The sequence below is a fragment of the Macaca nemestrina genome, chromosome 5 (assembly GCF_043159975.1).
Source record: "Macaca nemestrina isolate mMacNem1 chromosome 5, mMacNem.hap1, whole genome shotgun sequence".
Taxonomy (NCBI): Eukaryota; Metazoa; Chordata; class Mammalia; order Primates; family Cercopithecidae; genus Macaca; species Macaca nemestrina.
This window is the reverse complement of record NC_092129.1, coordinates 100952162-101240519: the sequence shown is the minus strand read 5'-3', so window position 1 is coordinate 101240519 and position 288358 is coordinate 100952162. Positions and strand designations below refer to the sequence as shown.

General features: G+C 38.9%; 2 long non-coding RNA genes across 4 annotated transcripts; one reads left to right on the top strand and one right to left on the bottom strand.

Moving 5' to 3' along the window:
* Positions 1-128158: 128158 nt before the first annotated feature.
* LOC139363159 (uncharacterized) lies at positions 128159-274528 on the bottom strand. Of its 2 annotated transcripts, none has more exons than XR_011623090.1 (3): positions 274443-274528; positions 185301-185397; positions 128159-129400 (listed from the first exon to the last, which is right to left on the bottom strand). It is a non-coding gene; the product is annotated as an uncharacterized lncRNA (long non-coding RNA). The 2 variants fall into 2 exon arrangements; XR_011623089.1 differs by lacking the exon at positions 274443-274528 and adding an exon at positions 222375-222806.
* On the top strand, positions 225917-229954 carry LOC139363158 (uncharacterized). Of its 2 annotated transcripts, none has more exons than XR_011623088.1 (3): positions 225917-226259; positions 228165-228249; positions 229671-229954. It is a non-coding gene; the product is annotated as an uncharacterized lncRNA (long non-coding RNA). The 2 variants fall into 2 exon arrangements; XR_011623087.1 differs by lacking the exon at positions 228165-228249 and adding an exon at positions 227248-227498.
* Positions 274529-288358: the final 13830 nt, after the last annotated feature.

Below are 288358 nucleotides of genomic sequence, written 5' to 3'. Positions count from 1 at the left end.
TAAATCAAAACTTGTGTTAAACTCAGGTATGGATAGTCCTGTATCCCATTTTGTCTTCTTTAGAAATATTCTGTTGAAGATAGGGCCATTTCTCAAAGTTTTCAAATGTGAATATCATTTTTAATTTTTTTGATGCTCCTAACTCAATCATTTCATGTAGTAATAAAAATAATTTGTGCTTAAGTGCTCTCCAAGGACTCTGTTCCAAGTTCTGTAATTCCTTTCATTTGACCTACAGCCTCTGTGACAGTTCCCTGCTAAGGGCCTCCCATGGGTTCCATCTGGATCACTGGAGTCTCTGGATAATTTGCATTTACTTTATGTTGAGTCAGTTCCTAATTCCAACATTGCAGTGTCAGAGATGGAATTAGATGACAAGTTTTCTTGAGAGATTGAGAATTCAACATTTCTGAATATTGTGCCAGAGAGTACTACCTTATGAGGGAACAAATTCAAATAAGGGTAAACAAACAATACAAAAAGAAAGTTTCTGTCTTTGATATAGTTTGGCCCTGTGTCCACACCCAAATCCCATGTTGAATTGTAATCCCCAGTGTTGGAGGTGGGGCCTCGTGGGAAGTGATTGGAAAATGGGGATGCTTTCTCGTGGTTTAACACCATCCCCCTTGGTGTTGTCATGGGGAGAGTGATTCATCGCGAGATCTAGTTATTTAAAAGTGTGTAGCACCTTCCCATGCTCTCTCTTTCTCCTGTTCCTACCATGTAAGAGGAGCCTGCTTCACCTTCACCTTCACCATGATTGAAGGTTTCCTGAGGCCCTCCCAGAAGCTGAACAGAGGCCAGTATCATGCTTCCTGTACAGCCTGCAGAACTAAGAGCACATTAAACCTCCTTTCTTTATAAATTATCCAGACTCAGATATTTCCTTATAGCAATACAGAAACAGACTAACACAGTCTCACTCATAATTAAAGAAGTATAAGTCAAACTCATGATGTGATACTACTCTACAGCACTTTTTAAAGATAAAGTAATATTATTTATAAGGGTTAGTAATACTATAAAATGGTACAGTTCTTAGCCAATTGAAGTATATTTTAGTAATACACAGATAAAATAATAAAAATATTCAGTCTCTTTGACCCAGCAGTTCCATCTTTGGGGAATCTTAAAAGGGTGAAGAAGTAGAAATTACATATACCAAGCTGTTTCCAGTAGCATCATTTATACTAGTCAAAATTAAAACACCCTAAATATTCAATAGTAACAGATTGGTTATATAATTATGATTACTCCATAAGGCAGTGGTTCCTAACCTTTTTGGCACCAGGGACCAGTTTTGTGGAAGACAGTTTTTCCATGGAAGGGGTGGGGAGTGGCAGGGTGGGGTGTGGAAATAGTTTGGGGATGAAACTGTTCTACCTCAGCTCATCAGGCATTAGTTAGATTCTCATAAGGAGAGCACAACCTAGATCCCTGCATAGCAGCCCAGAATAGGGTTCCTGTTGCTATAAGAATCTAATCCTGCTGCTGATCTAATAGGAGGGGGAACTCAGGCGGTAATGTTCGCTAGCCCTCGGCTCACCTCCTGCCATGTGGCCTGGTTCCTAACAGGCCACGGACAGGTTCTTGTCTGTGGCCCAGGGGTTGTGGACCCCTGCCATAGAAGACACTGTGGTCTATGTTAGCTATAATAATTCTACCCCCCAACTACCATCCCACGTCAGTGATTGGATTGCAAATGGTCACGACTGAATTCTGGACATAAGAGAAGTTTTCTGAGCAGTTTTGGGGAAAGTTATCTCTCCCCTAAGAAAGAGACACAGGAAGAAACCACTCATCTTCTAACTCTGAGCACTGTCCTGGTGTGGCCCCTGGAGATGCTGCCCTCATTTTATGCCACACCTGAGAATGAAATCAACACTGAGGAGCGAATTTAGAGATATGGGAAAGCCTGTGCTTGATGACAACTCTAAGTTATTGAATCAGTCAACCTAGAGCCTCAGCTTCTATACAGGTGAAATATTAAACTTTCTTACGCCTTAAGCCAATTTAAGTTGAGTTTCTCTGTAATCTGCTGCCAAAAGAATCTAATAGAATTAAACTTTATTTTATCTTGCCTATGCATTTTAACGTGAAGACTAATGTAAACCTGTGTCAAGGATTTGTTAAAAATCTTAAATATGAAAGTAACATTCCCAAAAGTTTATTCAATATAATTATAATTATAAGAAATTATGACTATATATACATTATGCATTATGAAATATTAACAAAATATATCAGAGATGAAGAAATTAAATGTAAGTTATAAAATATTTTGAAGTTTTTCATTAATATTTTAAGTATTGCCTTCTAACTTTTCTTCACATCATTTCTCAAAGTGGTGAGTTCTTAAAGGTTAAAGGACACATCTCATTGATGCAATTTCAAGTACAGTTGCTAGAATATTTTTAGTTTTTTATGTCAGCATGAATTAGGTTCTGTTATAGTAATAAGAACAAAGTTTATTTCTTGCTAGGCTACCACATCCACTGGAGTTAGATGGGGAAGCAGGTTCCTCATCAGAATTGCTCAGGAACTCAGACTGACGGAACAGCCACCATTCTAACCATTGCCTGTCACTATGCCAGAGGTAAGGGGAAAAAAAAAAAAAGCATCCAAATTGCATACCGGATTTTAATGCTTTCGCTATATTATTTCCACTTGCATTTCATTAGCCAAAACAGGTCACATGGCCATGCCTGAGTTCAAAGGAAGAGAGAAATTATAATTCTCCCATGTCCCTGGAAGCCAGAAATATCTGGCAAATAGCCCTAATGACTATCACAGGGCTACAACAAATGGCTGTTGGATGCAAAGCACAATTATATGTGCAGAAGGTAGACATTTTTTATATCCCAGAGAGAAGATGAAGCTTATACAGAGTAAAATTAGCATAGTGAGACACAAACAGCCCCTCCCTTGCTCTGAGTACATGCTCAACTTCACACAGCAATTGATTCAGCATGTAGTTGAAGTTTCAGAATATTATAAATGTAGTGGAGACTTCTATATTGTTCTCAAAGTGCTACTATGAAAGATCACCAGACAGAAAGTAGATTAATTATTACATTAATATCTCCCTTGAAAAATCTGCCTACAACACCAAAAGTCACAAATGGTGAAGCTCCTCGATAGGACATACCTCATTCCTGAATCCCCTCCTTGCTATCTTTTAACATGTGTTTTGGAAGTTTTTTAAATTTTAACATTCTAATCTTAGATCAAGCATACATTCTAAGTTGTGAAATGTGGAGTTTATTATCATAGTTCATTCCTCATCTCATTTATCTCATCTTCCCTTACATGCCTCTCTGCATAGTGGAAAAGCTTTCTTTTGACTCCATTTTCTCCAAAATGCTTTCCTGATTACCCCAGGTCAGAGCACAACTGTCCTTTTTTTATTGCCAAGCTGTGATGTTTCCATGATTCACACCATTTAACTGCCATTCTTCCCTAGCTGCTTTCTCCAAGAGTGTATAAAGTCCTTTGAGAATCACAGGTTGCTAGATGTCTAAATGGTCAACCTGAACACTACATTCTCTCTTCCCAGTCCAGAAGGACAGGTGGGGTTCCTTCTCAAGGATTTCATCTCTAAGAGTGGTCTGGGAGCATGGCCAACCCCTGGGCTAGGGAGATGGACCAGCAGCTGAGTTAAGTGGATGTATTAGTTTGTTCTCATGGTGCTATAAAGAACTGCCCAAAACTGGGTAATTTATAAAGGAAAGAGGTTTAATTGACTCACAGTTCCACATGCTAGGGAGGCTGCAGGAAACTTAAAATCATGGTGGAAGGGGAAGCAAACACGTTCTTCACATGGCAACAGGAGAGAGAAGTGCAGAACAAAGAGGAGAAAAGCCCCTTATAAAACCATCAGATCTTGTGAAAACTTAACTCACTATCACCCAGAACAGCAGCATGGGGGAAACTGCCCCCACAATCCAGTCACCTCCCATGAGGTCCCTCCCACGACACGTGAGGATTATGGGAACTACAATTCAAGATATTTGGGTGGGGGCGAAGCCAAACCATATCAGTGGGAAAAGATGAGGGCCTCTTTCTCTCTCTCTCTGTCTCTCACTCTCTCTTTATATATATATGTGTGCATATACACACACATACATATATATAATACATACATATATACACATACATATATATATATGAATGAAAGGAGACAAAAAGGAGACGTGTGTGTGTGTGTGTGTGTGTGTGTGTGTGTGTGTGTGTGTGTGTATATATATTTCATCTTACCTTTCCCAGACTGTATCAACCAAAAACCTTTAGGCTGTAAGTACTAGAAACCTTTACTTAGTTTTTTTTAAGAGTGTTTGTTTTAAGGGTAGGGTTAGTTTCAGGCCAGGATTCATCCAGGGACTCAAATGATGTCATCAGGATGTGATTTCTCCTCCTCTGCTTCTCTGCCCTCCTTTCTTGCTACTTGCTCAGTGTTTGGCAGATTTTCCTTCATGAGCACACAGTGGATGCCAGGAGTTCCAAGGGTCATATCCAGTTCTCAGCAGTCCCAGCAAAAGCCCTTTGCTCTACACACTGTCCACATCAGGTGTCTCCTCAGTCAACCTGCCAATAAGTGGCCTGGAGGATTAGATATGCAGATTGGATTTGGCCTATCAGGCTTGCCCATGGGGATGCGGGTTGGGTTATGTCTACCCAACCCATGGTGCTAGGGGTGCAGGTGATGTTCTGCTAATGGAAATTCAGGGCACTCTGTTATGGAAAAAAAGATTGAAAGGATGTCAATAATCCTAACACAGGCTCTCGGCCTGCCTTTCCTAAGTTCTGCTGCTTTTCTTTACTGCTTCAAAATTGGCCTTTCTTTATCCAGTCTATCACTGATGGACATTTGGGTTGATTCCATCTCTTTGCTATTGTGAATAGTGCTGCAATGAACATACATGCACATGTATGTTTATAATAGAATGATTTGTGGTACATATATACGATAGAATCCTATGCAGCCACAAAAAGGAATGAGATTATGTCCTAGGCAGAAACATGGATGGAGCTGTGGGACATTATCCTCAGCAAAGTAACACAGGAACAGAAAACCAAACACTGAATGTTCTCACTTATAAGTGGGAGCTGAACAATGAGAACGCATGGGCACATGGAGAGAGGAACAACACACACTGGGGCCTGTTGTGGGTGGGAGATGAGGGAGGGAGGGCATCAGGAAGAATAGCTAATGGATGTTGGGCTTAATGCTTAGGTAATGGGATGATCTGTGCAACAAACCATCACGGCACACATTTACCTATGTAACAAACCTGCACATCCTGCACATGTACCCCAGAACTTAAAATAAGTTGAGAAAAAAAAAAAAGGCTTTCTTTTGTTTCGCTTTGTGGGGAAGGGGAACGGGTGAGGGTAGAAGAAACCTGGTCTCAGTATTTGGTAACAGTGATTACTTCCTGTGTTGGTCCTTCTTAAGCCACATTTCTATTTTAATGGGGACTTACTAAAGATTCATTGGATCAGAATAAAAATCATTGGCTGGTGGTTTAACACCTAGTGTTGGGTCTGTGCTCAGAGACTTCAGATAACTTACTTTGTGGGCTTGTTCTTTTTATTCATGAATGAAGACAGATGAACATATCTTCAAGGCATCACTGGAAGCTATGATTTTATTGTTCTGTGAAACTGGGACAGAATTGCAAAAGTTACTTGCTCCATTTCTCATAACTGGGAACACGTCCCAACTTCATCCTCCCAAATTCAAGGAAGAGGCTCTTTCAAGTACACCACAACTGACATATTCCAAGAGGGATTAGAAAGGTGATGTTGATGGTATTGTTAATCCATTGTATTTGTGCGTGGCAGGGGTGCGGTTAAGAAGGCACAGATGTCACTTGGTTTTCAAGGTGATGATAGAAATGATATTAAAATTGGTACAAGAAAGGAAGTTTTGACTATTTCTGACCCATGGAGGAGACAAGTTTGGTGTTAGATCTACCTGTATCTGGTTTACAGTGAATGTGGGGCAGTGATATGGAAATGCCCAGAAGACATTTAAAATGGAAATGCATCTCTGCAGCTAGGATGGGGCTGAAAAGGTGGAGGCTGAAATGGACTGAATGAAAAGCATGATAGAAGGTGGATCAGAGTCCCAGGGGAGATGGCACAGGGGGAGATTCTAAGACTGGAAAGAGTCTACCCTTCAGTGATAACAGAGAAGGGCACCACAAGGAGACCTGGAAGAGGAGAATCAGGAAAATTCATGGAAGAGTTGCTGAAACCAAATGGGAAGAGACAATTTCTGGATGGCTGGATGGGGGCAAGGGGGAGAGTGAGAACTGACAGCTCCAAGTGTCTTTCCTCAGGATGGACTTCTGCATCTCCTCTGTGAGGGCAGTTTCAGGTCAGTGGGTCACTGGGTGGGGGAGGGTTCCAGACAATGATTGTAGGAAGTTAAGGACAAAGTGAGTGTTGAGAGGAAGGCGGTGAACACAGCTGAGGCCAGGCAGCCCTGACTGCCCAGCTGAACAAGAGGGCAGGGGGCTGGGAGTGTGGAAGACATTGAGAAAAGTAAAGGGACCTGAGAACCACAGCTGTGAGGAATAAATGAGGGAAAAAACTATATTTGGTTTTTAGAACCTGCCCAGCAGAGCTGACTCACTGACATTAAATTTTGCGCATGGCTCCTTGGAAGCACACTGGAACTGGATGTCAAAGCAATGAGACAGGAAACTGGAACAAACGCTACACAAGATAAACAAAATGAACTTTTGTATTTATTTTGATCCCTCAAGACTCCCTGTGGAGACAGTCAACCCCTCAAGGGCCAGGACCCAGTCGTCCATCCTCCTTTCATCTCCCTATTCTGCTTGGCAAAATGTTGTGGAACTCAATGGATCTGGACTTACCAAGGGAAAGGGATGAACCCTCTAAATCAAAGGGACTATTAAGGGGTGAGCAGATATTCCTCCTCAAGAGGAAAACTTGAGAAGTCTATGGATTTCTCAAGGAAAGTGGCATGATTACAAATGGAATTACAAATTCCTTCATTATCCCATAATAAAACTTGAGTGGAAAACACCTTCTCACTTAAAAAAAAAAAAGAAAATAATTGGCATTCTACAGAAGATCTAACTTCTTGTGTAAAGAAGTGACTATTTGGGAGGAAGCTGGACCCGTTGCTGAAACAATCTGCAAAAGCACGTCCTCTTAATCATTTTTTTCTCGAAGAAAAGGAACAGACAGAATGGATACTTGACAGGGTGGGAGAATGACCTTCTGAAAGGCGCTGTTGGCGTTTCCTCCCGGCAGCTTGCGGGAGAGTCCGGCAGCTGTGCTGTCCGTGCTTCCGCCTGGTGGACAGAGTTGGTAATTCTGACTGCTTGGGGACTGCGAGGAAAGGAAAACTTCCTGCTTCCCAATTTAAAAAAAAAGAAAAAGAAACAGCAAACATGAGCCAGAAAAGACTGTCCGCTGTAGAGTACCTGTAATGCAGCCGCGACCAGCTTCCTGACAGCTGCAAACACATTCCTTGTGAGGCCACTCAGTACGTCTGTAAGGCGGAGCAACACTCCTCATGCTGAGTCCGAGAAAAGCAAGGCAGGCCACTGCAGAGGACAGTAGGTGAATCTCCGGTCTCGCGGAGACACAGCCTTTGCTATGGTTTCAGTCATGACAGCAGAACTCTTTTTTTTTCTGGATCTGGGCTGTGTTATCCTGCTGCCCTTTTGGGTTCAGGACTCAGTGATGAAACAATCAGTGACCACTGGGACATTCTCGTTCACTGCCCAGGAAGAGTTGTGACAAGTTAATGAGATGCAGCCCAAGTCTCTTCTCCATTGTTTCTCCTGTTTCTTTACAGGCAACCAAACCATGACAGGAGGTCAGCGTTGGTGGAGGCATGGTTGGTGCCAGCAAACATCACCTTGGGTGGGAGACTGGGTTCTGGCTTCATGTGAAGGTGGAGTCTCTCTCCTACACTTCACTTCCTGGAGAAGTATCTCAAAGTCATATCGGCTCATCCACTCAGTCCTCATTTATTCACCAGCCAAATATCCGTTTAAAAGTGCCCTGTGCTCCATGGTGCCAGGGCCACCTCATTTCTATGACCCTTTTCCATCACAGCAGAGAAAAATCAAAACAGTCCTCTGCAATTGGTCATTTGGTGTTTCATGAAAAAGAATTAGCAGATAGTTAAATGGCTAAAACCAATGGTTATTAGAAATTTGGGCAGGATCTGTAGATATGCCTTCTCTACTGAACAGAAATGTACTATCACTTACTGAAATAATTTCACGAAGACAGCTTTGAAGCAGAAAATGAAAAAAAGTATAAATTCCACATAGTAGTGCAAACACAGAGCGCTGTCTATTGTTTTAAGAAATAACTGACTTTTGAAATCTCCATACAATTTATAAATCTAAACCATTTTTCCCTTGAGAACAATCCAAAAAGAGTAAAGCATTCAAAGCACCAAATTTTCAAAAGAACTGTTGGATTTAAAGATTCTATCCAAGAAAATAACTCCCTGTGTTATTTAAATGGCCATGCAGCTCTTCGAGGCTCAGATGCAAGACACCATCAAAATAAAAAGTGTTATTAATAACCCTTGGTGGCCAGCCATCTCCTTCCCTTGCTCTTCCAGGGAAGTATCTGCCTAGTTCCATTTTGTTATTTGATTTCATTAAATATTTTTCAGACATCTGCTCCCAGGCTCTCTGAGACAACAGTGAATTCTGCTTAGAGATGAAATTGCACATGAAGGAGAAGGTACAGCAGAATCCCTGAAACCTGATGATCCCTTTAAAGGAATTTGGAGAACTGCAAACACAGCCTCTCCACTAAACACCATTCAACTGGAGGCCCAGGAGCCACATCACTGAATTACTCCTTGAAAATAATACGATAGAAGAAATGAACAATAGAGCAACCACTCAGCGAATAAGACCCTGTTTATTATGCTGAATTAGATGCTCAGCTGTTTGGTTGTAGCAGACTCTGTCAGTGCTCTGCCTCTTGTCTCCTCAGATCCCTCTGCCGTGTGTGTGCATGTTGTGTATGTGTGTTTGTTCTCTCAGCACCTTCCAATTTGTGATTACTCTCAATAGCCAACAACTGTGTCAATTGTTGAAGGGCTGCTCTCAGGCTTCCACTTGGTTGGAAAGGCAGGGAGCCTGTGAATTTACGCCCCTCCCGCTGTAGACAGCCTTAATCAATGACAAGCAGGTGTGAAGTATAAATATCCCAGCTCCCTTGCCCCTGATGGAAACTACTCTGAGTGGTAAACTGTGTTGTCTTCAGAGCTTCCCTGCAGGACTGAGCAAAAGTTACTGTAGTGGTTTTAAAATACATCCACAAATTATTTGAGGCTCCTCCCTTAAAAAGGTGAAAGCTAATTTTTCTTCTCCTTATATGTAGGCCAGACTTGGTGACTCACTTTTAAAGAATAGAAGGTGGGGAGCAATGCTATGTGACTTTCAAGGCTAGGTCATATAGACAATGGGTTCTGTCTGGCACTCTTTCTTGGACTACACATTCTGGAGAAAACAGCAGCCACATCATGAGGACACTCAAGCAGTCCTGGGAGAGGTCCATGTGGAGAGGAATGAGGTCTTCTGAAAACAGCCAGCACTAACTCACCATCCATGTGAGTGAGTCTTCCTGCCCCAGATAAACCTTCCAATGACTGCAGCGCCAGCTGATATCTCAAGTGGAACAACTTGAGAGACCTCCAGGGAGAGATACCCAGTCAAGTCACTCATGAAATATTAATCCACATACACTCAGAGGCATAATAAATATTTATTGTTGTCTTAAGTCACTATACTTGGACAGTTTGTTACACAGAAATATATAACTGATACAATTTCTCTCCAATAGACTTTCCTTAATCCTCCACCTTTGTTTGCCTTCTTCCTTTCCTAATCATGCTTTCCCCTTTATTCCCCTATGGACTTTCCCTAGGAACACTTCCTAATAAATCCCTTTCACAAGAAGTGTCTTGGAATCAAGTTCCTCTTTTGGTTAAACTTTCTCATAAAATAGTCCTAGTTCAGGTCCTTTTTCCTGGCTCAAGTTGGTTTCTACTTTTGAAGAATTTTCTAAACTAGTTTTACCTTTTCCCATACTAATTATCCTCAATCCTTTCCTTTACCACCTAGAGCATGGCAACACAATTTCCTCAGTTCGCCAACCACAGGTGAGCATGAGGTTGATGTCATGAAAGCAAGCAAAGAGAGGGAAGACCTTTTATCCACCAGCTGCCAATGTGGGCATTTCAGCACCTTGACAGACAATCTCCACTCTGCCTCTGCATTCTCAGAGTGACCCGCGGGAGCTACTAGTTTGGCGGTAGGATGGAAGGTGCCTCTACTGCCTACCTGCAACTGCAGGTGGTGGGAGAATCCTTGTGAGCTTGGGCTGCATTTAAGTCAGACAGCAGTTCATATTTGGATGGAGTGCTTCTCTGGGCATTATGGGAAGCAAACTGTGAACCAATGTGAATTCCTTTTTACAAGTAAACTTCAAAGGAGAACATAGGTTCTATAAAATCTATGCTCCGTCAATTTCTCCCAATGAAGGAAAAAACAAAAACATGAATAATCTTGGGGTATTTCCAACATGAAACTCATGGCCTTGAGAAGCAATGCTACTGTAATATGGACTGTTCTGAACCATCAGAAACTGCAAGATAATATACACAGCCAGAGATGAACAACAGGTTTGAGAACAGACTCTGTTCTTTGCCTCTTCCAGAAGCTGCTGGCATTTTTTGCCTCCTGGCTGCACTATTCCAATCTCTGCTTCCAGCGTCATCCTTAGGGCCCACCGAGATCACTTAGGGGAATCTCTCCATCACAAAATCCTTAACTTAGTCACATCTGCAAAAGTCCCCTTTACCTTTTAAGGTAAATATTCACATGTTCCCAGGATTAGAAAGAGCATATCCTTGGGGGACCATTATTTAGCCTATCGCATTGCCCTTCTTTTTGAGCCAGGAAGCTCTCTTCCTGGGCATTGAGTGTTGGCCCTCCTGTTCTTTGCATTAGCAGCTCCAAATACAAAATAAAAAATAACAGTCTTCTGGACAGAAGAGGGCTGAAATGATTTCTCAGTAGACTTGGACCTCCTCGATAAATGGGAAAACTGTACTTTTAACCTGGATACCTTCAGAACCTTGCCCAAAATAAGATCGCAGCTCGTTTGCCAGTTCTAAAGATTGCGTCCTTTATCTGGCCCCACAATGAAAAACAATATTTCCAACCCTATTGAGAGATTCTACATCACCTCACCCACATCCCGTCCTTCATCCCCCTCAGAACCAAAAGGCAAAGAAGCTAGGAACACCTAGAGTGGCAGCAGTTTCCCTTGGTGAAAACATGATGGAAATGCTGGGAGTTTTATCAGTTTTATTTATCTGAGAAATGTCCTCCGATGCATCATTATGTTCCCAGATTCACAACTGATATCCAGACCAAGGAATGTGTAAAGTCATATGGTGGGGGCTGAAAATATCCAGACTTGTGAAAAACACAGAGCAGGAAGCCTGAACTCCCTCTGGAGATGATGAGAGAGATAGTAAAACTTAAGTTTTCACACTCACACACACATGCTCACACACACACACAATTGCACAGAGATTGAGAGGGAAACCACTATTGCGACAAGAACTCCAGGACTTAAAGAGTCCCTGGTGGTACAAAGGATCCAGATATCAGCTAATATACGCTGCCAAACAAGTGGACTCTCTAGGAGAATCTGATTCTATGAGGCAGCAAAAGGCTTGGCTGGAGGAAGTCCTTCAGGAGGTGTGGGACATGTTAGTGCTTTGGACTCAAGGGATCAGGATATTTTTTACAAGTTAAAAAAAAGAAAGGAAACACAGAAGAGATTATATGGTAAGGTGCTAGGCTCTTATTGTTTCCGGGCTTAAGTCCTAAAAATCAGGACAAAAGGAAAGAATTAAGTATGATTTAACACACACACAAACACACACGCACTGATTTTTAAAATTTATTTATATAAATCGTGTCTATGGAGGATTTTCCAACCTAGGTTGTCTGTGGTGAGAAAGCAGAGGCTATTTAAATAAGCTTCCAGGGAAGGAATTGCAGGAGACAGTTGCTTTGTAAGATGGAAACATAGCACATGAGACCCGTTCACCCCTTCACTCAAAATAAAAGTCTCTCATTTGAACTTGAATCTCTAATCAACAGACTTCATGGCTGCCACCAGTCTTTCTGTTTCACCTTTATAATCTGTAATATGGTCTCATCTTTAAAAGGGATGTGAGGTTTAACAACCATCTGTATGTTCCTGCAGTAATTGGCTGCCCAATTTCTCCATGTGAATTTGTGTTTAAAAAGAGGCATTACTGTAGCCTTGTAGTATAGTATGCAACCAACCCAAATGCCCATCAATGATAGACTAAAGAAAACGTGATACATGTATACCATGGAATACTATGCAGCCATAAAAAGGAATGAGATCATGTCCTTTGTAGGGACATGGCTGGAAGCCATCATCCTCAGCAAACTAACACAGGAATAGAAAACCAACCACATATTCTCACTCATAAGCAGGAGTTGAACAATGAGAACACACGGACACAGGGAGGGCAACAATACACATGGGGGCCTGTTGATGGGTGGGGGGTGAGGGGAGGGAACCTAGAGGATGAGTCAATAGGTGCAGCAAACCACCATGGCACACCTATACCTATGTAACAAACCTGCATGTTCTGCATATGTACCCCAGAACTTAAAGTAAACAACAACAACAAAAGACGCCAGATTCATTTAGTCTCAATACTTGGACCCCATTGATTTTAGAGGACATGTGTTCTTATTCCAACAGGCTTCAACGTTCTTTGGTAGCTAGGAGAACGTCCTTCCCTGATCCATCTGCTGTCTGGACCAGAGACTCGAAGAATCCATCAACATGTGGCTATGTGTTAGCAGAAGGAAATATGATCTAAACCTGAATCCTTAACAACTATTTTCCAAGGAAAGAGTAAGGGAGGAAGGAAACCAATTTTCTTGCCTGTTTGCTTAAATTCTTACCCTCTATATGTGCTTTATATTCATTATCTTGTTTAATCCTCACAAGGCCTGGGGCAAGAATATCTGCAGATGAGTTCTCTACAAGGCTCAGAGAGAATAAGTATCCTGTTTATTATTACACAGTCAGTCAGTCTGATTCCAAAGCCCACGCTCTTTTCTTTCAGCCTTTAGAGATAAGTTGGAGTCTTAGTGCACTAGCTGTAGCATATTCTCCCTGTAATGACATGACATTCTGGTCATTATCATCATGATGTGTTTTTTGTTTATGCAGAACTGTAATGTCCATGGGTAAAAAAATCAGCTTGAATAGGGTTTGGCAGATAGTGGGTCCCAAATTGACACTTACTAATTGAATGAAAATCTATGGGATTTTTTGTAGATGTTTATGTCAAGAGTGGAAAACATGAAATTCTGTGGCAATGGTGTCAATGTCCTGGGTTTACAGTTCCCAGATCCTTTCTATTTCTCCTCTCTGCTCTCTCATTTCACACTCTACTGTTGAAGAGGCTGCTAGCTGCTGCTCATCTCCCATGATGCTGCCACGAGCAGGACTGGCTTAGTGATGGCAGTGCTGTCTTCTATGGCACCAGCAGAGGCAAACAGAGACTCACATGTGATACTTCGAACTTGGAAACATCCTGCTTTGCAATGGAAACCCATATTCCTTAAGCTCAGATCAAAGCAGTGTTGCTCCTATTTTTAATGGTACAGTGTCCTTATTTTCTGAGAGGCCCAGGCAATCTAGATGATAGGTGTGGGATCATAACACATGATCATAACGTATACCTAAAAGAGTGTAGTTTTCATACACACACATTCTTCATATTAGGAAACACTTCAATGCAATTCTCATTACTTCTATGGTAATTTAGGGCTTTTAGATAAGCAACTACATAACTGGCAGCACTGCTCACCAATGCAGTATTCCCTAGTGCCAGCTTCTATGTGGAATCAATTCATGTGTCAGAACAACCAGTGCATTTGGAGCATACAATGTGTACTTTGCACAAATAGGAATGAGCCCCCACTGGTGGGAGAAGCTGAATCTGATGGGCAATAAGACCAGTTGGATTTCCGGGTGACAACCCAAATTAGCTGAACTTGACAATTCTGCAAAATTAGCTGCTGATTCAAGCAAGAATCCCCCTGTCCCAAAGATGGATCCTGGCAACTCATGGAGAATCACCATGGTAATCACAAAGTTTTAGAAATTTAAGACTCAGACAAAATTCAGAATAAAAATTATACGCATCAGAAGCAAAAAGATAAAATATATAGAGTTTTTTGTGCAAAATACATCTTCCATATCAAATTGTATCTTATCTATAAAATGATTTTTAAAAAGTAATTTTAGGTATCAATGGAGATATTGATGAAAAAAGAGGCATGAACTAATAAATTAAGCATCCAAAACCCATCCGTAGACCCACACTCATACCTCCAATGAAAATAAAGATGGATCTGTCATCCATGTTTTCATGAAGAAGCAATACAACAACCCCAAATATTCCTAAAATCAGGAACACATCCACAGCAATGTATTAGCATCCCACTGGCTGTTTATTGACAACTTAGCATGTTCTGGAGGTGGGGGGAATAGAGCCACTTAAATCCTTAATTGGTAGACACACATTTTCCACACCACTAGAACTTCAAACATCAGCTTCTATCCCCTTTCCAAATAAAACCCTAACCAGTCACATGCCTCACAAAGGCCCACTAAAATATGAATGTACTTGAATACATAGTGAACTTAATTGCTGATATTCCTTGGCAAATCAGATACACTCTTAACAGCATAATAATGAGTATGCATAGAAACTCCCCAGTGTGACCAGATGTACATGTAAAATAAATAAATTAATTAAAACTGGCATGCTAAATAAAGTTGTCCTGCCATCTCAGGTTAGCATCTGTTTCTAGTTTTCCTCAACAGTTTTCTCTGAGCCTATTTTCTCAGCTCCAAACAACTACAGCTGACCAGCCTTTCTGGCCATGCAGTGTGGACAGGCCCACGGGTACCTGGGTCACCTCAGGCGTCCCCCGAACACCAACTTGGATGTCACCTCCATAAACAAGATCCTGCCATTCTGCAATTTTTTGGTCTCACATTTCATGTTAAAAAAAAAAAAAAATTAGAGTGAGAAAGAAAGGCAAAAAAAAAGAAAGAAAGGGAAGAAAGAAAGGGAAGAAAGAAAGAAAGAAAGAAAGAAAGAAAGAAAGAAAGAAAGAAAGAAAGAAAGAAAGAAAGAAAGAAAGAAAGAAAGAAAGAAAGGAAGGAAGGAAGGAAGGAAGGAAGGAAGGAAGGAAGGAAGGAAGGAAGGAGAAAGAAAGAGAAAAAAGAAGAGAAGAGAAAAGAGAAGAGAAGAAAGAAAAAGATTAAAACATTTTCCTGTTGGGGGGATGTTAATAATGGACAAGTGTTAGATTTGGCAATAAATTATTGTCCAGATGAAGGGAAAACAATTACAAATTAGAAACAGATTTATTCACACTCAGTGCATTAATGAAAACTTTAAAAAAAATAAAAGAAGGAAAGAAAGAAGGAAAACTAAACTGTGTGTACTGTGTGGAAAAAAATAATGGCCCAGCAGGCCTACTTTTTATTAACAACTCATCAGTAAGCAGGTTGTAATTCATAACAAAGAATTCACCCCAAGGAACGCCACATGACTGTGAGTTTTTTGAGTTTCCTAAGAAAATACATATGTTGTTCCACTTGGTTTCCTTTCAATAAAACCCACCAGTTAGCACTTCATTTTCAAGCTGTTCTGACAAATCAGGTGAGTTAGCTTTGTAGAAAAAACAGAAGCCAATTTTTCAGCTGAGAATTTTAGGGAATTTTTTTAATAACTTAAATAAATTTCCCAAAAGGCAAGGAAGGCATGATAAAGGCTGTGAAATGAGTTCATTTGGAACAGCTTGAAAGAAGGTCTCTTTTAATTCACTCCATTAATTTTTTCTGAGGAAATGTTTAAGGATACATCTCTTACTGCTATCATGTGTGTCTGAAGAAAGAAGAAAAAGAAAAACTGTATGATTTCTGAGTTTTTATAATGACTCAAAACATGATTAAAGACTTTTTGGAAAGCCCCCCTCAGCAGCTCCACCAAGTAGAAGACTTAGCAATGATAGCAGCAGGGAGGTTCTGATCCCAAATACTTGCTGAGCCAGACACAAATCCCGCGACCCTCTGCAAAGTGGCCACTACCCATGGTTCCCACCTGATTTCCTGAAGCTTCACTGAGGGCACCAGGCAAACCAGAACGTTTGATGTTCCCAGGAGTGAATGGGTACATTCTGCCGTTCCTCGAGAGGTGTGATCTCCTTACCCCACAACCTCCCCATATCTTCCAAATTTCTCATCATCCTTTAAAACTCACTTTTCCTGGAGACAATTATTCTAAGTGAAGTAACTTGGGAATGGAAAACCAAATATTGTATGTTGTCACTCATAAGTGGGAGCTAAGCTATGAGGACATAAAGGCATAAGAATGATACGGTGGGCTTTGGGGACTCAGGGATAAAGTGGAAAGTAGGTGAGGGATGAAAGGCTGCACATTGGGTACAGTGTACGCTGCTTGGGTGATGGATGCACCAAAATCTCAGTAATCACCACTAATGAACTTATTCATGTAACCAAACACCACCTGCCCCCCAAAAACCTATTGAAATAAAATAAAAATAAAAATAAAACCCACTTTAGGTCCAGCTTCTTTCAATGAAGGCTTCCCTAATCACTCTAAACGAATTTGTTCTGAGCTTCTGAGGACTCATTCAGAGCATTTCTCTCCGAATCTATGTAACACAATATTTATTCCTCTGTTATTCTGCCTTGTATAAAGCTCCACGTAAAAGAGTTCTTTGAGAATTCAGCTTTAGGAGAAGGTGTGCATACCTGTGTCTGTGGCACAGGTGGTAAGCTGACCACATACTACATCTTTTGGCCCCGTGTAGTTATGTATGATTGTGTGAATAGTCCTGGCCAATGAGCTTCAAGCAGAAGTGACATATCTAGTCACTCTCTCCCCCTCCCACAGGCAACACAGAGGCCTAGGGTTGGAATAGTAATTTATAGGGTGGAGGTGACCTGATCTCCTGAGTCACTACAGTGCATTGTCCTGGAGATCTGCTCAACCTGCAGCCTATTTATGGGATAAGAAATAAGCATTTGTTGTGATGGAACACTGAGATTTTGGGCTAGCATGGCCTGGTCTATCATGATCGATGATGTACTTGCTCGACAGGGTTAACACAAATTATTCAGTGTGACTTGATTTTTTTATGTCGAGAATTATGTCCTCCACTATGCTTCACTTTTCATTTTGGATGCCAGGAAACTCAGAGTTTGAAACTCACATTTTGAATCTCTAGTTTAGATTCTATGGTCACCATTGTGTTTTCCTTCTTATTATTTATGATCACTTTTTTTTTGAAATTTAGAATTTCCTAATTCCAACTTAGCATCATATTATTGTGGGGGTTCTTCTTGTGAGCAGCTTCATACACTCCAGGATGAGATGTGGAATGCAGGCACACCTTGCTTTATTGAACTTCACTTTATAATACCTCACCAATACTGCAGTTTTTACTACTTGAAGGTTTGTGTTAACCCTGTCAAGCAAGTGCATCAGTGTCATCTGTCCAACAGCATGTGCTCATTTTAGGTCTCTGTGTCACATTATGGTAATTCTTGCAATATTTCATAACTTTTTCATTATTGTATCTGTTATAGTGATCTGTGATCAGCTATCTTCAATGCTAATATTGTAATTATTTTGGTGGCACCACAAACTGTGCCCAAAAAGACAGCAAACTTAATCAATAAATGTGTGCGTTTTGACTGCTCCACTCACCAGTCATTTCCCCATCTCTCTCCCTCTCCTCAGCCCTCCCTATTCCCTGAGACACAATAATATTGAAATTAGCCAATTAATAACCCCACAATGGCCTCTAAGTGTTCAAGTGAAAGAAAGAGTTGCAGGTCTCACTTTAAATCAAAAACTAGAAATGATTAAGCTTAGTGAAGAAGGCATGTCAAAAGCCTAGACAGGTCCAAAGCTAGGCCTCCAGCACCAAACAGCCAAGGTGTGAATGCAAAGGAAAAATTCTTGAAGGAAATTAAAAGTGTTACTCCAGTGAGCACACAAATGTTAAGAAAGTGAGACAGCCATATTGCTAATATGGAGAAAGCTTTAGTGGTCGGAAAAGAATATCAAACCAGCCACGACATTCTCTTAAGCCAAAGCCTATTCAGAGCAAGGCCATCAACATAGAGGAAAGCTCCCCCAACCAGCAAAAACATTACAACTTGCAGAAGGCTCAGATGAACATCAGCATTTTTTTAGCAATAAGGCATTTTAAATTAAGATATGTACATTTTTTAGACATAATGCTGTTGCACACTGACTAGACTATTGTAAAATGTGACCGTAACTTTTACATGCACTGAGAAATGAAAGAATTTGTGTGACTCACTTTAATGAGATACTTGTTCTATTGCGATGGTCTGGAACTGAACTCACAATATCTCCAAGGTATGCCTGTACACATGCATACAAGCACACACAAGCATGCACATACTTATATGGAAAGAATTAAGACAGTTGTTTGTCTACGTGCTTGTCTTACTCTCAATATTAGACTGGAAGCTTCTGCTGGGAGGACTGAAACCCACGTATCTTTACATTCCTCACAGTTACTAACATAGTACCTTTCTTAGTAAATACTTCCTCAGTTAAATGAATCATGAAAAGGCTAAAGACGGTACGAAGACACTGCTGAGAAAACAAGTGGGGCCAGTAGGGACTAAAATTAAGCCCATGCTCTGCCTTATGTCTAAGAAAAAAGGCCCCATTTCATAATTTTATTACCAGAAGGGGGCATCTTTTTGTACTTTATTCACTTAAAAGAGGCATCCTTTTATAACTTGTAGAACTAGCGGTGCTAGTTTCTACCCACTTAGTACACAAAAACACCGAACTAGGAAATTTAAAAACACAGCAAGAAGCATTAGTGATGTATCAAGTAAAAGGACAAGTGGAAAAAAACACACCAGAATAAAGATATGGTTATTTAAAAGAGTAAGATATGAAATAGATAGGCCAAGTTTAAGATATTCCAAAATCATTTTGACCTTGACCCTCATGAAGCTTCTCTGTTGCCCAGAAAGAGAGAGAGAGACAGAGAGAGAGAGAGAGAGAGAGAGAGAGAGAGAAATGTATACTTATACCTGAAAATGTCAAATGTCTGAAAAGTCAATGGTATGTTGTTCCGGGAGATGATACTACCAGGAACCTGTTAACTGCCCCCACATGTTTAATGTATTAAGGTTTCTATTATTTAGTTTCATTAGAGATTGGCACCTTTTAAACCCAACCTCCCCATGTCCCCACCTCCCTTCCATGTATGAGGAGCACACTGTTTTGCTGATGGCTTCTGGGAGGTGACCAAGATAGGACAGCCTTACAGACGTGTGGAATTCTCACAAGATTCAGAAAGTTTTCATGTGGTGCAGGTGATGGTATTGCCCAGGACCCTCTAGCACTGCTGTCACCAGACCTCAGCACACATGAATAGAACTAGCTCAATGTGATTCTTGTGCATACTATTCTGGAGATATGCCCCCAACTCCATCACAGTGGTTGACCGTGTGGTTAATTTGAAAATAAACCTAATAAAGGTGATGAAAGAAAAAATTTAAATCATATATAAGACCGCCAACTCACTTATCTAAGTTGTGAAATATATGTCAGCTGGAAAGGACATAGGGTCACTACTGAGCCACTCTATATGATGTAATATTTAATGTCACTGGCACATACCCTGAGCCATCTTTTCCTTCATTGACAATTGTTTCAATCTTGAGAATGATCTAGATAATACTTTACATAAACTTCAACAATGGCTACTTTGTCTTCATACAATTCATTACTTTACCAAAAAAAAGACATAAATAAATAAAATTTTTAATTAAAAACATGAAAATAAAATAGTTGTTGACAATGAACTTTGGTTTATGATTCTTGGTCAAGTTTACTTTAAAGTATACAGAAACTATTAAAATGATTCAGATCGAACTAAAAAGGATTAGAGAAAAGACTCCAGCCTTTCCAACTGACATTTCTCCCCTCACATTCATGATGACTCTGCCCCTAAGAAAGAAGGAATATCACTCCAGGAACCCTCCATGAAATCCAGATATCTGGGAGGACACAGGTCACAATCCCTCAGTCATAGCCCACAAGGGAAGATTTCAGTTCCTATTACTTCCTTGTGGGGCAGTGGTCACTGACAAACAAAATGCTTATTATCATTTGCCAGGGCCAGTGTGGTCCATGGCCACCTCTCCAGACTTACCTCATACCTCTTCCACATCCTTGTCTGTTTCCAGTTCTTCACATGTGCCCACCATTTTCTTCCTTCACGTCTTCACGCACTGAAGCAAGCCCTCTCCACTGTTTCCTTCTGCCCCACCTGCCCTTGCCTGGCTAGCATCTTCTTGTCCTGCAGTCCTTGGTTTAAATGATGCTTCCTTCAAAAAGATGTCCCTGGAGCCCCATCTATGTCAGTCACCCTGCTCCCCCACCCTTCTCCTCCACAGCACTCTGCCATAATCCTGTTTTGTGCAAGCCCCTTGAGGGAGGGAAAACCTCTGTCTTGCTGACTGCTATACCTCTAGAGCTCAGCTCAGTGCCTGGCCCTCAAATATTTGATGAGTGAGTAAATAAATGGATGTGTGTGAGAGTTAGTGAGATGGAATGGAAAGTCAATGGCTCTCCCATTCCCATCACCCAGATCACAAAGTGATAAAGAAAATTGACCAAGTGGAGAACATCATTTCCTGAATTTGACATGAACATCATCTCCTGACAGCTTCCTTTCTTATAACCTCCATGTTCAGAAAGAAGCCACAAGGGTATTCTTGGTATGAAACTATCCAGATTGCAAAGGGACAAGGTAAGCAAACTTAGTAAAAGAGATAAACAAGCACCAATTTGACCTTTCAAGAAGACAGAAGACATGGGTTTGCTGAAGGCATCTGCTCCAATTGTCCACTCCTCTTGTGACCCCCCTAAGGTCCAGTCATCTACCTTGGTAAGCACCAAGAATTCAGCACTGAGCCGTGTCTGACCTGCTCAGTCCCACCCACACTTCCTCACTCCCACTTCTTTGGCTCTCCCATCTCTTGGCTTTGGTCTCTGCCTCCTGCTACTAGCTTAGAACCACCATTATTTGAATCACCCACTTGAGGCTACTGTTCTACTAAAAGACTTCATCTCAATCCATGACCCTTGATTACTGATGTCACTCACCCTTGATCTCATCATACTCATTTATATGAATTAAAGCCCCTCTTGCTATCAGCCCTAAACCTGCTGAAGCCACAAATGCCAGACTAGCCTCCTAACTGACCTGCCCAGGAAAGGGGAACAGATCCAAAATACTAGTGCGTTCTGGCCGGGCCCAGGGGCTCATGCCTGTAATCCCAGCACTTTGGGAGGCTGAGACGGGTGGATCACGAGGTCAGGAGATCAAGACCATCCTGGCTAATATGATGAAACCCCGTCTCTACTACAAATACAAAAAATTAGCCGGGCGTAGTGGCAGGTGCCTGTAGTCCCAGTTACTCGGGAGGCTGAGGCAGGAGAATGGTCTGAACTCAGGATGCGGAGCTTGCAGTGAGCCAAGATTGCACCACTGCACTCCAGCCTGGGTGACAGAGCGAGACTCTGTCTCAAAAAAAAAAATTAAAATTAAAATTAAAACAAAATAAAATAAAATAAAATAAAAAAATACTAGTGCATTCTGATCCTAAGTGAAGGGGAGTGAAGTACAGTTTGTTTCATCCGCTGGCTTCCCCCCAACTACAAACCTGCTCATCCTCTTGGTTAAAAATATGACTGTCACCCAGCTTCCTAAGCAAGAAACATGGATTCATCCTTGGCTTCTCTTTCTATGTAACAAATTAGCCTGTAAGTCTGTTTCATTCCACTGATGAAGCATTTCTGTCTCCTCCTCTACATCATATTTCCTATTTAGCACCTATTGTCTCCAATTAGACCACTGCAATCACCACCCAACTTGCACCCTCCTCCCTTCAGTCTCTCCTCCCTGCAACTGTCCTCTGTATTGTTATCCAAATTCGCTTCCAAACTACATTAATAGCACATTACTCCCCTGATCTAGAACCTTCCACTACACCTGGCTGCAAAACATAGTGCAAATCCCTGAAGTGCAAGGCCCTCCCAAACTAGCCCTAACCTATTCAGCCACTTTCCTTCCTACCTATGTGTCATATACTCCAGTCACACAAAACTCTTTGCTGGAGTCCTTTTATCTGGCTGGAATTCCTTTCTCTACCTCCTCTCCTCATCTCCATCTCAACCCCTCACACTATCACCAATTTCCCTATTATTGTTCAGGCCTCTTACTTTCTTTCCAACCCCTGTCAAGTTGGTCATTCATTCAAACAGTATTCAGTGAATACTTACTGCAGATACTTTCTGCAGCCCTGGTTCTCTATTGATGCTTCTCCGATAACATTTGGTGGGTTGTGTATATTGTCTTTGTTTTATACCTGTCTCTAGGTTTAGTTCTATTAGGCACAGAGCATTTCTCATTTATCTCTAAAACCACAGCCCCTGAAGTGATGAACAATTGCATTTCTGATGAATATACTGATGAACTAATGTCCAATTTAGTCTTTGATTCATTGAAACTTTCCATTAGAAACTTAAGCCCTGGTATACTCTCACAGTGACATCTAATGATGAAGACAATTCTGTTACTTAGCTAGGACTTGAAAGATTGAACTCCTTCCCATCACCCCCTATTCTAACTTGCTGTTTGCATTTTTCCTTTCTTGATTACAGGCTGTAGACATTGTCTTGGACTCTTTTCTCCAACTCCCATTTTGGACGTATCTTTTAAACCACCCTTTCTTTCTACTCTATGGTCACTGCTATTCTCCAGGCTTTCTTTCACTTATTTAAATCCAAGATGGTTGCAGTAACCTGTTTTCCCAAGCCCTTGGCTTACCTCCACTTTCATCAAGAGATGTCATACAGCCTCCAGAGTAATCCATTAATAAGCAAATACCTCTTGTTCCTCCTCTGCTTAAGGCATTTGATGACTTTCCAGTGATTTCAAGACAACATCCAATCTCTGTGACTTAGCACGTAAGATCTCCATCCATGAGACAAATACGTAATAAGTGTCTTATATGTGTCAAGCACTATTATAAGAGCTGGAGATACAGCAATGAATGAAACATTCAAAACTTCTGTTCTAATGGAGAATATATTTTAGTGGGAGAGACAGATAGTAAACAAAGTAAAGTGTGCAATATATTGAGAAAGTATAAGTGCTATGGAGAAAAATAGAATGGGGAAATGGGTAGAAAGTGCTGTGAGGGAGATGCACTATTAAATGGAGGAGGATGAGGCAGGGTGGACCTCACTGAGAAGGTGGCATCTGAGCAAAGACTCAAGGAAGTGATGCAGGGATTCATGAGGATAGCTGAGGGATGGGCAGTCCAGGCAGCAGGAACAGCAAGTCTGGAAGTCCAGAGGCAGAGGATGCCCAAGCATGCTGGAGAAATAGCAAGTGGCCAGAATGCCTGGAGGGGTCTGAGTGAGGAGGAGAGGGAGAAAAGAGAGAAAAGGGCAGGGTGGAAATGGGATAGACCATGCAGGGCCTCACAGAAAAACTGTGTGAGGGGTTTTTTAGCAGAGGAATAGAATCTGATTTCCATTTTACCAATTTTACCAGGACAACTCTGACTGCCCTGTTGAGAACAAATTATAAGAGAATGAAGGTGGACTTGGCCCACACTGCTAGTTACATCTCCCAACACTCCCTGCCTCCTCCTCCCCTAATACTCATAGCTGATGCTTTGACAACGTCCCACTGAAGTTCTTCAGACTCCCTGTTTCACGCCCTGTACCCTTCCAGGTAGCATCCTGGGCCTGCAATAATTCTGTCCAACCTCCAGGCCCAATATGTGAGAACTCTGCTTATTTTGCCAAATCTGGCTTAGAAGTGCCTCTTCCAGAAGACCATCGCGACCATGCCTCCTCCCAAATAGGATTAATTTTGCACTTCTCTGGGCCACCTCTGAACTCACTTGTCTGTGTTTCTATTTGTTGCTCTTATCTGTCTACACATTTGTCTTTTCTACTAGACTGATAAATTTCAGTTTTATTTGTGAGTGCCTGGTATATCCTAAAGGCTTACTAGGTGTATTAGTCCATGCTCACCTTCTCTAAAGAACTGCCTGAGACTGGGTAATTTATAAAGAAAAGAGGTTTGATTGATCACAATTCCACATAGCTAGGGAGGCCTCAGTAAACTTACAGTCATGGTGGAAGGGGAAGCAGGCAGGTCTTGCATGGCAGCAGGTGTGAGAGAGAGAGAAATGAGGGAAGAGTCCCTCATAAAACCATCAGATTTTGTGAAAACTCACTCACTACCTCCTACCAGATCCCTTCCTTGACACTTGGGGATTACAATTCAAGATGAGATTTGGGTGGCAACATGCAGCCAAACCATATCATTCTGCCCCTGGCCGTCCCAAATCTCATGTTCTCACATTTCAAAACATAATCATGCCTTCCCAACAGTCCCCTAAAGTAAAGTCATTTCAGCATTAACTCAAAATCCCAAGTCTAAAGTCTCATATGACACAAGGCAAGTCCCTTCTGCCCAGGAGCTGGTAAAATCAAAAACAAGTTAGTTACTTCCAAGATAGAGTGGAGGTACAGGCATTGGATAAATGCTCACATTCCAAATGGGAGAAATTGGCAAAAACAAAAGGATCACAGGCCCCATGCAAGTCTGAAATCCAGCAGGGCATTCATTAAATCTTAAAGCTCTGAAATGGTCTCCTTGGACGCCATGTCTCACATCCAAGGCATGCTGATGCAACGGGTGAGCTCCCATGGCCTTGGGCATCTCTGCCTCTGTGGCTTTGCAGTTTACAGCACCTCCCCCCCACTTGCTTTTATGGCTGGCCTTGAGTGTCTGTGGCTTTTTCAGACACATGGTGCAAGCTGTTGGCGGATCTACCATTCTGGGTTCTGGGGGATGGTAGCCCTCTTCTCACAGCTCCGCTAGACAGTATCACAATGGGGACTCTGTGTGGGGGCTCCATCCCTATATTTCCCTTCTGCACTGCCCTAGCAGAGGTTCTCCATGAGGGCTCCATGCCTGCAGCAGACTTCTGCCTGGACACTCAAGCATTTCCATACATCCTCTGACATCTAGGTGGAGGTTTCCAAATCTCACTTCTTGACTTTTGTGCACCCCCAGGCCAAACACCTCATGGAAGCCACCAAGGCTTGTGGCTTGCATCCTCTGAAGCAATGACCTGAGCTGTACCTTGGCATCTTTTAGCCATGACTGGAGCTGGAGCAGCTAGGACTCAGGGCATCAAGTCCTGAGGCTGCACAGAGCAACAGGGTCCTGGAGTGGCCCATGACACCATTTTTTCCTCCTAGGCCTCCAGGCCTGTGATGGGAGAGGCTGCTGTAAAGATCTCTGACATACCCTGGAAATATTTTCCACATTGTCTTGGCAATTAATATTTTACTCTTTGTTATGTATGCAGATTTCTGAGGCTGGCTTGACTGTCTCCCCAGAAAATGAGTTTTTCTTTTATAATACATGGTCAAGCTGAAATTTTTCCAAACTTTTACTCTCTGTAAACTCTTGAACACTTTGCTGCTTAGAAATTTCTTCCATCAGATACCCTAAATCATCTCTCACATGTTCAAAGTTCCACAGATCTCTAGGGCAAGGGCAAAATGCTACCAGTCTCTTCGCTAAAGCATAGCAAGAGGGACATTTGCTCCAGTTCCTAATAAATTCTTCATCTCCATCTGAGACCACCTCAGCCTGGACCTCATTGTCCATATCACTATCAGCATTTTGGTCAAAACCATTCAACACATCTCTAGGAAGTTCTAAACTTGCCCACATCTTCCTGTCTTCTTTTGAGTCCTCCAAACCATTCCAACCTCTGACTGTTACCCAGTTCCAAAGCCACTTCCACATTTTCAGGCTATCTATAGAACAGTGTCCCATTCCTGGTACCAATTTCCTGTATTAATCCCTTCTCACACTGCTGCAAAGAACTACCCAAGACTGGGTAATTTATAAAGCAAAGGGATTTAATTGACTCATAGTTCTGCATGGCTGGGGAGGTCTCAGGAAGCTTACAATCATGGTGGAAGGGGAACTAGGCATGTCTTACATGACAGCAGGCAAGAGAGAGTGAAGGGGGTAGAGCCCCTTATAAAACCATCAGATCTCATGAGAACTCACTCACTAATATGAGAATGGCATAGAGAAAATGGCCCTCATAATCTAATCACCACCCACCATATCCTTTCCCTGACACATGGGGATTACAGTTTGAGATGAGATTTGGGTAGGGACACAGAGCCAAACTATATCACTAGGTATATGTCAGAGTAAGGATGAAAGAAAATAAAGTTACAGAATAGGCCCCAGAGCTGGTCTGAGGGCCTGGGGGCATGAGTCCCAGTAATACTGGTATCAGTTTTGTGTCTCTGGCTAATTTCAGGGAAAACTGTAAGCAAGGTTATGTTGGCCTGGGTAGGTGTGGGTGGGGGTGGCACATGAGGAGTATGCTCAGGTTCAAGTGCTCTATATCATACTATGCTCCATGGTCTTGCTGCATTCTGTACAACTGCAGTATCGATGTACCTGTCCTGGGCGATGTGGTCTCTGACATACCTGAACTAGCCCTAATGCAGAACCACTATTTGTATATAAGGCTCGGATTAGGGGTGAATTGAACTTCTTCAAGTCTAATGTGACTCTCATTTGCTCAGAATATATCATCCATAGCTATGTACTGCTCCTGAGGGAAGGTTTGAGAAGCCTTTGGGCTTCACACCTACACTGAATTTCTTCTACATCTTAGAATATTAAGAAGTTAGGTAAACTTTGTTTGATTTGCCTGGATGCTATCTGTCTCAAAGTTTTCCACTAATCCAAATTTGCCATCAACATTTGTCACTATAGTGGCCACATGATGGAAAAGATGGAGGGAGGTGAGACTTATGCTTGTGACTGGATGGTGCCGAGTGCCTTCAACAGTGAACAGACATTCAGAGCACATTTGAAATTGTACTTGCCTTGGTACTTACTAGGCCAAAAAGCTGAATTAGGGAAGTCATGAGCCAAGAATCTCCTGGTTCTGATTCTGTGCCAGGCAGCATGGCCTTTGTCTAGTATCTGTATGCATTCCAGGGAGAGACTACACTTTCTACACCAGGCAGAGTCTGCTCACAGACCCCCAACATGTGCCCTGCTCAATTCAGGTGGTGATTGTGCTCCCAGGGTTTCCCTGATCTACAAAACCTCTCTTACTGCTCATAATCTATCTGAATATCCTAATCCTCTGTCAAAACCAGCGGAAATTCCAACTCCCCCATGTACTCTCTGATGCAAATGAAAGACCCACCAGGCCTTATCAAAAGAAGTTAGGTCAACACTCAAAGAAACCAGAAGAATCACACACTTACCTCAATTATTCAACCACTAGTGCTTGTGCTGGTAGTTGAACCACCTTCTCTAACCTTCCCTAAGCTTCTTCTCTAACCTTCTATGGTACATATACACCAGTGATTCCGTGTGCCCAGATTCAGAAGTGCTGAACCAGCAATATGGGTTTAAAAAGCCCTCAAAGTCATTCTCATGCACACTAAGGTTCAAGCTTCCCTGATAAAGATAATAATAGACACTGCAATATTCAATGATTTTCTGAATCACTCTGTGGATTCTTTCTTCTCCATTTTTCTATATATATTCTCCATTATCTATAGGTATAAGGGTAACACCTTATACCTCAACAAGATCAAGCACATATTAGACACTAAACTGTATTTTGTTGAGTTGATGAAACACCTCCTGACATTACTTTTTCTGAATCCCTGCTACACCTTACACGAGCTGGGCATAGACTAAATTTTGCTTCTGTTGTGTGCCCTAAAATGAGATCCTACTGCTAAAAAAGAAATTGACCACCTCAAAGCAAATTGACTGACCTCTAATAGACACCTGAAATCCACTGCTTCTCATAAGCAAGTAATTTTCAAGGAGTCGGGAAAGAAGGACTGAATGGCCAGATTGCCACATGGCTGAGAACAGCAGTTTCCTAATGGAAGCCACATAGCTTGCCTTCCAGAAGAGGAAGCAGGCAAATGGTCTTGGGTCTTGTCTGGGTAGGAGGGGGAAAGGCTTGGTGAGGGTAAACTGGTATGTTTTTATGTCATTGGGTAAGGAAAAGTTAATGTCATACTCCTAGTGATTCCTGTAAATAAAGATAAAAGTAGAGGCAGGATATTATCAAGTTTTAATACAGCTGCTGGAGCTTGTTACTCAGGGCTCAATCAACAGAGCTCAGAAACAGCTGGCTTTAAAGGTGAAAGCCAGATTAGGGTACCCAAAGGTGCTGATGTTAATGTGACTAAAGCCACATGTTTCATTAAACCTCTTCCAGCCTCTCCCTCTCTGATGGTTATAGCAAGACCTTGTCATGAAAACCCTCCCAGGTGTGAAGAACTCAAACAAAAAGAAAGTTGACCCAGACCTGGTAGATTACATGAGGTTTAGAAGCTGAATTTGAAAGGTGCCCAAAGGAAGAAAATTGACTTACCCTTTTCTGAAGAATAGAGGATGTAGGACAGCACACATCTGTAAAGACCAAGTTATAGTTATCCAATTTAAGCACACAAACACATGCACATGCACAAACACAAGTGTACATACACGTACATATGCAAACTCACTGGAACCCTTTTTCCCTTTAAACCCCAGACTGCTAGAATATTATCTAGTTGTTAAATATTGATTCTCTTTGCACCTTTGTTAATTCTCTAGGATCAAATTTCTTTATGTATTCTTGGCCTTTTAATTTCATAGAGTGGGACGTTCCATAAAAAGAGAATGTGTAAAAATTATGATCTGTCTTTCATTTTTCAAGTGGGAATTGTGAAATTTATGCTCATCCATCCATAGTGTCTTACCTTGGAGCTCATGTCTGTTCTGCAAAATGATGGCTAGTGTTCATGGGAGCGGCGAGGGTATCCATGGACTGCACAGCCCTGGATGGGGATTCCAAGGTGAAGGAAACTGTCCTCATTCTCAAGGAACTTGGAGTCTAGAGGGAGGGCAAGCAAGTCTACATTGATCATAGGGTATGCTGCAAAGTAAACACAGGGTGGCATATACACAGAGACAGGCACATGAAAGACCATGGCAAGAGGAGGCTTCTGACTAGAGGATAAGAAAATACCATCATGCAAAAATACCATCTAAGTAGGCATGTAGAACTGATGTTAAAGGGAAGTCTGAATTGTCCAGGACAGGACTTAGAGTCTAGTTTGGAAAAGGAATGGTGAAGACAGAAGAAATAGAGGAGGGAAATTTATGGAAGCCTCATCAGCAGGGCTGCAGGGCCTGTTGCATGTTGGGGCGAGAAAGAGGGACTTCTAGAATGACCCTCAGCTTTCTGGAACTGGGGTCCTTTGCCACCTTCCCAAGTAGTGAGAGAAAAATGTGTAGCTAAGTAGGTAAGCACAGAGGGAGTTATACAAAAAGGGGTAGGAAAGTGTGGCCCCTGGCACAGTCTTCCCCTGTTTAGCCTTATCCTAAAGTCTGCCTGCCAACAAGAATATGCTCATTCGCTGACCTCTTGCAGATACCAAGGTCGCACTCCACCTTTCTCCTTTTTTGGCCTAGAAAAGTTTGTGTCACAGTCCAGCTTGACGGACTGGTAGAAAACACATGAATTATTTGATTTCCAGCCCAGCAGATGGGTTTTCCACACCCAGCTTCGGCAATAGATAAATTTATATTGCTTACAGCATTTCAGGGTGGCTGATGAGATAAGAAAGGCTTATAGTTTGAGGTACTTCAACCATTCTTGCTTATGTGTATGTTGCTTATACTAATGTTGGGTCACTGGTAGGAAGCTTTACTTATAAATTATTTTCTCCAAATTTTCCAAAATCTGTTTCTCAAAGTTCACCTACTTGGGACATGCTAATGCTCTTGATGTTCTATAGATATGGTTACAGGCGTGACAGACCAGCTTACTTGCCAATGTTCAGTTAGGCAGGTGGTGTCTGAACCACGATCGGTCTTCAGATCTACAGTCTGCAACAGTGAAATTCATTTCTGTGACTGAACAGAAAAGTACAGTCAAGTATTGATGTGCAAAACTTAAGAGAAAAATAAAATATTGGGGAGGGGAATCTTAAGAATGGACAATATTGATCAGTTTCTGATTTTTAATACATTTTAATTGAACAGAATTATCCATCATAGATTTGATACATATATTTCACATGCAATAAACACATTGTTAATTGTAAAGAAATAAATAAATAAGAGAATGCAAGTTAAGAAACCCAAAAAGAGAAAGAAAACTACTATAATTTCTACTGTTGACAATTGGGATACATGTCTATGTTAATGAGTGTATTTGAACACAGTTTTTACAGATCTATAAAATACAATACATATTTTTTGTTTGCACTTACTTTTCATCAGATAAAATGTCAAATATATTTCCTTAGAAATAAAAATACTTTTGCAATATTATTAATGGTTGCACAGTATTACATCTTATGCAATTATGATTTATTTAACTTACTAGACAGCTAAGTTACTTTCAGTTTTTCTTTATTATAAACAATTCTTCTCACTCACACATTCTCAGAATTAAATATCTACTTGACTTCTTTGTTGATTTTCATTAGAAATATTTCCTTGCAAGTGCATAAAAAGTTGGTCAGTGTAATTAATTGTTTCATTTAAATATTATAATTTTAAAAAACTTAGGTCACAAATTATAATCTTTTCTTTAAAATTTTACCTTATGTATCTTTCCCATTCTGTATTGAATAGCTTACAATGTAAATGCATACCATAAGTAATTTGCTTATGGAATTTAATTGGAAGGTCTAGATGGCTTCTGGAACTCTGGAAGCCTTCACTATTTGGGAGAATGAGAAAGTGTTTCATGGAGCAGTAATTATATGAAAAGCATTAGATTTCATATGCAACACAGAAGTCAACACATTATGAAGATAAATTACATATAGAGGCTGGGTGTGGTGACTCACGCCTGCAATCACAGCACTTTGGGAGGCTGAGGCGGGTGGATCACCTGAGGTCAGGAGTTGGGGACCAGCCTGGCCAACATGATGAAATCCCGTCTCTACTAAAAACACAAAAAAATTAGCCAGGCGTGGGAATCTCTTGAACCCAGGAGACAGAGGAGAGCCGAGATCACGCCACTGCCCTCCAGCCTGGGCAACAACGAAACTCCATCTTAAAACAATAAAAAATTATGGAATTTTTGACTCATTACATATCTTCAAAAAATTTCAAATCCAAAACAATTTATTTTTGTTTTACTAAGATGATAGCAACTTGACCAAATAGAATATTTATCAGAAGGAAACTTGCATTTGAATTCCAGTGAGGCCCATTTCATTCACAAAGTACAGGGAAGAAACAGAGAATCTGAAAGCTTAATAGAACATTAATTGGTACTGCTCTCTAATGTTTTCTCAGAGGAAACTGCAGTTTGTAGAGGCTATGTACCTCATCTAATCCCTAAGTCACACATCCTGGGATAGCTGCAGCAGCTCTAGAATCCAGGAATCCAGACTCCAGCTTCGTGCTCTTTCCACCACTCCATGTGGCTTTCCCAAGGGCTGCTAAGCAAATTTTTGAATGATGAGGATTCCCAGTCCCACAGGTGCAGAAACATGAGAGGATCCTTCACCTGTCATATTGAGTTGATGAACCCTTTCCTGCAAATCAGTGAGGCTGAGGAGTCCATTCAACATTCATTCACTCAACAAGTATGTACTGAGTGGCTATGATGTACCTGGCATTGTGCTAAACACTGGGGACCCAGTAGGGAACAAGCCAGACCTTTGGAAACACGCCTGTTCAGATATCGGCATCTGCTGCTTGACTTGGGGAGGTGTAGGTGGGAGTAACCAGGTGTTGATCTGGCTCCTGGGAAAATGGAGTTCAAATGTTCCATTGCAATCCACCACGCTCCGTGCAGAGCTACACTTTGTGCATCAATGATCTGGAAACTACATTAACACATGTAAATGATATTCCCATACAAAGATAGAAAACCGTGCCCTTCTGTTACCATCTCTCTGCAGCCCACTATATCATCTCTCCCACTGTCCATACTCACTGACTCTTTGTTTCAGATAAGCAGTTCTTCCAGTGACAGGTTGTTCACTTGGCTCTGGCCTTTACACTATCAGCTGTGGTCAGTGACTTTATCCTGTTTTCTCCATTCTTTAACATACCTGAGATAAAATATTTTCATAAAATTGAAGAAGATGCATAGAATATGAGAGCAGAAGGAGCCTGAGAGATTGCTTGGTTCAAATGCTTCTTTTGACAAATGAGAAAACTGAAGCTCAAAAAGGGGAAGTGACTCATTTAGGATCACACAGTTGGATCTAGAGGAGTTGAAACCAGAGTCCAGGGCCTCTCACTCCAGTGCATGCTCATTTACACCACACTCTTACTCTTAAAAGGGCTTGTCTTACATCTGATCTATAGCTTCAGGTTGAAGTTTTTATTTAGTCTTGGCTCTTTACTCTTTCTCTGGGCTCTAATTAAGATAACAGCTTCATTAATCTCAAAACTAAAAATGATAAATATAAACAGTAATAAAGAGACACAGTGGAGCATGAACACTTTGTACAAAAAGATTCTCAACTCAAGAAATGTACTTCTCCCACTGCACTGGCTGCTCCATGTCAGTTTCCTTTTCCTATCTTCTTTATCCCCATGAGCAAGCTCCTAACATTGGAAACTCCATAACTTCGTCCTTGGACCTCTTCCTTTCTCTTCTCTGTTCATACCTGTCCCCCTATCATCTCATCCTATCTTGTGCTTTTACATGCTGTCTACACAGACAACTCCCAAACATATGTCTCTAGGTTCCAGCCTATCCTCTGAATTCCAAATTCCCTACTCACCATCTTCATATAACTAGTAGGTATCGGAAACCTATCATATTCCAAATCAAAATTCTGCGCTTTTCTCCCAAACCTTAGGCTCTATGTTAAGTCCGTCCTCTCAACCTCCACCTCTAACCCATCAACATATCTTGCTAACTCTGCTTTCAAAACACATTCAGAATCTGCCTACTGATCCTCCTCCTCTGCTACCACTCAGGCCCAAGTTCCCATCATCTCTCATCTAGATTATTGCAAAAGCCTCTTTATTGGTTCCCCCACTTTGTCTCTTGACCTCTCAAGTCTATTCACAACAGAGCAGTCAGTGATGTTGCTTGATGTATGTCCAATTGTGTCATTTTTCTGCTTTTTATGTCTTCCTATCCCACTATGAGAAGAAGCCAAAGTTATCACAATAGCCAGAAAGTCTCCATTTCCTCTCTGAATTCATCTCCTACACTTTCTTGTTTGCTGTCTTCCCCAATCTCTTTGCTCTTCTTTGAACTTGCCAGACCATCTCCTGTCTCAGGCCCTTTGCACTTGCTGTTCTTCTGCTTGAAATGCTTGTATCTCACATTTCTGTGACTGTCTTACCTCCTTAAGTCTCTGCTCCAGTAACCTCTTCTTAATGTCTTTCCTGATCTCCCTATTGAAAATTCCCCCAGCCTCCAACATTCCCCACATCATTTTACTGCCTTATCTTATTTTTTTCCATAGCACTCACCACCAGCTGATAGTCTATATATTTTACTACGGCTTATGTTGATTTTCTGTCTCCAGCCACTAGAATGAAGGTTATGCAAGAACAGGGACTTTTTATGTCCTCACTGCTCATTGTGTGTCCTCACCATCTTTAAAACCAGTTGCTCAGAAATATATGCTGAGTAAATTAATTAATATTCCATAATTTTTATGTCAGTGTCTTATACTGAAGCAATTCTAAAATTAAGATATCAGATAAAAGTGAAAAACAACTGGAGCAATTTACAATCCTGTGAGCCTTCCTCATGCTTGAGATCTGGTTTGAAGATTTCAAACCAGACACCCTAACAGTGGCTACTGCATAGTGACTAGATAATATATTGACACCAGAGACTACTGGTGTCAAAAACTTAGACTAGGCATGCCTGCAACCAGAAAAAAATTACAAATTCAAGTGCAGTTTCTCCCTGGACTAACAGTAAGAGAAATTGGTAAAAGAAATTTACGTAATGCCAGAAAAGGTTTTCCTGAAGAAAATAATGAAAAATGTAAGTATTATGTTTCAATCAAATTTTAACCCTGCATGTTTGGGTCCATTCTTTACAATTTTTTAGTAAATTTGGGTTACTGAAGGGGGACTCTGCTGGCCAGAAAGAATGCAGTTTCCCAGCAGATTCTGGACTTCTTGCCTCCAGAACTGTGCGAAAATAAATTTCTGTTGTTTTAAGCCACCCAGTTTATGGTACTTTGTTACAGCAGTTTTGGTAAATGAAGACACCCCACCACAGTCTGCTCGACAAGGCAACCAGAGGAATTCCTTCAAAATATGAGGCAGATCATCCCGCTCATGCACCCCAAAATCTCTGATGACCTAGAAGCCCAGTAGGTCCTCCAGGATTGACTTCTGCTATTGCTATGACCTCATTGCCTACTATCTCCAGTCACAGTGGCCTCCTTGCTGCTCCTCCGACACCCGAAGCATGCTCTTGCTTTAGGACATTTACCCTGGCTATTCCCTTGTGTAGAAGATTCCTTTCCCAGGTTTATGCATGACTAGTGCTTCACCCATTCAGTTAAGTCTGTTTACGTGCTAACTTCTCAATAAGACCTAACAGGGCTACCTTATTTAAAACTGCAAATCTCCACCACCAGTCCTGAAGCTCTGGATCCGCCTCATCCTGCTCTCCTTTCTCGCTCTCTAAATAGCACTTATTCCCTCCTAGAGTACCATACAATTTACTTAATCATTATGTTTATTTTATATTGCCCATCTCCTCTCACTGGAAAGTTAGGTTCATAGGAAAGGAGATCTTCATTTGTTAATTGATATATCCCCAAAAGGGTGCTTGACACATCACAGGTGTTAAATCAAGACTTTTAGGATGAATGAACAGGAAAAGACAACACGACACAACAGATGAGAAACTGTACAACATCTGATCTCTGTTATTCTTGCCTCATTTTTATTTGGATGATTAAGTAATCAATAGTTAGAAACTGCCTTGATAGTTCCAGCTAAAAAAAATAACCCTCACATTCTCATTTTAAATAGTCATGCATATAATATTACATGTGGTGTGTTTTTCATCAAAAGCTGTCAGCAAAAGTGAATTTACAGCAAAGGCCCAAAAAGAGTAAACTCCAGCCGCTACTGCTTCCAAAATATTCTTGTGGAAAAACAAACTGTTTAAAGCAATTATTAAGTGCTTCAAAGGCTCTAGTAATGTTCCAAATATACAAGCAGCAAACTCCTTTCTATTGTAGCAGAATGGGCTCGACAATGTCCTCGATAAATTCTATGTTTAGAAATTACTAAATGTCTTAAGGATGCAGATTACAAGTTCTAGGTAATTGGCATCCATGAAATCATCATAGGCTAAAACACTTAATTCTTTGAGCCTAAATCCAAATTGTAAACTACCCAAGGGAAAAAGTGATATCATGTATCTGCTACTTAGATCATTTTTCTATCTGCCATCAAATGCCTCTGAGAAGAATTAGGAGAGTGTGTGTGTGTGTATTTGTGTGTTTGTGTGTGTGCAGCACACTTGCACATGACACACACACACTTTCATTCCAGAAGCAATATTAGTTTGAAAATATTAGTATATATTAATAAAAATGTGAAAAATCAGCCGTGTGATTTTTAGATAAACTGCAGACAGTTTTTATTACTGAGAGTTGCATAGATGATCAAACGAAAACACAGACAAACAAAATGCAAGTAAGCTAACAAAGGAAGTTAAAGAATTTGAGTTTTTCCAGATGGATTAAATACTTAAACGTAGGACCTAAAACCATAAAAATCCTAGAAGAAAACCTAGGCAATACCATTCATGACATAGGCATGGGCAAATACTTCATGTCTAAAATACCAAAAGCAATGACAACAAAAGCCAAAATTGACAAATGAGATCTAATTAAACTAAAGAGCTTCTGCACAACAAAAGAAGCTATCCTCAGAGTGAACAGGCAACATATGGGAGAAAAATTTTTCGCAAGCTATCTATCTGACAAAGGGTTAATATCCAGAATCTACAAAGAACTTAAACAAATTTACAAGAAAAAAAACCCATTGAAAAGTGGGCAAATGATATGAACAGACACTTCTCAAAAGAAGATATTTATGTAGCCAAGAAATATATGGAAAAAACGTTCGTCGTCACTGGTCATTAGAGAAATGCAAATCAAAATCACAATGAGATACCATCTCACATCAGTTAGAATGGCGATCATTAAAAAGTCAGGAAACAACAGATGCTGGAAAGGATATGGAGAAATAGGAACGCTTTTACACTATTGGTGGGAGTGTAAATTAGTTCAACCATTGTAGAAGACAGTGTGGCGATTCCTCAAGGATCTAGAACTAGAAATACCATTTGACCCAGCAATCCCATTACTGTGTATATACCCAAAGGATTACAAATCATTCTACTATAAAGACACATGCACACATATGTTTATTGTGGTACTATTCACAATAGCAAAGACTTGGAACCAACCCAAATGTCCATCAATGAGACTGGATAAAGAAAATGTGGCACATATACACCATAGAATACTATGCAGCCATAAAAAAGGATGAGTTCACGTCCTTTGCAGGGATATGGATGAAGCTGGAAACCATTATTCTCAGTAAACTAACACAAAAAAACAGAAAGCCAAACACTGCATGTTCTCACTCATAAGTGGGAGTTGAACAGTGAGAACACATGGACACAAGGAGGGGAACATCATACACCGGGGTCTGTCAGGGAATGGGGGCGCTAGGGGAGGGATAGTATTAGGAGAAATACCTAATGTAGGTGACAGGTTGATGGGTGCAGCAGACCACCATGGCATGTATATACCTATTTAACTAAACTGCACATTCTGCACATGTACCCCAAAACTTAAAGTATAATAAAAATAAATAAATAAAAGGATTTGAGTTTTTTTAAATTACCATAAATTATTAGTTATCTTGCCTGGTTGTGAAAAGAGGTGCTTTGGTTAATAAAGAGTTATATATGATTCACACGTGAATTAGCAATATAGACCATAACAAAATAAGCTTAATACTGAGTACTCTAAAAAGAACATGGCCTTTCTTTGATGAGTCAGTTAAGGTTTCTTCAAGGTATTTCTGGTCCTTATGGTCACCTTAGCTAGCAGGAATTATCACTTTACTATAATTACATGCAAGTACAAACTAATAGAATTCTGATAAATAACAGAAAGTATATTGTAGATGAAATTCAGGTTTAGCCAGAGAAATATTTACCTTTTGATGTAGTCCTTCTAAGTTTTGTTAACAGCAAGGCTTGGAGTTCTTAAAGTGCCTGTCTAAATTCGACCCCAAAATGAGTGTTGATATAATTCTCTGTGGCACTTGGCTCCTAAACCTCTCCCATACACTTGCTGGTGTTATTAGAGGAGGCAGCAATTGGAAACACATTCCCTCACAGCCAAAATGCTTCCCATCTGAGAAGTTGTTGGAGATCCACTTCAGTGGCAAAGAGCATGAGAACTAATGGGTGTTAAAAACAAACCAAGCAGGATGGAAACAAATGTACTATGAGAGTGAACGTATTCTACAAATGTCAAAATTTGAATAGGCACACAAAAAAACAACCACTTTCAGTCCCAACTATTGAGCATGTTATTCTCCTTCTCTTGAAGGTCACTCATTATCACTTCTGTGCTCAATCTCTTGGAACAGCCTCCTTGTTAATAACAAGTGATTGTCCATGTTAATGATAAGTGGTAAGTACAGCAAAATGTAATGGTCTGTGATGCCATATAATGCATACATATCCCACTTAGGTGAGGACTACACTTGTGCCATGTTAGCCAGATAAACTTCGTGTTTAAAGAGTCTCTGGGTTTGGGAAATCAATATCTACTGCAAGAAAAAGAAAGGTCTATGAGAGCAAACACTATTTCATTCACTGCTATATCCCATCCCCTAGAATGTGGACGTGGTAGGCCTTGGATGTGGTAAGCCACTAGATAAATATTGGTTGAATGAATGGGTAGTCTTTTCTACTGTAAACACCTCTAAAATAGTAAGAAGTTTGATCTTATATCACAGTGAAACTCTTCTAGTATCCAGTTAGCTCCAATATGCCTTTTACTAAAGTCAGGGCTTCCAAGGCAGTGGTTCTAAAACTTTCATGTTGGTTGTACACTACTTGGGGTTTTTTTCCAAGGAAATAGTTCTGATAAACTCATGAACAGTAGGGTCTGCTTTGGGAACTAAAGGAACAGGGAAAGTCTTAATACAAATGTGCAAATTGTAATGGCAAAATTCCAGAATGACAAAATGTAGAAGAGAATTTGGGCAGGTTACCCTTCCAATGGCCCTTCAATTATATATAAAAATGATCCTGTTGGCCCTATTCCTCTGCACAAATTGTTTTGTGTTTTTTGTATATCTTGCCCCACAGAGGTTCCTCTTCATTTCATCTGTGCTATGAACCTTTATTAGAACCCATTTAAGCTGTCACAACACCATCATAACGACTCTACCAACCTCCAACCTTCCCTCCTTCCACTTTACTTCTTATGATTCTGTCTTTTAAAACCTCTCAGTTCATGTTCTCAGTTTAATGAAGTTCAAACACCTTGGCAAGATCCCAAGGAAACCTTCACAAATGTGCCTAAACATAGGCTTATTTAATGACATTCTTTTCTATCCCAATTCTATCACTCATATATGGATATATCATATGTATCATATGTATATATTACCTACTATGTATTATATGTATGTGTTTCTTACTTCACCTCCCTCTATTTCTCATGCATTTTCCAGCCTCCCCATTTTTGTCATGCAGTTTCTTCTGTCTATAATGCTTTCCACATCTCATCTACCTAGAGTATTCAAGAGTTCAAATGTCATATCTTCCCTGGATACCACACCACTCATCATGTCCAACCTGAATCTCCCTGCTACTGAATACAGAAACTCGTAGAGGTAATTTTGCAAAGCTGTCTGATCCTTCATCTGTGTTCCCAGAGCACTTTCATGATACCTCTAATGTGGTAGATTGTCTCCGAAGATGGCCACCAATGATGGCTCCCATCCCCATATGCACATGCCACTCCACTAGTGTATTTCCCACTCCTTCGATCTTGGCTGGCCTTGTGAGTTGAATGGAATCCAATGGAAGTAACACTGTGTCAGTTATGAAGCCTTAATAAAAGCCTTCACCTCACAAATAAGCTTAGGAACAGGCCACTATATGACAAGAGACCATTTGGAGAACCACGGAGGTCTTAGACATTCCCAAACATGAGTGACACCATCTTGAGCATTTCACGTTTCTAGCAGAATACAACCATGTGAATGACCCCATTCAATGCCATGTGGCAAATAACTGTACAGCTGATAAGTGATAATTGTTGTTTCAAGGCATTCGGCTGTGGGATGGGTTGTTTCCCAGTAATATATAACTGAAATATTTAACAGAATATATTATAGTTACACATTCACATGTCTAATTCCTTATGGTAGGTTGGATTTTCCAAAGATTACTGCACCAACACCTCCCATGCCACGTGTCCTTTTGCTGTGTGTCCTTGCCATCCCACCTTCAAGAAATGGAGTCCAATTCCTTTCTCCTTGAACTTGCATTGGTCACAATGAAGAAGTGGTACTGCATGACTGCCAAGTTTAGTTCTTTCAGCTTCTATCTTGGTCTCTTGGAGGTTCCATCTCAGGTACTCCTGTTTGGAACCTCCTCACCATGCTAGAAGAAACTGAAGCTGAGTGGAGTAGTCACATGTATATGCTCTAGTCAACAGCCCCAGGCAAGCCCAGTTGATTATCCCAATCTAGGCACCAGACATGAGAGTTAAAAAATCTCCAGATGATTCTGCCCCCAACCACTCAAATGTCTCCCAGCCCATTGGGGTCTTCTTAGTGGAGGCTCTAGACTTGTAAAACTGAGAGAATACAACTCTACTGAGTTCTGTCCAATCCCCTGAAACACAGAATCTAAGAGCAAGATAAAGTGATTGTTATTTTATGTCACAAAGTCTGGAGTAGTTTTTTACTGAGCAATAGGTGACTGGAACATCTTCCAACCAAACTGTGGGCTCCTGAAAGGTAGGAAAGCTTTAGTCATCATTGTGTGCCTCATTGTATTAGTTTATAGCAAGATACCTGGAGAAGGAGGAAGGCACTCAGCAAATATCTGTTGCAATTAGAAGACCGAATGTCTGCTGTCTTTTATTGTAGATGTGTTCAACTATATGAAGTGTTGGAAACCTACATATTTGGACTGGAAACAGTATGGGAAAAATATTTATGGGCCAGGTTTATCATACTACGTTTTTCTGATTCTAACAAAATGGCTCTTTATTTTCCTTTTCTCATTATATGAAATTCAATGAAAGAAATTGGCACAAGCAAACAGAAACAAAATAGAGGAACAAAATGGAACAAACTAGAGGAAAGTATTCCGTAAAAAGGAAAATCAATGCAATTCAGTTAAATACAGGTCATTTGTTCCCTTTTCCAATCAAACTGTTTATCCTGTGTTCCTCTGTCCCATTTTACATAAGGGAAAAAATTTCTAAATGTACTGTGAGCCCACAGTTTTCATTTCTCCTACCAAATCAAAATTCAATACCAAAATGCTGCTCAACATAATTATGTAATTGCCTTGGTTCAATAAAATGTCTGTAACGTTGAAAAGTTCTTCTTTAAAAAAGTATGTTAAAGCCCTAATATGTGGTTACTAGCTTTCCTCTGGTAACACACTAATTTCTCCCCTATCCAGCTTTGTCAGAGAATGAGGGACTCAGAGTAAGTGAATTCTCCAGATAGCTTCTCCTTCTTCAGAGGACTTTACTTAGAAAGCCCATAAATTCTCCCACCAGGAATTGGTCGCCCTGCTGTACCTTGAACTAAAGGAATAAGGCCTGATCAGCCCTTACAGTGTCAACAAATCATGGGCTGTAGAAGCTGCCAATCTTAAATTGTGTAAAAGTTAATGGCTGCACCCCCAAACCCTAAGACTCCCTGGAGCAAACCCAGTGACTAAGAATTCCTCTACGGAACGGAGTGAATATGAAGCAAAACCCACATTCAAAAACCTTCCTCCTGGGCTTTAACATTATTGGTTTACAGATACTTGGATTGTGGAGAACTGGTTCCATCAGCCCAAGGCTGCAATTTCCTTCTACTTCTTGAAAGCCTAACAATGGAAGTGGCAAAGTTCTCCAGCCACAGTGATCCAGATAATAGCAAAGGTGCCCTCTCTGAGTTTCCTGGCATATACAGAAGGATCCCACCCTGTGCAGATTTGATGTATTTCTACTTTCACCATAATTCACTTATTGACACCATTAAATGCTTAGTTCCCAACTTAATTCATGTATTCATTCACACATTAATCTGTGCAGCATTTATTAAATACTCTATGTGTCAGACCCAGATTAGATGCTGAGAACAGAAAGATAATCAAGACAAATCCTCCCATTTTAGGGAACTCACAGTCTAGTGAGGGAGAGAAGCAAATAGATAATTGACTGGAATATAACAGGGGATGACAAACTGCAGCCTGTGGGCTAAATTAGGAATGCTGCCTGTTTTTATATGTAAAAGTTTCATAGACACGGTCAATTGCTGACATATTGTCTATGGCTACTTTTAAATTACAAATGCAGATCTAAGTTGTTGCATCAAAGACTCTATGGCCTACAGAGCCAAAAATATTTACTATCTGACCCTTTATAGAAAAAGTTTGCTGACTGTTACAATGTGGTGAGATTAGCAGAAAAAGAGGTATGTCCATATTTACCAGCCCACAGAGGAAAGGATGAGCTCCAAGGAACACTCTCACAGAGCAGGAAGTACTTAGGCCATGCACTGAGTGAGTAGAGGACCAGTTAGAGATAACAGTAAAGCCAAAAAGACATCAGGAAAAGGAAAAGGTTGGAGGTGAGAAATCAATAGGGCCCTCCTGAGGAGGGCTAGGTAATGGAGAAGTGGAAGAACAAAGGTGTGGTGGGAAATAAGGCCAGGAGGGAGAAAGGGCAGGTATCTGTAGGCCATGATAGGCCATGCTGAATTCTTTTATTTCAGCAGTGGAAATTCATCATGGGGTTTTAAGAACAAGAGGCCACAGATAGAAAATAGATGGAAAATACACGAGCATAGAAACCAATTCCAATTCTGTTGCAATGATCTAAGCAAGAGATAATGACAGGAAAAAAAAAAAAAAAGCAGTGGTAGTGGGAGCTGAGAGGAGGAGTAAAATATCTTAAGGGAACCGAATTAGCCAACATACAAGTTTTGTCATGCATATGCAGTGAACACTCTATGTGACATAACAACTTCCAGGGGCCAGAGCAGGTAAGACTATTCCGGTCAAATTCCTGAAAGATGGGCAAGGACCATCACTTACCTGTGGGATTCAAAGAAAAAAATCTTTAACAATTGTAGCTAAACATTGTTCAATGGCACTTGGCAAAATGAGCCGACCAGGTGGCTTTATGGTCAGTGATAGGGCTACCTTTACTAATTGTTTGATCACTTGCTCCTTCTTGCATTTCACTCTGAGACTAGCCTCACAAAGAGTCAGGCAGGTGCTAGGAGGCAACCAGCACAGCCTTTGTATCCAGATTGACCTTGGTTGCAAGTCATGACACACTCACTTAACAGCTCTGTATCTTTGGGCAAGTTACTTAGCCTTTTTAAATCTCAAGATCCTCATCTACAAAATGAGAATGAGATCTCATTCCATCAGATCTTAACGAAACAGAGAAACCTCATCCCACCTCCCACCAAATAGATAAAATCCCATTTCTGCGAGCACCTAACATGACTGTGATTGTATAATTTAGTAAATAAGTTGGCTGATGTCTGTTTTCCCAAAGACAGTGAAGGTTCTACTATATCACAGACCATGTCTCTTTTGTTCAGTGCTGCACCCAGGGGCAGCACTGAACCAGGTATAAAGAAAAAATTTCCATACTAGTTCATCTGTGCTGCTGCTATAAAGGAATACCTTTTATAATGAAAAGAGGTTTATTTAACTCATAGTTCTAAAGGCTGCACAAAGAAGCATGGTGTCAGCATCAGCATCTGGTGAGGTCCTCAGAAGTTACCACTCATGACAGAGGGGGAGGGGGGAACAAGCATGTCACATGGTGAGAGAAAAAGGAAACGGGGTGGGTGCCACCCCCATTTTAAACAACCAGCTCTCTTGTGACCTAATAGAGGGGGATCTCACTCATTACTGTAAGGATGCGGATGGCACCAAGCCATTCCTGAGGAATCCATCCCCATGACCCACACACCTCCACCAGGCCTCACCTCCAACACTGGGAATCACATTTCAACATGAGACTTGGAGAGGATAAACCTCTAAACAATATCAGGGTGTCATATGTATTTGTTGCACAAATGAGAGAGAGGGTGAGCTGAGGGGAAGGGGAAAGGAGAGGAAGAGAGGGAAAAACAAAGAACCTCTTTTCTGTGTACTCCTTCTGCCACTCAGCACTGCTGTTTCCAAACCTGAGTATTCAGAATCAAAGGTTAAAGTAGTTGAGGTGGAAGAGACACTTCTCTGGTCCCTGAAAAAATCTTTTGGAGTCCCAGTTGTTTAGACTTTCTCTCCAGCTGGGAGCAGCTTTCTCAGGCTTCATTAGCAACAGGTGATGAACATCTCAAAAAAGCCCAACTTTGCAGGCCTGGGGATGGGGAGACTAGTTAATGGGGTGTTCTGATGGTCAAGGGCCAAGGCCAAGACAAAGCCTAGCTAGATAAGACTTCATTTTAAAGGAAGTTGTGTAGAAATTCATTAAATTTAAATCATCTTTTAAGCAACTCAATTTTATTTTTTTTCCAAGACAGACTCTCATTCTGTTGCCAGGCTGAAGTGCAGTGGCGCGATCTTGGCTCACTGCAACCTCCGCCTCCCTGGTTCAAGCGATTGTCCTGCTTCAGCCTCCCGAGTAGCTGGGACTACAGGCACGTGCCACCATACCCAGCTAATTTTTGTATTTTTAGTAGAGATGGGATTCCACCATGTTGGCCAGAATGGTCTTGATCTCTTGACCTCATGATCTGCCCGCCATGGCCTCCCAAAGTGTTGGGATTATAGGCGTGAGCCACCGTGCCCAAATTTGGATTTCTAGAAATCTCAGTGAGAGGCCTTGGATTTGACAACCTGGGTTTATAGCAAATGCAGATTCTAAGGCAGAAATCTTAAAGCTGATAATGCTTAAAGCACCACAACTGCTTTTAACTATTTTAGTGGAAATCTTTCTAAAGTGTATGAGATGCCCTGCAGCTGTGATAAACACAGTAAACACGTTGCACCTTCTCTTGGTGAACAGGGCCTCTATCTTGAACAGCAGTGACTGCTGAGTTATAGGCATTGTTTATTATTCCTCTAACGGCCCCCAGACTACTATGCTGTTCAAATCTGTGGCAGTTCTGATTCTCTTTCTTGACATTTCTCCCTAGGTGGCTAAGATAACTTCAACACTATTGCTCCTATACTAAACAGCCCCTGGAAAGTGGTACTGTTCTAGCTGATATTGCTTCTATTTCTACCAAATGTGGCTGCTTCTGTTTTCCACTGCTGTTTCTCATGTTGCCATTGAGCTGCCACAATTCTTACCATTCCTCCCAACTAGCTGTCTGTTGCCCCTCCAGTCTCTAAGTAAAAACTAGGAGAATGCTAAAATTTTCCAGAACAAACCAGACAATCCACCATCATATGTAAAACTTAAGTCTCCATTAAGATCTAAGCATATGCAAAAATTAGGTTTCTGGAGTTAGAGACATCACGATAAACTTATGTTTAGCTTAATAGAAATGTAGATGGTTACCTATAGAAATATCCATAGCTGTATCTACATGTGTGGGTTATTATACACACATGTATTAGTCCATTCTCACACTGCTATGAAGAAATACCCAAGCCTGGAAAATTTATAAAGGCAAGTGGTTTGATTGATTCATGGTTCTGCATTGCTGGGGAGGCCTCAGAAAACTTACAATCATGGTGGAAGGTAAAGGAGAAGCAGGCACCTTCTTCACAGGGCAGCAGGATGGAATGAGCGCAAGCAGGGGAAATGCCAGATGCTTATAAAATCATCAGATCTCATGAGAACTCACTACCACAATAACAGCATGAGGGAAACTGCCCCCATGATCCAGTTACCTCCACCTGGTCCAGCCTTTGACATGTGGGGATTATGGGGATTACAATTCAAGGTGAGATTTGGGTGCGGACACAGAGCCAAACCATATCAAAGCAAACCTTTCCTTGCTCATTCAGCTGACAAGGCCTACCACCAATGACACACTAGTAGCATGAGCATACTCAGCACCAAGCTTTTAGTTTCTAATACCATTCCCCAGTAAAAGGAACCAAGCTTCATGAAAAAATGGCTGATTCCCGGACTGGGGCAAGAAATATACAAATGAGTCTGGAGTATCTTGTAGTGCTAGAAAAGCAACTAAATGCTCAAAACAAATCTTAAAGCCTGTAATAATGGGACTATGTTTAAGGGGCATAGGAACCAACTGAAAGAGCTCCCAATGGTCAAAGATAGAAGAATTTGAGCAACAAAATAAAAAGGTATTAAATTATAGCCCAAAGTAGAAAATAAACATCAATGAATCTATACTAATGTAAATAAATGACTGAATAAATAAATCACTGAGAAAGAAGAAACAAATCAGATATCTCATGCATAGAATTCCAAATAACTATGTAGATACTCTGCCCTCAGAGAGGGGGCACAATTCCCCACTCAAATATAGACTGCACATTGTGACTGTCTTCCAAAAAGAATAAAATAAAAACGTAGGTAGAAAGTAGTGGAGACGCCTGACAAACACTACCTTAGCCAGGAGATCAAGGTTAATGTTTACAGTGATAAATATGCTGATAATATGTACTTGATATGATATGATTACATATGATAAGGATGTTGCTTTACCTCTGTGTTCTTCCTCCCAAAAATCTGAAACCCCATTCTAATCATGAGAACAGCATCAGGCAAATCCCAACTGAGGTACATTCTGCAAAATACTTGACCAGCACTCCCCTGAACTGTCAAGGTCACCAAAAGCAAGCAAAATCTGAGAAACTGCCATCACCAAGAGGAGCCTAAGGAGGTATGTCGACTAAATGACTAAACGTAATGTGGCATTCTGGATAGGGCTCTGGAGCAGAAAAGGGGCATTAGGGGAAAACGAAGGACATCTGGATAAGCTGTGGACTTTATTTAATAATAATAATAACTTATCAATCAATATTGGACTGCTAATTGTAACAAATGTAGCATAAAAACAAAAGATGTTAATAATTGGGATAACTTGGTGTGGAGTATATGAGAACTCTGTACTGTCTTATAAATTTTTCTATAAATCTAAAATTATTCTAAAATATCTATTAATAGTTTATTAAAAAATTAAGTCTCAGGCCTTCAGGCCTGAGATGGAAGGGTGAAGTACCCAGCTCCTACAGACTCTGCTATCCTGGGCATGGGGACTTTGCATGTCCCAGTGTGCTCCAGGTCTCAAGGCTGCTGGACTTCTGACAGTGCTTCAGGGCAACATTTATATACTCAGAACACTCCCCAGGGCTGGAAGGCTTTTAAAAGGCTGTGAAAATAATTATTTTATGTACTCTTTTATAGTTTATCATCCTACAAGATAGCAGGGCTCAAATTCATCAAGGAAGAAAAGTCTACCAGGAAAATGACAAAACCCATGTAACATTAGGAAGTCACTTAGTTTGAATGTGTTAGGAAAAGACTACTCCCTGTAGTTTCCATTTACAAGCTTCTCAAACTGGCTCCTAAACTAGCTTCCAGCTAAGAAAATGTGTTAAGGCATCAATAAAACTGGTCTGCCCTCCATAATCAAAATCTAATTGAAGCTTATTAAGAGAGAGAACACCAAGTAGCTCTTTAAAGGTAAAAGGAGAGAGGTCTTCAATAGCCAGCAGGACCCGGTGGGGTTAATGCTTTCTCCCTGGCCACATAGGGGGTGAGAGCACTGTAGTCTGTATGGACATGTGTGCTTCAGACCCTGGCAAATCATGGCATTACATGCTTTGGCAGCAAGGAGATTGGGCTCTAGTGAGTAGAACTCTGGATAGGTAAATGGGAGATAGTTCTATTCCTCCCTCTCTCTTAGTTTGTTCAGATAACAAATATCATAAACTGGGTGGTTTAAAAGCAAGAGAAATTTGTTTTTCACAGTTCTAGGGACTGGGGAGTCCACATCAAGGTACCAGCACATTTTGTGTCTGATGAGGGCCAATTTCCTGATTCATTATGGAGCCCTTTGGCTATTTCCTCACAGGGTGGAAAGAGGGGTCTCTTGCAGGGGTCTCTTTTATAAGGGCACCAATTCCATTCATGAGGGCTCCACTCTCAAGATATTATCACCTCTCAAAGGCCCTACCTCCTCATACCATCTCCTTGGAGATTGGGATTTCAACATGTGAGTCTTGTGGAGATACAAACATTTAGACCATAGCACCTTCCTTGATTAAACTGCTTTACTGCTTTGACCATTAATTTTTTTCATCCACTAAAGAAGAAGAAAGTTTTCATCCTTACTCAACTAAGTGGCAGGTAATAATTAATAAAAAACAATGTATAAGCAAAGGGGCAGCTCTTAACTTCAAAGCTTTTGGATTACATGATTTTTGGTAGAATTCTTAGACAAGTAAATCAGGACTTTGCAGTTAGTGTGTGAATCTTCCTTTTAGCCAATTACTTGTCAAACATCACTCAATCAACACATTTGTCATATTCACTTCCTCTGGTTATCAATGTGTGAAATATAATTGCTAGACCTAAACCATGTGCTTTTCTTTTCTACCTTTCAAGCCCTCCATCTCCTAGTCTGACCTTTTCCCAGTACTCCTGGGAATACCTGAAATACTGAATTAACATTCTTACCACAAGGACATATTTAAAAGTCTTATGGACCAAAAATGTCATATTGTATAGATATCTTAAATTGTCCGTGATTGGACAACCTGGAAACACTGAGAGTTTCTGGTGACTTCAATGTATACCACCTATTTGCCTCACCATAACCTGAGATATTTTATTTTACTCCTGGCTGGCATGCAGGGCCTTGGGGTCATTCAACGCTCCTGTGTTCATTCTCCCCAATTTCCAGGGCTTCTTTTTGAGTCTTACTTCAGCAACACTTTTCCTAGGTCATTAGCTCACTCCATCCCCAGCGTTAGCCTGTACCCTCAAAGCCAGATCTGGTTTTTGACAGTGGCCAGGATATTTCCCTCATATCCATGCAACAGAAGACCCATCTGTTCCTTCTGCTGTTGTCATTCTGGCTGTCCAGGTAGAGGTCGCACCCTTTCCCCCACTGGACCTTCCATAATGTGTATGTGTAAGGCTTTCCTGTTTCTGGTTTCCTTAGTGTAACTTGAGGCAGGCATGAGAGTCCTTATTTAAAGCATAGAATATAGCCACTAAAAAAGGAGAGGTTAAAGTCACAGAAGTGTATAAGTGCCATGTTTTCTTAATCCAGTCTGTCACAGAAAATGTGGCACATATACACCACCATGGAATACTATGCAGCCATAAAAAAAGATGAGTTTGCGTCCTTTGTAGGGACATGGATGCAGCTGGAAACCAGCATTCTCAGCAAACCATCGCAAGAACAGAAAACCAAACACCGCATGTTCTCACTCATAGGTGGGAATTGAACAATGAGAGCACTTGGATACAGGAAGGGGAACATCACACACCAGGGCCTATTGTGGGGGGGAGAGGGGAAGGATAGCATTAGGAGATATACCTAATGTAAATGATGAGTTAATGGGTGCAGCACACCAACATGGCACATGTATACATATGTAGCAAACCTGCATGTTGTGCACATGTACCCTAGAATTTAAAGTATAAAAATAATTTAAAAATACATAACAAATTTCCAAAAAAAAAAAAAAAAAGGTCACAGAGGTAGAGGAGCTCAGCGATACAGTAAAATCTCAGAAGAAGAAGAAGGACTTGGGGTTTGGAGCATAGACAGTTGAGTTTGAGGAAGGAAGAAGGGAAAGTATGGAGGTGGGAAGATGTTAAGATGACTAGTTTCTGCAGCATCTTATTTTTAATGAAAGGAGAGAGCATCCCTGCTAAACCTGCATATGGGAAAAAATTATGAAAAATAAGAGTAAATAAGAAACAGCAGTTGAGGAGAAGAGGCGAAAGAATTGCTTTGGGACAAGAGTTAAGATTTCTCTCATCACACTGCAAGTCCCACAGAGACTGGCTATAACTGCTATGAACGCTAAATGGCACCTTTCGCCATGTGCGGAGGCTCCATATTATTACATAAACCTTAAATACTGCCACTAAAGCTGTTTAATGGGGTCTGTGACCCAAAAAGTTAAGCCCCACTGCTCTAGACGATCATGCAACTCTTTCTGTCACAGTGCTTCTCTCCTGGAATGCCTTTAGACCACAGAACTACAAAACCACCTCTATCTGGATTTGAAGTAAAGGAGACATAAGGTACTGGGAGAAAAAAATTTACATTCTCATAACTTTCCCTCATCATGGGCATTATTTTGGTGTGGTGCCAAGCACCAATCAACTCTGGGTAGTGCCTGCATTCTGAAACAATTGTGCAAGACTATATTATTCTATGAACAATAAACTATTGTAGTGTTTCTTAGTTCCAATATCCGACCTTAAGGAATGCCACATCACTTGTTTTCTTGATTATTTTCTCATGAACCTAGAGTATTTGATTTATGCTCAACTATTTCCACATCTAAAAACATGTTGGTATTTTATAATCAAGTTTTAATCTTCTAAACTAGATGATTCGGGGGAAAATACTTAATCCATCAAAATAATTCCAAACCATGTGTTTTTCAAATCACCTTCAAAATGGCATATCGTTTCCATCATGTTTGGATTGTAAAAGGCTTTGCAATTTATGACCATTGGCTTATTTCCAGTTCCCTAAGCTGTCAATACTATACTAATACCATCCTCCAAAGGTCCCCTGGCAGGATTTCACAGGGATATCGGTGGGTTCAAATTAGTAGGAGTAACCAATGGATATATTAAATAATAGCACTCAGTCTTGAACTCTGTTTCCAAGTGCCCTTATAGCTCACCAGAATTTTACTTTTGAATAGGAAACAAGCGTGTTAGAAAGAGAAAGGAAACTAAAAGTATTAAGTGCTTACCAAGAGTCAGGTACTTTACATACCATCTCATTTAAATTCATGGAATTATTTATCATACAGAGAAAATAAGGCTCATAATCTCAGAGTTTACCTAAGGACAGAGCCAGAGATTAGATTTCAGGTAGGTCTGATTCTTAAGCTTGTGATCTTTCTACCACTCCATTCCATTTATACCTACTGATAATTGTTAAAACTAGAATAAATAGCTCCAAAAGTCTATTCAAAAAGATGTCCATCAGAGGGTATAATCTCCTTTACATAAAATTTCAAATTTCCCCACTGAATACACAGGATATGTGTGAATTTGGTACACTAAGACAACAATAGTAAGAAAACATGTCTTTCCCTGAACCAGAGGTAAAAAATACATATATATACAGACATCAGCAATTCTAATAACTTCCCAGACTCAAACTGAGTCTGCAAGTAGAATTTTGCAAAAAGAAAAAGCAGGTCTAATAGTAATAGTACTAAAGTAACAGTACTCTAAGTGACTAAAAATAAGGGAAATTATTTCAAAGCAATTCCTCTACAAAGATAGATTTTTCCAGTGTAAGTTGAAATTTTTGTTTATATTGTTGGGAATAGCTGCCTTTGTCTCAGTTCTATCTTAGAATGTGCACATAGATATTATTGAATATGAAAGATGCACAGCATATAATCTAACATCATTCATGTTTGAAGAAGCAAAATAAAACCACCCCATCAGAAATTCCGTTCTGACATCTTTTTATAAAAGAGCTATTTTCAGAAAAATAGAGGGCTTTACTGTTCAATAGCATAACTTCTTTTCTTACTCAAATTTATCCCTCAAATTATTTTAATTCTTCCACCACAAAATGACTATATTTTATCAATAAAAGGCTTTTAAAAATGTTTACTTCTTATTAGACCCTTCCAAGTAATTTTCTAGGTATGCTGCCAGTCTTTGTCCTTTTTCTTAGTCGTTTAACTGCATTTCTTCATCGCACCGTAGCAAAAAGATGCAATAACAATAACAAAACAACAAGCCTAGCTCAAGAAGCAATACTTGTTGCAGCTGGTTAAGAGTCTCAGGCCTCTGAGTTAAAAAGCTAAAGTTCACTACTTATGAATAATGTGACCTCACACAAGTTACTTGAGCCCTCTGGAGCTCAATTTTCTCATCCTCAAAATGGGGATTCCAGGACCTCCCATATAGAATCATCATGAAGATTGCATGTGGCATGTCAAATACTTGACACCATGTCTGGTACTGCCCATCAGTCCCTTAATGTTGGATATAATTAGGTCTTGATTTCTGATGGGTAAAGTTCACTCATCTGAAGACTTTGAAATTCCAGGAGTCACAGTCATATAAGCCTTTTCATGTCATGGTATACATTGGAGTATCCTGTTTGATGAGACTTCTCCTGAAGAATCAGCATTTAGAGCATTCCTCACGGTCCCCGTGAGTGACCTAAAATTTTTGTGAACAATTCCACTCTCATATAATGTGAGAACATAAGAGGACATTGACATTTTAAAATGTTAGAAATCTTCCCAAATGTTTTCTTTCTCTCTTCACTTGTCTATCAAATTATTTGCCCTTTCTCTGTCATCAAACAATTAAATCATATTAACTGAGCAGCAGGCTTGATGCTTTTGGTGTAGACAAGAATTATATGTCTTACTCCTGATGTCAAAGAGCTTGGAATTTGTAGGAGAGACAGGAACCGTGCCAAAGAAAGGGACTGCAGTTCAAGATGGTGGGTTACTCAGTGTGAAACAGAAAGATACAAAGGAGTTCAAAGGGGAGGAATAACTATAGGTGGGAAACACATACATTATTTACATCACCTGGCCTCCACACTGGCTGTCTCTATCCTTCAAATGACATGCTCTAAGAGTCAGCAGATCCAGTCGGTGGGAGGATGATTGGGTCTTGGGAAATTTAAATTTAGAGAGTACATGCAAACTTGCTCCAGACAATTTTAAGAGAATACGGAGGGTAGGCAAGGCTACTCCTTAGCTCTCAACAAAACTGATGTGTGCACCTCCCCAAATTCCCCGCCCAACTCCCCTCTACATTAATCAACATCTCCTCTCACTGTCAACTTTAGACTCACCCATTCTTTAAGAAGAAAGGGGATCTGCTATGTTGCGTACAAAGCATCTCATAAATAGTGTCATCTTTGCTTGAAAACAGCCTGAGAGGGGGCTGGGTGCGGTGGCTCAGGCTTGTAATCCCAGCACTTTGGGAGGCCCAGGAGGGCAGATCACCTGAGGTCAGGAAAAGACCAGCCTGGCCAACATGGCGAAACCCCGTCTCTATTAAAAAATACGTAAAGTAGCTGGGCTAGATGGTGGGCGCCTTTAATCCCAGCTACTTGGAAGCCTGAGGCAGGAGAATCCCTTGAACCCTGGAGGCGGAGGTTGCAGTGAGCCCAGATCACGCCACTGCCCTCCAGCCTGGGTGGCAGAGTGAGAATCCGTCTCAAAAAAAAAAAAAAAAAAGAAAAAGAAAATATCTCAAGAGGATTTGAGTATCAAGTCAAAAAAATTATTTCTTGCCATTAAAAGGTATGAAAGTTAGAACTTCACTTTTCTCTCAAGTTGTTTTCCAAAATGGTTTTGTGTGTCGCCGTATAGTTACCTGCACTATTTGGGAGCCTAAGGAAGCTTTAGTGTCTCCTGGGCTTGCACTTTCTGCAACAAAAGGTGCCCCTGATGAGGAAAAGTGAAGAGGATTGAGGGGATGGGAGGAGCAACATTATAACACACAGAGCCGGAAAGACCTCAGTGTGGACTTGTTGATAATGTCTTGATATGTTTCTTAGTAGAGATTTCTTGTTCTTTGGTAGTCCAATTACACTTCTTCTGTTTAATAGCTTTAGTTGCCATTTTATCTATAAAATCTGATGTAACTCTTGTATGGTTTTACACGACAAGTGTTTTACATATAAAAGAGTTATACAACGGCAAGGAAAGAAAAGGAAAGATTGACTTTAAAAAGATTGCAAGGGAAGTGGATCAGATGTATAGAAGGCTTAACCTTTAAAAAAGAATGGCATAGTAAACATCATAATTACTACGTCAATTTCTATAATTTACATTCTTTTATTATAGATTCCTTCCCAGAAAACCTCCAGTGTTTAATAATTTCTGAACTAGCAAAGAGATAGGGTTATTATTTCTAATGAGCGAAATTTCAATATGAGATACAGAGAGAGGGAGAACTGATTAAAGGTCATAGAGGATGGAAGAGCTAAAAGGAGAAGGACATTGGTGCTTAGCCTGTGTCTTCTGGAAAAAGACGTTTAGAATTTTCATAATAGGTTTGTGATGTGCCTAGTTATGGTGTGATCAACCTTATGCAAAAATAATCATGCAATCCCTACTAAAAGGAGACTATATTTTAGAAAGTTAAAATGAATAACATCGTCCACACATACACAGGTTGTCCAATAAATATTTAAATTAATGCATGAGATAACTAATGAGTAAGTCATAGAAGGGTCATTTTAAGGGTAGGACACAAGCGTGAGTGTAATTCCTGTTCAGTGTTTTTCCAGTTCAGTGCTGAGCAGTGTATATGCATTGTCTTCTCTGATTTCTGTGTCTGAAGACACATCCCTGAGTATAAGCCAAGGATTTTATGAGGAATTGTTTTAGGCTTCAGTCTTAGATAGCTGCCATGATTCAGTGTTTGATGACTATTTTTTTTTACTCACTTATTCCATTCATTCATTTGTGAGTGGCTCCCATATTCTGGTGTCTGTGTCAATGCCCACTCTTAGCCTCTGCCCTCATCGAGCTGCCCCTCCTGCTAGAGGAAACCGAAAATCTCTACATCTGTGTTACTGGGAGAGCTACTGGAGCCTGGTGGTGGAAGGGGACTTATCTGCAGGAGCCTCTTTACTCACCCTGCTTTCTCTGCAGCTCAATGCTTTGCACTCCCCCCAACTCTCCCTGCCTACTGGTGTCTGCTGTGGGGCAGAGGCTGTTAAGTAAAATGGAGACCAAAAGAGCCCCTTAGAAAGCAGTTGACCTGGGACTCTGCTACTTATTGATTCCTAATCCTTAGTTCTTGGCCGATTCTTTCTTTGTCTCTCTCATATGTCTGTCCATTTCTCAATACATTTATCATCTCCACACATATTTAAAAGGCCACCAAAACTGAAATGAATCTCTATTTCCAATTAAAGAGAGTTTGTAAATCATTCCACAAACATGTATTGAATGTCTGTTATTTACCAAATGCTGGCATTTCACCGTCTTCTCTTTTATACTTCTATTTGTTTTTGTTTAAACATTGACCAGGTAGACACTAATGATTGGAAACTCTGAACTCTAATCCAAATGCCAGGTTTGCTAATAATTAGCTGTATAACTTTGGACAATTTATATCTTTGGGTCTCAGTTTCTTCTTGTTCAAAAGAAAGATACTATGATACTGTTATGGGCCCAGTTGTACCCATACTTCCAAATTTATGTCGAAGCCCTAATTCCCAGTACCTCAGAATGAGACTCTATTTGGAGATAGGCTCTTTAAAGAAGTAAATAAATTAAAATGAGACCCTTAGGGTGGGCCCTAATTCAATCTGACTGATGTCCTTACAAGAAGAGGAAATTTGGGCACATGGAGAGACATCAGAGGTAACTAAGGTAATATAAGGACATATAGGTGGGCCCTAACTGGGCCTGGTCCATGTTAGTTGTAGTTCTCCCACCCTGGACTCTTTCTGTTCCTTCAGCCACTTGCATGGGGTCTAACCCACTGCTCTGCCAAATTTTCACCCAGAAATGTAGTTCTGGTGTCCTCGTAAGACGCAGAAATTGGCCATGTGCAGTGTCTCACGCCTGTAATCCCAGCACTTTGGGAGGCTGAGGTGGGCAGATCACAAGGTCAGGAGTTCAAGACCAGCCTGGCCAACATAGTGAAACCCCATCTCTAGTAAAAATACAAAAATTAGCCGCGTGTGGTGGCACCCACCTGTAATCCCAGCTACTTGGGAGGCTGAGGCTGAGGCTGTGGCGGGAGAATTGCTTGAACCCTGGAGGCGGAGGTTACAGTGAGCCGAGACTACGCCATTGCACTCCAGCCTAGGAGGCATAGGAATAATAATAATGTCTGAGACTCCGTCAGAAAAAAAAAAAAAAAAAAAGGAGGCAGAAATTAGGACACAGATGTACATAAGAGAAAAGACCAAGTAAGGACATGTCGAGAAGATAGCCATCAGTAAACCAAGGAGAGAGCCCTCGGGAGAAACTAAACCTGACAGCATCTTGAATTTCTGGCCTCTAGAACTGTAAGAAAAATTAATTTCTATTATTAATTCACCCAGTTTGTGGTATTTTATTATGGCAGCCCTAGAACTAACACAGGTATCTAGCTAAGACCCTCTTCAGTTCTACCCTCCTGGGATCATCTCTCCCCTCAAGGTAGTAAAAATATCAAATCCTCTGTTTCAGTAACAATATAAATGTTTTTAAAATGTATTGTATCACATTAGTTCTCAAACAATTAACTGATTAACAGTAGCAAACCAAGTCCTATATAACACACTTTTTAAAATTATTTTTTAAGGTTCAATTGTTTAGTACTACATGAACTAGTACTGAACTACTACTGTACGTGAACTTCAAGGTATTTGCTTCTCTATAAGCAATTACATTAAATAGTTCCTGAAATTTTTCTTAACTACATTTCTGGAGTAAAATTGTGCAGAGCGGCAGGTTAGACCCCATGCAAGTGGTTGAAGGAACAGAAAGAGTCCAGGGTCGGGCAGCCACAGCTATCATGGACCAGGCATGGTCCCACTGAACGCGTGTTGGTGAGGTTCATATGCCCTGAAAAAAAGACTTGGAAACCACATCTACTTGGGTTTTTTGTTTCTTTTCAATTTTTTTTTTCATTTTTTTAAACAAGTTTGTCTCCCTTTCCATATTTCGTAGTAGTTCTACTCATACCACCTCAGGGATCTGAATTTAAACAAATGATACCTCAATTATTACATTTGAGTGTCTGCTTGCAGATTTCTGACCTGGCTAGTTTTGACAGGCTGACAAACTTCAAACAAAGGTGAAAAAACTAGCTGTAAGACAAAGACCTATAAATTTGAAGGAAAGGGAGGGTGGCCTGGGTGAGGGTGATGGGAGTGACATTTTTCTTTCATTAACTGCTAGACAGGAAATGAGACTTAAAGTATTGAAGGGATGATGAGAGGGGAAAGAGGGATCAGGTAAACGGATTGCAAAAACACCACAGAAAAGGTCAAAGGGTATGAGGTAAGAAATTAGTTTTAGCAACTGATTCTGTTACATAGGAATGGAAGCCAATAATCTGGACTCCTCTGATATTAGCTTACAAGTATCTTAATTGGTATACTATCTCAATCAGTGCCATCAGAAGGCATGTTTCTTTCTCAGTCCTCAAACCCATATTATAATCTTTGAATGGTAACTTTATAACTTGCTGTTCACTCCTGAAAACCATCACTTTATTATTCCTTTGTCTCAGGCCTTCCCAAATGTCACGACTATCCATCCCAGGAGGGCAATAACCTCAAGAAAACATTCGCAGCAATGCTGCAGCTATTAACAGTGTTTGTATTCTATTGTTATTGTGTGTCACGACAGTGAGACTCAGGGAATTTTAGAAGGAGTTTTAGAAAGGGACTGTTTGGGTGAGGTCACTATGGTAATTAGACTGGCTCTATTAGCTGGTCACTTAACAACATCCACAGAACTTGATAGCCTTCCAACGAAATACTTAATTTAGTTTCCCCATAATCCACCTCTCTCCTGGCCATCACACCTTTAATAACCCTACATCACATGCTCATTACTCTTTCTACCTCTACATCATAGAGTTTTACATTTTAATATTAGAGTCGGTCATCTTGTTAGTTTGATTTATTGTTTTCCTCTTTTGAAAAGTCCATACTCTTTTTCTAAGTACTATAAATAACAAAGCTTGGCTCTGGATTGAATAACGGAATTGTAACTCAGACTTGGGACTTTCCTGACATTCCTAAAGCCTCAAGCCACACCCTTGGAACCAAGGATGTCAGTAGAGGCTGGTGATTGAAATATGGCCCTGCAGTCAATCAAGGGCCTCTACTGTTCAAAATAGTTCTACAAATGACAAGTTATTAATGCTTTGAAATGAAAGTCAGAACTACGGTATATCAGATATTAGTTTAATGAGGACAGCTTTTTTCCCCCACTTAATGAAGTAAGAGACTTTTTCTCTATTTCTTACAGAAATAAATCACAAGCAATAAATAGAGAAAGCGCTTAGGTAGTCAAGCTTTATTATTATTGTTGTTACTATTATTTTAAATATTGCACAATATTCTTTACAGAACACTTTTAATTTTAGAATACTGGAAGAGTAAAAAGAATTCAACAACAGGAGAAGAAGAAAGGGAGAGAGAAAGAAAGGAGGTAGGAAAGGAGGGACGGAGGGACGGAGGGAGGGAGGATGGGAAGGATTACTTGCATGGTATCCTAAAGTTCTAATCACTTCATAATTGGACCTCATAATTTTAGATACTGTTGAAGAACTATGAATGTGAACACTTGGCAAGTGACTAAGTAAAATCGAACAACTGAAATGTAAATCTTAAGATGTCAAGTCAAATAGAGCCATATATCTTGGTTATTAATGTCTCAGGAAAACAGGTAATAGATACAGAATATTGTAAAATTCTGGGGAGCTCCACAATAATATTTTTGGATACTTTTTTCTTAAACTTTAACATTTTAATTTCTCAAACATTAGATTTTTGAGAACAAATGTTATTAGAGAAGACAATGTCAGAAATATGACAAAATCTGCTTCCTTCTGCAGAAAAAGGCTCTTATAACCAAATAGCTCGCTTGAAAAAGTATTCTTACCCTTGGTAAGGTGTGGACCTCTTTGGACCTCTTTGAGAATGGACTATGGTCCTCTTTGAGAATTTGACGCAAGTCCTTTGCCTCAGGGGAAAAAAAAATGACATCAACAAGCATCATCTATCTCTTTCTCTCTCTACTTCTCAAATATGAAATTTTATACATTTCAAGGGATTCACGACCTCAGGGTAGAAACCCTTGACCAATGATGTAAATGGCATCTAAAAAAACAAAACAACCTTTCCCTCATTTTTACATAGATTACATCTGATTTTGATCAATTAAAAAAACCCTAATGCTTGATTTGGATATTAGAATCAAATTCAATTTTTCATGGGGAGCTAAACTTTATTAACTGTTTATTATATTCCAGGAAAAACAAAGGTATCTCATTTTACAGAACCAAAATTCTTGCTATAGGGCGTGTTATTGAATGCAGCTCTTAATCATTGCTACAAAGGTATACTTGCTGGGAAAAGGTGACATAATAATCTAAGTATGTGTCTTTTTCTTGCCAGCATTAGAGTCAAACAAGTCATGAGAATAATTATTGTTATTTTCATAATCAAACAACAGATGTAATTGAAAATATTCTATGGGTCTCATTTTTGTTGTCAGGAACTAAGCATACTTATAACAATCTAATAATGTAAGTATTTTAGGTAACAAGCCTTTGTTAAGAGCCTACTGTAGCACAGTGTCCATTATCAGCTAATTAATTCATGCCCGGAGGTAAAAAGCAGTGCAAGTGAAACCATAATGTTTCTTCAATGAACTTTGCCTTCACCGCTCTTCGTTTGAGCTATACTACTCTCCTTTCTTTCTCTACTTTGAAATTTCCCATTGATGAAAATGCCTCATTTTATCTTTATTCTTTTGTCTTCATTGCTCTTTTTAACATGGGTATGTGTGGTACAGATTAGAAAGGGTCTGACAGTGTGCATATGCTGAAGGCAGTTTCTTCTCTAAAGAAGAAGAAACTTAGTTAAGTAACATGAGAATCAGTTCAAGAGCCAGAGAGCAAGTCATGAGTGCCACCAGATGACCACTGGAGTCCATTCCCCACATCAGTCAAGGTCTTTGAGACAAGCAATGACAGAAATCTTTGATGTCTTTCCTCTGCTATGACTCATAAGGCAGCAGTGCCCAGGGGTTTCTTCATCAAGTTTTCCTACTTCACTTGGGCTCAAACTCATTTTAAGTTTCATTTAAGATGGGAGAGTTTTTAATGGTCACTAGCTTTGCCAAACCAACTATCACAGTGAATTGAGAGTTCTCAGTTTAAAATAAACTGGAAAGCAGTTCATTCCTGTGGCAAGAATATCCCCATCCAGTAAATGTCAAAGATAATCTGAGTTTACCCAGATTGAGCCAAGAGAAGCTCCTACACTTAGCCTGACACTATGACCTCCAGAGATGCCCAATACGTGTATCCAAATGACCCAAAATTGTTCTTCTGCCTTTCAATAATTAAAATCCACTCTCTGAAAAAAAAAATTACGCATGTAAAACATCAAATAGAATGCAGACAGTAAATTAGGGCATTTTATCCTTGATCGTACCATCCAAGGAAGTGTTGTACATTTACCACTGTTCCAAATAAACAACCTTGTTAAGAATAAAAATGATCAAAATGATGTCTAAAATCCATCAAGTTTGAAGTCTTTTAAGTTATTGTGAGCTCATGTCCCTTGGAACTTGTTGGGAATTCATTGAGGCCTGTTTTTAAAGGGTATTCACTAGAATGTTTTCTTTAAAGTGATTTTTTCTTTCCCTAGAATTGCCTTTTGTCATTCTATTAGCTTGAGTAGAAGTTTGCATTTTGGAACTATTTCATGCATAGGAGAATTGACCATGTCTCTAGGCAAACTCTGGGTAGCATCTGTCAAAGTCTTATTAGGAATTGACCTTCACCCACATTGACTGGGGGCTTTCTACAAGCAAATCGCATATATAGCATTTTTGTATATGTTTCCTCATTACAGCTTCACAGATCTGGGAAGAAACAAATTAATTTCATCATATATATAAAAATCCAGAGAGAGGAAGTAGAAACTTTTGCATTGGTTTGGCAGATAGGAAATAGCTTATAATGCAACGTCTTCCATCGCCTCTAACTCCTTTTCCATTCATCCTTTTAACTACACTATTTCCTCTTGTACTCTAGAATAGTCCAACTAGAAATTAAATCCAGAGTGATTTTCACTTAAAATTATAATTTAATCTCGGGTTGCTGTAACTTGCTCTGGTTTTCAAATTACATTATGGACTTAACTTTCTAGCAACATTGATGGATGCTGCCTCCAAGTATTACATAAATAATAATGCTAGTTAAAATTCAAAATCATAATATTAATGCATGAATAAATTGGCCAGAAAGAAGAGAATTCCTCAGAAATCAGAAACAATGAGAAAACACAAATCCTCATGGGTAAGGAAATGCTGGAGTCAGCATTTTCCCAGGAGATATATGCAAATCTTTGATGCACTAAGCAGGACAACCTTCAGATCATAGACACCAACTTAAAAGCTGAAATCCCAAGAGAGCAATTTCTTTAGTGGGTGAGGTAGAATAAAACCCACCTGTAATAGTCTGATACAGCTTCTGATAAAGACATACCAGAGACTAAGTAATTTATAAAGAAAAAGAGGTTTAAGGGACTCACAGTTCCATGTGGCTGGGGAGGCCTCACAATCATAGTGGAAGGAAAAAGGGCAATCAGGCAAGAGAAAGAAATAAAGTGTATTCAAACAGGAAGAGAGGAAGTTAAATTGTCTCTGTTTGCAGATGACATGATTGTATATTTAGGAAACTCCATCATCTCATCCCAAAATCTCCTTAACCTGATAAGCAACTTCAGCAAAGTCTCAGGATACAAAATCCTTGTACAAAAATCACAAGCATTCCTATATACCAGTAACAGACAAACGGAGAGCCAAATCGTGAGTGAACTTTCATTCACAATTGCTAAAAAGATAATAAAATACCTAGGAATCCAACTTACAAGTGATGTGAGGGCCCTCTTCAAGGATAACTACAAACCACTGCTCAAGGAAATAAAAGAAGACACAAACAAATGGACGAATATTCCATGCTCATGGATAGGAAGAATCAATACTGTGAAAATGGCTATATTGCCCAAAGTAATTTATAGACTCATTGCTATCCCCATCAAGCTACCATTGACTTTCTTCACAGAATTGGAAAAAGCTACTTTAAAGTTCATATGGAACGAGAAAAGAGCCCGCATAGCGAAGACAATCCTAAGCAAAAAGAACAAAGCTGGAAGCATCACGCTACCTGATTTCAAACTATACTACAAGGCTACAGTAACCAAAACAGCATGGTACTAGTACCAAAACAGATATATAGACCAATGGGACAGAACAGATGCCTCAGAAATAACACCACACATCTACAACCATCTGATCTTTGACAAACCTGACAAAAACAAGCATTGGGGAAAGAATTGCCTATTTAATAAATATGTTGGGAAATCTGGCTAGCCATATGCAGAAAACTGAAACTGGATCCCTTTCTTACACTATACAAAAATTAGCTCAAGATGGATTAAAGACTTAAATGTATGACCTGAAACCATAAAAATCCAAGAAGAAAACCTAGGCAATACCGTTCAGGACATAGGCATGTGCAAAGACTTTATGACGAAAACAGCAAAAGCAATGGCAACAAAAGCCAAAATTGACAAATGGGATCTAACTAAACTACAGAGCTTCTATACAGCAAAAGAAACTATCATCAGAGTGAACAGGCAACCGAAAGAATGGGAAAAAAAGTTTTGCAATCTATCCATCTGGGCAAAGGGCTAATATCCAGAATCTACAAAGTACTTAAACAAATTTACAAGAAAAAAACAAACAACTCCATCAAAAAGTGGACGAAGGATACGAACAGACACTTCTCAAAGAAAGACATTTATGCAGCCAACAAACATGTAAAAAAGCTCATCATCACTGGTAATTAGAGAAATGCAAAACAAAACCACAATGAGATACCATCTCATGCCAGTTAGAATGGTGATCATTAAAAAGTCAGGAAACAGCAGATGCTAGGGAGGATGTGGAGCAATAAGAACACTTTCACACTGTTGATGGGAGTGTAAAATAGTTCAACCATTGTGGAAGACAGTGTGGTGATTCTTCAAGGATCTAGAACCAGAAATACCATTTGACCCAGCAATCCCATTACTGGGTATATACCCAAAGGATTATAAATCATTCTACTATAAAGATACATGCACATGTATGTTTATTGCAGCACTATTCACAATAGCAAAGACTTGGAACCAACCCAAATGCCTGTCAATGATAGACTGGATAAAGAAAATGTGGCACATGTACACCATGGAATACTATGCAGCCATTAAAAAGCATGAGTTCATGTCCCTTGCAGGGACATGGATGAAGCTGGAAGCCATTATTCTCAGCAAACTAACACAAGAACAGAAGACCAAACACCGCATGTTCTCACTCATAAGTGGAAGTTGAACAATGAGAACACATGGACATAGGGAGGGGAACATTACACACCAGGGCCTATCAGAGGGTGTGAGCCTAGAGGAGGGATAGCATTAGGAGAAATACCTAATGTAGAGGATGGGTTGATGGGTGCAGCAAACCACCATGGCACCTGTTTACCTGTGTAACAAACTACTTTCTGCATGTGTACTCCAGAACTTAAAGTATAATTAAAAAAAAAAAAAGATTTAGTTCACCAGAGAGTCATAAAAAATTCAAACTTTTATACATCTAGAAACTGCATAATACTAAATATCTTAAAAATAGTCAGATGGGGTGTTCAGGAAGAAGCATATTGATATTTACAATCTACTTTGAAGTACACCAAAATGAGATTGATTTATAGTTTAAAAATATAAAAAGCTTTCTGTAAGGAGAAACTTATAAGCCCACTGTCACAGTGAGATTTATCAATAATAGATAAATCAAGTAGATAACATATTGTAATGTGGCAAGGCAATACAATATCTGAACAACACAAATAATATCCTCATTCCGATAGATGATATATAGAAGATGACATCCAGTAACTGGAGAATACACACTCTTTTCAAGCACACAGAAGACATTAACGAAAGTTAAGCAAGTAGCAGGTTCAACGATTCTCATCAATTTTTAAAGATGCTGTAGTATGAAGATCACAGTTTTTGGCAATACAATTAAGTTAGAAATAAGGAAGAAAATGGAAACTAAAAATACACATGTATTCAGAAACTGAAAAACATTTCTAAACAATATATAGAGTAAAAAATACTTAAAATGATTAAATGAAAAAAATGCTTCTTAAAAAACTTGGTGGCATCTACAAATACTTTAGAAGAAATTTAAAGCATTACATATTTTTGTCAAAGATAGAAGTTTGAAAATAACTGACCTATGCATTCAAGTTAAAAAGCTAGAAAAAGAAAAATAGAATAAACCTCCCAAAATAGAAGAAAGAGAATAAATATAAAAGCAGAAATTAGTGACATATAAAACAATGACACGTTAGAGAAAATCAACAGAACTAAACATTTGAGTTTATTTTTCATACTGTATAGTCATTTCTTGCAAGATTAAGAACAAAATAAGGCATAAATGAACAGTATTAAAAACTAAAGCAATTACAACACCGTGTATGCAGCACAGATTAAAAGGATAATAAAAGAATATTATGAATAACTTTTTGCCAATTTATAGAAATTAAACAAGTGTTAGGCCACAAAACAAATCTCTAGAAATTTCAAAGAATCTATTTCAAATAGACTAACTAAAGTATAAATGAAAAGCAAACATCCTTTACAAATATATAAATTGACACAGTAATTTAAGAAGAAGTAAAAATCCTCACTTGTCCTCTATCCATTACAGAAAATGAACCCAAAGTCATGAATCTACCCACAAAAGAAAACACCAGGATGAGATTAGTTCAAACATGATTTCTATCCGATTTTGAAAGAAGACACTTCTATTTTTACAAACTCTTTCAGAAACTAGTAAAAGAGAAAATATTTCTTTATTTATTCTATGAAGCTAGTACAACACCAATATCAAAACCAAAGACATAAAAGAATGCAGTAGAATGCAGTATTACAGGCCTGTCATAAGCATAAACTCAAAAATCCAAAGCAAAATGTTTGCAAACCAAATCCAGAAATGTACAGAAAACATACACTCATCTCAATACATGCAGAATAAGCACGAAATAATTTTTAAACGTTTAATAAAAACTTCTAGTAAACTAAGTATTACTTTCTTAACCTACAACAAACATTGGCCTTTCAAATCAGAAACATGGCAAGGTTTTTGGCTATCACCACATCTAATTGTATTGGAGGTACTAGCTAGAACAATAATGCAAAAATCTATACATTTCCTATATATTTTCTATATTTCCTATATTTTACATGTATTAAAAAGGAAGAAAAAAATTGGCAACATTTATAGGTGGCAGTTTATGTACACAATCAAATGTGTGCAAATACCTTTTTAATTAAAGGAAAAACAAATTTGGTGGGTACAAAATCAAATTTTAAAAATTGAGTCAATTAACAAGCTATTGGAAAATGAGTTGAAATAACATATTCCACAGTCAATACATGTTAATAAATTATATCTACAATAACATGTAATAATTTTAAATAATTAGGAATCAACCTAACAAAGATGTATAAGACAGTGAAAATTTATAAAATCTTGCAGAGAAAAATTTTAAAATTCTCTATTACGGTTTATTATTGTTACATAACTACCCACCAAACTTAGAAGTTTAAAACAGATATCACTTTGTTTTGCAAATGAATTCCATGGTAAATACTTCAGAAAACGAAAAGTGAGGACGGCTTGTCACTGCTTCAGGATGTCTAGAGCTGGGAAGACTTTAAGGCTGGGAGTGCTCTACTAAATATGAACACCCTCCAGTGAGGAACAGGAATCATCTGAGGATTTGTTCACTCACACATCTGGCTGCTGGGCTAGGAAGACTCAAAGTAAGGACTGCTGTGGGAAGTACCTGCACATGGTTTCCTATGTGTTTGACTTCTTGCAGGCTAGTGGCCTCATGGTAGGATGTTATGCTCATCAATTATAAGGCTCAATTTTATAAAACCATCAATTCACTACATATTGATTTATGGATTCAATAAAATTTCAATCAAAATTACAATAAGTAGTGTGTGTGTGTGTATGTGTGTGTGTAACTCAACAAACTGATTCTGAATTTTAAATAGACGTGCAAAGAGCCAAGATACTCTTGAGAAAGAAAAGGTGGGAGGAATTACTCCACTAAATATGAAGACTCATGAGACTATAGCAAACATGACAAACTGAAATTATCCCAGTAAAAAACAAGTAGTCCAGTGGAACACAAATGAGAACCCAGGAAGAAAACCGTGAATATATGGACATTTCATTTCTGGAGGGAAAACAAATGCAGCACTGCAGGTCAATGGGGGAAAGATTTGACTTTTTAATGAATGATGTTTGGAAAGTAGCTATCTATACGGACAGTCTGAAAAATAAGGACCAATAATTCATACCATACCAAAAACTAATTCCAGGAGTATTAGATACCTATTTATGAAATGCAAAAGTGTGTTTTATAAGATAATATATAACAATATAGAAGACAATTTTTAAATATAGAAAAATAAAAGATTTTAGATGTCATCATAACCTCATGGAATTTCTTAAGATATAAAAGAGCCATAAAAAAAGGGTTGATAAATTTGATTACATTAAAATCAAGAAAGTAGTTCATCATCATAAGACAAACTAAGCAAGTTAAAAAGTGATCCACAGAATAGAAAAAGACATTTCTAATTTCTATTAAAAATAAAGGATTTGCATTCAAAACATAAAAAGAACTTCTACAAGTCATTTGAAAAACAACCAACAAATAGAAAAATGAGCAAAGGACCTGAAAACACACTTCCAAAAAGGAAACTGAAATGGCCATCAAATATTTGGAATGGCTTTTAATTAATTTAATAATCAAAAATGACACATTTTTGATGAGATTTTTTGATAAAATGAGATAATAATCAAATATCAGATATTTTTCACTGCTGTCTGTTTAGAAAAAAATTTAAAAATCTGACCACACCAAGTATTAGCAAGAATATGTACCAATGGGGACTCTAATAATAAACTGATAGAGGATAAATTGTTATAAGCATTTTTAAAAAATGAAATTAAAAAGGAAAGCTGATCGTGCATATAATTTCTGAGTAATAATTCTCATAGATTTTACTGAGACATGCATGAGGAAGTTCAGAGCATCGCTGAGTGGCAGAGAAAAAAAAACAACCCGCAAGTATGTCTATCAACTGTGTATTAGTCTGTTCTCATGCTGCTAATAAAGACATACCCAAGACTGGGTAATTTATAAAGGAAAGAGGTTTAATTGACCCACAGTTCCACATGGCTGGGGAGGCCTCACAATCATGGTGGAAGGTGAATGAGGAGCAAAGTCACATCTTACGTGGCAGCAGGCTAGAAGGGCGTGTGCAGGGAAACTCACCTTTATAAAACCATCAGATCTCAGGAGACTTACTCACTATTATGAAAACAGCAAGGGAAAAACCCGCCCCCATGATTGAATTACCTCTCACTGGGTCCCTCCCACAACACATGGGAATTATGGAAGCTACAATTCAAGATGAGATTTAGGTGGGGACACAGTCAAACCATATCAAACGGTATAATATATTCATAAAATGGAATATTGTATAGCAGTGAAAATGTATAAACTGTAGCTATATGCATTAATAAGAATGATACCAATGTAACAGTGAATGGAAACAAAGACTCACAGAATGTATACAATAGAGTTTCATTTATTTAAACTTAAAAAATAATGTATTGTTTAGAAATACAAATATGAAAAAAAGCAAGAGAATGATTTACTCAAAGTTCAGGCTAGTATTACCTTTGACGGAAAGAAAACAGAAGGGATTCAATAAACAGAAAGTGTTAAAAGTACTGAAAACAATGTATTTCTTGGGATAAGTGGTGGGTGAATGAAAATTCATGTTATTAATCTTCCCCAGATTGTACATATTCCCCATGTGCACTTTTTTTAATATATGATGCATCTCACAACAATATTTTTATATTACATTATGTACCACAGTAATTATATAAGCTGTAATCTGGTCCTGTGGCCACGCAGAATAGACCCCAAACAGTTAAATAGCAAACACTGTGGTTTCATAGAAATATGTTTGAGGGTACAGCCCAAGAGATACACTTCAGTCAACAACTTCAACAAAGTAGGAGAGAAACTTCCAGATGGTAGAAATTTTAGTAAAATTATTATTTTATCTATTTTTAAAGCTGTGGCTGTGTATAAAAGTCCTGCCATTTCTTGGCATGTACACAGCACAAGGACAGGGCCCAGAGACAGTGGAGGATCTGGTAAGGGTTTGAGAGCAGCACGGTGAAAGAGAGCAGTCTTTTATATCCAAGCCTTGTGAGAATCTGCCCTCTGTGAGCAAATTAGAAACAGAAGTTCTTTTCATTGTAGAAATACAGCTAGTGATGACACTTTAAAAGGACAGATTCTGAGCAACTGCAGCAGTGACAGTGAGAATTGCCACAATTAGGATATTCATCTCATTATGATGATGTGGCTGTTCAGATGGTATGCAGAGCATCATGGGACACTGAAGATCAGAAACGCTGCAGAACAAGATGATGAAAGAAGAGGGTGATCTGAACAAAACCGAGGCATGGACCATTCCCTTAACCACACCTGGCTATGGGTTCTAATGGCTTAGGGACCAGGAATTGGAAACAATACCAGATACAGTTCTGCTGCATATCAGTATTGGTTTGTTAAGTATATTTTCTCATAAGTTTATGTTTGTTTCATAAGCTACCGAGCTCATTCAGCAGCAAGAGTTCAGTTGTTTTCAAACCCCTTTGTTATATTCAAAATTTTCCAGGTAAAGAAAATTTAGTTGTTACATAACTACCCACCAAACTTAGAAGTTTAAAACAGATATCACTTTGTTTTGCAAATGAATTCCATGGTAAATACTTCAGAAAACGAAAAGTGAGGACGGCTTGTCACTGCTTCAGGATGTCTAGAGCTGGAAAGACTTTAAGGCTGGTAAAGAAATTTCTTCAGTAATCTCTATAGAAGTACTTAGATAGGGTGGAATACTGAGTCTGAGGGCTGTAATTAGAATTATAGCCCCCAACTGAGGACTATAATTAGAATTCTGGATGACAATAATGAAAAAGCAGCAGCCTCCCTTATAGAACAGTGCCAGACTCAAACTTCTTTCTACATGGTCAGAGTTACATATTGTCACCTTAACAATTTTTTTCAATAGGCTCTGTCCCCAGGTAACAAATTACCTTCCTTTTGCTGTTCTTTCTTCTCCTCCACTAATGAACATTATAATCTGACAAACCTAAAATTTTGAAAGCGATCCAACTTTTAAACTCAGTTCTAGAGATTTTTTTCTAGAAACAGAAACTTCCAGATGTAGATAATTTATTTAAATGACATAGTCCTTCAAATTGACAGGGAGCCAACTCACAATCCCCAATAATGGAAACTAGGTACAGCAGACATAACCTAATTCCAATGATGATCAAAGAAGCTCATTTGCCTTCTCTTTATCAAACTTTCACCAGAGTTACAAGCCAGTATCTGAGAGAACTGGTTTAAGTTTCATCTTCTTTTATTTACCTTACCATTCCTCTAGTGAGAGGACATGAGTCACCAGAGTCAGGCAATAGGGAAAGGAGATCCAGGGAGAAGAAAACCACATAATCCCTTAACTGGATAATCACCTCTGAGTCAATAAAGTTGAACATGTTTTCTCCTTGGTTTTAAGGCTAATTTAGAAACTGCATGTTTTTACTCTGAATGTGAATACCCAGGGTGACAAGATTTCCTACACCACCACCACTCCTGTCAGCAATATGTCTATCAATGCAGCTTTCACTTCACCTTTGCACCTTCTTTTTTTCTTTTTCTTTTTCCCATTCACCACCAGCTATCCCTCTTTCTTCCAGGGCCTCCTTTTCCTGAATTCTTTACTACAGCAGTAAACATGTAGGTTCTACCGGGGCTCCAAAGATGAGTTGAGGGCCCTCAGGAATAAAAAGTGTCTTCAAGCTTCATTTACTTCCCCTCCAGGGGATAACATCACTCTCCCCACTACCCCCTGATGCCAAAGAAGAGACCTAACTTCCGCTGTGCACTAGCTATACGTCAGACGTTGCTGGATGCCCTACTTCCGTCCTCTACTCAATCTCGCCTTCAGCAAAGTGCAGCATTTGTTTATGTTGCCTATTTTACAGAGTCCTCAAAGGGATTATGTTTTATTCTGTTACTGAGTAGCAGAGGCAAGATAGAGACACAAGCTTTTACTCTTTCTACCACAAAATGCTACCAGGTACAATACACAGTATCTCTTATTGTGTTCTTACTTTCAGTCTCTAATTTGGTCCTTATATTATGTTTCTTATGTTAGTTCCCATTTAGAGAGGAAATTATTAAATTGTAGAACATTAAATTTTTAATTACAAAACTAAATAGAAGAAAATTCTAGTTTGAGGATTTTAATGGGTACTAAAATCAATCTGGTTTCACTTAAAATACTTCAAGGGAATTTCAGAGAAATCTAGAGATCAAAACTGTTGAGTATTTACTTCTGGTTAAGAATGACAGCTTGTTGTACTATCTCTGTTCCCTTCAAAAATTCTACTAGAATAACAGCAAGGAGAATTTTTTAAAAGTCATAAACCCACAGGCCCAAGAGAATAGAAAAGAAAACAGAAGTAACAAAATTCTAGATTCTGGAAAGCAAATGAATGAGTGCAACAGACTTAGCATACCCAAGAAAGCAAAGAGCTAAAACAGCAATAGAGAAAGGCAAGAAAAACCAGATTCATGCCACAAAAAACCCAAGTGGTTCAGAAATCGACAGCACCCAGGACTTTGGGAAGTAGGGGTGAAGGTAGAGCTAATAAAAGAAGGGTTGATTGATAATCCGCATGAGATTTCCAAATACAGTAGTCTCTTCTTATCCCTAGTTTCACTCACTATCCACAGTTTCAGTTATCCACAGTCAACTGTGGTCTGAAAATATTCAAAGGAAAACTCCAGAAAGAAGCAATTCACAAGTTTTAAATTGCATGCTGTGCTAAGCCCAGCACAGTGGCTCACAGCTGTAATCCCAGCACTTTGGGAGGCCCAGATGGGCTGATCACGTGAAGTTAGGAGTTCAAGACCCACCTGGCCAACATGGCAAAAACCCATCTCTACTAAAAAATACAAAAATTAGCTGGGCGTGATGGTGCACACCTGTAGTCTCAGCTAATTGGGAGACTGAGGCATGAGAATCACTTGAACCCAGGAGACAGAGGTTGCATTAAGCTGAGATCACACCACTGCACTCCAGCCTGGGTGACAGAGTAAGACTATGTCTCAAAAAAAAAAAAAAATTGCATGCTGTTCTCAGTAGCATGATGAAATCTTGCTCTATTCCGCCTAGGGTGTGAATCCTGCCTCCGTCCACCGTATCTATGCTGTAGATGTTTCCCACATGTTAGTCACTTACTGGCCATCTTGGTCATCAAACTGACTGTCCCCTCTCACAGTGCATGCGTTTAAGTAACCCTTATTTTACTTACTAATGGCCCCAAAGGACAAGAGTACTGTGCTTAATTTCTAAATTAAACTTTCTCGTAGGTATGTATGTATAGGAAAAACATAGTAGATACAGGATTTGGCACTATTTGCAGTTTTGAGCATCCACAGGGGGTCTCAGAAGTATCCCCCAAAGGTAAGGAGGAGACCACTGTACCTACTGTGATACCAACAGCAAGGTGGATGCACTTCTAACCATGGCAAAAAACAAAAGTTTATTCTCCAGGGAAGGTAGAGCAAGGGGTCCCTGAACTGAAAAACACTAAGCTCAACTGATAGGATACACTGAAAGCTGGTGGTTAGGTAAATCTATTAGTAAACGCCTCTGCTCTCCAGTTCTCTTTCTATATTTGCTTTCCAGAAACATGAACTATTTCCTCCAATAAGATATTGTAATGTCCTTCTCTAGGGAATCTGAATATCCCAAGAAAAGGGCCCAAAGGTATGGACATTGGATCTGCCTCATTGAAACCACCCAAGCTGATCACCCTGATCATCAGCCCACAGTTTCCCTCAGCTACATGTACAGAGTTTACAGGTAGTTCTGTAGTGTCCGACACTTAACCATGAGCAGAAGGACACGGCTCTCCAAACTTTTAGCGATGCATCTGATATGAAAAACAGAAGGGCCAAATAAACATCTAAAAATCACATGGAGGTAAAAAAGAAATGCAAGAAAAAACATTCATAAAAGTTATCAGTAAATACAACTTTTATGAATAATAGTCTCAGAAAGATGAGAAAATACTACATCTATTAAACTAGTATAATTTTAAAAAGTTAGAGAATTTTTTTAAAAGCTCAAAGAAATTAGAAAGGAGATAGTATATGTAAAAAACTTCAGTGAATAGTTGGAAAATAAGGTTGACAAAATCTCACAGAAAGGAGAGCAAAAAAGACAAACAGAAGATAATATATGTTCAAAAAATTAAGAAATTAGAAAGTTGGTTCCAGTAATTCCACACTCAAATATTAGCAGCTTCAGAAAGAGAAAAATGAAGAAACTGAAAGAAGCAAATCAAAGAAGTAATCCAAAAATATTGGTCAGACCAATGGATGAGTTTTTAATCCGAAGGATCTATGATGTGCTTAGCATAATGGATAAAATTAGACCCATGCCACAGGCACACTGTGACAAGTGCTGTCATGCAATCCTCAGATTTCCATTCAGGAATGAAGGACTCATTCCCCCAGCTGCTGGGAGTGCTGCCAGCCGTCTTTGGGGATTGCATTAGCAGAAGAAAATTGCCTTTCCCAAGGTCACTGCTTCCAGGAGCAGCTCATATCTAATCAACATGGGGATAAAGGACTCACCTCCTTGACCCAATTCAAGACAACCCTGAAGGGTTACTGCAGCTATAGAGCCAATACAGTCTCTACCAGTGAATGTTGGGGTGAGGTAGTTGGAAAGTACATCACAACTCAACTTTTCCCTATGCCGTCTCATACTTCCTTCCCCTTCCTCCACAGGTATTGATTCCAAGACCACTTCCTAATAAATCTCTCACACACTAATTTCCATCTCAGAGTCTGTTTCTTGGGAATTCAACCTGTAATACACATTACTCTGAATTTTCAGAATGCTTGAGGTTTTAAAAAAAGGAAAAAATAACAAATCCATAAAGCCTTCTGAATGGGGGTACAAAGGAAATGAGACTGAGGAGGAGTGCAGGTTTCATACAAAAGAACAAGGATGAAAGTGGTTTTGGATTCTCAATAGAAACACTAAAAACTAGTAGACATTGAAGAAAGTTTTTAAACTAAGAGAGAGAAAACTGCTTCAAACCTGGAAATTTATACCCAGCCAAATTCTAAATCAAGTATGAGGGTAGAATAAAGGCATGCTTGGTCTTATAAAATTTACCACTCATGTATTTTTTCCTAGGAAGCAACTGTAGCATATGCATAAGTAAAATGCTGGAATAGACAAAAAACAAAACAAAAAACACCAAATGGTAAACAACATGGAATTCAGGACATAGGGGCTTCAACTCAGGACAATGTCAAAGAGAACCCCCAGCATGACTGAATGATAAAGGAGATCCCAAAATGATACCTGTTCCAGAGAGAGCCCTCGAGAGCAAGCAAATCCAACAGGTCCAAGTCAGACTGCTCTGCTGAGATTTGTTCAATCAACTAAAAGAGACAGGCTGCCAGATAGGTTTGAATCTATCCTGAGGAAGTTTACATGGCTGAAGGAGTTTGGGAATAAATTAGTGGCAGGTACATAGAAAACTAAAAAATGAAAGAAAGATCATTTATAACTTCCAAGAAAATAAAAAATGTGGAAGATCCTCCACACAAAAATAAAGTAATGTCTTTTGCAGCAACTTGGATGGAACTGGAGGCCATTATCCTAAGTGAAGTAACTCAGGAATGGAAATCCAAATATCTCATGTTTCATTTATAAGTGAGAGCTAAACTAATAGGTACACATGGGGCATAAAAGGTGGCATAATGGACATTGGAAACTCAGAAGGGAGAGGTTGGGAGAGGGTTGAGGGATAAAAGAAATATTTATTGGGTACAATGTACATTATTCAGGTCACAAGTACACTGAAAGCCCAGACTTTACCACTACACAATTCATCCAAAAACCACTTGTACCCCTAAAGCTATTGAAATTTTTAAAAATTAAAATAAAATAAAAATGTGGAAGAAAGGAAAAGAAAGACAAAACCTTGCATAGTTTCAGTTCTGTGAATATTGTTATCAAAATGTAAATTACAATATTTATTGAAAGATCTAGCCAAAATTAGAGCTAACTATATTGGGAGAATGAAGGGACAACAAGAGTGTGTGCACACATGTGCATCAAGTGTATGTGTTAGGGAGTAGGAGTGTGTGAAGAGAGTGAACCCCCACTTTTTAAAGCTGAAAGGCAGTAGAAATGCCTAAAACTGGAAAATCAAGTGAGAACACTGTAGCATGTTATGCATAAACACAAAAATACACAAAAAAATTGGTTATAAGCGGAAAGTACTCACTGGGAGCAGGTATATGCGGAAAAGGTGGGAAAGAGCATTGATCAAAGCAAAAATCAAATTAAAAGAAGAATAAGAATTCTTTTTGTTTTTGAATTTATTTGTTGGCTTTATTCTGTCCAGAAAACTATGTTGCGAAAAGTTTAATTTGAGAACCTTGATTTGGGGTTTATTTTACTAGCATTGTGGGTGCTACTTCACTCTTTTGGAGATTTTTACTGGCTAAGATGACAAAAAGGAATCATTTGCAAACTAGTTTTCCGTGCTCATGATATTTCCCAAAATCTCAGCTGGTCAAACAGTCTTCATAAGTACACTTTAAGGTACAATATGTTATTTTTGGTATATCTAAAATGTAGTTAAATTATGATTTTTTTAAATCAAGGAAAACCCCTGAGCAACAAGGCAAGACCCCATCTCTACAAAATATATATATATATATTAAAAAGTTAGCTAGATGTGGTGCACACCTGTGGTCCCAGCTACTCAGGAGGCTAAAGAAGAAGGATCACTTGAGCCAGGAAGGTTGAGACTGTAGTGAGTCAGAATCATACCTCTGCACCCCAGCCTGGGTGACGGAGTGAGGCACTGTCTAAAATAAATTAAAATATAATATAATAAAATAGTATAATCAAGGAAAAAAGTTGACCCCCTCTTGTTTTGTAAGTAATGCCACAGAAGGAAATATTCTCTGCAAAGGAAATAATTTGCATGCTCAACTCCTAAATACAACAGAAAATAAGGGCTGCTTCTAAGTAAAATCCAATGTGCTTACTTGGATGACTTGGAGGGAGACAATGGGATATTGAAGCAGAAGGGACATGCCAAAGTGAAGCCCACATCCCTGACCCCAGAGTGTACCAGTGGGTCCCTGACTCTAACGATGGAGAATATGGTGGATCACAGCCCCTGAGGTGAATGGGCTAGGTAGGAATCTCCTAAAGAGGGAAAGGTCTTTGGGCCTCAGTGTGTTGATCCTGAATAGTGAGGCTCTAGACAGTCTCCACCAAATGCCTCACAGTTTAGCCCTATTGCCAAGCATGGCACTTGTCATGCAGAAGACACTCAATAAAAACATATTGGGTGAGGGAATGGCAGATACAAGCTCTAAGAGCTAGGCCACCAAAGGCTTAAGAAAAAAAAGTCAACAGACTATTCAAAGTTTTTTTTAAAAAATCTGCAATCGGCCGGGCGCGGTGGCTCAAGCCTGTAATCCCAGCACTTTGGGAGGCCGAGACGGGCGGATCACGAGGTCAGGAGATCGAGACCATCCTGGCTAACACGGTGAAACCCCGTCTCTACTAGAAAATACAAAAAACTAGCCGGGCGAGGTGGCGGGCGCCTGTAGTCCCAGCTACTTGGGAGGCTGAGGCAGGAGAATGGTCTAAACCCGGGAGGTGGAGCTTGCAGTGAGCTGAGATCCAGCCACTGCACCCCAGCCTGGGCGACAGAGCAAGACTCTGTCTCAAAAAAAAAAAAAAAAAAATCTGCAATCATTGAAAATGAAAGCTCTCCCTGGCCAGATGCAGTGGCTCACACCTGTAATTTTAGCACTTTGAAAAGCCAAGGCGGGCAGATCATTAGAGTCCAGGAGTTCAAGACTAGCCTGGGGAAAATGGTGAAACCCCGACTCTACAAAAAATACAAAAATTATGGCTGCATATTATTCCATGGTGTATATGTACCACATTTTCTTTATCCAGTCTATCACTGATGGGCATTTGTGTTGGTTCCATGTCTTTGCTATGGGGGTGGGGGGTGAGGGGAGGGAAGTGAGAGTACAGGTCAATAGGTGCAGCAAACCACCATGGCACACGTATACCTATGTAGCAAACTTGCACGTTATGCACATGTATCCCGGATTTTTTTAAGAAGAAATAAATAAATGCAAATAAAAATATAAAATACAAAAATTAGCCAGGTGTGGTGGTATGTGCCTGTTGTCCCAGCTGCTCAGGAGGCTGAGGTGGGAGGATCCCTTTAGTCCAGGAGGTGGAGGCTGCAGTGCACCACTGCATTTCAGCCTGGGCAACAGAGTGAAACCCTGTCTCAAAGAAAAAAAAAAAAAGAAAAAGAAGGAAGGAAGGAAGGAAGGAAGGAAGGAAGGAAGGAAGGAAGGAAGGAAGGAAGGAGGAAAGAAAGAAAGAAAGAGAGAAAGAAAGAAAGAAAGAAAGAAAAAAAGAAAGAAAGAAAGAAAGAAAGAAAGAAAGAAAGAAAGAAAGAAAGAAAGAAAGAAAGAAAGAAAGAAAGAGAAAGAAAGAGAGAGAGAGAAAGGAAAGAAAGAAAGAAAGAAAGAAAGAAAGAAAGAAAGAAAGAAAGAAAGAAAGAAAGAAAGAAAGAGAAAGAGAAAAAGAAAGAAAGAAAGAAAGAAAGAAAGAAAGAAAGAAAGAAAGAAAGAAAGAAAGAAAGAAAGAAAGAAAGAAGAAAGAAAGAAAGAAAGGAAAAGAAAGAAAGAAAAAGAAAAGGAAGGGAAGGGAGGGGAGGGGAAGGGAAGGGAAGGGAAGGAGAGGTGAGGCAAGGGGGAGGAAGGGGAGGGCAGGGGAGGGGAGAGGAGGGGAGGGGAAGGGAAGGAGGGAGATGCCCCCTGCATTAGGAGCGCAGCACAAGTAGTTTTTCTTCCCTAAAGCTAGAATGGCTTAGGAAAACAAGGGCTTCCCAAAGTACAGAAAGTTATCAGTAGAGTGAAAATGACCAACTCATGGAAGGACAAAAAGTGGGTGCTGTTGTCTGAATGTTGATGTCCTCCTAAAATTTATGTTTTGGAACCTAATACCCCCAAATATTAGAGTATTACAAGGTGAGGTCTTTGAGAATTATTCAAATCATGAGGTCTTCGCTCTCTTGAGTGAGATGAATTCCCTTATAAAAAAGGTCGAAGGGAGCTGCCTTACCCCTTCTGCCATGGCACCTTGATCTTGAATTTCTTAGCCTCCAGAAATGTGAGCAATAAATTTGTATTGTTTATAAATTACCTAGTCTAAGGTATTTTGTAAGACAACAGGACTAAAAGCTCCCAGATAAAAAGCAAGCTTAACTGGATTTATTTAGTTAGTTAGTTCATTAGTTTAAATAACTTCAACTTTTGTTTTAGATTCAGGGGTTATATCTGCAGGTTTGTTAAATGAGTATATTACGTGATGCTGAGGTTTGGGGTACAATTGATCTTGTCACACAGGTATGGAGCATAATATCCAATAGTTAGTTTGTCAACACTTGCCCCTATTTCTCCCTTCCCCATCTAGTAGCCCACAGTGTCTATTGTTGCCATCTTTATATTCGTGAGTACCTAATGCTTAGCTTCCACTTATAAGTGAGAACATGCAGTATTTGGTTTTCTGTTCCTGTGTTAATTTGCCTCTAGTTGTATCAATGTTGCAGCAAAGGACATGATTTCATCCTTTTTATGGCTGCATAGTATTCCATGCTGTATATGTACTATTTTCTTTATCCAATCCACATTTGATGGGTACCTAATTTGATTCAATTTAACTGGGTTTAAATGACAAAAAAAAGCACCATCAGTGAGGGCAAACATATTCTTGATTGCCATGGGCATTTCAGGGCTAGGTGTCAAGGAGAAAGGAAGTGAGAGCCATAGCCAATGCCTGGTGAGCATGGATACTGATTAACTGTGTTCCAGGTACTGTGCAGACAGCTGTAGATGTGTTCATGCATTTAGTCATTACAACAACACTACACAGTAAACATGTGCTGCATAACCCCGAAGGTTGCCATTCACACTGTAAAACGCCAGAATACCTCATAACACACCATCCTGTGGGATGACTACAGAGGATATAGGAATGGCTGTTTCATCCTGGAAAGGTCACCACTCTTGCCCAAGGAATAGATAGTGGTCATTCTTCCACCTGTGAGGTCCCCTGAGGGAGATCATTTTATTGGCCTCATTGTACAGTGAAGAAACTAGGGCACAAAGGGACTAAGTATCTTGCCCTAGGTCACTTTGCTAGTACAAAGTGGTGCTTGTATCCAAACCCAGGCAGACAAGCTCCTGTTAGGCCTGTGTTTCAATAACCACACCTTACTCTTTCAAAAAAAAGAAAAAGAAAAAAAAAGCAGGGTAGTGAGGGAGAAGAGTAATAGGAATGGGACAATGAAGAAGAAAAAGGAAATAAAACAGAGGGAAAAGTGTTTGGTTCAGGTACCAAGCACGGATGTGGTTCTGTAGATTGCTCTGGAGGATTCTGCTCAGGTGATTTTCTTCATAGGGGATTGCTTTCCCCTTTTGAGAGTGGTGTTTGAATAAGACCTTGATGGAGAAGAAATTTGTCAGAAAACACCTTCTTACATAGCAAAAATAAGGTTTGCTGCTGCTTCTTCTTTTTTTTTTTTTTTTTTTTTTAAGAGACAGCATTGCTGTCAGTGATGATGGCTTCTGGGTGGATGTGGGGCCTGCCATACATGACCTCCCTCTGGACTCCACCTTCACTTCCTGATCTGTTGCTTAAGCATAAGGCAAGCTGATGGCATAAGGCATCCTTCCTCCTCTGGGTCGGAGAAATGGAAATCTATGAACCTGAAATAGGTCATCTGTGGATTTAGGTGATAGACCCATAAGCGAGGAAGTAACTGAAAGGTCCACGAAAGCTTGACTCCCCTGTCACAAATGCCAGAGAAAGTTCATCCTACAGGGAGGCTGCCACCAGGATTATTAAATGGCTTTGCCTGTGCTCTTTGCTCCTGTGGCAGAAATGTTACTTGCTTTGTAAAATAAGAAATATGGCTCATTTTCCTTGATGTTTGAATAATTCTGCATTATCCAAATAATACCTACTAATATGCAGCAGTGTACATTTTAAGTAGACTTGTTTGGAGTTTGTTGAAGGCTCCACTCATCACCTCCTTTCACCATCTAAGGAGCCAGATGAAAAGGACATCATGCTAGGGCAAAAGAACTGAAATATCAATATGATTCAACAGCTTACAAGGGCACACATACTAAATCATGAAATATTCAAGGGTATATTTCTCATGTTCGTAAACGTTTTTTGGTTCGAGATATATAAGTCAAAATCTATGTCCTCCATATTGCACAGGTATGCACAGATATGCACAGGTATGCACAAATATGCACAGGTATGCACAAATATGACCTTTGGTTGGACCATTGACTCTAGGATACCCCTCTGCCTACTATGAAGAATGAACCTCTCACTTGCAAAACAACTTCCTCAACACTGAAAAAGGTACCATGTTATTAATCTTCTAGATATTTATTGATTACCTGGAATGTGCAACATATTCACATTTAATGTCAAGAGCTGGCAATCTAGCTAGGAAGGTAGTCCTACAGATATACCTAATAATAACAATAATAGCTATTTGCTAAGAGAATATTCCAGACACTAAGCTTTATATACATGAATCTCAGTCTCAATTCCTACAACAACCCTGAAAATGCAATTTACCCCTGTAAATAAAATTATTCCCATTTTACAGAAGAGGAAACCAAACTACAAAGATTAAAACGACTTGCCGAAGTCACACTCTGCTAAGAAATGGCAGAGCTGGGATTCAAATCCAGGTGGGCTGACTCTAGGGTCTAGCCTATTTATACATCATTCTATAGCCTCTAGGTAGGATGAAATGGGTATTTTGATTTAAAAGAATTTTTTAAGGTAAGTTATTGTCAAACAGCAAATTGCTGCTTCAGTGTCTATTTTTTTACTACCTTACTGTCAAACTGGGAGAGGAGTTAACCTGACACTGAACAGGTAATAGGAAGACTAAGCAAAGAAGTGAGGATGGGGAGCACTTTGGAAGGGAAGGTGCTAAACCTCAGAGACAAAAACAAGGTAAGTAGGATCAAGAAACTGCAAGGAGATTTAGGGTCTACAAGAGGGTTAGAGGGCCACAAAGTGGCACCAGCCAGCACAGGGGAGTTGATGAAGCAGGGGCCAAATCAGGCCAGGCCAGACATGGATAAGGAGTTTGGCATTTCATGTCATTTCCTCTGTGTTTAAAAATGTGGTCAAACACCAGGATTGATATTATATTTTAACCCCAAACCATCTAAATGGGATACTCACTCTTCAAATTGTCAACTTTAAGGAGGCAGTGGTTGTCGGCACAACATGCCTGGGGAGGGTAGTAGGAAGAAGACGTAATGGGGAAATTTTCTTTTTTAATGGTCAGAACTTTGAATTCTAAAATCAAAGCCATGATACAATTTATTGTGTGAAAGTCTGACAATATACGATATTCACCAACATTGAAAGTAAAATCTTTGCCCACTACACCCACTACCCTGTGACCCCAGGGCTCAAGTATTTTAGATTCACTGAGACAGAAGCCCTTCATTTCTAAACTGGCCTATCATCTTCACCATCAATGGTCGCTAAATTAACTAAGTGTGTCTCAACTAAAGCAGATCTTCACAACATCTTCAAACAGCCACACTTGAATTAGAAATGAAATGCAGCCCTTTGATTTGTACCCTGCCTCCCTGCAGGATGAGTGGAAGAGTTTAGAGACACCAATCCCCACTGAAACACATAACCTGACAGCCTCCTCATCTGTCTACTGTTTTTAGTTACCATTCCTTCTCTAGAAACGCCGCTTGGAAAACCCAGGGACAATCCTTAAGTACTGACAGCATCCCCTCCTTCACTAAATCTACCCTCAGATTAATTGGCACTAATACAGCCATTCACAGCTGTATACAAGATGTTACGGAGTGCAGTGGAGGGGGTGGTTATGATTGTCTGCACACTGTCATTGCGTTGTAAGAACAGACCTGCCCCCTTCAGAAATGGCAAGATAATAGAATGTAATAGAGCATCTTGGCAATCAATGCCATTATGGAAATAAGAGCACATCTCAGTGACAATAACAAAGATGGAATGTAAAACAACAAAGCCCTCTCTCTCTTCACTAGAACTCTCAAGAGCAGCTCATTACTTTAACCTTTCCACCTCCCTGGATGCACAATTAGAAACATGCATTTCCTTGGGTACTAAGCCCACTCACTTGCTCACTCTGCCCTCATTAGGCTACAATGGGGCCCAATTAGCTGGATGGTCATAAACAGATGTCTGTGACTTGAAAAAACAAAAAGAGAACATTCTTGGAGCCAAAAGAGAATAAAGAAAATCCAGCTTTTTTGTGTCTCCATCTCCTTCAGTTCTGCTCTTAGTTATTTCTTGCCTTCTGCTAGCTTTTGAATGTGTTTGCTCTTGGTTCTCTCGTTCTTTTAATTGTGATGTTAGGGTGTCAATTTTAGATCTTTCCTGCTTTCTCTTGTGGGCATTTAGTGCTATAAATTTCCCTTTACACACTGCTTTAAATGTGTCCCAGAGATTCTGGTATGTTGTGTCTTTGTTCTCATTGGTTTCAAAGAACATCTTTATTTCTGCCTTCATTTCATCATGGACCCAATCAATGAATCCAGGAGCTGGTTTTTTGAAAAGATGAACGAAATTGATAGACTGCTAGCAAGACTAATAATGAAGAAAAGAGAGACAAATCAAATAGATGCAATTTGAAAAATGATAAAGGGTCCTACAAAGACACAAACTACCATCAGAGAATACTATGAACACCTCTACGTAAATAAACTAGAAAATCAAGAAGAAATGAATAAATTCCTGGACACATACACCCTCCCAGGACTAAACCAGGAAGAAGTTGAATCCCTGAATAAACCAATAACAGGCTCTGAAATTGAGGCAATAATTAATAGCCTACCAACCAAAAAAGGTCCAGGACCAGACGGATTCACGGCCAAATTCTACCAGAGGTACAAAGAGGAGATGGTACCATTCCTTCTGAAATTATTCCAATCAAAAGAAAAAGAGGGAATCCTCTCTAACTCATTTTATGAGGCCAATATCATCCTGATACCAAAGTCTGGCAGAGACACAACAACAAAAGAGAATTTTAGACCAATATCCCTGATGAACATCAATGCAAAAGTCTTCAATAAAATACTAGCAAACCGAATCCAGTAGCACATCAAAAACGTTATCTGCCATGATCAAGTGGGCTTCATCCCTGGGATGCAAGGCTGGTTCAACATACACAAATCAATAAACGTAATCCATCATATAAACAGAACCAAAGACAAAAATCACATGATTATCTCAATAGATGCAGAAAAGGCCTTTAACAAAATTCAACAGCCCTTCATGCTAACAACTCTCAATAAATTAGGTATTCATGGGATGTATCTCAAAATAATAAGAGCTATTTATGACAAACCCACAGCCAATATCATACTGAATGGGCAAAAACTGGAAAAATTCCCTTTGAAAACTGGCACAAGACAGCGATGCCTTCTCTAACACTCCTATTCAACATAGTGTTGGGAGATCTGACCAGGGCAATCAGGCAGGAGAAAAATAAACGGTATTCAATTAGGAAAAGAGGAAGTCGAATTATCCCTATTTGCAGATGACATGACTGTATATTTAGAAAACCCCATCGTCTCAGCCCAAAATCTCCTTAAGCTGATAAGCAACTTCAGCAAGTCTCAGGATACAAAATCAACATGCAAAAATCACAAGCATTCCTATACACCAATAGGAGACAAATAGAGAGCCAAATCATGAATGAACTCCCATTCACAATTGCTTCAAAGAGAATAAAATACCTAGGAATCCAATTTACAAGGGATGTGAAGGACCTCTTCAAGGAGAATTACAAACCATTGCTCAATAAAATAAAAGAGGACACAAACAAATGGAAGAACAGTCCATGCTCATGGATAGGAAGAATCAATATCGTGAAAATGGCCATACTGCCCAAGGTAATTTGTAGATTCCATGCCATCCCCATCAAGCTATCAATGAATTTCTTCACAGAATTGGAAAAAACTACTTTAAGGTTTATATGGAACCAAAAAAGAGCCTGCATTGCCCAGACAATCCTAAGCAAAAAGAACAAAGTTGGAGGCATCACGCTACCTGACTTCAAACTATACAAGGCTACAGTAACCAAAACAGCATGGTACTGCTACCAAAACAAAGATATAGACCAATGGAATAGAACAGAGGCCTCCGAAATAATACCACACATCTACAACCATCTGATCTTTGACAAACCTGACAAATACAAGAAATGAAGAAAGGATTCCCTATTTAATAAATGGTGCTGGGTAAACTGGCTAGCCATAAGTAGAAAGCTGAAACTGGATCCTTTCCTTACACTTTATACAAAGATTAATCCAAGATGGATTAAAGACTTAAATGTCAGACCTAAAACCATAAAAACCCAAGAAGAAAACCTAGGCAGTACCATTCAGGACATAGGCATGGGCAAGGACTTCATGTCTAAAACACCAAAAGCAATGGCAACAAAAGCCAAAATTGACAAATGGGATCTAATTAAACTAAAGAGCTTCTGCACTGCAAAAGAAACTACCATCAGCGTGAACAGGCAACCTACTGAATGTGAGAACGTTTTTGCAATCTACCCATCTGACAAAGGACTAATATCCAGAGTCTACAAATAACTTAAACAAATTTACAAGAAAAAAATCAAACAACCCCATCAAAAAGTGGGCGAAGACTATGAACAGACACTTCTCAAAAGAAGACATTTATGCAGCCAACAGACACATGAAAAAATGCTCATCATCACTGGCCATCAGAGAAATGCAAATCAAAACCACAATGAGACACCATCTCACACCAGTTAGAATGGCGATCATTAAAAAGTCAGGAAACAAAAGGTGCTGCACAGGATGTGGAGAAATAGGAAGACTTTTACACTGTTGGTGGGATTGTAAACTAGTTCAACCATTATGGAAAACAGTACGGCGATTCCTCAAGGATCTAGAACTAGAAATACATTTGACCCAGCCATCCCATTACTGGGTATATACCCAAAGGATTATAAATCATGCTGCTATAAAGACACATGCACACGTATGTTTATTGTGGCACTATTCACAATAGCAAAGACTTGGAACCAACCCAAATGTCCATCAATGATAGACTGGATTAAGAAAATGTGGCACATATACACCATGGAATACTATGCAGCCATAAAAAAGGATGAGTTCATGTCCTTTGTAGGGACATGGATGAAGCTGGAAACCATCATTCTCAGCAAGCTGTCGCAAGGACAGAAAACCAAACACCGCATGTCCTCACTCATAGGTGGGAATTGAACAATGAGAGAACACTTGGAAAGAGAATGGGGAACATCACACACGGGGGCCTATTGTGGGGTGGGGAGGGGGGACGGATAGCATTAGGAGATATACCTAATGTAAATGATGAGTTAATGGGTACAGCACACTAACATGGCTCATATATACATATGTAACAAACCTGCACGTTGTGCACATGTACCCTAGAACTTAAAGTATAATAATAATAATAATAAATAAATAAATAAATCACACACACACACAAAAAGAAAATCCAGCACACCCCATCTTATTAATTATCTGAAATCTACAGCGTTTTATATTTGACATGAGCCTACACTTTTTGTTTTGATAGAAAAAACTTATGGTGAGAAACACTGAGTTCTCCTTTGGCAGACATTATTTGTTCAGGTCACAGAATATTTATTAAAATTGAGTCAATCTTTTAAAATACAGAAATTTTGCAAATTATCTGCATCCTTTGAAAATAAGTCAGAAAGTTTAGCAACAGTGAGTCCACTTTCCAGTATGGTCAGATGGCTGAAGATGAGTAGTGTCTGCCGTACACAGTGAATATGTGTTCCACATCACTTCCCTCCCAACTGTCTCTGCTTGCCTCACCTCCTTATCCTGCCTCACTTCTCTTGCTCACAGCACATACGTTGTACTTATGGGGTGAACTCAAAACTCTGCCACTTACCAGCTTGGACAGGTTATTTCATTAAACTCTCTGTCCTTCATTTTTTTTTTTCTTTTCTTTTTTTAATATCCACTCACTGGGTTGCTGTGAGAATTAAATGAGCTAAAACTTGTAAATTATTTAAAATTATGACTGACACATAAGTATTTGATAAGTTTAGTCATTACTTGGTCTCTACCATCATCATCATCATTATCATTATCATCATCATCACCACCACCTGCCTGGAGAACATAACTCAGTTGAGTTTCTTCATTCTTCCAGTGGAGTAGTGAATGCAATGTAATTTCCACCAGGAACACAGCCTATAATAAAGATGGTTTGGGAACAATTTTTATCCAGAACACCATGCCAATAATCTTTATTGCAATTCTATGGTGAGGTGAACAATGGGCTAGACACAGAGAAGACAAAATATCAGAAATAAATAAAAATCATTGCCCAACCCTGATATCCTCAAAGTCTGTGAAGGAAGGCATCAGCAGTATATGATGGAGGTGTTATGGAGGAAATAGATGGACAAAACACTGAAAGGGGTAACAACAGCAGAGCAATGGCCCCATAGGGGCCTAGGAGAGAAAAGCAATTTGTTTTGAGGAGCTTTCAGGCCTAGACCCTAATTCATTTCTCCCCAGTACGTTAGTGAGAATTCGACTATGTGAGCAGGAATTTGGGTTTGCTCCAATAGAGGCTAATCATATTCCCAGACCCAACTGCATCAACACCATCCTTTCCAGTAGCCTTCACCGACTCTGAAGTAATAGAAGAGGATAAAGAAGCACCTCACTGAAGTGCACATATGACAGGCATGTTTTTGTTTGATTGCTCAGTTAAATTTTTCCTTTTGTCTTAATTTATTCAGATGATTGTCTTAATTTATTCAGATGATTATTCACACCATAGAATACCTTCTAATTAAGATTCTCTATCAGGTTCAGTAACCACTACTCCTTTCAGGGGCATTTGAAAAAGGGTGGGTGTGCTCTGGTGGTCACAGTGATGGGTGTATGCTACTGGTAGTTAGTGGGCAGGGTCCAAGGATGCTAAATGTCCAATTGATGATGGGAAGACTCAGGCACAACAAACTAGTGTTCATCCCAAAATGCTGGGAGCAACCTCATTGAAAAACACCAAATGATTCATTATTATTCCTGTTCAAATAGAGCATGAGTAAAATTTTCCCCCAAGCACAAGTGCATTCTGATAGACTGATCAGTTCATATTTGACCTCCATCCCAAACACCAGGGTTAGAAAGTAGTTCAGTTGAATTTTCACTGAGAAGGAATATCAGTAGTGACAATAGCAGCATCTATTCCAGATACCCCTCTAGAACTTTTGTTTTTCCTTTGACACTTCTAGAATTAGCCCACATGATTTCAAAGTTTCTCCCAAGACTCTAATTCCCCCTTTACAGGGAGATTAAGACCAAAACCCTGGTATGTTCTAGCTCCTATCCTGAATATGAAGAATATGCCTTAGTACACTAGGCAGAAGAGGTTTATGTTCTTATCAGTCTTCTATCCTTGAAAGAGGAGATAATATACTAGTAAATAAATAATGAAAAAGATCATTTTCAGTGATGAGAAGAGACATGAGTACAATGAAAGAGGGTGCTGTGATGGTATGTGGTGGGTTAGGACTCCCTTGATAGAGCAGTCAGAAACAGCCTCTGTTTCCAGCAGAAGATTCTGTGGGGCTGACTCCTGGCTGACAAGAATGAATTCGGCATATGAAGATGGGGAATGATGGGTACAGTGTCCTAGGCAAAGAGTATAGCAGGAACAAAGGCCTTAGGGCAAGATGAAACAGACATGTTTCAGGAAGAAGAAGAATTCAATGTGGCTGAACCAGAGGGTTCAGAGTTGAACCCTCTGGCTGAACCAGAGTTGGAGAAGTAAGTTCGTACCAGTTCAAGAAGGTCATTTGAGATTGCAGAGAACCATCTGGATTTTATTCAAGGTGCAGTGGTAAGCCACTGAGGAGTTTTAACCAGTGAAATGACAGGTTCAAATGCACAGTTTAGAAAGAGCACCTCAGCTGCTGTGTGGAGAATGTATTGTAGGGATATCAGCAGTGGGGACAGAAGCAGGCATATCAGCTAAAAGGCTGTTGGACAAAAATTTGGAATAACTGGCTCCTAAAATCCCTTTCAATCCAAAAATTCCTTATTTGGTTCTATAGTTCATAAGAGGCCATAAATACAAGACAGAGCCCAGAAAACAGAGGGTTGGTGTAACATGAAGCTAAGGCCCATTTGCTGGCAGGATCATGTTTCATCAAAGATACCAGTTCTCTAGGGCAACCACAAGGACTCTGCAGTTTTAGACTCTCACACCCTGCAATCTTGCTGGAGTTTTGTGGCAAAGAACCCATAACGGTACTAGTGTACCCGTTGTAAGGGTTTGAAACCAAAAGTCTTCTACATTTGATGTTTAAACCACAAATACTTCTAATTACTTATATTGGACATGAAATATAGAAGGTATTGATTTTTCCTCCATTGTTATTGTTAAGCAATTTGCTTTCTCAAAGTCCTCCTGTAACTGTAACTTCAAATAAGAAATACATTTTATAATGTGCCCTGTCTCCCACCCCCTTCCAGAAGGAGAAGATTCACACTACCAAGAAATGGCGACTGTCAACTATTATAGCCCTGGGATCACAGCCACTCATAGAAGAGTTAAAAGGACTGTGAGGGACAACCATGTTTGACTCCCCTGACAAACAGAAGTTGGCTTCCTCAGGGTACCTTGCTAAACTTATAATTTTCTTCCATGTGGATATTTGAATTTTACAAATTGGACAGAAACCTTCCCCTGAAAGACAGAGAAGGCTTAGGAAATGGTTAAAGTCCTGATTCATGAAATAATTCCTAGATTTGGGCTTCCCCAAAGCTTACAAAGTGACAACAGTCCAGCTTTTAAAGCCACGGTAACTCAGGGAATTTCCAGGGTGCTAGGAGTACAATATCACCTTCACTGCGCCTGGAGGCCACAATCCTCAGGAAAGGTCCAGAAGGCAAATGAAACACTCAAGAGGCACTTAAGGAAACTAACAAAAGAAACTCATCTCCCATGGCCTACTGTCTTACCCACGGCCTTGTTGAGAATCCAAAATTCTCCTCACAAAATGGGGCTCAGTCCATATGAAATGCTGTATGGATGACCTTTTCTCACAAATGACCTCCTACTTGATCAGGAAATGGCCAACTTGGTCAATGATACAACTTCCTTGGCAAAATATTAGCAAAACCTTAAAAACCTACCTAAAGGATGTCACAGAGACGAGGGAACAAAGTTGTTCCAACCAGGAGATCTAGTGTTGGTCAAGTCCCTCAAGGGATTCCTTGTGGGAAGGACCATACTCAGTAATCCTCTCTACCCTCACTTCAGTTAAGGTGGCAGGAGTGGAATCTTCACCACACCCGAGCTAAACTTTGGACAACCCCTGAGGAGCCTGTGGGACCATCAGCTCAAGAGTCCCAAGATCAGCCAGACCAGCCTCAATACACCTGTGAACCATTAGGGGACTTGCGTTTCCTATTTGGGAAGGAAACATCCCAGACTAAAAAGGCTCCTACAGCTGATCCTGAGGAAAAAACCCTTCCTACTTAAAAAAGATAAGTGAAAATCTACATAATCTTTAACATCGCTCCTTGCCCATTTAATGGAATCGTTTTACTGTTTCATCACATTATTAGGCAGCATACTAACCATACTCTTTGCAGTAGGACTATATACTGTAGCTCCTGCCAGGATGAAAATCCTAATCACATCAACCTTTTTTTCTATCAGCCTTCCTTCTGACAGCAATTTACTCCTACCTTTAACTCAGACTGGATAAAATGATCTCATCTTCCAGGACACTCTCTTTACCTTCCTACTTACTCTTTGCCTATCTATCCCTCCTGCTTCCTTGGATACCCCACATAGTCATCCCTCCCCTTCCACTAGCTCCTAATTACCTCTACAAGACTCTCAACTTAACCCACTCTCTGTTAAACCAGTCCAATTCTTCCCTGGCAAGTGACTGTTGGCTTTGTATCTCTCTATCAGCCACTGCTTACCTTGCCACACCCATTCCTGCAAAACTGGGTCTTTGCTAACTTAACCTACCACCTCCATTAAGAAGGAAAAGATCCTTTCCAACTTCTAAATATGCAATCATTAACTGACTTCCCCATCTCTGATAGGACCAAAAATACCCTAATAGGACACGCAATCTAGCTTTTGTCCTCTTACATTTCCAACTTCACCTATGACATGAGCAATGAAAAGCCCATATGTGGCCCTGTAACCATGAATACTGTCTTAAATTTCCAAGCGCCTTTATGCATCCAATGCAACCTGTTATCCGGCCTGCCCCTGGGGCACCTATTATCCCATCAGTGTAATTACATCCTACAACTTCAAGCCCCAACCGATCATAGTAACTTCTGAGTCACCCAAACAGCCCCATTCAGATAGCTTGTACACTTCTCAGGGCCCCCAGAAATCATCACCTCCTCCCTGCTTAACAAAAACAGTCCATGTTTTGGAATGGCAAACGTACTCCTTGCATGACCATGCACCCCTAGACCCCCTGCAGCAGCGCCCCTTATCATCCCCTTTTTCAGTGAATGAATGCCTTATCATTCCCTCTTTCAATTACTCTCTTGAATGGTTCCCAGTAGACACAAAATGGTTTTTTCTCCAATGGGAAAATAGAACACAGGGAACCACTCAGTTTGCTCCCAACACCCCTTTCCAGCTGGTCACAGGAACTAACTTGGCAAGTACTCTAGGAGTATAGGAAAATAAAAACAAAATACTCACACACCTTTCTAACATACACAACTGGTTCTATCTACCCAACCAAGGCATATTCTTCTTATGTGGAACTTCAACCTGTATTTACCTCCCCACCAACTGGACAGGCACCTGGACCTTAGTCCTTCTAAGTCCCAACATTAACATTGCCTCAGGACATCAGACACTATCAGTACCCCTCAAAGTTCAAGTCCATCAGCGCAGGACCATACAACTAATACCCCTACTTATAGGGTTAGGAATAGCCACTGCTACAGGAACTGGAATAGCCAATTTATCTACTCCATTATCCTACTACCACAGACTCTCAAAGGATTTCTCAGACAGTTTGCAAGAAATAACAAAATCTATCCTTACTCTACAATTCCAAATAGACTCTTTGGCAGCAGTGACACTCCAAAATTGCCAAAGTCTAGACCTCCTCACTGCTGAGAAAGAAGGACTCTGCACCTTCTTAGGGGAAAAGTGTTATTTTTACACTAACCAGTCAGGGATAGTACGAGACACTGCCCAGAGTTTACTGGAAAAGGCTTCTGAAATCAGACAATGCCTTTCAAACTCTTATACCAACTTCTGCAGTTAGACAACATGGTTTCTCCCCTTTCTAGGTCCCATGACAGCCATCTTGCTATTACTTGCTTTTGGGTCCTGTATTTTTAACTTCCTTGTCATATTTGTTTCCTCCAGGATCGAGGCCATCAAGCTACAGATGGTCTTACAAATGGAATCCCAAATGAGCTCAACTCACAACTTCTACTGAGGACCCCTGTACTGACCTACTGGCTCTGTGACTGGCCTAGAGAGTTCCCTTCTGAAGGACACTACAACTGCAGGTCTCCTTCTTCACCCCTATCCAGCAGTAAGTAGCTAGAGTGGTCATTGCCCAGTTCCAAACAGCAGTTGGGGTGTCCTGTTTAAAGGGGGGATTGAGAGGTGAGGCCAGCTGGGCTTCCTGGGTCCAGTGGGGACTTGGGCAACTTTTCTGTCTTACAAAAGGATTGTAAAATGCACCAATCAGGAACTTTCCTGTCTTTCAAGAGGATTGTAAAACGCACCAATCAGCGCTCTGTAAAATGCACCAATCAGCAGGATTCCAAAAGTAGCCAATCACAGGGAGGATTGAAAAAGGGCACTCTGACAGGACAGAACTGGAACAAGGGAGGGACCAATAAGGGAATAAAAACTGGCCACCCCAGCCAGCAGTGGCAACCCGCTTGGGTTACCTTCCACACTGTGGAAGTTTTGTCTCTTCACTCTTCACAATAAACCTGCTACCACTCACTCTTTTGGTCTGTGCCATCTTTAAAAGCTGTAATACTCACTGTGAAGGTCTGCGGCTCCATTCTTGAAGTCAGCAAGACCACGAATCCATCAGCAGGCACCAACTTCGAACACAGTTTCATAGTTTAAGGCCTTAAATTTTCATCTTTGATCTATTTTGGTTTGACTTTTGTATATGGTGAGAGATTAGGGGTCCAGTTTTTTTGCATACTCTGCATGCAAATATTCAGTTTTACCAGCACCATTTATTGAAGAAACTGTCCTTTCTCAATGTATGTTCTTGGCACCATTGTTGAAAATGAGTTCATTGAGAGAAAAAGAAGTGGAGAGAAACATAGCAGAAAAGCTGAGATAATCCACAGACCCTTTGAAGGACGTGGCCTTTCTACTGCAAGCTCCATGAGACAGCTGAAAACCTGTGAGTACCCAAAGTATAAATGTGTGAAAGAAGGATCATATGCCCCAAACATACATCCTCACTGGGGAACCCAGAGGTCCAGATCACAGAAGAAGGATTTGACCTTATCTGGGGCTGAGATAAATTTAGAGAGCTGAGTGAAACACAGGGGCACAGGAAGCAGCAGAAAGAGCCCTGTGGGCATCCTCGGTTTCCAAGGAAGCCATTTTTGACTTTGTCTCACAGGTATTCTTGGGGGAGGGGGACTGCCAGTGGAACTGGGGAAAGACCACAGGAAGAAGAAAACTGCCAGCTGAACTTTGTAACAATTTCAACTGAACACAAAGTTTCCTGAACAGAACCCAGGGGAGGGGGCAAACTGGGAGTACAGATAGGAGCTCAGAAGTAGGCAAGGAGGTATGAAATCTGAAAGCCCTGCTTGCTTTCTCAGCAGGGTGGCTGGTAGCCTGGGGCAAGTTCTCAACCCTGACCACTGGCTGCCTGGAAATAAACTCAATGCTGTTTAGGGGGGCATGGTAGAAGTGAGACAAGTCATTTGGGCTGCGTGGGAGCTGGGTGAGGCCTGTAACTGCTGGATTTCCCCCATTTCTCTGGTCCCCTACATGATGCAGCAGAGGCCACCATAATCCCCTGGGAACATAACTCCATTGGCCTGAGAGCCACATCCCCATTTCCCACAGCAGCCACAAAAGCCCCACCCAAGGAGAGTCTGAACTCAGACACACCTAAACCGGCACTCACCTGATGGTCTTTCTCTACCTGCCCTAGTAGCCAAAGACAAAGGACATAATCTCTTGGAAGATCTATGTTCCTGTGCATTGCCTGAGAAACTGGAATACTTTTCCAGGCAACCCTAGGGCAAGCTTATATCCTCCCTATACTACCACAGCTGATGCTCTCTTGAAAGTGCCACCACCTGGCTGGAGATCAACCAACACAAAAATAGCACATTAAATGAAAATACAACCAAGGAGTCCACTTTACTCCCCTGCTACCTCCACAAAGCAGGTGCTGGTATCTACAGCTGAGAGACCCGAGGACAGATCACATAACAGGACTCCTTGCAGATGATCCCCAGTGCCAGCCTAGAGCCTGATAGCTCTGCTGGGTGGCTAGATCCCAATGAGAAATAACAATCACTGCAGTTCAGCCCTCAAGAACCCACATCCCTAGGGGAAGAGGGAGAGCCCCACATCTAGGGATCACACCATGGGAAAAAAGAATCTGAACAGCAGCCGTTGAACCCCAGATCTTTCCTCTGACATAGTCTACCTAAATGAAAAGAAACCAGAAAAACAATTCTGGTAATGTAACAAAATAAGGTTATTTAACACCCCCAAAAGATCATACTAGCACACCAGCAATGGATCCAAACCAAGATGAAATCACTGAATTGCCTGAAAAAGAATTCAGAAAATCAAATATTAAGCTACTCAAGAAGGCACCTGAGAAAAGTGAAAACCAACATAAAGACATTTTTTAAATTTATAGAATATGAATGGAAGAATCTCCAGAGAAACAGATAACATAATTAAAAACCAATCACAAGTTCTGAAAATAAAGGACACACTTAGAGAAATGCAAACTAACTGGGAATTCTCACAATAGAATAAAACAAGTAGAAGGAAGAACTACAGAGCTTGAAGACAAGTCTTTTGAATTAACCCGATCCAACAAAGACAAAGAAAAAAAGAATAAAAAGAAAATGAACAAAGCATCCAAGAAGTTTGGGATTACATTAAATGACCAAACCTAACAATAACTGGTGTTCCTAATGAAGAAGAGCAATCTAAAAGTTTATTTGTATTTGAGAGAAGAATCAAGGAAAACTTCCCTGCCCTTGCTAGAAATATAAACATCCAAATACAAGAAGCTCCAAGAACACCTGGGAAATTCGTTGCAAAAAGATCATTGCCTAGGCACATAGCCATCAGGTTATCTAAAGTCAAGATGAAGGAAAGAATCTTAAGAACTGTGAGGCAAAAGCATCATGTAACCTATAAAGGAAAAACTATCAGATTAACAGCAGATTTCTCAGCAGAAACCCCAGGAGCTAGAAGGGATTGGAGTTCTATCTTCAGCCTCCTTAAATAAAGCAATTATCAGCAAAGAATTTTGTATCCAATGAAACTAACTTTCATAAATGAAGAAAAGACACAGTCTTTTACAGACAAACAAATGTTCAGAGTATTTGCTACTACCAAGCCAGCAGTACAAGAACTGCTAAAATGAGCTGTAAATATTCAAACAAATCCTCAAAATACACCAAAATAGAACCTCCTTAAAGCATAAATCTCACAGGACTTATAACACAATAACACATTGCAAAAAAAAAAAAAGGTGTTTCAGCAACAAATAGCACAATGAATAAAACAGTACCTCACATCTCAATACTAACGTTGAATGTTAAGGACCTAAATGCACCTCTTAAAATCCCAAAATTTATAAAACAATTACTATTATACCTAAGAACTGAGATAGACAGCAACACAATAATAGTGGGAGACTTCAATAATCCATTCACAGCACCAGACAGGTAGGTCATCAAGACAGAAAGTCAACAAAGAAACAATGAATTTAAACTATACCTTAGAACAAATGGACTTCACAGATATTTACAGAACATTCTACTCAACACCTGCAAATATACATTCTATTCATCAGCACATGGAACATTCTCCAAGACAGACCATATGATAGGCCACAAAACAAGTCTCAATAAATTTAAGAGAATTGATATAATATCAAGGACTCTCTGAGACCACAGTGAAATAAAATTGGAAGTCAACTCCAAAAGGAACCCTCAAAACCATGAAAATACATGGAAATTAAATAACCTGCTTCTGAATGATCATTGCATCAATAATAAAATCAACATGGAAATTAAAAAATTTTTTAGACTGAACATTAATAGTGACACAACCTATCAAAACCTCTGGGACTGCAAAGGCAGTGCTAAGAGGGAAGTTTATACCCTTAAATGCCTACAATCAAAAAGTCTAGAAGAGTGCAAACAGACAATCTAAGGTCACACAACAAGGAACTAGAGAAACAAGAACAAACCAAACCCAAGCCCAGCAGAACAAAAGAAATAACAAAGATCAGAGAAGAACTAAATGAAATTAAAATTAAAAAATACAAAGGATAAAACAAAATCTGGTTATTGAAAAAATAAAATTGATAGACCATTAGCAAGATTAACCAAGAAAAGAAGAGAGATCCAGATGAGCTCAATTAGAAATGAAATGGGAGATATTACAACTGATACCAAAGAAATACAAAAAAATCACTCGAGGCTACTATGAGCATCTTTACATGCATAAACTAGAAAACTTACAGGAGGTGGCTAAATTTCTAGAGAGATACTAACCTCCTAGATTGAACCAGGAAGAAATAGAAACACTGAACAGACTAATAACAAGCAGTAAGATTGAAATGGTAATAAAAATAATGCCAACAAAAAAAGACCCAGGACCAGACAGAATCACAGCTGAATTCCAGAAGACATTCAAAGAATTTGTACAAATGCTATTGATACTATTAATGAAGATAGAGAAAAGGGGGATCATCCCTAAATCATTCTATGAAGCCAGTATTACCCTGATACCAAAACCAGGAAAGGACATAACCAAAAAAAGAAAACTACAGACCAATATCCCCAATGAACATGGATGCAAAAATTCTCAACAAAATAGTAGCGAACCAAATCCAACAGCATATCAAATAGATAATCCACCATTATCAAATGTGTTTCATACTAGGGATACAAGCTGGTTTAACATAGGCAAGTCAATTGAATTAAAAACAAAAATCACATGATCATGTCAATGTATGCAGAAAAAGCATTTGACAAAATCCAGTATCTCTTTATGATTAAAACCCTCAGTAAAATCAGCATAGAAGGGACATATCTTAAGGTAATAAAAGCTATCTATGACAAACACACAGCCAACATTATACTGAAAGGGAAAAAGTAGAAAGCATTCCCCCTGAGAAATGGAACAATACAAGGATGCCCACTTTCACCACTTCTACTTAATACTGTACTAGAAGTCCTAGCCAAAACAATCAGACAAGAGAAAGAAAAAAAAAGGGCACCTAAATTGGTAACCAGGAAGTCAAACTGTCACTGTTTGATGATGATATAATTGTATACCTAGAAAACCCTAAAGATTCATCCAAAAAGCCTCTAGAACTGATCAATGAATTCAGCAAACTTTCAGGATACAAAATTAATGTAAGCAAATCAGTAGCTTTGCTATACACCAAACGTGACCAAACTGAGAATCAAATCAAGAACTCAATCCCTTTTACAATAGCTGCAAAATAAAATAAAATACCTAGGAATATTCCTAACCAAGGAAGTGAAAGACCTCTATAAGGAAAACTACAAAATACTGCTGAAAGAAATCATATACCAACAAACAAATAAAAACACATCCCATTCTCATGGATGGGTAGAATCAATATTGTGAAAATGACCATACTGTCAAAAGCAATCTACAAGTTCAATGCATTTCCCACTAACATACCACCATCATGCTTCACAGAACTAGAAAAAAAAAATCCTAAAATTCATATGGAACCAAAAAAGAGCCCACGTAGCAAAAGCAACCTTAAGCAAAATAATAAATCTGGAGGCATCACATTACTCAAATTCAAACCATACTATAAGGCCATAGTCATCAAAATAGCATGGTACTGGTATAAAAATAGGCACATAGATCTATGGAACAAAATAAAGAACCCAGAAATGAACCCTAATGATTACGGCCAACTAATCTTCGACAAGCAGACAAAAACATAAAGTAGAGAAGGGCACCCTATTCAAAAAATGGTGCTAAGATAATTGGCAAGCCACATGTAGAAGAATGAAACTGGATCCTCATCTTTCACTTTATACCAAAATCAACTCAAGATGGATCAAGGACTTCAATCTAAGACCTGAAACCATAAAAATTCTAGAAAATAACATTGGAAAAACTCTTCTAGACATTGGCTTAGGCAAAGACTTCATGACCAGAATCCAAAAGCAAATGCAACAAAAACAAAGATAAATAGATGAAACTTAAACTAAAGAGCTTCTGCACAGCAAAAGAAACAATCATCAGATTAAACAGACAGCCCAAAGAGTAGAAGATAATCTTTGCAAACTATGCATCCAAGAAAAGACTAATATTCAGAATCTACAAGGAGCTCAAACAAATCAGCAGGAAAAAAAAATCTCATCAAAAAGCAGGCTAAGAACATGAATAGACAATTCTCAAAAGAAGATATACAAATGGCTAATGCACATATGAAAAAATGTTCAATATCACTAATTATCAGGAAAATGCAAATCAAAACCACAGTGAGATACTACCTTGCTCCTGTCAGAATGCCCATAATCAAAAAATAATACGTGTTAGCATGGATGTGGTAGACAGGGAACACTTTTACACTGCTGGTGGAAATGTAAACTAGTACTATTACTATGGAAAACAGTGTGGCGGTTCCTTAAAAAACTAAAAGTAGCCCTACCATGTGATCCAGCAATCCCACTAAATGGGTATCTACTCAGAGCAAAAGAGGTCCATTATACAAAAAATATACTTGCACACCCATGTTTATAGCAGCACAATTTGCAATTCCAAAAATATGGAACCAGCCCAAATGTCCATCAATCAATGAGTGCATAAAGAAAATGTGATATATACCATTAAATATTACTCAGCCATAAAAAGGAAGGAAATAAATGTCATTTGCTGCAACCTGGATGAAATTGGAGACCATTATTCTAAGTGAAGTAACTCAGGAATGCAAAACCAAACATCGTCTATTCTCACTCATAAGTGGGAGCTAAGTTATCAGGATGCAAACGCATAAGACTCATACAATGGACTTTGGGAATTTGGGGGAAAGAGTGAGAAGGAGTGGGGGATAAAAGACTACATATTGGGTACAGTATGCACTGCTAGGGATATAGGTGAACCAAAATCTCAGAAATTACCACCAAATAATTTATTCATGGAAACAAATACCACCTGTTCCACAAAAGCCTATTGAAATTTTTAAAAGTATCTTTCTCAAAATAATATTTCTATTAGTACTAATAAAGAGACCATATTAGACCATTTCAAAGTACAGATAACAAATGCCTTTTAAAAATGCCTTTTGTCATAAAATTATGATTTCTTAAAAATAAAGCATTCATCTTGTCAACTCTAAAAAAAAAAGAAAGAAAAGAAAAGAAAAAAGAAAGAAGCCGGGCGCGGTTGTTCACGCCTGTAATCCCAGCACTTTGGCAGGCTGAGGCGGACGGATCACCTGAAGGCGTTCGAGACCAGCCTGACCAACATGGAGAAATCCCTTCTTTACTAAAAATACAAAATTAGCCAGGCATGGTGGCCCATGCCTGTAATCCCAGCTACTCGGGAAGCTGAGGCAGAATAATCGTTTGAACCCAGAGGCGGAGGTTACGGTGAGCCGAGATAGCGCCATTGCACTCCAGCCTGGGCAACAAGAGTGAAACTCCATCTCAGAAAAAAAGAAGAAAGAGAAAAAAAAGAAGGCAGGAAGGCAGGAAGGAAAGAAGGAAGGGAGGGAGGGAAGGAGGGAGGGAGGGAGGGAGGGAAAGAATGAAGAAAGAAAGAGGAAGGAAAAGAAAAAGGAAAGGAAAGGAAAGGAAAGGAAAGGAAGAAAGGGAAGGGAGGGAGGGAGGGAGGAAGAAGGAAGGAAGGAAGGAAGGAAGGAAGGAAGGAAGGAAGGAAGGAAGGAAGGAAGGAAGGAAGGAAGGAAGGAAGGAAGGAAGGGAAGGAAGGAAGGAAAAGTGAGTTCATTGTATGATTATGAATTTGATTCTGGGTTCTCTATTCTGTTCCATTGGTCTCTGTGTCTGTTTTTATGCCAATAACATTCTGTCTTAGCTACTATAGCTCTGTAGTATAATTTGAAGTAATGTGACTCCTCCAATTTTGTACTTTTTGCTCAGGATGGCTTTGGCTCTTCTGGGTTTTTTGTGGTTCCACATAAGTTTTAGGATTGATTTTTCTATTTCTGTGATTAAAGTCATTGGCATTTTGAGAGGAGTTGCATTGAATCTGTAGGTTTGAGTAGTATAAGCATATTAACAACATTAATTCTTTCAATTCATGAACATGGACTCTCTTTCCATTTTGTTGTGTCTTCCTCAATTTCTTTTATCAGTGGTTTATAGTTTCATTATAGCGATTATTCTTTTTGGTTACATTAATTCTTAGATATTTATTTCCAGTTTTTCTAAATAAAATTCCTTTTCTTCTATTCTTTTTCGGCTTGCTCACTTTTGGCACATAAAAATGCTACTGATTTTTTATGTTGATTTTGTATCCTGAAACTTTCCTGAATTTATCAGTTCTAGTAGTTTTCTTGTGGCATCTTTGAATTTTCCCAATTATAAGATTACATCACCTGCAAACAATGATAATTTGACTTCTTTCATTCCAATTTGAATGCCATTTATTTCTGTCTCTTGTCTGATTTCTCTAGCTAGGTCTTTGAGTACTCTGTTGAATAACAGCGGTGAAAGTGGATATTTATGTCATGTACTCAGCCTTAGAGGAAAGGCTTTCAGTTTGTCCCCATTTGGTATGATGCTGGCTCTGGGTCTGTCACATATAACTTTTATTATCTTGAGGTATATTCCTTCTATCCCATTTTATGAGGGATTTTTATCATGAAGGGATATGAAATTTCATCAATTGCTTCCTCATTATCGATTGAAATTGTCATATTATTTTTATCCTTCATTCTGTTGACAGAATGTATCACTGATTTATTTGCATATGATGAAACATCTTTGCATTCCTGGAATAAATCTCAGTCATGATGAAGGATCTTTTTAATGTGCTATTTAATTTGGTTTGCTAGTATTTTGTTGAAGATTTTTGCACCAATATTCATTAGAGATATTGTCTTGTAGTTTTCTTTTTTTGATGCATCTGTTTGGTTTTAGGGTAATACTAGCCTCATAGAATGAGTTTGGAAGTATTTCCTCCTCCTCTATTTTTTCGGAACAGTTTGAGTAGGACTGGTATTAGCTGTTCTTTAAATGTTTGGTAGAATTCAATGGTGAAGCCATCAGGTCATGGGCTTTTTTTTTTTTTACTGGGAGACATTTTATTACGGCTTCAGTATAATTATGTGTTATTGGTCTGTCCGGGTTTTGGATTTCTTCATGATTCAATCTTTGTAGGTTGTATGTGTCTAGGAATTTATCCATTTCCTCTAGATTTTTCAATTTATTGGCATAAAGTTGCTCATAGTAGCTACTAATAATTCTTTTAATTTTTGCAATATCAGTTGTAATGTCTCTTTTTGCATCTCTTATTTTATTTATACAGATTTTCTCTCCTTTTTCCTTAGTATGGCTAAAGTTTTGTCAATTTTGCTTATTTTTTCCAAAAACCAACTTTTTATTTCATTGATATCTCACATTTTTATTTTAAATTCATTTATTTCTGCTTTGATCTTTATTATTTCTTTTATTCCACTAATTATGGGTTTGGTTTGCTCTTGCTTTTCTAGTTCTTTAAGATGCATTGCTAAACTGTTTATTTCAAGTTTTTTTTTTTTCTTCTTTGACGTAGGCACTTATAGCTATAAATTTTCCTTGTAGTATTAGTTACACTGCATCCCATAGGTTTTGGTATGTTGTGTTTCCATTATCATTTGTTTCAAGAACATTTTCAATTTACTTCTTGATTCCTTTATTGACTCACTTGTCATTCAGGAGCATATTGTCTAATTTCCATGTATTTGTATAGTTTCCAAAATTCCTCTTGTTATTGATTTCTCATTTTATTCCATTGTGATCAGAGAAGATCCTTGATATTATTTCAGTTTAAAAATGTTTTGAGATTTGTTTTGTTACATAACATATAGTGTATCATTGAGAATAATCCATGTGCTGGGGAGAAGAGTATGTACTCCATAGTCATTGAAATGTTCTTTAAATACCTATTAAGTCCTTTTGTTATAAAGTGCAGATTAATTCTGATGTTTCTTTGTTGACTTTCTGTCTGGAAGATCTGTCCAATGCTGAAAGTGGATTATTGAAGTCTCCAGCTATTATTGTTTTGAGATCTATCTCTCTCTTCAGCTCTAATAAGATTTGCTGTATATGACTGGGTTGCTCCAGTCTTGAGTGCATGCAAATTTACAATTGTTATGTCCTCTTGCTGAATTGGCCTAATAACCTTGTTTATCATTTCTTATAATTTTTGTCTTGAAGCATATTTTATCTTACATAATTATAGCTACTCTTGCTTTTTTTTGTCTGTATTGGCATGGAATATCTTTTTCCATCCCTTCATTTTCAGACTATGTGTATTTCTATAGGTGAAGAGTGTTTCTTGTAGGCAACAGATAGGTGGATTTTGTTTTTGTATACATTCCACCACCCTGTCTTTTGATTGAAGAGTAGTCCATTTATACTCAATGTTATTTTGATAAGTAAGGACTGACTCATGTCACTTTGTTATTTGTTTTCTGGTTGTTTTACCATCTTCTCTTCCTTCTTTCCTTCCTTCATGTCTTCTTTTTAGTAAAGATGATTTTCTCTGGTGGTATTATTTAATTTCTTGCTTTTTTATATTTTGTATATTCATTGCATGGTTTTTTATTTGAGTTTGCCATAAAGCTTGCAAACACTCTCTTATAACCCATTATTTTCAGCAGATGAAAATTTAATGCAGGCTGAATAAACAAATAAGAAAAATGAAAATTACAAAAACTCTACACCTTAACTTCATCTTCCCACTTTTAAACTTTTTGTTGTTTCTTTTTATATCAAAATAGTAAAAAAGTAAATTATAAAAATAATTATTATGTATAATTTTACATTTCCATCATCCAAACTTAGCATAAGAAGAAAATAGAACCTTATAATAAGCACTTTCTACATGGTTCTATTTAATCCTCACAAAAACCCATTACATAATACTATTATCATTTGTATTGTGTAAGTGAGGAAGTGGAAGCTTAGGGAAGGCAACTTGTTATAGCCACATGTTTAGCAAGTGATATAATTCATGCACTCTAATGCCAAGGTCTAATTGCCTAACCTTTATATTATGTTGCTTCCTGAAGACCTGATCGAGTCACCAGGCATGAACAAGAACCCAATAATGTACCTAATTTGTAGAGAGGGGAGATAATGGGTGTGAAGGGGACCTAGGAGAAGCCATTATGTGCCTTCATTACAGCCAAATAATATAAGATCTCTTGAGGCTTTTTAAGTTCTAGTGGGACTAGGGCCTACTTTCCATATTTTTGCAGGAGATGTTATTATTGGAAAGTCTTGCCTAATACTTATGTTGAGACATAGAAGGTGTCATTGACAAAATTTGCCCTGAAATTTTGAGTATGAAGTTAAGTTTGATGTTGAAATTCTGTCACTAAGGGCTTGGCTAGCTGGCAGTTGCCGTCATTAGACTTAGATTTACTCTACACTCAGGAGTAGCATTTTTGTTTCAAGGAAGGTTCTGTCTGCAGCGTGAAGAGAACACGTTCTGAATTTACAGACTGCACCTGCAAATACAAAATCCAGTTATTGTCGGTGTTGGTATTTTTAAAGTCTATTTCCTGCAAGAATCTATCAGCAACACACTTACCATGTGCCAAGTACATATATATATATATATATCTCCTCTAGCTGCAGCTGATTCCTACTGTACCTCAGTTTACCTCGCATTTGACTCATGCCACCAACAGAAAAACCACTCCCAACTTTAATGTGGCATGCCATCAGACACAACCTCATGATTTGTAGATGAGCTCATATGTTGCTCTCCAGCCCAAATCAGCACTTTCTCCATATGTCTCATATAAGCCAGACTCTCATTTGGCTTTGGCTGTGAAGAGTAATTCAGATTTGGGAAAGGCAAGATGATCTTGCCAACTTAGCTACTTTTGAGAGGAAGATTACCCAAGCTGTTAGCACAGCCCGGGGGGCAAGAACTGTCGATCCAGAAACATCCAAGGGTACAGTCGTTGCCTGGCCAGAGGCTTTCACTCTTTTTGACCATAAGCCACAGTAGGAAATAGCATGCAAGACTGCAGCAATCCAGTGCATACATGGATATAGATACATGTATGTGGGTAGGTAGGTTCACATGCATACATACACACACACACACACACACAAACTGAAACTACCCTTGCATTTGCTATTTTATTTCATTTGCTAAAACATGTTGGCCATGTATTAGGCTTTTCAGAAAGGCTAGAAAATTGCCTTCAGACAACATGGGTAATATGGAACACAACCTGTATTTGAACTTGAGTCTCTCCACCGCAATGCCCATGTCCTTGTGGTGAGTTTCTCATTTCCTCCTTAACCTCCTCCTAAAGCCAGACTTTAAGTCTTCCCTCCAGTCACCAGGCCAGCATTCGGGGAAGCAGCCTCCTCTTCCAGGGCTTATTTCCTGGAAATTCTTAAAGCCTGAAGCTACTGCCTTCTTGTTTCATAGACCGCTTTAGCAGAAATACACTCATTCTCTCTCTCCTCAATTTAAATGCAAGGGTAGTACCTGCATATTTTTACATAAGACAGAGTCTGCTAGCTTTTAATTCAGACTTAACAACCCCAGTGAAGCTGGCACAGCTGTAATTTAAAGCAGGAATGAGGCTGTGGAAGTCAAGCAAGAATTTAATACAACAAGCTATGAAATTTTATTTCGAGGTTTATTTCTAGGTTTTCAGATAGACTTGAGGAAGAATGTTTTCACAATCCTGATAAAAACTCTCTAAAGAGAATTGACTATTGGGCAAAGTCAAAGCCAGCAGATGGTAAGTAATATGGTAGATGGTGCCTTGGGCTACATGCAAGGTCACTTAGTAGGATGCATAGCTTGAGTGCTGAAGTGAAACTCAGAAACCCTGAGATTTAGCCCCAATCTGCCACTAGTCAGCAGTGTGACCTTGAATTTAGGGATTTAAACTCTCTGCACCTCACAGAAAAGATATAGTGCAGAGGGTAAACCTGTGTTTTCTTCAGCCAGACTAAATTTTGAGTTCTTACACTCAAAAGGGCTCCTTTCAAATTTATTGATTAGAAAGTAGATTATCATTAAAAATGTTTCTCCTGTCATTTTCCTGTGGCTCCCTGAAATAAAGAGAAAGCTAAATTAAAGCAGAATGTGTATTAAAGGTAGTCACGGATTAAAGTGTTACATAGCCCTCTGTGTAGAACATTGTCAAAGAACTGCCCCTCCACCCCAGCACCCAGCAGATCACCATTTATCAGATTCCTTAGTAATATCAACACACCCCTTGGGAAGTCAGTGTAAAGTCACCCCTTCACTTTCTCACTCTGGCAAGTGATAGGTTAAAATAGAATACCACTTCATGAGATTAAAACTATTTGTTTCAAAGAGATTTGAAATTGGTAATTGAAAAAAAATTAAGATGTCAGAAAACAGTAATGTGCTCTAGCAGAGGAGGAAGAAACCTAAGAAGCCAGCAGCATGGCACATGTCATTTATGTGAATAAAGCCTGGCACATAGAAGGTGTTCAACACATAATTGCTGAATAAATGAGTTTACAATCTGATAGGCCAGCCGAAAGATCAGTGATTTCCAGCAAAAAAAAAAGTCACTGACATTGCATAAAACAGGAGGAGAGTGTTTGGGGAGCCTCATATGATTTCACTGGGATAAGCATATAGTCTTTTGGGAATTTTTTTAAAGAAGCTTAAAATAATGAAGAAACTACAAACAGCTCTGCCAGCTTCCTTCCACCCAATCACTTTCTTTTGACAAGCAGAGAAGAAGAGAAACATGGAATATACTTATTAAAGATTTCCCTAAAGTGTTTAGCTGTTGTACAACATGGTGGGAAGATTTTAAGTTTTAAAATAAGTGGGAAAGAATTAAATTGCCTCTCCATACTGCTCCTAGATTTTTATGCCTATATCTCAAGCATCGTGTTAGAATAACTCGCCCTGCAAAAAGAAAGGTAGAAACGAAATTAAGCTAATAAAAAGCCCAGAAGAGTTAGCCAATGGGGAAAGGGGGTCTTGCTTAAGTCTTAAGAGGCAAAGAAAGTTGAGAGCTCGAAGGGGGTGGGGAGAGAGATATGTCATTCTAGAAACAAAACTAATAGAAATGAGATAAAGAGAAGGGAAACTGAGTGATAGCTTGGAAATTTGCTAATAATGAGAAGTCTGTTTCCCTAGAGGCAACCCATCACATCAGGCAGATTGGACCAGACTGAGATGCTGTTTCCTAGAGAACTGGTTCTTCCCTCAGCTCGTTTCAGTGACAATGAGCATTTCTAGTTGAGTGCGAGAAGACATGAAGGGCATCTTTTATTTTCCTAAGAGGAAATTGAACCTATGCATTGTAAGACTTCAGCATGTGCCTGTGTATGAAAAATATGAGCCAAATGCTTTTGAAGAGAAACAGAAGTATTCTGCCCTTGTGACAGAGAAGTGTCCAAGAACAAAGACAGAGGTATTTCGGCATGCAATTCCTATCCTACAGGCTCTTTGTTGTGATACATTTTATGACCAACTTTAAAGACATTGACCTGTTGATCTTGTTCTGGTTTTTATTCACTACATCCTTCTTAACATAAGAAAAAATCCCTTAGGAAAAGCAAGATTTTTATTTCCAAAAAAAAAAAAAAAATTCTACACAGAGCCCTAATATCCTAATAGTCTCTCTCCTGCCATATAGAACATTCACTGCTTTAAATGTATAAAGAAGGAAAATTGCACCATGAAACCAACTTGAGAGTGTGGCAGGAGTCCCACCCATGTGTTACCTCGTGGGTGGAATTAGAGATCTAATCCACAAAGACACCTCAAGTTGCCTTACCAGATGCCCTCTGCTTGGCTGAAGCCTGAGTTATGCTAAGAAGTCACTCTTTCAGTGAACAAAATTTCTAATTAACACTGAAAATGTGTGGTAGCTAAGTTGCTGGTGAAGACAGGCTATCTCCTCATTCTTCTTAGTTGAAGCTAGATTAAACTATAAAAAGGGGACAGGATAATTGCTCATGGTGGGGCATGGTGTTTTCTCCTGCACAAACATATAATTAGGCTGTCTTAACCTCCCCATTCAGCAATAAACACCACTTCACAGACTAATTTACAGGCAAGAGTCACAGAAGGCTGTGGAATAAACTCTCAATGTGACAGGCCCTGAAGTTCAGTTAAAAGAGAGCAGCTTCACTATTTCAAGTCAGCAAAAATCTTTTTGCACTTACCACAAACTAAAATGAGATTGAAATAAGGGCTATGCATTCAAAACATTGAACACACCAGCTAATAAAAAATACATTTGTGACTGGTCGTAAAAATAGAGAATATAATTGGCTATACCCTAGAAATATCTTTTACTTACAATATTTGGGAAGACAGAGGTCTCCATAATATTGACTTTGCTAACACGTCTACATTTTTCTGTCCACCATAATTATGCATCAGTCAGCGACACCTCACTTTTGTAGCTGCCAACAGGCCTTGATTCAGGCAGTGGGAGGTAGGCTGGCTGAGGCCCGGCACTGGATAATATTTGCCTGGCAAATTACTGTTGGCTTGGGGCAGTGAGGCGGGAGGTGCTCTTGTAAAAAGACAACTCCTTCAGGCTGCATCATTCTTCCCATTTAAACCCCCAGGACAGGGGATGGGGGTCCTTTCTGAAGGGATGTGGGAGTTCTTCAGCTGCCTATTTTGTCCAAAAGCCTTCTTTAAGCATGGAACGCAACACAGACTCAGTAGGGGAGGTCACAGAAATAGATACACCCCTTTGTGGGAATTACGTTTTCTTCTGGCCAAAGCAAACCATCTAGACACAGAGAGGCTGTGGTTTGACACTGGTTGGACTTCAGGAACAATCATAGAAGAGTTGCCGGCTGTGGATGCGTTGGACATGATTCATGTGGTGTGAGAGTTGGAGAAAGAACGGTAGACAAAAACACAAAAGGGAGACCCAGAGACCAATTAATGGAATGAGAAACTAAAAAAATGGGTAGATGGTTTTATCCACAGCCAAATCTTAATTATTTATAGATTATTTTCTTCTTGATTCTCCCTCTAAGTTTGCAGAAATAAAATAGGTAATTGGGCCATGTTTTCTCCCAAGTTCTTTTTTTACATCCAAGTCTCAGTTCAGTCAAGATTTTCAAGGACAAGAACTGTGTTTTCACTATTGTAAGTCTGTAGGATTTGGAAGTACCCATTACAAATAACCAATCCTTGTGGAAGCAGTAACTGATGAATGAATGAAATCTTCCCTACTGAAAGACTGAGAAATAAACAGGCTAATGTTACATTTTCAAGATGCAAGTAACTACAAAATCAAACTTTTATTGGTTTTTTAATGAATGAAAGAAAATGATTGATTAAAACAAAAATAATTTAGATAAAATAATTTTAAATTTTTCTGAACAAATGCTGCACAAATAATATCATCTAAAATATTAATTATGTTTTAAAATATTATTGATTATGAAAAACAACTTGAAAAACTTTCAGTTACTTGTCTCTAATATTTTCATGAAATAAGACAACTTTAAATGGCAAACAGGAACTTCTTATCTTGATAACTTTAAACTGAGTCTGCTCTGCAGGGTAAAGATATTAGTTTTAGTAAGCATTAATTTTAAATTTTGGAAATTAGCAGTGACGCAGCACTTTTAAAAAGTTAAATATCAAGTTTTCAGTTATCTCAAATTTGCCCGATACATAAAATTTTTTAAAAGAAGTTGAGATTTCCTTCAAAATTTCAGTACTGTCTATAAATTCATGATAATATGCATAAACTACAAAAATTATAGTTGATATCTTTAAAAGAAACATAGCTGTAGTTGGCATTTTACAATTTTTTGACTCATAATGCCGTCAATTCTAACTTAAGTGTTGCGTTTAACTTCCTTAATATGGATGAGGGGCCCCTTTAAGAATTAGACTTCCTCATCTTTCAAACCAATTTTAAATGACTGCACGGTAGCAGGGGGATATGGCTCTGAAATGGAAGATTTTAATAAAATATATAATTCAACAGTAACTAAATATCTTGTGTTTTCAAAGTTACTGCAATTCCCTTTTTTTTTTTTTTTTTTTTTTTTTTTTTTTAAGTTTTAAATCCCACTTTGACTACTGGTGGTATTGCAATCAATGAAGTTTATTCAAGGAGTAATCGTTACTATTAAAAACTTAGTAAATAGTTTAAATACATAAGTTCCATTATCAAAAGATTGTGTATGTGTGTATATATAGATATATATATTATAAATTTAGATTTTTATATAGTTAAAAAGATTATAATGTATAGTCAGGATTTCCAATAATTTTTCATAAAATTTTTCTTTTGTTCTTAGTAAGAAAATGTCATATATCTTTTGCAGTTTTTAGATAAACAATTAGTAAATGAAATACAGTACATTTAAATACTTTAAGGCTTTAAAAAAATAAGAAAGAAAAGTAATTTCAGTGGAATGATCATTTTAGCAAGACTAAGATCATTCCATAAAGACGACAGAGGTGGGTACCCTGGTGAAGCCCTGGCTTGTGTATGTGCGCACACGTACACATGTACCATTTGGCAACAGACTTCTAACAAGTAAAAGGTACTTTAAAAATTGTTGCCACGAATCATTCACATTCCCTCCTCGGGTGAAACATGGCAATGGTTTTAAAGTTAAACATAAGCACTGCACACACCGTAGCTATGGGGAAATGCTTGTAACCATAACCCACTGGCTTTCACAGATATATTTAATTTAAGGCTCTGGCTGGTGCAGAGGTGAGAGCTGAAGCAAATAATGTCAAGAGAGTGAACAGTTACCTCAAAACACAAGGATATTTTCTATTGTCTAAGAAAAGGAGAGAATTAATCCAGGTAAGGAACAACTTAGTAGTTTAATTATGAGTCTTTTAATGTCTTTTCATAATCAGTTAATAAATACCTTAACAATAAAATTGAATTTAAGCTTTTAATAGGCCGTGTTGGCTTAAACCTAAACAAAGGAATTAGCAGCTCCAGGCATTGTGCAATAACTGCTCACTGTTTGGTGCCAGGAGAAACAAAGCATTTCAAGTGCGTTTTTTGTACCTTACTATAATAAACGCTTGTAATATTCCCCAATTTCTGGAGTGTAAGACGCAGATCTTATTTATCACAGTATGTGACACACCTGGCACGCGGATCAGGAAACAACTGTTTTACTTCATTTCTGTCATCACCTTCCAACACATTTCTTTCACATTCCAATTTGGATGGGAGGACTTGACTTTCTCTCCATAAGTTCTCCATTAACAGTTTCACAGCAGAAGGCGCCATTGGTCCGTTTCCTCTCGCAGCAATTAATTACACAGAGCGGCGTGTTTTGACGCGGACCACAGCAAACGCGTCAGGTTACGGGCATTTACGCCTATCTGCGAGCAACGTCTTTATCATCAGCACGGTGCGTTCCCTGCAAAGGTAATGAATTGTCACAGTTCCTCAGACAGGCAATGACGAACACCGTGTCAAGTCAGCAGCACAAATTACCAACTTCAACTCCCTTCAGTCACTTTTATTAATATGCATTTTATTTGAGGGAGTTTTTTTTTTTTTTTTTAAGGGGTTGTGTCACTTTATGCGTTCGGCAGATGAAAGGCAGTTTGGCTTTCTGTATTAGCAGCGGAGAGCGTATCAGACTTGGAGTCTTGAGCTCTGTGAGCCCTGTGAACAACTATGCACTAATAAACCTTGAAAAGCTTGAATTACACTATAACCCACAAAAATTTTCAAATTAAAAAGGCATATTTAAAGGCCCCCCGTGGATAGTGATTTTATTTAGTTTAATTCCCTCTTGTGGCCAATTAGGTAGACACCCCTGCACACAGGCACACAGTCCTAGGGGAAGAAAGTGGAGCGGGGAGCGGGGGGGACGGGAGCGCGGGGGGCGGGGGTTGGCTAACTTTTTTTTTTTTTAATGGCAGTATATCATTCCTCCATAGACAGAAATCATTTTCCCGGCTGTTGTTCTGTAAAGAACAGGACTGTTAGAAATCAATGAAAGTGTATGCAAGATGAATTTTTATTTGGATCAGTTTTTTAAGGCTATACAGTACTCCAATTTCTTCCTAATTCAGCCGTAGTCAATTGCCAAGTTGAAGAATAAAAGTTAAAGTTCCACCATGACCATGACAACAGAGTATATCCATTTAGTGCTCTTCAATTATCTACTGGTCAAAATAACTTCTAAGAAAAATGCATAGTTAATGGTAGATTTATTTGTATTTTTTTAATTAAGTGATTTGCACAACTTCAATGCATTTTTATCACCTATGCATTGAGCTCATTTACCCAAGTGAAACTCGGATCCACACAAAAGATATATTTGTTACAAAAATTGTTCCTAGGGAGCTGCTGTTTCCATCAGAATTGTGAAATGTGCCTCCTTTTCATCTGGTGGCAGGCTCCACATGTACCATATGAAAAAGGAGTTAATAAAATGCACATTGGAAATATAAAACAAGGTCAGAGGCGACAGTTTGGCTGAAGGCCTTTCTTTAAGTGTGGAAAACAAAAGAACAAGATTGTTTTAGCAGTTGCAGCTGTTGGGAGAGGCAGCTTTGGGTGGAGAGTAGCAGCCGAAGGCCCTGCTACCTGTTTCCTAGTCTATCATATCCAGGGTCCTCTCCCTAATACAGATACCCTGCACAGTAGGTGCCCCAAGCTTTGAAAAGTCTCAGTAGAGAAAAAGAAAAGTCTCCATCTTGTTCCCAAGAGAGCTCTGGGGACCAGAAGGATGTAGCTTGGGGAGGTGTAGGGTCAGGCTAAGGAGTGGGAGGGCCTGTGTGAGACTTCAGTCTCTAAAGCCCCACAGTGCTGTGTCCTCCTCGGAGCCAGCTGTGATGAATGGTGTTACTGTGTGCACGTTGAAAGCCACCCCGATTGGACGCCTTTCAGTGGTAAATTTTTAAAAATAAGTACTTAAGATTCTGTGGTTGGGTCCATCGTATGCCAACCAAACCAGGGGAAAGAAAATAACATTGTCAGTCAAGCAGCTGCTTGTTCCACAAGACCTCAAATACATCCCTTAACAGATTTGTTTTTCTTAATGAACTGACTGGTTACTTTGGCATCACTTAAGAGCTGCAGGGCAAACAGTGAAACTCAATTAGAAAAACTTTATCATTTTAGAATGAAGATAAAAGAGAAAACACTTAATAATTATGTCACAAGACAATGATAGTAGCCCACGAACCATTAATATGTGAACATAAATTGGTTTATCAGAGTAGCTGTGACCCAGCAAAAGAAACAACTTTATAGTCTTGATAAAGAATAAGAAAACCAGGTCATCCAAACAGGAAAAGACAGGCTTACAGAGAGGGATGGGCGATATAGTGGGGGCAGGGGAACTGTTTGGACTCTGAAAACATAAATAGGCAATAATGAGATGTGATTCCTCCAAGAGTTAATTCTATGATCTTGGTCAAGTACCTTTTCCCATTTAGCTCTGGTTTCCTCATTTGTGAAAAGGGAGTGATAACCTCACCTTCCCAGATTGAATAGCACAGTGAGTGCAAAGAATTTGACTAGGACTTGGCACATAGTAAGTACTCAATCAAGGTCAGAACATGTGCTTTCTCTCCCTTTCCTGACTCCAGCCATACCTAGAAATACCCTAGCCAGCATAAACCATCACTCAGCATGGTGCATTTGAGATCATATTTTTGTTGTTTTAGGAAAATCTTAGCTTTTGATAGGATTTACCCACACTGGAAGTAGTGAAAGGGTCCAGGCCAGTGTGTTCAGAAATTCCACACATGAAAGACTGATGTGAATGGTGGAAAGGGCCTTCCACCGTACCTTCTTTCTCCCTTCCATGTTGGCCTTCATAAGATAAAGATTGTTTCGGAAAAAAAAATCCATACTCAAAATGCTTCCTCCAGACACTCACTACTCAAAATGTACTCTCAGACAGCAGCAGCAACAGCAGCAGCTTAATCCAGAAGCTTGTCAAAAATGCAGAATCTTATCCTGCACATCCACCTTCCGCGGTCCCCAACATGCACCCCTATTGATTAGATTCTGCAACAAATCCCAAGTCATCCCTATGCACATTAAAGTTGGGGAATTTTTCTAATTTAGGACAATTAGACCAAAATTTCTGGTGTTGGAACCCAGACACCAGTACTTTTTAAACCTCTCCACATGGTTTTAATACACAGCCCAGTTTCAGAACCACTGTTCTAGTCCCATTAGCAAAAATCAACCTTAAAAAAGACAAAAATACTTAAACAAAAAAGAGTAAAAAAGACTATTCTTGAACTAGATTCACTGAAGGAAAGAAGTTTTCAAATGCGGCTTAAAGACATCTACACTTCTACAATTCTAGTGATGGAAGAAGGAGAAGTGAGATACATTTTCATATTTACACCTTGCCCTTATACAAGTCTTGGTTAACAAATGCCCAGGTGGGCAGAACATTTATTGACATAAGTCACCGTGTTTATTGATGCTGCCCATTTTCCACTGATTTTAGAACACTGTAGGGGAGGTGCTGTGACTTTGAAAAGGCCATTTTTATAATCAAATTGTTTTACTTAAAGGTTTATGTAACATGCTATACTATTAAACAGTAAATAAAAACCACTGATAAATCCCGGGTTCCCCACAGGTAATTTGGCACATCCTTAATTATCTGGTTTATGAGCAAATTGCCACCTCAGCTTTGGTTCTCAGCTTGTTAGATGCACGTGTGTGCACACCCTCGTCTTGCATGGCAAACTTCCCACAGACTCAGAGTTTAAATGATGCCAAAATATAATGGTGGGGGTGGGGCAGGGGAAAGACATGTAGAAAATAAAAGAACTGAAGTTTGTGTTGGAGTTTTGGTTTTTTATGTTTGTTTGAAGAGTTAATTTGATTTTGATTTTCATTGTAGTTGCTGTTAGTGTACATTAGGGCACACTCCTAGACCTAGGGGCCTGAAAAAGATGGCCAATGACAGCTGACTGCATCAAAAGAAATCCATCTTGTTTCGTTAAACTGAAGTTTTTTGGTGAAAGCTGAGATGCCTCTCTCACAGCAGTCCCATCTAGGCTACATTCTACTTTCCATGCTAGCAGGAAGATCTAGGAGGCTCAGATTGCCTTCCATCAATTAAACCTTCCCAAAACGAAAATCCTCTATGCTTGTGCCATCCAAGCTTAAACCAAATAACATTCTTCGATGGCATTAGATGACTTTTGTTTGAACTTTTATTGTTCTGCAAACATCTGAGTTCAGTGAGGCTCCCTGTGTGCAATCCCCTCTAACCCCCAAATTCCATGAAATTAAAGCTTTTCTTTAGGGCCTCAGCGGCTCACAGCATCCTGTGGGCTCAGCTTGATGGGCTCCCCCTGGTGGTTGCACCATGCCTCTCCTCTGCTGGTCTCAAAGGAGAATCCCTCTTCAGATTTTACTGAAGACATCGGGAAAAGGAGGCTGAGACGATCAAGAGGAAGGAAAACAGCGGGAGGGGCTGTACAGCTTCTCTTGGAATCCATTCTTGTAACAAAACTTCAAGAATTAGTCTTCTGAGTTTGAGACATAATCTTTTTTATGTCATTTTAGTCAGTTCCTAGCACCCTTTACTGCCCGGATATGAAAGGACATAACACTGTGGATATTTCTGAACCCTCCCCACTTCCCTATGCCATGGGTTCAGGCTGTTTCCACAAGGCATAACTACTATTACAAAACATTGCAAACTCCTGCATCCGGTATTGATTAAACAATGTCTGGAGCTGGCAAACATTATTAATATATAGAATGCTATCGAGATTGATTGTTCTTTCATTTTTCTTCTTCCTGCCAGCCCCTACAGGAGAAAGCCCTGCAGCTGTTCTGAATCCCATTGCCAGAGGCATATTATAGCTTGTTTTGATGTTTCACCAGCAAGTTCTGTGCCTCATACAGGGACAAACCAAAGCGAACATCCTAAGCTCCAACTAGAGGCTAAGGCACAATCACCCTGTCAGGTATTGTTAGTAAGTCGAGATCATAAAAGATAATAAACTCTCTCCCATCTTTTATGACGGCACACCAAGATCAAACACTTTCCATACCACAGCATAAAGCCCCCAGGACCAGTTCTCCCTGACAGATGTTCATCTGCTATCTCGGTATTGACGTGTTACTTAATTTATTGATCCACAGAGAGAAGGAAATACAAAGACTCTAGAAATCTGGTACTGTACAAGCTATTTTCCAGGGCTCTGAGCCCTAGAAATAAAGCGGAGACTTGATGTTGTGTTTTAAAAGCTGTTTGAATATTGTCATTTTATTGTTTTTTTCAATGTTTAAACAAATTAAAAAATTGGTCAAAAAATAAGTTGGACCAAAAAACCCTTTTATTATTTTTATTTGACTGTTACTCAATGAACAGTATGCTTAGCAGTGGACAATGTGGTTTGTTACTCCTTAGTAACTCACTGACACTTGCCGACACTCTCCTGGCCCTGTCAATCCCATATACGCAAAAAGCCTGACTCACCCTAGATTTCATAGAATGATGAGGAATGAGGTGAAATAAAACTTCCTAGTGCAATGCTAAGTAATTCAGTCTTTCCTGCTCTAATCCATTCCACACATGACCCCTGGACTGCTCACGTTAAAGCAGACCTCTGATGGCATGTCTCCAGGTTGACAGTCTTGGCAGGTGCCCCTGACTGCCAAAAGGAGGATACACACCAAATGGTGTTCAAGGCCCTCCTCCTTGGGGTCCCAACCAGCCTCACCAGTCTTACCCTCAAACATTCCCTTTCACATGCATGTGCCCCAGCCCAACTGGATTAATTACCAGCTCCTCTTTCCCATCTCTGTGACTTTGTTCATGAAGTCCTTGCCCATATATACAAAATAAAAATGCTGTAAGTATCAAGCAAAATCAACCTCTTTCTCCCCAGATTATTTGTAGCCATTTTGTTTCATTATTGTTTTTGTATTACTCCAGAGGCTATTTGTATGTAGGGTTCTCCTTCTGAACTTCAAGAAAATTGAAAAAGAAGATCTTACGCATCTTTTGGCCTCATCCACCCCTTCACTGTTATGTAAGAGGTGTTTAACACATTGTTCAGTGAATCAATGAATAAAATACCCTGCTTATCTTTGGAATTTCCTGCTCCACAGCCTTCCGTAATTTCACCTGAATTCAGAATATATCCAAAATCCCTTGGACTTTCATTTGAGACCCTTCAAATCTGGCCCCTATACGTCTTTATAACTTACCCTAAACTACCTAGAAAAAAATCCTTCAGCAAAATAGTCCACTGACTTTCTCCCACCACATTTTATCACCAGCCTGGACTGTCCACCTCCCTCCTCTTCCCACCCAGAACCACACATTTTCTTTGGTTATGGGACCAGGCGCAGCCTCATCCTTCCTAATGCAGCTTTCACTAGTAACCTCAGTCTTCAGAGATCTTTGATCTTATTCAGAGATATGTGTTCCACACATTTGTCAACCATTCCTTGCAAATATTCATTGCCATCATATCCAGTATTTAAAATTCACATTTCTTAATTTTTGAAGGCATGTATTACATTGTCATAATCTTTACATCATGACTTGTTCACAATATGCAATCATCAAATATTTTATCATTTTTACTTTAAAATATACTAAAGAATAGTGATTGAATTATAGGTGAAATCAATTCAAAGGTTATTCCACCCAGTGGTTCAAAACCAAATGATTTGCTAATAATGAATAATCAGAGCTTTTCTTTTTTCATCCATATAGAGGAATATTTTCTAAATTTATCTATCACTCATAAGAAATCACACCCCGGCCGGGCGCAGTGGCTCAAGCCTGTAATCCCAGCACTTTGGGAGGCCGAGAGGGGCGGATCACGAGGTCAGGAGTTCGAGACCATCCTGGCTAACACAGTGAAACCCCGTCTCTACTAAAAAATACAAAAAACTAGCCGGGCGAGGTGGCGGGCGCCTGTAGTCCCGGCTACTCGGGAGGCTGAGGCAGGAGAATGGCATAAAAACCCGGGAGGCAGAGCTTGCAGTGAGCTGAGATCCGGCCACTGCACTCCAGCCTGGGCGACACAGCGAGACTCCGTCTCAAAAAAAAAAAAAAAAAAAAAAAAAAAGAAATCACACCCCAACACACAAACACACATAACTAAAACCATAGTTCTCAATTTAGTATTTACCTATACTTTGTGTAATGCAATCTAATGTTTTCCATTTTATGTCACCTCATTTTAGAAAAATAGTCACTATAGCCCACTAATGATTTTGTGACCTACAAATGGGACATAATGGGCTAATGGGCTGCTGTTGATAATCATTGACAAGTTCCTAAACATTTCTAGTTACTAAAGAATCTCTGAAACCATGTAAGTATAGAGAAGCCTGGATTCTTTTTCCTGCTTTAAATGTCCAAGACTATACAATAAAACAGCAACAAGGCAAATGTAGCAGCCTCTATGATTATGCCAATAAGGAAATCCCAAGCTGGAGTGAAATAGCCAAAAATGGTCCAACTAACAATTAAAGTCGTGGCTATACTACATAGCTAGAAATATATTGCTTCCCATTGTCTTTAGTTGATTGATTAGGCAGTAAGAGCATCATGCTGACGTGGCTGAGGGCTTGGGTCAATTAATTTTCCTTGACTCCATTTGTATGACTCCAAAGCTCTTAGCTGTATCAGTTTCTTGCAAATGTGCATCACTGGTCACTTGGAAAAAAATTGTTTTTACTTGCCAAAGAGAGTCCTTTTATTATTACTTTCTTTTAACAGGGCTTCTCACTTAGGTATGATTTTGCCACTAGGGAATACTTGACAATTTCTGGAAACATTTTTAGTTGTCAGAACTGATGGGGGAAGGGACAAGGGTGCAATCCTATTGATATCTAGAAAGCAGAGGACAAGGATGCTGCTAAACATCATACAATATACAGGACAGCTCCTTCTCCTATGATAAAGAATTATTCAACACAAAATGTGCTTTTGTTTAAATGTGTCCCCCAGTTTCATGCATTGGTAACTTAATCTCCAAATTCATATGCTGATGATATTGGGAGGTGGGGCCTTTGAGAAGTAATTAGGGTTAGATGAGATCACAAGGGTGAGGCTCTCATGATAGGAATAGTGGCTTTATACGAAGAGGAAGAGAAACCTAAACTGGTACTCTCTCTCTCACCTTGTGATGCCTTCTGTCATGTTATGATGCAGTAAGAAGGCCCTCACCAGATGCAGTCCCTCAATCTTAGACTTTCCAGACTCCTAAACTGTGAGATATCAATTTCTTTTCTTTATAAATTATCCAGTCTTTGGTACTGCATTATAGCAGCAGAAAATGGACTAACACAGTACAAAGGTTAAGAAACCCTCTCCTTGTATCTTTATGTACCTTATTTATTATCAAAGGCAACTATACCATATCAAAGGCAACTATACACACAAAAGAGAAGGACGAGCCAAAACCATCATTCGGAGATTTTGCTCTATGTTATCTCCAACTGTGGGACTTCAAATTAGCCTCTATCAGGAAAGCTGAGACCTGGCCCTGAAGGATCTCATATTCTCCAAAGAACTATGCACACAGAAAGCCCAACAACATTATGGCTTCACCACTGGTATCATCCAAATTTCAGGATTCTCAGAACTCCACCTAATGAAGGGGCACAGCTGCAGCCATCAGAAACCCATCCAGGAAATGCAGATGCCATTCCAACATCTGTAAGAAATGTAATATTTGGATCATTAATTCAAAACATCACTAAGGTGGAAACATGTTCTCTTTAAAATGTTCCTTGCTGCAAAGTCATCTGTCATTTGTTTAGTCCTTTTCCTGTGCAAAAGTGTGTTATCATCTGCTAAGGGGATCTCTAACTCACATAGTCACCCAGAAGAAGCCAACAATTATTTCCTCTCTGTATGAGTATTGAGAGTTCCAACTGACACCCACATTGTGATCCTTTAAGACTCAAGGCTGGAGCAGTAAATTCTCAAGTATGCTGCTTACACGACAGACCAAGACACTTTCCCAATAAGAATTCTGAGATTTCTGTCATAGCTTCCCAAAAAATTCTCTTGCTGTCACTCTCCTTTCTCTATTCTAGTCCACATTCGACCATTATCTTCTCATATGCCTTCTCTACCCAAAAACCTTCTGTGACTTCCCTTTTCAGAGGAGGACTCCAAATATCTTGGAACGTGATGTCTTTCTCCACCTGACCTCTACCATTCTCTCCAAACTTAACTTATGTGGGACACTTTCTCACTTAACTATTCCATTTGATCCATCTGCATTTGCCCAAGCATATTCCTGCTTTTAGCCTCCCTGCATATTGTTTTCTTCACCTACAAAGACTGCTATGTCAGTCATAGTTCCAGCAGAAGACAGGACCAATGGAACTCAAAGGCCTTAACAAATTATTTACAGAGATATGGTCTATAGTTAAGGAATCACAACAAGGGAAACCTGTTAGCCACTTTTGACTTGCACAGCAAGGGGAGAGAACAGTGTTACCTGGAAGAGAGGCTGTCCAACAAAAGCTAATGTCAAAGATGGGGGACAATGCAGCTGCTGCCAAGGCCAAGCCAAGAAGGGAGGGGTCAGAAGAAGAAATATCCCAGTCTATCTGTTCACCTGCTTTTACCTACCATTGGTTGAACCAACAGGAAGCCAGATGGCAAGGAAGCTGGGTGAAGAAGTCCATGGAGGTCAGCATTCCAAGACTCAAGACATGGCAGAAAAGACAAAGAAATGAGTGTGTGTGTGTGTGTGTGTGTGTGTGTGTGTGTGTGTGTTCATAATCAACCCGTAAAACTCTTTTCCTTCCCCAACCAAATTGCCATCTCCACATTTGTGCTCTCTTGTCCCTCTAGGCTCCTTGAAAATGCACTGATGTTGCTCTTATTGTATTTAATGTCTCAATTTTTTATTGCTTCATTATTACCTAATATATTCCACTCTATACTTTTCATCCTGGTTGCAACTGTGAACAAATTATGGGGGAAAGTCTATTTTCTATGGCTTTGCTTTCTCCTATAGTTAAACCACTGCTGTGATCATTAAGATTTTCAACAAGCATATATTGAATGAATAATGGGGAATAAGTAAGAGTCAGGAGGAAAGTTATTTGATGGAAAATAATTACTCACTGCCCAAAATTATATGTGAAAGACAAAAATACAGTTAGAATATTGTTATACTTGTATCTTAAATTCTGTCAAAAAAGATGCTAACCTCTCTGAAACATACTACCCTGATCTCCCTTTTTACTTTTAATGCTGATTCACTTGGAAAAAAAAAAGCTAACAATTCTCAAAACCAGAGCAGGGATGTGGTCAGAGCTAATGATGTCCCATCCCTTCTTCTTGCCTCTTTCAAGTCCTGCCCAACAGAATATACACTGTCCTCGGGCACAGGAAGGAGACTCCATAAATACTGAGTTATAATGATGCAGAAAATAGAAGAGTGTGAAAGAAAAGTAGAGTTGAAGGAATTGAATAATATAAATCCTGTCACGATGAAAACAAGCAGTGAGCTATTAAAAGATCCAAGTTCATTTTGATGGCTATAAAAGTCTTCCAGTTGTCTTCAAAACTTGCCTAAATTGCTTTCTCATTTTGAAAACAATTAGTTATTATTATTATTATTATTTTTTTTTTTTTTTTTTTTTTTTTTTTTTTTTTGAGACGGAGTCTCGCTCTGTCACCCAGGCTGGAGTGCAGTGGCGCGATCTCGGCTCACTGCAAGCTCCGCCTCCTGGGTTTACGCCATTCTCCTGCCTCAGCCTCCTGAGTAGCTGGGACTACAGGCGCCCGCCACCGCGCCCGGCTAATTTTTTGTATTTTTAGTAGAGACGGGGTTTCACCGTGGTCTCGATCTCCTGACCTTGTGATCCGCCCGCCTCGGCCTCCCAAAGTGCTGGGATTACAGGCGTGAGCCACCGCGCCCGGCAATTTTTAACAGCAATTTATTTTCTGCAAAATCATAAATCATCAATGTTTGTTCTACCAATAGTGCAGCTTTGGGAAATTCTAGTAGAAATACACGTGGCATTCTATAGTAAAGTACTCCAGAAAGATTTAGCAAATTCCATGTGATTAAGGCTATTACTCAAGAGATTTTAAATTAATAAGTGCTTTTAATAAGGTTTACATTTTGGCAGGTGTAACAGAAGAGAAAATATTACTGTGAAAAGTTTAAGTAGGAAAAGTGAGTATTTGTATAGTCAGGGAAATCAGAAGATGAAGCTGAGAGAAACAGTTGTCAACACTATTGTTAGCTAATTTCCTACAGTAATGTGACTTGGGAAGATTGTTAGATGGAGAAAGGTCATGCCCAGGGAGAGGACATGAAGAAACAGTGCTTACTGGTGCCTGGGTTAGGAAGACCAAAGGATTTAGGGAGGACAGACAAAATGGGGAGATATGGGTAAGAAGGACAATGGGGAATAAGCAAAAGGGAGGCTTCTCCAACAGGGCAACCTCATACAGTCATGTGCAAGCCTTCTCAGCTCATGATTCAATTACCAAGGTATTATAAATCTTTTCCTCAAGTGGCCTTTTAAAAATTTTGCTCAAGCATTTTTTCTACAAGGTTATAAGAGGCAGAGATGTTGAGAATGTTTTTAGCCTAAGATAGGTGTTTTCATAATAGATAAAGATGCCACCCAGAGAGCAGAGAGCTTCACCTCTAACACAAAACAGGTTAGTGAAGAGAGTCAGTTTATTTTATTTATATAGCAATGATTCTCAACAAAATCCTGGCTTTCAACGAATTATATTATAGTGGAGAAGAAAGCCCAAAGTTTCCTCCTGTCATTCTGATGAAATCACCTACAACTCAACTCAGTCCCATGTCTGTATGAGTGCAAATAAATGTCACTGTGAGAAAAAAAATTTTCATCCCTCTGGTGAGCTAAAATTTTTCAGTCGTATGATTTTTTTGAAGCAAATTTCTACAATTCAGAGTTCTCTGAACTTGGGGGAATGTGTTCTTTTTACTTAGGAATTTTTGTTATTGTTGCTTTTTGAGGCTCACTGAAATTTTTTAAAACTTTATTTGTAAGATTCCAAACCTGGAATTACATGCAAATTAATCCTAAATAAGGAATAAAAACTTGGGCTTATTTAAACCTATTTGTTTTGGAAGTAAATGAAGGGTACTTTCTATAAATACAATGTGTCTTCAAAATATGACTCCTAGTTTCTCTACAGAAGTCCTTCTTAAAGCTGTAGGCTTTCCTACTCCAGCTGTGATACCAGGAAAGTTGCACCATCATGATCTCACTGCCCCATCAAACAGAAGTCCCAGAAGACAAACGGATTTCTTTCCTCGACAACATCCAAATCTGCCCTCATGCCCACAGAACTGTTTTAAAAGTCAAAAATAAATGTTTATTAAGCTCTCTTGATGTCACAGAAGAATTTACCCACATTTTCTCATCTAATCTTCATAAGAGTCCTGTGAGATTTATTTTATCCTCATTTTTACTGATTAAAAAAGCAAGTCTCAGAGAGATTAGGAACTTGAGGCAGAGTAAGGATTTGAACACAGATTTTCCAACTTTAGTCCTCTCTGACTCTACCATAGTATGCTTTATATACTAGTTCCCTGCCTGTCAGGTCCAGATGATTCTAACCACCCCCCCCCCCCCATTAATTAAGAAAATAATTAAGTTTAAATCTTATTTCCTTATCTATGTGGTTCCAGGCTCATCTTCCCAGAAACCCAACCACATTTAAATTATTGCCATGAACAAATGATAATCACCATCCTCCAGCATTCTCCTTCAGTATTAACAAACTCACAGCAGAAAAGTGGATTTCTACAAGTCATATTTCTTAGTATTCTAAGTTCCCAGAGTTTTCTTCTGTGATAAAGAAGTAGATAGGATTACAAGAAATTCTGTTACCGTTCATGGGGAACTTGAGTCCCCAAGTTTCTTCCTGGGATTTTAGAAGAACAGCCCCAAGTTTTAAAATTGTAAAAAAAAAAAAAAAAAAAAAAAAAAAAGAACAAGCTGACATGGGGAAGAGGGCGGAAAGGAAGACACAGGGGCTATGTTTGTATCTACTCTTCAACTGGTTCACTATAGCACACTGTGATTTCCTCTTCCTTCCTCCCCACTGCCTTGCTCCTGCTGGCTCCCCCTCCCCATACACACACATCTCCACATACCTTCCATGATGAGTTCTCTCAGCCCAGAGCAAAACAAATCAAGCAGAACCATATAATTTATAGCACCAAACTGGAATTACCCCCACCCACTTAAAAAATCTGGCTTCATTTCAGGGTAACAGCAGCTCAGCTCTGGCAGGGCTCAGTCAACGTGGGTGATCTGTGACATGTGGCAAAAATATAGAACTCATCAGATTTAATAAAACAAAGTTCCACACATGATCGGAAGGCCTCTCTCAACAAAGGCCTGGAGGAGTTACTGCCGGCAGTCCCCAGCTTGCAGGGGAATCAACTCCCTCCGAGTCCAGAGCTCCCTCTTCACTCAAAAGTCATGAAAGACCAATAGGCCGTCCCAAGCAGAGGGTGGGGGTGAATGTGGGGGAGTAGAGAACAAATGCCGGTAGTGGTATAGAGCGAGAGAAACCGGGGAGCAGCAGTCAGTGTGGCCACCATGGGGCTGGCGTGTTTCACATCTCTGGCTCCGGGGTCTGTTTGCATTCCATTGCAGGCAAGAGGTGCCCTCTGCTGTCTACCGGCCACAGTGCACCAGGACATTGTCCCCCTGGTTTCCCAGGGGGAGTCCGAGAAGTGATGGGATGACTGGAAATCCCGCTTCTACTGCAGGCACACTGGGCTGTGGTACAGAGGAGCCGCCGCCAAAATCCTCCCAGGACAGCTGTGGAAACCCTGAATATCCACACAGTGGAAGTACCTATTTTAGATAACTCAGTTTTAGAGGCAACTACCGGGAACCTGTAAGCAGTAGGCAAACTCTGAAACCCTCTTTACAGTCTCACAGCTATCCCTTCTTCCTCATAACACAATTACAGCAAGGTGGAGAGGGAGGCAGGGAGAGCCAGAGGACTCCCAGCTGAAGAGAAACAGAAGATCACTCAGGACCTCGAAACTAAGCCGCCATTGAGACCCTTCTGCAATGGCTATGCAGGTCTCACCTCCACTTCTTGGCCCACTTATGCCTCTGGTAACTGTAATACTAGCATCAATTAATCAGCTGCCACTGTATCAAGCACCTTACCATGAGTCTGAAAGATGCTGTCTTTCCTGCTTCACAGATTAGGAAGTTAAATTCACAAAGAGGTAGAGTATCTTGCAAAAGACACAAAAATGCCAGAGCCAAGATTCAAACCCAGGTCAGTTTGGCTACAATCTTCCCCACTCTTTCTACCACACTACACTGTCTCATATGCTACTGAACGGTTGACTAAACCCTGCTGTGGAAGGTCAGCCAACAAAAGCCTAACCTAGGTCCTATAAAAATGAAGTCAAACACAGTGAAATAGGATGTAATTGTAGGGGATGTTTTTTGCGTGTGTTGTTGTAGCACCGTCACTTTTTCTTATTGTGATGACTTGTGCTCCACGGCTAATATCCCAGGAAGTCCTGACTCAATCATGTCTAGGGCAGCCAGCCTGCAAGCATCATGTTGAGCAAAAACCATGGCAGAATTTAAAAAGACGCCAGACTTACAGTTAGAGCCCTGTGTTCTTATCTGCTGTGCATCTCACTAGTTCCAACATCTTGGACTGGTCAGTCAATTTGAGTTTCAGTTTTCTTTATAATAAAATACATGTGTTGTTTTATTAAAAGTTTATATGGGGATTACATATTTATATGCATATGTATGCACATATGTATGCAGGTTTATATTATATATACATATAAAATAGTCAGCTATGTGATATACTAAAGTTGGATATTGTGATGGTTAATACTGAGCGTCAACTTGATGGGACTGAAGGGTACAAAGTATTGATCCTGGGTGTGTCTGTAAGGCTGTTGTCAAAGGAGATTAACATTGGAGTCAGAGAGCTGGGAAAGTCAGATCCACCCTTAATCTTTGTGGGAACAATCTAACCAGTTGCCAGAGAGACTAGAATATAAGCAGGCAGAAAAATGTTTAAAAAAAAGGGACTGACCTAGCTTCCTAGCCTATATCTTTCTCCCGTGATGGATGCTTCTTGCCCTTGAACATCAGACTCCAAGTTCTTCAGTTTTGGAACTCAGACGGGCTCTCCTTCTCGGCTTGCAGATGGCCTACTGTGGGACCTTGTGATCATGTGAGTTAAAACTTGATAAACTCCCCATTATATATATATATATATATCTTCTAAGATAGATAGATAGATAGATAGATAGATAGATAGATAGATAGATAGATAGACAGATACATCTTCCATTAGTTCTGTCCCTCTAGAGAACCCTGACTAATACAGAGCACAATGAAAAGAGGTTACTTTAAGATTTTTAACATCTAAACTAAACTGATGACATGTTCTATGAATTACCATAAGGGAGGGGCAAATATTATGGTTCTTAAGGAATCCATAATATTTGTGGCTTGTCTCTCACTTGAGGCATAGAGTATGGGAAGAAGATATGGTGGGAAGGCAGCTTCTTTAAGACAGCATATGCAATCACTGCTCCAGAGTTCCAGATCAGACTCCTGCTGGCAGCCAGAGCTCCCTGAAGACAAAGGGTGGTTTTTCTTAGACAGTGTTTCACCCTTTCAGTCCTGGATTCAAATCTGAGACTTAGGTTCCTTGCTGCCATTGCCCATGGTTCTGACCCACCTGGGCACAAAAGCCAGGCTGTGTCAGAGGCTGAGGAGGAGTGAAGGTACCAACTGTCATGCTTCCCTCCAGCCTCATCTCTACTTGTTCCAGGTGCTGACTCCTGTTTGGGTTCCATGTCTTCTATGACTGTCAGAACCCCAAAATATTACGTGATGTTGACCACCTACAATTCCTCACAATTGACTGCACTGACCAACACTTCTTATACTTACTGAAGAAACAGACATACTGCAAATTCAGTGTATTTAAGAATGTTGTGGAATACTCATGCCCTTCTCCTTCAGTGTTCTGATTTTTTTAATTGAAAACTCTTTGTTTTAGTAAGACAAACTTTTCAAAGTGATCATTGATATATAACTCAAATCCCCCTGCCCTTTAAAAAAATGATTCCAGCTACCCTATAATATGCACTGCTTCTCCTGACATTTTGTACCCATGACAGTCTAAGGGTTACTGTCGTCTCTCCACTCACCTTTTGCACACCTATCTCCTCCCAGAACATCTAACCTCACTTGCAGTGGGTTTGCTTGAAAATAGCCTTCCCATCAAAGAAGTTGCAGAAGCAAGAGTTTTAATTTATCTCCTGCTAAATAAAGTCACTGTGACCTGAGTTGCTCAAATGAATTTTAGCAACAGAGAAATTCATTTAGAAAGATGACTTGTCTTCATTCTACCAACAAGATTATACAAATGACTAAAGCTAACCCTTTATCCATACATTCCAATGAAAAAACAACACTTTAGTGAGTGTGGCATTTTTTTCTACACAATATGTATTGTCTTTAAAGATACATTTCAATCTTATTTCCATTATCAGCTTCTAATACTTGTGAATGTATGTGTGTTTGTGTGTGTGTGTGTGTGTAATGACTACTATGGTGAGTCATTTTCAAGACAGCATTTTAGCTGAGTGGTTGAGAGCTTGTATGCTGGTATCAGACCTGGTTCTAATTCAGTCTTGGTAAGTGACCAGCTGTTGACTTTGGGGCAAGTTACCCAATGCATTTGAAACTGTTAAGTGGAAATAAAAATACAAAAGTCAGAGATTTATTGTGAGGATTACAAGAGGCAATGAATTATTAACTTTTTTTGTTTTATTTTGTTTTGTTTTGTTTTAGAAGGAGTCTCGCTCTGTTGCCAGGCTGGAGTGCAGTGGTGCGATCTCGGCTCACTGCAACCTCCGACTCCCTGGTTCAAGCAATTCTCCTGCCTCAGCCTCCTGAGTAGCTGGGATTACAGGCACCCACCACTGTGCCCAGCTAATGTTGTATTTTTAGTAGAGATGGGGTTTCACCATGTTAGCCAGGATGGTCTTGATCTCCTGACCTCGTGATCCACCCGCCTCGGCCTCCCAAAGTGCTGAGATTACCGGCTTGAGCCACCACGCCCAGCCCTAATATTTTTGTATAACCCTAATCTACCTGTTTGATAAGTTGGCATTTTTATACCTTATATTTGGTTAAGTGAAAATGCCCCTGCTAGATGTTTTCTCACATCACTTACTTGGAGTTGGTGAGGTTGTTGAGGGCTTTTAGTTTAGACAGCATCTATCCTTATTTTCTCGAATATTTACCCAACCCCAAATTTCTATCAACAGTTTGGAGATGATGCCAAATATTAAGGACATTGATTTCATTAAAGCCACTCCAGCCACATTTAATCTCCACACTAACTGCACGTGCTAAACCCTGTCTGTGGTTCTTCATGAAACAAGTATAAAACTATTGCTGTGGTTATCTGCTTCCTGTAGCACCATTTCTTCTGTCCTGTCAGATTTCTCTTCTTTGGAATATAATTGACTCCATGAACCACACAGCCATAAAATAAACAAACTTATCACCAAGCCTCCCCACCAAAAAAAAAAAAAAAAAAAAAAAAAAAAAGGCAACACTTTCATTATGCAGGAAGAAGTTAAACTGAAACTAAAATATTCAGTAAGAGGTCATTTTCCACACACTTGGGATATTCTAAAGGAAATGCCACTCTAACCTTAGCTGTCAACACATCAACAAAACTGTTCCCAAACTCTAAGATAGTTTTCTCTGGCCCTCTGGAGGACACTTAGAAATCAAACTTTGTTCCGTGTCAGTTTCCTTGCACCCCTTGCCCCATATTTAGGATTTCTGTGTTTGACACTCTGATTTGTTTGTCTCTTTCAATTGGGATCTTCATCTCTTGGCTTACATCTCTCTACCCCAAACATGAAGTCCAGAAGTTTTCCCCTAACTACAGCCAACATCCTCAATCATTGTTTCCTTGTCCCAGGTTGAGCTCATCTTTTTCTTTAGGATTTGAAACAGTAAATTTCCAATTTAGAAGTGGACAAATAAAACACAAGTATTGAAGCAGGGTTCAGATTACTGACCTGATAATAATGACAATAAAATTAACCAACAATAAAGTTTAATTGACTGAACACCTAATGTGCCACCAGGTACTTCAGAGAGATGAGATTTAAGAGCCACAGCAACCCACTAAGTCAAGACATTGGGGCTCAGAGGGATTACTAACCTTCCCAAGATCCCACAGGTAGTAAGCAACAGGTCAGCATTCCAAGTCAGGACTGTCTGATTCAAGAGCCTGTATTTTTAAATTATTCATCACCACACTTGGTTTCTCAGACTTGTTAGGAAAACTAGGGCTTCCCACAGGACAAACTAACAAGACAAGTCACGTAACAACTCACATACCCAATCTTTAGTTTATGAAACAAGAAATGTGAGACAATGTCAAATTGGGGCCCTTTTACTTGAGGTCAGTGAACTCCATCCTAGAATCTCATTCTCTTCATACATATTCCAACACTTGCTACAGTGTCTGGTAACTGCAGACTTTGTGCTATATGTCTCCTCCTCCCAACCAGTTTGTGAGCTCCGCATAGGGCAAGAACCATTCTGACTTTTCTGTGCACCTGAGCACTCTGTGGACCTTAGCAGCAGTTCTGATACACATTTATTGATTAATCCAAATTGAGTCTAGGATTTGGGATTATGACATCTCTTTCCTGATTCCTCTCTGACTCTTATCTGTTCATATTACTTCTTTATGTTTCTATTCTTTTTTCCCTCCATTGTGTATTTTTTTTTTGCAGTTGTTCTTATCAGTTGGGATAAGATAAAAGCAATCCAAGAAAAGTAGTCCCTTTCCACTAAAAAAAGGAATCTGAGTCATGAAACCAGAGGCCTCCAGCTTCAAGACTGTACAAATAAATAATCCCTCCTTCAATCTAAGGTATATAGAGAATTAAAGGAAAAATTGAAAACACTTCAAAATATGCACTCAATTTCAATAATAAAATTCCAAAATGTGGAAACCCAGGGATGAGGGGATAAAGAAAGGTTTCAGCTCAAGCACCAGCATTCTGTAATTAGTGCCTGCTGAGTGGTTTGAGTTGAGAAAGACTCTGACGCTAATCTAGAGCCAGTGAGAAACAATGCTAAGATTGATTAGAAGATGGGAGATGGACCAACAGATGTCTTCTATTAGCCATTCTTGGGGTAACATATAGTAAAATAATATAAGCTAACTCTTGTGCAATTTCAGATTTTTTAAGTATTGGTTGAAAGGAAATAATCAGGATTATAGACATGCCTGTGTGTACAGAGAGATGTTACAATCCATCACTTTCTACTGTTGTTTGATTGCTGCATTCCGCTATATGTAACTATATTTTATGTTCTTCATTGTTTGTAATCAAAATCAAAAGTCCAGAAATAACGGGTATGGAGAAATACAGAATTTCTAGAAACGACCATTTATTGATAGTTACAATCAATATGAAAGGCAGCTAGTATTCCAAATCATCAGAGGCGACCCACAATAGGAGAAGGCAGCTGAGGGTAGAGCAGCTCCCTGACTAGGAGTAATGAAAACTAGAACACGTGGGAGGGTACTCACGTTTCTAGCAAGTGGCCATAGTAATAGCAGTAACAATATATAGTAGCTGCTCTTACTTTTGACTATTTACATTATTCCAGGCCTTGATCGAAGCACTTCACCTACATTATCACCATAAAAATATTCCTAAAAGTTGAGGCAAAGAAACTTGCCCAAGGTTAAAGAATTAGCCACATTTCAAAACAAAGTCTATTTAACACACCACACTGCATTTTGTACCAAATTATTTAATGGCTGACATAGAAAGGGTCAAATCATGAAAATGACCTGGAACAGCCGGTGGATATGAGTAATTAAATGACATAAATAAAGGTTGATTCTTTGTTGTGATTTTAAGTGACCTTAGTACTTAGAAGTCTTTTATTTAAAAGTATTTTCCATTTTTTCATGACTTATGTTTTTTTGAATTTACCAGTTCTATTCTTGGCTATTAAAATCTACTGATAAGCATTTTTAGAGTAGATGAGTCCTTCATGCTGTTTGTTGACTACCATACTGAGCATATCAGATAGGATTCTGGTAGCAAGTGACCACACATCCCATTCAAACAACCTTAAGCAAGAAAAGATGGTTTATTGGCTGATATAACAAAGAAGACCAGCTCATATTGCTTGATTTGGGTTTCAAACAATGTCATCGGGACCAGTTTCTCACTTCTCATTCCCCAGCGCTGCACCCTTGGATTCAGCCTCCAAGTGGATGGAAGACATCCACAGTAGTTCTCCCTCCTCTCTTCACAAAGTCAGGCTTCAGGAGGAGAGCATCTGTGTGTCTCCCAGGAGCTCCATGAAAGGTCTCATAGAGTTCATTGACTCTTTTAGGATCACATGCTGTCCTTGAAGCAACCCTTGTGGCTGAGGGGCTGTGAAGAGTTGACCGACTTAGGTGTAGGACCTCCGCTCAAGTGGGGCCAGCACCACTTAAGCTGCACAGGCAAGCAGAGGGCAAAGGATGACTGCCCAGAGGGAATTTGTGGCAGTGCAGGTACAGAAGAAAAGTTTACAGATAGCAGAAGTCAGGATCTATGTGATAAAACCAACAAAGAGGAGCCCGAACAATCTCTTCATGGCAGTTCTCACAAGTAAAGTCATAGTAGTACCTAGGAGGAATTTCAATGTCTCCCCAGTACAACCACAGAAACTTTATGGCGGGAACATCATGATTAAAATCAGTGTATGTTGCCTCACTGAGATGTACTCCCCAGGATCCCACCAGGAAAGAAGAATTTCTCCTTTAATGAACATGAATTACAGGTCTCAGAAATGTGCCGCAATTCCAGAGAGAAGCTCTAATCCCAAAATGAAGAACGCTGTTGTTTTAGGCCAGCAGGAGGAAACTGGACACTGGGAGTTATCGCTGAAATATGTATTGTGGCCTTAGTGAGCCAGTCACATGAACTTTTATGCTGTCTTCTCACTAAAAAACAAAACAAAACATAAAAACAGAAATCTGTTGAAACAATTTCCAGGAGAGAAAAAATGCAGCCAGAAACTCAGGAGGCAAGGTTTAGGGAAAGGTTCATTAATCCTAAACCTGAAAGCAAAAAGTCACAATTCTCTTCTACTGAAGTCTGCTGTTGTCAAAATGACAACAGAAGTGGGTGGGAGATTTTCCCTATTAAGGGAAAAACAGTCTAAGATAGCAATGAACAGAGCTGGTGATCCTAACGGTCACCAATTTAACCAATTCGGAAAAGTTTTATAAAATACCTATCAGTTCCCTTGATATAAAAGGGAGGTTATAATTTTAAGAAATAGACATTCCTGTGATCCTCACATGGGCTATTGGTCACTTACTAAAGAAAACAGCAGGGCCAGGCGTGGTGGCTCACACCTATAATCCCAGCACTTTGGGAGGTCAAGGCAGGTGGATCACCTGAGGTTAGGAGTTTGAGACCAGCCTAACCAACATGATGAAACCCTGACTCTACTAAAAAATATAAAAATTAGCCGGGCATGGTGGTGGATGCCTGTAATCCCAGCTACTCGGGAAGCTGAGGTAGGAGAATTGCTTGAACCTGGGAGTTGGAGGTTGCAGTTAGCCAAGAACATCCCATTGCACTCCAGCCTGGGCAACAGAGCAAGACTCCTCAAAAAGAAAGAAAAGAAAAGAAAAGAAAAGAAAAGAAAAGAAAAGAAAAGAAAAGAAAAGAAAAGAAAAAAGAAAAGAAAAGAAAGAGAAGAGAAGGGAAGGAAGGAAGGAAGGAAGGAAGGAAGGAAGGAAGGAAGGAAGGAAAAGAAAAAGAAAGAAAGAAGAAAGAGAAAGAAAGAAAAGAAAGAAAAGAAAAGAAAAAAGAAAAGAAAAGAAAAAAGAAAAGAAAAGAACAGAAAAAAGAAAGGAAGGAAGAAAAGGAAAAAAAGCAGCAGAACAGCATGGGTGCAATGATCTCTGAATGGGACACGAGTGCTTAACAGGCTAAGATTTAAAGGTAAGGGCAGAGAAATTCCTATGGATGTGGTAGCAAGGAAGGGAACCAGAAGCAATTGCAGTTCTTAAGACAGGAAAATATCCATAGGTGAAAAGCAAAAGGTTTCGTTTTTCTTCTATTGAGATCCTAGGAGAAAAGAAACACAAAAGAAAATTCAACAGCTATATCTCTAATCACCTTAGGCAAACAACTGGTCTATCCATATCTCAATTGTTTCATCCATTTAAAGTAGATTCAAACTTTCTTCTGAGAAGGAAGCCCTGCATCTTTTATGATTGAAAAATCTTGAGTTACAAGTCTATTTGTCATCCACATTACTCAAATGATTTTGGTCAGATTTGGGAGACACTTACAAGATATTTGTTTTTCTAGTAATCCTTTTATGTTTAATAATAAATACTTGATTATGAGATTTTGAAGTTTGTTTCTGAAACTAAGGGAAAGATGAGGATAAGGAAGGCAGTAGAAATAACACCAAGGAAAGAAACTAATAAACATTCTGACACTTGTTTTGTAACCCCAGAAATGTTGGAGCTTTTGTTTACCAGATGACTGTCAGGAGAATCCAATAAAAACATTTGCAAATAAATCTGTACCCTGGAACAGTATTAATAGAAACACAAGCTGTGCACACTGCTATAAAGCAAATCATATCAGCAGGGCCTCATGGGTCTTGTACCAGAGACAGAGGAATCCGGTCCACTCACGTTGCTTATCAGGAGATGCTGGGGCTCCCTCTACACCTAGGGGGCGTCTCTCTACATTTTGTTGTAGAAAACAAAGTTCAAAAGACTCTAGAGGCAACAAAAATAACAGCTGAACAATTAAACTAAAGTCATGAATGCATCTTCTCTTCAATGAAAAGGACAGATAATTCATTTGAATTACCAAATTTTAACAAGGTATTATTTGCCATGGTTGAGGAGGCAATCTGACTTTAAAATCATTATAGGTCTTTAAAGAAATACAGTGTTATTCTCCAGAATATGGATAAAATAAAAGCAAATTATGTATCAGAATGGGGATTGGCAGTCTTGCCAAAGTCAGGGGGAAAGTCTCTCTCCAGCTCCCTGAGGGTGGGAGAGTGCTTCCCAGCAGGAGGGAGGGGACAGGCTTCGGCTACCTTCATACCCTGTTGAGTGGCTGCTATTTTAGCCAAGTGGGACTCCAATGCTGCTGTGGGAGAAATGCCCCAATCTCCAGCTCTGGCATGTCTTATGTACACGAAGCAGGCATTTCCACACCTTCTGTATGGCCCTGACCAAGTGTGGAACCCTCCAACTCAAAGGGCCTTGAGCTGCACTAACAAAAGAAAGGAATAATTCATTGGTGCCTTTAGTGTTGGTATTCAGAGCCCAAAGCACACTCCAAAATCAATTTTTTTGGTCATCCTATTAAGCAGAAAGAATACACCTCACCTTGCTTAGGATAACAGTGTGCTTAACAGATATATTTTTAATACTCAGACTTGACACCTTCTGGTTTAAAAATGAGTGGACTCTGGATAAATGAAGTTTAACATAATCAGTGAAAGTGCTCATATTATCTAAATGCTTGACTTACAAGAAGTTACATAGAATTAAAATACTATTAGTGGTAATATGTAAGAGATGCTATAGCTACTCATTGATGAAATATTAAAGATTTTTAAGTCCTCATGTTTATAAAAAAGTAAATTCAGTTTTGAAGAGATTTTGATCAAATGATAACAATTTTGAAACTGTAATTAGAGCTCTCAGGTAGAAGATTGGGGTAAACGTATCACATTCAGACCTGATTTTCAGGGTAACTAAAATGAGCACTGAACACAGAACCCTGCCAGGCACATCAACCACAGACCCATCCCTGGTAGCATTTTATACCAAAGCAACCAACACAAATCACCCTAGCCAGACATGTCAGCATCTTTGTTTCTCAGAAATGAATTTTGTATCAGTCTAACAAAAGCACCTTTTACATTATAGATGGACTTCAAAAGGAAAATATGAAAGTTTATTGAACTTTATTCATGCACATTCATCCAACAAATATTTATTGAAGCTCTTAGACCCTTTTGTGGCAGGGGACGGGGGGACACAAAGCTACATGAGACAATGCCTATATGCCAGGAGCTCACAATATTGAAGGGCAGGGATACATGTGTGCTAGCCCCCTCCGCTCCCCTCTCCAACCTTCCTCCTCACTTAGATCAATGCCCCAGGTCACTCAGTCTTCCCTAGGGCTCTGTGGGACAGGCACAGGATGGACAAAGTGTACTTTGGTGGGAAGGATGAAGGGATTACTATGCAAGCTCCTTCTTTTCTCCTTTGTCCCATTTGGGGTTGGATGGTTCATCTCTATGGAAGTTACCTTTACCTACAAGGGACTAAGAGTACCTTTGCCTGCTCAGGCCATGGAAGAGAACGATGTCTTCAGGAAAGCAGGTAAAACCCTCCATAACCTGAGGCCCCAATCCCATCTCTCCAGCCTTAAATCTTACTCCGTTTCCATTATATCCACTCACTCCTTTCTGAATGCACTGCAGTTTGCTTTCATTCAAGCTATGTCCTACTGATCCATTCCTACTTGTCTAAGTCTCATTCATCTTTTCTTTTTTTTTTTTTTTTTTTTTTTGCTGGAATTTCTTTTTTTTTTTTTTAATTTATTTATTATTATTATACTTTAAGTTGTAGGGTACATGTGCATAATGTGCAGGTTTGTTACATATGTATACTTGTGCCATGTTGGTGTGCTGCACCCATCAACTCGTCATTTACATCAGGTATAACTCCCAATGCAATCCCTCCCCCCTCCCCCCTCCCCATGATAGGCCCCGGTGTGTGATGTTCCCCTTCCTGAGTCCAAGTGATGTCATTGTTCAGTTCCTACCTATGAGTGAGAACATGCGGTGTTTGGTTTTCTGTTCTTGTGATAGTTTGCTAAGAATGATGGTTTCCAGCTGCATCCATGTCCCTACAAAGGACACAAACTCATCCTTTTTTATGGCTGCATAGTATTCCATGGTGTATATGTGCCACATTTTCTTAATCCAATCTGTCACTGATGGACATTTGGGTTGATTCCAAGTCTTTGCTATTGTGAATAGTGCTGCAGTAAACATACATGTGCATGTGTCTTTATAGCAGCATAATTTATAATCCTTTCGGTATATACCCAGTAATGGGATGGCTGGGTCATATGGTACATCTAGTTCTAGATCCTTGAGGAATCGCCATACTGTTTTCCATAATGGTTGAACTAGTTTACAATCCCACCAACAGTGTAAAAGCGTTCCTATTTCTCCACATCCTCTCCAGCACCTGTTGTTTCCTGACTTTTTAATGATCGCCATTCTAACTGGTGTGAGATGGTATCTCATTGTGGTTTTGATTTGCATTTCTCTGATGGCCAGTGATGATGAGCATTTTTTCATGTGTCTGTTGGCTGTATGAATGTCTTCTTTTGAGAAATGTCTGTTCATATCCTTTGCCCACTTTTTGATGGGGTTGTTTGTTTTTTTCTTGTAAATTTGTTTGAGTTCTTTGTAGGTTCTGGATATTAGCCCTTTGTCAGATGTGTAGATTGCAAAAATTTTCTCCCATTCTGTAGGTTGCCTGTTCACTCTGATGGTAGTTTCTTTTGCTGTGCAGAAGCTCTTTAGTTTAATTAGATCCCATTTGTCAATTTTGGCTTTTGCTGCTGTTGCTTTTGGTGTTTTAGACATGAAGTCTTTGCCCATGCCTATGTCCTGAATGGTACTACCTAGGTTTTCCTCTAGGATTTTTATGGTATTAGGTCTAACATTTAAGTCTCTAATCCATCTTGAATTAATTTTCGTATAAGGAGTAAGGAAAGGATCCAGTTTCAGCTTTCTACTTATGGCTAGTCAATTTTCCCAGCACCATTTATTAAATAGGGAATCCTTTCCCCATTTCTTATTTCTCTCAGGTTTGTCAAAGATCAGATGGCTGTAGATGTGTGGTATTATTTCTGAGGACTCTGTTCTGTTCCATTGGTCTATATCTCTGTTTTGGTACCAGTACCATGCTGTTTTGGTTACTGTAGCCTTGTAGTATAGTTTGAAGTCAGGTAGCGTGATGCCTCCAGCTTTGTTCTTTTGAATTAGGATTGTCTTGGAGATGCAGGCTCTTTTTTGGTTCCATATGAACTTTAAAGCAGTTTTTTCCAATTCTGTGAAGAAACTCATTGGTAGCTTGATGGGGATGGCATTGAATCTATAAATTACCTTGGGCAGTATGGCCATTTTCACGATATTGATTCTTCCTATCCATGAGCATGGTATGTTCTTCCATTTGTTTGTGTCCTCTTTTATTTCACTGAGCAGTGGTTTGTAGTTCTCCTTGAAGAGGTCCTTTACTTCCCTTGGAAGTTGGATTCCTAGGTATTTTATTCTCTTTGAAGCAATTGTGAATGGAACTTCATTCCTGATTTGGCTCTCTGTTTGTCTGTTACTGGTGTATAAGAATGCTTGTGATTTTTGCACATTAATTTTGTATCCTGAGACTTTGCTGAAGTTGCTTATCAGCTGAAGGAGATTTTGGGCTGAGACAATGGGGTTTTCTAAATATACAATCATGTCATCTGCAAACAGGGACAATTTGACTTCTTCTTTTCCTAACTGAATACCCTTGATTTCTTTCTCTTGCCTGATTGCCCTAGCCAGAACTTCCAACACTATGTTGAATAGGAGTGGTGAGAGAGGGCATCCCTGTCTTGTGCCAGTTTTCAAAGGGAATTTTTCCAGTTTTTGCCCATTCAGTATGATATTGGCTGTGGGTTTGTCATAAATAGCTGTTATTATTTTGAGGTACGTTCCATCAATACCGAATTTATTGAGCGTTTTTAGCATGAAGGGCTGTTGAATTTTGTCAAAAGCCTTTTCTGCATCTATTGAGATAATCATGTGGTTCTTGTCTTTGGTTCTGTTTATATGCTGGATTATGTTTATTGATTTGTGAATGTTGAACCAGCCTTGCATCCCAGGGATGAAGCCCACTTGATCATGATGGATAAGCTTTTTGATGTGTTGCTGAATCCGGTTTGCCAGTATTTTATTGAGGATTTTTGCATTGATGTTCATCAGGGATATTGGTCTAAAATTCTCTTTTTTTGTTGTGTCTCTGCCAGGCTTTGGTATCAGGATGATGTTGGCCTCATAAAATGAGTTAGGGAGGATTCCCTCTTTTTCTATTGATTGGAATAGTTTCAGAAGGAATGGTACCAACTCCTCCTTGTACCTCTGGTAGAATTCAGCTGTGAATCCATCTGGTCCTGGACTTTTTTTGGTTGGTAGGCTATTAATTATTGCCTCAATTTCAGAGCCTGCTATTGGTCTATTCAGGGATTCAACTTCTTCCTGGTTTAGTCTTGGAAGAGTGTAAGTGTCCAGGAAATTATCCATTTCTTCTAGATTTTCCAGTTTATTTGCATAGAGGTGTTTATAGTATTCTCTGATGGTAGTTTGTATTTCTGTGGGGTCGGTGGTGATATCCCCTTTATCATTTTTAATTGCGTCGATTTGATTCTTCTCTCTTTTCTTCTTTATTAGTCTTGCTAGTGGTCTGTCAATTTTGTTGATCTTTTCAAAAAACCAACTCCTGGATTCATTGATTTTTTGGAGGGTTTTTTGTGTCTCTATCTCCTTCAGTTCTGCTCTGATCTTAGTTATTTCTTGCCTTCTGCTAGCTTTCGAATGTGTTTGCTCTTGCTTCTCTAGTTCTTTTAATTGCGATGTTAGAGTGTCAATTTTAGATCTTTCCTGCTTTCTCTTGTGGGCGTTTAGTGCTATAAATTTCCCTCTACACACTGCTTTAAATGTGTCCCAGAGATTCTGGTATGTTGTATCTTTGTTCTCATTGGTTTCAAAAAACATCTTTATTTCTGCCTTCATTTCGTTATGTACCCAGTAGTCATTCAGGAGCAGGTTGTTCAGTTTCCATGTAGTTGAGCGGTTTTGATTGAGTTTCTTAGTCCTGAGTTCTAGTTTGATTGCACTGTGGTCTGAGAGACAGTTTGTTATAATTTCTGTTCTTGTACATTTGCTGAGGAGTGCTTTACTTCCAATTACGTGGTCAATTTTGGAGTAAGTACGATGTGGTGCTGAGAAGAATGTATATTCTGTTGATTTGGAGTGGAGAGTTCTATAGATGTCTATTAGGTCTGCTTGCTGCAGAGATGAGTTCAATTCCTGGATATCCTTGTTAACTTTCTGTCTCGATCTGTCTAATGTTGACAGTGGAGTGTTGAAGTCTCCCATTATTATTGTATGGGAGTCTAAGTCTCTTTGTAAGTCTCTAAGGACTTGCTTGATGAATCTGGGTGCTCCTGTATTGGCTGCATATATATTTAGGATAGTTAGCTCTTCCTGTTGAATTGATCCCTTTACCATTATGTAATGGCCTTCTTTGTCTCTTTTGATCTTTGATGGTTTAAAGTCTGTTTTATCAGAGACTAGTATTGCAACCCCCGCTTTTTTATGTTCTCCATTTGCTTGGTAAATCTTCCTCCATCCCTTTATTTTGAGCCTATGTATGTCTCTGCGTGTGAGATGGGTCTCCTGAATACAGCAGACTGATGGGTCTTGACTCTTTATCCAGTTTGCCAGTCTGTGTCTTTTAATTGGAGCATTTAGTCCATTTACATTTAACGTTAAGATTGTTATGTGTGAACTTGATCCTGCCATTATATTAACTGGTTATTTTGCTCATTAGTTGATGCAGTTTCTTCCTAGCCTCGATGGTCTTTACATTTTGGCATGTTTTTGCAATGGCTGGTACCGGTTGTTCCTTTCCATGTTTAGTGCTTCCTTCAGGGTCTCTTGTAAGGCAGGCCTAGTGGTGACAAAAATCTCTAAGCATTTGCTTATCTGTAAAGGATTGTATTTCTCTTTCACTTATGAAACTTAGTTTGGCTGGATATGAAATTCTGGGTTGAAAATTCTTTTCTTTAAGAATGTTGAATATTGGCCCCCACTCTCTTCCGGCTTGTAGAGTTTCTGCCGAGAGATCTGCTGTTAGTCTGATGGGCTTCCCTTTGTGGGTAACCCGACCTTTCTCTCTGGCTGCCCTTAAGATTTTTTCCTTCATTTCAACTTTGGTGAATCTGGCAATTATGTGTCTTGGAGTTGCTCTTCTCGATGAGTATCTTTGTGGCGTTCTCTGTATTTCCTGGATTTGAATGTTGGCCTGCCCTACTAGGTTGGGGAAGTTCACCTGGATGATATCCTGAAGAGTGTTTTCCAACTTGGTTCCATTTTCCCCCTCACTTTCAGGCACCCCAATCAGACGCAGATTTGGTCTTTTTACATAATCCCATACTTCTTGCAGGCTTTGTTCATTTCTTTTTCTTCTTTTTTCTTTTGGTTTTTCTTCTCGCTTCATTTCATTCATTTGATCCTCAATCGCTGATACTCTTTCTTCCAGTTGATTGAGTCGGTTACTGAAGCTTGTGCATTTGTCACGTATTTCTCGTGTCGTGGTTTTCATCTCTTTCATTTCGTTTAGGACCTTCTCTGCATTAATTACTCTAGCCATCAATTCTTCCACTTTTTTTTCAAGATTTTTAGTTTCTTTACGCTGGGTACGTAATTCCTCCTTTAGCTCTGAGAAATTTGATGGACTGAAGCCTTCTTCTCTCATCTCGTCAAAATCATTCTCTGTCCAGCTTTGATCCGTTGCTGGCGATGAGCTGCGCTCCTTTGCCAGGGGAGATGCACTCTTATTTCTTGAATGTCCAGCTTTTCTGCCCTGCTTTTTCCCCATCTTTGTGGTTTTATCTGCCTCTGGTCTTTGATGATGGTGATGTACTGATGGGGTTTTGGTATAGGTGTCCTTCCTGTTTGATAGTTTTCCTTCTAACAGTCAGGACCCTCAGCTGTAGGTCTGCTGGAGATTGCTTGAGGTCCACTCCAGACACTGTTTGCCTGGGTATCAGCAGCAGAGGCTGCAGAAGATAGAATATTGCTGAACAGCGAGTGTACCTGTCTGATTCTTGCTTTGGAAGCTTCCTCTCAGGGGTGTACTCCACCCTGTGAGGTGTGGGGTGTCAGACTGCCCCTAGTGGGGGATGTCTCCCAGTTAGGCTACTCAAGGGTCAGGGACCCACTTGAGCAGGGAGTCTGTCCCTTCTCAGATCTCAACCTCCGTGTTGGGAGATCCACTGCTCTCTTCAAAGCTGTCAGACAGAGTCGTTTGCGTCTGCAGAGGCTTCTGCTGTGTTTGTTACTGTTTACTGTGCCCTGTCCCCAGAGGTGGAGTCTACAGAGACAGGCAGGTTTCCTTGAGCTGCTGTGAGCTCCACCCAGTTCGAGCTTCCCAGCGGCTTTGTTTACCTACTTAAGCCTCAGCAATGGCGGGCGCCCCTCCCCCAGCCTCGCTGCTGCCTTGCCGGTAGATCACAGACTGCTGTGCTAGCAATGAGGGAGGCTCCGTGGGCGTGGGACCCTCCCGGCCAGGTGTGGGATATGATCTCCTGGTGTGCCTGTTTGCTTAAAGCGCTGTATTGGGGTGGGAGTTACCCGCTTTTCCAGGTGTTGTGTGTCTCAGTTCCCCTGGCTAGGAAAAGGGATTCCCTTCCCCCTTGGGCTTCCCAGGTGAGGTGATGCCTCGCCCTGCTTCAGCTCTCGCTGGTCCGGCTGCAGCAGCTGACCAGCACCGATCGTCCGGCACTCCCCAGTGAGATGAACCCAGTACCTCAGTTGAAAATGCAGAAATCACCGGTCTTCTGTGTGGCTCGCGCTGGGAGTTGGAGACTGGAGCTCTTCCTATTCGGCCATCTTGCTCCGCCCTCTCATTCATCTTTTCAAGGGTCATCTTCAATGCTTCTTCTTCCATCAAATGTTTCTTGATCTTTGTCCCTGACCTCACCCACTCTAATATACATTTTCCCTCCTGTGAGTCCTCATAACTGAGTTTATGTCAACCCCAAGGAATTTATTATGCTTCAACTTATATTAAACAATTTAGGGACTTCTTACTCACTCATTCTCATGAGACTGCAAAATGCTTGAGAGCAAGTCTGTGTTTAATTTGCTTTTCCCTCACAGGACAAATCAGAGACAAGGTTGGCCTGCATTTTAAAATTTATTTATTTAACTAACATTTATTAAGCATAAACTACGTGCCAGACATTGGGCTAGAGATTCAATGGTGAGTATAAATCATTTCTCCACCACCAAGGAATTTATACTATAGTGACCAAATAGTCAATGATTAACAAATACCTGATAAGTTAATCAAAAGAGCACCCCTTATACCCATAAATATCTGTCTTTCTTAACCCTATTCTTTCTCCTCCTCCATATGCTCTTTTAAATTCATTTCCCTAAACAGTAACTAAAGGCTTCCTACCTAAGGAAAGACTGAAAATGAAGACAAAGATTTAAGAAAAGAGATATGTTATACTCTGAGCATTTCAACTGGTGGTTAAGGAGAATGCATATATGTTATAGTTGACATTTATGAGCCCTTACAGGCAAAGAAGGTATCCTCCCCAGTGCCTTGTAAAATGGTAAGACTTTGTCTGAACAAATGGTACCATCTTTATAATGAAAATAATAGTAATAATAAATGAGTAGCCTTTGTTGGAGATTTTCCCATCAATAAAAAATACTGAGAAGTTGAAAATTTTGAAACTTCTAATGTCTGACAATGACCAAATAGGTGTTAAAGACAGAGAGGTGAAAGGTAAGAGAAAGGAAGATGTCTTCAAAGACGAATAAACATCCTTCCTGCTCCTTCTTAGCATGGTTCTTCTTCTAAGACCAGCCCCCAATTAAGTGGCAATGCTCATTAGGGTTGCATGCCAGTTTTTATGAGTTATTTTATACCATCCTATGGCTGCAACTATCAACCCAAGACTCCTAAATCTGTATCTTCAGACCTCACTCTTTCTGAGCTCCAGATTCATGTATCCAACTGATGCTGGCATTTCTACCTGGAAGTCCATGGCCCCAGCAAGCACCAAAACTGAAATGTATTTTCATTCCTCTTTCTCTCACTCTGCTTCTCCTCAACTGGTCTCTGTATTAGCAGGATCCTTTGCTGGGACTGCTCTCTGAAGTTGCCACCCCACCTTCAGCACTAGAAAACATCCTACAATTCTCCCAGTCTCAGCTACAGCAGAGCTTTTATTAGGAAGGACACCCTGAGCCAGAGAGCAGAGTTAGGTGGTCCTTCTCTCTATTGGTGGGGTACCATGTCGCTATTTCTGTTAGAGCTCATATTACACTGTTTTGTAACTTTGTGTTGACTGACTAGATCACGATCCTTTAGAGCAGTGGTTTTCAGTCCTGGTCACACACTGGAATCACCTGGGAAATTTTAAAACTACTAATGCCTGGAACCCACCCCACCCCCAACTCTACCCCTGAACGTAATTTGATTCATATGTGGCACAGCCTAGCTACTGGAAGTTTAAAAAAATCTCTCCAGATGATTTTTATGCGCAGTTAAAACTGAGAACTTCTGGACTTGAGAAGAGTAATTGCATCTTGATTATCTTTGTGTGTTACACATGTCAGGTATTGAATGAATAAACAATTACAACACCTATCCAGACACCTAAGTGAGAAGCCATAGAGCCCCAAACCCCATTCATCACCAATACCTGTCAACTGTACTTCTGAGAAGTCTCGTTTATCTACCCTCCCATTTATACATAGAATAATTTCTTTATTTTTGGCACTCATTTTTCTGCCAGATTATTACATTTTCCTCCCATTGTCTTCTTGTCTTAGAGTTCCCCCCAAGTTTCCCTCTAAACTACCCCTAGAGTTATCTTGCTAATAGTCTAACCATGTCCCCTTCCCGATTAAAATGGATTTATGTTGCCTATACAATACAATCTAAACTTTGCCAGATGAGATACTTAATTTTCCTCCATCTCTGCCTGGCTACTTCTATTTCTGCTTCGTGACTCATCTCAAACATCAACTCTTCTACCAGGCTAACTCTTCCCCCACTCCACTTCTCCCAGGAAAATTTATCATGTCCCCTCTTTGCCTCCACAGCACTTGGTATATGTCCCTCTTACAGCCTTTTCTGGTGTATGTTGACATTATTTGCTTAAATATCTATGCCTCGTACATGAACTCTTTGAGGGCAGAAACTTGCTCTGTTATCTTTGCATCCTGATTGCATAGCAATCCAGTACTTCAGTAAATATATATTGGATGAGAGGATAGATTAATGAGAGGAAAAAAGAGAAAGACAAATAATGGTGTTTCCATTTAGAGGAAGGAATAGCCCAAAAGGGTGAGGAGAGAGAAGGGAAACTCCTGGAGGAAAGCTAGATGCCTACTCTACAGGAATCTGTCCTCAGACACAGAAGCCCTGAGCAGTGGTGTCAGAGGCTGGAACACCTGGGTCAGGCTTAAGTGGTTGTTTGTCCCTACAGCCTTTGACCACAGCCTCCTTGTCGACCCAGAGCTCCTTACGCAAAATGACCCCAACCTGAGTGTATCTACCATTAGACATGACTCTGAACCGTTTGATATTCCTGGGGAAAGCTTTTGGCCTTCCTTTTCCAATATGATGTCTACACATTTAAAATTAATTTGTCACTCTAAAGAAACAAGAATTTACAACTTGGATTCTTCTTTTCTCACTTCAAAATTGGCCATATATCCTATGATTTGCTGTATTAATGTTGCACTGTAGGAATGCTCTCTTCCCAGAGAACAACCAGAGATGACTATTCTTTAAGCCCTGAAATAGTCACGATCAGTCTGAATGCTTGCAGATGCATGTTTTATTAGTGGGGAATGAAAGGAGTTAATAATCTTTTTCTCTAGACCAAGGAAGGGTGGACCAACTTGCCTATAGCATTGGCAACTGCTCTACACAACATGCCTCTTTTCATTGTTACACTTCCTGCCCAGATTAGTCAGGAGGCTAATTATGAAACCAGTGTCTGTGATGATTACACATTAGGTGTGAACTATACAGTCAGTGATAATTACAGTTATTGAAGTGATCATTTGTGTTTGATTGACAGAACACACGCATCTCTGTGGACAGCATAGTATTTCTTACTCCCTATCATTAGATACTCTACATAAGAATGTACTGCATTTCTGAGGAAACATAAGAAAGTATTCACGAGAAAAGTTCTGTGTTTCTGAGGATAAGAGGGGATCCTTTCATAAGGACCCTCCTGAGGCAGGTGATTTAGAAATGGGAGTGGTGAAGCCATCCTCACATGGTGAACAAGAATTCAGGACAGAAACATAGTTATAATTAAGTATTAATCAGGCTTCACTTTGACCTACTTCCCTGTAACTAAAATTCACTAGATGTTGACAATTTACATCACCATTGTTCCTATAGATGGGACTTCTGACATTAGAATCATAAGACTTTTGTTTAAGAATTGCTTAATGTATTTTTCAGATCCCAAATTCCAGTGAAACAGCTGACACCAACCAGTTTGAAGATCCCCACAGAAGAACAGAATCAGCATGAGAATACAGTTTCATTTCCCTGTCCCATGGCTTCACCCTGTACTCTTTGACTTTAACCATCTCTACACTTAGGCCCACTCCAAAACCTTCAAAAACCCTATCCCTAAACTCCTTGGGAAGATGAATTTGAGGTTTCCTTCTATTTCCTCCTTCGGCAGCTCTATGATTAAACCTCTTTATCTTCTGCAACCTGCTGTCTCGGTGTATTGACTTGCCAGGTATATCAGGCAACAGACCTATTGTGGTTACAGTGGTGGGGCAGTGGAGAAGTTTGGAAAACCAAAAGTGACCATGTGTTTAAAGCCCAGCAGTCCCTAAATTCACCCAGACCTGCTCTAAGTCTGCTCAAGCCTTAGACAGAGACGAAAACACATTCTATACTTGGAATACTGCTTTAAGAAACCTGTTGTTGTCCTCTGAACATGACTAAGAAGTATTAGGAGTCCATTTATTTAGCATTATCAGGAATTAATTATTGAATACAACAGAATTATTGCCTTTACATCATCAAATATTCATTAGATACTATTCAGACCTATAGTTACACACACAAACATACACACACAGAGTGCTTTGTTCAACCTCACAAATGGCTATTTCCCAATAGTCTTCAAAGTAATAAGAAAAATTAGCATTGTCATTGGCAGGTAGGGTTACTGTCTCTGGGGCTGGCTCCACAATGAATGCCAATACGAAGAGGAAAAATGTCCCAGTGGAACATGGAGTTCTCTGTGCAGGTGTTTTCTGGTGGGACAACTTGAGTACTCTGTTTAAACTGTTAACCAGTTGACAGTTTCCAATTCCAACCTTCTCCATCATTTCTGAAGAACAACCTTAAATGTCACTAAATGGTTCTAACATGACTTCGTTGTTTTCTAATTTTAATCTAAAACTAAAAAGTAAGCATTAGCACAGGTCTTGCATAGATTACGGTTCTGTAATAGTGCTGCATAAGCCAGAATTATCCCAAAACTACTTTAGAAGTTTGCACACTGCTCTGCACTACAAGTTAGCATTACTTGGCTAAATGTTCTGATATTCACATGGAAGGAAAAAATCTTGTTCATTGGTGGTTAGCAGTTCTTATTAAAATTTGCCACTGATTCATGAAGAAAGGGCTTAGTAGATCAAAAAGGACAACATTCTTCATATATTATACAACTACTAAACTTGCACCTACTAATCAGTAACTTAAAACAATATTCTTGCCAAAAGGTGTGTGAAAAGTAGGAAATTATACATGATAAGACAAAACTTAAGCTGTAAAAATGGAACACCTTGTTAAAATTAAGGGGGAAGCCTAAAGGCCAAAGTTCAAGCCTTCCCCCCAATCCAGGCAGGGCCCAGATCACCATAAGCAGCATCACTGACTTTATTTTTCTCCAAAATTTTCAAACATTATCCCACAAGTGAATGTCTCATTCTCACTTTTCACTCTATGGTCCACTTTGGGCCACAGAGACAAGGAATGACTGTTGTACACCCAGACACGTGCATTTACAGGCACCCATTAACCAAAGTCACAGCTAAGGATTCAAAGATCTAGAACTCCATGATCTGGGGGACATATTTGAAGGTACTTCATATATTCTTGGCAATTGCTTATACTCAAGACTTTCAGTAGGCATCCTGAGAGTGCAAAATAGAAGTCTGACCCCTAAAACCTAGGGCCCTCTCTGGTGATGGTGCAAATCCACTTAATATTAGAACCAGGAAGATAAACCATTAATAAAACAAGTCCATCCAGCATAAAAAGAAACAGCCTCACCATCCAGTTCATTTCATGTCAGATCATACGTGAAATATTATTTTAAGAAGACATTTTGAAAGCAAATGCAATTCTAAATTTGCTAGAATTCTAGGATGCCAAACTTATCTGCCAAAAATAATATCTTCATCAATGTAGACTTATGTCTTAGAAAGCTTTCTAAACCTTACTAATACATGCAGATTCCCCATGTTGACAGCAGTAGTAAGTAGATTCTTACATTTGCTAAAAGCAGATTATTAGTTACTCTTCTTTTTTCTATTTTGTAAATTTCCAGTTGGTGTAAAATATTTTACAACAAATGTTCCAGTTGTCCTGACATTGTCAATTACTTTGTAGGCTAGATTTTTCTAACACAGACTGAAGAAAAAATGGGAAACTTTTTATTAAATGCAACATCTCATTCACTCCTCTGACATCCATATCCAAGCCTGATTTTATTTCTAAAATGTCACAGACTTTTTCAGCTCATCTCATTCCTTATAGAAATGCCCACTCCATAAAAGGAAAAGTAAGACAGCAGCAAAATTCCAAAAGATAATTTGGGCATAGTGGTTTCTGAACAGAAGCCAATGTGATGAACACCAACTGGACTTTTCCAACACTCCCTCCTTCTGGAAGTCTATTTATTCTGCACTGACTGGAAACCATTCAGCAGTGTTGGATCTGTGACCTTCTCCTACACCTCTCCAATGCAGGAGGACATTAAAACACAAGCTGCAAATCCATCGAGAGGGAAACTGCTGCCCCGGACTTGAGGCCTCTTTCATATTCAAAGATTGACTTCAGTTGAGTGGGGGTCCACATAAATAATATATTTCTAAACCAAAAGAGCTTCCCTGAGCAATTATTCTCATCAGAAAAGTTTCTATGAGGTGCCAAGAGAATTATTTTAAGAAATGTTTTTAGAAGTTTCTTGACCTCAGAATTTTTTCAAGGTGTCAACTTGGGCTGATCCCCAACAACAACAATCCATAGCTTAGTCAGATTTCAGGTTTTAAAGTATGTGGCATTTTTAAGAAGTCTCCTCCCTGCTTTCCTTCAAATATAGGCCAAAAGTAAACACAAGTTCAAGCCCATTGTTGTGTTTTTCAACCACAAATTTTCTCTCTCCTTCCTCCACCATCACCTCAAAATTCAATAATCAGAAGGTAGAAATGAGTAGGAACAGTCCAACATTATGGGACACCACTCAAAGGTTCCCTTGCCTCAGCTTTGCAAGTATTTCAGATCCTTGATTGTCCTTAAAATTTACAGTTTGATCTGGCAGTGTTCTCTAAGTAAATCCAAAAAAGAAAATGCCACTCTTCTAAAATGATGAAAAATAATCTCTTCAAAAATAGAAAGGGTCAATCTTAGAGATCCACAGGAAACTCTGTGTTTTTCTCTAGCCAATTGAGGACCCACTTGGTTCCAGATGTAAAACCAAGGTAGAACTGAAAATAATGGGAATAAGTGGTTATACTCTGCAGGATGAACCAACTCTGGCATAATATAAACTTCCTGAGAAAACATGAGTGTAAGTGTCACTTTGCTAGAAATAGATTAGCCTTACAGGGTAGGAAAATAGCCTGAGGTGGCAAAAATGCAATAACTTCATCTCTGCTTATGAAATTCAGTGCCTTCTTTAAATAGCTATTTTTTTCTGACTCCTAATCAATAAATAAGATCCAAAATATTCTTTGAAATTTACAATGAAATGAGGAATAAATGATTCCTAAATCACCATTATCTCATTTTATTTATTAAATCAGTATTAAAAATAATCCATTATATATAAAGCATTAAGCTATATGCATAATGTCTCTACCAATTTAAATTCTTTCTGAGAGTGTACAAGGGTTCCCTTTCCTCTACATTCACTCCAACTCATTTTTCTTATGCTTTCTTTTAGCAGTTTTATGGTTTCAGGTCTTATGTGTAAGTCTTTAATCCATTTTGAGTTAATTTTGTGTATGGTGTAAGACAAGGGTTCAACTTTAATATTTTGAATGTGGATATCCAATTTTCCCAACATCATTTATTGAAAAAACTTTCTCTCCCCATGTATATTCTTGGCACTCTTGTCAAAGATTAGTTGATTATGTATGTGTGTGTTTATTTCTGGGTTCTCTCTTCTGTTCTATTGGTCTATGTGTCTGTTTTTATGCCAGTGCCATATTGTTTTGATTATTATAGCTTTGAAATATAGTTTAAAATCAGGGCATGTGATACCTCTTATTTTGTTATCTCTTAAAATCTCTCTATTTACTTGTAATCTTTTGTGGTTTCATGCAGATTTTAGCGGTTTTGTTATTACTTAGAAAAGGTTTTTTTTAATACTTTAAGTTCTGGGATACATGTGCAAAACGTCAGGTTTGTTACATAGGTATACATGTGCCATGGTGGCTTGTTGCAACCATCAGCCCAACATCTATATTAGGTATGTCTCCTAATACTATCCCTCCCCTTGCCCTCTACCCCCTGACAGGCCCCGAGTGTGATGTTCCCCTTCTTGTGCCCATATGTTCTCATTGTTCAACTCCCATTTATTAGTGAGAACATGTGGTGTTTGGTTTTCTGTTCCTGTGTTAGTTTGCTGAGAATGATGGTTTCCAGTTTCATCCATGTCCCTACAAAGAACATGAACTCATCCTTTTCATGGCTGCATAGTATTCCAAGGTATATATGTGCCACATTTTCTTTATCCAATCTATTATTGACAGACACTTGAGTTGGTTTAAAGTCTTTGTTATTATGAATAGTGCCACAATAAACATATATGTTCATGTGTCTTTATAGTAGAGTGATTTATATAATCCTTTGGGTATATACCCAGTATGGGATTTCTGGGTCAAAGGGTATTTCTAGTTCTAGATCCTTGAGGAATCGCCACACTGTCTTCCACAATAGTTGAACTAATTTACACTCTCACCAACAGTGTAAAAGTATTCCTATTTCTCCACATCCTCTCCAGCATCTGTTGTTTCCTGACATTTTAATGACTGCCATTCTAACTGGCGTGAGATGGTATCACATTGTGGTTTGATTTGCATTTCTCTAATGACCAGTGTTGATGAGCATTTTTTCATACGTTTGTTGGCTGCATAAATACCTTCTTTTCAGAAGTGGCTGTTCATATCCTTTGCTCCCTTTTTGATAGGGTTGTTTGTTTTTTTCTTGTAAATTTGTTTAAGTTCCCTGTAGATGCTGGATATTAGCCCTTTGTCAGATGGATAGATTGCAAAAATTTTCTCCCGTTCTGTAGGCTGCCTGTCCACTCAGATGATCATTTCTATTGCTGTGCAGAAGTTCTTTAGTTTAATTAGATCCCATTTGTCAATTTTGGCTTTTGTTGCCATTGCTTTTGGTGTTTTTGTCATGAAGTCTTTGCACATGCCTATGTCCTGAATGGCATTGCCTAGGTTTTCTTCTAGGGTTTTATGGTTTTAGGTCTTACATTTATGTTTTTAATCCATCTTGAATTAATTTTTGTATAAGGTGTAAGGAAGGGGTTCAGTTTCCATTTTCTGCATATGGCTAGCCAGTTTTCCCAACACCATTTACTAAATAGGGGATCCTTTCCCAATTGCTTGTTTTTGACAGGTTTGTCAAAGATCAGATGGTTGTAGACGTGTGGTGCTATATCTGAGGCCTCTGTTCTGTCCCATTGATCTATATATCTGTTTTGGTACCAGTACCATGCTGTTTTGGTTACTGTAGTCTTGCAGTATGGTTTGAATTCAGCTAGTGTGATGCATCCAACTTTGTTCGTTTTGCTTAAGATAGTCTTGGTTACATGAGCTCTTTTTTTGCTCCATATGAAATTTAAGGTAATTTTTTCTAGTTCTGTGAAGAAAGTCAATGATAGCTTAATGGGAATAGCATTGAATCTATAAATTACTTTGGGCAATATGGCCATTTTCGTGATATTGATTCTTCATATCCATGGGCATGAAATGTTTTTCCATTTGTTTGTGTCCTCTCTTAGTTCCTTGTGCAGTGGTTTGTAGCTGTCCTTGAAGAGGTCCTTTACGTCTCTTGAAAGTTGTAGTCGTCAGTATTTTATTCTCTTTGTAAGAATTGTGAATGGGAGTTTGCTCATGATTTGGCTCTCTGCTTGTCTATTATTGGTGCATAGGAATGCTTGTGATTTTTGCACATTGATTTTGTATCCTGAGACTTTGCTGAAGTTGCTTAAGGTGTTTTGGTGCCAAGACGATGGGTTTTCTAAATATGCAATCATGTCATCTGCAAACAGAGACAATTTGACGTCCTCTCTTCCTATATTAATACTCTGTATTTCTTTCTCTTGCCTGATTGCCCTGGCCAGAACTTCCCATACTATGTTGAATAAAAGTGGTGAGAGAGGGCATCCTTGTCTGGTGCCAGTTTTCAAAGGGAATGCTTCCAGCTACTGCCCATTCAGTATGATATTGGCTGTGGGTTTTTCATAAATAGCTCTTATTATTTTGAGATACATTCCGTCCATCAATACCTAGTTTATTGACTGTTTTTAGCATGAAGGGGTGTTGAATTTTATCAAAAGGCCTTTTCTGCATCTATTGAGATAATCATGTGGTTCTGTTTATAGTATGGATTACATTTATTTATTTGCATATGTTGAAACCGCCTTACATCCCAGGGATGAAGCTGACTTGATCATGGTGGATACGCTTTTTAATGTGCTGCTGGATTTGGTTTGCCAGTGTTTTATTGAGGATTTTCACATTGATGTTCATCATGGATATTGGCCTGAAATTTTTTTTTGTTGTGTCTCTGCCGGGTTTTGGTATCAGGATGATGCTGGCATCATAAAATGAGTTAGGGAGGAGTCCCTTTTTTAACATTGTTTGGAGTAGTTTCAGAAGGAATGGTATCAGCTCCTCTTTGTACCTCTGGTAGAATGAGGCTGTGAATCCGTCTGGTCCTGGGCTTTTTGTTTTTTTGGTTTTTTTGGTTGGTAGGCTATTAATTAGTGCCTCAACTTCAGAACTTGTTATTGGTCTATTCAGGGATTCAATTTCTTCCTGTTTAGTCTTGGGAGGGTGTATGTGTCCAGAAATTTATCCATTTCTTCTAGATTTTCTAGCTTATTTGCATAGAGGTGTTTATAGTATTCTCTCATGATAGTTGGTATTTCTGTGGGATCAGAGGTGATACCCCTTTATCATTTTTTATTGTGTCTATTTTATTCTTCTCTCTTTTTTTCTTTATTAGTCTGGTTAGCAATCTATTTATTTTGTTAATCTTTTCAAAAAACCAGCTCCTGGATTCATTAATTTTTTGAAGGATTTTCTTGTCTTTATCTCCCTCAGTTCTGCTCTGGTCTTAGTTATTTCTTATCATCTGCTAACTTTTGAATTTGTTTGCTCTTGCTTCTCTAGTTCTTTTAATTGTGATGGTAGGGTATCCATTTTAGATCTTTCCCACTTTCTCACATGGGCATTTAGTGCTGCAAAATTCCTTCTAAACACTGCTTTAGCTGTGTCCCAGAGATTCTGGTACAGTGTCTCTTTGTTCTCATCGGTTTCAAAGATCTTGTTTATTTCTACCTTAATTTCATTATTTACCCAGTAGCCATTTAGGAGCAGGTTGTTCAGTTTCCATGTTGTTGTGTGGATTTGAGTGAGTTTCTTAATCCTGGGTTCTAATTTGATAGCACTGTGGTCTGACAGACTGTTATGATTTCTGTTCTTTTGCATTTGCTGAGGTGTGTTTTACTATTAAGTATGTGGTCAATTTTAGAATAAGTTGTATGTGGTTCTAAGAAGAAGCTTCTAAGAAGAAGCTTCTCTAAGTGACAGAAAGCTTCTCTAAGTGACAGAAAAAAATTAAGTGTTAATTCTTTATAATTAAAAAGACAATCACATCAGCTTTGCTGACAGCTATGTCAGAAAAGTTGACAAAAAGAACAAATAGATTGCTGAAATATAATTACATTTTAGTATAGTTACTATCAATTCTTAATTATTAAAATGTTAGCTTTAGATATTTATTAAGATGTGATACTTTATTCACATCCTAATTTTACAAAGTTGTATTATAAAATGTTGTTACTACTTATTCTCCTTGTTTTGTGCTTAAAGACAAAAAGCCAACTTTGGCTGTTTTTATTAGTAACCTTCACCGAGCATCATTTACATCCTCAGTTATTTAGGTAGCCATCAAAGGCATCAGTGCTTAGCAACAATATTCTTTATACACAGGAAAAGTTATCCTTGAGTAAGAAATGTGCTCATAGATAGCAGATCTGAACATGTATCATGAAAGTTTGCATGCCTAGAGCCCATAATATCTGAGCCAACCAGCCCCCTGGCCACAATGGTGCTCACATCTTCCTAAACAAAGTGGAAATCACCTCCTATGTGGCATGCTTCTAGATATGTGTCAGGAAACACTTTAAAGTGATGAAAAGAATTTGCACTAGATGATTCTTTATTAAGAATGTCATTAGGAGAAACAGTTTTGAACTTTAAATAGTAACAGACCTTCAAATTTTCCTTTGGAATTGAAGTATATAGCAGCTTTATACCTTTAACATTAAGGATTTTTAATATCCAAAACCTAACCAATTTGTAGCTGGAGTTCAAGTCAGCCTGACCATACAAAATAGATATTTCCAGAAAAGACTCCAAAAAGTAATTGCTTTACTACAATAAAATGCAGTTAGGTACTTTTTATAACCACAAATATTAATGTAACCTCAACTCTTTTAAGGCTCTTACCACAAGTGTATACTAATCGCATTTCACTGTCCCACATATGTAGCATAATATCTTTTAGGGAGAAAGGTTACTGTTTCCGACTCTACAGAAGCAGTTCTTGGAGAATATATTAGCAAAACACATTATGTGATAAAAGATTTGTATTCAAAATATGCAATGAACTCATAACACTCAACAAACAGATAACAAACAACCCAATTAATAAGGACAGAAGATCTGAAAACCTCCCTAGAGAAAACCCAAACGCTTTATGGGTTGTACATAAGCATATGAAAAGATGTTCAACATTACATGTTATTAAGGAATTGCAAATTAAAGTAACAATGGGCTATCACTACATCACTATTAGAATGGCTAAAATACAAACACAATACTGGCAATACCAAATGCTGGTGAGGCTGCAGAACAATAGAAATTCTCATTCATTTATTGCTGGTGGACATGCAAAATGGTGCAGCCACTTTGGAAGACAGTTCAAAAGTTTCTTACAAAGCTAAGCATGCTCTTACCGTAAGATTTGGTGATAGTTCCTCTAGGTATGTACTTGATTGAGCTGAAAACTTATGTCCTCACAAAACTAAATGTAGTCTCACCATAGGATCTAGCCATTATACTCATTGGTATTTACCCAAATGAGTTGAAGAAGTTATGTCCACACACACAAAAAAACTGCATATGAATGTTTTGGCAGTTCTATTCATAATTGCCAAAATTTGGAAGCAACACAGATGTCCTTCAATAGGTCAACAGACAAACAAACTGTGGTATGTTCTTACAGTGGAATATTAATCAATGATAAAAAGAAATGAGCTATCAAGCCATACAAAAGCATAGAAGAAACTTAAATGCAAATTGCTAAGTAAAAGAGGTCAGTCTGAAAAGGCTACATACTGTCTGATTTCAACTATATAGCATTCTAGAAAAGGCAAACCTATAGAGACAGTAAAAAAGGTCAGCTGTTGCCAAGAGTTTGGAAGAAGTGGAGATGAATAGGTGAGCACAGGGGATTTGTAGGGCAGTGAAACTATTCTGTACGATACTTTAATGATGGGTTCATGAGATTACATGTTTGAGAAAATTCATAAAACAATACAAAACAAAGAATTATAATTTAATGTAAACTATGGACTTTAAGTAATAGTAATTGATATGGTTTGGCTCTGTGTCCTCACCCAAATCTCACGTTGAATTGTAATCCCTAGTGTTGGAGGAGGGGTCTGGTGGGAGGTCACTGAATTATGGAGGCAGACTTCCCCCTTTTTGTTCTTGTGATAGACTTCTCATGAGATGTGGTTGTTTGAAAGTGTGTAGCATCTTGCCCTTCTCTCTCTCTCTCTCTCCTGCCAGCCATGAGAAGACGTGTTTGCTTCCCCTTCACCTTCCACCATGATTGTAAGTTCCATGAGGCATCCCCCAGCCATGCCTCCTAAACAGCCTGCAGAACTGTGAGTCAATTAAATCTCTTTTCTTCTTAAATTACCTAGATTCAGGTAGTTCTTTAAATCAGTGTGAGAATGGACTAATACAGTAATATGCCAATATTCATCATTCATTAGTTGGAATAAGGGTACCACAAGAGTGCAAAATATTATAGGTGTGCAGGGGAAGATAGCATTTGGGAACTCTGTACTATCTACTCAGTTTTTATGTCTAAAACCTAAAGTCTAAGAATTAGGGAGGAAAAGCAAGTCAAGTGGTCTGGATTTTAATTTAGCCAGTTACTCTCTGATGAGAGGCTTTACAGTTGGTCTGACCCTTTGCTCTACGGAGAAAAAGGTTTATTCTGTACAATGCCTGGGATTGGGTGTTAAGGCATCCGGAAGCCATTCATTGACATGTATCATGTTAGCTTAATAATCTACACATAGATTCTGCTTGATCAACCTGCATGCCTGAGCACACAGATCAGGAACAAAGAGCAGGAGAAGAGACTGGAAGAGTTAGTATTTGCATTACCCAGGGCCTTCAGGAATATTTGCACAGAATCAATTGCAGCAACTGTTAGTGATCACAGGTTACCCTGGAGGACTGATCTGCTTTATAGAGTAGGGTGTCGATGAAGATGTTCATAGCAGTAAACACAATGGCGGATGTTTTCATAGCTAGCACTAGTCACCAAGGCAGGGAACAACAAGGCCTGGAGAGTCAGGGAAGGGATTTACAAGTGCCTTTGTATTTCAGGAAGCTCTCTCATGGTCTGCAAATGACTTTCCCTCACACCAAGAAAGTCGGGGCTTATTTGGTGGGCAAAATTATCAACAAGGGTCCTTTTGCCAAAGTAATAGAAGGGCTGGGTCTTCACATGGGTGAAAAGGCAAGTACACATTGACAAATAGATCCAACTCTCATGCCCATCCATTATCTGATATGATATTAAGTAGAAAATGACAATTTTTCTATTTCATAGCTTGCTCTACAACCTAGATTTTCTGGGAAGGCTCAAATCATTTTAAATTGATAAAAATCTTGAAGTTTTGATTATCTGTTAGTTCAGAAACATGCGTGTTCCAGCTAAGTATGTTTATGTATATTATTTCCACAGCAGATATAAATAAACTCAAAGAAATAAGATTTTAAAAATCACATTGTGGCCTCTGTTTTATTTTCCTATCGAAATAAAATGCTTCTTTATCTCTTTTTGCTGAAAACAAAGGGAAAAAGTCTTGCTTTAAACTAACAACTATCAAAAGCAAAATTAATAGAAAATTCTAATGAGTTTTCCTAGAATCCATTAAAGCTAATTTTATTGGCATATAGAACTTCTTTCCATATTTAATCATTTTTATTTCTGATCCAACTACTTTTTTGGTTGTGGCTGAAATATGTTCCAAGATGTAATATATTTGCTATTTTTATTAATAAATATGTTCTTTATAATTAAAAAGACAATCACATCAGCTTTGCTGACAGCTATGTCAGAAAAGTTGACAAAAAGAGCAACTAGATTGCTGAAATATAATTACATTTTAGTATAGTTACTATCAATTCTTAATTATTAAAATGTTAGCTTTAGATGTTTATTAAGATGTGATACATTATTCACATCCTAATTTTACAAAGTTGTATTATAAAATTTCTGTTACTACTAATTCTCCTTGTTTTGTGCTTAAAAACAAAAAGCCAACTTTGGCTGTTTTTATTAGTAACCTTCACCAATATTTATTAGTAACTATCACCTTCTCAGATATTTACATCCTCAATTATTTAGGTAGCCATCAAAGGCATCAGTAAGAAGAAAGCCAAGCAAGACTCCTATGTTCTAAAGAGTATAAAGTGTGGATCTTGGATCCAGTAAATTGTTAAATATCCTAGCGTTGGGCAGCTACAAACCCTGGAGACTAAGAACTCTTATTACATGATGATGGAGCGATGCCTCAGTGGCAACCTCCTGGACAGGATCTGGGATCAAAGGAAACTAAGTGAAACGGAAGTGAAGATGATCTTCAGGCAGATGTTGTCTGCAGTGGAGCATCCGCATTGGCATGGAATGGTACACAAGGATTATGCATTTTTTTTTCTTCTCAGGCAGGAAAAGCCACCAAAGCCCCCATATTTATGAAACCCTTGACATGTCAATCACTGACAGTGAGCCCAGCACAGGCTCTATAGCTAAATGCAAACTAAGGGAAGATCAGTGTTCTTGAGAAGTTTCTCACTGAGTATGCTAGCCAGGGGAAAGCAGGCACCAGCTCACAGGGCTTACAGAGCTGACCTGAGAGTCTCTCCTTACAATGTTTAGGTAGAAACTTGCGTTTTTGTGAAAACTCTGATTGTAGTTTAGAGGAAGACTTTAATTTTCTTATAAACAAAATATGTAAAAGTCATAAAATGTGGCACTGATAAGTGTGGAAGGGATTTCTGCAAATTTTCGTGGGTATAATGATTTGGAGGAAACTCTGATTGAGGCCAGCTTGTGGTATTAGCTGGTTTACAATGTGTCTGTTCTTCCCATGCATCCAGATTTTTTAAATGCCTTATAAAATGTGTTATGATTTGGGAAAGATCATAGATACTAATTCCCAAGATCCCTCATACACTAAACTATACATAGCTCATTCCACAACATTGTCTTCCGTCTCCCTTTTCACTTCGGTAGAACTCCAGCACCCAGAAAAGGATTTCAAGTCATTCTGTAACTTAGTGCTAGAGTTTTTCTTCCCTAGTCATCCTTGCATTCTTATCATATGTGACCCCTTTCCACAGCACACAAAAATACTTATATGTTTCCTTGAATGGGAGAAACTCCAGAAAAGGAGAATAGTGAACTTAATATCAGAGACACACTAAAGATACATATCCAAACAAGTCTTGTAAGGGAAATGATTTCTGACAAACTTCTAGTTATTGTTTAAACAAATGACTTGTTCACATGTTCAATTGCTTAATGATGTCAAGCTTACAATCACTACACATGGGTGTGTATGTAACACTAGAGAAGGTGCAAGTCCCTGCTGTTTTTCACAGTGAGGTCCAAGAATAAGAAGGCAGAAAACTCCACTCAGGGGGCTTCCCATGCATTGCTTCACACAGTTCAGAAGGCCCCGCTCTCTGCCTACCTTCTGCATTACCATGCCTTCTCCTCCTTGGAAAAGCCTGCACAACAAAGGACAGAAGACAACTTCCGTAAAATGCTCGGTGGAGGCAAGGAGCAAACTCCATCTGAAACCCTAATCTTGATTCTAGTGTTATGCTTTCATTCTTTGTTTTAAGCCCACCCTGACTGCCTCTTCTGCTTATAGTTAAAATATACAGAGATCACTTACTGCATACATTATCTGTGTATGTAGTGATGCATATGCAAATATATTATGTTATTTAATGCTTGTGACACTCCAGTGAAGCGTTGGTAATCTCCATTCCCACAGATATTTGGATGCCATCATCAATGCCTCTGAGGCCTCACACATTAGGGGTCCTTCTCAGGGACCATGCTTAGGGGACTCTGCCCCACTCCCACTGTGAGAATCACACAAGTGGGTGACTGAGAGAAAAACTTAGAAGACTACCATTTTATTTTTTTCAATTAGTTCATTTTTTAAAAGACAACAAAACATATAATAACTCATATTCACATAATATTTGATGATAATACTCCTACCTTCTCCTACACAGTCTCCTGAGGAGGTCCTTCTCAGATATTTAGGGTGTTGGTTCAGTTGAGCCAAATTTTATCTGCCTAAAATGTTGGACAGAAGAAAAGTGCTTGCGTGATTTATCCTGAGTCCCAAGTTCCTGACAGACAATCCTGAAAATGATGCTATCTTTATACAAGATTCCGCCTGGTTGCCCAGGAGTTATTTAGTGATTTTAACTGCATTCGTTCCAACTACGGCTTGATTAGAAAAAGAGAAACTCCATTTGTTTGGTTAATTTCCTAATGATTCATATAAAGACTCCTTATTCATTTCTCCTACTAAGAAATGAATAAGGAGATTTATATAATTTTATTTTGTAAATAAATATATTTTAATATATTATTTATTTTTAGTTTTAAATGTTTTATTTTTTACTTTTGTAGGTACACAGTAGGTATATATATTTATGGGGTACATAAGATGTTTTGATACAAGCATGCAATGTGAAATAATCACATCATGGAAAATGGGGTATCTGTCCCTGTTTATCCTTCGTGCTACAAACAATCCAATTATACTCTCTTCATTATTTTTAAATGTACAATTAAATTATTGGCTATATTCACCCTGTTGTACTATCAAATAGTAGTTCTTATTCACTCTTTCTATTTTTTTTTTTTTTGAATCCATTCATCATTCCCACCTTCTCTCTAAACCACACCTTCCCACTCAGTCCCCACTACTCTTCCCAGCCTCTGAGGTCTCATATTTTAATACAAGATGATTCCCAAATGAGTGGTCTGCCCTTGTCAAGTCAAAACTATGAACAGAAAGCTGAAAGAATATTGTCTCCTCTGCTGGTGCTTTTTTTTTCTGGAAACTTGAGGAATTTAATCCATTATTAATTTTAAGGCTGAAGTCAAGAAAGGATCCTCTTTAGCATAAAGTGTGATATTCTAAAACAGCAGTCCCCAACCTGTTTGGCAGCAGGGGCCAGTTTTGTGGAAGGCAAATTTTTCCATGGACCAGAAGTCGGGGATGGGTGGTTTCAGGATGATCCAAGCATGTTACATTTATCATTAGATTATCATAAGAAGCACACAACCTAGATCCCTCACATGCACAGTTCACAATAGGGTTTGTGCTCCTGTGAGAATGTAACAGGGTTTGTGCTCCATTAGATTCTCACTGATCTAACAGGAGACAGAGGTCACTCACTGCTCACCTTCTGCTATATGGCCCAGTTCCTAAGAGGGGATAGGGACTCCTGTTCTAAAACACGAAACACTAACATTGGTATATAAGGTTTACTTTTCTTGATGTCTTTAGGGGCTTGAAGATTGAAAATTTTCTTGTGGATGTACACAATATCAAAATTGTTCATAAATATAAATGTCGTTGTCTATTTCATTAATTCAGCAGATTAATGAAATAATTGATTAGTTAATTATTTAATTAATGAAATTTTAAATTCTTTGAAACACAGGCCTAAAGCATCTCAGGAGGCAGCATTAAGAGTCATATTATTTTATCCGGGTGGAGTGATACTATTTCAAAACGCAGTGGAAACATAACAGTTGAAGCATAGATAAAAATGTACGATGCACACATAGTCTATTATCATGTTAAGCTATCAAGTAACAAATTACTTAAAATGATGTTTCATTTAAAATATTGTATAATTAAGTAAAAATCCAAATTTAGCATTTTATAAGCATAATTATATATGACATAAATATATATTCTGTTGTCTGTAAAACCATTCCATGGTTTTTCTCAAAATGTTATTCTATTCCAAATAATCTTGGCAAAAATAATCTTAAGAAGTTCCTTATACTTAAACATTTCTGTTGCTTTTCAAGAATTGCTAAGTGAACTCTGAGCAATTCTCACTGAAGTAATAAAATCCTGAAAATAACCTGCATCCTTGAAGCTTAGAGGTCTGCAGTGAGGCTTTCAGAGGAGCCTGGAGACTGCCTGTCAATCTTGCTGTGTGAATTCTTGAGAATTTACAGCTTTCATGACATGGACCCAGCTTTGAGTCCTTCCAGGCCAGTCATGCTCACGAGGGGTGATTTTATATAGTCCAAGATCCAAGACCCCAGATACTGAAGCTCTGTTGTTTCTGGTTACCATTGTCACTGAGGAAGCTTTGCAGGCGCTCAGTTGAGGACCATAGGGCCTCTCCTTTCCGCTTCCTTCCCTGGACCCTTGACTATCCAGGTGGACCTGCAGACAGCTTTTTCCTGCTGAACCATGATTGCACAAAGCAGGGGCTGTCCTCTCCCCTTACATGTAATGATCAACAAAGGCTGTCCTACTTACTTTGTAGAAATAGACAAATTGTGCAAGAAAAATAACAAGAACAACAATAATAACTGATATCTAATGGAGCACTTATGATGTGTTCCAAACCTTTAACCTATATTAGCATGTTAATCCATATAAAAACCTGTGAGGTAGATATCAATATTTCCCCATTTTACAGATGAGGAAATTGAGTCACACAGCAGTGTAACTGTGATTCCAACCCTAAAAGAGTCAGGCAAAAAGCAAAAATGAGTAAAGTAAACCCAAGTTTCCGAGGTAATAGAGAGTGTTGAGTGGTGACCCAAGAGTGATGTCTGGACTAACAGGCCAGATCTGATGTGCCCTCATCAAGACCTACAGACAGGTAAGAAATGTTACAACATAATGGAATTCAAATGGCCAGTTACGTTATACCACACCTAACCTAAAGAAAACATTTCTAGAGAGCTGGCAAAAAATAAAAATAAATAAAAATAAAAGCCCAAGAATGTGAAGCAATAAAATAAATGATTTTTAAAAAGAACAGTGCTTCACCCTGTTTTCTTACACCCTTATTCTCATCAGAATTGCTGCTATAAAATACTTTCTACTGAATTATTGTATCAAGTTATTCATAGACCCTCTTTATCCAAGTGCTGCTAAGAAGTATTCAATTTCTCGGCCGGAGGCAAGCTTCTTGGTCTGCCCATTTGTAAATCTTTCAGGCTTTTGATTGAGTAATACTGAGAAGTTGGAGGGTCTTTCTCAGGAGCAGTTAACTACTCAGGGTGGAAGTCCTGCCTATGCGGCCCCTGAACTGCTTGCTCATCAGAAATATGGCCCCAAAGTGGATGTCTGGTTCATGTAAGTAAATCACCAACCTCCTGTGTTAGGTTAGGAACTCTGTGTGATAATCCCTTCGGCTTTAGAGCTGTGTGAAACCTGGCAGTGAGGGGGAGAAAGTGTTACAGAAAGCATTTTTCCTCACTGTAAGCTTAAGAAATTACACATACACATCAACTACATCTTAGCAAAACTGCTGCACAGTTATAACACTGAAAACGTGGGGAATCCATAAAGATGTGAAGATTCTGTGACCTGGTGGTCAGCATTTTATCTCACTTTCAAATTCAAAGCAACACAAGCATTTGAAAGGAACACATTTTGGAGTTCCCCTGATCAATTCTTCAAGACCCAGCCTGATATCACCTCCATGAAACCATCTCAGACACTTCTGAGGCCCAACACCAAGCTGGTTGGGTGGTGTGCTCAAGAACTCCAGCGTGTTTTGTTTTTCACTGTGGTGGAACCACCCTGTCATGTCATTATCCTTTGGCTATGGGTCTCCCTCATTAGACACCACTCTGTCATCATCCCTGAAGAGCTAGCACCTAGCACACTGTTGAGGGCTTAACAGGGCTTACTGATTGTTTATTGGATGAACTTTCACATTATCTATAAATGTTAATGAACCATTCGTTCTCCATCTGTCATTAGGTATTTAAGCAGAACACTGTAATGACAGAGCTCAGGTTTAACATGTGCCAAACTTGTGCTAAAATATACTAATGCTAACAAATGGTGTCCAAGAAGTCAAACGGGATCACTTTAAGAAAGAAGAGCATGTGATAATTAATGTGCCAGTGTTCTACAAGCATTTTATCATTTTATTGTCCAGTAAGATTCAATTGTCCATAGAAGCATAGAGTTAATGAAGAAAAGTCTGCAAAAGGATTTTATCTTAATGAATTTTAAGACTCCCCTTGGAAATCATATTTGCACTCTTTATTCTTGTAACAAACCTTTTTCTTCATAAATGCTGCAAAGAACATGTCAGAATTACTGTGTCCAAAATACCACAATGTCTAATCTAGAAAAGTCTAAATTGATATTTTATTACATGAAGAAAGATAGTGGGATGAAATATCATTTTAATGTAAATTAGTAAGGAAAGGAGAAAAAAGGAAAAGCTAATAGATGTGGCCTAAAGACTTCTTCCTCCCACATCTTCTTCAGCCACATTTAGATTCTGCTACATTTCAGCCTTACACTAGAAGAGTTTGTTAAAGGATACCTTTTTAACCCTAAATTCTCACATTTAAAAAAAGGCTAAGTTAGCAGGCCTCCTCATTTTTTCATCTTTGATTAAGTACCTTTTCTCTCTAATTTCTAAGGATAAACATAATCAAAATATAGTGAGGTTTGGGTTTGTTGGTTTGTTTGTTTTGTAGAGCTAACTGCATTAGCTCTAACTTCCATTCAACGCATTCAACACAAAATCTTTTAAGGATACACCAATGGTCACTATACTTGGTTTTTATTTTTGTGCATCTAATCTTAAGATTCTTTGGAGGGCTGAGACATGATTACACTTGACATAAGTTCACTAAATTAACAAACCAGCTGTTGTCTTTAAAGCATGTCAGAGATTTCAGTGGAGTGTAAGAGTTGCCTTCTATTACAGCTAATAAATTTTCAAGTTCACATATTGCCGGGTTTCAGTTAAAATTAAATATCAAATTCACAATTGTTGGACTAAACAGTTTGTATATCACCTTTTGAACCACTGCCTGTATAAGTCTAACCCAGCTGGTTTTTGGTCTCTAGTGTTTGTTCTTTGTAACATTCATATTCTGGTAAGTGCGTGGGAGGCACAGGAGACCTGTGTTCCACTCACCACAACATGATTTGTGCATTCAGCAGATAACAGCGTGGAAGGCCAAGGCAGCACCTAAACCACTGAAACGAACACTTTGTTTTCCCAGCACAGATTTCCCAGACATCCCCCACCATGCATGATCTCCCTGCCTGATTGCTTAAACCCCAGCACCAACCAAAAAACATGACCTCAGGCTTATGCAGGCAATCTGGTCCAAAACACTGCTTCGCTCAAATAGTAACACCCATTACCTCCACCTAAAAACAGCTTTTTGGCACAACTTGGCTGGAAAAACAGCTGAAAAATATTTAAATCCAGTATTTAAGTAGCTTAGAGGATTACTAGTGGGATAAAGAGTTTTTCAACTCTAGGTGCCTGATTCAGTGACAAATTTGGTTGATAGTGAGTGGAAATCCTGGTTGATGGTGAGTGTGAAAGTCATTATTACTTCTTTACGGGTCTTCTCTGGCCTGATCATTCCCCGTGGCTTCTGGCCCCTTCCCTAGGTCCCTTTACAAGAAGTCTCACAACTACGAGATAATAAAAATATCTCTAAAGAACATTTGAATGTTGGTCACAAATTCCACATGAATTTTATTCTGCTTTCTCGTTAGTCTCTGTAGTTTTTGTACGTTTCTAAACTCTCTGGCCCAGCCAGGTTTAAATGCTTGAAATCCCAAGATTCCTACCAAAGGAATGGCTTCTCCATTTATTTTGTGGCCTGGACACATACAGGCCACTCACAGTCAAAGACATACATTTAGTGGCTGAAAGCTTGGAGGCTGAAATCAGGCTCTTTGAGTTCAAACCCAATCTTAGCTGTTTCCTCTGTGCCCTTGACAACCTGCTTCATCCACTTTCTAAGAGGCGGGGCACATATCTTCTGACAGTGTTCCAAGGGGACCGCAAAGTTTATTGAGAAACACCTCTAGTGGAGAAACAACAGGCCCTGTCCATCCCCCTTCATTCTGGTATAGATAATTGTCAGGGATAAACAGAGCTAAAACATTGTGAAGTAGCCTACATTTGTCTTTTATACCTACCCACCTCTCCGATTCCCTCCACTCTTCAAAAATCTCTTTCCTTTTCCTCACTTCAAATCTCCAACTTGAAAATATCAGATTCTAGACTGGGCACAATGGCTCACGCCTGTAATCCCAGTACTTTGGGAGGTAGAGGCAAACAGATCGCTTGAGCCTAGGAATTCAAGACCAGCCTGGGCAACATGGCAAAACCCCTGTCTCCATAAAAAATTAGCCAAGCATTGTGGCACACGCCTGTGGCCCTAGCACCTCAGGAAGCTGAGGAAAGAGAATCACTCGAGCCCAGGAGGCAAAGGCTGTAGTAAGCTGAGATTGCGCCACTGCATTCCCACCTGAGCCACAGAGTGAGACCCTGTCACAAGAAAGAAAAAAAGAAAATAAAATAAAAAAGAAAAGAAAAGAGAAAAGAAAGGGGAGGGGAAGGGAGGGGAGGGGAGGGGAGGGGAGGGAAGGGGAGGGGAGGGGAAGGTAGAGGAGAGAAGAGGAGAGGAGAGGAGAGGAGAGGAGAGGAGAGGAGAGGAGAGGAGAGGGACAGAAAAGAAAAGGGAAGGGAAGAGGAGGAGAGGGGAGAGAATGGGAGGGGAGGGGAGGGAGGGGATGGGGGGGGAGGGAAGGGAGACCAGATTCCTAAAAACCAGATTTGTCGTTCATAGTTTAGTATAAAAACAGGCTTAACATTTCCAGGATGTATTTGATTTGTAAATGAGGAGCTTCTTAACCAAATAAGTAACTTAACTGCTAAGTTCAAACTCTTGATTGTATTAGCCAGGATCCTAACAGACAGCAGCAAATATGTTCAAATTAAGATAATTCAAGGAGAGATCATTTACAAAGGGACTGATTACAAAGTCATGAGTAGACAAAAGGGAATCACAAGAATAATGCAGGGGCCTGGAGCTAACAGCAGCAGATCTGCCCCACCCCTAGGCCCAAAGCGACAAAGGAGGGAAGAAGGTACCAGAACCTAGAAGTCAAGTTCCTTAGCATTGGCATTCTTGAAAGGAAAAATAACTTTAGTCAAGGTGAACAACCAGTCCAAGACATCTTGAGGAGGCCAAGGAACAGAAACCTTGACCTCACTGTTTGCATTCCTTCCAATCTACTGCCAGGGATCCCCACTGGCTGAGCCCAAAGGTAGCCAGAAGGCAGCAAAGCCCATTATTGCAGTCCATGCAGATGGCCCTGGGGTAGAAAACAGTCTGGAGAAATGTGGAGAGTAGAAACAGAAGATAAAATGGAATATATCTAACAGAAGGGCTAGGAGACACTGTGGGCAAGACAGTTCCCTTCATCTGCTCCCATTGCAATCGCCTCTGCTCTTATCATTGCCTCCAATAGGTTCCAAAGTCACCAACTTGGCAGAGGATTTCTGGAGTTTTTATGTTGGCAAAAAAGTAAAACACTAAATATCCTCTTCACCCCACCCCAGCCCACCCCACCCCCACTACTCCCATCGCCTTCCTCAAAGTTTAAAAACAAAAAATCTGGTTTCAACCATCAGATGAGTAAAGTAACTGAGAAAGGCACTACTCCTTTGATACATACACATAGCTTAAAACCGGCATCTCTCCTGGAAAGGCATTTCTTGAGTAGTTATATAACTCCAGGCTTTGGGTGGAAGCAAGGAAACAAGCAGAACATAAATTTAACAGAGAAAATGAACCTGAGAGTCCTATTCAAATCTCAGGAAAAGGGCGCTTTGTATGGAATCGGAGACTGTGACTCACACTTCAGGCAGGATATGGAAGCAGAGAAAGAGACCCAACCTAAGCACACACACCATGTAAATCCTACTTTACTGTCAGTTCACATCTGAAGATCAGTTCCAAATGCATTTTGCAAGTAGCATAAAGTGAAAAAAAAAAAAGAAGGCAAAAAATAAAAAGAGTTGGCAGTGTGCTTATTGGAGTAGTCAGTGTTATCTGTAAGCAAATGGGTCAGCAGGGTGTCCAAGAATTACCAATGCACTAAGGCAGATATAAGCAGCCAGCTCACCCTTGTACTGGGTGAAGGTAATTTTCTAGGACATGGGCAATATACCCTTAGTTCTGCTCTTAGCTGAACATGCAGAGGGGTGAGACTGGGTTTGGAAAAAATGTACTAAATTGGTTCTCCTATGGCTTCAAGACTGGCCATCTATGAGACACAATGAAAACTCATTTGTAAACCCGGAGAACTGTTTTTTTAGGATGTATTTTTGGACTTCAGCTTGTCTAACTCTGAATGGAAAACACAAAATTACATTAAGATAACATAAACACACAGGAAATAGAACCATCCCTGTTAGGAATTTGTGATCAACATTCAGATTCTCCTCTGAGACATTTTAAACATCTTTATGCTGCAAGACATAGTTTACAAAGGGACATGCATAGTCAGAGATACAAGTCTCATGGAGTCTTTCACTGCAGAAACTAAAACTCCATCATTCTTTTCAAGAAATTGGACATTGGTTCTTCTTTTTGCTGAGGCAGAGCAGGACACTAACTTGAAAAGAATCACATATCTTATGCTGCTGTTGAAAGATTACAATAGCCTCTCTGTCCAAGAGCAAAATTTCTTTTCAGGTGGTTCCTCTTCTTCCCCTTGATAGAGGGGTAAGTTCCTGATGCTGACTGGCACCTTACCATTCACATTGGAGATATTCAGTATTGAGCAACTCTATCAGAAGATGGTGATTGGTGTAATCAACAGTGTCTTATCTGAAATCTCCTTCGGTAACTTACTGTGGTCTCTGAGTTTGGTAGCAAAGCTCAAGAACAACAAAATGGCCAGCTTCCAAGAGCACACAGCATCTTGGGTTACTTTGGGGACTTCTCCATTCTTTTTTTTTTTTTTTTAAGAACCCAATATGAATCTTATCCAGGAAAATCTGTATCCCAATATGGTAGCAACAGCAACCCACAATATTCATTTGAGATCTTTTGAGGTAACAGCACCAACGGTTTTATAAAACACTAGTGCTATTGAGTTAACCAGTGGCTTCAACTACCAGTCTTATTGGAGTACAGGCTGAAGATAACTGTGTTACAGTCAGGAAGCATTGCTGATATTGCTGTTGCTGTTGTTTTTTATTAGAATTTATTCAGACAGCGCAAACTGAGAATGAGGCAATCCTGATCACCACTATCCATACTGTCTCTGAAAGGCTGTCATTTTTACTTAAAGGTCTTCACGTTCAACTTTCTGACCAAATAAGAATGCACAAGACAGGTGACAAAAGTTACCTAAGAATTCACTAGCCCAAATTCTCTCTCAAAGAAGAATGAGCAAATGAAATGGAAAATTGAGAGGCACATGAACAGTGGAATAAGTAATCTGTGGAGCTCTTTTATGATTGCTCTTGTGTGAGAGCTTTATAATATCAGCCAAAACTATTCTGTCTTTCTCCCTCCCTTGGTCTCCTCACTCATTCATTTGTGATCTTTCCAGAACAGAGAAAAAGTCTTTTAAAATTTAAGTGTCTAAAATAGACACTCACCCTTTCACAAGATATGCCTAAGTTTTGTTTGAATATAAGTGGTCAACTAAATGCCAAAGATAGAAATTGTATAATGGGCAAAGTTTTGTTTCAACAGAAAAAAAAAAAAAAAAAAATGCCCTTGAGAGAATCTAAGATCAATGTTCTAAAAAAGGGACAAAACCTCAGTGTTTTCTTCCTCAAATTTTTAGTCTGGATTTCCCTAGAGAATGCACAAAACCTCAGGGTTTTTTCCTCAAATTTTTAACCTGGATTTCCCTTTAGAAGCTGAGTTTCATGCATTCCTTACTTGAGCCTGACCTGCACAGCCTGCTACAGAGGAAGCAATGAGAGACAAATGGCTGAACAAAGGCAGTAATGGGAAACAACTGAGTTCTCTTATGTTACGAAAACAGGTAATTAATTCTCTCCTTTTCTATCTCTTATTAACCATGACTTGTGCACTAACTTTGTTTTAGTTTCTCAGTACCACGGGGATAGATTTTAGCCAAACTGGAAATATCTATCTTAATAAAGGTCTACCATAGGCTTATTGAAAGCTGGTCTGTTTTTAATATTGAAAATACAAGCTGTATTTTCATAGAGATGTCCACATGGACAAATTTCCTGTTCTTGATTACACCGTGTGGTTTGGGTTCTACACTAAGCCTAGATTAAGAGATTTAATCGTTTTTGTTTTTAGAAGAAGAGAAGAAAAGAACAAAATTCCACTTCTCTTCCTACCTAGATTTAAGATCATAGTACACTTAAGACATTTACAATCCAGCCCTGTATTCCATAAAATTTAGTCAAAGGTCAATACTTTAATAATCCACAATACTGTCTAGAAAAAATTTATCCTTGGAATTTTCTTACATTTATAAAAGATTATTGATTTTATCTTATGTCTTGGGTTAAAAAAATGAGATAAAAAAAACTTTAGGAGATATCTCTGTCTCGCACGGGTGTGCACATTTTTAAATCTACCAAAAAAACTTCCAATGTATTACCAACAATAACATCATCTGCTTATTATAATGACATTCCTTTCAAGAAAAGCCCTGAAATGACTTGACTAAAATTTTGAAAATGGTGGAGGGTAAAGAAGACCCTTTTACTTTTGTTTCAGACATTTTCAACCATAATAGGCTAAAACTTTGAAGATTTTAAAGTACAATTAGTCTCCAATTTGCAAACACTAGGTGAAGAGTGATCCAGCTCCCACCCCTCTCCTTGCCACCCATTTTGGAAATCTTGAAACTTTTAGAGAAACTCTGTGATCCTACAAAAAAGAAACCATGCAGTGCAGAAGGAGTTCTGCCTAGGGTTTCTCAGATGCTGCCTCTGCAGGATCCAGAAGAGCAGAGACTGCAGACTGGTCCCCAGTGGGGTCTGCTGGCATAACCTGGAGTGACCCACGGCAAGCAGGAAATGTCATTGAACTCCAGTGGTCTATTAAACGAGTCTGCATTCTATAACTCATACTTCTGTAATTGTCTTACCATAAAGAAAATTGACACTCCAGGAAGACACACCACATCTTCTATCCAGGTTGATGAATAGGTGCCCTGTTTTAGAAGCAAGATTTCGATGCTTGCTCTGAAGACCAGGCTGCTATTTCTTATGAAGTACTTCTCCTTTCCAAAAGGTACTAACTTCCTCCCCAGTTTTGTGTAAATGTATCATTTCACTTTCTTAAACTGTCTAGAATTCTGCTAATTAAACATTAATTTGACCCCTTTTTCAATTCTACCACTGGAAAAATTAAGGACTACTAATCATTGATATGGTCATGTATAGAAATTCCATCAAATTGTTTGCCTGCTAATATCTAGAGGGAAACAGCTGCTGATAGGATACTCAATGCTAAACTTGTGGTTTCAGGGAAAGGAAAACTATGTAATTGTTGCAGTCCAAAAGCCCCGAGGATAACAGAGCTAGGGAATAAGCAAAGGTGCACAAAAGGTGGTAGGGGAGTGACAACTCCAGAAAGCACATCCATTTGGAAGTTCCAGTGGAGGTAATCTTGTACTCTGCAGAGGATGAAGAAATGCTTCTATCTCCGTCACTTCCTCCTGCACCATATGTCCCCCATTTCCATAACCTAGAACACATGGTAGTATAATAGGCATTTTGAGTCTACTAATAGCTAGCATTAAGTATATTTGATTGGGTTTGTCTAAAAACTGCTATGACATTTATAGCGTTATATGGAGAAATTAGCAAAAGTTCCAGACAACTAATTTATACATGAACTTTTGGAACACAATTTATTTCATGAGGTAGATTCTGTCCAAGTAAATCAAACTGTTCTACAACCATTTATGAAACCCCATAAACAGCTAACAAATGTCTGAGCTGACTGGATTCTGGAAAGAAAAAAAGAATTAAATTGAGGAGCTATATACTTCCTTCAAATTCCAGTACTTTTCCTCCGTGGAAAATAACCAGTGAATGGCAAGGTTCACAAGAGAGGAATGGGGGTATCAGACAGATGTAGAAGTCATCAACTAAGTGAACGTCAAGAAAACCCAAAGGGTCTTATAAACCCGCACTCCCATCACCAGTGTTAGGTCCAATAGGACCTTAAACTATCACAGAATAATAGGAAGGTTAGCTCATTTATAAAGCTTGTCAGTGGAGATTTCATCATCTTCTTCAACAATTCATGCAACTATCAAAATGTACATTTCCAGCTCACCCATTTTAACTGGAAATAAATAATAGTTAATAATTATGGAGTGTTTCCCATGTATTGGGCACTGTGCTAAAGTATCATCCATATACATACAGTGCTATAGATGCTCATTCATCAGCTAGATTAATCCCAGAATCCTCTGGAATTCCAACAAAGCAGTAATTAAGAGTGAGAAATTCAGTAAAATAGTCACACAGGTAGTAAACTGAGATAGAATTCCAGTCTCAAACAATCTGAGTCCAGATTTTGTGTTCTTAACCACTCATTTGAGCTGCCCAGAACCAAAAGGAGAAACCAGATTGCTGGCTCCCTGAGTGTTCCTCCCTTCCCACATGCCATGTGTGGCCATCATCCTGTGAAACTCCATAGACTGGTCCCAAGGCTCTTAATGTTCCATGAGTTATGGCTACAGGCATACTGCCTCAGATTAGTGGTGCAGAGGGCTTGTGGGGCTGACTGGATTCTACTCAGGGCAACAGGTCAGGATCAAATAGCCCAAGAGGACAGTTGGGCACATTACTGTCCCTTACCTCTCTACACATACAGGCACATCTCCAAATATGAAGCTTTTGCAAATACACTTTATATTCCCAGTATACTTGCCAAAGTTAAAAGATACAACTTGCCACAGTAACCAGCTACAACTAATACCAAGAATGTTTTTATTTAACTTAAGCCCTCTTTCTTCATTACAAGTCCTAACTATAGATACCTCTACTCAGTGGAAATGAACCAGCAATGCATACTTTTCTATTACTTCTCAATACAGATCCTTTATATTCAAGGATTTTATTTTCAAGTACATTTAAAAGTTGCCATACATTAAAAAGACTTAAAGAAAAGATACACTGAGAGTGCCTTCAGCCTTCAGCATATTGTGGGAACACGGTGATGAACCACTGTTTCCAAGTAATGAACTTCTCTAGTGCATGCCCAGTAACCCACATAAGAATCACCATGGAGCTTGAGGCCATTCAGATGTCCCCAGTAAACACTGCAACTCTGATGGTGACATATTTTAGAATATGTTTCTGGGTTGTCATTTTCTTTTCAGTGTCAATAATCATATTGGTAAAAGAAAAGTCCTTTATTCTAGGAGTCGTCTATCTCAGTAAGATTTTTAAAAAGTATAAAACTTTTTGCAGAAAAATTTTACACCACACTGAACAACTTTAAAAGGAAGCATAGAAAACTAGCTTATTTGAATCATGAATTTACTTTCACGTGCTCAGATAAAGTTATTTTCCTTGGCATTTCAGACTCCAGCCTTTGAACTTCATTGCAAACACCATGGAATTTGGTCTTTCAGAAATTGCCAGTGTCCTGGTGAATAACCAGCCTTCTTCTATCACAAATTTGTACAGCTATTTTAAAAATTAGTTATATATCAAAAGGAACACAAAAACTTGAAGGTAAATTGTCATCTTAGAATTGCATTTTGAACTTTGGAAGCAGTAAAAGGCTTGACAATTAAAATGTCAGAGTGGTCTCATCAAAAAATATCTTATATCTTCAGATATTATTTCTTTCCTTTTTTATTTTTCATCGAATCAAATGGAGACCTAGTCACATACACCGACAGGCAGGCACACACCCACACATATGCAGTTCATTAAATGAAATGCGATAATATGGAAATTGGGTCTAGTTTCATTTAGCTCATATTCATATTTAGCTTTATAAATGTGAAATTTGGACTAGGACTTTCTCAGACTAGGAGGTTTTAACGTGGTTTATTCTGCCAGTATTGGAAGGTTTACTGTGAGTGGTGTGTTTGGTGAATGTAAAGACATTCAGCAACATATATGATGAGGAAATTGTAATATTTAGAATCAGAAAATTTAGTTAGGAACTCAGCTCCACCACAGAAGTGACACTTTAAAAAAAAATTATTTCTTTTTTTGAGACTCAATTGCTCATCTGTTAAATGAGAGAGTCAAAGTATAGTTGACTCTCATTATTCATCATCATTGTATCTTGTAAAGACTCCATGAGCACTGAATTAATAAATACTAAAATATTGTTCCTTGGGGAAATACAAGGTTAGGTTCCAACAAATCACCAGTCACATTTTTATCAACTAATCAGTTCATAACCTTATTTGGTGTGTGTTTCTGCTTAAAACTACATTATCTAACATTCATTGTTGATTTGTTAACATTGAACTCATGACAACAGCACTATAACTCAGGCTCGAATGAAGCTATGTAGCACACATATTTTCTCCATGAGGCACGTGACTGCTTTCTTGCCCTTAGGAACATAAGACAGCACTTCAGCATTACTCTTGGAGGCCATTTTTTTATTTTTAATTTTTGTGGGTACATAATAGATGTATATATTATAGCATACATGAGATATTTTGATACAGACATGCAATGTGAAATAAGCACATCATGGAAAAGAGGGTATCCATCCCCTCAAGCATTTATTCTTTGGAATTACAAACAAATCAATTACATTCTTTAAGTTATTTTAAAATGTACAATTAAAGTATTATTGATTATAGTCACCCTATTGTACTATCAAGGGTTTTTTCATTCTTTCTAACTATTATTTTGTTTACCCGTTAATCACCCCCACCTTTCCCCCAGCCCCTCACTACCCTTGCTATTCTCTGGTAACCATCCTTCTACTCCATGTCTATGAGTTCAATTGGTTTGCTTTTTAGATACAACGAGTGAGAAAATGTGAAGTTTGTCTTTCTGTGCCTGGCTTATTTCACTTAATGATCTCCAGTTCCACCCATGTTGTTGCAAGTGACTAGATCTCATTCTTTTTTATGGCAGTGTAGTACTCCACTGTGTATATGTACCATATTTTCTTTATCCACTCATCTGTTGATGGACACTTAAGTTACTTCCAAATCTTAGCTATTGTAAACAATGTGGCAACACACATAGGAGTGCAGCATCTTCCAAATATTGATTTCCCTTCTTTTGTGCATGTACGCAGCAGTGGGATTGCTGGATCATATGGTAGCTCAATTTTCAATTTTTTGAGGAACCTCCAAACTCTTCTCCATAGTGGTTGTACTAAAACACATTTCCACCAATAGCATACAAGGGTTCTTTTTTCTCCACATCCTTGCCAGCATTTGTTATTGCCTGTCATTTGGATATAAGCCATTTTAACTGGGGTGAGATGGCATCTCATTGTACTTCTGATTTACATTTCTCTTTTTTTTTTGAAACCGAGTCTTGCTCTGCCACCCAGGCTAGAATGCAGTGGTGCGATCTCGGCTCACTACAACCTCCACCTCCCAGGTTTAAGCGATTCTCCTGCCTCAGCCTCCTGAGTAGCTGGGACTACAGGCACGTGCCACCATGCCTGGATAATTTTTTGTATTTTTAGTAGAGATGGGGTTTCACTGGGTTAGCCAGGATGGCCTCAATTTCCTGACCTTGTGATCCACCTTCCTTGGCCTCCCAAACTGCTGGGATTACAGGTGTGAGCCACCACGCCCAGTCTGATTTGCATTTCTCCAAGGATCAATGATGTTGAGCACCTTTTCATATAGCTGCTTGCCATTTGCGTGTCTTCCTTGGAGAAATGTCTATTCAAATCTTTTGCCCATTTTTTGATCAGATTATTAGATGTTTTTCCTATAGAGTTGTTAGAGTTCCTTATATATTCTGGTTATTAATCCTTTGTCAGATGGGTAGTTTGCAAATATTTTCTCCCATTCTGTGGGTTGTCTCTTCACTTTGTTGATTGTTTCCTTTGCTATGCAGAAGGCTTTTAACTTGTTGTGATCCCATTTGCCCATTTTTGTTTGGGTTGCCTGTGCTTGTGCAATATTGCTCGAGAAATTTTTGCCCAGACCGATATCTTGGAGATTTTCCCCAATGTTTTCTTGTAATAGTTTCATAGCTTGAGGTCTTATATTTAAGTCTTTAATTGGTTTTTATTTGATATTTGTGTATGGTGAGAGATAGAAATCTGGTTTCATTCTTTTGCAAATGAACATCCAGTTTTCCCAGCATTGTTTATTAAAAGAGATTGTCATTTCCTCAATATATATTTTTGGCACCTTGGTCAAAAATAAGTTCACTGTAGATGTATGAATTTATCTCTGGGTTTGCTATTCTGTCATGTGTCTGTTATGTGTCTGTTTTTATGCCAGTGCCATGCTGTTTTGGTTACTGTAGCTCTGTAGTATAATTTGTAGTCAGATAATGTGATTCCTCCATTTCTGTTTTTTGGCTTAGGATAGCTTTAGCCATTCTGGGTCTTTTGTGGTTCCATGTAAATTTTAGGATTCTTTTTCTATTTCTGTGAAGAATGTCATTGGTATTTTGATAGGGATTACATTAAATCTAATAGCTTTTTGGTGGAGTCTTTAGATTTTTCCAAATATAAGATTATATTGCTTGCAAACAAGGATGATTTGACTTCTTCCTTTCCAGTTTGGATGTCCTTTATATCTTTCTCTTGTCTGATTGTTCCGGCTAGGACTTCCAGTATTATGTTGAATAACAGTGGCGAAAGTGGGCATCCATGTTGTGTTCCAGATCTTAGAGGAAAGGCTTTCAGTTTTTCTCCATTCAGTATGATACTAGCTGTGACTCTGTCACATATGGCTTTTTTTATGTTGAGGTACGTTCCTTCTATCCTGTTTCTTTTTTTTTTTTTTTTTTTGGTTATTATCATGAATTTTTTCACATGCATTTTCAGCATCAATTGAAATGGTCACATGGTTTTTATCCTTCATTCTATTGATATGATGTATCACACTGATTGACTTGCATATGTTTAGTCATCGTTAGATCCCAAGGATAAATCCCAATTGGTCATAATAAATGATCTTTCTAAAGTATTGTTGAATTCAGTTTACTAGTGTTTTGTTAAGGATATTTGCATCAATACTTATCAGATATATCTCTCTTTTTTTGATGTGTCTTTGTCTGGTTTTGGTACTAGTGGCCTCACAGAATGCATTTGGAAGCATTTCCTCCTCCTCTGTTTTTTGAAATAGTTTGAGTAGGATTGGTATTCGTTATTGTTTAAATGTTTGATGGAATTCAGCAGTGAAGCCATCAGGTCTTGGGCCTTTCTTTACTGGGAGACTTTTTATTACAGCTTCAATCTCACTACTTGTTTTGGCCTGTTCAGATTTTGGATTTCTTCCTGGTTCAATCTTACTGGGTTGTATCTATGAATTTGTCTATTTCTCCTATATTTTCCAATTTATTGGCATATAATTGCTCATAATGATCCTTTGAATCATTATGATCCTTTGAATTTGTGCAATATCAGTTGTAATACCTTCTTTTTCATTTCTGATTTGATTTGGATCTTCCTTCTTTTTTTCTTAATTAGTCTGGCTAAAAGTTTGTCAATTTTGTTTAACTTTTTTAAAAACCCAAACTTTCATTTCATTGGTCTTTTGTATTTTTTTCATTTCAATTTCATTTATTTATCCTCTGATGTTTATTCTTTTCTTCTACTAGTTTTGGGTTTGGTTTGCTCTTGCTTTTCTAATTCTTTAAGATACATTGTTAGATTGTTCATTTGAAAATGTTCCTCTTTTTTATTGTGGGCACTTACAACTACAAAGCTCCCTCTTAGTACTGCTGTTGCTGTATCCCATAGGTTTTGGTATGTTGTTTTTCCATTACCATTTATTTCAAGGAATTTTAAATTTTATCTTAATTTCTTCATTGACCCACTGGTCATTCAGGAGCATATTGTTTAAGTTCCATGTATTTGTATAGTTTCCAAAATTCCCCTTGTTATTAATTTCTAGTTTTATTCCCTTGTGGTCAGAGAAGATGCTTGATATTATTTCAATCTTTTTGAATGTTTTAAGATTTGTTTGTGACCTAACATATGGTCCATCCTTGAGAACGTGCTGGGGAAAAAAATTAGTATTCTGCAGCTTTTGGATGAAATGTTCTGTAAATAGCTATTAGATCCATCTGGTCTATAGTGCAGATTAAGTCTGATATTTCTGTGTTGATTTTCTCTGTCTAGAAGATTTGCCCAGTGCTGAAAGTGGAGTGTTGAAGTTGGTAGCTATTATTGTATTGGGGCCTATCTCTCTCTTTAGCTCTAATAATATTTCCTTTATATATCTGGGTGCCTCAGTGTTAGGTGAATATATATTTATAATTCTTATATCCTCATGCTGAATTGACCCCTTCATCATTATGTAGTGACCTTCATTATCTCTTCTTATAGCTTTGGCCTTGAAATCTATTTTGCTTGATATAAGTGTATCGATTCCTGCTCTTTTTTGGATTCCATCAGCCTGGAATTATCTTTTTCCATTCCTTTATTTTCAGATGTGTGTCTTTATAGGTGAAGTGTGTTACTTGTAAGAAACAAATCAAAGGGCCTTTTTTTTTTTTTTTTTTTTTTTTGGTATTCATTCAGCCACTCTATATCTTTTGATTGGAGATGTTACTTGTAAGAAACAGATCAAAGGGTATTTTTCTTGTATTCATTCAGCCACTCTATGTATTTTGATTGGAAAGATTAGTCCATTTACATTCAATATTATTATTGATAAGTAAGGATTTACTCCTGCCCTGCCAATTTGTCATTTGTTTTCTGATTGTTTTATGATGTTCTCTTTCTTCTTTCTTTCTTTCTTGTCTTCTTCTAGTGAAGGTGATTTTCTCTGATAATAAAATTTAGTTTCTTGCTTTTTATTTTTTGTGGATCCATTGTAAGTTTTTTGTTTTGAGGTTACCATGAGGCTTGCAAATACTATCATCTTATAACCCATTATTTTAACCTGATAACAACTTAACACTATTTGCATAAACAAACAAGCAAAAAGAAAACTAATAAAAACTTATGCCTTAACTATGTCCCCCTGCTTTTTAACTTTTTGTTGTTTCTGTTTAAATCGTATTGCACTATGTCTTGAAAAGTTATTGTAGTTGTTACCTTTGATTGGTTCTTCATTTAGTCTTTCTACTTAGGATGAGTAGTTTACACACTGCAGTTAGAGTATTATAATATTCTGTTTTCCTCTGTACTTATTATTACAAGCAAGTTTTGTACCATTGGGTGATTATTTATTGTTCATTAAATCATTTTCTTTCTAATTGAAGTACCCCCTTTACCATTCTTTTTTTATTATTATTATACTTTAAGTTCTGGGGTACATGTGCACAACGTGCAGGTTTCTTACATATGTATACTGGTGCCATGTTGGTGTGCTGCACCCATCAACTCGTCAGCACCCATCAACTCGTCATTTACATCAGGTATAACTCCCAATGCCATCCCTCCCCCCTCCCTCCTCCCCACAATAGGCCCCGGTCTGTGATGTTCCCCTTCTCAAGTCCAGGTGATCACATTGTTCAGTTCCCACCTATGAGTGAGAACATGCGGTGTTTGGTTTTCTGTTCTTGTGATAGTTTGCTGAGAATGATGGTTTCCAGCTGCATCCATGTCCCTACAAAGGACACAAACTCATCCTTTTTTATGGCTGCATAGTATTCCATGGTGTATATGTGCCACATTTTCTTAATCCAGTCTGTCACTGATGGATATTTGGGTTGATTCCAAGTCTTTGCTATTGTGAATAGTGCCACAATGAACATATGTGTGCATGTGTCTTTATAGCAGCATGATTTATAATCCTTTGGGTATATACCCAGTAATGGGATGGCTGGGTCATATGGTACTTCTAGTTCTAGATCCTTGAGGAATCGCCATACTGTTTTCCATAATGGTTGAACTAGTTTACAATCCCACCAACAGAGTAAAAGTGTTCCTATTTCTCCACATCCTCTCCAGCACCTGTTGTTTCCTGACTTTTTAATGATTGCCATTCTAACTGGTGTGAGATGGTATCTCATTGTGGTTTTGATTTGCATTTCTTCTGATGGCCAGTGATGATGAGCTTTTTTCATGTGTCTGCTGGCTGTATGCATGTCTTCTTTTGAGAAATGTCTGTTCATATCCTTTGCCTCCTTTTGATAGGGTTGTTTTTTTCTTGTAAATGTGTTTGAGTTCTTTGTAGGTTCTGGATATTAGCCCTTTGACAGATGAGTAGATTGCAAAAATTTTCTCCCATTCTGTAGGTTGCCTGTTCACTCTGATGGTAGTTTCTTTTGCTGTGCAGAAGCTCTTTAGTTTAATGAGATCCCATTTGTCAATTTTGGCTTTTGTTACCGTTGCTTTTGGTGTTTTAGACATAAAGTCCTTGCCCATGCCTATGTCCTCAATGGTATTACCTAGGGTTTCTTCTAGGGTTTTTATGGTATTAGGTCTAACATTTAAGTCTCTAATCCACCTTGAATTAATTTTCGTATAAGGAGTAAGGAAAGGATCTAGTTTCAACTTTCTACATATGGCTAGCCAATTTTCCCAGCACCATTTATTAACTAGGGAATCCTTTCCCCATTTCTTGTTTCTCTCAGGTTTGTCAAAGATCAGATGGCTGTAGATGTGTGGTATTATTTCTGAGGACTCTGTTCTGTTCCATTGGTCTATATCTCTCCTTTGGTACCAGTACCATGCTGTGTTAGTTACTGTAGACTTGTAGTATAGTTTGAAGTCAAGTAGCGTGATGCTTCCAGGTGTGATCTTTTGACTTAGGATTGTCTTGGCAATGTGGGCTCTTTTTAGGTTCCATATGAACTTTAAAGCAGTTTTTTCCAATTCTGTGAAGAAACTCATTGATAGCTTGATGGGGATGGCATTGAATCTATAAATTACCTTGGGCAGTATGGCCATTTTCACGATATTGATTCTTCCTATCCATGAGCATGGTATGTTCTTTCATTTGTTTGTGTCCTCTTTTATTTCACTGAGCAGTGGTTTGTAATTCTCCTTGAAGAAGTCCTTTACATCTCTTGTAAGTTGGATTCCTAGGTATTTTATTCTCTTTGAAGCAATTGTGAATGGAAGTTCATTCCTGATTTGGCTCTCTGTTTGTCTGTTACTGGTGTATAAGAATGCTTGTGATTTTTGCACATTAATTTTGTATCCTGAGACTTTGCTGAAGTTGCTTATCAGCTGAAGGAGATTTGGGGCTGAGATGATGGGATTTTCTAAATATACAATCATGTCATCTGCATACAGGGACAACTTGACTTCTTCTTTTCCTAACTGAATACCCTTGATTTCTTTCTCTTGCTTGATTGCCCTAGCCAGAACTTCCAACACTATGTTGAATAGGAGTGGTGAGAGAAGGCATCCCTGTCTTGTGCCAGTTTTCAAAGGGAATGCTTCCAGTTTTTGCCCATTCAGTATGATATTGGCTGTGGGTTTGTCATAAATAGCTCTTATTATTTTGAGATATGTTCCATCAGTACCTAGTTTATTGAGAGTTTTTAGCATGAAGAGCTGTTGAATTTTATCAAAGACCTTTTCTGCATCTATTGAAATAATCATGTGGTTTTTGTGTTTGGTTCTGTTTATATGCTGGATTATGTTTATTGATTTGCGTATGTTGAACGAGCTTTGCATCCTAGGGATGAAGCCCACTTGATCATGTTGAATACACTTTTTGATGTTCTGCTGGATTCGGTTTGTCAGTATTTTACTGAGAATTTTTGCATCGATGTTCATCAGGGATATTGGTCTAAAATTCTCTTTTTTTGTTGTGTCTCTGCCAGGCTTTGGTATCAGGATGATGTTGGCCTCATAAAATGAGTTAGGGAGGATTCCCTCTTTTTCTATTGATTGGAATAGTTTCAGAAGGAATGGTACCAGCTCCTCCTTGAACCTCTGGTAGAATTCAGCTGTGAATCCATCTAGTCTGGGACTTTTTTTGGTTGGTAGGCTATTAATTATTGCCTTAATTTCAGAGCCTGCTATTGGTCTATCAGGGATTCAACTTCTTCCTAGTTTAGTCTTAGAAGAGTGTAGGTGTCCAGGAAATTGTCCATTTCTTCTAGATTTTCTAGTTTATTTCCATAGAGGTGTTTATAGTATTCTCTGATGGTAGTTTGTATTTCTGTGGGGTCAGTGGTGATATCCCCTTTATCATTTTTTATTGCATATATTTGATTCTTCTCTCTTTTCTTCTTTATTAGTCTTGCCAGTGGTCTAGCAGTTTTGTTGATCTTTTCAAAAAACGAACTCCTGGATTCATTGATTTTTTGGAGCATTTTTTGTCTCTATCTCCTTCAGTTCTGCTCTGATCTTAGTTATTTCTTGCCTTCTCCTGGCTTTTGAATGTGTTTGCTCTTGCTTCTCTAGTTCTTTTAATTGCGATGTTAGAGTGTCAATTTTAGATCTTTCCAGCTTTCTCCTGTGGGCATTCAGTGCTATAAATTTCCCTCTACACACTGCTTTAAATGTGTCCCAGAGATTCTGGTATGTTGTATCTTTGTTCTCATTGGTTTCAAAAAACATCTTTATTTCTGCCTTCATTTCGTTATGTACCCAGTAGTCATTCAGGAGCAGGTTGTTCAGTTTCCATGTAGTTGAGCGGTTTTGATTGAGTTTCTTAGTCCTGAGTTCTAGTTTGATTGCACTGTGGTCTGAGAGACAGTTTGTTATAATTTCTGTTCTTGTACATTTGCTGAGGAGTGCTTTACTTCCAATTATGTGGTCAATTTTGGAATAAGTGCGATGTGGTGCCGAGAAGAATGTATATTCTGTTGATTTGGGGTGGAGAGTTCTGTAGATGTCTATTAGGTCCACTTGGTGCAAAGTTGAGTTCAATTCCTGGATATCCTTGTTAACTTTCTGTCTCGTTGATCTGTCTAATGTTGACAGTGGAGTGTTGAAGTCTCCCATTATTATTGTATGGGAGTCTAAGTCTCTTTGTAAGTCTCTAAGGACTTGCTTTATGAATCTGGGTGCTCCTGTATTGGCTGCATATATACTTAGGATAGTTAGCTCTTCCTGTTGAATTGATCCCTTTACCATTATGTAATGGCCTTCTTTGTCTCTTTTGTTCTTTGATGGTTTAAAGTCTGTTTGATCAGAGACTAGGATTGCAACCTCTGCTTTTTTTTGTTCTCCATTTGCTTGGTAGATCTTCCTCCATCTCTTTATTTTGTGCCTATGTGTGTCTCTACATGTGAGATGGGTCTCCTGAATACAGCACACTGATGGATCTTGACTCTTTATCCAGTTTGCCAGTCTGTGTCTTTTAATTGGACCATTTAGTCCATTTACATTTAAGGTTAACATTGTTATGTGTGAACTTGATCCTGTCATTATGATATTAGCTGATTATTTTGCTCATTAGTTGATGCAGTTTTTTCCTAGCATCGATGGTCTTTACATTTTCGCATGTTTTTGCAATGGCTGGTACCAGTTGTTCCTTTCCATGTTTAGTGCTTCCTTCAGGGTCTCTTGTGGGGCAGGCCTGGTGTTGACAAAATATCTCAGTATTTGCTTGTCTGTAAAGTATTTTATATCTCCTTCACTTAGGAAACTTAGTTTGGCTGGATATGAAATTCTGGGTTGAAAATTCTTTAAGAATGTTGAATATTGGCCCCCACTCTCTTCTGGCTTGGAGAGTTTCTGCCGAGAGATCTGCTGTTAGTCTGATGGGCTTCCCTTTGTGGGTAACCTGACCTTTCTCTCTGGCTGCCCTTAACAGTTTTTCCTTCATTTCAACTTTGGTGAATCTGACAATTACATGTCTTGGAGTTGCTCTTCTTGAGGAGTATCTTCGTGGCGTTCTCTGTATTTCCTGAATTTGAATGTTAGCCTGCCTTTCTAGGTTGGGGAAGTTTACCTGGATGATATCCTGAAGAGTGTTTTCCAACTTGGTTCCATTTTCCACCTCACTTTCAGGCACCCCAATCAGACGTAGATTTGGTCTTTTCATATAATCCCATACTTCTTGAAGGCTTTGTTCATTTCTTTTTCCTCTTTTTTCTTTAGACTTCTCTTCTCACTTCATTTCATTCATTTGATCCTCAATCTCTGATACTCTTTCTTCCAGTTGATCGAGTCGGTTACTTAAGCTTGTGCATTTGTCACGTATTTCTTGTGTCATGGTTTTTATCTCTGTCAGTTCATTTATGGCCTTCTCTGCACTGATTATTCTAGTTATCTGTTCTTCCTTTCTTTTTTCAAGATTTTTAGTTTCTTTGCACTGGGTACGTAATTCCTCCTTTAGCTCTGAGAAGTTTGATGGACTGAAGCCTTCTTCTCTCAACTCGTCAAAGTCATTCTCCGTCCAGCTTTGATCTGTTGCTGGCGATGAGCTGCATTCCTTTGAAGGGGGAAATGTGCTCTTATTTTTTGAATTTCCAGCTTTTCTGCCCTACTTTTTCCCCATCTTTGTGGTTTTATCTGCCTTTGGTCTTTGATGATGGTGACGTATTGATGGGGTTTTGGTGTGGGTGTCCTTCCTGTTTGTTAGTTTTCCTTCTAACAGTCAGGACCCTCAGCTGTAGGTCTGTTGGAGATTGCTTGAGGTCCACTCCAGACCCTGTTTGCCTGGGTATCAGCAGCAGAGGCTGCAGAAGATAGAGTATTGCTGAACAGCGAGTGTACCTGTCTGATTCTTGCTTTGGAAGCTTCATCTCGTGGGTGTACCCCACTGTGTGAGGTGTGGGGTGTTGTTCTGCACACCGGGGATGTCTCCCAGTTAGGCTACTCAGGGGTCAGGGACCCACCTGTGCAGGTAGTCTGTCCGTTCTCAGATCTCAACCTCCGTGTTGGGAGATCCACTGCTCTCTTCAAAGCTGTCAGACAGGGTCGTTTGCATCTGCAGGGGTTTCTGCTGCTTTTTTTTTAGCTGTGCCCTGTCCCCAGAGGTGGAGTCTATAGAGACAGACAGGCCTCCTTGAGCTGCTGTGGGTTCCACCCAGTTCGAGCTTCTGGGAGGCTTTGTTTACCTACTTAAGCCTCAGTAATGGCGGGCGCCCCTCCCCCAGCCTTGCTGGTGCCTTGCAGTTAGATCACAGACTGCTGTGCTAGCAATGAGGGAGGCTCCATGGGCTTGGAATCCTCCTGGCCAGGTGTAGGATGTAATCTCCTGTTGTGCCGTTTGCTAAGACCCTTGGTAAAGCGCAGTATTGGGGTGGGAGTTACCCAATTTTCCAGGTGTTGTGTGTCTCAGTTCCCCTGGCTAGAAAAAGGGATTCCCTTCCTCCTTGTGCTTCCCAGGTGAGACGATGCCTTACCCTGCTTCAGCTCTCGCTGGTTGGGCTGTAGCAGCTGACCAGCACCGATTGTCCGGCACTCCCTAGTGAGATGAACCTGGTACCTCAGTTGAAAATGCAGAAATCACCTGTCTTCTGTGTTGCTCACGCTGGGAGCTGGAGACTGGAGCTGTTCCTATTTGGCCATTTTGTTCCACGCGCCCCCCCCTCCCCCGCCTTACCATTCTTGTAGAGCAGGTCTGGTGTTACTGAAGTCCCTCAGCTTTTGTTTGTCTGGGAAAGTCTTTATTTCCTCTTCATATTTGAAGGATATTTTTGCCAGATATACCATTCTAGGGTAAAGTTTTTTTCCTTCAGCACTTTAAAAATGCCTTGCTACTCTCTGCTGCCCTATAATGTTTCCAGTGAAAAGTCTGCTGCCAGTTGTATTGGAGTTCCATTATAATGTTATTTGTTGTTTTTTGTTTTTTGTTTTTTTTTCTCTTGCTGCTTTTAGGATCCTTTCTTTATCCTTCACCTTTGGGAGTTTTATTATTGCCTGGAGGTAGGCTTTTTTGGCTTAAATCTCCTTGGTGTTCTATAACCTTCTCATACTAGTATACTGATATAATTCTCTAGGTTTGGGAAGTTCTCTGTTATTATCTCTTTGAAGAAACTTTCTACCGCTATCTCTTTCTCTACCTCCTCTTTAAGACCAGTAACTCTTAGATTTGTCCTTTTGGTGCTATTTTCTAGATCTTCTAGGTATGTTTCAGGGTTGTTGTTGTTATTTGTCTCCTCTGACTGTGTATTTCTAACTAGACTGTCTTCAAGCTCACCAATTATTCATTCCGCTTGACCAATTCTGCTACTAAAGGACACTGATGCATCTTTTGTATGACAATTGCATTTTTCAGCTGCAGAATTTCTGCTTGATTCTTTTTAATTATTTCAATCTTTGTTAAATTTATCTGATATAATTCTGAATTCCTTCTCTGTGTTATCTTGAATTTCTTTGAGTATCTTCAACACAGCTATTTTGAATTCTCTATCTGAAATGTCACATATGTCTACTTCTCCAGGATTGCTCCCTAGTGCCTTATTTAGTTCTTTTGGTGAGGTCATGTTTTACTGTATGGTGTTGTTGCTAGTAGATATTCTTCAATGTCTGGTCATTGAAGAGTTAGGTATTTATTGTAGGTTTCACTGTCTGGACTTATTTGTAGCCATCCTTCTTGGGAAGGCTTTCCAGATATTTGAAAGGACTTGAGTGCTGTGATCTAAGCTGTACCTGCTTTAGGGGGCACCCCAAGCCCAGTAACTCTGTTCTTGCAGACTCATAGAGGTACCACCTTGACACTCTTGCACAAGATCCAGGAGAATTCTCTGGATTACCAGGGAGAATATTCTTTTCCCTTACTTTCTCCCAAACATACACAGTCTCTCTCTCTCTCTCTCTCTCTCTCTCTCTCTCTCTCTCTCTCTCTCCCTCCTCCTCCCTCCCTCCCTCCCCCACCCCTCTCTTTTCTGAGCCACTTAAAGCTGGCAGTGGAGTGAAACAAGCACCCCTGTGGCCACCACCACATCAGTGTGTGGGTCAGAACTGAAGCTAGCACAGGACTGGGTCTCTCCCAAGGCCTGCTGTAACTACTTCCTGGCTATTGTCTCTCTTTGCTCAAGAACCTGGGGTTTTACAACAAGCAGCCAGGCAACGCCAGCCAGGCCTGTGTCCTTCCCTTCAGGGCAGTGAGGTCCCTTAATACCTGGGTGGTTCCAGAAGTGTTGTCCAGGACTCAGGCACTAGAGTCAAAAACCTGAGAAGTCTACCTGATGTTCTACTGTATTGCAGCTGAGCTGACACTTAAACCACATGACACAATCCTTCCCACTTTTCCTTACCTTTTCCAAAGGCTGAGGAGCCTCACCCTATAGCCACCACCACCCCAGGCCATGAAGAGTACTTCCAGACTACCTTTGATGTTCCCTAAAGGTATTGTTCCATCTTTATATCCATATGTACCCTATGCTTAGCTTCCACTTATAAGTGACACTCAAATTTTTCACTGCTCTGTGCATTCACATGTCCATGAATGACCATGAAAGCACCACAAGCATTGATTTGAGTGTTACAAATAAATTTTAGGAAATGGGAAAATTTGCTAATATGGGATCCACAAATAATGAGCAACAATTGTATATCAATTAGTTGATTACTGATTAAGTTAGCTAATGGTTAATGTATAAGAAAATTCCTTGATAAACAATAAAACTCCTTGACCGTGCTAGTCATCTTCAATTCTTTCAACATTAGCAAAATGACTGCAATATCATAGACTCTCAATAAACAATTGTTGAGTGAATGAATAATACATGTGACTTATGCCTCAAGCTTCTGAGGGTCTCCATAGGGAAGCATCGCAAAAACACATGGGAAGTCACACAGAGTTAGGGGATAATACAAGGCAGCAGTTGAAGACATTCTGAGCCCAATTTCTCATTTCAGATACTAAATTATGAATTACTTGATTCTTTCCATTCTTGGATCATGGTTGTACAGTCTGGAGTACCTAAAAGAAAGTATTGGCACCTGATTTGTCTAGGTGGCACGGATACTTGAGTAAGCTAAAAGTGAAGGCCACATCTTCACCTCTGGCAGGAACCAGAGAAAAGCATATTCACGAGAAAGACCCCGAGCCCCTTTAGCACCACACTCACTTTGTAGCCCTCCCCAAACATCACTTCCTCTGTCTCAAAAATTTTCCCAATTCTTTTACCAGCTGTAAACTGCCAAAAACAGAAATGTCAGGGTTCTTTTCTACAGACTTCTAGGTTAAAATAACTTTCCCTTCCTCACTCACTCTTTGCTTAGCAAATCTTCTTACTGGTTTTTAATCTTTTCTTTCAAAACCATCATAACTGGAGCTTCTCTAAAGCTTGATAGTTAAAATCAGGCAGGCAGCAAATTGTCAGACAAAGAAAGGGTTTTATAACATCCAAGGCACATGTACAAGAAGAACTTCTCAAATTGGGAAAGAACAGAAACTAAAATTTGACCCACAGCTGATTTGTTCCCTAGAGAATTTTATTATTCTCTTATATAGAACTGCTTTTCCAGCTACAGAATTTAGTCTCCTTCCACCCTCACCTCGCCCCTAAAGTGAAATTCTGCAGGTTTTGTTTCTTTGACTCTTGGGACACTCCTCTAAAATTTGAAAACTGAAAAGTTGATACCATTCTTCGTACTAAGAGTCTAAGGTAGAATCTTTGTCTCATTTGTTTAATGTGTCCTTGTTAAAAATTACATTGACAGAACAATAACTTTTGATTTTACTTATTTATAAGATTCAGATTAATTATAGATTTATTTATTCCTCCTCCTCTTTTTTGACTTTTCTAGTCTGTATCATCAAAAGTGAAAGAAACAAAATCACCAGCTACCATGTTAACTATCATCGTTTGATCCTCTAAATTCAGAACTCCAGAGCAATAAAAGACTATGTGTTCTTAAGTTTAGTATGAACAAATACCAATGCTCACCTGTTCCTCTCCACGAAACCTTCTCTTTAAGAATTATTTTGTCATTATTTAAGAAAGAAGGAGGAGAAGGAGGAGGAAAAGTAGAAGAAAGAAGAAGAGTTTGAGAAGCAGCAGGAGGAACAGGTGGAATAAGACAAACAAAAATATGGAAGTCCAGGTGTAGTGACTCATACCTGTAATCACAACACTTTGGGAGGCCAACGTAGGAGGATCTCTTGAGGCCAGGAGTTCAAGATCAGCCTTGGCAACATAAAGGGATTCCATCCATGTCTACAAAAAAAAAAATACATATATATATGTGTGTGTATATATATATATATATATATATAAATTAGCCATGCATGGTGTCCCATGCCTATAATCCTAGCTACTCAGGAGGCTGAGACAGGAAGATCACTTAAACCTAGAGGTTTGAGGCTACAGTGAATTATGATTGATCCACTGCACTCCAGCCTGGGTGACAGAGTGAGACCTCCATCTTTAAAAATAAATAAATAAAAATACGGAATTAACAAAGCAGATGCATGTTAGATAATTGACCTGGAAAGGGTCTAAGGCAGATAGAATATCTCTGACTTCATCCAATTTATAGTGTAGAATACCCCGAAGTCTCAAGAATTGAAGATATCAGATATTTCTAGAAGGTGACATAAGGGGTGAGAGACACAAATGGGAGAACTGGCTGAATATCTATTCAGAACGTGATTAACGCCCTTCTCCTTCCTCATGTCAGCAATAGACTGAAGCTTTATTTTCTGAAGAAGGTAAAACAGAAGTTTCTGCACTAGGAACACCAGATACAATTAAGAGCAGGTAATGCTGAAAGGAAACAGGGAGATTAAGAAAAACCTTATATACTGAGTGCTGAAACTCCCAACTCTCTGTCGCTCTTTGGCTCTCATGATACTGGCAACCACCATATAGACTCTAGACTGAAGACTGATACACACTTCCTGGGAAACGAAACCATCTCAAGGGAAAAGACTTCAAGATACTAATATTAGGGTTTCTCAAGGAAACAATCCAGATAGTCACTCTGCAGTATAACCTTCAACAAGATCCCTCAAAACTTAAAGTTTCCAATGAGCCTTTCAGGGCCCCACTGTTATATATGACTAGGCAGACAGATCAGCCAACAACTGGAGAACGCCTCTAGCTTTAGAGCTCAAAACAAACACATAGGACAAAAGCAACTAGGAGGAAAAGAAACATTCAGAGAATAAGAAAAGAGCTCTTGGAAATTAACAGTATAGTGGTATAAATGAAAAACTCAATAAAAGGCTTGGTAGGAAAATTTGATAAAAATAGCTCAGAAAGTATATCAAAAAAATTAAAAGACGGAAAATAGAAACTAAAAGATAAAATAATTTGAAGACTTTCCTAGGAAATCCTACATCCAAATAATAGCAGTTTCAGGAGAAAAGAGAAGGAGTGAAATCATTGAAGAAAGTTTCCCAGAACAGAAAGACAGGAGTTTCCACTTTCCACATGCCTATCACAATGGATGAAAAAGTCTACCAAGATACATCATAAAATGTAAGAACCCTGTGATCAATGGGAATAGCTGATAAACTTCTAGTTAATACAGGTTTCCTACAAAAGATAAAGAAAGGAATTGTATCAGAATTCTATGTTACATCACTAGCAGCTTGAAGGCATTTGAGCAATGCTTTCAAAATCTGAGAAAAAAATATTTCCAACCTAAAATTCTATACCCAATCAAATAGAATCAGGCATGAGAGTAAATAACAGCTTTGGACATGCAAAGTGTCAGCATACTTACCTACCATGTACCCTTTCTCAGGAAAACTTCTTAAAGAGAGAAATTACAAATAAATTATGTTGTATTTATATGGAGAAATATTATATGTCAATGAAAGTGAAGACATTTTAGCTATAAGCAACAGCATGGAAGAATCAAAGGAACATGATATGGGTAGAAAATAAAAGTCACAGTACAAAATTGCAGTTATGTTTGCTTCACTGTAGTAATCATTTCACTGTTTATATGTATCCCAAAACATCATGTTGTACATCTTAAATATATAACATTTTATTAAAAATAAAGAAAATAAAATTAAAACCAAGAAACAGAAGAATATATACAATATGACTCATTTATATAACATTCTAGAATAAGACAAAATGAATGTATTGTTCAGGCACACAGGATGTGGCAAAACTATAATGAAAAGCAAAGACTGAAAAACTCACAGTTTAAATCATGTTCACCATGGACATGGAAGGGAAAGCAATAAGATGAGAAAGCAGCATACAGAAAACTTCAAAGGCAAGAGCAATGTGCTTATATATAAACTGGTTAGACAAATGCTCCTATTTCAGCTCAGATAAACACATACAACTCCTCTGAATTCTTATAGTGCAACCTGCCAATGCTCTCTTCTTTTTACAGAACAAGAGTAGAGGGCTTGGATGGACAAAGAATTATGGGAAAGTTAAGTATATGTGGGAGGTTTTCTTCTGTTAGGGCAAACATGTAATCTTCATGACAGCTGGCACGAGTGGTTCAGTGTTGAAGCTGTAATGCATTCAAGAAGCAGTTCAATAGCCAAAAATAATTTAAAAGGAATTCCACACTTCATTGTATTCCTAGAAAACCATAAGGAGGATCCCAATTCTTAGTCCTCAATAACACTCGCTAAATCTGCATGTCTCTCCGGTCCTCTTCCTGTAGACACTCCCACACAAACTACTGGGTAACTATGAGACTTCTTTTGTCAGATTGGGGCTAGTCTGCTCAAAAAATACAATGTTATCACTTTTTTTGCCATCATAAATTAATACAGAGATTGCATGCAATGTGACAACAACATTTAAGGTGTTGAGAAACATAGGTATGAAATTAGTCATGGGTGTCCTTATTAAATCTCATCTTCTCATCTGGAATTTAACAACTTGAGAGAATTAGAAAAAGACAAAGATTAAGACACCGAGGCCCACTCTTATCTAAGGTTATGAAATAATACATTTAGGGAGAATTTATGGTAAGAAGAAAGTACATAAGAGTAATAGATATGTTTTTGTTTTTTTCGTTTTGTTTTGAGACGGAGACTCACTTTGTCTCCCAGGCTGGAGTGCAGTGGCGTGATCTCAGCTCACTGAAACCTCCACCTCCCAGGTTCAAGCAATTCTCCTGCCTCAGCCTCCCGAGTAGCTGGGACTACAGGCGCCTGTCACCACGCTTGGTTAATTTTTTATTTTTTAATTTATTTTATTTATTTATGTATGTATGCATATGTTTGTTTATTTATTTATATTTATTCATTTATTTATTGTATTTTTTTAGTAGAGACGAGTTTTCACCGTGTTAGCCAGGATCCTCTAGATCTCCTGACCTCGTGATCCGCCCCCCTCGGCCTCCCAGAGTGCTGGAATTACAGGCTTGAGCCACTGCACCCGGCCTAGTAACAGATATGTTTTAAGTGAGAATGAAAACTTCAGACCCACAACTCAGTAAGAAATGCGCACTTTTAATGCCAAATTATAACCAAGAAACTGTTTTCATATTCCAAACGAGTGCACTGAAATTTCTTCAGCCAACGTATTAGTATTCTTGTCTTCTCTATAGTGAAAAAAGAAGTGCCTGATTACAATTCACTCTCCAAATTTTTACTGCTAGAACTTGAAGAAAACAGAGCTTCTGCCAAAATAGCTTCCTGCCCAGGTGCTGAACCAATTAACTTTTAAGCAACCAGGCAGTAAAACCAGTAATGGTGAGTTTTCTGAAGTGCTATATGTAAGGAGACGGCTTGGAAAAATAAAGATGAAAATTTGTTTTCATAAAAAGAAGTGCTTAAAATCCTGAGAGACTGTTTGAATTCCTTGCTGAAATATATGTGGCACTGCAAATTTCCAAATGATCAGATAAAATTCTATGCAGTCAACATGGACACTTTTTCTTAAATATAGAAAAAACCATTTTATTATAATGTGCAATTTGTCCATCAAAAGCCCAGTGAATAGATTCATTTTTGAGAGAAAAATTATTTAAATGTAATGTTGGCTGTTAAAATATATCATCCAGAGCAAATAGATTTTTTGGAGAAAAATGTTACAATCAATTTTCTTAGATTAGAGGTCTTTTGTAAATGTAAAAGTTCTACAAAATGTGAAAATATGAATTTTCAAATCATATTATATAATGATAATTTCTTTAAAGAAATTCATTTTTCAAGATTATTATTCAGGAGAAGAAAATTAAATAAGGAGTTGTTATGGACAAGTTTTGTTTGAAGATGGAGAGCAAAGAAATTCACAGCTTGGAAGGAAATACTAATGTGTAAGTGGTTTTCTCTCAGTGGTAGGGTTATGGGAGATTTTTTTTCTTTTTTTTTTTTGTAATTTTTAAACATTATAGAATCAAGAAATGATGGGCATAATTGCATTCAAAAATAACAGACATAAGAAAAATTTCACAATATACTCAAGCAGGGCACAAAATTGAATCTATAGCATAATCTCAACTTGGTAAAAAAGAAAAATTAGATGCAAGCACATAAAGCTGGAAGACAATAGTCAGCTAGAATAGTGTTATCTCTGCATGATGGGATTCACAGGGCTATTTTCTTACTTGAACATTTCTGCAATCTCCAAATTGTTTTAATGGGCATATTGTTTTATTTTATTTTGAGAAAGTGTCTCACTCTGTCACCCAAGCTGGAGTGCAGTGACATAATCATAGCTCACTGAAGCTTCAAATTGGCATACTGTATTTTTATAAAGAAAAAACAGCCCAGGGGTGGTGGCTCACGCCTGTAATCCCAGCACTTTGGGAGGCCAAGGCAGGTGGATCACGAGGTCAAGAGATCGAGACCATCCTGGCCAACATGGTGAAAGCCCATCTCTATTGAAAATAAAAAAAATTAACTGGGCGTGGTGGTGGTATGCGCCTGTAGTCCCAGCTGCTCCAGAGGCTAAGGCAGGAGAACTGCTGGGAGGCAGAGACTGCGGTGAGCCAAGATTGTGCCACTGCACTCCAGCCTGGTGACAGAATGAGATTCCATCTCAAAAAAAAAAAAAGAAAGAAAGAAAGAAAAAACATGTTTACATTTATTGTCATTACCAACTGGAGGTCAAGTGGAAGTTAAAATCACCTCAAATTATAAATCAATAGAAAATATTAATATACCTAAATTCTAATTTATAAAATGTTCAGCTTTATGTCCATTAAGTTAGGTAAAAGTAGCTCTCATATAACACAGAAAAAGGCTTTAATAAATATTGCTGATAATCAAATCTTAGTATAAGAAATCATGTATTATTATATTTCCAATATCAAATTTAGGATTTCAGCTTCTAAATGTAAACAAAATATCTCTAAGATTACAAATACATGCAAATGTAGAAAATAGGTCTGTGCATATGTATATATGCACACACATGAGGATACGTGAAATTCAGTGGTGGTGGGATTCCAGTAAACTACACTTTTTTATTTATAATTTTCTAGACTTTTTAATTTTCTATATTAAATACTGCTGTAACCCCCTATGAGATTGGGAATGCCTCCCCGCTCCTTGATTAGTTTGTTTACAATAAAATAGAAATTGCAGGATACCAAGAGAAAAAAATATATATATTTTATATATCTATATAATCCAACTATCTGCATCAAAATAAGCATTGCAGTTACAGCTTTCATGTACAGAATGAAAAAGTAAGAAACTTGCAGTTAACTCACAGCATTTTTGTAAGTCAGCTACAAAATATAACATGTAACACTGTATTATTTTAATAACTTCATAATGACATCATATTTACAGGAAAAAAATCATCGTGAAATATGATGGTATGAAGCATATGACTCCAGAATCAAGTTTCAAGTCTGCAAAAACGAACATCCAGATCTGCCAGTCTCAGGAAACATTGCAAAAACATCTTTCCCTCTGGACAAAACCCAGGTTTGGTAGAAAGGAAGATAAAATTGCTATTACTTTGGAAAACTCAGGTACTGAATAAGAGTCTAGATTTGTTTCTTCCTTAGTAGGTTCTTAACGATAAATAGGGGACATTTAAGGCCCCAGATAACATACTAACCTGGGAATTGGAATGTCTACTGGTTTTGTGGGCTTTGCTGGTAATTGACTTCATAGCCTAAAGTAGCTACTTGCTCTGTTTAGGCATTGTGGCATCTATAATAAGGTGTTAAAAATCCATGTCTTTTTTCCCAGGGGACTCTAACAATAGGTTTTGGCATTTACTATGTATGCTTGGTTCTTATTGGACAGAAAATACAATGAAAATGTTGTTCCAATAAACATTTAAAGTCCAAAAGAAAAGAGTCTGATGAATGATTAAGCAAAAGGAAAAATATCTGGAAAATTATGAGTCATCTTCCACTCTAATGTTGACATCTTCAAGGGAATAAAAACAGTAGTATAAAAATCAGTAAGGGAAGTGATGTTTGCAAATAGTTGTTTTAATGGAAGAATTAAAATGACAGGCTTGTGGGATAGCAGGCAGCAAGGCAGCAGAAGGCTTGAAGAAGAGAAAACCAAAAAAGACACAAGGGAAGAGGCTTTCTTTATGTGTGAGTGACCACTATTCAACTCCATTCACAAAACATTTATGCAGCACTCACTCAGCCTTGGGCTCTGTATTAGGGTTGGCTAAAACGCATTTCCTGCTTTGGGAAACTAAAAATGTAGTTGAGAGAACAACGTTCAGGAAAACAAGTTGCCCAAAAGTTTTTGATAAGTGTTGCTTCAGAGATGGTTAAAAAAATGCCACAGGATTTTTTTTAGAGGGAATCATGGTGGACAAGAGGCAGGACTAGATTGCAGCTCTGGACAGGGCAGCCTATGGAGGCTTGCACTGTGAAGTTTAGCTCCACGTTTACTGCAAGAACAAACCAGCAATCCTGAGAGGGCCGACAGACCCTTTGAAGGAAGCAGACTGCTGCTGCAGGACCTGGGAGACATTCCAAATACTGTGAGTGCCCCAACTGCAGAAGTGGGAAAGGGAGACCCTCCTCTCCTGAACACACACCCCCAATGGAGAAGCTGAAGGTCTTTTTGTGGGAGAAGTTCCCAACTTTATCTGGACCTGAGTTGAGTTAGAGAGCCCAGCAAAATACAGGAGGAGAGGAAGCAGCAGAAGGCCTTGGGAGCTTGCTGGGTCCCCAAGGAGCCCGTTCCTGCCTGATACCACATGGATCCCCTGGGAGGGTGGCCAGAGGAGCAGGGGGTAAAATTTCACAGGGAGAAGGAATTCTCTAGCTGAACTTCGTAACAATTTTAACCAGGTGAGAAGCCGTCTGCCCAGAACTCTGGGAGGGCATGAATCAGGCTTGCAGACTCTACAGGCAGGGGAAGAACTAAAGCTCTTTTCTCTTACAGCTGGGAGGTGGATAGCCTTGGACAAGTTTTCAAGCCAATTTCACCCTCTACCTGGAAACAGACTTGGGGCTGTGGGGGAAAGCATGGTGGGAGTGAGACCAGCCCTTCTGTTTGTGTGGGAGCTGGGTGAGGCCTGTGACTGTCAGCTTTCCCCCACTTTCCTGACAACCTGCATGACTCAGCAGAGGCAGCCATAATCCTCCTAAGTACACAACTCCAGTGACCTGGGAATCTCACCGCCATCCCCCACAGCAGCCACAGCAAGACCCATCCAAGGAGAGTCTGAGCTCAAACATGCCTAGCCCTGCCCCCATTTGATGGTCCTTCCCTATTCACCCCTATAGTGGAAGACAAAGGGCATATAATCTTGAGAGTTCTAGGGCCCCACCCACTGCCAGTCCCGTTCCACACTAATACAGCTGATGCCTTCTGGAAATCACCACCTCCTGGCAGGAGGCCAACCAGCACAAAAATAGAGCATTAGACCACCAAAGCTAAGAACCCTTAGAGCCCATTGCACCCTTCACCACTTCCACTGGAACAGGGACTGGTATCCACGGCTGAGAGACTCATGGATGGTTCATATCACAGGACTCTGTGCAGACAACCCCCAGTGCCAGCCCAGAGCTGGGTAGAGTCACTAGAGGCTAAACCCAGAACAGAGACAACAATCACTGTAGTTCAGCTCACAGGAAGTTACATCCATAGGAAAAGGGGGAGCGTACTACATCAAGGGAACACACCATGGGACAAACGAATCTGAACAATAGCCTTGAGCCTGCCCAACTGAGAAGGAACCAGAAAACCAACCCTGGCAATATGACAAAACAAGGCACTTCAACATCCCCCCCAAAATCACACTAGTTCACTAAGAAGAAATCACTTGTTTACCCGAAAGAGAATTCAGAAGGCTAGGTATTAAGCTAATTAGGGAAAGACCAGAGAAAGGCAAAGCCCAATGCAAGGAAATCCAAAAAATTATATACAACGTGAAGGTAGAATTATTCACGGAAATAGATAGCTTAAAGAAAAAAAAAATAAAAAAATTCAGGAAACTTTGGATGCATCTTTAGAAATGCAAAATGCTCTGGAAAGTCTCAGCAATATAAGTAGAAAGAAATTCAGAACTCAGACACAGTCTTTGAATTAACCCAATTCAACAAAGAGAAAGAAAAAATAATTTTAAAAATATGAACAAAGCCTCCAAGAAGTCTCGGATTATGTTAAATGACCAAACCTAAGAATAATCAGTGTACCTCAGAAAGAAGAGAATTGTAAAAGCCTGGAAATCATATTTGGGGGAATAATCAAGGAAAACTTCCCCAGTCTTGTGAGCAACCTAGACATCCAAATACAAGAAGCACAAAGAACACCTGGGAAATTTATCACAAAAAGATCTTCTCCTAGGCACATTGTCATCAGGTTATCAAAAGTTAAGACAAAGGAAAGAATCTTAAGAGCTGTGAGACAGAAGCATCAGGCAACCTAAAAAGGAAAACCTATCAGATTAAGAGCAGATTTCTCTGCAGAAATCCTACAAGCTAGAAGGGATTGGGGATCTATCTTCAGCCTCTTCAGACAAAACAATTATCAGCCAAGAATTTTGTATCCAGTGAAACTAAGCATCATATATGATAGAAAGATACACTCATTTTCAGACAAACAAATGCTGGGAGAACTCGCCATTACCAAGCCACCACTATGAGGACTGCTAAAAGGAGCTCTAAATCTTGAAACAAATCCTGGAAACACATCAAAATAGAACCACCTTAAAGCATAAATCACACAGGACCTATAAAACAAAAATACAAGGTAAAAAGCAAAAACAAAAAACAAAACCAAAAAAGTATGTAGGCAACAAAGAGCACGAGGAAAGCAATGGTACCTCACATTTCAATACTAACAATAAATGTAAATGGACTAAATGCTCCACTTAAAAGATACAGAACTGAGGAGTGGATATGAACTCACCAACCAACTATCTACTGCCTTCAGGAGACTCACCTAACACATAAGGACTCACATAAACTTAAAGTAAAGGGTATATATGTATGATGGAACACTATGCTGCCATAAAAAGGAATGAATTAACAGCATTTGCAGTGACACCTGCCTGAGACTGGAGACTCTTACTCTAAGTGAAGTAACTCAGGAATGGAAAACCAAACATTGCATGTTCTCAGTGATATGTGGGAGCTAAGCTAGGAGGACACAAAGGCATAAGAATGACACAATGGACTTTGGGGACTTAAGAGCAAGAGTGGGAGGGGAGCAAGGGATAAAAGACTACAAATATGGTACTATGTATACTGCTCGGGTGACGGGTGCACCAAAATCTCATAAATTACCACTAAAGAACTTACTCATGTAACTAAATACCACCTGTACCCCAATAACTTATGGAAAATTTTTAAAATGCCATGGGAGCAAAGAGAAAATATTAATAATCTATTTTCAGTGGTTAGTAGAGGTCATGAGACTAAATTACAAACAGGCAAACTTACAATTTTGTTAGAACCAGAAGATTAAGTTTTAAACTCATCATTATTTTCATATATCTCACATTTTCTACATAATGCAGAAAGCTGCCCTAGACTCTAAATTTGAGCTTCAGGTGATGCAAATTAATTCTTTCACTCTACCTGGTTAGCTATCAAAGAAGACTCTGCCTTTTCATTAGTTCATTGCTCCTACTTTAGAAGCTGCTAATGAATTGATTTTTTTAATGAACCTGAAGATATTGAACACATACAAGAAAACCTTTAATATTAATGCCAGCCCATTTGGTTTTTCATTCATAAGAAGGAGAAAATGGGGGCTGAACCCTCCCTTTTATAACAGGATCAATCCCACTCATAAGCACTCAACCACCTCTAATTTCCCACGTCTTAACATTGTCACAATGGTAACTAGATTTCAACACAAGTTTTGGAGGGAACAAACATTCAAACCATAGCAGACAGAAAGCAGAATCAGGAACGTGATCTAGAAGTGACTTCTGTCTGCACTTTCTCCAAGGTTCCTGTGCAATGCTAAGATACATAGTAAAGACTGTCACACACTCTTAGAATATTTGGGAAAATTAATAATCTTAGAATTCTCTGCTTTTTCTGCCTCACTTGGACATCAGTCTGCCTCAGCATGCTGTAGCCCAAACTCTCTTCAGTTTCCCACTTACCTTCTTTCCAGTACTGTCTACTCTCAGTGTGATGTGTAACTCCAACATGCTAGGGTAGGATGGGGGTGGGAGCAAAATCAAAGGGGTGAGAAAGAGAAATGAAAGGTGACATGTGATGTGCAATAGAAATTGTTTTTCCTGGGTAACTACATGGGCTTACGTTTGTAGATATAATTTTGTTTATTATGAATAGCAAAGAAGAATAAAAATACTTGCTTCATCTTTGCTGCATTTTGGACATATTTTAGGCATTGATGCCTCAGCTTATAATGTAAAACGAATTTGTAGATAATTTCCACACAACAATGATACAAATTTTATTTTTTGTCTACTACGACGAAATTTTTTCAAGGGAATAACCTTGGCATGTTCCAGGCTCAGACTGAATTTCAAAGTGGACTATTAGTAAGTCAACAACTTCCTGAGCATGTGCTGTGTATAGAGATGGGCCTGTACCAGCAATATTTATATAATTAAAAGAAATAGCTAAAGAGCTTGGGGCCAAATAAAAAAGGAGATCAAAAGCAAATTTGCAGCATCTACAAAAGTAAAAATGAGCAAAACTTAAATGTATATATGTATCAACATATTTGTTCAACTTTTATTATTTTCCACACATTTACACATAACAGTCTCAGTTACACATAGAAATAAGTGATAATTATAGTGGGGGGGGGAGTAGTAATTAAAGTGGCCTCTAAGCATCTTCTTACCTAGTAATTCTCCCTTACCTCTGATATAAGAATCTAATAGAATAATTCACTGTTTAAATACTATGCATTGGTTAAGATCATACTTTTCTAATGAAATGGCATATACTAAATGCTCAATAAATGTTAGATTCTCTACCACAAATATTTGTTGTAGATTCTTTCTGTTTTAATTGATATTACTGGATAGCATCCAGAATGCTTGGAATGTTCACACCACTCCTACATTCTAGACATGAAAAACAAAGGATCTCTGGTTCCAAGGATAGACACTATGGATAGAATTTTTTCTTCCATGGAACTATAATCATTTTAGTACAGAAAAATAGAGTCTTTGGCCAGAGTAACAAATGAATCCTGACCTAAATTTATTGCATTGAGAAATGAGCCTTCCTGGTTATTTTGCCCATGAAGAGAGAAACAATCAAAACAAAATAAGATGAAACTACTTGGTGGAGGCAAGACCCCTGGAATAGCAGAGTCGGGACCTCCATAAATCCATTCTTCTATGAAAGTCATGAAAATACTGGCAAAACTATCAAAAACAACTTTTTTGATCTCTGGAAATTGATCAAAGGCTTACAACATCTGAAGAACTGAAAAACTGCTGAACTTGATAAGACCAGGGACAATAAAGTTTTTACTTGGGTTACTCCCATCTACCCCCTCCTCAGTTTCATGGCAGGCCTTGAAATCTACCAGCCTAACAGCCACCAGAGAGGCAGACAGGGTTTGGGGCTCCTGAAAAAATCCTGTTGCCAAACCACTGTTACTTTTTGACCTGACTCACAGTTCCCCAGAGTAGCCTCATCCACAGAGTATTGTCTATTTGACCAGACTCAGAGATCAGCTCCACAGGAAAAGTTTTGACCCCAGGGCTTTGAGGAAACTAATCAGCTTCAATTTTTTAACCTTTCATTTGACAAAGGATATTTTACCAGTTGGAGCAAATAAAAGCCTGGAAAAAAAAATGTATATGGAAGATCTAGAGAATAAGATTTCTATAGATGACTTTGAAAAGTTCTGACATATTCCTAGGGATCTAGAAGACCACGCACATGTGCAGACCATGCTCCTGTCCAAAGAAATAATAGAAGCATGAAACAGAGACATTCAAGGCAGAAAAGGTTGGGGTCCCTGGCAAGGGGCCCACCCTCAAGCCTGGAACTACAGCCAGAAGTGAGAACTTTACATCTCCATTTTTCCTGCCAGAATGTTGCCTTTTCCAAACACCTCTAGCCTGATCCACCCCCATCCTGTACCCATAAAAACAGCAGGCTCCACTGATAGAGAGCAGAGAAGGGAAGAAGAGAATAACAGCTGAATGTCAGAGAGAAGCAGTTTGGCTTCAGAGGGATGACTTGATGGCAGGACTTTGGAGAAAAGTCCAGCAGGAGACAGCCAGACTTCAGGGGAAGAATACCTTTCTGCTCTATCCCCTTTCCAGCTCCCCTTCCTGCTGAAAGTTACTTCTGATGGCAATAAAATCCCTTGCATTAACCATCCTTCAATTAGTTCATGTGACCTGATTTTTCCTGAACACTGAACAAGAGCTTGGGCGCCACAGGTGCAGATGCTAAAGACTGTCACACTGACCCTCTGCCCTCACTGGTAGAGAGTAACCACCTCATATAAAAAGGCAGAGGGCTCACTAAGGTGTTTAGCATTAACACCATCCATGGATGGCAAAGTTAAAAGGGCACTGTATGCCCTCTTGGGCTTCAGAAGTCGTGGGTACTCCCCGCTAGATGCTGCCATGGGGCCTGCACAGAGTTTTACTCCTGCTAGCACCCAGAAGCATTCATTCCAGCTTCTGTACCTGCTCACCTGCGTGCTCTGGCTCCCACAAGTGATTGAGAGCTGTGGGCTGAGTGAGCGAAGTACCCCTATCATAAGGCCCGTGAAGGGGTCAGGGAAAATTTCCTGTTTTAGAAAGACCAGAAAGGGCTCCCATCACTCACTCTAACAGGAAGTAAAGGCTAACACAGACTCATAAACTACTTGAGAGTTGAAGATCTGCCCCCAACACACACACACAAACACACCAGCTCCTCATCAAAAGTAGGAATACTTACTGGTTCAAAGCATTTAAGGAAATATTTGACCAATCAGTTGCTGACCACTAAGCTGTGGTGATAAGCTGTGGTGACCCAGATTCAACTGCTAGAAAGCAAGGCTTAAAAATAAAATAAGAATTTAAAAAAATAAGTTAATAAAAAACAAAACAAAACAAAATAAGCACAGACTTTAGTGGTTGTATGCTGCAAGAAATACAAATGCTAAAAAATTTGTCCAGAAAAGTCACCAAACAGACAACAACAAAACAGCAACAACAGCAAATCCAGAAAGCAGGGGTGTTAGATATCTTATTCCAGAGTTGCCACATTGTAGCATCTAAAATCTCCAGTTTTCACATCTAGTCTTTCTAGATGTTTAGAAGCACACAAAGTAGGTTAAAAGTACAGGTAGTAAATAACACATTTTGTAGCTTTTCTTTTGTTAAGAGTCATAGAAAAAAACTTTTTCTGGAAATTGATCACACCACTTCTCTGAGCAGTGCACAGTATTCTAATTGTGCTGTGTCATGGAGGAAGAAGAAAGTACAAAGGACTTTATACCAATGGTGAGGCACAATTGACCATTGTCCCTTACATCTGTACATTTACTTTGCTAGTATATAGTGTATATAAGACAAACAAGTCCTAATTTGCAACATCTAGTCTTTCTACATGTTAAAGAGGTTGCCAGTATATGACAAAAGTAGAGTTAGTAAACTAATATATTGAGTACACCTTGTGTTAAAATTCTAGGAAATACTGTTCTTAAAAACACCATCTTTCTTGTGGAAATGAAATTGTTAAAATCTCTAAACATTACAGATGCTTATACCTGTTCACTGAGTCAATAGAGGTAGGAAGGGGAAGGGTTCTAGATAAGACCCTTTCTTGTTTAGAAGACACTTTCAAATTATATTTTTTGCCATATATGTGTACCATTTATTCAATGCTACTGTGTATATGGTGGAAAATTTATGTCCTATTTGAAACATCTAGATGTTTTTACACATCTAGTCTTTCTAGATGTGTAAAAACATACAAAGAACAAAGCTGGAGGCATCACACTACCTGACTTCAAACTATACTACAAGGCTACAGTAACCAAAACAGCACGGTACTGGTACCCAAACAGAGAGAGATCAATGGAACAGAACAGAGTCCTCAGAAATAATACCACACATCTGCAACCATCTGATCTTTGACAAACCTGACAAAAACAAGAAATGGGGAAAGGATTCCATATTTAATAAATGGTGCTGGGAAAACTGACTAGCCGTAAGTAGAAAGCTGAAACTGGATCCCTTCCTTACACTTTATACAAAAATTAATTCAAGATGGATTAGAGACTTAAATGTTAGACCTAAAACCATAAAAACCCTAGAAGAAAACCTAGGCAATACCATTCAGGACATAGGCATGGGCAAGGACTTCATGTCTAAAACACCAAAAGCAATGACAACAAAAGCCAAAATTGACAAATGGGATCTAATTATACTAAAGAGCTTCTGCACAGCAAAAGAAACTACCATCAGAGTGAACAGGCAACCTACAGAATGGGAGAAAATTTTTGCAATCTACTCATCTGGCAAAGGGCTAATATCCAGAACCTACAAAGAACTCAAACAAATTTACAAGAAAAAAAAAACAACCCCATCAAAAAGTGGGCAAAGGATATGAACAGACACTTCTCAAAAGAACACATTTATGCAACCAACAGACACGTGAAAAAATGCTCATCATCACTCACCATCAGAGAAATGCAAATCAAAACCACAATGAGATACCATCTCACACCGGTTAGAATGGCAATCATTAAAAAGTCAGGAAACAACAGGTGCTGGAGAGGATGTGGAGAAATAGGAACACTTTTACACTGTTGGTGGGAATGTAAACTAGTTCAACCATTGTGGGAGACAGTGTGGCAATTCCTCAAGGATCTAGAACTAGAAATACCATTTGACCCAGGCATCCCATTACTGGGTATATACCCAAAGGATTATAAGTCATGCTGCTATAAAGACACATGCACACGTATGTTTATTGCGGCACTATTCACAACAGCAAAGACTTGGAACCAACCCAAATGTCCATCAATGAGAGACTGGATAAAGAAAATGTGGCACATATACACCATGGAATACTATGCAGCCATAAAAAAGGATGAGTTCATGTCCTTTGTAGGGACATGGATGCAGCTGGAAACCATCATTCTCCACAAACTATCACAAGAACAGAAAACCAAACACTGCATGTTCTCCCTCATAGGTGAGAATTGAACAATGAGAACCCTTAGACACAGGAAGGGGAACATCACATACTGGGGCCTGTTGTGGAGTGGGAGGATGCAGGAGGGATAGTATTAGGACATATACCTAATGTAAATGACGAGTTAATGAGTGCAGCACACCAACATGGCACATGTATACATATGTAACAAACCTGCATGTTGTGCACATGTACCCTAGAACATAAAGTATAATTTTAAAAATAAATAAATAATAAAAATTTAAAAAATAATAAAAGCATACAACATATGTTAAAAGTAAAGGACTGAAGTAATTTTTGTTATTTCACAAAGTCAGATTTGGGAATAGCATTGTTAAACTTGAAGTCTTGGAGAGTATGCTGACTGTTTACTAAGCAGTAGCAGGTAGCGAAAGAGAAAGGTTCTGTGCCTATGAGTTAGATTAGTTCAGATGGTCTAACCACTGTTCTGTGTGTGCATTTTAATTAATATTGTGTATTAAAGGGTAAACAAGTCCTAATGCTCAAAGTATGTTAAAATTAGAGATAGTGAAATAATTCCTTTATAAATATTCTTTTGTTAGTTTTTAGGAAGGGCTGTCTTGTGGGAGTGGACCTTTGTTAATCCATCTCTTGTAGCTAGATGTAACTCTGTATTTAGTCACTGGAATGGTGGAAGAGGAAGAAGAGGAAGGGTAAAGGGAAGGACTGTTTGCTTTTATCTCCATATCTAGAAGATGGTTTTAGATTACAACTGTAGGTCTCTATGTGCATTTCTACTAAAGTGCCTGTGTTTATTACGGACAAAGTTCATTATTTTGCAACATCTAACCTTTATAGATGTCCTGAGGTAACAAGTATGATAAAAAATAGAGCTAGTGAATTGGCCAATTTATAACTATCTTTTTGCTATACTTTATACAAAAGATGAATCTTGAACATGAAATTGTTAAACCACCTCTGACCAGTGTATGTCAGAACTTGTTAATTAGGTTAGCAGCAGAGGGGAAGAAGGAAGTATAAAGGCAGGGACATATGTAGAGGTGTTTATATTTACATTTTGACAATAGCCATCCATGTATGCACATCTCTTTTGGCTGTACTGCAGGAATACATTAAGTAATTCAATGGAAACATACCTTCTTGCTAATATTTTGATGTTATAGATCTGATCATGAATTCTCTTAGAAACAATATACTTAGTGTACTCTGCTGATTTCTGTTTAATTTTAAATTGAGCATTAAGGGAAGGCTGGTTTGAGGTAACTCTACCAATACTTTTATCTAGAGACATGTTGTGATTTTTGTCTTCTATGAAATTTTTGTCCCAAGAATGGTGGGATTGCATTTTTTTCTAACAAATTGAGTTGGTATAGTATATTTTTGATTATCAAAACACTCTCATATCTTTGGAATTTTGAATTAGCAAATATTCACAATGTTTGAAAAAGTATGATACATACTGTACAATCTCAATCTCATAAAATTTGGATGTTGTATCTATAAACACACAGAACCTAGAAGGATACCTCAAACTGTAAACTGCTTGTGACTGTGAATAATTTTGTTCTTTGATTCTGATGTCTTTCAGTTTCCAATACTGAACATACTAACTTTTAAAAAGTTAAGGATTTTTTAAATAAATAAATACAAGAAAATTCCAATTTTCAGGGAAGAAAAAGAAAAATACATGCAAAGAAACAGGGAAGTATGGCCCATACATGAAGGGAGATGGTAACAGAAATTAGCTTTGAAGGGTCCCAGATGTTGATTGACTAGACAAAAACTTTAAAGCAGCTATTATAAATATGTTTAAAGAATTAAAGAAAAAAAATGTTTCAGGAATTAGAGGAAAGTATCACAACTATGTCTTATCAAATAAATACTATCAATAAAGAGGTAGAAATCATAAAAATGTTAAACTCAAATAAATATTTGGAGTGAATAAATAAATAACTGAAATGAATATAGAAATCATTACAGGATGTCAACAACAGACTTGAGCTATTAGAGCAAATAATTCATAAACTTGAAGTTAGGTTAATAAAGATTACCTAGTCTAAGAAACAGAAGAAAAATTAATGAATAAAAGCAAACAGAGCCTCAGAAACCTGTGAAATACCATTAATGTAACAATATATGCATAATAGATGTTTGAAAGAGAGGGGGAAATGGGCAAGCATAAACAAGTATTTGATGAAATAGTGATTTAAAATTTCCCAATTTTGATGAAAAACATTAATTTACACACGCAAGAAGCCCAACAACATTTCAGTAGAATAGGTTCAAAGAGATTCTCACCTAGATATATCATAGTCAAACTTTCAAAAGTCAAAAACAAAGAGAAAAACTTTCTCAGAATTCCTTCAAACAATCTCTCCTCACTGGCCAGAACTAGACACATTCTAATAAGAGTAGCACCAAAATTGGCTTGGGCCACTTTTAGTTTACCTCTTGGGTTTGCCAATAAGCTTGACCTCCTCAGAATCTCATGCAAGAAGGAATGATACCAGAATAAGCCCAGGATTCTGCTAGGAAGGAATAAAGTTGGGTGGCTCTGAGGTAGGTAGCCAATAGTGTCTGCCATTGAGAAGTTTATTGAATTTTATTTGGATTCTCATTAGATGATTTTTTATCTTCAAATCTTTCTCTTTTTCTCTTACTCTTTTCCCACATTCTGCTCTATCTCCTCACCTGCCCACCACTACAGCCAAATAAATTTTAACTATTTTTAGTTACAAATATCAGGCTGATGTCTCTTTGTGCAAAGGCCTGCTGCAGCTCTGAGTTAATTTGTGTCACAACCATCACAAAACTGTGGACTTCAAAACTTCAAAACTCTACTGCTTCTTAATGCTTTCCACCTACTTATTCTCTTTCTCAGTAACACAAGGGTTCAGACTGTATATTTAAGCCAAACTAAACTTACTGACCACTCTCTTTACAAACAAATTTCTGGCTACCATTTCCGAGATTTTATATAGCTAAGTCATTCTCCCCATGGCTCCTTTCAAATCACAGATGCATAATAAATGCGTATGTGCAGAAAGAAATGGAAACTGAGGTAACTGGACTTACCAACTGCTCAAATTCTGTACTTCATGCATTCGAGTCTGACAGGCCCTGGAGATAAAATAGTGAGAAAGCAGACCTGGTTCTTAGATTCCTGTGTCCCTGCAGGCAGAGAGAGGAGGTGAGGGAGAGGCATCAAAGTTGAATAACTTTTGGGACAACATGGATCAACCTGGAGGATGTTATGCTAAGTGAAATAAGCCAGATACAGAAAGACAAGTACTGTATGACCTCACTCATATGTAAAAATCTTAAAAAGTTGAGCTCAGAGGAAAGAGTAAAATGGTGATTACCAGAGGCAAGTGAGGAGTAGGGGGTGAGGAATGGGAAGATGATGGTCAAATGAACACAGAGTTCCGGTTAGACAGAGGAATAAGTTTTAGAGATCTATTGCACAGCATGGTAACCGTAGTTAATAATAATGTACTGAATATTTTAAAATTGCTAGAAGAATATATTTCAAATGCTTTCACTATTAAAATGTATAAGTAGGTGAGGAGAACTAGAGAAGCAAGAGCAAACAAATTCAAAAGTTAGCAGAAGACACGAAATAACTAAAATCAGAGCAGAACTGAAGGAGATAGAGACATGAAAAACCCTTTGAAAAATCAATGAACTAAGAAGCTGTTTTTTTTAAATAGATTAATGAAATAGAGAGATCACTGGCCAGACTAATAAAGAAGAAAAGAGAGAAGAATCAAATAGACACAATAAAAAATGATAAAGAGGATATCACCACTGATCACACAGAAATACAAACTACCATCAGAGAATATTATAAATACCTCTATGCTAGTAAACTAGAAAATCTAGAAGAAATGGATAAATTCCTGGACATACATACCCTCCCAAAACTAAACCTGATCCCTGAATAGACCAATAACAAGTTCTGAAATTGAGGCAGTAACTAATAGTCTACCAACCAAAAACAGTCCAGGTCCAGACAGATTCACAGTCGAATTCTACCAGAGGCACAATGAGGAGCTAGTGCCATTCCTTTTGAAACTATTTCAAACAATATAAAGAGGGACTGCTCCCTAACTCATTTTATGAGGCCAGCATCATCCTGATACCAAAACCTGGCAGAGACACAACAAAAAAGAAAATTTCAGGTCAATAACCCTGATGAACATTGACGCAAAAATCCTCAATAAAATGCTGGAAAACTGAGTGCACTAGCATTTCAAAAAGCTTATCCACCATGATCAAGTCTGCTTTATCCCTGGGATGCAAAGCTGGTTCAGTACATGCAAATTAATAAACATAATCCATCACATAAACAGAACCAATGAAAAAACAATATGATTATTTCAATAGATGCAGAAAAGGCCTTCGAGAAAATTCAACAACACTTTATACTAAAAACTCTAAATAAACTAGGTATTAATGAAAGGTATCTCAAAATAATAAGAACTATTTATGACAAACTCATAGTCAATGTCATACTGGATTGGCAAATGCTAGAAGCATTCCCTTTGAAAACCAGCCCAAAACAAAACATGGCCTCTCTCATCACTCCTGTTCAACACAGTATTGGAATTTCTGGCCAAAGCAATCAGGCAAGAGAAAGAAATAAATGTATTAAAATAGAAAGAGAGGAAGTCAAATTGTCTCTGTTTGCAGATAATATGATTGTATATTTAGAAAACCCCATCATCTCAGTTCAAAACCTCCTTAAGCTGATAAGCAACTTCAGTAAAGTCTCAGGATACAAAATCAAAGTGCAAAAGTCACAAGCATTTCTATACATAAATAATAGACAAGCAGAGAGACAAATTATGCATGAACTCCCATTAGCAATTTCTACAAAGAGAATAAAATACCTAGGAACACAACATATAAGGGATGTGAAGGACCTCTTCAAGAAGAATAACAAACCACTGCTCATGGATATAAGAAAGGACACAAACAAATGAAAAAACATTTCATGCTCATGGATAGGAAGAATCAATATCGTGAAAATGGCCATACTGCCCAAAGAAATTTATAGATTCAATGCTATTCCATCAAGCTACTACTGATGTTCTTCACAGAACAAGAAAAAACTACCTTAAATTACATATGGAACAAAAAAAGAGCCCGTATAGCCAAGACAATCCTAAACAAAAAGAATAAAGCTGTAGACATCATGCTACCTGACTTTAAACTATACTACAAGGCTACAGTAACCAAAACAGCATGGTGCTAATACCAAAACAAATATATAGACCAATGGAACAGAACAGAGGCCTCAGAAATAATGCCACACATCTGCAACCATCTAATCTTTGATAAACCTGACAAAAAACAAGCAATGGGGAGAGTATTTCCTATTTAATAAATGGTGATGGAAAACTGGCTAGCCATATGCAGAAAACTGAAACTGGACTCCTTCCTCACACCTTACACAAAAATTAACTCAAGTTATATTAAAGACTTAAATATAAGACCTAAAACCATAAAATCCCTAGAAGAAAACCTAGACAATACCATTCAGGACATAGGCATGGGCAAAGACTTCATGACTAAAACACTAAAAACAATTTCAACAAAGCTAAAATTGACAAATAGGTGAACAGGCAACCTACAGAATGGGAGAAAATTTTTGCAATCTATCCATCTGACAAACGGCTAGTATCCAGAATCTACAAAGAACTTAAACAAATTTACGAGAAAAAAAACAAACAGCTCCATCAAAAAGTGGGCAAAAGTTATGAACAGACACTTCTCAAAAGAAGACATTTATGCAGCCAACAAAGAAAGCTAATCATCACTGGTCATTAGAGAAATGCAAATCAAAACCATAATGAGATATCATCTCACGTCACTTAGAATGGTGATCATTAAAATGTCAGGAAACAACAGATGCTGGAGAGGATATGGAGAAATAGGAACACTTTTACACTATTGGTGGGAGTGTAAATTAGTTCAACCATTATGGAAGACAGTGTGGTGATTCTCAAGGGTCTAGAACCAGAAATACTATTTGACCCAGCAATGCCATTACTGGGTATAAACCCAAAGGATTATCTATCATTCTACTATAAAGACACATACACACATATGTTTACTGCAGCATTATTCACAATAGCAAAGACTTGGAACCAACCCATATGTCCATCAATGATAGACTGGATAAAGAAAAGTGGCAGGTATCTATCATGATACTATGCAGCCATAAAAAAGGATGAGTTCATGTCCTTTGCAGGGACTTGGATGAAGCTGGAAACCATCATTCTTAGCAAATTAACACAGTAACAAAAAACCAAACACTGCATGTTCTCACTCATAAGTGGGAGTTGAACAATGAGAACATATGGGCATGGGGAGGGGAACGTCACACACTGGGGCCTGTCTGAGGGTGGAGAGCAAGGGGAGGGATAGCATGAGGAGAAATACCTAATGTAGATGACAGGTTGATGGGTGCAGCAAACCACCATGGCACGTATATGCTTATGTAACAAACCTGCGCATTCTGCACATGTATCCCAGAACTTAAAGTATAAAAAAAGAAAGAAAAGAAATATTTATGCTAAAAACCCAATGCTTCTTACATAGGTTCCCTATATTTACAATCACATTTATTTTGAAAAACATTCTAGATCTAATGTTATATTTATAATTCTTCAATAAAATCAATGATGGCTTCAATAAAACAATGGCACTATAATTTATGTGTAAAATTAAGACTTTAATAAGCATCCTGTTGATTAGTCTTTAAGAAAACAGGGTAATGTATGTTTTTTTTAAGTCTAAAAATATATATGGTTAAAATAAAAAAGAGAATAAAAGAAAAGGAGAAGGAAGAATAAACGGGACTTTGTCTTGCATCTTAGGTACCAGCTAGGCCACAGTGGGGTAGAGCCCTAAGTATGTTCTTCCAGGCCTTGGCTCTTGGACAGGATGTCTTGAACTGCCCTGGGTCAGATGAGAGCCCACCTTCCTGAAGGCAGAATTAGAATCCCAGGACTAGCAGCATTCACCACAGGCTGACTAAAGAGTCTTTGGGCCTTGAGTGAACATCAGCAGTAGCCAGGCAGTTCTCACTATGGACCTGGGATGTCAGTGGCTATGGGGACACTCCTCTGCTTGTGAAAAGTAGAAGGAAGAGTGGGATTCTTTCTTGTGGTTTGGGTGCCAACTCAGCTGCAGTAGAAGAGAGCACCAAGTAGATCCCTAAGATTTCTGACTCCAGGCACTGGCTCCCACATGGCCTCTCTGGACCCATTAGGGGCCAGGATTAATTTGCTACCCTGAATGGAAGAACACAAGCCTAACTGGCCTCACCACCCACTGATTGTGGAGCCCTAGGACCTTGAGCAAACAAAGAGGGTAGCCAAGCAGTGGTTACCATGAGCATTGGGCAAGACCCACTGTTCTGCTGGCTTCAGGTCTGAGCCAGCACACTCCCAGTGGTGGTGGTCATAGGGTTGATTGTGTTAGCCCTATCCAAGCTCCAGGGAGCTTGGAACTGATAGACTCCATTTGTTTGGGAGAAAGCAAGGGAAGAGAACAAGAGTAACTGCCTGGTAAACCAGGGAATTCTTCTCTGTCTTATCCAAGATCACCAAGGTGGCACCTCTACACATCTGTAAGAGCCAAAGGGTTGCTGGGCTTAATGTGCCCCATAATGCAGATATGGCTGCAGTTACCAAATACTTAAATCACAGCACCAAATTTCCTTCAAACACCTGGAAAGCCTTCCCAAGAAGGATGAGTACAAAAAAAAGCCCAGACTGAAAAGACTACAATAAATGCCTAATGCTTCAATGCTCAGACACCAATGAACATCTACAAGTGTGGTGACTATCCAGGAAACATGACCTCACAAAACTAAATAAAGCACAAGGGAACAATCCTGGAGAAATTGAGATATGTGACCTCTCAGACAGAGCATTCAAAATAGCTATTTTGAGAAAACCCAACAAAATTCAAGATAACACAGAGAAGAAATTCAGAATCCTATCAGATACATTAAACAGATATTTAAACAATTAAAAAGAATCAAGCAGAAATTCTGGAGCTGAAAACTGCAGCTGACAAACTGAAGACTGCATTAGAGTCGCTTGACAGCAGAATTCATCAAGCAGAGGAAGGAATTAGTGAGCTTGAAGACAGGCTAGTTGAAAATGCACAGTCAGAGGAGACAAAAGAAAATAAAACAGAAAAGAATGAAGCATACTTAGAAGACCTAGAAAACAGCAAGAGAGAAAAAGTAACGTACAATTGAGCTCGAGTATGTCTGGCAGCAGACTTCTCAATGAAAACCTTATAGGCCAAGAGGGACTGGCGTGACATATTTAAAGTGTTGAAGGAAAAAACTTTTATCCTAAAATAGTGTATCCAATGAAAATATCCTTCAAACATGAAGAAGAAATAAAGATTTTCTCAGACAAATAAAAACTGAGGGATTTCATCAACACCAAACCTATCCTACAAGAAATGTTAAAAGAAATTTTTCAATATGAAAGTAAAGGATGTTAATGAGCAAAATGAAATCATCTGAAGGTACACAACTCATGGGTAACAGTAAGTACATAGAAAAACATAGAATATTATAACACTGTAATTGTGGTGTGTAAACTTCTCATATCTTGAGTAAAAAGACTAAAAGGTGAACTGATAAACAAAAATAAAATAAAATAACTACAGGCCAGGCGCAGTGGCTCATGCCTGTAAACCCAGCATTTTGGGAGGCTAAGGAGGGCGGATCATGAGGTCAGGAGATCGACACCATCCTGGCTAACACGGTGAAACCCCGTCTCTACTAAAAATACAAAACATTATGCATGATGGCAGGCGCCTGTAGTCCCAGCTACTTGGGAGGCTGAGGCAGGAGAATGGCATGAATCCGTGAGGCAGAGCTTGCAGTGAGCTGAGATCACACCACTGCACTCTAGCCTGGGTGACAGAGCGAGACTGTCTCAAAAAATCATAATAATAATAACTACAACAACTTTTTAAGACATATTCAGTACAATAAGGTATAAATAGAAACAACAAAAAGTTAAAATATGGGGGGATGAAGTTAAAGTGTAAACATCTTGTTAGCTTTCTTCTTGTTAGATTGTTTATGCAATCTGTGCTAAGTTGCCATCAGTTTAAAATAATGGGTTATAAAATAGTATCTGCAAGCCTCATGGTAACCACAAATCAAAACACATACAACAAATACATAAAAAATAAAAAGCAAGAAATTAAAATATACCCCCAGAGAAAATCACCCTCATTAAGAAGAAGACAAGAACAAAGGAAAAAAGAAAGAGAAGAGTACACAGCAACCAGAAAATAAATACAAAAATGGCAGGAGTAAGTCCTTACTTATCAACAATAACATGGAATGTAAATGGATTAACCTCTCCAATGAAAAGACACAGAGTGGCTGAATGGATTAAAAAAAAAATTCATTTGTTGCCTATGAAAAAACCACTTCACCTGTAAAGACACACAGAGACTAAAAATAAAGGGAGGGAGAAAGATATTCCATGCGAATGGTAAATAAAAATAAGCAGGAATAGCTATACTCATATCAAACAAAATAGATATCAAGACAAAAAGCTATGAAAAGACACAAAGAAGGTCATTACATAACGACAAGTGTCAATTCAGCAAGAGTATATAACAATTGTAAATATATATGCACCCAACACTGAAGCACTCAGATATATAAAGCAAATATTATTAGAGCTAAAGAAGGAAGAAGGAAATAGACCCTGTTAAATTTATGACTGGAGACTTTAAGACCCCACTTTGGGCATTGAACAGATCATTTAGACAGAAAATCAATAAGGAAACATCAAATTTAATCTGCACTATAGACCAAATGTACATACTAGATATTTGCATAACATTTCATATAACAGCAGCAGAAAACACATTTGTCTCCTTAGCACTTGGATAATTCTCAAGACGATATGTTAGGTCACAAAACAAGTCTTATAAAATTCAGAAAATTAAAATAATGTGAAGCATCTTCTCTGAACATATGTAATAAAACTAGAAATCAATAACAACAGGAATTTTTAAAACTATACAAACACATGGATATTAAACAACATGCTTTCAAATGACCAGTGAGTCAATAAAGAAATTAAGAAGAAATTTTAAAAATTTATTGAAGAAAATAAAAATGGAAACACAACATATCAGAACCTATAGGATACAGTGAAAACAGTACTAAGAGAGAAGTTTATAGTAATAAGCACCTACATCAAAAAAGTCGAAAAGGTTTAAATAAACAACACAACAATGCATCTTAACTAGAAGAGCAAGAGCAAACCACACCCAAAACTAGTAAAACAAATACATAATAAACATCAGAGCAGAAATAAATAAAATTGAAACAAAAAATACAATAAATCAATAAAATGAGAAGTTGTTTTTTAAAAAGATAAACAAAATTGACAAATATTTAGCCAGACTAAGTAAGAAAAAAGAAAGGAGTCCCAAATAAATAAAAACAGAGGTGAAAAAGGAGATATTACAACAGATATTACACAATTCAAAGGATCATTAGAGGCTAGTATCAGTAACTATATGCCAATAACCAGATAACCTAGGAGAAATGGATGAATTTCTGGACATTTACAACCTACCATGATTGAACCAGGAAGAAACTCAAAACATGAACAGATCAATAACTAGTGATGAGATTAAAGCCATAATAAAAACATTCCAGCAAGAAAGAGCCTGGGACCTGATGGCTTCACTGTTGAATTTTACCAAACATTTTTTAAAAATTAATACTAATCCTATTCAAATTATTCAAAAAATAGAGGAGGAGGGAACACTTCCAAACTCATTCTACAAGGCCATTATTACTCTGAAACCAAAACCAAAGATACATCAAAAAAGAAAAACCACAGGTCAATACCTCTGATAAATATTGATGCAAAAATTCTCAACAAAATACTAGCAAATCAAATTCAACAATAAATTAGAAGGATCATTCATTATGACCAAGTGAGATTTATCCCAGGGATGCAAAAATGGTTCAGCATACACTAATCAATGTGACAACTGCATCAACAGAATGAAGGATAAAAATCATATGATCATTTTGACTGATGCTGGAAAACATTTCACAAAATTCAACATCTCTTTATGATTTAAAAAATTGGTGTAGAAGGAACATACCCCAACATAATAAAAGCCATATATAACAGACCCCCATCTAGTATCATACTGAATGGCGAAAACTGAAAGCCTTTCCTCTAACATCTGGAACATGACAAGGATGCCCACGTTCACCACTGTTATTCAACATAGTACTGGAGATCCTAGCTAGAGTACTCAGACAAGATAAAGAAATAAAAGGCATCTAAATTGGAAAGAGAGGAGTCAAATTATCCTTGAGAAAACTGCATATCCATATGCTGAAGAATGAAATTAGATCCCTATCTCTCATCATATACAAAAATCAAATAAAAATGCATTAAAGTCCTAAATCTAAGACCTCAAACTATGAAATTACTAAAAGAAAACATTGGGGAAACTCCCCCAGCCATTGGGCTAGGCAAAGATTTCTTGAGTAATACCCCACAAGCATAGGCAACCAAAGCAAAAATGAACAATTGGGATCAGATCAAGTTGACAACTTCTGCACCGTGAAGGAAACAATCCACAAAATGAAGAGACAATTCACAGAATTTGAGAAAATTTTTGCAAACTATCCATCTGACAAGGGATTAATAATCAGCATATATAAGCAGCTCAAACAATTCTACAGGAAAAAAAAAATCCAATAATCCAATTTAAAAATGGGCAAAAGGTCTGAATAGACATTTTTTAAAAGAAGACATACAATGACAAACAGATATATGAAAAGGGGCTCAATGTCATTGATCATCAAAGAAAGGCACAACAAAGCTACAATGAGATATTATCTCACCACAGTTAAAATGTCTTTTATTCAAAAGACAGGCAAAAATAAATGCTGGTAAAGATGTGGAGAAAAAGGAACCCTCGTACACTATTGGTGGGAATGTCAATTAGTACAACTGCTATGGAGCACATTATGGAGGTTCCTCAAAAATCTAGAAATAAAACTGCCATACGATCCAGCAATCTCACCGCTAGGTATCTATCCAAAAGAAAGGACATCAGTATATTGAAGAGATATCTTCACCCCCATGTTTATTGCAGCTCTGTTCACAATAGCCAAGACTTGGAGACAAACTAAGTGTTCATCACAGACAAATGGATAAAGAAAATGTGGTATATATACACAATGAATACTATTCAGCCATAAAAACGAATGAGATCCTGTCATTTGCAATAACATGGATGGAACTGGAGGTCACTATGTTAAGTGAAATAAGTCAAGCACAGAAAGATAAATTTTGCATGTTCTCACTTATCCATGAGAGCTAAAAATTAACACAATTAAATTCATGGCGATAGAGAGTAAAGTGATGGTTACAAGAGGCCTCGGAGGTTAGTGGTAGGGGTGGAGGGATGAGTAGTGGGAATGGTTAAAGAGTACAAAAATAGATAGCATGAATAAGATCTAGTATTTAATAGCATAACAGGGTGACTACAGTCAAAAATAATGTATTTTACATTTTAGAATAACCAAAAGAATATAACTGGAATGCTTGTAGCACAAAGAAATGATTAATGCCTTGAGGTGATGGATGTCCCATTTACCCTTCGAGATTATTACACACTGTATGCCAGTACCAAAATATCTCATGTACCGTATAAACATACATAACTCCCGTGTACCTGCGAAAAATGAAAATTAAGAATAGAAAAGTTAGAGGACCTGAGACAGCCTCAGAAATAGTGCTTGCTGGGGCTGCTGGTATAAGCTTTTCTGATTCTCATAAAAATCCTCTGAGAGCCAAACTTTCCATTCTTCCATAGTAGCAGGAAGAGAGACCCTAGAATAATAAAACAGGATGGCATCTCTGTCATCAATGTCATATTTGGAACTTAATACCTTTCAGAGAAGCTAGACATCCTGGTTCCTGGAAAAGGATGGTTACATAGCCAAGAAGAGAAATGAAATATTTCTTACTTCCTTTGCTCAGTTTCCCTCTGGATATAAGAAAGGTTGAGGTTGCTTCTGGGGACCCTTGATAAGTAGACATATTGCATCTTAGATTCCCTTTGTGTCCTTTTTTGAGACTCTTTCTCAGCAATGCCCCAGCCTCTATTCCCTATCCCTCAACTTTGGGTTGGACCAAGACAAGTGTCTAACAATCTCCTTCCCAGTACCAATTCCCTCTATTGAACTTTTATCCCCTGAGGATATGGTATCAAAGGTGATCACTTGCTATTCTATCAACCCAACCAACGTTGATAGTCTAATGGAAGAAGATCACTTCTCTCCCAGCTAGGGCCCTCAGCCCCTGAAGAGTTAGCACTTGTGTATTTTCCCGTAGTCCTTGTATTGTGTCAACAAAGAGAATGCTGTACTGAAGGGACCCTCAATCCCAAGGCAAAAGTCTAGATCATGTAAATAAGCCTATAGGGCATTTTTCTAAAGGTTAAACCTAAAATCAAAGCAAAGAACTTTATTGTCCTCTGTAGCCTACCTCTAATACAATTCAAATCAATAAAAGATTGTTGCCCAGTGTGCTTATCATTAGGGTCAGCCCTGAAAGGGATTGCTGTGCTCACAGTACCACAGGCTTCTAAAGAGTAGGGTGATTGTCAAAACAATCTACAGATTCAATGCAATCCCCATCAAAATTGCAAAGGCTTTTTTTCACAGAAATAGAAAAAAATCCTGAAATTCATATGGAACCACAATAGACATCAAATAGCCAAGGAAATCTTGAGAAAGAAGAACAAAGGTGGAGATTTCATACATTCTGATTTTAAATTATATTACAAAGCTTTAGGAATCAAAACGGCATGGCACTGGAATTAAAAAAGACATATAGATCAATGGAGCAGAATAGAGAGCCCAAAAATAAACCTACACACATACTGTCAAATAATTTTTGACAAGAGCAGCAAGAACATGCAACAAAGAAAGGATAGTCTCTTCAATAAATGGTGTTGGAAAAACTGGATATCCACATAGAAAATAATGAAATTGGAGCCTCGTCTTACACCACTCACAAATAAAACAGTTCAAAATTGATTAAAGATTTAAACATAAGACCTGAAACATAAGACTCCTAGAAGGAAACATAAAGTCTTCTCGATATTGGTCTTGGCAATTTTTGGGTGGGATTTGACATCAAAAGCACAGGCATAAAAAGCAAAAATAAATAAGTGGAACTATATCAAATGAAAAAACTTCTGTGCAACGAAAGAAACAACAAAATAAAAAGGCAACCATGGAATAAGAAAAAATATTTGCAAACCATATATCTGATAAAGGATTGATATCCAAATTACATAAGAATCTCCTACAACTCAATATTATTTTTTAAAAAAACAATTCATTTAAAAATGAGCAAAGAAAATAAATAGGCACTTTTCTGAAGAAGACTTACAAATGGCCAACAAATATATAAAAAGGTACTTGACATCACTAATCATCAGGAAAATGCATATTAAAACTACAATGAGATATCACTTTATAGCTGTTAGAATGGCCATTACCAAAAGACAAGAGAGCAAGCATTGGTGAGGGTGTGAAGAAAAGGGAACTCTGGCACACATTTGATGGGAATGTAAATTGGTATAGCTATTATGGAAAACAGTCTGCAGATTGCTCACGGGAATTAAAAATAGAACAACCAAATGATCCAGTAATCCCATTTCTGAGGACATAACCTAAGGGAATGAAATCTGTTTGTGAAAGAGTATCTGCACTCCCTTGTTCATTGCGGTATTATTCACAATAGCCAAGATATGAAAACAATCTTAGTGTCCATCAATTGATGAATAGATAAAGAAAATGTGATATACATATACAATTGAATATTATTCAGCTTTTAAAAAGAAGAAAGTCTTGTCAATTGTGACAACCTAGATGAACCTGGAGGACACTATACTAAGTAAAATAAGCTAGACACAAAGGGACAAATAATACATGATACTACTGATATGAGGAATCTAAAACAGTCCAACTCATAGAAACAGAGTAGAATAGTGGTAGATAGGAGGCAGAGAACAGGGAGGTATTAGTTGAAAGGTATGAAGTTTCAATTACACAGGGTGAACAAGTTCGAGAGATCTAATGCATAGCATAGGGACTGTATTTTTTTTCACCCTGCTATGAAGAAATACCTGAAACTGGGTAATTTATAAAGGAAAGAGTTTAATTGACTTCACAACTCATATGGCTGGGGAAGTCTCAGGATACTTAACAATCATGGCAGAAGGGGAAGCAAACATGTCCTTCTTCACGTGGTGGCAGGAGAGAAAAAAGTACAGAGTGAAGAGGGAAAAAATCTCTTATAAAACCATCAGATCTTGTAAGAACTCATTCATTATCATGAGAACAGCATGGTAGAAACCACCTCCATGATTCAATTACATCCCACTGGGTCCCTCCATGACACATGGGGATTGTGGCAACTACAATTCAAAATGAGATTTGGGTGGGGACACAAAGCCTAACTGTATCAGGGACTATAATTAATAATACTGTATTTTATACTTGAAATTTGCTAAAGGAGTAGATTTTAACTGGTTTCACCACACATACAAAAAAATGGTAGCTATGTGAAGAAATGGATATATTAATTAGCTAACTATAGTAATGTTTAATGTATATATACATATCAAAACATCCCATTGTACATCCTAAATACATGTACTTTTTATAAAACTTAAATAAATGTGGGGTGGCTGTGAGGCTGGTTTCTCTGAGAAGTTCCAGCTGTCCCTGGGTAATTATTGGTAGTGCACGCTTTCCACTCTCTTACTCTCCCAGCTCAGGCAATTGTCTGTATGGGCACACTACTAAAAAACTAATGGTTCTGGAGGGTCCTTAGGACTTGCCTTTCTCTATGGTCTTTCACTCCTATCCAAAGCCATCTTGAGAGGACCCATCCTACCACTGCCATTTGTCCCCATTAATATATCTATTGCCTCCTAGCACCCTTAAGGCTGTCAACTCTCCAGGTGTCAAACAGTGCTGTATTTCTGGGGTCTTCTATGTGCCAAAGCCACACTGTATTCCTTGAAAAAGTAAAGAAAGCCTCCCTTTCTTTCCCTAATTTTATTAGTCCATTTTCATGATGCTGAACATACCCGAGACTGGGCAATTTACGAAAGAAAGAGGTTTAATGGACTTACAGTTCCACATGGCTGGAGAGGCCTCACAATCATGGTGGAAGGCAAGGAGGAGCAAGTCACATCTTACATTGATGGCAGTTGGCAAAGAGAGAGAGCTTGTGCAGGAGAACTCCTCTGTGTAAAACCACTAGATCTCATGAGACTTGTTCACTGTCATGAGAACAGCATGGGAAAGACCTGTCCCCATCATTCAATTAACTCCCACTGGGTCTGTCTCACAACACGTGGGAATTCAAGATGAGACCTGGGTGGGAACACAGCCAAACAATATTATTCTACTTCTGGTTCCTCCCAAATCTCATTTCCTTACAATTTAAAACCAATCATGCCTTCCCAACAGTTCCCCAACGTCTTAACTCATTTCAACATGAACTCAAAAGTCCACAGTCCAACCTCTCATCTGAGACAAGGCAAGCCCCTTCCACCTATGAGCCTGTAAAATCAAAAACAAGTTACTTACTTCCTAGATACAATGGGGGTATAGGCATTGGATAAATACACTCATTTCAAATGGGAGGAATTGGCCAAAATGATTCCATGTCTCCCATATGTGTCATGCTTATGCAAGAGGTAGGTTCCTAGGGCCTTGGACAGCTCTGCTCCTGTGGTTTTGCAGGATACAGCCTCCCTCCTGGCTGCTTTCATGGGGTGGTGTTGAATGTGGCTTTTCCAGGTGCACAGTGCAAGCTGTCAATGGATCTACCATTCTGGGGTCTAGAGGACGGTGGCTGTCTTCTCACAGGGAGCACCCCAGTGGGGACTCTGGGTGGGGGCTCCCACCCCACATTTCCCTTCCACACTCCCCTAGCAGAAGTTCTTCATGAGTTCCCTGCTCCTGCAGCAAACTTCTGCCTGGACATCCAGGCATCTCCATACATCCTCTATAACCTAGGCGTAGGTTCCCAAACCTTAATTCTTGACTTCTGTGCACCCGCAGGCTCAGCACCACGTGGAAACTGCCAAGGCTTAAGGCTTCCACTCTCTGAACCACAGCCTGAGATGTACCTTGGCCCCCTTTTAGTCATGGCTTGCAACGCAGGGCACCAAGTCCCTAGACTACATACAGCACGCCTTGACCCAGCCAATGAAACAATTTTTTTCCTTTTATGTCTCTGGACCTGTGATGGGAGGAGCTGCCACAAAGTTCTCTGACATGCTCTGGAGACGTTTTCTCCACAGTCTTGGTGATTAACATTTGGACCCTTATTACTTGTGCAAAAACTGTAGCCTGCTTGAATTTCTTCTCAGAAAATGGGATTTTCTTTCATATTGCATTTTCAGGCAGCAAATTTTCTGAACTTTTATGCTCTGTTTCCCTTTTAAAACCGAATGCCTTTAACAGCACCCAAGTAATCACTTGAATGTTTTACTGCTTAGAAATTTCTTCTGCCAGATACCCTAAATCATCTCTCTCAAGTTTAAAGTTCCATACATCTCTATGGTAAGGGCAAAATACCACCAGTCTCTTTGCTAAAATATAACAAGAGTCACCTTTGATCCAGTTCCTAACAAGTTCCTCATCTCCATCTGAGACCACCTCAACTTGGATAATGTCCGTATCATTATCAGCACTTTGGTCAAAGCCATAAAACAAGTCTCTAGGAAGTTTCAAACCTTCCCACATTTTCCTGTCTTCTGAACCCTCTGAACTGTTCCAACCTCTGCCTGTTACCCAGTTCCAAAGTTGCTTCCCCATTTTCAGGTATCTTTTCAGTAGCATCCCACTCTACTGGTACCAATTTACTGTATTAGTCTGTTTTCATGCTGCTGATAAAGATATACTCGAGTCTGGACAATTTACAAAAGAAAGAGGTTTAAAGGACTTACAGTTCGACACAACTGGAGAAGCATCATGATCATGGCAGAAGGCAAGGAAGAGCAAGTCATGTCTTACATGGATGGCAGTACATGAAGAAAGAGAGCTTGCACAGGGTAATTCCTCTTTTTAAAACCATCAGATCTCATGAGACTTGTTCACTATCATAAGAACAGCATGGGAAAGACCTACCCCCATGATTCAATACTTCCCACCAGGTCCCTCCTAGAATAAGTGGGAATTAAAGATGAGATTAGGGTGGGGACACAGCCAAATCATATCACTATCTGAATCACTTGGGCACCAAAGCAGCTCTGAAATAGGGCCTTTGCAGGTGGAATCAAATTCAAATAAAATCATTAAGGTGGGCCCTAGTCCGTTATGGCTTGGTGTCCTTATAAGAAAAGGAGAAAACAAATGCATAAAGACAGACACACAGGGAGAATGCCATTTGATGACAAAGGCAGAGACTGGAGTGATGCAGCTGCCATCCAAAAAATACCAAGGATTTTTAGCCACCATTAGAAGCTGGGAATAGATGAGGAAGGATTCTACACAGAGTCTCAGACAGAGCATGTTGCTGCTGCCACTATGATTCTGAAATTCCTGCCTTCAGAATTGGAAAGGATTGATTTGTTGTTTTAAGTCACCACGTTTTTGGTAATTTGTTACAACCACCCTTAGAAACTAATATACCGACCTTGACTAGAGCCAGGACCCTCCACCACACCTTCTCTGAGATGGTGAAAATCCACTCCATCTCATTATGCTTCCTTTCTGTGACCTTGTATTTTCTAATCACAGAAGGTTAAATAGCAAAGCAGAAAATCCTGCTCACTCTAAGGGTAAAGGCGTGGGCCAAGAAACAGACTTATTTTCTGTTATTTTTTCAAAACCCGCCAACATCTCAGATGATGTTACCATTGATGCTCAGCAGCCTCATTATTCTAGGAGATAAAAAGAATTGAGTTTGGGTGTAGGCATGGGGCAGGACCAGACACGAAGAGGGAATTGCCCACTCTGACACCTTTGGAGTGATGTGTTCCAATATTGTTTTAATATCAAATCCAGATAAGCTGGGAGGTCTCATCCTCCTTGCAATGTGTGCGCAGAGAAGCACGCATTTTTCATTAAGTGCCAGGTCACCCACAAGTGCTTTGGCAGGGCTGTGTGGAGAAGTTGTATAGCACCTGCCTACATATGTTTGGCACAGTGCCCTCTCCTTGCTTCCTCTCTGATCAGAAGCACATTTATCTGCAACTTTTTTAAAGTCAGGAAAACAAAGAATCTCTCCTAGACTGTTAAAATTTTTAAAACCAATTCCAGACCATACACAATATTTTGGTTGAATTTCAATGATGATATCCTATTGAATTTATTTTGTTCAAGTGAACACAAAGGGAAATTTGTGATAGATAGCTATAAATATCTGTTGCTCCAAAACTGAACTATTTTCTTCTTTCACTCCACTTAACTCACGTTTTCTAAGGGAAGAGAAAAATCCCCCTGTGTAAATTCTTTGTTTTCCTTTTCTTCCTCTTCCAAGTTTTTCTCTTTGCTACTTTAAGCTCTGTCTTCTTTCAGGTTTAACCCTTCCCCAGGATCTGCTTTGTCTCCCTCCTTGACTCACTTAATCCCTCCCTTCTCCAACTCCTTGCACCGCAATGACCAACCATCATAGCCAGCCTAAGGTAAATCATGAAAGGAAAATTTGCTCTTCAGCATATCGTGTTCTTTGATGCACCTTTTATCCCCTCACTTCACCACAGTTGGTACCCAACAAGGTGTGACAGGGCCTGATAAATATCTAATTCCTCGTATGCCAGTAGTCACATAATCTTGAACAAGTTATTTAATCTTTCTGTGCCTTTGTTTATACAAAAAGACTTGTTCTTTAATACAAGTGCTCATCCTTGCATTCAATCTCGTGGTTTTCTGAAATTATAGCTGCCTTCTGGTTGAAATTGATATTAGATGTAGCCTCATTCCTGAGATCCTGGGCAACCATTATATCCCCAGAGTCAAGGAGGATTTAGTTGGCTATGGAAGTGCATGAAGTCATTTAACAAAAAAAAAAAAAAAAAAGAGAGAGAGAGAGAAAAACAAAATTCTGTTTTCATGGGAGTTGTTGCATAAATTCAAATGAACAAGGAGTGCCTAAAACTGAGTACACTCTGTAACCATTACCTCTTTCCTGCATCTCACCCCTCCTGGTGCTCTGCTTCCTCCACACTCTCCATCCCAGGTCTGATACTGGCCATTCAACTATACTGAGATTTTAAATCAAGGTGGAACTTTTTTCAACAGTGGTTGTTTTAGGGCTTATTTCTAACAGAAAAACAGAAGTCCTTAACAACCTGATCAAGGCATTTCAACCCTGATGGGTGAGAATTTGGGGAAGGGGTGAATAAAAGAAAGAGAGGTACCTCCTCTGCCCAGGGAAAATGCCAGCCAAGCTAGCATTGACCTCACAACCCATCCTGCTTCCTTCATGTTGAGTTTCCATCTCGTGAAAGAGAGAAACAGAGACAGAGATGGAGAAGCAAAGACAGGCACAAAGAGGGCCACAGTCCAGTTATCTCAGTGTCCACTATCTACTCTGACTTTGTCCTCTGCACTCTACTATCCCCAGGATTCAGTGGTCAAAGATGTTCCTGTTTGGTAACTTTACTCAAGTGTATCCTAACTTGAGCTCCAAAGAATAAACAATTGAAAACTTCAGTCCCTCTCCTTGCCAAGTTTAAGCCTATTGGTGGAGTGAAGGGCTTCACACGTGATTGCTGCAACAGTTAATGAAGCATCATATTGCTTTAGTCAGATTGACCTGTGTGCTCCAGGTAACATCATCTCAGGCTTTCCTAACCCTCAAAAACCTACATGCACTTGACCTGATCTCTTAATGCCATGGATAGCGACAGCCCAAACCCTCCCATGGTTTCTAAAGTCCTTTGACACTTGCTTCCAGAAGGCCCTTCCTCATTCTGCCTTCAGTGTTGAACAAACTCTGTTTTACTCCTCACTAATCCAGTCAGAAACTCAACCTCTTCTCTACTTTATACAAACAAATCTATTCTTACAAAATGACTTATAAGTTTAGGAATTCACTAAAGATGTGCCCAGTCAAGATGGTGTGTCTCATCACCCCTGTACAGCATCCCATTAGTCCACGGCCCTTTGCTGTCCTTCCTCTACAACTTCTCAACTGCCCACAAATTTCTCTTTCTGCTTCCCATAGAGTAACTTCAGTCCCTTCTTTGAAACCTTGATACCAGCCAGCACCAGAGCCCCAAAAGAGTGAGTCTCTGCCCAAGAGAAATAATAGTTGACAATTGCTAAGAGAGCAAACATTCCCCTAAGACACAAATACAGGATAAAGCAACATAGATATTTTTATGTAAGAGAAGAGGGAAAAAACAGGTCTTTAGCATCTAGAGCTGAAGTTCATGGGTCTGTCATAGACATTGGCCCAGAGCATGACCTGAGCACCGGAGAAAGTGCAGTTAAACAAGGAGGAAGAAAGTCAATGAAGGAGAGAAAGGTGGAAAGGACTGTGGTGATCTACAGTTTGCTAAAGGCTCATAGAACTCAGGCAAGACATATGTCATCCCTCTGTCCTCATTTTCTTACCTGCAAACTGTTATGCTCAGGACACACTGAGTCTTCATTCTCACGTCCTTGAAAGATACCAAGGGTTAAGAATGGATTCAGCTCCTTTGAGGCAGAGGTACTTTGTATACTGCATTTGACACTTTGAAAGGGGCATAAGGGAGGGCCAAGATGGCCGAATAGAAAAGAGCATCAACATTTTTACTATACTAGGGCACTAATTAGTCAATCTCAACTGGACTAATGTGCCAAATAGTATCCCAGAGAGTGAATTTCAGAGTAATCTGCATATAGCATTGGCCACCCTGTTGATGGTTCAGATTGATCCAGTCAGTCAGGCTAGCTTCATATATGAGGGAAAGATGGCAATTCCTCCAGGTAGAGGGGGCAGTGTGCTGATGGTAAGCTTAGGAATAGCTGTGTTTGCTGATCAGAATCTCCCAAGTTGCTCTTGTAGTCTGTAGGGAGAAAAAAATACACATTTATCTTGGAGTCAAGGTGTTTTCCAAAATCCGTGGGCCCAAGTTGTTAATTCTTACATGCCTCTCTTCTGCCACTTCCCTTTTCTAATAAAGCCACTCCAGTCTTTCCACTATGGTTACCAGAAGCTGGGAGCCATGTTAGGGTAAAGGGCAAAGGTGGGAAAGGAGACCTATCTCACACACACACATACACCTGTTTCATTATCACTTCTATAATTCTGACTTCTGCTAAACATTTACAGAATGCTAAGAATAAAATCAGTGAATGTTTCTGCTGTTATGGATTAACAGTCTGTTTCGGATTAACAGTCTGTTTCAGATTAGCACAAATCAAAGGAATAAAATCAAAAAACAAATTGGAATTGACAAAAAAATAATAAAAGAGAACACTTCATGTCATGTTGATATGAAGTCTAAAGAAGGCCAAAAGCATCATTCCTGGAGGCCTTCAAGTCCATGGCTTTCTTGGGAAGTGAAACCTTTACAGGTTTCTTTTTGGCTCTTCCAAATGAATTATGAGATGATAAAGCACAGGTTGAGCCAAGATCCTTCTCCATGTTCCTTTTGATAAAATGTTAACCAAGGGACCCATGTTGTAAATGGGAACACATCACATGTAATCTAAAACATCCTTCTCAGGAGTCCAAGTCATTGGCATGACCATAAACCCTCTCTGTTGTTACAGAAGGAGCAGGTGGGAGGGAGAGATGAAGAGAAAAAGATGGAAAGAAAGATGGAGGGGAAAGGAGGAAGTTTGAAAAGAAATCATTAGGTTTCCTACAGTGAGGCTCTAAAAAAACACCTTATTGAAGTATGATTGACATACAAAAAGCTGTACATATTTATTGTATACAACTTGATGAGTTTGGAGATACATATACACCTACTACAGAAAAAAAGTAGAAAAGAGAAAAAAAGAATAAAGCACACCTACGAGATCTAGAAAATAGCCTTAAAAGGGAAAATCTAAAAATTATGGGCCCTAAAGCAGAATTAGATAGAAAGATTTGGGTAGAAAGTTTAATCAAAGAACTAATAACAGAAAACTTTTCAAAACAAGAGAAACATATAAATGTCCTTTCATATCTATGAAGCCAACACCACTTCTATCATGCCACATACATATCCATTATCTCCAAAAGTTTCCTCCCATCTTCATTTATTATTTTTGTGTGTGTGATAAAAACACTTAACATAAGACCTACTCTCTTAGCAAATTTTAAGTATACATTACAATATTGTTAACTACAGGCACCATGCTGTACAGTAGATCTCTAAGATTTATTCATCTTGCATAACTGAAACATGGTACCCTTTGATGAATACCTCCCCAGTGAGGTTTTTTATAAGTGAATTTTCAATGTGGATTATCTTTGAACACTTACTTGACTAAAATACTGCCTCAGAGAGTAAGAAAATAAAGGACAAGGAGAGAGAAAATTCCAAATGTCAATTTCAAATGAGTGATTATTTATTTTTAATTTATTCCTAAAATACATAGACATGCCACTAATACAGACAATCTAGTGCTAACTTAAAAACAAAAACAGACATAAGACCAGTGCTTGGAACTTTGCTCTGAAAGAAAGGGTGTTGAGTGAGAAATCTTTCTCCAGCCAAAAAATGTAAGCAATGTCTGAGACGAGCCACAAGAAGTCTAGAACCACTCAGCTCCAGAAGACTCCTTCAGGAGCACCATCCAAAGTATCTAGGTTGAAAAACACGCCTGAGTTCCTACCAACTGCACCGAAGTTGGAGGGTGAGAGGAAGAAGATGGAATGACACATATGGATTGTTGCCAGTTTCCAGGCAGGGGTTGCCAAGAGCAAACACACTCAAATAACCAGAACATTTTATTCTGCTGGAGAGCTGGGTGATTTGACGGCAGAATGCACTCACTTTTCAGGGACTCTGTTAATAAAGACAGAGCAATTCATGACCATCAGTAATGTGTGTGCCCTCATGTCGATCACAACAGCAGGTCTGACTTTTGTAAGCTTATTTGCACTTGGTCCTAATGATGGGAGATTTTTTGAGTCTCTTTATAGCAAGAGTCAGAAAACTTTATCTGTAAAAGATTAGAGAGTAAATATTTGATGCTTTGCAGGCCATACTCTCCATAACAATTATTCAACTCTGCTGTTGTAGTGTAAAAACAGCACATACCGTATACATTACTGACCATTGCTGTGTTTCAATAAACCTGTATTTACAAGAACAGACAGCGGGCCAGATTTAGCTCACAGGCTGTAGTTTGCCAATCCTTGCGTTAGACAATCAGCTTGTAACTCCAACATGCCCCTAGAATGGCTGATTCATAGTTCACAGCAGGGCATGAATAGTGATGAGGACTTCTGAATTAGTGTCATGCTCATCCACTCACTCATATTTACCCTCAACATAACACTCTGTGTTGGTTTCAAGTTGGCTTCAAGTTCTCTGAAACACTTCCCATGAAAAGGTGAAATACAGCCTCTTCTCTTGAATGGAGATGGTCTCTGTAACCACTTGAACAATAAAATACAGCAAAAGTGATGCTGTGCTTGTTTCCAGGCCTAGGCTCTAAAATATTGGCAGTCTCTACTTCCTATTTTTTGAACATTTGCTCATGTAATCCAGCTGCCATGCCGTGAAGAGGACCAAACAGTCCTACAGAGAGTCTCAAATGGAAAGGAATTGAGGTTCCTGGCCAACATTCCACTTGAGCTCCCAGCCTGGGCCCTAAAACACTTCCTGCAGGGTCCTTCACATACTCTATTGTCTGTCGGTCACAGGCAGAGGATCCGGTGGAATGCTCTTGGGTGCTGAGGAATGGCAAAGCCACTACATGAAAGAGCCTGGGTCCCTGAGGACTGAATAAAGCAGAGGTACCTCTCCAACCTGCACCCCTACTCACACCGCCTGGACATCACTCACAACCTGCAAGGACATCAGCCTGCATTGGACTGTGATGTAAGTGAGAACCTTGATTAAGTCATTGGGATTTCAGGCATTGTTACATATCCCCCAAAGTTGGCATACCTTAAAAAAGAGGGAAACAAGGAAAGTGGGCCACTCTTGACAAATGTTACCACAGGACAGCAAGATTTGAGGGGAAAAAAAAAAAAAAAAAAGAATGTGCAGAATTTTCAAGGACAAATCAGCAGAGCTTCATGATTGACTCACATTATGAATCAGAGCCTTCTGTGTTCTAAAACATAAATGATACATGTGGACTGTTTACACAGCAGTGCCTACTCAACAGTTGGGCTTTCATAGAGCTGGGCAAATGTACTTGAAAAATGGAGCTTTTTCCAGAGCTGATCTTAAGGAAGGAAGATGGACAGGCAGTCAACTCTGAGCTGTGATTGGAAGCTTCCCCCATAACTCTACACACAATACCTGAAATTGCTAATTACTTCTGTTAAAGCAATCTAATGTACAGGTAAATATAGAAAAATTAACTGAGAGGACTCACACTTTAGACCCGGAGTCAACAAACTATGGGCCCTGGCCAAATCCAACCTGCAGACTATTTTTGTTTGGTCAGTGAGCTAAGAATGGTTTTCACATTTGTAAATAGCTGAAAAATTCAAGAGAAGAATAATATTCTGTGGCAAGTGAAAATTACAAAATTTACATTTCAATAACCATGGTTTATTGAAACACAGCAATGTACATTTCTTTAATTTTGTCTATGGCTACTTATTCAGTACTACAACAGAATTCAGTAGTTGCAATAAAGACTGTATAGCCCACAAAGCCTAAAATACTTACTACAAGCCCTTTACAGAAAATGTTGGCCAACCCTTGCTTTAGACCACGATGGTCCATTAACCCTTTATCCTGAATTAATAGACTGGCCCCCTCTCCTAACAAGCTCTGAGGACACAGTCCATTGTTCTGGCAGTGTCATAATGGGGTGAGAGGTGAGATGTGGCTGAGAATCCAAGAGCTCAGGAGCATGACACACTGCCCAGGGAGCGAGTGACAATGGAGGGTCTCAGAGTGTCGGGATGAGTATAGGCACTTAGGAGAGGATGTCTGACCCACAGAAGCAGTCGGGGGAAAAGCGAAAGGAGAAAAAATAGAAAACAAAAATTTAAATATTCTCCCAGTTAGTCCCAGTTCCCGCAACCTATAAATATATCCAGTGGTTTTAATGCTTTGTTAAAGAAAAATAAACTGATTAAAAGAGTCATGTGTAAAGAAATTTCAAAAACAAAGTTTGACAAGGAAACACAAAGGGCAAACATCTTATATAACACAGGGCAATGTTTTCCAGTTTTGTGGAAATCAGTAATTCAGCTCAATGCTAATACAACTTCAGATGACTCTGTTCCCAAATCTGCCCTCCCACTGATGGGCTTAGCTGGTTATGCCTGAGTTTCTAGAGGGTCTCTCTTCTAAACTGCTGCTTCTTGTGGAGGCAGAGTCTCATCTTAAACCTTCACGGAGTGGAAACAAGAGGATAAAAAACAGGAAACTTCAAAGGATTTCTCACTCCAGCCAGCCTTAGAGCCATATCCCCTAAGACCGCCTTGAATTTGGCTTTAGCAGGGCCCAGAAGGGCCCATAAGGGATTGGGGAAAACAGAACTCTTTGTTCGTATTTCCATCTTCAACTTGACATCAGCCCAAAGCTACAGCCTGCTCAGCTGGCACAGGTTGGCACTTGGACCCAGGTAGACTAATTTCTAGGAGATTTGTTCTCAGTAATCTTTCTTTCAAAAGGTTGGGAAAAGCTTCAAAGTAATAAATATAATGCACAAACTTTTTCTAAGTAAAATAATAATACAGATTTGACATCTGTGCAGATTTCAACTCCAAGCAGAGACAAGGAAAGAAACTTCAAATGAAACTCTCCCACTCCTACCTCCTTTCATACACATCTTGTTCTTTCAGGGAATCTCCACTCCTCACTAATTCCCTCACTCCTTTAAAGTTCCCCTGGCCTCCAACTGCTTCCTTGAGATCACTCAGTAACCAGTCCCTCCTAAGGTGTCCTGACAAGACTGAAGAAGCATGATGTTTTTCAAAAATTAATAATCTTTTAAATATCACCAGTGAGTTTACCATGGAAAATGAGAAGTGCTGCCCTAAATGCCATGGACATTTAAGACGATATAAATGCTGGTCCTGAGCTCCATGAGGCAATCATCTAACACAAAAACAAAGTTGTAAAATATGGTAATGAACAAAACCATAGGCTCTTAGGACTGCAGAGAGCCTGAGGTATAATCTAGCTCAACCAGGTCATTTTCCAGATACAGTAAGTAGTAGCGCCATCTCCAAGTTTTTTCCCCAATTCTTAGCTCAGAGCCATCTTGAATACTCCCTGTTGCCTATAGGTATTCTTTCTGCCATCCTCAGCCTCCCTAGATCAGCTGTCTTCAGAAGGATAGAAACTAACCAAGCATTCACCTACTAATCATGGTAAACACCTTTATGACTCTTTTGTTATTTTACGTAAAAATGTATGAAAGTTTCTTGTGGATTGCCACATGATGTTTCTTGTGGAATAGAATCAATAAGCTATCATATTCTTCTGAGTCAGTGTGACCCACCTTAAATACCTAAGTAAAACTGTATTTGTAAAGAAAATCTATGATAATTAAAGAAGTGCCTCTACCTCATAGGGAACCAAGTAATCACCTGAGACTATAACCTAATACAAAGATACAGGATTAATCACAGAGCTAACTTAACGCTGCTAACTAACAGAAACCCATTCCAATTTTATCCACGAAACAGGGTTTGCATTAACTTTAACATATAAGTGGGCATGTACATTTGGCTTAAAAGAAATGGGGATGTGGCATGGGAAAGAATTATGTATAGATACGGTTTGGATATTTCAGATTGTACAATTATACACTATGAAAAATATACACCAAATTTTAATTTGCATATCACTGACTGACAGGAATCAAGTAAACCATAAAATAATTCAAAGCATCAGAGAGAAGTTAACTGGGCCCTAATCAGTAGCCAGTGTGGTCTAGTCCAGTTAATTTTGGTAGTTGAAGTAACAGTTTACAAACAATGTAGACAGACTGAAAAATGTGAACCGTTACTGGTTCGTATCCAATATTACAAGAATAATGCTAGACCTATTCCATAAATGTCTTCTAGTTGGAAAGTCTGTGACAAGGGAAGAAAAACTGAGTTGGGCTTTGACCAAGTCCAGCATGTAACTGTTTCCTAGTCCTTGGAAAATATCAAGCTCCCTCTGTCTCCATGGTTTTCAACCCTGACTGCACAACTACTGCCCAAAGAAAATTTTTTTTTTTCTTTTTTGAGACAGAGTCTCCCTTTGTCACCCAGGCTGGAGTGCAGTGGTGCAACCTCGGCTCACTGCAAGCTCTGCCTCCTGGGTTCACGCCATTCTCCCGCCTCAGTCTCCTGAGTAGCTGGGACTACAGGCGCCCGCAACCACGTCCGGCTAATTTTTTGTATTTTTAGTAGAGACGGGGTTTCACCATGTTAGCCAGGATGGTCTCGATCTCCTGACCACGTGATCCACCCGCCTCAGCCTCCCAAAGTGCTGGGATTACAGGCGTGAGCCACCACGCCTGGCCAAGAAAATTTTTTAAATACATATAAGCAGGCCCCTACCCAGATAAATTAAATCAAATATCTGTGAGTGGGTCTTGGTATCTTCATTTATTTTTTTAAAGAGCTGTTTGGGAGGTTCTAACATGTAACCAGGGTTTAGAACCACTGCATCTCTTCTGGAGACACTCCAATGTCCAAAATCCCCAGACAGAAGAAAATACCAAGATAGTTTACATGGTAATTGGAGGCAGCAGCCCCAGCAGTTATGGAAAAAACTTCTGTCTTCTTCTTTTCTGCAGCAACCAGCATTTCCAGGGAAGACATGCTAAGTTGCCACCCTCTCCAACTCTGAATCTATAGGCAAGATTCTTCCCAGCTCTATGCCCCTGTAGGTTCTGCTAAGAAGACCATCACCCTACATGAGAAGAGATACTGTGTGATACGGAATTAAGAGCCATCAGAACTCAACAATTCTGACTCCACAATTATTAATGCACACTCTTTTGCCTACCTAGTGCATAGGCTGGGGGATATTCAAAGAGGTCCTTAGGTTGTTGTCCTTCGCGGTCCTCCAGGCACTATAAAGATTGATGAAATTTTTTTCTTAGAATATTTCTATAAAAGTTCTCATAAGTAAAGTCTGGGAGCCTCATTTCTAATGTTTTCCTTTCTACAGTTGAATTCATGAAAAAGCGGAATTCAAAATTATATTCGTTAAATATACAATATTTTCAGTCTTTTAGACATATTGAAGATCTGTTAACCACCAACAGATGTATTATAGAGTGGTTTTCTTTGGACAAAATTAAAGCTATTCATCCCCAGAATCCCTCTAGCTGCTTCAAGGTGTGTTGAGCCCAAAGCATAGTTAATTTAGTGTTTGCTCCACTGTGGCTAATTAAAATATGCTTTAGGTGGTTCAGCTATTTTCCCAAGCAACTTGTCCCCCTGAGTTGATCTAGTTCTTTCCTTCCTTCCTTTTATTTCTGTGATTCATCCAACAATCATGTTATTTCAGAAACCACAGTGCAGAGAATAATCATTAGCCAACTTTAGTTGAAATGCAACATTAATCCTTAATTTATTCTTCTGAGGAAAGTCATGCTCAAGCATTCTTTCACTCATTTTCCATGAAAAGCTAAGCTTTCAGCCCAAATTGTGTCAATGGTAGCTTCCCAAATGAAATTCCAGCATGCTTTCAGACTCAGGCACCACAGGGATGCAGGTGGATGAGAAAAAGCTCAATTTAAATTGAGTTAGAAACTTCTGGACATTACTTTCACTAAATAACCTTGTAGTAAACCCATCTAATGAAAATCAGATCTCATTCAGAGCAGGGAAATTTGCTTTCCTGGAAGAAACTAAATTGGTCCCATAAGATCTATTACCCCAAGAGCTAAAGGTCCTGTCTACACAGCACTAAATAAAGTGGTCAATGAATTTAGCCAAAATCCCTAAAAAATAACAAAATATTCTCTTAAAATTTAAATCCTTTTAGGGAACATATTGAATAGGTTGACTCATGTTTGTTAATGGGTTTCAGACACACTTGTTCCTTGATCAAATAAATGTACTGTTAATGAAGAGATACGTTTGAGTGTTTTCTGTGTGTTCAGTCAGAACTGTATTGAGTCAGAAAGAGATCTGCTAGGTGTATAATTCTGATGCAGTAAAAAACAAGAGGTTTACATGACTTCTGCTATTCATTATATGTTATGATGCAATATAACACATATATGTTTGGAAATTTGGATTTTTTTCTCTTTTGATGCAAAAAACAAATCTAAGTCATTTCCATTTTAGTTACCAGACCTAGCATAATAAATAGTGCATAGTAAGTTCTTAAAGAGTGTGTGTGGCATGAATAAACAAGTGAATAAATGAATGAATATTTTTCAGGCATATGGGGTCTATTAAGCTGAGAGTTCATAGTAACAAAAACACTTTGTCAAGTAGTATTACACCTGGTACTAGAGATTGCTCCATTTTCACCAAAATCCATGTTTTCTTCTCCTTGAGCATATAGGTAAATCCCCTTTTTGCAGCCTCCCTTGCATTGGATGTGGCCCTATGATGAATCTAGCCAATGGAACATGAGTGAAAGAGGTATGAGCCACTTCCAGATCTCACTCTTAAAACTGTCCATGCTCCTCCCCTTCGAGCTAATTGGAATTGAGACGAGCACAGTGAACTTGAAGTTCACACATATGTGATGGCAGAGCCTCATCAACCTGAAACCCTGAATGGCAGTGGAGACTTCTCACCATCCCAGAAGATATGTTTATTATTATCCCAACTTTACCAGTGAGAAAACTGAGTCACAGAAGTTAATCATAGATAATAAGGGGCAGTAAGGGATCTAAACTGGGGCCACTTCTGCCTCAGTCATCATATTCTTCTTCAAAAATACTCAGAAGCTTTAAAGGAACTTCTGAATCATTGGCCTATAACCTCTCCCAGGTGACCATTCCCATAGCCTGGAATAAAAGTAATGATTTTTTTCAATATGCCATTTTCCATCTGTCCCCCTTCACTTATTCCCTCCCTTCTAACAGATCAATCGTTCCAGTGAGTGCATATAATGATGGCACACCCACTTAGTGAGACTCCCCCAGACCTGCCATAACTTCTGTTTTATCCTAGTTATTGTGTCTACCTCTCAAACAATGCCATCCTGGCTGTTCATTAACAGATTATTGACAGTGACGTAGAATAGAGCTTATGCATTCTGTAAGGTTTTCTCCATTTAAAACAAAACAAAAAGCATGATTAAATATTGCACAAGGTTGGCCAAAAAAATCTAAAAGTTTTTATATTTTGCTACAAAAACATTCACATTAAATTATTCAGAAACAGGTAGATGATAACCATAGAATTCATTTAAAGGTTATGTATAGTAATGTTCAAATATGTCTATAACATACAATAATACCTAATATAAAAGGCATGACTTAGAAATCAGAATATTCTCTTTAACTGAAATGGCCAATTAGCTGAGAATTAATTCATTTATCCAATAAAACTCCCCAAGGCAGAGATGCATTTAAGATGGGGACATGGAACTGAGCTCCGGGGGTGCCCACACAAATAGGCAGAACTTTAAAATGGCCTTGTACAAAAGGAATGTTATCTCCAATGACCTTAATAACAGTCCACCTAGAAGAGAAATAAATATCTTGCCCCTGAAATTTATTACATGCGGAGCAGAGAAACTCACATACATGGAGCAGTTCATGAAGAGTGTTGTATATATCACAAGTCAAATGGAATTTAGAACCTGAGACTCGGCTGAGCATGGTGGCTCATGCCTGTAGTCTCTGCATTTTGAGAGACTGAGGTGGAAGGATCACTTGAGCCCAAGAGTTAGAGGCTTTAGTGAGCCATGATCATGCCACTGCACTCCAGCCTAGATGACAGAGTGACACTCTGTTTTAAAAAAATAAAATAAAATAAAATATGAGACTGTAGCTGACTCAGAAGCAAAAGTGTAAGAAAATTGACCACAGGTTCCAGTTCCTACTTGTGTGTCTTGATGATCAAAATCAACATACTAAATCTTTTCAGTAACTTCATAAGCATTATATTTCCTCTAAATATCAGAGCTGATACCCAGCCATTTGGACAAGTATTATATTCCCATATTCTACCCTTGACTTCCATCTTCCCCAGGATATCCGCTGCTCTAGAGTCACAATACTAATGGCACAGAAACGTTTTGGAGTCAAGCAAATCTTCTAAATGAAATTGGGTGTGCTTAGGTTTCATAAATGGTGTTTTTAAAAGTTTATTTAGAGACAGGGTCTTGCTATGTTGCCCAGGCTGGACTCAAACTCTTGGGTTCAAGTGATCCTCCTGCCTCAACTTCCCAAGTAGCTAGGATTATAGGTATGCAAACAAAATGTTAACTGCTGAAAATATTGATATTTCTTATATTATTGTTTTACAAAAGTCTTTAGATAAAACAAAAAAGTCACCCCCAAAAAATGGATGGAGTTGTGGCACACGTAACCCCAAAGTAAATTTGATTCAGCCCTGGAACATACTTTCTACTTGAACCTCAACTATATGCAATAATACAAACAGAGAAATGGTCAGGGTACAGACTTTTAATTTTAAAATTATTTTATTTGCCATTGTAATGTATTATTGCATACTATCTGGGGCCTTTTCCAGAATAAGTAAGGAAGAGATATTAGAAAGGACCAACCGAGAGAAGGATGGATGGAGCTCATCAGTTCACCCTTAGAAAACTGCTAGTGCATGTCAGTTTTCACTGACAGATGGAAAAATTATAATTAGGAAAATGCAGTGAGACTTTCATAAAGTTAAATGTATTCAATTCAAAAAAACTATAATTTTAAGATTATATCATTTCTATTCTTCAGTATTCAAGTGTGCTTTCTTTAATGAAATGATATAACTATATGGGATAGTTGCTAGTATTTGCCCATAATTGGCAAAATAAAAAAGTTATCAATTCTATTCTATACCCAAAGGTATTTCCTGAGATTCTACTGGTCCATGGAATCCAACATCTAGAAGTCACTAAACTAATTCACTGTCTTTCTCATAAATTATAGTTTAAATATGGCAATAGATGATGAATACAAGGTTTCTTTGATAAGTCTCCAGATGATTTACCCATGGACTGGAGTGTTGAAGACTAGAAGTGTTTTGCTGGTATTTTCTGTGTACTCAGTAGAGATCTAAGAATCCCCACTGGAGGGGGAAATCCCTGGTTGGTCTTTTTCAACAAAGAGTTTACAACCACCTAAATGAACTAGAAAGAAAACACACACACACACACACACACACATACACACACACACACGGCTTTCTGAATAGACACAAAAGCATTAAAAAGAAATCACGGTGAGAGTGCATATTGATGTGGAGGAAAGCAAAGTTGCAGACTCAGCTACCATGAATTGGTAGAGAAGTGAGAGGAACTGGGCACAGAGGAACTTCTTGACAGAAGGCTTTAAACAACATGCCCAGAATTTAGTCAGAAGTTCATGGCAGACTGATGCTCATCATACTCAACCCAAGTATCAGGTTCAATCAGGAATGAAGAGGCAAGGAGTGAGGACCCCAAAATTCACTCTCTCCTTTCAGTTACAAGCTAAAAATAAGCCTCCATTAACGTTATTTTAGATCAACTTAAAAGTTTTAAAGACATGAAGCCCAGTTATGAGTCTAGCAGCATAATTTATGTGAGACATGAGTCAACTGTGGTCTAGTTCACTCATTCTCAATAAAATTGGTTTATGGTGGGGCATGAAAAAAATCTTAGATATTACAGTGCTTTATGTTCTTCCAAAGCTTCATCCTACCTGAAAAAATATTATTTCTCAATGTTTAATTTCTCTCACTAGGGAAAAAATAATTTTAATTAAATTAATTCACAGACATAAATTTTAATTTTATCCCATTTCTCTTCTTAGAGAGGCAACAATGAATAGAGTTGGAGGAACATTGGTCTGGATCTAGAAATAGAATGAGATGTAGCTTTACTAATGACATTTCTTTTTTGCATTTTTTAATGAAGACTGTCCTTAGTGTCTCAGTTCCCATTTCAGCATTCTTTTCTCTTCCTGAGGAGTCCCTGGTCCCAAGTTCTGACACACAATTCTTTTTGTACTCAGGAAAATATTTGCCATATTAATCATCTATACATTAGGGAAAGTTTAAGGCAAGTTTTCTCCTTTTGGCATATTGGAATTATAAGGCTTTTATCACACTATGGAATAAAAGGATTACTGCATTGTTAACCTTAATAATTATCACATCACATCACATCACAGGGACACACACTTGCTGGATTTAAAACTGTTTTTGTACTGATTAGCAGACATTCTTCCAGATGTGCCAGGTAGTCATTGTCCTTACTATAATACTTAGACTTCATTGCCCAAATGTGTCAAGACCCAGGACCCAAAAGGTATGACCAACAAGGAGTGGGCATATGGTAGTAGCTAAAGGTTATTAAGCTCTTACTATGTACTAGGCCCTGTTCACATCACTATATGTCCCCAACTCTATGAAGCTCCAAACAACTAAAACAGCTACTAATAATAGCATCTCCTCTATTTTTGAGATGAAGAAACGAAAAAGAGAAAAGTTAAGATCTATGCCAGGTTACATGCCCAGCAAGTACCAGAGCAAAGGTTTACACCCTGCTAATTTCACACCAGAGCTTGCTTCCTGAAGCACTTCACAATACTGCCTTGGAAACTGGTTCAGAGAAAGAACTCTTGGGCCTGGTAGATCAGCATTCAAATCCTGTCTCTACCATTTCCTACCTGTGTGACTTTGAACTAATTACCTACTTTATCTGAGCCTGTATTTGCAGTTTGCTCACCTCATAGGAATATTATAAGGCATAAATGAGATTGTGCCTAGCCGAACAAAGCAGGACTTAAATAATAATCAAGATCAATATTGTTAAGGTGTCAATTCTTTCCAAATTGATCTATAGATTCAATGCAGTATAGTCAAAATATCAGCAAATTATTTTGTGGATACCAACAAACTGATTCTAAAAGTGTATATGGAGAGGCGAAAGACAGAATAACCAACAGAATATTGAAGGACAAGAGCGAAAATAGAAGAATAACACTAATCAACTTTATTTTTATTTTTTACGTTTTTTTTTTTTCCTTTAACTTTTGGTTTAGATTTAGGGTGTACATGTGCAGGTTTGTTACATGAGTATATCGCATGATGCTGAGGCTTGAGGTATAGATCCCCTCATCCAGGTAGTGAGCATAGTAACCAAAAGGTAGTCTTTCAACCCATCCCCCTTCCCTCCCTTCCCCCTCCAGTACTCCCCAGTGTCTATTGTTCCCATCTTTGTGTCCATATGTACTCAGCATTTAGCTCCCACTTACAAGTGAGAACATGTGGTATTTGGTTTTCCATTTGTGCATTAATTTGCTTATGATAATGGCCTCCAGCTGCATCCATGTTGCTGCAAAAGACATGATTTCATTCTTTTTTATGGCTGCATAGTATACCATGGTGTGTATGGACTACATTTTTTTAATCCAGTCCATTATTGATGGGCATTTAGGTTGATTCCATGTCTTTGCTGTTGTGACTAGTGCTGCAATGAATATATGCATGCATGTTTCTTTATGGTAGAATGATTTAATTTCTTTTGGGTATATAGCCAGTAATGGGACTGGTGGATTGAATGATAGCTCTGTTTTAAGTTCTTTGAGAAACTTTCAAACTGCTTTCCACAGTGGCTGAACTAATTTGCATTCCCACCAACACTGTATAAACATTCCCTTTTCTCTGCAGCCTCACCAGCATCTGTTATTTTTTTACTTTTTAATTAGAGCCATTCTGATTGGTGTGCAATGATATCTCATTGTGGCTTTGATTTGCATTTCTCTGATGATTAGTGATGAACTTTTTTTGTATGTTTTTTGGCCACTTGTATGTCTTCCCTTGCAAAGTGTCTGCTCATGTCCTCTGCCCATTTTTTGATGGGGTTATTTGGTTTTTGTTTGTTGATTTAAGTTCCTTACAGATTATGGATATTAGACCTTTGTCAGATGCATAGTTTGCAAATATTTTCTCCCATTCTGTAGGTTGTCTGTTTACTCTGTTAATAGTTTCTTTTGGTTGCAGAAGCTCTTTAATTAGGCTCCACTTGTCAATTTTTTGTTGCAATTGCTTTTGGAAAATTAACCAAGAATTCCTTGCCAAGGCCAATATCAAGAAGGGTATTTCCTAGGTTTTCTTCTAGAGTTTTTATAGTTACAGGTCTTACATTTAGAATTTTAACAAATGTTGAGTTAATTTTGTATATGATGAAAGGTAGTAAGGTAGGGGTCCAGTTTCGTTCTTCTGCATATGGCTAACCAGTTATCCCTGCACCACTTATTGAATAGGGAGTCCTTTCCCATTTGCTTGTTTCTGTTGGCCTTGTCAAAGACCAGATGGCTGTGATGTGTGGATTTATTTCTGGGTTCTCTATTCTGTTCCATTGGTCTATGTGTCTGTTTTTACACCAGTACCATGTTGTTTTGGTTACTATATCCTTGTAGTATAGTTTGAAGTTTGGTAGTGTGATGCCTCTGACTTTGTTCTTTTTGCTTAGGATTGCTTTGCCTATTCAGGTTCATTCTGGGGGTGCATATATTTAGGACACTTTTTCTAATTCTGTGAAAAACTATGTTGGTAGTTTGAAAGAAATAGTATGGAATCTGTACATTGCTTTGGGCAATATGGCCATTTTAATGATATTGACTATTCCAATCCATGAGCATGGAATGCTTTTTTCATTTATTTCTATCTTCTCTGATTTCTTTCAGCAGTGTTTAGCAGTTCTCTTTATAGAGCTCTTTTACCTCCTTGGTTAGCCATATTCCCTGATATTTCACTTTTTTTTGTGGTAAATGAAAGTATGTTCTTAATTTTACTCTCAGCATGAACGTTATTGGTGTATAGAAATGCCACTGATTTTTGTACATTGATTTTTGGATCTTGAAACTTTGAGAAAGTCATTGATCAGTTCTAGAAGCCTTTAGGGTTTTGTAGGTACAGAATCAGATTGTCAGAAAAGACAGATAGTTCGATGTCTTTTCCTATTTGGATGCCTTCCATTTCTATCTCTTGCCTGATTGCTCTGGCTAGGACTTCCATTACTATGCTGAATAGTAGTGATAAGAGTGGGCATCATTATCTTGTTCCAGTTCTCAAGAGGAATCGTTCCAGCTTTTGTCTGTTCAGTATAATGTTGGCTGTGGGTTTGTCATAGATGGCTGTTATTATTTTTAGGTGTGTTTTTTCAATGCCTAGTCTGTTGAAGGTTTTTATCATAAAGGGATGTTAGATTTTATCAAAAGTTTTTTTCTGCAAATATCGAGATGATCATATGATTTTTGCTTTTAATTCCATTTATGTGATGAATCACATTTACTGACTTGCAAATGCTGAACCACGCTTACATTCTAGAAATAAAGCCTACCTGATCATGGTGTGTTAACTTTTCTTTTCTTTTTTTTTTTTTGAGAGGGAGTCTCACTCTGTTACCCAGGGTGGAGTACAGTGACACAGTCTCGGCTCACAGCAGTCTCCACCTCCCAGGATCAAGCAATTCTCCTGCCTCAGCCTCTTGAGTAGCTGGGATTACAGGTGCACACCACCACACCCGGCTAACTTTTGTATTTTTAGTAGAGACAGGGTTTCACCATGTTGGCCAGGCTGGTCTCAATCTCCTGACCTCATGAGATCTGCCCTCCTTAAATTCCCAAAGTGCTGGCATTATAGGCGTGAGCCACCACACCAGGCTGGTGTGTTAACTTTTTGATATGCTGCTGTACTTGGTTTGCTAGTACTTTGTTGAGAATTTTCGTGTCTATATTCCTCAGGGATATTGGCCTGAAGTTTTCTTTTTTCACTGTGTCTCTTCCAGATTTTGGTATCAGGATGATACTGTCTTCACAGAATGAGTTAGAGAGGAGCGTCTCCTCAATTTTTTGGAATCATTTCAGTGGTACCACTTCATCTTTGTACCTCTGACAGAATTCAACTGTAGACCCATCTGGTCCAGGGCTTTTTTGGGTCAGTAAGTTTTTATTACTGATTCCATTTTGGAACTTGTTATTGGTCTGTTCAAATATTCACTTTCTTTATGGTTCAATCTTGGGAGGTTGTGTGTTTCCAGGAATTGTTTTCATTTCCTCTATGTTTTCGAATTTATTTGCATAGAGTTGTTCATTATAGTCCATGAGGACCTTTTGTATTTTTGTGGGACTGGTTGTAATGTCAACTTTGTCATTTCTGGTTGTACTTAGTTGGATCTTCTTTGCTTTTCTTTGTTAATCTAGCTAGCAACTACCGAACTTTAACACTTACTATAAAGCTACAGTAATCAAGACAGTGTCTTACTAGCAAAAGAATAAACACATATGTCAATGGAACAGAATAGACAGCCCAGAAATAGATCCACACAGATATAGTCAACTGATCTTTGACAAAGAAGCAAAGGCAATACAAAGAACAAATGATAGTTATACAGGGAATCTGCACCTCCCATTCAATGTTGCTGTAAACCTAAAATTCCTCTAAAGAATAGTCTATTTAAAAAAGGAAAAATCATCAGGATAGGCAAAAGATCAAGACTAGGAAGACAGAGAAAGAAGAGTCTTCTCGGCTTACAATCTTCTGAGCCCAAGGTATCTAGGATAGCACTTAGGGAGGTAACAATGAAAAGATAAGTGCAGAATCTTCAGATAGCAAGAGAATTCAGTCAGGCACATGGTCAGCCAGATTTCTAGGGGCCACTCAGACAAGGATAGAGAAAAGAACCGAGTATCTGTGTTGACAGATATGTGTTGGTGACCAAAGTACTCCTGAGATGTCTCCTTCCTAGCCCCAGATCCCATCCCAGAACAAGCCCTTCTCCAGAGGCAAAGCTTCCACCTCTCCCACTCATCTATAGCTTCTTGAACATATCACACAAAGATGTAAAGGGTGTACTAGTTAAGCTCTTGTTGAATTCCTATAACAATATTGGAAAGAATATGCAGCACTTCAATGCAGACAAATGATGACAAACCACTGAGAGGGCTATGGGAATGAGTGTTCTAAAAGAGCCAGGAATCAGGAAGCTCTGCTCCCTGGAATCAAATATAAGCCAAAAAGCATTCTCACCTGGTAGCCTCAAACATATCACATAGTTAGAAGGTGCTGCCAAAAACTGAGATCAAAAAGAGTGGAGAGAAGAGGGGAGAAGACAGACCCAACATTTTCCCCCAGGACCAAGGTAAAGACACTTAATAGCGTGACCCACCCTATGGCACCTTAGAAACAAAAGGTCACCGTCCAAGTGCAAACGAACTTCTTTCCCTGCTGTGACTGCATTTCATAACTTTTGTTGCACTTCCTAATGTGGAGCCACTCCATCCATGAGGTCATTTGTTTTCCTGGGAACTCAGTTACAGGGCTTGCCAATCATTCAGATCATAGCTCTGGCCAGGAAAGCTGTGTGAGGAAAGAAATGCATTAAACTCTTTACTGCTCTCTGTTAGGTCAGTCAAAGCATTTGAATCCCATACGATTGTCTTTAAAAAAAAAAAAAAAAAAAAAGTTATGCATACAAAGATAACAAGTTCCAAATGTTGTCTTTTTCTAAAGGTACGTTTGCTTCAAATCATATGTTTTTAATCTATGACACAACAGTCTCAGTTATAATTATTCCAATGCCACATATTATCCAAAAGCCAAGAGATAACATGCAGAAGTGATGAATGCGTTATTGGTGCTACAGAATCAATCTGTTGATTCAAAACAACAGAGTCACACAGAAAAAGAAGAAATAGTAAGCAACAGATCCAAGTTGCATTATGCCTGCTCACAGAACAGAACAGTTTCAGGCCTTCCAGGCCAGTAGCAAAGGATCCTTACTTTGAGGAAGGACTCTGGTGTTAGTCATTTGCACTTTAATGTGAATTTGAATTACTCAAACCCCATACTCTATTTGCATTTGAACTTTTACCTATTATTGGAAAACAAAAAAGGTTTTCTCTGGTTATTAAAGGAATTTGGAACCTTGATGAATATATGAAATAGATACAGAAAGAGAGACAGGGAAATCCACAATATGTTTAAGAAAAGAGACTTTACCAAGAGTGTTTTTAATTGCACACTGCTGAAACATTAGCTTTAGTGCCTCCTTAGCCTTATAACCACAGAATCTAGTACAAGATTTCTTTTTTTTTCTTTTTTTTTTTTTTTTTTGTCACATCCCATCAAGCATCAGGCTCCAAAAAGTGTTTTTTGTTTGTTTGTTTGTTTTGCTCTGGGTAAATATTACCCATTTTTCAATGCATATCTTAAAATGGAGAAACTAAACAATGATTGAGAAGACCTATATTTTCCTGTCTTCACCACTGTAGTTTATGTCATTTGACTAATTGATAGACGTAAAGCTTTAGACATGTATAAACTCTAGGATTTAGTGAAGCACTGTAAACAATGTAGACTGTCTTATAAATATGATACAATCCACTGAAATTCATATTTTAGAGATTTCAAAAAAGAAAGACCCAAAACATTGTCTAGATGGAACTTTGGAATCTTAGAGATCTCCTCCTTTCCCAGCAATGATGCTGTTACTGAACTAGACCTGTTTTGCCCATGATGCAGTATGCCAATCACCAAGACAATGAGATTTGCAGCAGAGAAAGCATTTATTTATGTGGCAGCCAAACCAAGAGATGGGAAAGCAGGTCTCAAACCCACCTCCCCAAAGATGGGGACTGGGAATCCTTTTGGAATAGCGGAGCAGAGTGGTGTGAGGCAGAGAAAAGTGAGTGGGGGTAAGGAAAAGTGTGGTAATCTATGTTCTGTGCAAGAATTAGTCAAGATTCATGGCTCTTCATAGCATGTATGTTTGCAAAATGACAATATTAGCATGATCTGAGGGTTGAGCTCATGGCCCTCTGATGTCAAAAGGCCACCCACTGGACATTTACACAGGCCCAGTTGAAGAGTCAGTAGTCTCAAGTGACTCAAACTGAACAAGAGTAGACTCTAAGTTTCTGAAAATCAGTTTAGGCAATCTTTATCATTGTGAAACTGAAGTCTCCCTAAATTGAAGACTCCCTTCAGTTTCAGGATGGTCATTTGAAAACCATTTAGGCAACCATTACCATAGAGAAAATGAAGGGAGTCTTGTGATATATTGCTTAGCTAAGTGATATTCAGGGTAAGTAATTTTTTTAAATAGCTAAATCAACTAAAAGCAAGTGAAGCAGGATAAAGGTTGATAAACCCAGTCAGGTTTGCCCTTAGCTTCCATGTTTTCCCTTAATCATGAACCTCTACCTCCAGCCAAATTAGACCACACTGACCATGCTGAAATCACTTCAGATTCATTTCTGAAAAGGTATCTTTTTATCCAAAGAAAGGAAACAGAGCTGGTCAAATTAAGAAAAAATAAAAAAAAAAAAAACAGACAAAAACAACAAAACCCCTTGGTCAAGACCAATGGGCAATATCACACTGAATGGAAGTGAGAAATTCATTTAATTCAAGCAAGTCTGAATTTCGCTCTGTGCAATGAATAATCTGGCATTTCCCTATTTACAAGTGAGCTTCTGACAGGCACCCTAGCACAAGGTTGTCCCTTTTCTTCATTTTATAATGAAAGCCTACACCACAGTTGTGGAAAGTGAAAGTAATTGTTAGTTAAAAACCCCTTTTAAGAATTAATTTTATTTAAAGACTGTTACAAATCTGTGTATTTCAGATTAAACTTAAAGCATACCATATCTCACAGAATTTTGTGGAGGAAATGAAATAAATGAATATTTCTTGATATGAAACCCAGATCCTCCATGAGAAAAGAAACCTGACCTGTGTTGCTCCTGGATATAGTAATCTCAGCCTGACGGAAATCAAATTTCCTAGGAACTCAATCCATAATGAATTATTCTATTACTTGGGAAAGAAAGGGAAATAATCTATAGATATACATTTCAGAAGAAAAGCATACCATTAACTGACATGAGATATCTTCCCATCCTGATATGAGGTGATTAAAGTAAACACAAAATCTAATATCTGCATCAAATAATGAACCAATTTTAGAAATTAGTACAAAAATTGTATTTTGTTCTTGTAGGCATACTAGAAATATTTGTTGAGTATCTACAATATCCAAAATACCATCCCAGAGAAAGTCACATTTAAAAGGGACATAAGATAAAGTCCTTTCTAGTTAGTCTCAGCATGTGCACACACACACACACACACACGCACACACACACACATTCACACAAATAAAAATTATCAAAACCCCCAAGTAACTTTGACATATCGGAGAGAGATGTTTTCTGAATTCAGTATAATTTTTTTCTTCTGTAGAATATACTTAAATAAAATTTGAAGGCTAAGTTCTGTGGTGGATGCATTGGGTTAAATGTTATTTAATAGACATTCTGCATTTGCAAACAGATTTCAATAACTTGTAAAGTGCCCAAAGTGTCTACCTGTTAGCTTTAGTTTACATGGAATTAAATCATGTGCATGTAATAGAGTTCCTAAAATGGTGGGAAAAAAAACAGCTCTCTTAAGTAGGTACATATTTTCTTCTAAGAATTTCTGTAATTTTATTTAGGTAAGAATATCTCATTCTCGTAGCTCAGAAGTAAATATAAGCTTATATATAATTATCATAAGTTTTAAATGACTGAAACCCTGTTCAATAAACTGCAATTTGCATAAAAATCATATTCAGGAGTGACTATCAAAATAAAAATAACAGATAACCTTCTTTCAGTGCTTATTATGTGCTGACCCCTATGCTTATATGTATGCTGATCTCATTTAGTCATCGAAACAACCTCTTCAAGAAGGTATTCTATTTATCCCCATGTTTAACAAGCGGGAACTAGTAGTCTGAGTGCTTACACATTATAAGATACTGCCTGCCTTCCAACCAAGAAATGCAAATTAATATAGTATGTCATTTTTAGGCACAACCTCAGCACATTTAAATAAAAAGTAGGTGTTCATTAAAAAAACATTCTGGCATTTTTTTGCTAGTACATATAAGTAAAATCTTAGTTTAAATAATAACACCACCACATCCTATTCTATTTTAAAATTTCCATTCCATGATCAACCTAGAAACACATGTCCCTGGAAACAGTGTGACCACAAACGACTTTATTCCTGACAATGGCAGCCCCATCTGTCTAGTCTCCCAGCCTTAGGGAGCCTTCCTGCCTAGTCTCCTGGTATTTTTTTCTTACCTCCTATTGCTTGTCATCAACCTGGTTCATGCAGTCACAACCCTGTGGCCAGATTATCCCAGCAGTACACAGCTTTCACTGCATTTTCTTCTAATTATTGTTTCTTTCCCCAGATCTTAACTACCAAGCTTTATAAAGGTAATCCACACGGGTTTTCTCCTATTTACTTCCTGCTCCCTGCACTCGGGTTCCTGCCCTCATCTTCATTCTTTCACAGATTCCTTTACGGTTGCTCTTCCTTCTCCTACCTTTAAGTGCTTCCCAAGACCCATCTTGAACCCGCTCTCTCCCTGCTCCACACCCTCCTTGACACAGTTCAACCACATATGCCAGTAATGCTACAATATCTCTCTCAACCCTGATCTCTCCCTTGAGCTTCCAACTTACATCCAACCTCTACAGGACACTCCCTCTGTATGTTGCACAGGTTCCTCGCATTCATGATTTTCTCCCAAGCTGACCCTGCCTCTTCTCCTGCATTTCCTTCTCATGAGTCCAAATCACCCATACCACCCTTGATCTCCAGTCAGAAAATTCACCAGATTTTTCTCCTAAATAGTTCATGAATCCACCCTGTCCTCTCTAAATGTACTAAGCTATAGGTCCCAACAACCACCCTCACCTGGACTATTATGATAGCCTCCTAATGATTTCCCTGACTCAGTCCTGCCCCTAGGGACTCCATTCTCCACAATGCCATTGGATTTTTCCTAACATATAAAGTCTGCTTATTCCAACCCTTGCCCAATTGCTACTGATGGCTCCCATCACATGCTGTCTCAGCAACATCCCCACTATTTCCCATGATACATTTTATATTTTCACAGAATCAAATTCACATAGGCCCTCTGTGCTCTCTAGTCCATTCATTTTCTGTGATATTCTTCCTGCATGAAATTCCTTCCCCATTCTTTGCCCAGTAATCCCAGAGGTTAGAAATGGGTCCAGGGAAAGCTTCCTGGAGAGGAAAGACACCTTTCTAACAAAAGAAGCATGAAATGGAATACCACATACAAAGTCCTGGGACCCCAGCCTATGTCAGCTTGAGCTAATAGTCCCTGAAGAATTATGGTTCCAACTGACCCTTTGTATAAACTATCCTGCTCTGAAAACCACCTTTTTATGTCCCCATTTTATTGCCACATTTCTAAATTCCCTGGGGGCAGACCATGTTAAGCCATTTCACATTCCTGCTGTCCACCACAGTACAGCACTTTATACATGGTAAATATCAAATAATTTCCCAATGATATAACTGGACAACATCTATTAGACATCACCTTTATGAGGAAAAAAATGTGCGTTTGAATTTGCATAGAAGGCAAGGTTTGATGGTTAAGATTTCACATCCTGGCTGGACTTCACATACTTTAACTCATTGTGTCCCCCTAGCAACCCTCTAAGATAGGTTTATCTTTGCCACCTCATGGAACAGAATGCGGATGCACACGGTGGGCCTGAGGAAACTCATCAAGAGAAAAGCTAGGCTGTGGAATCAAGTAACCTGACTCCAGAACCTCTGCACTACTCAGGGCTCAAGGGCCTGCCATGCAGGAACCAGGGTAACAGTTGCCACCTGCTAGACACTTGCAATATTACTTGACAGTTTTAGCCTAAATTCCACTAGTTATAAAGCCCTTTAACTCTACCCCCCTCCAAAATATACCTTCATCTCAAAAGAACAACATATATGACAAATGTGTACAATTAAAATTGTTTTATTTAAGTATAGTTTCTGATGAAGGACTTAAGAATTTATTTATTCTCTTTCACATCTGACTGGTTATAGTTACTGACTCTATCAAGCAGGGAAGGATATAGAAATATTAAGAGAAAAACATTGATTGAACCCTTCAGTAGACTGCAGGAATAAGTTTTCATTACAGTGAGATTTAGAAGCAACAAAACATTTAATGCTCCATCGGGCTTATAAAAATGAATAGTTTCATATATATGGAAGGACAGTGATTTGAAGAATTTACAATACACAGCCTCCATCTCCTGCACACTCATGTTCCCCAGGGTGCCTGCTACCAGCCCAGGCAGCTGGGATACTCCAGCTTCATGCCCGCAGAGTCAAGCTGTTACTGCAGAAATGCAAAATGTCACTACTCATGTTGGTTTTCTTAAATATTTCACACATGGAACATTATATATATAAAATGTCTGTATAAGCCATAAGAGGGTTATAATAAAATAAACTGCAATATGCCCAACCCAAAACTGGTCCAAGCTCAGTTTTGAGATTCAAAATACAATTTTGAATCTTTGAAAGAGACAATAGCCTTGTGAGGAAGGCTTTCACGCTGCGATTGCATTGTTTGGGTCCTAGCTTAAACAATAAGAACAGAAGCAAGCAATGTGGTTCTAATAAGTTTGTTGGGAATCCTTCTCGCTCTTCCTTTCCAACTTAGGCCTGGCAGCATGGCTCCCACAAAAAAGGGTGGTGAGAAGAAGGGCTCTTCTTCCATCAAGAGGTGGTGACCCAAGACTACCCCATCAATGACATTCACAAGCGCATCAGTGGAGTGGGCTTCAAGAAGCATGCCCCTCAGGCACTCCAAGAGAACCAGAAATTTGCCATGAAGGAGATGGATACTCCAGACGTGTCCATTAATGCCAGGCTCAACAAAGCTGTCTGGGCCAAAGAAATAAGGAATGTCCAATACCATATCTGTGTTGTCCAGAAAACATAATGAGGATGGAGATTCACTAAACAAGCTCTATATGTTGGTCACCTCTGTACCTGTTACCACTTTCAAAAATCTACAGCCAATGTGAATAAGAACCAGCTGCTGATCATCAAATACATCAAATAAAGTTTTAAAACTACCAAAAAAACAAAAGGTTTTTGTCCAGACTCAATAAAGATTCCATAAGACAAAGGAATCTTTGGAGAAGACTTATCAGGACAGCAAGAATAAGATATAAAGGCACCTTTTTAGACAGCACCTTTGATGCTGTGTCCCCGTGCCCTTTGCTCCAGTGAGTGGGGCTATCGAATGCCCCAGTAAGTCTGCAGGCCCATAAGTTCCTGTGTGGAACCCTGGTAAATGGCACGATTGCCTGGGACAAGAAAAAGAGACACAAGGAAAGCCTCAAGTATACTGGGTTGTAACCTAAAATTATCATGTTTGCCAGACATTTTCTAAGATTTTATTTTCTAATGTGGATGGCAAACAGAGATAAGATGAAGTCAGAAAAATAAAGACAGTTTTGAATGTGACTAAGACCTTTGCACTTATAACATTTTGAGTAGAAAAAAGACACAGACTGTTTTTCCTCTGCTCTCACACCACAACAATCATCACAGACCACTTCTGTGACCAAATGTGTGAAGGTTTTTCCACACACACAACAAGCAAGCAATCATTCCTGCAGTGGCCACAGCTGGGTATCCTCTAACTGTTCAATTCTGACACTATCTACCTGAAGATAGTGTCAGATCCCACAAGCTGAGGGCTCAGTCCCCAAGACTGCCCCCCGCTTTTTAGATGCCAGTCACAAGAGGTTGTTTTATCTGTAATTCTGATCAATTGGCTATAAATTAGAGGTGACACAACCCTCTCCTTGGATGTATTAATTTGCTAGCATGATTGACAGAACCCAGAGAGATATACTTATATTTACCAATTTATTATAAAGGCTTTTACCAACAATGCTAATGAAGAAATGCATAGGATAAGGTATGGAGCAAGGGGCCAGGAGTTTCCATGTCCTCCTTCGGTGCACTCCCTTCCAGGAACCTCCACATGTTCAGCTGTTCTGGAAGCTCTCCAAAACCTGTCCGTCTGGGTTTTTATGGAGGGTTCATTGCATAGACATAATTGATTACATCACTGGCCATTGGTGATCGCCTTAAACTTGAGCCCTTCTCCCCTCCCTGGAGGTTGGGTAGAGGGGCTGAAAGTCCCGAACCTCCAATCCTGCCTTCCTTTCTGTGACTCGAAGCCATCCTGAAGCTACCTAGAGACTGCCAGCCATCAGTCAACTTATTAGCATACAAAAATACATCACTTTGTAGATTCTAAGGATTTTAAGACTTGTATATCAAGAAATGGGGACTAAGACAAAATATACATTTTATATTACAAATATAGTTGGAAAATTTTTTTGAATTTCACTATAGTGGCATATACAAACCCTTAGGGAATAGTATATCAAGTAGTATATGTAATGGATCCAGCTAATGGAGCAAATCGATCTAAATACCTCCACTTTTGTTAATGCAAAGCATTTATCTGGAAAAGGAGTTAAGAGTTGGTTTGTTAGTTGATTTGTGAGCACTACAAATACGGAAAGTTGGGATTACCTACTCTTCAACTTTTGCAAAAAAATTTTGCGAATAAACTTTTGCAAATAAAAAAATGAGGATCATCTTTGAAGTGTTGCTATCCTCTGCTCAGGAGAGGAATTAAGCATCTTGGGTAGATTATCTGAGGCCAGTTAGTGGTATTTACTCCTGACAGCTATCAGAAGAAAGATGTGAAACCTTCCTCCATTCCAAACATTGTGGGATCTCTGTTGCCCCTTTTGAACCAATATTATTCTTTCCACTTTGAAGACCATTTAAGATTCCCATCTTCTTACAAAACCATGAAAAACACAAAAGGGGAAGCACAGATTCTAAGCTTTCTAGCCAACCCACCTCTACACAAAGATCACGCACACAATGTGAAGCTTCAGATACTGAATGGTCAACTATTACACGATTTTGGCCTCTGATAGATGATTTCTAGAGCCCTCAGATACCAACCAGTTTCTCTTTTTAAAAAAGGATGTTATTATGTACAATTGTGTAGATACTATGTGCATGTTTAAATACATTGTCATTACAGATTTCTGAATCTCAGGCCCTCGTGGCTTCACTTTGTAATTCAAGTGTGGCAAAGGATGAAGAACTTGTGGGTTTTGGAATCAGAAAAATTGGAACTGAAATCTGAGGAAGCCACTAAATTTCTGTGTTGTCTGGCAGGGAAGTAGGGCTGAGAGTGCCTGTTAAGGATTGCCTGTTTTTAATGATGACAGGCAATGTTCGTAAAGCTCCTATAATGTATTACTATGTAAATTATATGATTATTCAGTTATTACAGCCCTTGTTTTGAACACACCACTTTTACATTCATTGGTACTTCTCAGTCTTTTCCACACAAAGACTGATAATGGGAGAGGAAAGTAAATATCCCCCTCAAGAAACAAGAGAAATTTTCCATAAAAGATTTCTTTGTGATCTTATGGTTGACCTTATATATTCGTATTAATGTGATATTTAACTCCATTCCCTTCTACTATTGAAGAACACTGAGGTCTACAGAGGGTTGTTAACTTGCTCAGGGTTACATACTACATGATAATCTGACAGTGAAGCCACCTTCACATATCATCTTACATCTTTTTATTAATATTTGACTCATTTTAATTGAAATAAATTAAAATTTATCAGGAAATTGCATATCACAACAATAAAGAAAAACCAGTATCCCTTGCCATAAACAGAAAATGGCCAAAAAATAAATAAACTCTAGGAAAAACAAACAATATGACATTCTGGGTGGATACAGTTGTCTGTTAAAGACTCTAAGCCCCAAAGTCAATTAAAATAAAGCCTTAGCAAAGTTAGGGACACATTAATAACATGTTAGAACCAAGTAAGAATTTCCTCTTGTCATTATCAGAAGAATTGGAAAAAAATTATAAAGAGGAATAACATTCTTATATGCAATTGAATGTAACTGAGTGCTGGGTCCGTGCACCAGCTAAATCCCTGCACCAGCTAAAGTTGTCTGCAAACATTACAGTTTGAGAAAGATATTTCTTTGCTATTCGATGCTTCAGGACAGGATATACATAGATGAATAGATGAATAAGACCCAGCCATTGCCCTAGAGAAGCTTACACTTTAGAAAGGATGACAGATGTACAACACAAAATTTCAATACAGTGTTGTGAGTGCTTTGACAGACATAAACACATGATATTATGAGAGCAGAAGCAGAGTTGTTGGCGGTGGAGGGGGTGACAAGAAATAACCCTTGCAGAGAAGATGCCTGAGCCAAGTTTTAAAAGAGAAATAGAAGCCTGCCAGGCAAAGAAAAGCACTCATTAACTGCTCAACAAGGAAGATCAGTTACTCCATCCACATGGCTACACAAGAAAAACACACATCATCAATCCCTGTGAAACCAGCATGAGAATCAATCCTGAAGGAGCGTGTCTCTGGCGCTTTTGATGAAAAGTGGAGCAGAGATCTCAGGGGGAAAGATGAAAGATCAGAGAGACCTCTAGGTATAAGAACCTTGTCTCTCCACACCATTCATCCACTCAAACTATTTTTATTGGACACAACTGAAAGAAATATTGTTGGCAAATAAAATATCTACCAGAACGTTCTGGACTTCTTCGTGCTGCATACATGCTCGATCTTTGACCGTACAGCACAAATCCATATTTGAGTGGTTAAGGGGCCTTATAAGACGAGCTCTTGTTATGAATGAAACTTTGGTGATTACATCAGCTGCACTAACCCAGAACAGCTGACAACCACTGCCAATATCATGCGTTCAGCAATCAGCAACATCTTTGGTACAGATGTCAGGGAAACCATAGTGCCAATTATGCTGTAATGAAGAGAGTAGAGAATCTGGCTAGGGAATACTCATTTTATGTCTTCTTTGAAAAAGCAAATCTTAAAAGAGGGCAATATACAATATATACTGTGCATCCTGTCATGCTTTTTGGCTTGAGCTGTGCTCCTTTTGACTCTGTGGATAGTCGAACTTTCTGATCTTAGCATTGGGATGGTATAAGCTAAAGGGTTTTGGCACACACAAAACCCACTACATTCTTGAATGCTCAAGACAGCTTTACAGTGTCTTAAGCTACATCTGAGCAAACCTGTTTCTTACTGTCAGTGTTTTTTAACATTTTCTCTACAAAACACAAAATTTTAAAAAATATTTCGTTAAGGCTCAGTTCATCAGAACCCATCTAAACTTAACACTCAGTTGAATGATCCTTTTTGTGTTCCACTTTTTACAAAATAATTTAGAAAATAAAGAGTAAAAGACAATCTTTTATAGAAAAATAGGCAATGTATCCCTGGGGTCGATGAAGACTTAAGTCCTTCTCTCTCATTTCTGGAATGGTAGTACTGTGCAATTCGTTCATTGTTTTTCCAGTAAATATTTACTGAGCATCTATTGTATGCAAGGAACTATTCCCAATGACAGTCAATGTTCAAAACTGTAAGCCTCGGGTACAACAGCATTCTCAATCATTAGAGAAAAGTTACATTATGCTTACTATATTGAACTTATTAAGGTTAAAAAAAAGTTACAAAGATTTTCATCAGTAAGGTAGGAAATAAAATAGATTGTCCAATCTTTGTTATTCAGATAATTCCATTACAATCACCTCTCTCCTCCCCCAACTATACCATTTAGTAACCCTTTTGGTAGTTTCAAGACTTTTTAAAATTTGAATAACTCTATGGATCAAAGGGCATTAGAGTAAGCAAAAAAGTTTAGTTTCTGGCCAAAATATATAAGTGCAAAACTCTAGAAGAATGAAGAAGAAGGAATTGCTACAAGGCAGATCTTTGGATCATGAAGGTGATGCACCTTCAAGGGGCTGTGTAAATTTAGACCTCAAGTACACTATTGCTTCCAGAAACTGCTTCCAATAGAAAATTTTATAGGCATTTTAAAGCCTCATGGGTGAGTACCTGAAAATATCACAGTTGGTCAAAAAACATATGTGTTTCAACTTTTTCTAACTTGCTTTGGTGTTAGCTTATAAAAACTCATAGGTGTATATTGGACTCATTAAATTGAGGAACTTGTAAGCACCAGCTCGATCAAGGCAGGGTGCTGACAGGCATTATACATTATGCAAGCTTCCCCACACCACTCTGCCAATGTGCTTCCATTTTAAACCAAAACATTCCCAGCTTGTCAAATACTAGGCCTCCCTGGAACACATAAAACCAATCATGCCACCTCATGCGGAGGTTCTCTGATGTGGACAGATTTCCACTAGAGACTGTAAGGAACCTCACCACATTTTCACATGTTACTTCAAATCAATCCGAACTTCTCTCTTCAAAGCTAGTACAATCACAGTGGTGACTCCAGGAAAAGTAGGTAGAAGAAGAGTCCAAATCATGCTGGCTTAACAGTTGTCAAATACTAGATTTATTCATCATTGAATAAAATCAGTGAATATTCATGAATCAGCTAAAGGCATTTCTTTTAAGAATGCATTGGGGGTATATATAAATATATATACACACACACACACACATAAACACTTCTCAAAATTAGAATCTTCTAGGACAGTTAAGATCAGAGTTAAGATGAATACAAAAATATACTTTCAAATATCCAAATTTTCTAAAGGGGCCACAGAGAGGGCTCACATAATATATTTCACAATTTCATATTGACAAATTGGTATGTCAAGAAAATCAGCATCTTTGTGCAAGATAGTGGACAGATGCATAGAAGAATCATGACTAATTGTTCTACAAAGTCAGTAAGTCTGAGCCTTTCTAACAGAGCTAATATGTCAAGGAAGAGAGAGATAAGAATTGGAAATCTTATGGAAAACAGTCAGGCAGGAAATATAAAGGGAAGCATGTTAAATTATAATTGAAAATCATATGAGGCAACTTTGTTCTAAAACATATGTGGTGCTGGAAGCAAGACACCCAGGAAGAGTGATTGTGAGCTATAAATAAAAGATTTATGACAACCTGAACTATAAAAGACTAGTAAGGTGGTGAATTCCTCATGATGGAAAGGGAACTGTATCTAAACCTGGTGAGAAGAAGTCAGGGGAAGAGTTCTGAATTCAGCAGAGGACCCGAAAGAGTGATAAAGTGGAAAAAGTAATCATGTGCTTCCTTCAATAAAAATAAAAGAGAAAAATGCTACAAAAAATAAAATCAATTTTACTAATATCTTGAAGAAGTTCAGAGGGTATTTAATAGTCACCCTATATCTGAAAACATACTCATTTATGCCACTTTTTATGTGTGTTTAGTGTAGATGAGTCTTTAGGTTAGGAAGCCTAAGAGACAGATACATTAATGGAAGGTTATGTAAAATGCTTGTGTTATCCAGCAGAAGAATTATACAGGTCAGATTTACTGATACAAAAATCTGAAATCCAAAATGCTCCAAAATCTGAAAATTTTAAGCACCAACATGACACCACAGTGGAAAATTTTACACCTAATGTATAAGTCTGTTCTCACACTGCTAAGAAAGACATACTGGAGACTGGGAAATTATTAAGGAAAGAGATTTCATGGACTCACAGTTCCCCATGGCTGGGGAGGCCTCACAATCATGGCAAAAGGCAAAGAAGAAGTAAAGGCACATCTTACATGGCAGCAGTCAAGAGAGCTGGTGCAGGAGAATTCCCACTTATAAAACCATCAGATCTCTTGAGACTTATTCTCTACCACAAGAACAGTATGGGGAAAAGCACACCCGTGATTCAATTATCTCCACTTAGCTCTGCCCTTGATATGTGGGGATTATTACAGTTCAAGGTGAGATTTGGGTGGGGACACAGTCAAACCATATCACCTGACCTCGTGTGATTAAAACATATACAATTATTTAAAATATTATATAGAATTACATTCGGACTATATGTGTAAGGTGTATATGAAACAAAAATGGATTTCTTGTTTAGACTTGGGCCTCATATCTGAGATATCTCATTATGTACATGCAAATATTTTAAAATCTGGGAAACATGCAATATTTAAACATTTCTGGTCCCAAGCATTTCAGATAAGGGATACTTAACTTGTACTAGGCCAGGTCAATTTCAGTGTCTTCAACAGACGGATCATGCTGAAAGGGGAAAAAACAATAATTCCAAGGAATCTGATTTCCCGAAATCTAACATCTTATCAATAAATAAAAAATATAGGGTCTAGATCCTGTTTCTCATGTCTAAGTACACATCAACTAGAATGTGAGACACAAAATTTGGTTATAATCAGCGCCAATATAAGGGATGTCATTGAATGAGATGGTTGGCATTTATCAGTGGCTTTATCACCAGCTTAGCCAACAGGATGTAGCACAATGTCGCTGGAATGCTCAGCAACAAACTGGGCAGAAAAGGACCACTATAAAAAGGGGGAACATAATTTAGTGATCTCAGTATATTGGACTAAAATCAGAATGATGTTCTATAGGAATGATTATGGTCAATGCCATTAGTCATTAAAGAAATGCAAACTAAAATCACAATGAGGTGGCAGTACATACTGATTAGAATGTGTAAAATTAGAAAAACTGATCACAGCAGGTGTTTGTAAAGACATAGGTGAAATGGAGCCTCAAACACTGCTAGTGGGGGCACAAAATGCTATATCTACTTTGGGAAACAATTTAGCAATTTCTTTAAAAGTTAAACATATATCTACATATTGTCAGAGGCATTTGAACCAGAGCCACTCCATTTTGAAGAAAGGCCAGGTAAAATAAGGCTGAGACATGCTGGGCTGCATTCCCAGTAGGCATTCTTAGTCACAGGATCAAACAGTAGGTCTGCACAAGGTACAGGTCACAAAGACCTTCCTGATAAAATAATGTAGTAAAGAAGCAGGCCAAAACCCACCAAAACCAAGATGGCGAGGAAAGTGACCTCTGGCCATCCTCACTGCTCATTATGTGCTAATTATAACACATTAGCATCCTGAAAGATACTCCCAACAGCAGCACGACAGTTTACAAATGAAACGGCAACATTCAGAAGTTACCCTATATGCTCTAAAAAGGGGAGAAGCCTTCAATTGCCCACCCTTTTCCCAGAAAATTCATAAATAACTCACCCCTTGTTTAACTTATAATAAAGAAATAACTGCAAGTATAATCAGTTGAGCAGCCCACGCCACGGCTCTGCCTATAGAGTAACCATTGTTTTATTCCTTCACTTTCTGAATAAACTTGCTTTCAATTTACCCTACAGACATGCCCAAAATTATTTATTATGCGAGGTTCAAGAACTTTCTCTTGGGGTCTAGATTGGGACCCCTTTCCAGTAACAACATGATCCATCCATTCTACTTCCTACAGATTTACCCAAGAAAAATAAAAGCATACGTTCATACAAAGATTTGTACACAAATGTCTATAGCAACTTTATTCGTAACAGACAAAAACTGTAAACAACCCAACTATCCATTAACAGGTGAATGAATAAATAAATTGTGGTATATACATACAATGGAACACTATTTAGCAATATAAAAGAGTGGACCATTGATACAAACTACAACTCTGATGAACTGCAAAATAATTCTAAGTGAAAGGAGCCAGAAAAAGAAAGGAATTCATATTGAATAATTCCATTTACATAAAATTCTAGGAAATGTAAACTAATCCAAAAAATGACAGGGAACATATCAGAAGTTGTCTGAGGATTTCAGGGTTGGGGGAGTAAGGGCATGAGGAGGATAGGAAGAGGCAGTAGGAAAAAGAGATATAAAAGGAAATGAGGATCCTGGCTAACACGGTGAAACCCCGTCTCTACTAAAAAATACAAAAAACTAGCCGGGCGAGGTGGCGGGCGCCTGTAGTCCTAGCTACTCAGGAGGCTGAGGCAGGAGAATGGCGTAAACCCGGGAGGCGGAGCTTGCAGTGAGCTGAGATCCGGCCACTGCACTCCAGCCTAGGCGACAGAGCGAGACTCCATCTCAAAAAAAAAAAAGAAAAAAAAGGAAATGAGGTCCCAGGCATGGTGTCTCATGCCTATAATCCCAACACCTTTGAAGGCCAAGGCTAGAGGATTACTTGAACTAAGGGGTTCAAGAAGAGCCTAGACAACATAGTGAGACCTCGTCTCTACAAAAAATTAGTTGGGTATGGTGTTGCACACCTGCAGTCTCAGCTACTCAGGAGAATGGCTTGAGCTCAAGGAGGTCGAGGCTGCAGTGAGCCATGATCATGCCACGGCACTTCAGCCTGAGGAACAGAGCAAGACCCTGTCTCAAAAAAAAAATAAAATAAAATAAGTAAATAAAGATAAAAGAACATGAGGACACTTTTGGGAGTGGTGGCTATGTTCATTATCTTGAATGTGTTGATGGTTTCATTGTTTCATACATATGTTGAAACTTATAAAACTATACATATTGAATATATATAATTTATTATATGTTGATTATACCTCAATAAAACTATAAAAGCACTTGCACGAAATAGAACTTAAGGAGAAAATTACAAATAACGTAAAGAATGGGCATGATAATGGATAGCTTAGCGCATCTATACATCATCTCTTTAAAGGCACTGTTAGAAAGGCAACATGATATTGTTGTGCAGGAGCTGCAAGTAATCTTTCCATTATAACAGTCCTGGTCTTACCTTTATTCAAATACAGAGGTTAGTCCAGGATTCATATCTGAAAAATGATATAATGCAATTGAATAGAGAATCTATTCATTGCATATGTTGGTTTCCCTAAGAAGTACAAGCATGGAATCATTTTAATTTTCTAAATAATGGTTACTATTTTCACCCTTTCAAAATCCCCTTTCTTCTGGGTAGCCACCTCCCTTAACAAAATCTCAATTTGAGTCCCATTCTTTTTTTCATCTTCTTTGGTGATTAAAGCCATCTTATGCCCTGTGCAAAGCTTTCTTTCTCTTTTTTCTTCACCTTTAGCTGAGCCGTTGGTTCAAACTGCCTGGGTTGGGAAGATGGGGAGAGGTCTGCTCTCCCACTCTGCCCTCTTACTCCCTCCTTTCGCTCTTCTTTACCACCCCCCAACACACACATGCTCCTCACAAAAGTTTCAGTGGTGAGCAGTGGGTGAGAGATGGCATCCTCTTGCTTCAGTAGCCATAAGTCATGGGTGGCAAGTCTATTCTCCCTTTGTCTGTTCTTTGTTGCTGTACCTCTCCCTGTGGCAGGAACCTAAATGCTGCCTGTCTCAAGGGGATACATTTGCTGCCTTCCAGAGGATGCTCATGTATTAGTCCGTTTTCACACTGCTGATAAAGACTTATCTGAGACTGGGTAATTTACAAAAGAAAGAGGTTTAATGGACTTACAGTTCCATGTGGCTGGGGAGGCCTCACAGTCATGGTGGAAGGTGAAAGTCATGTCTCACATGGCAGAGGACAAGAGAAGAGAGCTTGTGCAGGGAAATTCCCCTTTTTGAAACCATCAGATCTTATGAGACTTACTATCACAAGAATAGCACGGGAAAGACCTGCCTCCATGATTCAATTACCTCTCACCAGGTCCATCCCACAACACGTGGGAATTCAAGATGAGATTTGGGTGGGGACATAGCCAAACCGTATCACTCAGGGACCTCTTCCTGCATAGTACACGCCACGTGGAAAGTCACTGAGGTTCAGAGGCCCTGCCTCTTCCTCACCACCCTTATCCACTAAAAACCCTTATCCACTAAAACGATGGCCCATCCGCACGTTTTTATGGCTTAGGTTCCCTCACCCAAAGAGGCATCGCTCTTAGAAGCTCCTAGCAAGATAACTTAAGCCCTGCCCCCATTGGCAGTCTTTCCTTGACCACAGGGAACACCCTATCCCTTGGGTTTCAAACAGTGCGAAAGCAGACTGCCTCCTGCCCCACACCAGCACCCTCTTACTTCTGCCATCTCTCTCTAACTCCTTCCCCTCACATGCAGTGCTGCACATTCTGATGGTTTCAGGTTTAGGAGCACAGTAACTTTCAGAGAATAAACTGTGTTTCTAACTACGGAGAGAAGAATAGACTAAACCCCTCAATCTTGTAGAAAGTAGAGGGAACAAAACAAATACCTTCTCTTCCCCAAGGCAAAACGAGGAAGAAGACACCGTTGCCACTGGACAAACTGCATTTCCCCCAAAGTCAGCTTCTTCCCCCACTCACCCTGGTAGACCTTTTCTTAATAAAGGCCTTAATTGTTGTGCTACTCTCAATGGGGTAGGGTAGGGGACACACATTGGGAGGTAAGCCCTCTTTGGATTTGGCCCTAGAGAATTCCACAATTGTTCTCAACAGGGTGGGCTCTCCTATAACCCCTTAGCCACAGCAGGATGGCCTCCAGGGTAGATCACCAAAAGGCCCTACACACACCCTGCATGAACCTATTCCTTACATAGCCCTCTGTGGCATGCTGCAAAGAATTCCTGTGTGGATGGGTGTACAGTCTGACAGGGAATACCAGACAAGTCACTGAATAACCATAATAGAAAAAAATAGAAGAAATTCCATAAGGAAGTCAGAGACAAATATCAAAGTTAGATTGTCCTGTACCAAGTGCTGCTCAGTCACCACTTTCTCAAACTCAAAATAGAGGACAAGATTTCCCCAGCTGTGGGATCATGAAAACACTGGCATTTGTTCTGAGCCTTGGAAAGAATGAAGAGTTTAAACTTGTAGACTTAGGTGGGGAGGCAATTAGAAGTGACACATTTTTTTGGAGACAGTAAATCACAAGGGGTAACTTGTTAACTATTGTTAAATACAGTCTTTCTCAACTTCCCTGATTATATAAATCGCTAGGGGTGCTTGTTAAAAATACAGATTCCTAGCTCCACCCTAGATCTCTGGATCAGATACAGAGGAGACAAGGAATCTGAATTTTTAACACACACCTCCTATCTGATTCTTATAATGAGGTAATTTCATTAGTAAGAAATACCAATAAAAGATCTAAAGCCTTCAAGTAAGAAAATTATTACCTATCTCACTGGACAAAAAAAAAGGAAGAAAAACGGACTATCATTTATGTAACAGTTTGGTGTGGAATAGGAAAGACTCTAATTAAAGGTTTCTAAACACTGGAATAGGGTTTTATGAGAGTTGGAATCCCCATCCCTGAAAAGCTTTTAAAATGGAGGAGATCACCATTTGCCCTGGAGGGGCTCGCACTCCAGGTGGTGAGCTGAGAACTGAACTATTTGGGGATCATTTCGGGAGTGTGAGAAACTGAAACCCACTCAAGCCAGCATGAACAAAAAGAGTACATCATGAAGACACACACAAAGGAATCTCAAAGAGGCCAAACAGAGGAACCAGAGCTGGTCTTAGGGAACCCAGAAAGTCACCAGGTACCTTTGCCCTTCCTCTCCCTCTCTCTCTCTGGGACCAAGTGTGTTCTTATGACTGCTTCTCTCTGCACATATACTTAATTCTCTTCTCTCCATAGACCAGCTTCTCAACTTAGTCATTCATATACTAAGGGCAATATGATGCCTTAGATACTCAGAATGAACTGATACAGTCTCCATGCCCGGGTTCCGTATTCCTCCAGGTGACAAGATCTGATTGGTCCATCTTAAGTCTCTTGCCCACCCCAAACTAATCACCTGTGGATAGGAGGACTCTTTCCTGGCTGTGCATGTTCCAGGCACTAAGAAGAGGGTATCACTGGGAGAAAATGGAGAACCTCTCATATAAGAATAGATCAAATTATTCTTCTTAATTTGAAGAATTTTATATTTTACTTCAAAATATAAAGTTGTCTTAATTTTATATTTTACTTCAAAAACAATAATGTTTTTAGTTCCAAAATGTATTCTCTTAAGAATTGCCCATCTTGGTTTTGTTTTGAAACTCTTATGAAAGGAACACTCTTTTAATGCCACTGAGAAGGGCTTGTAAACAATGAATGATCAGATGCAGAATCTTCTGAGTCATCTAAACTCTTACCTAAAGAATTTCTGTGTCTACCAACTCAACCCCAGGAGCATTTGCTGAACTTCCTCAAACTTATGATAACCAATCTCCGTCATCTTAAAACCCATGAACTTCAAGATAAATTCAATGTGTGCTTTTGGTTAACTATTACTTAGCTTATCTGAATATTGACTAGTTATCTGAAGTCCAGAGAGCTGTTTAAAAAAGCTATTGCAGTCCTTTCTCCTTGAACAAGAAGATTGATTTTTACCCTTGGTACACGGAACTTGACTCTAGTAGCTCCTCCACTTGAGCTTGTTTTGTCAATCTGGGTCCCCCAGGGATTCAACACTAAGTTTATTCATAAAGTCGGTTTTTCTTGGCTTAAGTAGGAAAACTGCTGTCCTTGTTTCCTGAGGGTAAAAGACATGAACAAAGAACCAGATTATCAAACTGAAGAACAATTCTATCTAGAGGCTCTTGTAGCATCATCAATAGAAGCAGAGGAGCAGTAATCCTAAGTATGTCTTGCCTCACCATGCATGCAAAATCTCCAGGCTGTAAACACCCATCCTCATTTCTTTTCCTCTGCTTCTAATGGGCCCACTTGACTCCCTGCTCATTCACTCCATCCTCCTCTGCTGCCTCCTCTCAGTCATGGGTCTCTTCCTAGTCAGGGGCTCCCACTCCCAGAATATAAATTACAATTGCCCAATGACTACTGGATTTATAGGGTTATCTACTTTTACCAATAGGATCATTTTAGCATCTTCTAATACTTTGAGGCTTTAATACAGAAACAGGCAGGAGGAAAATACTTTCCTTTATTAGAACATTTCACAGAGAAAAGTCAGCGAAAGAAATTTCATAAAAGACCAGAAGTAAAGGAGGTATTCAGTTTGTTTGTTTTGGTTATTGTTTTGTTTTGTTTTCGTTTTTGAGATGCAGTTTCACTCTGTTGCCCAGAGTGGAGTGCTCACTGCAAGCTCCGCCTCCCAGGTTCACTCCATTCTCCGGTCTCAGCCTCCCGAGTAGTTGGGACTACAGGTGCCCGCCACCACACCTGGCTAATTTTGTTTTTGTATTTTTAGTAGAGACGGGGTTTCACCATGTTAGCCAGGATGGTCTCAGATGGATCTCCTGACCTCGTGATCCGCCCGCCTCAGACTCTGGAAGTGCTGGGATTACAAGCATGAGCCACCGCGCCCAGCCAGTTTGTTTGTTTTTTAAAGCTCCACTTGTGGCACCCTGACCTCCAAAGCTTTGAAAAGCTAACAAATTATTCATCTCGAGCTACCAATTTTCCAGAGTTCCTCTCACCTGCAATCAGAGTTAGTCTTGAGCATAGATTCTGAAAAGGGTATGTTTGTCACTAAGAAAAAGAGGCAAATTGAGAGATGCTGTGGATGTATAAATTTCTGGAGGAGAATATAAGAAGATAGGCTAAATATCAACTGTACATAGTTCAAGGGCCTGAAACGGATCGTTTAGATAGAATGTGAATAAGCCTCTCTGGGCTGGCACAGAAGGAAAGACACACACCCAAACAAAAATAGGACACCTCTAAAAAATCAAACAACATACATCTTTAAAAAAAAAAAAGTTTTTAGATTAAATTCATGTAACATACAATTAACCATTTTAAAGTACACAATTCAGGGACATTTAGTGCACTTGTAATGTTATACAACCACTCCCTCTCTCTAGCTTGAGAACTTTTTCATTACCCCAGAAAAACATACCATATCATTCTCCCTTTCCCCCATCCCCAAGGAGCCACTAATCTGCTCTCTGACTCCGTAGATATGCCTATTCCAGATTTATCATATAAAATGAATTACACAGTATGTGATCTTTTGTGTCTGGCTTCTTTCATATCTTTTTTTTATAATATTTTAATGTGTTAGCATCATGTTTTCAAGAGTCATCCAAATTGTATGATGTATCTGTACTTCACTCCTTTTTTTTTTTTTTTTTTGAGTCGGAGTTTTGCCCTTGTTGCCCAGTCTGGAGTGCAATGGCACGATCTCGGCTCACTGCAACCTCTGCCTCCCGGGTTCAAGCAATTCACCTGCCTCAGCCTCCTAAGTAGCTGGGATTACAAGCAAGCACCAACATGCCTGGCTAATTTTGTATTTTCAGTAGAAATGGGGTTTCTCCAGTCGGTCAGGCTGGTCTCAAATTCCCAACCTCAGGTGATCTGCCTGCCTCGGCCTCCCAAAGTGCTGGGATTACAGGCATGAGCCACCACGCCCACCCTTCACTCCTTTTTATGACTAGATCATTATTCCATTGTATATATGTACTAACATTTTGTTTATTCATTTATCTATTGATGGACACAGGTTGTTGAATAATGCTGCTGTAAACACTGTATACTAGTTTCTGAGAAGAACACCATTTATTGTGATCCTTAAAAGAAAGGAAAACACATTTTTAACACAGCAACCCAGCACCCATTCTTCTACAAGTTGTAGCATGTGCAGTGGTACAAACTTAAAAGATGGCCCAAACACAGGACAGGAGAAAACCTGAATGGTTTCTTAGCCATATACAAAATTAGAAAACTCTAGGAGATGATATTCACACCTCAACACACTTAAAGGGGAGCCCATTTGCCCAGATAAAATCAGTGGGGATGAAACTGACCACACTTCTACCAAGAAGCAGAAAACTGTTGTGACCAGCTTCAGACATGATTGAACAGGGATATTTCCAATGACTGATGAATTAACGTCACTGAGAAGTGAGCTTTTCTGATGACGTGCCCAGAGGCAGGCATAGTGCCTGTGGGAAGAGGAATTTAGAAACACTGTCCTTTTTTCTAAGACTTTTTGTTGTTGTTGTTTTGGGTTTTGTTTTGTTTTTTAAGAACTGCACAGCTGCAGAAATTGTGTGAGCATTTTGGGACTGTCAAACTCCCATCTAACTTTGTGAAGAATTCTTCTGAGTGGATTTTATTGGTTTCAGCTGGAGAATCCACCCCACCCCCCCCCCCCCCCGACTAGCAGAAAGCCACATGCCCACCAAGCACTGCCTCTCTTCCCCTGCCCTGAAGTGATCAGAAAGCAAGAGTTCACCATGGGAGAAAACACGTGGAGTCAATTTGTGCCTCAAGTTAGTCCACAGCTTTCCACAATCTACAAGGTGATAAGGTGGAGTTGGCAACATCCCAATAGGAACAGCAGCCCAGAACACTTCTCCTTTGCTAAGGGCATTTGTGCCTCTTTTTCTTTTTGGCAGGCAATGGGTTTCACTTCAGATTTTTCTTTCTAAAACTTTCTGGAGCTTCAGCAGCACTAACTGAATTCTATATCAACATGCACAATGGAAAAATATTACTGGCAACAAATACATAAATAAGGACTATTTAGGGAAAGGGGTGGGGTGGGAGGTTGCTGGGAACATCTGCTCCTGCTCACAACATTCAAGCCGGCCCACCTCGAAGCGCCCCCCAACCCTGCTAGATCTTGATGCTCTGATGTTCACAAAGCAGCTCAGCTCTCCTCCGAGTCACCATGTCAATACTGGGGATCCAACCAAGTGTTGAAAAGCAGTGTGGAGACCTCCTTCAGGCGTAGTTTGTGAACAGCGGGAGCAATCACTTCAGCTGTCTTTGCTCGGACACCAAATGTGAGTCTTTGCCAACTCCTTGGCTTTGAGGATAAGTTTTAAGGAAGACCATTGCTGGATAACATTTCCCATGTTGGAGATAAACTCTAAATTCTTCCAGGCCATCATGAAGGAAAAATTCCTGATGATAAATAAATCCAGCCAAACAATCTTCACGTTAGGAACGCTATGATAACTTCCTCGCCATTAAAATGCACTTAAAAGGGGGCATTTCTACAGTGATTCTCCAGAAACCGTGTGTGTGTGTGTGTGTGTGTGTGTGTGTGTGTGTTCTGGAGTAGGGAGTCAGAGTTCATGTAGACCTCAAGATAAATATGACTTAAAATTTCAGTGTACCTCTTTGTATTAAGAGTATTTTCACTGAGATGCCAAAAAAAGGAAGACCACTGGGGTCCCTGACTTTTTAATTTGGTAAAAACACATAACATAAAATTTACCATGTTAACCATTTTTAAGTAAACAGTACAGTAGTGGTAACTATATGCACATTGTTGCTCAACAGATTGCTAGAACTTTTTCATCTTGCAAAACTAAAACTCTACACCCACTAACAACTTTCCTTTCCTGCCCCCACTTCCCAGTCCCGGGGAACCACCATTCTACTTTCTGCTTCTAATGGTTTGGAGTCCCTGGCTTTTAAAACTGGAAAGAACTTAAAAGCCATCTAATAAACCTTCTGCTCTCAGCTAAGTAACTTGAGCTGTGGAACATTTAAGTGACTGGTTCAAGGTTGGCCAGTGAGTCATGGAGCCAGGATTCAGGCCTCTGCTGCCCAAACCCAGCTCTGTCCTCCGTGTAGCATTATATCAGTAATAATATTATGGTTTTAGTTGTCTCCCATCATCCAAATCGATGTTCATTTACATGCAAAGAAATCATTTTGCAGTAATTAATATTATAAGCATCAAATTGCAATTCCAGAAATACTTTGTAAATTCAGTAAGACAGTCAAAGAAAATTTATGTCTATCACATAATCCTCCCCACTCTGCTTAGGTTTGAGGTAACAGTATACAATTCTCATAGAGAGTCTGGAATAAGCTCTGTGTTAGAATTTAGATTTAATTTAAATGTTAGGCATTGCACCTAGATAATTGAAAATTCTGGAGAGAGTTCAAGTACATAAAAGGTGGGAAAGGGTTTTTTACTTGCAATGGAGTCACAGTAAGTACAAGAGGAAAACAATGTGCTGATCACAGGGTGGTTAAACATAAGAATGGATGACCCAATAATGCCATGAACTCACCTTTTCTGAAGGTCATTAAAATCTGTTTCCAGATTCTCATCAATATGACATCACTGAAGGAAACCCTGGTATTTCCTTGCCAGGCTTCAATTCTATGACACTAAACCACCAGGATTTTCATAGGCTATCCTAGAAGTCCAGGGATGGGCTGAAAAATGCATCAGAGGGACCATCTGCAGCCTGGTGGGAGCTTCATCTCTTGGGCAGAAAAGAGATTCTGAAAATATCCTGTATTGAATTTCACCTTTGTCTCAAGATCCTCATAGTCTACCTGGGTGACATCCCTAGAAGGCAACAGAAGGTTGAGTCCAAAGCTTTGACAACAGGAAGGCTTAACTTGCTTTTGTAAAATCACAAGCTTGAGCTGACACTGAAACTCCAAAAATGAGTCTCCCAGTTCTGTGGGCACAGTAAATGAACATGGGACAGAGAAGCACTGAGGCATACCAAAGCCATTGAGGGCAGCCATGAGATTCATGGGGAGGAGTTTAGACTGCGGAAACAGGATGTCTGGTTTTGAGTCTCGCCTTTGGCTTTATGCCTCTGGGCAACTCATCAAACCTCTCTCTGACTCAGTTTTCTTTTTTTTTTTAGATTCAGGGGAACATGTGTAGGTTTGTTGTATACCTAAATTGCATGCCATGGAGGTTTCAGGTACAGATTGTTTCAACACCCACATAATAAGTATGGTACCCAATAGGTAGTTTTTCAGTTATCACCCTCCTCCCAACCTCCACCCTCATGTAGGCCCTGGTGTCTGTTGTTGGCTCTTTGTGTCCATATGTACTCAGTGTTTAACTGCCACTTATAAGTGATAATATGTGATATTTGGTTTTCTCTTCCTGCATTATTTCACTTAGGATAATGGCTACATCATGTTGCTGCAAAGGACATGATCTTGTTCTTTGTTTATGGCTGCATAGTATTCCATGGTATATATGCACCACAATTTTTTTGTCCATTCTACCATTGATGGGTGTTTAGGTTGATTCTACATCTTTGCTATTGTGAATAGTACTGTGATGAACATATGTGTGCATATGTCTTTATGATCAAATGATTTATATTCCTTTGGGTATATAGCCAGTAATGGAATTGATGAGTCAAATGGTAACTGTGCTTTGAGTTCTTTAAGAAACTTAAACTGCTTTGCATGATGGTTGAACTAATTTATATTCCTGCCAGCAGTATATAAGCATTCTCTTTTCTCTGCAACCTCGCCAGTATCTGTTATTTTTTGACTTTTTATTAATAGCCATTCTGACTGGTGTGAGATGGTATCTCACTGTGGCTTCGATTTGCATTTCTCTGATTAGTGATGTTGAGCATTTTTTCATGCTTGTTGGCCATGTGTGTGTCTTTTGAGAAATGTTCATGTCCTCTGCCCTCTTTTTTATTTTATTTTATTTTAGACGGAGTCTCGCTCTGTTGTCCAGGCTGGAGTACAGTGGCATAATCTCAGCTCACTGCAAGCTCCACCTCCCAGGTTCACGCCATTCTTCTGCCTCAGCCTCCCGAGTAGCTGGGACTACAGGTGCCCACCACCACGCCCGGCTAATTTTTTGTATTTTTAGTAGAGACGGGGTTTCACTGTGTTAGCCAGGATGGTCTCCATCTCCTGACCTCGTGATCTGCCTGTCTTGGCCTCCCAAAGTGTGGGATTACAGGCGTGAGCCACCATGCCCGACACCTTTGCCCTCTTTTTAATGGGGTTGTGTTTTGTTCGTAAATTTGTTTTAGTTTCTTATAGATTCTGGATTTTAGACCTTTGTCAGATGCATAGTTTGCAAATATTTTCTCCCATTCTGTAGGTTGTCTGTTTACTCTGTTGATAGTTTCTTTCGCTGGGTAGAAGCTCTTTAGTTAGGTCCCACTGGTCAATTTTTGTTTTTGTTGCAATTGTTTTTGGAGTCCTTGTCATGAAATTTTTGCCAGGTCCTATGTCCAGAATAGTGTTGCCTAGGCTGTCTTCCAGGGTTTTTATAGTTCTCAGTTTTACATTTAAGTTTCTAATCCATCTTGAGTTGATTTTTGTATATGGTGTAATGAAGGGGTCCAGTTTCAATTTTTTGCATAGTCCATCTCAGTTTTCTTACCCATAAACTGAAGATGATAATAGTAACTACCTCACAGGGTTGTGCCGAAAATAAGGTAAATTAATAGATCTAATTCACTTAGCACAGTGCCTGGCTAATCATGAACACTCAGAAAAACACCAGCAGTTTTTTTTTTATTAATATATTTTTATCTAAAAATTGCTTTTATTAGACAATCATAGCAGGTCTGTGATATGCCACACAACTCCTCACTTTGAGGATTAAAGTACTCATTCCACCAACTACTGTGAGAGTTGACAGCTAACAATTCTCACCCCTATTGGGGGACTGCCATTATCTGAAGAGAGTCACTTTGAGCAAGTTTATGCTCCCTTCCCAGGGGTGGCTTGGATCCAGTGACTAGCAGCACAGGGATGTAAAGGCTTGTTTCGTTGTACCAACTTATGATACCTTTGCTGTGGTAGTCCAGTTCCAGAGTTTCTTGCTGGCATGGATCTCTCATGCCTTTGTTGTGGCTACACTAGGGTTCAACTTCTCCCTCTGCCCAGTTCAGCTTCCTACACTTCCCCAACAGGTGCTAATCCTAAAAGAACTCCTCAATAAGCTTCTGCATGCTGGTGTCCAATTCAGAGTCTGCTTCCTAGGTAACCTGACCCAGAACCACAATTATCAAACAGATTAAACGACTCTAAAGTGGCCACTATATATTGGGAGGAAAGTTTTGTCATCTGATTACAAAGCTAGGAAGTGGTGTCTTGTTGCTTAGGATTTATCTTCCATGGCACAGGTATACATATGTAACAAACCTGCACGTTATGCACATGTACCCTAGAACTTAAAGTATAATAATAAAAAAGAAAAAGAAAAAGAAAAAGAAAAAAAAAGTAAACAGCAGTTATTATTAACAATCCACTCCACAATGTGCACTGTGATCTTTTTACTCATTCTTTCTACCACTCTCTCCTTCTTCTTCCTTTCCTTGACACCTTCTTTCCTCTTATCACCTGCCTATGCCCCCTCTCATTCCCATGGGCAAGATCAATCTTACTTTTGGCAATTTGAGGGACAGCCAAAAGGACTCTTCTGCCATAACATAAAAGTTCCTCTAAAATATAATTAGACCTTCAGTCTTCCAAATAAATGATCACTTTTTAATGTAAAAGTCATGGCTTTTAATAATACTGAATAGCCATTAAGTTTTAGCTTTACTCCTAATCACTCTGGCACATCCTCTTATAGTTCTATCTGTCTGAAATTTTCTTGTTTACTTAGTTTAGTACAGTTCTTCTCTGCAAGCTCTGTAAAAACAGAAGCTTTACTATCTTGTTCACCATTATATCTCCAATCCCTACAACAGAGTCCAGCACATAGTAGATGCTCAATAAATATTCATCAAGTGTTGAATGGCTGAGCTACTTACTGTCTTCCAAAATTTGCCATGCTGTTCACCCTCTGGTTCTCTCAATATGCTATTTCCTCTGCATGGATTTCAAAATTCATTCCAGATATTCAGTGACTGCCTACTGTGTATTTCCCTGGCCCACTCCTGCCAGTTCTCCAGGGCTTAGCATGAGCATTTTGTCTTCCACAAGGCCTTCTCTGACCCACCCAGGCTGGATCAGTGATCTTCCTACCAGCTGCTGCAGTGCCCTTACCTGTCCCACTCCCAGCTTTGCATTCCTGAAATCTTCAAATACCCGCAAAGCCCTAAATACAATAGATTGTCTACTATCAAATTTGTACTGGAGTAGATAATAACAAAACTGAGTTCTAACATGGCTGGTGTGTATGTATAGGGGTGGAGGAGGAGTCTGCAGAGTGCAGTCACTTCTGTGACCCCCCCACCTCCACCCACCATGCTCTGTCCCTCTGCGAAATTCTAAATGGCTTCATGTCAGGCCTTGAGGATAACACGAGAAGAGTCAAAACCATGAACACCAAAGGTGTGGCTGTATCTCTGTTAGGTTTCCTATGGTAATAATTCTTTGAAGAGAGAAACTGTCTTCCTCACAGTTTCCCTACACTTGGCCCAATGTTGAAAAGTGTCAGAGCCTCCACTCTGTACATGAATAAATGAATGTGCTAATTTATATCAATTTAATTACTTTCAACTATAAAATTCTGTTTTGTTTTTGGTTTTTTAATCAAATTTTTGAATCAATTTGATGATATGTTTGTCCCATCTCAATGACACAGTGTTTAAAAATAAACAAAGATTTCTTTCTAAATATTCCTTCTCCAAGATGAAATGATGCATTTAAGCCAGAAAATCCAGAAATTACATGGGCTTAGAATGGAATTCCAGATACTTCATCAGGCTCAACTCTGACCTCAAATCAAGACACTAGGTGTTGCCACGTCACCACTCACACACTTGGGTCAGGCCATTGTCCTGCATTTGACATTAATTGCACCTTCTGGACATACATACTCAGGTTAAAAAGCTCTAAATGTGTGACAGAGTGACAGAGCAACTGGCAAGCACAGGCCAACATCAACATATTTAACCAGGGCAAGTATGGAAAAGATCTGGATGCTGGTTCTGAACTAGCTCCCTGGCCCCAACCCCAACGATAATCCAATAGCTTTGAGCCTTATTTCTCAAGTTAAGTCAGGCCCAGAGGACATTTGGAGAATCTCTATTTGTGGGAATATGCCCTCAGATACCCATGGGAATAGGTAATAAAATGGGGTAAGACAAACATACCCAGTTTTATTTCTAGACTATATCGTCAAAACAGAAACAGTCTAAAGTTGACAAATTTTCTCAACTGTACCATAGCAATGATTTATACATCCTGTAATCTTAATATTGCCTCCAAATGTGTGAAAAAAGAGACCGTACCATTTCAAGACATTTAATTTTTGATGTCAAAATAAGTTACCCATTGTATCAATTCCAGCCAATTAGGGACCTCACCCTGATATATACCTGTACAACATGTCCTCCTTTAAAATACTCTATTCCACTGCTCAAAAAGGAAAATACTTTGTGACAAATTTAGACATGTTGGGCAACAAAATATGTAGACGGCTGCTTGGTATGCAATTAAAATACCATTGGTGGGAACAACTGGCTCTGGCAATAGTAAAAGGAAATACACTTTTCCCTTCAGGAAAACAATTCCAGTTGACAGTCTCACTGAGCAAAATGAGATGGAGATCTCAGCGTGGCTCCTGATAAGAGGTCCACCTGACCCCCATTCTGCACTTGGGGAGTCAGAAATACTTTTGGAAAGGAACCAAAGAGAGTTGCACACCCTTCGCACTCAGAGTTAACAGACAACACACAGCAGAGCCCCTCAACTCTGCACACTCTGTGGTGCAGCCCTATGGGAGAGAGTTGCAAGAGCTGACCTCAGATCCGAAATCACAAGCACTCCTCTCAGTGTCCTAGAGGGAACACATTTTAGCAAAAATGAACTAGAAGTCATCAAGAACATGTCACACCTCCAAGAAGACCTATGGTGTAGTTTCTAGGGATATACCTGCCCTCTTTATTGTACTTTGAAAATTCCAAAATATCAGTTAAGCTTCCCATTTAATAATTTTTTAAAAGGTCAGTTTATTCCCTGGTTTAACTAGGGTGAAAGAAAGTCTTATCTCTCAGTATTCCCCTTTTTTAATAGAAAATACCCAACATGAGCAAAAATAGGGAGACTAATACAATGAACTTTTCATTTATTACCTAGCTTCAACAATTACCAAATAATGGCCAAACACATTTCTTCTCAAACCCTGCACACTCCCCTCTGCCAATACTGGCTTCCCTAAGGCAAATCTCAGACATCACATAATCTCATCTGTAAATATTTCAATCTGTAAATATTTCCAACTGCATCTTTGAAGGATAAGGGCTCTTTTTTAACATGGCCATTAACATATATAAAAACTGAAAAATAATTCTGCAACACCAACAGATATCCAGTCAGTAATCAAACTTCTCTGATTGTCTCATATTTTTCATTGTTTGTTCAAATCAAAATCCATGTATTGCAACTGACATGTCTCACATCTCAATCTATAGTGTTCTTTCTTCCCCTATCTCTGCCTACCTGCCCCCCCTTCCCGCCCACACACATACACAATTTGTCATTGAAGAAACCAGGTTTTTCCTGAATAATTGTTCACATACTGGATTTTGCTGGCTGTATCTTCATGGTGTCATTTAATATGTCCCTCCTTCCCTGTTTTTTCCTGAAAACTATTTGTTATGTATAGAGGCTTGATTACATTCAGGTCTGACTTTCTGACAAGATACTTCATGAGTGGTTAAACATGGGGATCAGGGGGCACTTTATATCTGGTTGTCTCTCTTTTTGTGATGTTAGTAGCCATTGAAGATCTTCCTGGATTGTCTCATTAATGGTTGCAAAATGGTGATATTCTCCATCTATCCTTTCTTTTTCTGTTATGAATACTTATTTAAAGAAATATATTTCATTATCAGCTATTTGATTATCCTGAGGTATGGCTTATGAAGAAAAGAAGATAAAATTGTCAATTATTTCCCTTTATCACTTTTCAAAACAATGAATTAGCTCCCTAGCATCCTCAAAATGATTTTTTGTTTTTATTTCTAAGTATCATCATGAACTCATGAATTTTAAAGCATTTTGTATAATTTGATTTATTTCAGTTATTAGTTTACTGTTTATTGGTGCTCAAATTGTCCCATTTTTAACCAATGACAATCTCTTCAAGTTGTCTCTTGAGTTCTTTTCTCAGGATCCCATATTCTTTAATTAATCCCTTGCTTTATGCTATAATATGTTTCAGGCTCATCTTGTACATTTTCTATTACAGACTTGGAGTTAGATAGTTATCTAAAGAACCCTAGTTCTTTTCACTGGAAAAGGTATTCAGAACCCACAATGTGAGGGCTAGCTTTCTCCGTGCTACTGGATTGGTCATTTTTTCTTGAGATTCCCAATAGACAAAGCTAGAAAATATGCTTTTTGAGATAAAGTCTTGCTATGTCACCCAAACTGGGGTGCAGTGGTGTGAATGAGGCTCACTGCAGCCTCTATCTCCTGGCCTCAAGAAATCCTTCTGCTTCAGCCTCCCAAGTAGCTAGAGCTACAGATACATATCACCATACTCTGCTGTTTTTTTATTTTTTGTAGAGGTGGGATTTCTCCAATTTCCCAGGCTGGCCTTGAACCCCCCTGGACTCAAGCAGTCCTCCTGCCTCAGTTTCCCAAAGTGCTAGGATCACAGTCATGAGTCACTGTGCCCAGCCCCTAGACAATGTTTTTTTAAAAATATATACCATACATTTTTACTGATATTTTTTCTTTTTTTTTTTTTTTTTTGAGATAGGGTCTCACCCTGTCACCCAAGTTGGAGTGCAGCGGTGCTATCATGGCTCACTGCAGCCTCAACATCTCAGGCTTAAGTGATCCTCCTGCCTCAGCCTCCAGAGCAGCACCACCCTACCTGGCTAATATTTTTTAAATAAAGGTGGGGGTCCTACAATATTTCCTAGGCTGAATACTGATATTTTGTATTTAAATGTACAATAATAGGGTTTTTAGTTAACTTCTTTGATTTTATATTTATATCTCTTTTCTCTTATGCTAAAAAATACTAGTTAACCATAAACATTTACGTAATTATTCTCTTTGTTCTATAATCTCATGCATAAGAGTTTCAGAATAACAATACTATTATTAAGAACACAATAACAATATATAGCCTAGATTTTGTATGCATCCTTATAGTCCTTAAGTGTATATACCACTAGGGATATGTTGTAAAGTATTGGGTTTTAAAGTCTCTTGGAATAGACCTTCGTGTGGTGATGTCATCAACTTGATACTCAATTGGATTCATTGGTTTTACTTTTTATTTGCTATTTTATAGATTTATTTTTAAATTTTACTTTATTTCATAACTACATAAAATATATACATAGTTTCAAAGTCAAATCTACAGATTCAAACATAATTTAAGTGACTTTTTTCATTTCTGAGTATCCTATTATTCGAATTTATATTAGACTATATATGTGTGTATATATATATTCCTTTCTTTGATCACTTTTCTTATCTTTGCTGCTTTCACTTAAAAATATATTAACAATATATCCTAGTGATCATGAAAGTATATAAACATACTCACTTACTTTACTTTTTTATAGTTGTATAGCACTCCTCATTTATTTGTATAACTACATAGCACTCCACTGAGTGACTGTTCCAAACTTTATCCAACAAGTCCTCTATTATGGACACAGGTTGTTTCTAACCTTTTGCTTACAAACATTACATTAATAAAGTGTTTTGTGCCACATTTGGGGAGCTCATTTTTGTCTTCAGGATAGATTTCGAGAGGTGAAATTGCTTGGCCAAAAAATAAGTATATATATAATTTTGCTAGATATTGTCAAAAGTCTGCAATAGTTTGCATTCCCACCCAAAATGCCTGAGTACTTATTTCTCCACAAACTGACAGAAATTAAAGAGTTGTTGCCAGCGTGATAGCTGAGGTTATATCTTAGTATAGTTTTAATTTACATTTCTTTTATTATAAATAAGACTATCTTTTCACATTTCTAAAGGCTATTTAAATTGCTGTGAGTTATCAATACGTCATTTGTTTTTCTGTAGAATTGCTGGTCTCTTTTTGTATTTAGAAGCCCTTGAAATAATAGAATATTAATCCTTTATCTGTGCTAGAAGTTGCAAATATTGTGCCAGCTTGCCGTTTTACTTTATCTGGGGGGCAGGGGCACAAAAACAATTTTTTGTTCCATGTTTATAAACTCATATTGCTTATATATTTTGAATCATCATAAAAATTTTTTTCTCATTCCAAAGTTATAGAGAAATTCATCCATGTTTTTATCTGATAATTGTATAGGTTCATTTTTATGGCAAATCTCAAATACCTTTAGAATTTATCCTGGGTGTATCTTTTTCCACATGGCTACCCTGTTATCCTAATACTTGTCTATTTTGGATTTCATCTCCTACCAAAATAAAGTAAAAACTAAATCTAATCATGAGGAAACATCATAGAAACCAAAACTTGAGGGTCATTCTTAATTACTGTCATGTATATTTTTACATTAAAAAAACTTTATTTTTGGCCAGGCACGGTGGCTCATGCCTGTAATCCCTGCACTTTGGGAGGCTGAGGCAGGCAGATCACGAGCCCAGGAGGTCGAAACCATCCTGGCTAATATGGTGAAACCCTGTCTCTACTTAAAAAATACAAAAAATAAGCCGGGTGAGGTGGTGGGTGCCTGTAGTCCCAGCTACTCGGGAGACTGAGGCAGGAGAATGGCCTGAACCTGGGAGGTGGAGCTTGCAGTGAGCCGAGATCATGCCACTGCACTCCAGCCTGGGCAACAGAGCAAGACTCCCTCTCAAAATAAAAAAATAAATAAATAAAATAAAACACTTTATTTTTAAGAGCTATTTTATGTTCACAGCAAAATTGAGAGAGAGATATAGAGATTTTCTTTATACCCTGTGCCCCCACACATGCCTAGCCTCCCCTATTATCAACAGACCCTCTCCCTTCAAAGTGGTACATTGGTTAGAATAGATGAACCTACATTGACACATCATTACCACCCAAAGTCCATATTTTTAGATTAGAGTTCACTCTTGGCATTTGCATTAGTCCATTCTCACATTGCTATAAATAGCTACCTAAGACTAGGTAATTTATAAAGAAAAGAGGTTTAATTCACTCACAGTTCTGCAGGCTTAACAGGAACCATGACTGGAAGGCCTCAGGAAACTTAACAATCATGGCGGAAGGCAAAGGGAAGCACCTACCTATTTACAAAGGTGGAGCAGGAGAGAGAGAGAGAGAGAGAGTGAGGGGGAATATGCCATACTTTTAAACCATCAGAGATCTCAAGAGAACTTCATCACTGTCACCAGAACAGCATGGGGGAAATCTGCCCCACCATGATCCAATCACCTCCCACTAGGTCCCTCCCCTGACACATGGGGATTACAAGTCAACATGAGATTTGGGTGTGGACACAGAGCCAAACCTTATTAGTGTTCTATATTCCATGATCTTGAACAAATGAATAATGACATGTATTCATCATTGCAGTATCATTCAGAGCAATACCACTGCTCTAAAAATCCTGTGTGCTCTGTTTATCCCTCCCCCATCCCAATCCATGGCAACAACTGATCTTTTTATTGTCTCCATAGCTTTGCTTTTCTAGAATGCCATATACTTGGAATCACACAGTGTGTATCCTATTCAAATTGGCTTCTTTCCCTTAGTAATATGCATTTAAGTTTCCCCCATGTCTTTTCACGGCTTGATAGCTCATTTTTTAGTGTTGAATAACATTCTATAGTCTGGATGTGCCATCTGGCCTGCATTTTCCAAAATATAGCACTATAGGAATGGAAAAAGGCAAAGAAAGGCAACTAAAGAGATATGACAAATGAAAGCAATATATGGTTCCAGTTTCCATATTGTACTTGTGGGGGCAGGGGGAAATGTTGATTTTTGTATATGGTGTAATGAAGGGGTCCAGTTTCAATTTTTTGCATAGTCCATCTCAGTTTTCTTACAAATTGGCCTGTGAGATCACTGATCAGTTCTTCTCTTCAGATGATATTGATGAAGACCCTAGCCTTGTTCCAGAGGCAATTCAGGGTGGAACATTTGGTTTCAATTCATCTGCCAATGTACCAACAGAAGGGATCCAGTTTTAGAAAGATGTTGTGGAAGTTAGGTACAATGCAGCACTGAGATATAGATACACACACATATATACGTATATGCATATGTATGTGTATATATGTGGGTATATATATATAAAGGTTTGATCCATCAAGCTTGGCTCATGGGATCTGCTGCTGCATTAAATGGGGAAATAAAACGTGAAGATTTCATTTGAAATTACAGAAAATACCCAAATGAGGTCAAGATGGAGAATGGGTGCAAGAGAGAATGAGTGGCAAAATGTAATGGAAACTTCACATGAATGCTTATTTAGGTTGTTCAAAGTAAAAAGGGCTACAGGTCACAGGTCATCAGTGCCTGAGAAAGAACATTGACTTTATATCAGTTGAGGGGAAAGTGTAGTACTGTCATCTTCAACCTTGTAAGCATAAAAGAGAATCAGCTGCCCATATAAGTCAAAGGAAAATGAGCCCAGGCCTTGCTATGAAGCAATGTGTGAATGGACAATGTTGAATGAATGTCTGGCTCAGTGATGGACAGCCAGGTTCATCTTTAAGATCTAGGGCTCATCCCTCATGAAGCAGACTCCTAGTCCTGGGGTGACTGTGTATGAGGATTTGGTTGTGGAGCTGTGTGTGAATTCATGTAAGCTTGATTCACCTTCAGGGGCTGATAACAAACCTAGTAAATCATCAAAATGAGATCATAAGAGTTAATGTACAGTAGACATGAAAACAAAGACTGGTTTAGCAGCAGACATTGGTTTACTCTACAGCCTGTGTTTTCTATTTCCCCCTTTCCCACCTCCTTCTCCTCATTCCACTTCTTTTTTATTTTTTTTTTTTTTTTTAGTTTTTTAGTTTTTATTTACCTAGTATGCCTTTTTTTAGTTGCTTCTTAAGTCAGGAAAGTTTTCAGGAAAGTTTCCCTGTGCATTTGCACCAGATGAATGTTTGATGCTATGAAAAACTTTCCATAGCATCAAAACTAATTTGCAGAGGTTTTTGCATTAAAAAAATCATAAATTTCTCTAAAAATAGACTGTGTTGCAGTACACAAGTTGCCATAATAGTACAAAACAGTAAAATGCACTTAAAAGGCCATCTTTTACATTTTCAGAAATAACGTAAAGATGTTTGCATGAGGTAAATCTACAGCCTAACTGATTTTAGATTTTGTTGAGTCCTGTAAAGAAGAAGAAAAAAAAGTTTCAATTGTGGCAGAATACCATGCTGTGTTTAAATGTTACTTGTTTTCAAACTTTATTTTCTATGAAAATGACATGGAAATTTCTTTTTTTTTTTTTTTTAATTTTGTGCCATACTTGTTTGCTTCTCTTTTTTTTTTTTTCTTTTTTTTTAATTATTATTATACTTTAAGTTCTAGGGTACATGTGCATAACGTGCAGGTTTGTTACATATGAATACTTGTGCCATGTTGCTGTGCTGCACCCATCAACTCGTCAGCACCCATCAACTCATCATTTACATCAGGTATAACTCCCAATGCAATCACTCCCCCTTTCCCCCTCCCCCCTCCCCATGATAGGCCCCGGTGTGTGATGTTCCCCTTCCTGAGTCTAAGTGATCTCATTGTTCAGTTCCCACCTATGAGTGAGAACATGCGGTGTTTGGTTTTCTGTTCTTGTGATAGTTTGCTAAGAATGATGGTTTCCAGCTGCATCCATGTCCCTACAAAGGACACAAACTCATCCTTTTTTATGGCTGCATAGTATTCCATGGTGTATATGTGCCACATTTTCTTAATCCAGTCTGTCACTGATGGACATTTGGGTTGATTCCAAGTCTTTGCTATTGTGAATAGTGCCACAATAAACATACGTGTGCATGTGTCTTTATAGCAGCATGATTTATAATCCTTTGGGTATATACCCAGTAATGGGATGGCTGGGTCATATGGTACTTCTAGTTCTAGATCCTTGAGGAATCGCCATACTGTTTTCCATAATGGTTGAACTAGTTTACAATCCCACCAACAGTGTAAAAGTGTTCCTATTTCTCCACATCCTCTCCAGCACCTGTTGTTTCCTGACTTTTTAATGATCGCCATTCTAACTGGTGTGAGATGGTATCTCATTGTGGTTTTGATTTGCATTTCTCTGATGGCCAGTGATGATGAGCGTTTTTTCATGTGTCTGTTAGCTGTATGAATGTCTTCTTTTGAGAACTGTCTGTTCATATCCTTTGCCCACTTTTTGATGGGGCTGTTTGTTTTTTTCTTGTAAATTTGTTTGAGTTCTTTGTAGGTTCTGGATATTAGCCCTTTGTCAGATGAGTAGATTGTAAAAATTTTCTCCCATTCTGTAGGTTGCCTGTTCACTCTGATGGTAGTTTCTTTTGCTGTGCAGAATATCTTTAGTTTTATTAGATCCCATTTGTCAATTTTGGCTTTTGCTGCCGTTGCTTTTGGTGTTTTAGACATGAAGTCTTTGCCCATGCCTATGTCCTGAATGGTACTACCTAGGTTTTCCTCTAGGGTTTTTATGGTATTAGGTCTAACATTTAAGTCTCTAATCCATCTTGAATTAATTTTCGTATAAGGAGTAAGGAAAGGATCCAGTTTCAGCTTTCTACTTATGGCTAGCCAATTTTCCCAGCACCATTTATTAAATAGGGAATCCTTTCCCCATTTCTTGTTTCTCTCAGGTTTGTCAAAGATCAGATGGCTGTAGATGTGTGTTATTATTTCTGAGAACTCTGTTCTGTTCCATTGGTCTATATCTCTGTTTTGGTACCAGTACCATGCTGTTTTGGTTACTGTAGCCTTGTAGTATAGTTTGAAGTCAGGTAGCGTGATGCCTCCAGCTTTGTTCTTTTGACTTAGGATTGTCCTGGAGATGCGGGCTCTTTTTTGGTTCCATGTGAACTTTAAAGCAGTTTTTTCCAATTCTGTGAAGAAACTCATTGGTAGCTTGATGGGGATGGCCTTGAATCTATAAATTACCTTGGGCAGTATGGCCATTTTCACAATATTGATTCTTCCTATCCATGAGCATGGTATGTTCTTCCATTTGTTTGTGTCCTCTTTTATTTCACTGAGCAGTGGTTTGTAGTTCTCCTTGAAGAGGTCCTTTACATCCCTTGTAAGTTGGATTCCTAGGTATTTTATTCTCTTTGAAGCAATTGTGAATGGAAGTTCATTCCTGATTTGGCTCTCTGTTTGTCTGTTACTGGTGTATAAGAATGCTTGTGATTTTTGCATATTAATTTTGTATCCTGAGACTTTGCTGAAGTTGCTTATCAGCTGAAGGAGATTTTGGGCTGAGACAATGGGGTTTTCTAAATATACAATCATGACATGGAAATTTCTAAAATGGAATTTGGTGTATATGTACTGCTGAATAAAGAGCAATGAAGAGGTTTGAGTAGATGTACAAATCACATAATGGTTTGAACACCTTTAACAGTATGCCTAATCTGCTCAATTATTTTAGAATCTTTTTTATTTTAGATGTAGACAGCCATGAACAATCTATTTTGAGCCACTTTAGGGAGAAAACTTTGTATTTTTAAAATTTGCATAAAAGCTAGGCAAATGGTTTTTATAAATTGGAATAATACCTCAGTTTTGATGTTATGCACACTAAATTAAATGTGACATAAATTAATTTGTACAAAAAGAACTAGGTGGCTCATTGTAAAAAATCCTGTGCCTTCCCCTTTGAGCATAAATGTTGCATGAACAACAGACTGCTACAAGAAACATACCAGGGAGTATACCCAAAGGATTATAAATCATGCTGCTATAAAGACACATGCACACGTATGTTTATTGCAGCACTATTTACAATAGCAAAGACTTGGAACCAACCCAAATATCCATCAATGACAGACTGGATTAAGAAAATGTGGCACATATATACCACTGAATACTATGCAGCCATAAAAAAGGATGAGTTCATGTCCTTTGTAGGGACATGGATGCAGCTGAAAACCATTACTCTCAGCAAACTATCACAAGAACAGAAAACAAAACACCACATGTTCTCACTCACAAGTGGGAATTGAACAATCAGAACACTTGGACACAGGAAGTGGAACATCACACACTGTGGCCTGTTGTGGCGTGGAGGCAGTGGGGAGGGATAGCATTAGGAGATATACCTAATGTAAATGACGAGTTAATGGGTGCAGCACACCAACATGGCACATGTATACATATGTAACAAACCTGCACGTTGTGCACACATGCCCTAGAACTTAAAGTATAATTAAAAAAAAAAAGAAAAGAAACATACCAGGGGGGCAGTTCCAAGGTAGCTGAATAGGAACAGAACCAGTCTCCAGCTCCTAGCATGAACAATGCAGAAGATGGGTGATTTCTGCATTTCCAACTGAGGTACTAGGTTCGTCTCACTGGCACTTGTTGGACAGTGGGTGCAGGACAGTGGGTGCAGCCCACAAAGTGTGAACTGAAACAGGGTGAGGCATCACCTCACCTACGAAGTGCAAGGGGTCAGGGAATTAACTTTTCTAGCCAAGGGAAGCATTGACAGATGGCAACTGGAAAATCGGGTCACTCCCACCCTAATACTGCACGTTTCCAATGGTCTTAGCAAATGACACACCAGGAGATTATATCCCATGCCTGGCTCAGAGGGTCCCACACCCACGGAGCCTCACTCATTGCTAGCACGGCAGTCTGAGATCAAACTGCAAGGCAGCAGTGAGGCAGGCGGAGGGGCGTCCACCATTGCTGAGGTTTAAGTAGGTAAACAAAGCCGCCCGGAAGCTCAAACTGGGTGGAGGCCAGCCCAGCTCAAGGAGGCCTGCCTGCCACTTTAGACTCCACCTCTGGGGGCAGGGCATAGCCAAACAAAAGGCAGCAGAAACCTCTGCAGACTTAAATGTCCCTGACAGCATTGAAGAGAGTAGTGGTTCTCTCAGCACGGAGTTTGAGATCTGAGAATGGACAGACTGCCTCCTCAAGTGGGTCCCTGAACCCTGAGTAGCCTAACTTGGAGGAACCCCTGAGTAGGGGCAGACTGACACCTCACACGGCCAGGTACCCCTCTGAGATGAAACTTCAGGAGGAAGGATTAGCCAGCAACATTTGCTGTTCTGCAATATTCGCTGTTCTGCAGCCTCTGCTGGGGATACCCAGGCAAACAGGGTCTGCAGTGGACCTCCAGTAAACTCCAACAGACCTGCAACTGAGGGTCCTAACTGTTAGAAGGAAAACTAACAAACAGAAAGGACATCCACACCAAAACCCCATCTGTACGTGACCATCATCAAAGACCAAAGGTAGATAAAACCACAAAGATGGGGGAAAAACAGCACAAAAGGTGAAAATTCTAAAAATCAGTGTGCCTCTCCCGATCCAAAGGAACACAGCTCCTCGCCAGCAACAGAACAAAGCTGGACTGAGAATGACTTTGATGAGTTGAGAGAAGAAGGCTTCAGACGATCAAACTTCTCTGAGCTAAAGGAGGAAGTTCAAACCCTTCACAAAGAAGCTAAAAACTTTGAAAAAAGATTGGAAGAATGGCTAAATAGAATAACAAGTGTAGAGAAGTCCTTAAATGACCTGATGGAGCTGAAAACCATGGCACGAGAATTACATGATGAATGCACAAGCTTCAGTAGCTGATTCAATCAACTGGAAGAAAGGGTATCAGTGATTGAAAACATTGAATGAAATTAAGTGAGAAGAGAAGTTTAGAGAAAAAGAGTAAAAAGAAATGAACATGGAAAGGAACAACCGGTACCAGCCATTGCAAAAACATGCCAAAATGAAAAGACCATCGAGGCTAGGAAGAAACTGCATCAACTAACAAGCAAAATAACCAGTAAATATCATAATGGCAGGATCAAGTTCACACATAACAATATTAACCTTAAATGTAAATGAACTAAATGCTCCAATTAAAAGACACACACTGGCAAACTGGATAAAGAGTCAAGACCCATCTGTTTGCTGTATTCAGGAGACCCATCTCACATGCAGAGACATACATAGATTCAAAATAAAGGGATGGAGGAAGATTTACCAAGCAAATGGAGAACAAAAAAAAGCAGGGGTTGCAATAATAGTCTCTGATAAAACAGACCTTAAACCATCAAAGATCAAAAGAGACAAAGAAGGCCATTACATAATGGTAAAGGGATCATTTCAACAGGAAGAGCTAACTATCCTAAATATACATGAACCCAATACAGGAGTACCCAAATTCATAAAGCAAGTCCTTAAAGATTTACAAAGAGACTTAGACTCCCATACAATAATAATGGGAGACTTCAACACCCCTCTGTCAACATTAGACAGATCAACGAGACAGAAAGTTAACAAGGATATCCAGGAATTGAACTCAGCTCTGCACCAAGCAGACCTAATAGACATCTACACAACTCTTCACCCCAAATCAACAGAATATACATTCTACTCAGCACCACTACACACTTATTACAAAATTGACCACATAATTGGAAGTAAAGCACTCCTCAGCAAATGTACAAGAACAGAAATTATAACAAACTGTCTCTCAGACCACAGTGCAATCAAACTAGAACTCAGGACTAAGAAACTCAATCAAAACCGCTCAACTACATGAAAACTGAATAACCTGCTCCTGAATGACTACTGGGTACATAACAAAATGAAGGCAGAAATAAAGATGTTCTTTGAAACCAATGAGAACAAAGATACAACATACCAGAATATCTGCGACACATTTAAAGCAGTGTGTAGAGGGAAATTTATAGAACTAAATGCACACAAGAGAAAACAGGAAAGATCTAAAATTGACACTCTAACATGTTTAAACTTTAACATGACACTTTAACATGTTAGTTCTTTTAACATAATTAAAAGAACTAGAGAAGCAAGAACACATTCAAAAGCTAGCAGAAGGCAAGAAATAACTAAGATCAGAGCAGAACTGAAGGAGATAGAGACACAAAAAACCCTCCAAAAACTCAATGAATCCAGGAGTTGGTTTTTTGAAAAGATCAACAAAATTGACAGACCGCTAGCAAGACTAATAAAGAAGAAAAGAGAGAAGAATCAAATACATGCAATAAAAAATGATAAAGAGAATATCACCACCGACACCACAGAAATACAAACTACCATCAGAGAATACTATAAACACCTCTACGCAAATAAACTAGAAAATCTAGAAGAAATGGATAATTTCCTGGACACTTACACTCTCCCAAGACTAAACCAGGAAGAAGCTGAATTCCTGAATAGACCAATAGCAGGCTCTGAAATTGAGGCAATAATTAATAGCCTACCAACCAAAAAAAGTCCAGGACCAGAGGGATTCACAGCTGAATTCTACCAGAGGTACAAGGAGGAGCTGGTACCATTCCTTCTGAAACTATTCCAATCAATAGAAAAAGAGGGAATCCCCCAGAACTCATTTTATGAGGCCAACATCATCCTGATACCAAAGCCTGGGAGAGACACACACAAAAAAGAGAATTTTAGACCAATATCCCTGATGAACATCGATGCAAAAATCCTCAATAAAATACTGGCAAACTGGATCCAGCAGCACATCAAAAATCTTATCCACCATGATCAAGTGGGCTTCATCCCTGGGATGCAAGGCTGGTTCAACATATGCAAGTCAATAAACGTAATCCAGCATATAAACAGAATCAAAGACAAAAACCACATGATTATCTGAATAGATGCAGAAAAGGCCTTTGACAAAATTCAACAGCCCTTCATGCTAAAAACGCTCAATGAATTCGGTATTGATGGAACGTATCTCAAAATAATAAGAGCTATTTATGACAAACCCACAGCCAATATCATACTGAATGGGCAAAAACTGGAAAAAATTCCCTTAAAAAAAACTGGCACAAGACTGGGATGCCCTCTCTCACCACTCCTATTCAACATAGTGTTGGAAGTTCTGGCTAGGGCAATGAGGCAAGAGAAAGAACTAAAGGATATTCAGATAGGAAAAGAAGAAGTCAAATTGTCCCTGTCTGCAGATGACATGATTGTATATTTAGAAAACCCCATCATCTAAGCCCAAAATCTCCTTCAGCTGATAAGCAACTTCAGCAAAGTCTCAGGATACAAAATTAATGTACAAAAATCACAAGCATTCTTATACACCAGTAACAGACAAACAGAGAGCCAAATCAGGAATGAACTTCCATTCACAATTGCTTCAAAGAGAATGAAATACCTAGGAATCCAACTTACTAGGGATGTAAAGGACCTCTTCAAGGAGAACTACAAACCACTGCTCAGTGAAATAAAAGAGGACACAAACAAATGGAAGAACATACCATGCTCATGGATAGGAAGAATCAATATTGTGAAAATGGCCATACTGCCCAAGGTAATTTACAGATTCAATGCCATCCCCATCAAGCTACCAATGAGTTTCTTCACAGAATTGGAAAAAAATGCTTTAAAGTTTATATGGAACCAAAAAAGAGCCCACATTGCCAAGACAATCCTAAGTCAAAAGAACAAAGCTGGAGGCATCACGCTACCTGACTTCAAACTATACTACAAGGCTACAGTAACCAAAACAGCATGGTACTGGTACCAAAACAGAGATATAGACCAATGGAACAGAACAGAGTCCTCAGAAATGATAACACACATCTACAACCATCTGATCTTTGACAAACCTCAGAAAAACAAGAAATGGGGAAAGGATTCCCTATTTAATAAATGGTGCTGGGAAAATTGGCTAGCTATAAGTAGAAAGCTGAAACTGGATCCTTTCCTTACTCCTTATATGAAAATTAATTCAAGATGGATTAGAGACTTAAATGTTAGACCTAATACCATAAAAACCCTAGAGGAAAACCTAGGTAGTACCATTCAGGACATAGGCATGGGCAAGGACTTCATGTCTAAAATACCAAAAGCAACGGCAACAAAAGCCAAAATTGACAAATGGGATCTAATAAAACTAAAGATATTCTGCACAGCAAAAGAAACTACCATCAGAGTGAACAGGCAACCTACAGAATGGGAGAAAATTTTTGCAATCTACTCATCTGACAAAGGGCTAATATCCAGAACCTACAAAGAACTCAAACAAATTTACAAGAAAAAAACAAACAGCCCCATCAAAAAGTGGGCAAAGGATATGAACAGACAGTTCTCAAAAGAAGGCATTCATACAGCCAACAGACACATGAAAAAACGCTCATCATCACTGGCCATCAGAGAAATGCAAATCAAAACCACAATGAGATACCATCTCACACCAGTTAGAATGGCAATCATTAAAAAGTCAGGAAACAACAGGTGCTGGAGAGGATGTGGAGAAATAGGAACACTTTTACACTGTTGGTGGGATTGTAAACTAGTTCAACCATTATGGAAAACAGTATGGCGATTCCTCAAGGATCTAGAACTAGAAGTACCATATGACCCAGCCATCCCATTACTGGGTATATACCCAAAGGATTATAAATCATGCTGCTATAAAGACACATGCACACGTATGTTTATTGTGGCACTATTCACAATAGCAAAGACTTGGAATCAACCCAAATGTCCATCAGTGACAGACTGGATTAAGAAAATGTGGCACATATACACCATGGAATACTATGCAGCCATAAAAAAGGATGAGTTTGTGTCCTTTGTAGGGACATGGATGCAGCTGGAAACCATCATTCTCAGCAAACTATCGCAAGAACAGAAAACCAAACACCGCATGTTCTCACTCATAGGTGGGAACTGAACAATGAGATCACTTAGACTCAGGAAGGGGAACATCACACACCGGGGCCTATCACGGGGAGGGGGAAAGGGGGAGTGATTGCATTGGGAGTTATACCTGATGTAAATGACGAGTTGATGGGTGCTGACGAGTTGATGGGTGCAGCACGCCAACATGGCACAGGTATACATATGTAACAAACCTGCACATTATCCACATGTACCCTAGAACTTAAAGTATAATTAAAAAAAAAGAAAAAAGAAATGAACAAAGCCTTCAAGAAATATGGGACTATGTGAAAAGAACAAATCTATGTCTGATTTAAACTGAAATTGATGGGGAGAATGGAACCAAGTTGGAAAACACTCTGCAGAATATTATCCAGAAGAACTTCCCCAACCTAGCAAGGCAGGCCAACATTCAAATTCAGGAAATACAGAGAACACCACAAAGATACTCCTCGAGAAGAGCAACTCCAAGACACATAATTGTCAGATTCACCAAAGTTGAAATGAAGGAAAAAATGTTAAGGGCAGCCAGAGAAAAAGGTTGGGTTAATTCAGAAAGGGAAGCCCATCAAACTAACAGCAGTTCTCTCGGCAGAAACTCTACAAGCCAGAAGAGAGTGGGGGCCAATGTCAACATTGTTAAAGAAAAGAATTTTCAACCCCAAATTTCATATCCAGCCAAACTAAGCTTTATAAGTGAAGCAGAAATAAAATCTTTTACAACAAGCAAATACTTAGAGATTTTGTCACCAGCAGAACTGCCCTACAAAAGCTCCTGAAGGAAGTACTAAACATGGAAAGGAACAACTGGTACCAGCCACTGCAAAAACATGCCAAAATGTAAAGACCATCGAGGCTAGGAAGAAACTGCGTCAACTAACGAGCAAAACAACCTGCTAGCGTCATAATGGTGGGATTAAATTCACACATAATGATATTAACCTTAAATGTAAATGGACTAAATGCTCCAATTAAAAGACACAGACTGGCAAATTGGATAAAGAGTCAAGACCCATCAGTGTGCTGTATTCAGGAGACCCATCTCAAGTGCAGAGAAACACATAGACTCAAAACAAAGGGATGGAGAAAGATCTACCAAGCAAATGGAAAACAAAAAAAGGCAGGGGTTGCAATCCTAGTCTCTGATAAAACAGACTTTAAACCAACAAAGATCAAAAGAGACAAAGAAAGGCTTTACATAATGGCAAAGGGATCAATGCAACAAGAAGAGCTAACTCTCCTAAATATATATGCACTTAATACAAGAGCACCCAGATTCATAAAGCAAGTTCTTGGAAACCTACAAAGAGACTTAGACTCCCACAAAATAATAATGGGAAATGTTAACACCCTACTGTCAACATTAGACAGATCAATGAGAAAGAAAGTTAACAAGGATATCCAGGAATTGAACTCAGCTCTGCACCAAGCAGACCTAATAGACATCTACACAACTCTTCACCCCAAATCAACAGAATACACATTTTTCTCAGCACCACATCACACCTACTCCAAAATGGACCACATAGTTGGAAGTAAAGCATTCCTCAGCAAATGTAAAAGAACAGAAACTGTAACAAACTGTCTCTCAGACCACGGTGCAATCAAACTAGAACTCAGGATTAAGAAATTCACTCAAAACTGCTCAACTACATGGAAACTGAACAACATGCTTCTGAATGACTACTGGGTACATAAGGAAATGAAGGCAGAAATAAAGATGTTCTTTGAAACCAATGAGAACAAAGACACAACGTACCAGAATCACTGGGACACATTTAAAGCGTGTGTCGAGGGAAATTTATAGCCCTAAATTCCCACAAGAGAAAGCAGGAAAGATCTAAAATTGACACCCTAACATCACAATTAAAAGAACTAGAGAAGCAAGAGCAAACAAATTCAAAAGCTAGCAGAAGACAAGAAATAACTAAGATCAGAGTCAAACAGAAGGAGACAGAGACACAAAAAAACCCTCCAAAAAATCAATGAATCCAGGAGCTGGTTTTTTGAAAAGATCAACAAAATTGATAGACCACTAGCAAGACTAATAAAGAAGAAAAAAGAGAAGAATCAAATAGATGCAATAAAAATTGATAAAGGGGATATCACAACAATCCCACAGAAATACAAACTACCATCAGAGAATACTATAAACACCTCTACGCAAATGAACTAGAAAATCTAGAAGAAATGGATAAATGCCTGGACACATACACCCTCCCAAGACTAAACCAGGAAGAAGCTGAATCCCTGAATAGACGAGTAACAGGCTCTGAAATTGAGGCAATAATTAATAGCCTACCAACAAAAAAAGTCCAGGACCAGAGGGATTTACAGCTGAATTCTACCAGAGGTACAAAGAGGAGCTGGTACCATTCATTCTGAAACTATTCCAATCAATAGAAAAAGAGAGAATCCCCCAGAACTCATTTTATGAGGCCAACATCATCCTGATACCAAAGCCTGGCAGAGACACAACAACAAAAGAGAACTTTAGACCAATATGCCTGATGAACATCAATACAAAAATCCTCAGTAAAACGCTGGCAAATCGAATCCAGCAGCACATCAAAAAGTTTATCCACCAAGATCAAGTCGGCTACATTCCGGGGATGCAAGGCTGGTTCAACATACACAAATCAATAAATGTAAACCAGCATATAGACAGAACCAAAGACAAAAACCACATGATTATCTGAATAGATGCAGAAAAGGCCTTTGACAAAATTCAACAGCCCTTCATGCTAAAAACTCTCAATAAATTAGGTATTGATGGGATGTATCTCAAAATAATAAGAGCTGTTTATGACAAACCCACAGCCAATATCATAATGAATGGGCAAAAAGTGGAAGCATTCCCTTTGAAAACTGGCACAAGACTGGGATGCCCTCTCTCACCACTCCTATTCAACATAGGGTTGGAAGTTCTGGCTAGGGCAATCAGGCAAGAGAAAGAAATCAAGGGTATTCAGTTAGGAAAAGAGGAAGTCAAATTGTCCCTGTTTGCAGATGACATGATTGTATATTTAGAAAACCCCATTGTCTCAGCCCAAAATCTCCTTAACCTGATAAGCAACTTCAGCAAAGTCTCAGGATACAAAATCAATGTGCAAAATATCACAAGTATTCTTATATACCAATAAAAGACAAACAGAGAGCCAAATCATGAGTGAACTCCCATTCACAATTGTTTCAAATAGAATAAAATACCTAGAAATCCAACTTACAAGGATGTGAAGGACCTCTTCAAAGAGGGGACTACAAACCATTG